At 45.3% G+C, this 288358-nt stretch overlaps 1 protein-coding gene across 1 annotated transcript; it reads right to left on the bottom strand.

The window, feature by feature from the left end:
• Positions 1-21987: 21987 nt before the first annotated feature.
• Positions 21988-22341, bottom strand: LOC147976220 (uncharacterized). Its single transcript, XM_087520782.1, has one exon. It carries the CDS (start codon positions 22339-22341, stop codon positions 21988-21990), a length of 354 nt encoding a protein of 117 aa, XP_087376908.1.
• Positions 22342-288358: the final 266017 nt, after the last annotated feature.

Here is a 288358-nt window from a genome sequence, read left to right as displayed (position 1 = left end):
AAGCATGAGGAGAATTTAGCATGGATTGCAGCAAGGAAATAAAGAGCAATTATCATAATTAAATTCCTTGAAATCCAAAATAGTGGGTTCATTAATATTTAAAGTTTTGACTTCTTCAGTCCCACTTTTAACAATTTTAGCATCAAGATCTAAAGACTCCGAATTTTTGGAACGCCGTCTAGGTAAAGGTGGATCATATTCAGTCCCATCATTATCAAGATTCATATTGCAAAACAAAGATTTAATAGGGGACACATCTATAACTTTTAGATCTTCATCTTTATTTTCATGGAAACTAGAAGAACACGCTTTTATAAAGCAATCTTTCTTAGCACGCATCCTACCGGTTCTTTCTTTGCACTCATCAATGGAAATTCTCATGGCTTTGAGAGACTCATTGATATCATTCTTAGGTGGATTAGATCTAAGTTTCAAAGAATCAACATCAAGAGAAATTCTATCAACGTTCCTACCCAACTCATCAATCTTAAGCAATTTTTCTTCAATCAAAGCATTGAAATTCTTTTGCGAAGTAATAAATTCTTTAATATTAGTTTCAAAATCAGAGGGCATCTTATTATAATTTCCATCAGAATTGTTGTAGGAATTACCATAATTATTAGAGGAATTACTAGGATACGGCCTAGGATTAAATTTTCCTCTATACGCGTTGTTACCAAAAATATTCCTACCAACAAAATTCACATCCATAGATTCATTATTATTCACAATCAAAGTAGACAAAGGCATATCATTAGGATCAGAAGAAACACTTTTCTTAGCAAATAATTTCATAAGTTCATCCATCTTTCCACTCAAAACATTAATTTCTTCTATTGCATGTACTTTTTTATTAGTAGATCTTTCAGTGTGCCATTGGGAATAATTAACCACAATATTATCTAGGAGTTTAGTAGCTTCTCCTAAAGTGATTTCCATAAAAGTGCCTCCCGTGGCCGAATCTAAAAGATTCCTAGAAGCAAAATTCAATCCAGCTTAATTTTTTTGTATAATCATTCACAAATTCAAACCATGTGTAGGGCAATTAAGTATCATTAATTTCATCCTCTCCCAAGCTTGCGCAACATGTTCATGATCAAGTTTCTTAAAATTCATAATATCGTTTCTAAGAGAGATGATCTTAGCGGGAGGAAAATGCTTAGAGATAAAAGCATCTTTGCACTTATTCCACGAATCAATACTATTTTTCGGCAAAGACGAAAACCAAGCTTTAGCACGACCTCTAAGTGAAAAAGGGAATAGCTTCAATTTAAAAATATCATTATCCACATCTTTCTTCTGTTGCACATCACACAAATCAACGAAGCTATTTAGATGGGTAGTGACATCTTCACTAGGAAGGCCGGCGAATTGATCTTTCATGACAAGATTCAATAAAGGAGTATTGATTTCACAAGATTCAGTATCGATAAGAGGAGCTATCAGAGTGCTAAGGAAATCATTGTTGTTGGTATTGGTAAAGTCACACAATTTAGTACTATCTTGAGCCATCGTGACAAGCAAGCAATCCAACACACGAGCAAACAAGAGATGGGCAAAAAGAGGAAAATAGAGAAAGAGAGGGAGGATGGAGAGAGAGGGTGAATAAAACGACAAGGGTGAAGTGGGGGGAGGAAAACGAGAGGCAAATGGCAAATAATGTAATGCGGGAGATAAGGGTTTGTGATGGGTACTTGGTGTGTTGAATTTTGCGTAGACCTCCCCGGCAACGGCGCCAGAAATCCTTCTTGCTACCTCTTGAGCACTTGCATTGGTTTTCCCTTGAAGAGGAAAGGGTGATGTAGCAAAGTAGCGTAAGTATTTCCCTCAGTTTTTGAGAACCAAGGTATCAATCCAGTAGGAGGCCACGCACGAGTCCCTCGCACCTACACAAACAAATAAATCCTCACAACCAACACGATAAGGGGTTGTCAATCCCTACACGGTCACTTACGAGAGTGAGATCTGATAGATATGATAAGATAATATTTTTGGTATTTTTATGATAAACATGCAAAGTAAAAAAAAGGCAATAAAAATAACTAAGTATTGGAAGATTAATATGATGGAAGATAGACCCGGGGGCCATAGGTTTCACTAGTGGCTTCTCTCAAGAGCATAAGTATTCACGGTGGGTAAACAAATTACTGTTGAGCAATCGAAAGAATTGAGCATAGTTAGGAGAGTATCTGGGTATGATCATCTATATAGGATCACGTCCGAGACAAGTAGACCGACTCCTTCCTGCATCTACTACTATTACTCCACACATCGACCGCTATCGAGCATGCATCTAGAGAGTATTAAGTTAAAAGAGAACAGAGTAACGCTTTAAGCAAGATGACATGATGTAGAGGGATAAACTCATGCAATATGATGTAAACCCCATCTTGTTATCCTCGACGGAAACAATACAATACGTGCTTTGCTGCCCCTACTATCACTGGGAAAGGACACCGCAAGATTGAACCCAAAGCTAAGCACTTCTCCCATTGAAAGAAAGATCAATCTAGTAGGCCAAACCAAACTGATAATTCGAAGAGACTTGCAAAGATAACCAATCATACATAAAAGAATTCATAGAAGATTCAAATATTGTTCATAGCTAAACTTGATCATAAACCCACAATTCATCGGTCTCAACAAACACACCGCAAAAGAAGATTACATCGAATAGATCTCCAGAAGAGAGGGGGAGAACTTTGTATTGAGATCCAAAAAGAGAGAAGAAGCCATCTAGCTAATAACTATGGACCCGAAGGTCTGAGGTAAACTACTCACGCTTCATCGGAGGGGCTATGGTGTTGATGTAGAAGCCCTCCGTGATCGATGCCCCCTCCGGCGGAGCTCCAGAAAAGGCCCCAAGATGGGATCTCGTGGATACAGAAAGTTACGGTGGTGGAATTAGGGTTTTGGCTCCGTATCTGGTAGTTTGGGGGTACGTAGGTATATATAGGAGGAAGGAGTACGTCGGTGGAGCAACAGGGGGCCCACGAGGGTGGAGGGCGCGCCCAGGGGGTAGGCACGCCCCCTACCTCGTGGCCTCCTGGTTGATGTCTTGACGTAGGGTCCAAGTCCTCTGGATCACGTTCATTCCGAAAATCACGTTCCCAAAGGTTTCATTCCGTTTGGACTCCGTTTGATATTCTTTTTCTGCGAAACTCTGAAATAGGCAAAAATAGCAATTCTGGGCTAGGCCTCCGGTTAATAGGTTAGTCCCAAAAATAATATAAAAGTGTATAATAAAGCCCAATAATGTCCAAAACAGAATATAATATAGCATGTAACAGTAAAAAATTATAGATACGTTGGAAACGTATCAGATACAATCTGAAGGTTTTGTCAATCCTAAAGGTGCTAACAAAATGTGCAAGCTCCAGCGATCCATCTATGGACTGGTGCAAGCATCTCGGAGTTGGAATATACGCTTTGATGAGTTGATCAAAGCATATAATTTTATACAGACTTGTGGTGAAGCCTGTATTTACAAGAAAGTGAGTGGGAGCATTACAACCTTTCTGATAAGTATATGTGAATGGCATATTGTTGATCGGAAATGATGTGGAATTTTATGGAAAGCATAAAGGAATGTTTGAAAGTATTTTGCAAAGAAATACCTCGGTGAAGCTGCTTACATATTGGTCATCAAGATCTATAGGGATAGATCAAGATGCTTGATAAGATTTTTCAATAAGTAGATACCTTGACAAGATTTGAAGTAGTTCAAAATGAAACAGTCAAAGAAGGAGTTCTTGCCTGTATTGCAAGGTGTAAAGTTGAGTAAGACTCAAAACATGACCACGGCAGAAAATAGAAAGATAATGAAAGTCATTCCCCATGCCTCCGCCATAGGTTCTATGAAGTATGATATGCTGTGTACACAATCTACTATGTACCTTGCCGTGAGTTTGGCAAGGGGGTACGATATTGATCCAGGAGTCAATCACTGGACAACGGTCAAAATTATCCTTAGAAGACTAAAGAGATATTTCTCGGTTATGGAGGTGATAAAGAGTTCGTCGTAAAGAGTTACATCGATGCAAGCTTTTACACCGGTCCGGATGACTCTGAGTCTCAATCTGGATACATATTGAAAGTGGGAGCAATTAGCTAGAGTAGCTCCATGCAGAGCATTGTAGACATAGAAAATTTGCAAAATACATATGGGTCTGAATGTGACAGACCCATTTACTAAGCTTCTCTCACAAGCAAAACATGATCACACATTAGTACTCTTTGGGTGTTAATCACATAGTGATGTGAACTAGATTATTGACTCTAGTAAAACCCTTTGGGTATTAGTCACATGGCAATGTGAAGTAATCACATAAAGATGTGAACTATTGGTGTTAAATCACATGACGATGTGAACTAGATTATTGACTCTAGTGCAAGTGGGAGACGGAAGGAAATATGCCATAGAGGCAATAATAAAGTTGTTATTTATATTTCCTTATATCATGATAAATGTTTATTATTCGTGCTAGAATTGTATTAACCGGAAACTTGGTACATGTGTGGATACATAGACAAAACAAAGTGTCCCTAGTTTGCCTCTACTTGACTAGCTCGTTAATGAAAGATGGTTAAGTTTCCTGACCATAGACATGTGTTGTCATTTGATGAACGGGATCACATCATTAGGAGAATGATGTGATGGACAAGACCCAACCATTAGCTTAGCATTATGATCGTTTAGTTTTATTGCTATTGCTTTCTTCATGACTTATACATATTCCTCTAACTACGAGATTATGCAACTCCCGAATACCGGAGGAACACTTAGTGTGCTATCAAACGTCACAACATAACTGGGTGATTATAAAGATGCTCTACAGGTGTTTCCGATGGTGTTTGTTGAGTTGGCATAGATCAAGATTAGGATTTGTCACTCCGAGTATCGGAGAGGTGTCTTTGGGCCCTCTCGGTAATGCACATCACTATAAGCCTTGCAAGCAATGTGACCAAAGAGTTAGTTACGGGATGATGCATTACAGAACGAGTAAAGAGACTTGCCGGTAATGAGATTGAACTAGGTATGATGACACTGACGATCGAATCTCGGGCAAGTAACATACCAATGACAAAGAATAACGTATGTTGTTATGCGGTTTGACCAATAAAGATCTTACTAGAATATATAGGAGTCAATATTAGCATCCAAGTTCTGCTATTGATTATTGACTCGAGATGTGTCTCGGTCATGTCTACATGGTTCTCGAACCCGTAGGGTCCGCGCGCCTAACGTTCGATAACGATTTGTATTATGAGTTATGTGTTTTTGATGACCGAAGTTTTTTTGGAGTCCCGGATGAGATCACAGACATGACGAGGAGTCTCGAAATAGTCGAGAGGTAAAGATTGATATATTGGAAGGCTATATTCAGACACCGGAATGGTTTCGAAGTGTTTTGGGTATTTTTCGGAGTACCGGGAGGTTGCCGGAACCCCTCGGAGAAGTAGTGGGCCTTAATGGGATTTAGTGGAAAGGAGAGAAGGGCCTCGAAGGGTGGCCGCACCTCCCCCCATGGCTGGTCCGAATTTGACTAGGAGGGGGCGGCGCCCCCCTCTTTCCTTCTCCCCTCTTCCTCCTTCCCTCTCTCTCCTTCTTGGAAAAAGGAAGGGGATTCCAACTAGCATTGGGAATCCTAGTTGGACTCCCCTATGGCGCACCTGCTCCCTAGCATCTGGCCTCCTCCTCCCTCCTTTATATACGGGGGCAGGGGGCACCCAAAAGGACACCAAGTCTTCTCTTAGTCGTGTGAGGTGCCCCCCTCCACAGTTACACACCTCGGTCATATCGTCGTTGTGCTTAGGCGAAACCCTGCGCTGGTAACTTAATCATCACCGTCGCCACGCCGTCGTGCTGACGGAACTCTCCCTCGACCTCAACTGGATCAAGAGCTCGAGGGACGTCATCATGCTGAACATGTGCTGAACACGGAGGTGCCATACGTTCATTACTTGGATCGGTTGGATCGTGAAGACGTTCGACTACATCAACCGCGTTACTAAACGCTTCCGCTTTCGGTCTATGAGGGTACGTGGACACACTCTCCCGTCTCGTTGCTATGCTTCTCCTAGATAGATCTTGCTTGATCCTAGGATTTTTTTGAAATACGTTGCTCCCCAACAGTGAGGGGGTGGGATAGGGGGGGCACAGCTAACTATGTAAGGTAATGTTGGAAAACATTGTAGAAAACAAAAAAATCGCATATACGATCACCAAGATCAAATATGAAGATGCATAAGGGTTGAGATCAACGATCGTTACCAACTCCGAAGTGTAGCAGCAGCAGAAGAAGAAGAGTCGGTGTAGATCATGCTCGAAGTCCCTCGAATGATGATGACGATCCCGCGAACTGCCCTTGAATGATCCCACGAACAGAAGACCGAAAGCACAGCCTCTCTACTTGGTTGCAACCGTACGGTCTTCACAATCCGGTAGTGCTTCGCCGTCCAAAGCTAATCATCATCGGAGAATTAGAGGAAGGAGATTAGAACGACACCGGGCTTCTAATTATGAGGATTAGAGGTTGCTAGGGCTAGCTCTAATTAGTCTAGGACCAACTAGAACTAGAACTAGATCAACTAGAAGAGGCACCCAAAAACTTGTACTCAAAAGGGTGGAAAACCTCTAGTATATATAGGTTTAGGAGGGAGGAGAGGGCAGCCACCAAGGGAGGAAAGTCCTCCCTTGGTGCGCCGGCCTAGGGGGGATTCCAACTCCCACCCCTAGTAGGATTCACCCCCAGCCACGCACACACACAAGGAAAGGGGGCTCCACCTCCACTTGGGCCTTTATGGCCCACGTCTCCTTCGCCTTCTTGGCTTTTTAAGGCCCGTTGATATTTAATTAATATATAAAATACTTTAAACATTTTTCAGAGCATTATATATATAATTTAATATCCTTGAAATCATTTTCCACCTATATATAATTAATCGGTAATACCCAGTATTACCCAATATTCACCAAAACCCTTCTGGTGACCCTGAAACGCTTCTGGAACCTCTTAGAACTATTCTGAATATTAATGAAACTATTTCACAAATATATTTTTATCATTCCCGTCCCACTAATTCTCAGAAGATCGTGATTACCTGAAGCTTGTGACCCCGTAGGTTCGGTAAAACATAGACATGAACAAAACCCCTTCGTTCAATGACCTATAGCAGAATCGTGGACATCCATATTGGTCCCTATGATTACACGAATGATATTCGAGTGAACCTTTGGTTATCATGTGATGTTCCCTTTGCTTCGCGATACTCTACAAAACCCGATGTGCATCGATATCCTCTTGGGTCATCACCATGCCCACTATACGGTTGCTCCCGTTACCGGTTTTGTTCTTCTTTCTCGTTGACGTGTTCCGGCATCCCCGTGACGTAGTCACCTGTGTCTGGCCAGATGGTGATGGATGTCGTCACACCGAGAGCGCCATAAGAATATCTCTTTGTCATTGGAGGAGCAAATCCCACTCTCGAGTTGTTCGTTCACTTTTCAAACATTCCGGTGAACCTGAAATTTGTCGTTATGACACCTTATTACAGATGACGTTTGAGCAACCTCAAAGTCCACCGTCTAGTAAGAAGTAACCGATACACTCTCATGGTCTGAGGAACTAAAGTACACATGCTAACACTTCGTGTTATAATAGATGATTTCAGATAATATGATCACAAAGTATAACATACAAGATTGGGTCGATTCAATATGATCGTTCTTCTAACGTCATACGCTCAATGTTGTTTTTAGGACTATCGTTGCACCTAAAGATATCCTAAGGTCCAGAAAACGTGATCACCAACAACACTTGAGCAAGTCCTAGAGGCTGGGTCGGGAACCTATTGTTTGACTGTTTATCATTCCACATGTGCATATGATTTTTCCACTGAATCACATATTCCAGGATAATATCAGTTATAGAATGAAATATAAACTCTTAATTATGAATAATGAAAATATAATAATACAATACTATTGCCTCTAGGGCATATTTCCAATAGTTAATGTGCGGCGCCTAACGGGTAGGTACTGCACTTCACAAGTGTGATGCCTTACCCATAGGCGCTACACTTGACAAGTGTGGCGCTTGTCGGCTAGCCGCTGCACGACTAGGGTGGGGCTGAGCCTGGCCTCGGCTTGCCATGCTAGACAGGCGTTCAACGACTGTCAGTAAGGCGCTGCTCTGTAGGGTGTAGCACCTTGCTGCCGGGCGCTGCACAAAAGGGTCAGCTGAGTGAATTAGTTTCACCGATGGTTCAGTTTGTGAAATACTTTCACCCTGAGGTCAAATTTATCCGTTTTGCCCCACCGTAGTTTCAGCATCACCGTAGTTCCATCGTCATCATCCCCAACCACCACGGGACAAGATCACCGCCATCTAACGCCGCCCCGGTACGTCCAACTCCTCTAGATATACACCTCACGCTGTATGTGTTCGATGAAATATTCAAGAAGTTTTTTATTCTTTTGGTCATTTTAAGGTCACCAATGGATTCATCATGGAATTGTGTTTATGGAAACACAGACCTTGATGTATTCATATTCAATGAGTTCATCGATTTGTCAGATTCGAATGACGAACGTGTTGAAATGATGATGAGCATCCAAGAGGAAATGGAGAACACTAGTACAACAAGCTCCTAAACAAACGGTTTTTAACCCCTTTCCGTGACGACATTTGGAACTGTCGCCAAGTGAGTGTGGGCGATAGGGGGGTCCTTCCCACACGACCCAGAAACCGTCGGGAATATGCCCTCCTGGCACGCATGCTCGGCAAAATGAGATCGTGTGCGACCGGCGAGCACTCAAATACGGAAATACGTATAGTAGACTAAAAAATAAAATTATACAGCGAAATTGTTTCCGGTCGCAATTACATCCCACATAGTTAGTCCCCGCCAAATGTTTCCTTTCGTATGTACATCCCACATGGTCGCTCCAAGGAAAACGTTTCCATTCACAGGTACATCACAAACATTTTTCCCGTTAAATCATTTGCGTTATTGAATGTATCACACACAGTCCGTAGAAGAAACTGTGTGGCAAAGGCTCTCCATCACACATAGTTTTTATGTGGTAAACATTTGCGCAAGGTGGCCTAACACAAACAGTTTTCAAGAGAAAGTCGTGTGTGATTGTTCATTGATCCAACATGGTTTATTCCTAGAAACTGTGTGCGTTGCCTGAGGTCATCGCCCACGGTATTTTTTTCAACAACCGTTTGCAATAGCAAAACCCAATTAGCAGGCTAATTATCCGATTATTCATAATCCATTTATTAATCTAATTGACATCTCATATTAAGCACACAATATATTTCATTTTCATAATTGAAATACATCATAGTACAACATAATATAGCTTCAACACTCAGCTACCCCATTACACAACTACACCAGGACCAAGTTTCACATGCAACATCTATAACCTTTCGAAATTAGCATAATAGATGGTACATAGACAGATGTATCTCATCTGGAAAACTACTGAAGCAGGAGGTGAATATTGAGCCTTCATTGATGTTGAAGGTCTTTGCAACTTTAGGCCAGTGCCTGTGGATGATTGACCGTCCATCCTTCATCCTCTTCAGGAACACTTCAATATTGAACCGTGGGTGTTGTATGAATACCTTCCTCACCTCCTGACCATATAGGTGGTTTGAGAGGTTATCATCAGTGAACTGCTTCGGAAAGGCCTGAAAACAAGCATGTGCATAAATATCTTTTCTATATTGGAAACGGGGCAAAGGAATAAAAAAGGCAAGGTATAATAGTTAGTACCATCCTGTAGTGAACCGATGTCTTCCTCATTGTGCAGACAAAGATCTAGTTGTTTTTTGTCGCTAATTTATTTATCCTAACAATCTTTCTGAGTTTCTTGACTTGACTGATATTCGTGGACAACTCATTTCCCCATTTGCAAAAAGGGTCGAACAGTGGGTCAAAACCTCTGACAGCAGGACCTACATGTGCCAGACCAAATTGTTAAAAACCTAAATATTAGAATGGTTCCTGCAATTGCACAATAATGTGCTATTAGACAACGGACCATGCACGTGCTAACCTCGATTGTAAACCTCAGTGCTTCCCATTGTTTCCCTGCAACACATATAAGGTAGTTAGTCATCAGGTTAAGTAAGGGTTCACATGCTATCAGTAAAATATGTTGATGAAAAATAAGCACATTGCAGATTCATCAGATTAATTCAAGCCACACGGAAAACCCATTTATCCGAACCAAGCATGATTAAGAACTAGGAAATATAGCACTTGTATATGTTTCTCATGTATTAAGTGCAGCCAAATTCGATTTATTCCTCACATGCACAGCAATACAAAATTCTACCCATGACAATTGGACATCGCATTGCAGATTGAACCAATCAGTTAACTAAACACCACGACAAATGAACCAACATTAACTGAGCACCACATTTCACAATATAAAATACTCCTAATAGAAGATCAGACAGTTAACCAAGCAGTTAACTACAGCTAATTGTAGCAATTGTATTTGTTTCTCATGTATTTACTACAGCCGAATTCAATTTATTCCTCACATGGTATACAATAACAGAATGCACCCACAACTATTGAACATCGCATTGCAGAATTGAACCAAATAGTTAACTAAACACCACAACACAAATGAACCAAACGTTAACTGAGCACCACATTGCACAATGTATAACCAAACCAAGCATGCTTGACAACTTGGAAATATAGCAATTGTATTCATTTCTCATGTATTTTGTAAAGATAAATTCGATTTATTTCTCACATGGAAGACAATACAAAATTGCAGCATGAAGAATTGAACATCACATTTGCAGAATTGAACCAAACAGTTAACTGAAGACGACAACTAATTAACAAAATAGTTAATAAGTGAGCACCACACTGCACGACATATAGAACATATACACTAGAGCAACAGATTGCATGGAAAAATTAGATAGCACAATTCACTAGAATTTGTGAAGGAAAGGACGGAGCAGCACACGCAACGCGTAAACCGAGCATGCTTAACCAGCGTGGCTAGCAAATGGCAAGGTGCTCCTTCAAGATATGGGGGTCGGCACGAATGGCAGCCATCGCGACCTCATTCGCGCATGCGGCCAAGATTTGCTTCTCCGCTACCAAATGCTCCTTGAGGTCCTCGCTATACTGCATGCACCATGGCTTAGGCCGGCGATTATCTGGTGGAGGGCTCGGTGATTTCGGTGGAAGGCGCCGCGCCCGCACCGGTGGTCGGGGCATGTGGGATGTGGAAGGAGGAGGAGGAGGAGGATGGGGGTCGGGTGTGGATTACCTTCCTGGATAGGCGAGGCCGAGCAGTGTGAAAGAGGGTCGTCGGCGAGGAGGCGGCGGTGGTGCAAGCAAGGAGTGAAGGTTTCAACTTGGAAAAGAAGGCGGAAACAGGGGAAATGTGGCTTTTGTAAGGGGGAGGTGGCGGGGAGGTAGATATTTCCACAGAAGCCGAAAATTTGGAATCGCTTCAGCCAAAAAACTGGCGCGCAAAGTGTCATCAGACACGGTCCCTTATTCAGACACGGTCCGGAGATATTTTGCACTGCATCTGACACGGTTGGTTATAATAAACTGTGTGGGATCTACTTGATTTTTTGTCTTGATTTGAATTACATAATGGGGTCACAGTAGCCATGGATGGTGTTTCAATTGCTAGAACTTTTATCTACAGTGAACATGCAACTATAGGTGTGTCATCAAAAAAATTGGAATTATTCAGGGTTCGTTTGGACATTTTTATACATTAACTGGGTTTTCTAGGCATTTTATGCGCACAATTCAAATTTGAACTACATGCACATGCTCCAGTGCATATAAACTGGTTGAAAAAACAAATATGTGTCCTTGGTTGCATGCTCAGGTCACATGCAAGAAATGGGAATGTATTTCAAACACCCTGCCACCGTCAGTCGGCCGGACATATTAAGATACCTGGTTTTTAAATTCTAGTAAATCCAAAACTCGTTAGAAATTCATGAAACTTGGCATGCTATCATGGAGCGGCACCAACATGCCGTGGTAAAATTTTTGTCCCATTTGTGGCAGGTTTGGGTATAAGCGTCGCACAAACCAGAGCTTCTCACAACAAGTGTGATGGTTTCGATAGGGAACGTGCCACCTTCGGGGACATAATGATATCTGTTGCCTCTTATTGCTTTTATAATTTTTCTAGTGTCAACATAGAACAACAAGAGTGTTGTGTTTAATTTTTGAATTTTTCGGGGTTCGTTTGGACATTTTTATACATTAACTTGGTTTTTTAGGCATTTCAGGTGCATAATTCAAATTTGAACTACATGCACATGCTCCAGTGCATATAAACTGGTTGAAAAATCAAATATGTGTCCTTGGTTCCATGCTTAGGTCCCATGCAAGAAATGGGAATGAATTTCAAATACCCTGCCACCGTCAGTCGGCCACAAACATTGAGATACCTGGTTTTTAAATTCTAGTAAATCCAAAATTCATCTGAAATTGATGAAACTTGGCATGCTATCATGGAGCGGCATCAACATGCCGTGGTAAAAACTTTGTCCCATTTGGGGCAGGTTTGGGTATAAGCTTCTCACAAACCAGAGCTTCTCACAACAAGCGTGATGGTTTCGGTAGGGAACGTGCCACCTTTGGGGACGAAACGATATCTGTTGCCGCTTATTGGTTTCATAATTTTTCTAGTGTCAACATAGAACAACAAGAGTGTTGTGTTCAATTTTAGAATTTTTCGGGGTTCATTTAGACATTTTTATACATTAACTGGGTTTTCCAGGAATTTTATGTGCATAATTCAAATTTGAACTACATGCAAATTCTCCAGTGCATATAAACTGGTTGAAAAATCAAATATGTGTCCTTGGTTGCATGCTTATGTCCCATGCAAGAAATGGGAATGAATTTCAAACACCCTGCCACCGTCACTCGACCGCAAACATTGAGATACCTGGTTTTTAAATTCTAGTAAATCCAAAACTCATATGAAATTCATGAAACTTGGCATGCTATCATGGAGCAGCATCAACTAGCCGTGATAAAATTTTTGTCCCATTTGGGGCAGGTTTGGGTATAAGCTTCTCACAAACCAGAGCTTCTCACAACAAGCGTGATGGTTTCGGTAGGGAACGTGCCACCTTTGGGGACGAAATGATATCTGTTGCCTCTTATTGCTTTCAAAATTTATCGAGTGTCGACATAGAACAACAAGAGTGTTGTGTTCAATATTGGAATTTTTCGGTGTTCATTTGGACATTTTTATACATTAACTGGGTTTTCCATGCATTTTATGTGCATAATTCAAATTTGAACCACATGCACATTCTCCAGTGCATATAAACTGGTTGAAAAATCAAATATGTGTCCTTGGGTGCATGCTTAGGTCCCATGCAAGAAATGGGAATGAATTTCAAACACCCTGCCACCGTCACTCGGCCGCAAACATTGAGATACCTGGTTTTTAAATTCTAGTAAATCCAAAACTCGTCTGAAATTCATGAAACTTGGCATGCTATCATGGAGAGGCATCAACATGCCGTGGTAAAAAAATTGTCAGCTTCCCCAGGTTTAATTCAGTTTCCCCAGTTTAATTTGGTTTTTTAAATATAAAACACTCATCGCAAACATTTTAGTTAGAACACCCGTATGCAAACCGACAGCTTCCCTAGGAAGCCAAGGGAAAATGTGCCGAGCAGGATTTGTGTAGCTCTTGATCGCAAACGTTTTAGATAGAACACCCGTATGCAAAGTGAGAGCAGCGCAGGATTTGTGCATCCCTTCAACGCAAACGGTTGTCTTGGATGACCCATGTGCAACCACGTACAAAAATTATTGGGTATGTTGCCATTTGTCAAACTGGAAAGATTTACATTTGTTGATCTAGTAACGTTGCCATTTGTCAATCCTTGTAACACTGCGATTTGTCAAAAAATGCAGCTAGAAATCATTAGCACTATCTAATTTTTGCAACTAAAATCCAGTAATTAAGCATATATTTCATTCATAGATTAAGCAGCCATTCCTAATTTATAGAAATAGTTCTACTCTATAGCTGAACCAACCAAACTTCCCCAATTGTTGCCAACCACATACTGTAATTGCTAGTTCAACTATATATACTAGCTAATTTTCAGTACGTTGTAAAGTTCGACCACACATCTATAGTGAGATGAACTAAACAAAATATCCCCTAAATACTACTACTACCACGGAGGGGCTTTGTGCTACTTCCGGCAAACTCTCCTCTGCCGAGTGTGCTCACCCCCTCAGTAAGAGTCAGAGGAGGAGGAGCCTACCGACGAGCTGGATAAATGCAATACGGTGCCTGCCGATGCTGCATGTTCAGCGATGCTCGCCAGCTCGAACGCCCACTGCTGCTCTAGATGATCCCTCTCGAAGCGGTCGGACTGCTTGTAGACCTGCTGATTCCTCGCCTCTGCGTCGGTCTGTGCTGCGGCCACAGCTGCGGTAAGGCTCTTTGCGTGCTCGACGAGGCGCTCCTCCTCCTCCTCCTGCAGGAACTCGATGTAGCGCGCAAGGTCGCTGACGCACATGCAGGCCTCCACCTCCGCCTCCCACCTTCAGGCTGCGGTGGTGGAGCGGGTGATAATCCTGGCGGTCGACAGTGGGCTAGCGGCCACGGCGGCCGACGATGGGGTGGCGGCCACGACCACCACCTCCCGCCTTCGGGCCGTGATGGCAGGGCGGGTGATGGCCACAGTGGCCGGGAGTGGGGTGGCGGCCACGATGGCCACCTCCCGCCTTCGGGCCGTGGCAGCGGAGCGGGAGATGACCCTGGCTTTTGACGGTGGTGTGGCGGTAACGGCGGCCGGCAACAGCTGTCGATGGGCAGCGGCGGTGGAGCATGTGGTGGGTGTTCCACGCACACCCAACAGGGACGCGACGCGCACTACACTACGCCGGGGACTGCGCCGCCGCCGCGGTGTAGCCTCCTAGCTGGAGCTGTCCTTTAATGACGGTGGAGTTGCTGAGCAACAACGACGGACCTGTGCCATTGGCGATTGTAGGAGAAGCAGACGAGATAAGCTACAGGGAGGGAGGGGAAAATGCGACGTAGGACTCGCCGGCCATGAGGGTTTTTATAGCAGGCCAGTAAGCATCGCAATTTTGGGGGATTTCACCCGTCGGGCGGGAAGCTTGCGCGGGAACCTGCGAGGTTGTGCGGGAACGGGCTCACCGAGGATTCATTGGCGCAAGCATTTGGCCAAAAGAACGCCCCCGCGCAATGCACAAGCTTGCACTGTAAGTCGTCTGCGATAGCGGGGTGACAAGATGTGCGAGAGGACATCTTTAATAAAAAAACGTTTGCGATTTAATTACCTACTATACCCCCATCCTGGTTTATAAGTAGGATTTAACTTATAAAATACGAATGCATGTCGTGAAAGATTATATCGTTGGAGTCGTATTTGAAGATAGTTTCCAGCTATACAATTTTTGTAACATGCATTAACACTGTTTTCGTTAAATTTAAGGTTATATACCAGCAAGCGTTTGCCCGCAACACACACGGCTTATTACATCACAAATAGCTTGGATGGATCAACTATATGCCACGTATCGCACACGCAACTCTAATCTGATTCATGCTTGATGTCTCCGACACCGCTCACACAGTTTGTCTTATTTGCCACGTATCACTGTGCCGTCCTCTGCTCGCGTCCCTCGGCAAGCTCCGCTCGCCCTTAGGCGCTACGGCGTGCTCTGTCGTGTCCGTTGGTGCGCTCTGCTCGCGTCCGCTGGTGCGCTCTGCTCGTGTCCGTCGGCGCGCTCGGCATGTGGACAACTTTTCCTTCCATGTTCAACTTCTATATGCATATATATACTAGCAAGATGCTCGTGCGTTGCACGGAACATCAAGATACATTTGTATGAGTAGTTTATCTTGTGAGAGAAAAGGATGAACGGGAGAAGTCCTTATCTGCAGGTGTGGAGAGAGGTGCGGGTATCTTTTTGCACAATTTTCATAGTTTACTTTCTAACCGTCAGATATAGATCAGATGGTTTATAATACACGATGGCAGGCACACCATCATCACCAACTCAGTCTTTTATAAGAGTAGAGATAGAGATGGTTGATCGTCGTTGAGGCGACCGCGGAGCGCTCTGCTCGCGTCCCTCCGGGCGCTCTGCCAGTGGTTGGGCGTGCGCACGTATCACGTCGAGGGCCCCATATGCATGCGGTTGCACCGCGTGCATTGCCACGCGATGCAGTTACGTGCGGCACGATGTAGTTACGCGCTGCAAATTTGAACTGCCATCAGGGCCTGCCGATATTCCTGGCCGTCCGGCTTCCCCTTTAATTCCCGCAGCCATCATAACCTTAGTATCTTCAACCTTTCGATCGCGCCCCACAACACAACAAGCACACCCATGATGACACATAGAGAGGGGATATCCAGCGGTGCTCCAATGGAGTTAGGCGAGCATAGAGTGGACACCCACGCGAGGGAGACAAATCTCTCGGTGGTGTACACCATCGACCCGGCCGTGCTGGACGACTACATCAATAGCATTGAGCAGTTGCTTGCTCTAGACAAGTACAAGGTGGTCGGCATCAACCTCCAGTACACCCCGATCGTCCCAACATAGATCAGAAGGTTGCCGTCACCCAATTGTGCGTGGGCCATCATGTCCTCATCTACCACTACTGTATGGCCACAGAGCCTTGTGACCGTTTCAACAGGTTTGTCAATAGCTCCGACTACAAGTTATCCACGATGGACACCACTGACGATGTAAACACGCTCCGTGTTACGGGCTTGGCCTGCAAGAACCTTGTCAAAATCCGTGACCACTATAGGGTCTGGGGCAGCACGAAGAAGGACTCCCTAGTCGAACTCACCTCGGCCATCATCGACCCCTACTACGAAAAGATGAAGCAGGATGCCCAGAGAACAAGTCCTGTATCCTAGCACGGGGCCTGGATGCGGCAGCTGGATGAACCTTACCTCAGGTTCGCGGCCAAGAGCGTGTACACATGCTACAAGATGCACATGCGGATCGTTGACATGAGGAAGTGCCTCGTTACCAAAATCGACGAGCCCGGATCGAGCCACAAGCAGAGAAAGCATCACAAGAAGTAGATGATGATCAGATGATCGTTTATGCTAGTTAATGATGCATGTAATATATAGATTACTTTATTGTTGGTGTGTGGAAATATCATGTGTGTAGTAGCCACCTATGTAATAGTTTACTTTGGTGTGTGCAAATGCCATCGTTGTAGTAGCTACCTATGTAAGTGGATGTTTAATTTCGTTATGCAAGCATGTCCTTATAAGTGTGTGTGTGTGTGTGTGTATGTTGTTGTCCTGTATGCAATCCCATCGCACAACACACACGTCTTGTTAAGTTGAACCGTTTCTATTCTCTTGTGTCAACGCAAACAGTTCATCCGAGTGAACCACATGCTGTATATCGCACACACCTTGATCTGGCTGACCATTTCTTTTGTGTTGCCTTATCACAAACAGTTCATATGAGTGAACCGTATGCTGTATATCGCACACACCTTCATCTGGCTGCCCGTTTATTTTGTTTTGCCTAATCACAAACAGTTCATCCGAGTGAACCGTATGCTGTGTATCGCACAAGACTTCATCTGGCTGCCCGTTTCTTTTGTTCCTCCTCATTGCAAACAGTGAATTGAACTGGACCATATGCCCTTCATCGCACACGCAACTAAAATCAGAACCATATTTGATGCATCCTCCACCGCAAACGTCTTGCACCTTTTTTGACGGTTTTCATACACCACCTTTTGCGATTATTGCATCGCACATAGTTTCTCGAAGGGTCTCTGATCATAGTGTCGCGTTAGCAGCATCCTACAGTAGTGGAAGGCAGAGGACCATGGAATAAATTTCTAGGGTTCCATAAAGGGCCAGAGAGTTATTCCTCGTGATAGGATTGTTGACACACGGTTTCTGTGCACGAACTACTTCACACTAGACCCTACATACCATGAAGGTTTCTTTCGACGCCGCTTCCAGATGAGCAGAGATTTCTTCTTGCGCGAAGTGACTAACGTGGAGAAGGTTAATGACAATTTCAAGATGAGAATCATTGTTACAAAAAACTGCCCTTCTCTACTTTGCAGAAACGCAGGTGTCGTACGTCAGACGATCTGGTCGAGGGCGTCGCCCGCTGCACGCCCGGGTGAACACGCCTCCTTGCCGCATTCAAACGCCTCCATGAAACCCGCGTGGAAACCGAGAAACCCACTCCGGCCACACGTTCGTTCATGACCGGGTCGACATTAAACGCAACTTCGGCCGAGCTCCTCCCGTCCGCCCTCTATTTAATCTCCTATTTAAACGAGGCCCAACGCCGGCCAATAATCGCACACCTCCACCGCTCTCCTATCCCCTCCTTCTCCATTTTCTCCACTCTTACAATGGCTTATGAAGAGTAGTTATCTGGCATACAAGCCAGCTAGGTGGCCCGTCGAGCTCGGCAGATACGAGCTATGCAGCTCGCTGATCCACCTTCCTCGCCTCTCGCCCGACGGAGCCAGTTGCCACCCCAAGCTGGCGGGTGGTTCAGCAACTCGCCGCTCCCGGCCAGCTCATCGAGGAGCTGCGACTTGCTCCACAGCGGCACGACGGGGAGCACGGGCACCGTCGCTGCCATCCACAATGTCGCCTTGAAAGCACAAGTGACCCCTGGGTGATTTTGGTAATTAATGTCAACATATCTCTTGTTGGACTAATGCCTTTATCTAGTGTATTTCAGACAAGTTCAACAATGGCGTGGAAAGGAGAAGAGGATATGGAACCCCTTGTAAATGCTAAGGACACATATTGGCAAAAGCACAAGACTCTTCATTTCATTTTTTAGTGATCCAAGGTCAGATTGAGTCCATAGGAAAGCCAATACTATTAAAAGGGGATAAGGTGTTTCTTAATGGCTTGCTTGCTCAAATTCTTAGTGATATTGCTCCAAAGCCCTCAACCACTTTCTCATTCCAAATATGTCAAAATTCTAAACTCCAACTCGGCTCCACCGATTCATTCCATCAAAGCCACCGAGTTTATATGACATATCCACTACCAGAAACTCTAACAGTTCGGTCACACCGATACGAATCTCGGTCTCGTCGAGATGGCCTTGCCAATTCTCTGTTTCCTGTTGCAATCATTTTGGTCTCACCGAAATAGCGATCGGTCTCGCCGAGTTGGCTTGACATTTTGTCTGTTGCCTTATTGCTTCACTTTGGTCTCACCGAGTTGATGCAATCGGTGCCACCGATTTGATGTTTGCCCTAAGCCCTAGCACATCAGTCCCACCGAGTTGTTCCAGTCGGTCCCACCAAGATTCCGAACGTTCACATTTTGAACTAAATCGGTCTCACCGAGTTCATCTATTCGGTCTGACCGAGTTGGGTCAAATGTGTGTAATGGTTGAATTTTGTGTGGAGGCTATATATAGCCCTCCACCCCCTTATCCATATGTGAGAGAGCCATCAAAACATGCCTACACTTCCATCATAAGTATTCTGAGAGAGAACCACCTACTCATGTGTTGACATCAAAATATTCCAATCCTACCACAAGAATCCTGATTTCTAGCCTTCCCCAAGTTGCTTTCCACTCAAATCATCTTTCCACCATATCCAAATCTATGAGAGAGAGAGTTGAGTGTTAGGGAAGGCTATCATTTGAAGCACAAGAGCAATGAGTTCATCATCAACACACCATCTATTACCTTTTGGAGAGTGGTGTCTCCTAGATTGGTTAGGTGTCGCTTGGGAGCCTCCCACAAGATTGTGGAGTTGAACCAACAAGTTTGTAAGGGAAAGGAGATCGCCTACTTCGTGAAGATCTACCCGAGTGAGGCAGGTCCTTCGTGGGCGATGTCCATGATGGGATAGACAAGGTTGCTTCTTTGTAGACCCTTCGTGGGTGGAGCCCTCCATGGACTCGCGCAACCGTTACCCTTCGTGGGTTGAGGTCTCCATCAACGTGGATGTATGATAGCACCACCTATCGGAACCACGCCAAAAATCTCCGTGTCTTCATTGCGTTTGCACACCCCAATCCCATCTCATTACTTTCTTGCAATTAGCATGCTTTACTCTTTCCGTCGCACATACTCTTGTCATGCTTGCTTGAAATGTATTGTGAATGCTTAAACTTGTGCTAAAACTTCACCTTAACTTGAAGAACTTAAAAACGGCCACTCTTACTTGTGAAGGGTCTAATCACCCCTCTCTGGACCCCTCTTCTCGATCCTTACATGCCTCGTACCGCGCCTCCCCTGTCTATGGCCATGACTTCCGTGCCTGCGGCCGCGCCATGCAGGCAGAGACAGAAGCCGAGTGCGTGGAGAGCGACGAGTCGGCGGCCACCGCCTCCGCAAAAGCCGCCATCATCAAGGGAGGCCGCCACCGCTTGGGTCCCATGAAGGCCACCGCTGAGGCAACGCCAATGTACACAACAGATGTCTTGCCGGGTCCTTCTGTTGTGAGGACCTTCATCGACCCTGCATGGGCTACAGGGAAGCAGAGTAGCCCCTTCGACTCCATCTTAGGCATCAGCAAAGGATTTCACTCACTTGAGAGGTGGGGAAGCGAGCCATCCATTGCATTGAAGCATATACCTCCAGGGCTCCCGACGGTCCGGTGATCGCTACCGAACATGAGGAAGACAAAGGGATCCGCGAGCGACCATTTAGATTAGGTATTATTATACATGTGCAGTTCAGGAGTAGCACCTCTTAGTTGATTTATAAATGTAATGAAATCCGTCATGTTTATATGAAAATCCGGTAATTTATATGAATTCGTCATTGTTTATATGAAATATCATCGTGTTTGCACGAATTTCGTCCGGTTGATTGAGTTGTTGTCAAAATGTGTGCGGGTACGATTGGATGGCGTAATTTGGAGGTCGCAGTTAGAGATGTGCCCTAAGTCAGTCTGCGGTCGGCTCAGGCGGTGAGGTAGGACAAATAAAAACCAGCTTGTGCGAGCTCGTCTCCGATGCGCGTGCTGGCGGTCCGAGATGAGGAAACCAAGTAGCTTTCCGGCTGGGACGCCGAAAACGCATTTCTCCGGGTTGATCTTGACTCTATATTCGTGCAGGTTGGCAAAGGTTTCCTTCAGGTCGTCAAGGAGCATGAGGTGCTGCTTGGTCTTCACCACGATGTCGTCCACGTAGACGTGGATGTTGTGGCCGAGTTGCGGCAGCAAGCATTTCTGCATGTAGCGTTGGAAGGTGGCACTGGCGTTCTTCAGGCCAAATGACATTGTGATGTAGCAATACGCCCCAAAGGGCGTGATGAAGGACGTCTTCAGGGCGTCGGCCAGGTCCAGCTTTATCTGATGATAGCCGGAGTAAGCATCCAGGAAGGACAGGAGCTCACAAGCGGCGGTGGAGTCGATGACTTAATCGATCTGCGGGAGGGCGAATGGATCCTTGGGGCAGGCCTTGTTCAGGCTGGTGTAGTCGATACACATGCGCCAGGTATTGTTTTTCTTTAGGACAAGGACTGGGTTAGCCAGCCACTCGGGGTGGAACAACTCCATGATGAAGCCAGCCGCCAAAAGCTTGGCGGCTTCTTTACCGATGGTTCTTCTCTTCTCCTCGAAGAAACGACGTAGGGGTTGGCGAACAGGCTTGGTGTCCTTGCAGACGTGGAGTTTGTGATTGGCGTACTTCCTCGGGTTACGCGGCATGTCCTTCTGGGTCCATGCGAAGATATCCCGATTCTCACGGAGGAAGTCGACGAGCTCGCCTTCATATTTGCTGTTGAGGCGGGTGCCCACGACAACGTACTTGCTGCAGCTGGGATCTTCCGGGTTCAGCTTCACTTTCTTGGTCTCCTTGGAGGGCTTGAACGAAGCCTTGTTGGCCGGCTCCTCTGCCGGAATCGGCACAGCCAACATCTCGCTGGGCAGGGCGATGATCCTGTTGAGCTGGCGCCGCTCCTCGGCTATGACGAGCGACTCGGCCAGTTGGCGCCATCTCGGGCACACTCCACGGACTTGCGGTAATCATCGGTGATGGTGATGAGGCCTTTCGGACCTGGCAACTTCATCTTCAAATAAGCATAGTGGGGGACTGCCATGAACTTGGCGAGCGCGGGCCGGCCCAACAGTACATGATACGCGCTGGACAGATCCACCACCTTGAACCAGAGCGGCTCGCGTCGGAAGTGGTCGCTGGTGCCGAACAGGACGTCGAGCCGGACCCTGCCGATCGGGGAGCAGGAGAGGCCGGGAATGATGTTGTGGAAGATCGTCTGGGTCGACTCCAGGTCTTTGGCCTCGAGGCTGAGCTTGGTCATGGTGTCGTGGTAGAGGATGTTGATGCTGCTGCCGCCCTCGATGAGGTCCGGGAGAACTAGCACATGCGTCGGGGCACGACGATGGTGGGGTTGAGGATGAGGGCGTAGCCACCCGGGTTCGGCATGACGGCCGGGTGGTCTTCCCAGGTCCAGGTGACCGGGCGCTTCGACCAGTGCATGTATTCTGGCTTGGCCGGGATGACGGTGTTCACCTCCTGCTGGAGCAAGCGCTTGCGATGCTTTTCGTCACCGAGTGAAGATGACGTAGGTTGCGCTTTGGTCGGGGTAGACGTCGTCGCGCATCATGCTGCCAGCCGGAGGCGGGGGAGGAGGCGGAGGTAGCTGTCCCGCTCCTGGAACCGGGGCCGGAGGATGCAGGATGTCGCCCAGCATGATGCGCTTGGTGACAGCGCACTGCCGAAGTGTGTGCATGGACGGCCTCGTGCCGCTGTGGTGTTTGCACGGAGCGTCGAGCATATTCTTGAAACTCATGGCGGGTTGCCATGCCATCTTGCCGGTTTGTCGGAGTTTGGCAGCCGGCTCGACCGCGGGTGCCTGTTCGGCGGCCGTGACGAGCCAGTTGACGTAGCGCTGAGACAGCTGGTCGGCCTTGCGCTTGTTGTTCTGCTGATTGTGTTGCTGCCGGCTTCTTCCGCCAGCCGGCTTGGGAGGGTGGACAAGCTTTGCCTTGCCGGCTTCGTCTAGCGCCACCTGGATCTTCATGGCGGATTCGGCGTTGGCGTATTTGTCCGCCGTCAGCATGAGCACGGCCATGGTGGCCGGCTCGGAGCGCAAGAGCTTGTGCTTGAGGAGGGTGCCATCCCGACACCCGTTGACGAAGTAGTGGATGGCCTGGACTTCGTGAACACCCTCGTAGCTATTCTGGAGCTCGGTCCAGCGTGTGAGGTACTCGCAGCCAATCTCCGTCGGTCCTTGAACGCACATGGCGAGCTGGCTGGGGCGGCCATGTCACTTGTAGGTCTCGGTGAAGTTGTGTACGAAGGCTTGCTCGAAGTCAACCCACGTGTTGATGCTGGCCACCGGCAGGTTGTTCAGCCACGTGCGGGCCGAACCCCGGAGCATGAACGGCGCGTATCCTACGGTGAGATGGTGGTTGTCGCCCACGATGCCGATGGCGGTGGTGTAGTCGGGGAGCCAATCCTCCGGCTTGATGGCGCGCGCATTGCATGTAGAAGCATAATGGACAAACCATCAAACACTCGGCGTTGTCGATGGCACGCGGGCCCAGCCGGCTGGCGACCGCACCACGGGGGGGGGGGGGGGGGGGGGGTCGGCTGAAGCCGGACGTTGGCCGGGTGGTGGGGGAGGATCATGCCGGCGCTAGTCTCCCGGGGACGGCTCGTCGCCCAAGCCGCCGCCGGCCGTCAGGGCGGGGTTACAACAGGTCCGGGTGCGGCCGGAGTGCGCTTCGCCGGGTGGCGAAGACGCCGTGTTCTGCTGGTCGTCGAGACTGTTGGTGCGGATGGAGCCGGATCCCGCTGACTTGGCGAGTTGGTTGACGTAGTCCTGCTGCACATTGGCCACGCCGAGGAGGTCGTTCACCCACTTCAAGCGGTCCTTCAGCTCCTCGCCTGCGAGCTAATCCAGACCGACTATGACCGCCTGGGCGGCGCACATATTCTTCACAGGAGTCTCGAAGATGGGAGGGATTGTGTCGAAGGCCCGCACATCGGCGACCTGGCTTGGCTCGGCCGCGGCAGGCGTGAAGTCGTAGGCGGCGCTGCGCTCCAGCTGAACGGAGTCCCGGCAGCGCTGCTTGGTAGCTAGAGTCTCGGACTGGTCCAGCAGGAGCTGGCGGTCTTCCTCGAGCCGAGTCCGGGTCTCGGCGATGTTGGAGGCGTCGACGTCGATGGTGATGGGGAGGCGAAGGCTCTGCATCGTGGCACACAGTGGCTTAAGCAGGTTGGCGCGATCCGCTACGGCCCTAGCTTCTGCGGCCTTCCCCGCCGTGCTGGACGAAGAAGCGCCGGTGTCGGTGACGAATACCTCTACGCTGAGCTCCATTGCCCCAGCGGGAGCACCGTCTCCAAGGGAGACGGGGGAGCCGGAGATGTCAAGTACCTCGTTGTGGTACTCGTCGGCCGCGAGCACAACAGAGATGCGCATCGCGGCGAAGGAGGCAGCGAGCGCATCGATGACGTCGTCCGCCAGCGTGACGGGCTCGTTGGAGTCAGAGAGGAGCCCTGTCCGGAACATGTCTCCGGCCGGGACCTCGAGCAGCCCCACAGTGGGCACCAACTGTCTTGGTTGGTGCACGGCAGATGCCAAGGGATGGCTAAAGAGAGGAGGAGGCTCGAGGGCACCGGTGGGCTCCAGAGGCGAGGTCGGCATGAGCGAGCGAGGGACGCAAGACATACCCAGGTTCGGGGCACTCCAGAGTGATAACACCCCTAGTCCTGCCGAGTGTAGTTTGTTCGGAATAGTATAGAGTTGATCCAAGAGCTATACGGAGGAAGAAGGAAGACATGCCAGGCCTTAGGCTGCTCCTCTCCTAGAGTGTGGCTAGTCTAGTTGATCTTGTGTCCGCGTGTGTGTGTTTCCTGCCTGCTTGCTTAGGTTCTCGTCGTGCCCGTATGCATGAGGGCTCCTGGGGGTTTTATAGGTCAACCCCCGTGGTACAATGGTAATGTTACAAGGCCGTGGGGTCGGGTCGTCATTGTCCAGGAAGTCGGCGCTGGGACCCACCGGGTGTTAGGGCTCGTCGGGTTCTCCGGGTGCGGGCCTCGTATGTCGGGAGTACTGTTTGTCGTCAGTCGATTGTCACAGAGTGGCCGGGTTGAGTCCGCTATAGTGGAGCAATATCAGGTCGCTGCTTGCTAGTGTCAGCAGTGACAACGGGTGTACTGTTGCCATGCTAGCCCAGGTCAGCAGGTAGGTGGGGCACTTTTGCCACGCCTCGGCTGACCAGAGGCGTTGGTGGGGCACTGTTTCCTTGCTCACCCTTGAATGGAGACTCGTCCCATCGGACGGCTGGGATGGGACGAGAGCTGACCCGTGGCCGGGTTAAGAAACACGCCAAAGGGGGAGCTGGCTTGTTGGAGAAGTCTTGATATGCCGAGTTCGGCCATCTTGTGCGAGCCGTTGGGGCCTGCTACGTCTTGAGCTTGCGTTGGTTTTCCCCGAAGAGGAAGGGATGATGCAGCAGAGTAGCGTAAGTATTTCCCTCAGTTTTTGAGAACCAAGGTATCAATCCAGTAGGAGCCCATGCTCAAGTCCCTCGTACCTGCACAAAGCGATAGCTACTCGCAACGAACGCAATTAGGGGTTGTCAAGCCCTTCACGGTCGCTAACGAGAGTGAGATCTGATAGATAGAATATTTTTGGTATTTTTGATATAAGGATGCAAAGTAAAAAGTAAAAGCAAAGTAAATAGCAAAACAATATAAAAGTGATGGAGATTGATATGATGAGATAGACCCAGGGGGCATAGGTTTCACTAGTGGCTTCTCTCAAGAGCATAAGTATTCTGCGGTGGGCGAACAAATTACTGTTGAGCAATTGATAGAATTGAGCATAATTATGAGAATATCTAGGCATGATCATGTATATAGGCATCACGTCCGTGACAAGTAGATCGAAATGATTCTGCATCTACTACTATTACTCCACTCATCGACCGCTATCCAGCATGCATCTAGAGTATTAAGTTAAAAACAGAGTAACGCCTTAAGCAAGATCACATGATGTAGAGAGATAAATTCATGCAATATGAAATAAACCCCATCTTGTTATCCTCGATGGCAACGATACAATACGTGCCTTGCTGCACCTTCTGTCACTGGGTAAGGACACCGCAAGATCGAACCCAAAGCTAAGCACTTCTCCCATGGCAAGAACTACCAATCTAGTTGGCCAAACCAAACGGATAATTCGAAGAGACTTGCAAAGATAACCAATCATACATAAAAGAATTCAGAGAAGATTCAAATATTATTCATAGATAGACTTGATCATAAACCCACAATTCATCGGTCTCAACAAACACACCGCAAAAATAAGATTACATCGAATAGATCTCCACGAGAGAGGGGGAGAACTTTGTATTGAGATTCAAAGAGAGAGAAGAAGCCATCTAGCTACTAACTATGGAACCGAAGGTCTGAGGTAAACTACTCACACTTCATCAGAGGGGCTAGGATGATGTAGAAGCCCTCCGTGATGATGGCCCTCTTCCGGCGGAGCTCCGGAACAGGCCCCGAGATGGGATCTCGTGGATACAGAAAGTTGCGGCGGTGGAATTAGGTTTTTGGCTCCTGTTCTGATCGTTTGGGGGTACGTGTGTATATATAGGAGGAAGGAGTACGTCGGTGGAGCACCGAGGGGCCCATGAGGCAGGGGGCGTGCCCTAGGGGGGGGCGCCCCCACCCTCGTGACCACCTCTTTGATCCCTTGCAGTAGGGTCCACGTTCGGTGAGAAGATCACGTTTTCGAAGATTTTATTCCGTTTGGACTCCGTTTGATATTCCGTTTATCCGAAACACTGAAATAGGCAAAAAAACAGCAATTCTGGGCAGGGCCTCCGGTTAATAGGTTAGTCCCGAAAATAATATAAAAGTGGAAAATAAAGCCCAATATAGTCCAAAACAGTAGATAATCTAGCATGGAGCAATCAAAAATTATAGATACGTTGGAGACGTATCAGGCATCCCCAAGCTTAGTTCCTGCTCGTCCTCGAGTAGGTAAATGATAAAAAGAGAATTTTTGATGCGGAGTGCTACTTGGCATAATTTCAATGCATATCTTCTTAATTGTGGTATGAATATTCAGATTAGAAAGATTCAAGATAGAAGCTTATATTGACATAGAAAATAATAATACTTCAAGCATACTAACAAAGCAATTATGTCTTCTCAAAATAACAAGGCCAAAGAAAGTTATCCCTACAAAATCATATAGTCTGGCTATGCTCCATCTTCCCCACACAAAGTATTTAAATCATGCACAACCCCGATGACAAGCCAAGCAATTGTTTCATACTCTAACTTTTTCAAAACTTCTTCAATCTTCACGCAATACATGAGCATGAGCCATGTATATAGCACTATAGGTGGAATAGAATGGTGGTTGTGGAGAAGACAAAAAGGAGAAGATAGTCTCACATAAACTAGGCGTATCAACGGGCTATGGAGATGCCCATCAATAGATATCAATGTGAGTGAGTAGGGATTGCCATGCAACGGATGCACTAGAGCTATAAGTATATGAAAGCTCAAAAAGAAACTAAGTGGGTGTGCATCCAACTTGCTTGCTCATGAAGACCTAGGGCAATTTGAGGAAGCCCATCATTGGAATATACAAGACAAGTTCTATAATGAAAAACTCCCACTAGTATATGAAAGTGATAACATGAGAGACTCTCTACTATGAAGATCATGGTGCTACTTTGAAGCACAAGTGTGGTAAAAGGATAGTAACATTGTCCCTTCTCTCTTTTTCTCTCATCACTTTTTTCTTTGGGCCTTTTCTCTTTTTTATGGCCTCTTTTTTTTCGTCCGGAGTCTCATCCCAACTTATGGGGGAATCATAGTCTCCATCATTCTTTCCTCACTGGGACAATGCTCTAATAATGATGATCATCACACTTTTATTTTTCTTATAACTCAACAATTACAACTCGATACTTAGAACAAAATATGACTCTATGTGAATGCATCCGGCGGTGTGCCGGGATATGCAATATGACAATGATGAAGTGTGTCATGATGAACTACATGGTGGAAAGTTGCATGGCAATATATCTCGGAATGGCTATGGAAATGCCATAATAGGTAGGTATGGTGGCTGTTTTGAGGAAGGTATATGGTAGGTGTATGATACCGGCGAAAGTGGTGCGGTATTAGAGAGGCTAGCAAAGGTGGAAGGGTGAGAGTGCGTATAATCCATGGACTCAACATTAGTCATAAAGAACAAATATACTTATTGCAAAAATCTAGAAGTTATCAAAGCAAAGTATTACGCGCATGCTCCTAGGGGGATAGATTGGTAGGAAAAGACCATCGCTCGTCCCCGACCGCCACTCATAAGGAAGACAATCAATAAATAAATCATGCTCTGACTTCATCACATAACGGTTCACCATACGTGCATGCTACGGGAATCACAAACTTCAACACAAGTATTCTTTAAATTCACAACTACTCAACTAGCATGACTTTAATATTATCACCTCCATGACTCAAAACAATTATCATGCTTCAATCTTTTCTTAGTATTCAACACACTCAAAAGAGAGTTTCACAAATCTTGAATACCAAGCATATTATTATTAGGCAAATTACCATGCGATTAAGAGACTCTCAAATTAATTTAAGTGAAGCATGAGTGATCAATAGTTTCTTTAAAACATATCCACCACCGTGCTCTAAAAGGTCTAAGTGAAGCACATAGAGCAAAATTATAACACTCAAAAGATATAAGTGAAGCACATAGAGTAAAATTATCTAGCTCAAAGGATATAAGTGAAGCACATAGAGCAAAACTACTTAGCTCAATAGATATAACTGAAGCACATAGAGAAAAACTACTTACCTCAATAGATATAAGTGAAGCACATAGAGCAAAACTACTTAGCTCAAAAAATATAAGTGAAGCACATAGAGTATTCTATCAAATCTTAATTCATGTATGGCTCTCTCAAAAGGTGTGTACAGCAAGGATGATTGTGGCATACTAACAAACAAAGACACAAATAATACAAGACGCTCCAAGCAAAACACATATCATGTTGGTGAATAAAAATATAGCTCCAAGTAAATTACCGATGGAAGTGGACGAAAGAGGGGATGCCTTCCGGGGGCATCCCCAAGCCTTGACTTTTTGGTGTCCTTGGATTATCTTGGGGGTTCCATGGGCATCCCCAAGCTTAGGGTCTTGCCACTCCTTGTTCCATTATCCATCAAAAGAATTCACCCAAAACTTGAAAACTTCACAACACAAAACTCAAAATAGAAAACTCGTGAGCTCCGTTAGTGAAAGAAAACAAAAGACCACTTCAAGGTACTGTAATGAACTCATTCTTTATTTATATTGGTGTTAAACCTACTGTATTCCAACTTCTCTATGGATTATAAACTATTTTACTAGCCATAGATTCATGAAAATAAGCAAACAACACACGAAAAACAGAATCTGTCAAAAACAGAACAGTCTGTAGTAATATGTAGCTAGCGCAAGATCTGGAACCCCAAAAATTCTAAAATATATTGCTGGACGTGAGGAATTTATCTATTAATCATCTTAAAAAGAATTAACTAAATAGCACTCTTCAAATAAAAATGACAGCAGTTCTCGTGAGCGCTAAAGTTTCTGTTTTTTACAGCAAGTTCAACAAGACTTTCCCCAAGTCTTCCCAACGGTTCTACTTGGCACAAACACTAATTAAACACAAAAAACACAACCAAAACAGAGGCTAAATAATTTATTTATTACTAAACAGGAGCAAAAATCAAGGAATAAAAATAAAATTGGGTTGCCTCCCAACAAGCGCTATCGTTTAACGCCCCTAGCTAGGCATAACGAGCAAGAATAGATCTAGGTATTGCCATCTTTGGTAGTGAATTCTTCAATTAGGCATCTACCGTCTTTAGGAATATCTTTATTTTTATTAATTATAAAACTTTTAGGCACAAGATCGAAAAATTCATTTGTAATAAATGGTTCTTTAATGATAGCAAAAAGATTGGGATGAATACTTATAGATTTAAGATCAGCAGTTTCCTTACTAGATGATTCGCCCTTATTTTTAGGAACATACATGAGCTTGGCAATTTTAGTAGGAGGACCAGGAGTATTCTTTATGGAAGAAAAAGCAGTTCCCAAATTTGTAATGATACCCTCAAGTTTATCAATTATAGTAGAATCTAAGTTCATCTTCTCATTAACTATGGGTTCCTTTTCCTTAATATTTTTCAAAGTCATTCCTACCTTAGATCCATATTGAGTGATTTGATTGTGGATCTTTTTATCAAGATTTTCAATTGATTCAATAGTATCAACTTTATTTTCAATAATTTCAAGTCTTTGCATAACATGCTCCAAAGTTAACATGGTTCCATTAACCAAAAGAGGTGGTGAGCCAAATAAATCTAACATATCATTATAAGAATCAAAAGTATGGCTACCCAAGAAATTCCCTCCGGTAATGGTATCAAGGATATATCTATTCCAAGGATTAATACCTACATAAAAATTGCGGAGAAGAACTAAGGTAGATTGTTTCCTGGTAGATCTATTTTGAGCATTGCAAATCCTATACCAAGCATCTTTTAGATTTTCTCCCTACCTTTGTTTAAAATTTAGAACTTCACTCTCAGGAGATAACGGAGAAGATATGAGACTAGCCATGACGGCAAGCAATCAAACTAGCACACGAGCAAACAAAAAGCAAGCGGACTAAAGAGGCAAACAGAGAGGGAGGATAGAGAGAGAGGGCGAATAAAACGACAAGGGTGAATTGGGGGGGAGAGGAAAATGAGAGGCAAATGGCAAATAATGTAATGCGAGAGATGGGGATTGTGATGGGTACTTGGTATATTGACTTTTTGCACAGACTCCCCGGCAACGGCGCCAGAAATCCTTCTTGCTACGTCTTGAGCTTGCGTTGGTTTTCCCCGAAGAGGAAGGGATGATGCAGCAGAGTAGCGTAAGTATTTCCCTCAGTTTTTGAGAACCAAGGTATCAATCCAGTAGGAGCCCATGCTCAAGTCCCTCGTACCTGCACAAAGCGATAGCTACTCGCAACCAACGCAATTAGGGGTTGTCAAGCCCTTCACGGTCGCTAACGAGAGTGAGATCTGATAGATAGAATATTTTTGGTATTTTTGATATAAGGATGCAAAGTAAAAAGTAAAAGCAAAGTAAATAGCAAAACAATATAAAAGTGATGGAGATTGATATGATGAGATAGACCCAGGGGGCATAGGTTTCACTAGTGGCTTCTCTCAAGAGCATAAGTATTCTGCGGTGGGCGAACAAATTACTGTTGAGCAATTGATAGAATTGAGCATAATTATGAGAGTATCTAGGAATGATCATGTATATAGGCATCACGTCCGTGACAAGTAGATCGAAATGATTCTGCATCTACTACTATTACTCCACTCATCGACCGCTATCCAGCATGCATCTAGAGTATTAAGTTAAAAACAGAGTAACGCCTTAAGCAAGATCACATGATGTAGAGAGATAAATTCATGCAATATGAAATAAACCCCATCTTGTTATCCTCGATGGCAACGATACAATACGTGCCTTGCTGCACCTTCTGTCACTGGGTAAGGACACCGCAAGATCGAACCCAAAGCTAAGCACTTCTCCCATGGCAAGAACTACCAATCTAGTTGGCCAAACCAAACGGATAATTCGAAGAGACTTGCAAAGATAACCAATCATACATAAAAGAATTCAGAGAAGATTCAAATATTATTCATAGATAGACTTGATCATAAACCCACAATTCATTGGTCTCAACAAACACATCGCAAAAAGAAGATTACATCGAATAGATCTCCACGAGAGAGGGGGAGAACTTTGTATTGAGATTCAAAGAGAGAGAACAAGCCATCTAGCTACTAACTATGGACCCGAAGGTCTGAGGTAAACTACTCACACTTCATCGGAGGGGCTAGGATGATGTAGAAGCCCTCCGTGCTGACGGCCCTCTTCCGGCGGAGCTCCGGAACAGGCCCCAAGATGGGATCTCATGGATACAGAAATTTGCGGCGGTGGAATTAGGTTTTGGCTCCTGTTCTGATTGTTTGGGGGTACGTGTGTATATATAGGAGGAAGGAGTACGTTGGTGGAGCACCGAGGGGCCCACGAGGCAGGGGCCGCGCCCTAGGGGGGCACCCCCACCCTCGTGACCACCTCTTTGATCCCTTGCAGTAGGGTCCAAGTCTCCTGAATCACGTTCGGTGAGAAGATCACGTTTCTGAAGATTTTATTCCGTTTGGACTCCGTTTCATATTCCGTTTATCTGAAACACTGAAATAGGCAAAAAATAGCAATTCTGGGCTGGGCCTCCGGTTAATTGGTTAGTCCCGAAAATAATATAAAAGTGGAAAATAAAGCCCAATATAGTCCAAAACTGTAGATAATATAGCATGGAGCAGTCAAAAATTATAGATACGTTAGGGACGTATCAGGGCCGGGTTGAGGAGTTCGGCCAGGTCGAAGAGATCAGCCGGGTCGAGGGGCTTGTCCGGTTTGAGCAACCTGGCCAAGCACGAGCTGGATTGAGGGGCGTTGCTGGCCCCGATGTTTTTGAAAAGGATCCAGGTTCCGTTGCCTGCCCGGGGTTCATCCCCCTGACACCACGGGAGCTGCGCACCGGTTGTCTTTCTTGAGGATTTTCGCATGAGAAGACTGGGCACGGTGTCTGTGCTCGGGTCCATCCCTGCAACGTCGATAAACCCAATGGCTGAGCTTTGTCTGGCGGGCCGGTCCCGTTCACGTCACCTCCTGGGGTCGTTGGTGTTTGGCCTTCTCATGTGATAACCTTAGGAGATTCATTCGGCGCAGGTCGTCTAACCATCTCGCAGGGGCATCACAAGCATCAAGAATCAAACTTAGGCTCAACTCGCCTTGAGGTAGGGCCTCGTGAGTCCCGCGCTGGCTCACGAGTGCCTAGACACACCTCCTCTAGCCCTTTCGTGCAAGCCACGTGTTAGGGCGGGGCTGTACACGCCTCGGGGGCTCCACTCAGTGGGAGCCCCCACCCACGCACTAGTGGAAGCACCATGCTCCGTGCTGGCAGTCGACACGGTCGAGGAGTGGCTATGCCCGTGCAAGTGTGGAAGCGCTATACTCTGCGCTGGTGATAAACAACTGGGGGCAGCCCCATGGCCGCATCAACCTCAGGGATCCGCTAGGCTCAGTGTCCAGCCTCATCGCAACACATTCCCCCCGGGAGATTCGTGCAAGGGGGCTAGGCATGGGAGCTACGCTCAGGCCACGCCTGGCGTACGCCACCCTGCCAGGTCCCTCGTACCTGGTCATCGCGCCCCCCTCCCGTGCGGGACCTCGGTGAGGAAAGGTATGGAGGTCTGTTCGTACGTCAAGGGGGACTCCTGAGCATCGTGACTCAGGAGCCTAACTGGTCACGTAGCAACCCCTTAGTCTCGTCCTGGTGGTCCGGATGACCCAACGGCGGCTAAGGTACGCGCGGGGTCGGGCCCTACCGACGCAGAACGCTAAGGCCTACTCCCGCATCTCCTTCCCGAGGGCTGTTTGTACGTCAAAGGGGACTCCTTAGCATCGTGACTCAGGAGCCTAACTGGTCATGTAGCCCCTCCCCCTTGGTCTCGTCCTGATGATCCGGACAACCCAACGGCGGCTGAGGTACGCGCGGGGCCTGGCCCTGCTGACGTAGAACATTAAAGCAAATGGGAAGGAAATCGCAAAATCCTAGCAAATTATTACAAGAAACACTGTCTCTTAAAAGGTACAAAACGCATAAGTTTTAACACCTCCACGAGGCACGGTGCATGTTGCGGGAAATAAAAATGGAGGGAAGTGCTGCCAGCAAGCCTCCTCTTCAACCTTAGGTGCTGCCATCGCCCGCAAGGAGTGCCCCTTCGTCGACAACATCGCCGTCACCCGTACCATCGACTGTGGATGTGGGTTCGGCGGCACCGTCAGCAGGAGGCGCTGGGTCAATGGCGAGGAACTTCTCCAGCAAGGCCTCCACATGGTCCTTCATGGCTTTGGCAGCGGTGGTGCAATGCTCCTCGTCCACAGGCTCAGGCAGGGCTCCGAAGGTGGTGCTGGGGTCGCGAAGATGGAGATGGCTGAAGACGCGTGTCATAGATGAAGAGGAGAGCGCGCGGGCTTCCCCCTCCACCATGGGGCCTACTCCATCAACAACGCCCTCGAGCGTCGTGACAAGGTGGGGGAGCAGCTCGGGAGGGCCTTCCTCAGCAGTCACCAACAGCTCCTTCCACCCCCTCCCGTAGAGTTCCCACAGTGCCTTGCGGGACCTCTTCTCAAGAGAATTGAAGGCGGCGCGATCTTTGGCAAGAACCTTCGCCTTGGCCTCCAGCCAGGCCTTCTCCGCCTCCACCTCCTTCTCTAGCTTCTCTAGACGGTCGCGCTCCGCGGCCAGCTCCCGCGCTGATTGCTCCAGCTCGGTGTCACGACCGACGACCGTGTCTTCTCGAGCCTTCAGCTTCTCCTCCTGCGCCTTGAGCTGACGAGCCTCAGCGGCACGGTCGTTGCGCAAGGTGTCCAGCTCAGCCTTCGCCACCCAGCAGCGCTCCTCGGCAGCCTCGGCATTCTTCAATGGCACGTCATGGGCGGCCACGGCCAGGCCGACAGCCTGTTTACCCTCCTCGGAGGCCGCTACGGCCTAACTCCATGCCACCCCGACGGACGTGTTGGATCGCAGCCATCCCGAAATCAACTCTAGGCGCCCCGACGCCAGGCGATGGTTGGAGCCTTCAAGGTTGGCACGAAGTTGGGTCATCACGGAAAGAGCCTCCCCTAGAGCACCAGGTGAAGCAGGAGGGTCACGGCTCAGCGGCATGATGGAGGGGGGGGGGGAGGAGACAACACCGGCGCCAGGACCGGCAAGTTAGCAGTAGCAGATGGGGCCGAGGTCTCCGGAGCCTTCAGGACCTCGGCAGTCGAGCCGAGGGCGAGCACCTCCGGAGCTGGCTTTGCTACGGAGATTGCCTTCTCCTAAGGCTGGGCCTCCGAGTCTCAAGAAGATGACCCATCCGCAAAAGCGCGAGGGCCATCACCATCCTTTTGTGCCAGGGGTGGTACAGCTGTTGCAAGCTACTGGGTCACGGGGACCACGGCTATCGGCCTAGCCATACAAAAGGAAGACATCAAGATACTGTAACAGGAGCAGGAAATGGAGATCAAGGTGGAGCACTTACTGGTCCACGGCGCCGTAATCCCTTGCCCTCTTCAGAAGCACCATGCCTGTGGTCTTCACGGGCTAGGGCATTGGCGCATGAAGCCCAGGGACAAACAAGGGCACGACGCCTAAGTCTGCGGTAGTGCCGGCCGACGACGAGGCAGATCCACCGCCACGCAGGATTAGCGCCGACCTGCTCTTCTTCGGCACCCCCTGCTTCAGCCCCTTCGAAGGGGTGCCCTTGGACCTGGTGGAGACTCCAGCAGAGCATGGCGACTCCCTGATAGGGTGTATGCTGGTGTCATCATCATTAGAAAAGGCGGGGAGGAGGTCGGGCTGGCACGGGGGAGAGGTCTCCCCCACCCCCTCCCGGGTCGCCTCCGAGTCCGCCCTCTCCTGCTAGTCAGACTCGCTCGAGGACAATGGAACCACGAGGCCAGGTAGCTAGGAAGGCTCCGGAGGAACAAGCCCACGCTCGTCGAAGTCAGGCATGGCGGCGATGATCTTCTCTCCATCCGAGCGACGATACAGCAGAAGATGGGAGTCCAGAGGGCAGTCCTGGTCCTTCCCGAGCAAGGCGCGCATGATCTGGTCTAGCTCCTCCTTAGACAAGTCGTCCATGTGCAGCCGGAGATCGTCATCTGCGCTTTTAAACTCCTATAGGGGGCGAGGGTGTGCCTGGAGCGGAGCCAGGCACGGCGTCAGGAACTCCTTGACGATCATGGTCCCCGTTAGCTTCTCCGCCTTCAAGTCGTCCAGCTTCAGGTCGGCCACCATCTTCTCCATCAACTGCCCCACCCGGGGATCAATGAGCTTCTCGTGATTCCACCCCTCGTGAGGCGCTGGTAGCCCAGTCGACATCCCCAGCCAAGGGTAGGAGCGCTTGGCGTCCATGAAGACCCACTTGCTCCTCAGGTTCTCCACCTTCTTCTCGGCTCACAAAATAGCGTTGCTGCCGTTGGCCGTGACGAAGTTGGCGCACCCCGAACACAGGCCCTCTTTGACCCGGAGGTAGAAGAAATGGCGGAGCAGCGCCATGGATGGCATCACCCCCGTGAACGCCTCGCAATAGAAGGCGAAGATCGACAGGAGGAGGATAGGGTTGGGATGAAGATGGAGGGCTTGGAGATTGTAATGGCGGAGGACGGCGTAGAAGAAGCTGGAGAAAGGGGGGACCAGCCCCGCGAGGACGCTATGCAAGAAGAAGGGATAGAAGGTACCACCCAAGGTTTCCGACTTGACGGAACCAGCCGGAGCATCGTCTCTTCCCCCTCGCTGCTGCTACCCGGCGAGGTTCTTCTCTGTGACTGTGGGCGCGCCCAGGGCAGGCTCGAACCAGGAGGGCGAGCGCGTGGACTTCGCCTTATCGATGGCCATCGACTGAGGGCCTAGAGGAGAAGTTTCGATGGATCTAGAGTCTCTCTAAGCGAGAAGGAGAAAGGGGATCTAGAGGAAGACGAAGGGAAGGCAATGAAAGCTCTACGGCGGGCGCCAGCCTTTTTGCTAGGCAAGGACGGTTGCCGAGATAGTGTGGGGAAGTGGGGGCACCCACGTCCCATCAATCGCCACGTGGCGACCGAGGCCGCAGTTGGTTGGGGCCCGTGGCGCTCCACCCTTGCCCTTTGGCTTCGCCTCGAAGCCAAGTTCGAGCGCGCCTTAGGCCCGGGGGCTACTGTCGGTATCCTGGGAATGGGGGTCCCCAGACTTGCCTGCCTGCGGCCCACGGCGTGGCTCCGTCAACGGCCCGGTACATCCCAGCTTCAGTAACAACAACTCAAGACCCTCGCGAGGCGGACGACACCTAGACCTCCCTGGGGGCGCCTCACTAGGCTGGCTCCCAAGGAGCGGAGATATCTATGCAAGGACCACCTCACGAGGTTCATATGACGTGAGCCATGACGACCAAAGCCCGGCGGGCGCCAGCAGGCGCAGTGTGCCAATTTCCTATTTGGTGCTAAGGAGGCGAGCGCAGGTGCGGGGTCCCGAGGAATCAAGCAAAGGTTTCCATTCCCGTGTAACAAGACCAAGACTGCCAGGACGACACGACGGAGGTCATCGCGGAGCCCACCGCAGCGTCACCACCAGAGCCTTTTGCAGGCAAAGACTACTTTTGTCAGGATAGCTTGTACTAGTTGTCTCCCTTCAAATTTGTCCATTGTGGGATCCCTTCCCGCCTACATTCGGGAGGAGGACCATGGCCACTATAAATAGGACTTAGCCACCACCGTAGAGGGGGATCCATTCCACCCTGGCCACGTCGCCAGCTCATCTAGCCCAAGAACACCTCACCTCCCGAGGCTGTTCCACCACTCTACTAGTTCATCCTCAGCCCCTCGAGGAAATCCACCACAAAGGTGGAGTAGGGTATGACACCGTAAGGTGGCCCAAACCAGGATAAACTACTATGTATCTTGTCCCTTGGGTTCGTCGGGCAAACCCGTGGAGTCGTTGAGTAGGCAGACTAGGAAGGGGGAGTTCTTCGCACGCACCCCAGAGTTCGAACCTCTCAAGGGTCTGCGGAACCCCGAATCTGACAGTAACTTAGCAAGAACAATATAAGGTAAATTCGTAGGCATTGGATCGGTGACGTGTTGGATGATATTCATCATGAGACACTTATAACCTAGGGCGATACGACACTAGCTCCAGTTCATCAATATAATGTAGGCATGTATTCCGTAAATAGTCATACATGCTTATGGAAAGAACTTGCATGATATCTTTTGTCCTACCCTCATGTGGCAACGGGGTCCTATTGGAAACTAAGGGATATTAAGGCCTCCTTTTAATAGAGCACCAGAACAAAGCATTAACACATGGTGAATACATGAACTCCTCAAGCTAAAGTCATCACCGGGAGTGGTCACGACTATTCTCACTTCGGGGTTGCCGGATCATAACACGTAGTAGGTGACTATAACTTGCAAGATCGGATCTAGAACATGGATATAATGGTGATAACATAAATGGTTCAGATCTGGAATCATGACACCCAGGCCCAAAGTGACAAGCATTAAGCATGGCAAAGTCATAGCAACATCAATCTTAGAACATAGTGGATACTAGGGATCAAGCCCTAACAAAACTAACTCGATTACATGATGAATCTCATCCAACTCCTCATCGACCAGCGAGCCTACGAAGGAATTACTCACTCCCGGTGGGGAGCATCATGGAATTGGCGATGGAGAAGGGTTGGTGATGACAAACAATGAAGATCCCCCTCTCCGGAGCCTCAAACGGACTCTAGATCTGGCCTCCCGATGAAGAACAGGAGGTGACGGCGACTCCGTCTTGTGGATCGCGATAATTCTTTCTCCCTAATTTTTTCTAGAAAAATAAGATTTTATAGCATCGGTTTCAGGGTCCACGGGGCCACCAGGTGGGGACAACCCACCTGGGTGCACCAAGAGGGGATGGCGCGCCCTGGTGGGTTGTGCCCACCCAGGTGCCCCCTCCGATGGATCTTGGCTGTAGAAATTGTTATTTACTGTATAAAAAATCCTCGCAAAGTTTCGTTTCATTCTGAGAACTTTTATTTCTACACAAAAACAACACCATGATAGTTTTGTTGAAAACAGCGTCAGTCTGGGGTTAGTTTCATTCAAATCATGCAAATTAGAGTCCAAAACAAGAGGAAAGCGTTAGGAAAAGTAGATACGTTGGAGACGTATCAAGGGTGTTGCACCACCTCCCGCAAATATGGGTTGATGACGTTCTTGAAGAACTTGCCCTTGGAGGAGCTTGAAGCGGTCATGGTAGATGGGATCTGACAGAAAACAGCAAGGAAAAGAAAACAGAAGATTTCTCTGCGATACGGTGATCAATAGGTTCCGGGGGTATATAAAGATTTTTTATCTTAGAAAACAAGTAAGCTGTAGAAAAACGGACTTCGGAAGGTACCCGAGGTGGGCACAACCTACCTGGGCGCACCTGGCGCAGCGCGCCCTAGTGTCTTGTGCCCACCAGGGTGCGCTTCCCGCTAGTTTCTTATTTTCCTAATTTTTGTTATATTCCTAAAATGAAAAAAAATATTTTTGCGGATTTTTTGGAGTTCGTTTACTTACGGTATCACGCACCTCCTCTTTTTCATGATTTTGGATTGTTTCGGAAGGTCTCTTTTATGTGTTCTTCCGGTGCCAAAGTTTGGATAATATTACTTTCAACATTAATGGGCATACCTGAGATATAATGTTTTATTCGTTGCCCATTAACAACCCTTGGGTTAGTACCTTTGGCATTATTTATTTTGATAGCTCCAGACCGATAAACCTCCTCGATAACATAGGGTCCTTCCCATTTGTTGAGGATTTTTCCTGCAAAGAATCTGAAACGAGAGTTGTACAAAAGAACATTTTCTCCAACTTTGAACTCGCGCTTTTGGATTCTTTTTTCATGCCATCTTTTAACTTTTTCTTTAAATAACTTGGCATTTTCATAAGCTTGGGTTCTCCATTCATCTAATGAGCAAATATCAAATAACCTCTTTTCACTAGCAAGTTTGAAATCATAGTTGAGTTCTTTGATTACCCAACATGCTACATGTTCTAACTCAAGAGGCAAATGACAAGCTTTTCCATAAACCATTTTATAAGGAGACATGCCCATAGGATTTTTGTATGCTGTTCTATAAGGCCAAAGTGCATCATCTAATTTCTTAGACCAATTCTTCCAGGACCTATTGACAGTCTTTTGCAAAATTAATTTTATTTCTCTATTTCTAAGTTCAACTTGACCACTAGACTGAGGATGATAAGGTGATTTAATTCTATGGTTAACATCATACTTCACTACTGCAGGATGCTACTGACGCAACACTATGATCAGAGACCCTTCAAGAAACTGTGTACAATGCAATAATCGCAAACGGTGTTGTATGAAAACCCTCAAAATGTGTAAAAAGTTTGCGATGACAGATGCATCAAACACGGTTCAGGTTTTATTTGCGTGTGCGATGAAGGGTATACGGTTCAGTTCAATGAACTGTTTGCGATGAGGAGGAACAAAAGAAATGGGCAGCCAGATGAAGGTGTGTGCGATACACAGCATACGGTTCACTCGGATGAACCGTTTGTGATTAGGGAACACAAAAGAAACGGTCAGCCAGATGAAAGGTGTGTGCGATATACGGCATGCAGTTCACTCGGATGAACTGTTTGCGTTGAGACATGAGAACAAAAACGGTTCAAATGAACAAGATGTGTGTGATACGAGGCAAACAGGTCTGTAATCGGAGATGTGTGCGAAGACCGATAACAACACAGACGGTTACTGCTAACAAGCCGTGTGTGTTGTGAGCAAACAATTGCTGGTATACAATTGTTAGTGATTGATGAAAACATCACCGACGGGTTCCATTGTTTAGTCCATGTGCGATGTGATTTTCTTTGTATGCACAACATCTACGCTCTGTGTACAGCATCAACGTATATACTTAAAAGGACAGCATTTTATAACCAAATTAAGCATACAATTACACAAGTGACTACACACATAACATTTCCACACACCAAAGAAAGCAATTACATGCATACTAAAGTAGGAGAAATGAGGGTCTAATCATCTACTTATTGTTGCAACGACACTTGCCATTGCTCTGCTTCCGGCTGGATCCCTGGTAGTTTTGGGGAAGGAGCGACTTCCTCATGTCAGCGATCCTCCTGTACATGTCGTAGCTCATGTACGCCTCCTTGGCCACGTACATGACGTGACCTTTGTCGAGTTTCTCCATCCAGGCCGAGTGCCAGGCACGCTTGTCCTTGTTGCACGGATCCTTCATGTCTCTGTAGTAGGGGTCAATGATGGCCTCGGCGAGGTGAACTAGTGAGTCCTTCTCATGCTCCTTGCTGCCCTGATCTTGTATTGGCCCTGGATGTCGACAAGATTCTGGCAGGCGATGCCCGAATTCTCAAGCGCCTTTACATCGTTGGTGATGTCCACGGTAGCGAACATGTAGTGGGGGCTGTTGACAAACCTGGCGAAATGCTCGCAAGGCCTTGTGGCCAGGCGGTAGTGGTAGACGAGGACGTGGTGGTGCACGCACATCTGGGCGACGGTGACCTTGGGATGAGACCCGACATGAGCGCGGGTGTACTCGAGATCGAACCCAACCACCTTGTACTTCTCCTCGGCAAGCAACAACTCCATGATGTGGATGGAGTGCTCCGCCCAGACCGGGTCATTGGTGTACACCACCGAGAGGTCCATGAACCTTCTGTGGGTGTCCACCACGGCATGCATGGTGAACTGCTGCTCATCATTGGCAGCCACTCGGAGCGCCATTGGAGCCGCGCAGGATACCCTCTAAGAATTTCTCGTGGTGGGTGTGCTTCTTGCAATGGTGGGGCACGATCGAAAGGTTAAAGAGACACAAGGGTAGGTTAAATGGCCGCTGTAATAAATGGGGGCCGGCCAGCCTGTAATCGTCACGTCTTGTCATGAGTTCATAGCGGAGGATTCCAGAATCCAGTGCACGCTTGACAACACCGCACCCCAGGCGTGGGCTCGAAGAGCCTGTTCCTGCGCTACCGTGTTGTTTACCGTGCAAGCTTCCCGCCCGGCTAGTTTGGCCACGTGTCGGCTAGAAGAGGGACAAATCATGGCGTTTATTGGCAAAAACTTTGTAAAAACGAAGTGTGTGGAATGACTTTGTTCATAAGTTTACCCTTGGGTGATGAGGTCAAAGTTACACAGAAGGGTGATGATGGACACTCGAGTGCGATAATTAATTCTGCGCTCTACAGTGCACACGGTGGAAGAAACCAACTGTATGCAATATTGTCAAAGATCGCAGTCGAATTAACTATACAGATCGTGTCCTGTGAGATCGACAAGGTAAACTGATTCGAGAATGGTTAATAAAATCTAAGACCATTGCATATTAAGGTCAAAATAGTGCTAGCAATATACAAGTCTCATACGATGCCATTTCAACGATTGTACCACAAAAGCTCGAAATGTTACAAGGTTCAAATTCCAGAGTTATATGGCTCAAATTCGAAGATTACAAGGTTCAAACTGATATTAGAAATGAAATTCAGCTCATCAGCTGCAAACGCTCGTGCTGATGCGCTGAACATGGATATCAGAGAGGTTCAAACTAATATCACCGCTTCTTAGTCTGGCTTCGAAACCTCACAATTTTTGCAAAGGGGTTAGCCACTGAGAAGTCATTCATGGGGTTGACCCAATGACTTCTGATTACTCTGTCATCTGAAGTTCCAAAATGAAATTCAACATTTTTGGAGCCTACTCCATTCGGCCGCAGGCACCGGCGCTGATCAATAGACCATTCATTTTTGTAAATTAAATGTAGGGCAAACCTCATTTCCTTCAGCACCCTTGCTCTAAGAACAAAGAACCTGGCGAATATAATCCCCGGTAAGGTCCCTCGGTAGGAGTTCAAATTAATTTCTGAGAGACGCAGATCTAGGCATTCGACGTGATTGCTATATTGTATCACATTATCCACCACTGGGCCTAATCTTATCTGCAAAAGAAGAAAACGTGTTAGTGCGTACGTGCAGTTTTGAACATTACTACAGGCCTAGCTATTTGGTTTGCTGGATTTGTAAAATGCACTAACATGCCATCTTCGATATGACATGATTAACATGGGCATTTGAATACATTCTAGAAAAATGTAGCCTTCTTCACAAGAGGTTGGAGTGGATGAAAAGTTCCCTAAGAAAACTAGTACAGATGAATCCAAAGGAGAAATGCTTATTGAATGTAACCATATGGATCAAGCAACCAATATGGGGGGGCATGTATGTACTGAAATCCTCCAAAAGAACCTTCAGAAATTATAGTACATTGTCATTGTAAACTTGGAAAAAGATTTCACAAATTGAACTCCCTTATGGTTAACATTTAATAGGAAAGGAACATCACCTCGATATATAGCTTCTCCAGGCACGGAAAGCCTCTCACGAAACTGATAACTTGCTCCAGGTCGGGCCCGAAAGATTCTAGTGCCAAGACCTTCACTGTGCGCAGTTTCAGGGTCAAGCTTGTCGGAATCATTTTCTAAATGACAGACGAACAAACATCTTCAAAATTAGAAATAATGTTGTACCTGAACGAGTGTGGATCCACTAACAGGTTCGGAGTATTTGTCAGACGAGTAGAACACCACTGTCAATTTTGGCGCAGAAATGACATTGATTCTTGTTGGACCTTCTTGATCAACTACAAGTAATCTCTCAAGTGCAGGTGTGTCCTGGATGACCATACCGCGGTTCACCTTTTGTGATGTCTTCCTGCCGCACCAGCAACACACATAAATAGTCCGGAGAGTCATGGACGTGATGTGGAAGGTACTCAACCCATTGATCACCTGAAGACGAAGGTACTCGAGTGTGGTACAACCACGGAGTAGGCGCTCCATGTCACCCTTTGAGAGGAAGATGGTGATACGTCTCCAACGTATCTATAATTTTTGATTGCTCCATGCTATATTATCTTCTGTTTTGGACATTATTGGGCTTTATTATCCACTTTTATATTATTTTTAGGACTAACCTATTAACCGGAGGCCCAACCCAGAATTGCTGTTTTTTTTGCGTATTTCAGAGTTTCACAGAAAAAGAATATCAAACGGAGTCCAAACGGAATGAAACCTTCGAGAACGTGATTTTTGGAACGAACAAGATCCAGGAGACTTGGACCCTACGTCAAGCAACCAACAGGGAATCCACGAGGTAGGGGGGCACGCCTACCCCCCCCAGGCATGCCCTCCACCCTCGTGGGCCCCCTATTGCTCCACCGACGTACTCCTTCCTAATATATATACCTACGTATCCCCAAACGATCAAATACAGAGCCAAAACCCTAATTACACCGCCGTAACTTTCTGTATCCACGAGATCCCATCTTCGGGCCTGTTCCGGAGCTCCGCCGGAGGGGGCATGGATCACGGAGGGCTTCTATATCAACACCATATCCTCTTCGATGAAGTGTGAGTAGTTTACCTCAGACCTTCGGGTCCATAGTTATTAGCTAGATGGCTTCTTCGCTCTTTTTGGATCTCAATACAATGTTCTCCCCCTCTCTCATGGAGATCTATTAGATGTAATGTTCTTTTGCGGTGTGTTTGTTGAGACTAATGAATTGTGGGTTTATGATCAAGTTTATCTATGAAAATTTTTTGAATCTTCTCTGAATTCTTTTATGTATGATTGGTTATCTTTGCAAGTCTCTTCGAATTATCAGTTTGGTTTGGCCTACTAGATTGATCTTTCTTGCAATGGGAGAAGTGCTTAGCTTTGGGTTCAATCTTGCGGTGTCCTTTCCCAGTGACAGTAGGGGCAGCAAGGCACGTATTGTAATGTTGCCATCGAGGATAACAAGATGGGTTTTTTATCATATTGCATGAATTTATTATCCCTCTACATCATGTCATCTTGCTTAAAGCGTTACTCTGTTCTTATGGACTTAATACTCTAGATGCATGCTGGATAGCGGTCGACGTGTGGAGTAATAGTAGTAGATGCAGGCAGAGTCGGTCTACTTGTCTCGGACGTGATGCCTATATACATGATCATACCTAGATATTCTCATAACTATGCTCAATTCTGTCAATTGCTCAACAGTAATTTGTTCACCCACCGTAAAATACTTATGCTCTTGAGAGAAGCCACTAGTGAAACCTATGGCCCCCGGGTCTATCTTCCATCATATTAATCTTCCAATACATAGTTATTTTTATTGCCTTTTATTTTACTTTGCATCTTTACCATAAAAGTACCAAAAATATTATCTTATCATATCTATTAGATCTCACTCTCGTAAGTGACCGTGTAGGGATTGACAACCCCTTACTGCGTTGGTTTCAAGGATTTATTTGTTTTGTATAGGTGTGAGGGACTTGCGCGTAGCCTCCTACTGGATTGATACCTTCGTTCTCAAAGACTAAGGGAAATACTTACGCTACTTTGCTGCATCACCCTTTCCTCTTCAAGGGAAAACCAACGCAGTGCTCAAGAGGTGGCAAGAAGGATTTCTCGCGCCGTTGTCGGGGAGGTCTACGCAAAAGTCAACATACCAAGTACCCCTCACAACCCTTATCTCCCGCATTACATTATTTGCCATTCGCCTCTCGTTTTCCTCTCCCCCACTTCACCCTTGCCGTTTTATTCGCCCTTTCTCTCTATCCTCCCTCTCTTTTTCTATTTGCCTCTTTTTTCCCGTTCCCCGTTGCTTGTGTGTTGGATTGCTTGCTTGTCACAATGGCTCAAGATAACACTAAATTCTGTGACTTTACCAATACCAACAACAATGATTTTATTTGCACTCTGATTGCTCCTCTTACCGATGCTGAATCTTGTGAAATTAATGTTGCCTTGCTGAATCTTGTCATGAAAGATCCGTTTTCCGTCCTTCCTAGTGAAGATGCCGCTACCCATCTAAATAGCTTCGTTGATTTGTGTGATATTCAAAATAAGAAAGATGTGGATAATGATATTGTTAAATTGAAGCTATTTCCTTTTTCGCTTATAGATCATGCTAAAGCTTGGTTTTCGTCTTTGCCTAAAAATAGTATTGATTCTTGGAATACGTGCAAAGATGCTTTAATATCTAAGTATTTTCCTCCCGCTAAGATCACCTCTCTTACAAACGATATTATGAATTTTAAGCAACTTGATCATGAACATGTTGCACAAGCTTGGGACAGGATGAAATTAATGATACGTAATTGCCCAACACATGGTTTGAATTTGTGGATGATTATACAAAAATTTTATGCCAGATTGAATTTTGCTTCTAGAAATCTTTTAGATTCGACCGCGGGAGGCACTTTTATGGAAATCACTTTAGGAGAAGCTACTAAACTCCTAGATAATATTATGGTTAATTATTCTCAATGGCAGACTGAAAGATCTACTAATTAAAAAGTGCATGCGATAGAAGAAATTAATGTTTTCAGTGGAAAGTTGGATGAACTTATGAAATAATTTGCTATTAAGAGTGTTTCCTCTGATCCTAATGATATTCCTTTGTCTACTTTGATTGAGAATAATAATGAATCTATGGATGTGGATTTTGTTGGTAGGAACAATTTTGGTAACAACGCATATAGAGGAAACTTTAACCCTAGGCCGTATCCTGGTAATTCCTCTAATAATTATGGTAATTCCTACAACAATTCTTATGGAAATTATAATAAGATGCCCTCTGATTTTGAATCTAATATTAAATAATTTATTACTTCGCAAAAGAATTTCAATGCTTTGATTGAAGAAAAATTGCTTAAGATTGATGAGTTGGCTAGGAACGTTGATAGAATTTCTCTTGATGTTGATTCTTTTAAACATAGATCTATTCCACCTAAGCATGATATCAATGAGTCTCTCAAAGCCATGAGAATTTCCATTGATGAGTGCAAAGGAAGAACCGCTAGGATGCATGCTAAGAAAGATTCCTTTATAAGAGCGTGTTCTTCTAGTTTCCATGATAATAAAGATGAAGATCTAAAAGTTTTAGATGTGTCCCCTATTAAATCTTTGTTTTGCAATATGAATCTTTATAATGATGGGACTGAATATGATCCACCTTTACCTAGAAGGCGTTCCAAAAATTCAGAGTTTTTAGATCTTGATGCTAAATTTGATAAAAGTGTGATTGAAGAGATCAAAACTCTAGATGTCAATGAACCTATTATTTTGGATTTCAAGGAATTTAATTATGATAGCTGCTCGTTGATAGATTGTATTTCCTTGTTGCAATCCGTGCTAAATTCTCCCCATGCTTATAGTCAAAATAAAGCTTTTACCAAACATATCATTGATGCTTTGATGAAATCTTATGAAGAAAAACTTGAGTTGGAAGTTTCTATCCCTAGAAAACTTTATGATGAGTGGGAACCAACCATTAAAATTAAAATTAAATATCATGAATGCTATGCTTTGTGTGATTTGGGTGCTAGTGTTTCCACGATTCCAAAGACTTTGTGTGATTTGTTAGGTTTCTGTGATTTTGATGATTGCTCTTTAAACTTGCACCTTGCGGATTCCACTATTAAGAAACCTATGGGAAGAATTAATGATGTTCTTATTGTTGCAAATAGGAACCATGTGCTCGTAGATTTTATTGTTCTTGACATAGATTGCAATCCTTCATGTCCTATTATTCTTGGTAGACCTTTCCTTAGAATGATTGGTGCAATTATTGATATGAAGGAAGGAAATATTAAATTCCAATTTCTGTTAAGGAAAGACATGGAACACTTTCCTAGAAAGAAAATTAAATTACCTTATGAATATATTATGAGAGCCACTTATAGATTGCCTACCAAAGATGGCAATACCTAGATCTATCCTTGTTTTTTTACGCCTAGCTAGGGGCATTAAACGATAGCGCTTGTTGGGAGGCAACCCAATTTTGTTTTTATTCCTTGCTTTTTGCTCCTTTTTAGTAATAAATAATTTATCTAGCCTTTGTTTTTGTTGTGTATTTTGTGTTTAATTAGTGTTTGTGCCAAGTAGAACCATTGGGAAGACTTGGGGAAAGTCTTGTTAATCTTGCTGTAAAAAAATAGAAACTTTAGGTCTCATGAGAAATACTGCCATTTTTATTTGGAAAGTGCTATTTAGTTCAATATTTTTGAACATGATTAATAGATAAATTCCTCACGTCCAGCAATTTATTTTAGAATTGTTGGGGTTCCAGATCTTGCGCTAGCTACAGATTACTACATATTGTACTGTTTTTGACAGATTCTGTTTTTCGTGTGTTGTTTGCTTATTTTGATGAATCTATGGCTAGTAAAATAGTTTATAAACCATAGAGAAGTTGGAATACAGTATTTTTAACACCAATATAAATAAATAATGAGTTCATTACAGTACCTTGAAGTGGTGTTTTGTTTTCTTTCGCTAATGGAGCTCACGAGATTTTCTACTTTAAGTTTTGTGTTGTGAAGTTTTCATGTTTTGGGTAAGGATTTGATGGATTATGGAACAAGGAGTGGCAAGAGCCTAAGCTTGGGTATGCCCATGGCACACCCGAGATAATCTAAGGACACCAAAAAGCCAAAGCTTGGGGATGCCCCAGAAGGCATCCCCTCTTTCGTCTACTTCCATCGGTAACTTTACTTGGAGCTATATTTTTATTCACCACATGATATGTGTTTTTCTTGGAGCGTCTTGTATGACTTGAGTATTTTCTTTTTAGTTTACCACAATCATCTTTTCTGTACACACCGTTTGAGATAGACACACATGATTCGGAAATTATTAGAATACTCTATGTTCTTCAATTATATCTTTTGAGTTATATAGCTTTGCTCTAGTACTTCACTTATATCTTTTAGAGCACGGTGGTCGATTTGTTTTATAGAAACTATTGATCTCTCATGCTTCACTTAGATTATTTTCAGAGTCTTAAATAGAATGGTAATTTGCTTAAATAATCCTAATATGCTAGGTATTCAAGACTGGTAAAAACTTTCTTTTGAGTGTTTTTAATACTAAGAGAAGTTTGAGGCTTGCTGATTGTTTTGAGATATGGAGGTAGTGATATTAAATTTGTGCTAGTTGAGTAGTTGTGAATTTGGGAAATACTTGTGTTAAAGTTTGTGATTCCCGTAGCATGCACGTACGGTGAACCGTTATGTGATGAAGTCGGAGCATGATTTATTTATTTTTTGTTTTCCTTATGAGTGGCGGTCGGGGACGGGCGATGGTCTTTTCCTACCAATCCATCCCCCTAGGAGCATGCGCGTAATACTTTGCTTTGATAACTTGTAGATTTTTGCAATAAGTATATGAGTTCTTTATGACTAAGGTTGAGTCCATGGATCATACGTGCTTTTCTTCCTTCCACCATTGCTAGCCTCTCTAATACCGCGCACCTTTCACCGGCATCATACACCCACCATATTCATTCCTCAAAACATCCACCATACCTACCTACCATGGCATTTCCATAGCCATTCCGAGATATATTGCCATGCAACTTTCCACCGTTCCGTTTACTATGACATGGTCCATTATTGTCATATTGGTTTGCATTATCATGTAGTTGACATTGTATTTGTGGCAAAGCCACCGTTCATAATAATTTCATACATGTCACTCTTGATTCATTGCATATCCTGGTACATCGCAGATGGCATTGACATACAGTCATATTTTGTTCTAAGTATTGAGTTGTAAGTAAATAAAAGTGTGATGATCATCATTTTTAGAGCATTGTCCCAATTGAGGAAAGGATGATGGGGACTATGATTCTCCCACAAGTCGGGATGAGACTCCGGACGAAAAAAAAAGAGGCCAAAGAAGCCCCCCCCCCAAAAAAAGAGAAGGCCCAAATAAAAAAATATGAGAGAAAAAGAGAGAAGGGACAATGCTACTATCCTTTTACCACAATTGTGCTTCAAAGTAGCACCATGATCTTCATGATAGAGAGTCTCCTATGATATCACTTTCATATACTAGTGGGAATTTTTCATTATAGAACTTGGCTTGCATATTTCAATGATGGGCTTCCTCAAAATGCCTCGGTCTTCGTGAGCAAGCGAGTTGGTTGCACACCCACTTAGTTTCTTTTGTTGAGCTTTCATATACTTATAGCTCTAGTGCATCCGTTGCATGGCAATCCCTAGTCACTCACATTGATATCCATTGATGGGCATCTCCATAGCCCGTTGATGCGCCTAGTTGATGTGAGACTATCTCCTCCCTTTTTTGTCTTCTCCACAACCACCATTCTATTCCACCTATAGTGTTATGTCCATGGCTCACGCTCATGTATTGCGTGAAGATTGAAAAAGTTTGAGAACATTAAAAGTATGAAACAATTGCTTGGCTTGTCATCGGGGTTGTGCATGATTTGAATACTTTATGTGGTGAAGATGGAGCATAGCCAGACTATATAATTTTGTAGGGATAACTTTCTTTGGCCATGTTATTTTGAAGAGACATAATTTCTTAGTTAGTATGCTTGAAGTATTATTATTTCTATGTCAATATTAAACTTTTATCTTGAATCTTTGGGATCTGAATATTCATGCCACAATTAAGAAGAATTACATTGAAATTATGCCTAGTAGCATTCCACATCAAAAATTCTATTTTTATCATTTACCTACTCGAGGACGAGTAGGAATTAAGCTTGGGGATGCTTGATACGTCTCCAACGTATCTATAATTTTTGATTGCTCCATGCTATATTATCTTCTGTTTTGGACATTATTGGGTTTTATTATTCACTTTTATAAAGTTTTTGGGACTAACCTATTAACCAGAGGCCCAACCCAGAATTGCTGTTTTTTCCTATTTCAGAGTTTCCAGAAAAAGAATATCAAACGGAGTCCAAACGGAATGAAACCTTCAGGAACGTGATTTTTGGAACGAACAAGATCTAGGAGACTTGGACCCTACGTCATGCAACCAACAGGGAAGCCACGAGGTAGGGGGGCGCACCTACCCCCCCCCCCCCAGGCGCGCCCTCCACCCTTGTGGGCCCCCTATTGCTCCATCGACGTACTCCTTCCTCCTATATATACCTACATACCGCCAAACGATCAAATACGGAGCCAAACCCCTAATTCCACCGTCCTAACTTTCTGTATCCACGAGATCCCATCTAGGGGCCTGTTTCGGAGCTCCGCCGGAGGGGGCATCGATCAAGGAGGGCTTCTACATCAACACCATAGCCTCTCCGATGAAGTGTGAGTAGTTTACCTTAGACCTTCGGGTCCATATTTATTAGCTAGATGGCTTCTTCTGTCTTTTTGGATCTCAATACAATGTTCTCCCCCTCTCTCGTGGAGATCTATTCGATGTAATCTTCTTTTGCGGTGTGTTTGTTGAGACCGATGAATTGTGGGTTTATGATCAAGTTTATCTATGAACAATATTTGAATCTTCTCTGAATTCTTCTATGTATGATTGGTTATCTTTGCAAGTCTCTTCGAATTATCAGTTTGGTTTGGCCTACTAGATTGATCTTTCTTGCAATGGGAGAAGTGCTTAGCTTTGGGTTCAATCTTGCGGTGTCCTTTCCCAGTGACAGTAGGGGCAGCAAGGCACGTATTGTATTGTTGCCATCGAGGATAACAAGATGGGGTTTTTATCATATTGCATGAATTTATCCCTCCCCATCATGTCATCTTGCTTAAAGCGTTACTCTGTTCTTATGAACTTAATACTCTAGATGCATGCTGGATAGCGGTCGACGTGTGGAGTAATAGTAGTAGATGCAGGCAGGAGTCGGTCTACTCATCTCGGACGTGATGCCTATATACATGATCATACCTAGATATTCTCGTAACTATGCTCAATTCTATCAATTGCTCAACAGTAATTTGTTCACCCACCGTAAAATACTTATGCTCTTGAGAGAAGCCACTAGTGAAACCTATGGCCCCCGGGTCTATCTACCATCATATTAATCTTCCAACACTTAGTTATTTTCATTGCCTTTTATTTTATTTTGCATCTTTATCATAAAAATACCAAAAATATTATCTTATCATATCTATCAAATCTCACTCTCGTAAGTGGCCGTGTAGGGATTGACAACCCCTTATCGCGTTGGTTGCGAGGATTTATTTGTTTTGTGTAGGTGCGAGGGACTTGCGCGTAGCCTCCTACTGGATTGATACCTTGGTTCTCAAAAACTGAGGGTAAATACTTACGCTACTTTGCTACATCACCCTTTCCTCTTCAATGGAAAACCAACGCAGTGCTCAAGAGGTAGCAGATGGCGACGAGCTCGAGGTGCTTCAGTCGTGGTAGAATAAGAGCTAGCGCATCATTAAGGGGTGGGAAATGGCAGTTCCTGAACTTGGCGACGCATAGCGTGGGCGCAAGGCGGAGTGCGGACGTTGGCAGCGACCGCATATGCCCATCATCAAAAGTGAGCTCCTCGAGCTGATCTAGGGTGGGGGATCGGAACGAGTCGTCAATCTTGGCTCGGTCCTTGCCATTGGAATGGAACTTGCCCATTCTAAGGCCTTCGGTTGGGCCAAGGTGACTGCCATGGATCTTGGAGAATGCATCCAAGCTTTCGCGATAGCCATGGAAGAGATCGTGGGTGTCGATGAGGTCGAGAGGGCTGGAGTTCCATAGGGGGCGCCACCGCCTGGAAAGGAGGGTTGTCCGTGCCCCATATTGGATTGGGAGGAGGGAGATGATGACTCTCAACATATCATCGGAGAGGCTACTGATTAAGTCTAGGCCTGCTAGAGTCGCTTGCGGTTCTAGCTCACCTCACCTCCGCTTGTTGGCAGCCCCGTTCTCCACCTCCAGAGTCTCCTTGTCAGCGGCGCTTTCTGATAGAAATGGGAGTACATGGAATATTTAGTTAAAACAGGGCAATAGAAAAGTGTATTGGTAACTAGAAGTTATTAGGTAGGGATATAGTAAGAAAAGGGAATAACAATTGGTTTCTTAAATACTACACAATTCATTTCACATTGCTGGGTAAGTCAACATATGCAGATAGTTAAAAAGAAAACTTACTTCGAACAAAGTCTGGACAGATGATTTTGTCGGGGAAGTTAGCATATATCTCATGACCAGGCCCTTCTATGTGCAGTGCAATTTTAGTGCCAGCTTTCAGTACATAAAACTTTGCAATTTCATTCCAAAAGCCAGTGCCAAAATAGGAGTCACCACATTTATCAAGTCTTACACTAGCAACGATTGTAAATCCATGGTTTGTGTCCAGATGACATTCGTGGAGCCTTGATGTTTGTAAAGGGAAAAATTGTGCAGTACATAATCTGTTGCATAGCGAGGGATGTCCTGTAGAAAATGGTAGGATTGTTAAAGAAAATATGGTAACATGCAAATATGGGCCCAAATTGAAAGAACTGTACAACAGTTGAAATCAAAGGACAAAAGTCTATAATTAAACAGATAGGGTAAACATGATGTCATGGAAATATGAGAGTCATCAAAAGAACAATACATCATTAATTTGCCTAATATAGAAAGAAGAGGGGGGAAATTCCCTTTGATGTATATGGTGCATGTTGCACCTTTTATCCAAATGTAGCAATATTTAGAATATGTTCAGGAAAGTAGGCCATGCCAACCAATTTAGGGTGAGATTGAACATACCGCGTGCATCCTCAAGTTATCTGGTACGATGAGATGGAATCTCTAGCGGCGGTCTCCAAGTCCTGAAGTGTCGGTGCACTGTACATTCTATGAATGAAAGAAAACCCTCAAATCAGCTCGAATAAAATGAATTCACGGCGATTTCCGTTGGGTGATTAAAGGAGGCAGATGAACTAGGATAAGAGATGATATAATATCTCGTTAAATTAGTTACCTTGTCGTCCATGAGAAAGAACTCTCAGTACGGCAGATTCCCCAACCGAGCGGAGCTAGGTCGACCGCAAGCAGCGTCGAGAAAGTCGATGACGATAGGCGGCGGCAAGCGAAAGTGGCGAAATGCGGTTGGTGTTGTCAGCAGCCTGGCGGTGGTGGCAGGCGTCGAGCTAAGTGTTTACCGCCACGATAGGCGGTGCCATGGCATAGACGTGGAGGAGCTTGTGCAGGTGTGAATGGGGAACGTACCGGAGGGGCCGAGGGGGTGGCAGGCGGGGTGAGGGTTTTTGTGATGTGGGTATGGTGAGGGTTTTATTTTTTATTTTTTGAATTGGGTGGTGAGGGTTTTCTGTCCCACAAAGAATTTTGGGGGCGAAGGTTTGCTAGAGCGAACCATGTGTGATTGACGTAGCAGGCAAAATGAAAGTCATTACACACGGTTCCAATTTCGGGAACCATGTGTGATTGACGTACTACCTCCGTCCTGGTTTATTGGTCCCCTGTTTTAATTTTTACCAAAATTTGGCGAAATATTTAACATACTCAGACATAGATAATAAGCGTACACGTACATAAGCATAGTTCAACCATAAGTACATAGTTCAACCGTCATTAAGCATACTCAAGCGTCCATAGTTCGATCCATCCCACATCTCATCTCACATGCGGCCGGCACGATCCTGAAGCTTCTCCAGGTAATCGGCGTATGCGTCGTGCGCCACCCTGCGAGAATACTTCTTCTTGAAGGAGCCAATGACCCGTCCTCTTGCATGTGCCAGAACACTTAGATACATGTCATGAATCTTGTGGTTGCAAAATGGGCATCCATAGCCATCGTTCCAGGTCCTAATACGCCTGTCATGCATTCCCGCATAAAGCTCCCTCAGGATTCGCCTCTTGTACCTCCTCTGGGCATCTTCATCCTCGCTGTCCACATCGTCAGACATCACCTATGCAAATAGTAAAATAAATTTGGCATCAAATCACTGAATTCATGCCGTGAAGTAGGATTAGGAATTTATGGCTATTTATTTACATATCCAGAGATTATGGTTCGATTTTTAAGCACAGTCGTCTATGTACAGACCAATCTTGAAGAAAATAATGGCACAAACATAGGTAGGTCATTCAAAATCAATTGTCGAGTCCTGGCTAGGAATTATTAGCATGAACACTAAACCTAGTCGGATTACTAGCAGAAATCATTTGCACAGATGAAACAACTAATCACTTATCACCTGTACCATTCAAACAAGCAATACACTACACGGATCTAACGAAACTTACTCAGATTTCATGGATTGGGAGAACATAACCACAGGATTTCTATTCCAAAAAGGGGGAGGCAGGAGTAACCAGAGAAACCCTATGATCTATTCGACACATAAATGGGTATAGATGACTAACCAGCTGTCCATCACCGTCGGAGTCGTCACCAGAGTGGTCTTCGGAGTCATCGCCGGAGTTGTCGTCGGAGTCGTCGCCGGAGTGGTCGTCGGAGGCATCGCCGGAGAGGTCGTCAGAGTCGGTGTGGAACTCCGCCTCCGGCTGTGGAAGCTCGACGCCGTAGACGACATCAGGGTGCAGCGATAACTCGCCGGCGGTGGCGGCAACCTTTGTTTCCATCTCCACGTTGTGCTCCCGTGCTTTAGCAGCCCCGGCGTCACCACTCCCTCCGATGGGGTGCTTCGGCGGCATGCTCATACATTGACGGCTTTGAAGACTAAGAGCGCGTCGAAGATGCAAGCGGAGAGAGAGGATTGTGTGCGCGTAGCGAGGATGGGGGGTGCGGCCGCTCGGGCGCACCATTAATATGGAGTAGTGGGAGAGAGGAGGGCGGCTATCAAACTGATGGCTCGCCTCCTGGTGAGCCTGTGCACTGGACTGCTGGCATGCCTACCAAAGTTTCACACAGCTACTCGCACACCTACCAATGACACTGCGCAGCGAGCACACCTTCGTCAATTCACACACCTACACGCACGCCTCCCCGTCTACCTGCGTGGTGGACTCCTCACATGCATCCCGTCAACTCACGCCTGCTCAGACGCCACACGGCGCGCGATGGCACGTATATTGTTTTTCTATTTGGATGATTAATGTTGCCGCTTTGTTGCTTAACCGAAGCATGGCTCATATCCATTGTTGGTCTAACGCTCATGGTTCAAATAAATAATCCATTTGGGATATTGGTTCCCAATTATTAATAATCTCCTGTCTGTAATTAGATAAAGATTACATCAAAACTGGTCTCAAATTTGACAAAAAAGTACAATGCCACTTTGTATTGGTGTCCATATGACAACACGATAAGTTTCATGAACTTCAAATATGTTTTGGATGTATTAGAATTTAAAAATCAAGATTGTCAATGTTTGAAATTTGTGGCATGGGGAGTAAACATGCACCCTGTGGGACACGTGTGTTTTTGCAATCCATTTAGGTGCACTATCATGTGTGATGTAGCTCAAATTTGATTTTTTCACATTATACCCATAGAAAATCAATCAATGTACTAAAACGTCTTAATGATCTCTGTGATTTTTTTTGAAATTAAAACGTCCCTCCTTTGGTAACATGTATGTTCACCTCGGGATAATTAATTTAACATGCATCTTAGCTGCGGTGGATTCGCGGTGTGTGTGTGGGTGTGTGCGTCTGGGAGTGGCGGGTGGCTCACAGTACAGTACGAGTTGTGAGCCACCGTGTGGGTTGGCCGTTTTGTTAGGAAGGCTTGTGCCACATCAGAGTCGTGAAATCGTTATTTAAAACATCACACAACACTTTCATACATAAATGTTTTGCCACATGCAGTCGATGGTTGTCCTACATGACACTCGATACTCGCATGTGACGCTTTCTGTGGGCCCGCGAGGTCGTCGTCCATCACTTTGACGAACAGCCGGCAGTGAGGTTAATTTGACCAGCAAGGTAGAATCTTTTTTCTTTGTGTTATGGTGGTATATAGTACGCGTCGAAGAGGTGGGAGGGGACTAGCATATATACTATACGTATGCGTCCGTGAAGAAGTACACCTCACTCAGTGTCGGGACTTTTTGGTTACTGAGGCACGTGCCACATCAAAACGATGAAATTGGTTATTTAAACATCACACAACACCTTTTTGGGCCCCATTCATATATATCCTAGCTAGGACACTCACGTGTTACGCTTCCATCTGTTGTCCCACGAGGCCATCGTCGATGCATGGATGCATCACTTTGACCTACATCAGGAGAGGTTAATTAATTTCACCATCGATGAGGATTCTTTTGGGTTGTACATATATTATGGCAAGAGCATATAGTATGCGGTGAAGTGGGGGGAAGGGGACCATCATATGTAGTACGCTTGATATGAACCTCGCTTTGTGTGGGTGCATGGTTTACGATTTTTGAGGCATGTGGCACATCAAAGTTGTGCATTTTGGGTATTCAACATATATATGTTTGGCCCACATAGCAGTGGTGGTTGTCTTCTCGCACCCACTTAAGCGGTTATCAGCGATATCGATGCTTTCCATCTATGGGCCCGCTTGGTCCATCACTTCTTTTTGCCTGACAACAAGAGAGGTTAATTTGACTTAGGAGGGGATTATTATTTTTGCTCTAGGATGACATGCATGATACATTTTGAGCACACACACATGCATGTGTACGCATGAATCCCTCCCATTGAGTCGAAGTGGCTAGTACAATGACACCATCATGAACCGATCTCGCTCTGTGTGGGGAGCTAGTGTACGATTTTTGACACATGCGACAGATCAATGTTGTGTATTCAAACATGCATGCACGCATCACCTCCATAAATATGCATGTAGTGGTTTCCTTCGAACGATACACTCCCTCACGTGGTTATCAGCGACAAGCCTATATATTCGTGGGCCCGCGTGGACATCCATGATCACCTTGACCAACAACAAGATAGGTTACCATGGTGGATTCTTCATTTGGTTCGTGTTATCGTAGTATAGGCCATGGTGAGATTCAGACCTAATTAAGTTTGAGTGCATATACTATGCACGCATGCATGCATATATGAATCCCCGTCGTTGGCTTGAAGTGTGGTGTAACATACATATGCATCGTCAACCTAACCCTCACTCAGTGTGGGGATTTCTAGTTCAAAATCACGGTGCCACATCAATGTTGTTCCATTGTTACTAAAAAACACACCTCTCCATACATATGTTTGGGCCACATGCATGCAGTGGTTGTCTTCGGGGACTAGCTACTTGCGTGATTATTGGCGAGCTAGCCCATCTCTGGGGTCGCATGGACAGTCATCACTTTGACCAACAACAAGAGAGAGGTTGTACAACCAAGGTGGATTATTCTTGGTCCATTTTACGATCCATCTTGGCGAGATATATGCCTTTATGGCCCGCCGACACTGAAAGTGTGTGTGTGGGGGGGGAGGGGGGTTGCTACATCGCACTTTTCTAGGTGAACCTCGGTTGGGGAGCATGCATTCATAGCTTAATTAGGTTTCCCTTCATGGCGACACGAGGGGGGTGGGGGCTGCTAGCTACTTCGCACTTTGCTAGGTGAACCTCTGTTGGGGGGAGCGGGCATGCTCATAGCTTAGGATTCCCTTCGTGTCGATACGAGGGGGGCTGCTAGCTACTTTTCACTTTGCTAGGTGAACCTTGGTTGGGGGGGCATGTGCATTCATAGCTTAGGATTCCCTTCGTGCTGACACGAGGGAGGGATGGCTGCTAGCTACTTGACACTTTACTAGGGTGAACATCGGTTGGGGGGGAGGGCATGCATTCATATCTTAGGATTCCCTTCGTCCCGACATGAGGAAGGGGGTCTGCTAGCTACTTCGCCCTTTTCTAGGTGAACCTCGGTTGGGGGGGCATGTGCATTCATAGCTTAGGATTCCCTTCATGCCGACACGAGGGAGGGGTGGCTGCTAGCTACTTCACAGTTTGCTAGGGTGAACCTCGGTTGGGGGGAGGGCATTCATAGCTTAGCTAGGATTCCCTTCGTGCCGACACAAGGGAGGGGGGCTGCTAGCTACTTCGCACTTTTCTAGGTGAACCTCAGTTGGGGGGGGGCATGCATTCATAGCTTAGGAATCCCTTCGTGCCGACACAAGGGAGGGGGGCCTGCTAGCTCTACTTCACACTTTGCTAGGTGAACCTCGGTTGGGGGTGAGGGAGTTCTGGATTAGGGGGTCTCCAGACAGCCGGATTATATCCTTTGGCCGGACTATTGGACTATGAAGATACAAGATTGAAGACTTCGTCTCGTGTCCGGATGGGACTCTACTTGGCGTGGAGGCAAGCTAGGCAATACGGATATGGATATCTCCTCCTTTGTAACCGACCTTGTGTAACCCTAACCCTCTCCGGTGTCTATATAAACCGAAGAGTTTTAGTCCGTAGGACACAACAACTACAACATACAATCATACCATAGGCTAGCTTCTAGGGTTTAGCCTCTCCGATCTCGTGGTAGATCTACTCTTGTACTACCCATATCATCAATATTAATCAAGCAGGATATAGGGTTTTACCTCCATCAAGAGGGCCCGAACCTGGGTAAAACATTGTGTCCCCTGCCTCCTGTTACCATCCGCCTTAGACGCACAGTTCGGGACCCCCTACCCGAGATCCGCCGGTTTTAACACCGACATTGGTGCTTTCATTGAGAGTTCCTCTGTGTCGTCGCTATGAGCCTTGATGGCTCCTACTATCATCGATGGCGATGCAGTCCAGGGTGAGACTTTTCTCCCCGGACAAATCTTCGTATTCGGCGGCTTTGCACTGCGGGCCAATTCGCTTGGCCATCTAGAGCAGATTGAAAGTTACGCCCCTGGCCACCTGCACTACAAAAAAAAGACACATCCGTGACATTTTGGGCCGAACGAATTTTTTTTTATCATACATATGACACTTCTATGACGATAATTGTGACAAAACCCGGTATCATTATAGATGTGGTGGGATCCTACTTCTATGACAAAAAATCATGACATAAAATGGGCTTTTCGTCCTGGGCGGGCCGGAGATGTAGCTGCATGACATTCTTTGGGCCGTCCATGACAGAAAAAACTGTGGTAGAAGCGAGGGGGAGGAAAATTTCAAGGAGTTCCCGGTTACGGTGGGAGGTCGGGGGCCGAGCGATGCGCGTTTCTCTCGTACACGTACGCGCGTGTGTGCGAGGCGTTGGCTCTAACTGAACCCGAGCGAGGCGTTGGGCTCTAACTGAACCCGAGCAATTGCACTGCAGGCTACGCGTTACTGAACCAGAGTGATCGATCGATGGCTGTTAACTGAACCCGATCGAGCGATTCCTTGGCTACTGCTGCTAACTGAAGCCGATCGATGGGATGAATAGTGAGCATTGTGGGGGGGGTGGGTTGGATGAACATAGAGCGGTGGCGTTGCCTCTGGATGAACAGGACCCCGTGGTGTGGTGGAGGGCTGGATGAACAGTAGACGATGGAGGGGTGCCCGTGGAGGGGTGGATGAACAGGACCCCGTGGTTTGGAGGGCAGGATGAACAGTAGACGATGGAGGGGTGCCCGTGGAGGGGTGGTTGAACAGGACCTCATGGTGTGGAGGGCTGGATGAAAAGTAGACGGTGGAGGGGTGGTTGAACAGTAGCCGGTGGAGTAGAGCACGGTGGAGGCTGGATGAACAGGAGCCCGTGGAGGCTGGAGGAGGTCGACGGTGCATGAATAGTAGCTCGTGGAGGCTGGAGGGGGTCGACGGTGGAGATGAACAGTATCCTGCGGAGTCCCGTTTTGCGGTACGCCACACCCCTCCCGGTGAACATGACCCCCGTTTCGACCGTAGCGCTCCAACACAAGTCTGTTTCCTCCGTTTTGCGGTACGCCACACCCCTCCCGATCAACAGGACCTCCGTTTCGACTGTAGGAGGTCCGTTTCCTTCGTTTTGCGGTACGCCACACCCCTCCCGAACAACAGGACCCCCGTTTCGACCGTAGGAGGTCCATTTCCTCCGTTTTGCGGTATGCCACACCCCTCCCGATCAACAGAACCCCCATTTCGACCGTAGGAGGTTCGTTTCCTCCGTTGGGCGGTACGCCAGGCCTCGTTTCCATCGCCTCTTCTGTCCAAGCCCTCCTGATGAACACGACCACACATTCCGTTCCGACCCAGCCGTGTTGCCTCCCGATGAACACGACGCATTCCGTTGCCTCCCCATGAAGACGACGATGACGTTGTTTCTCCGTTCCGACCCAGCCATGTACACGAGCCCTCGCCGTACGTATGCGCGAGTAGGCGTCCGAGACCCCGCCCATATGTACACATACGTGGCCGTATTTTCTTTCTTGCAACCTGGCCGATGTATGTACGTGTACATGCTACGTGCGCGCCTCTACTACGACACATGCACGCCTCTACATCCACCAGTATATATGTACGTACACGTTTGCGACCAGAATGACAACGCTACGTACGCTTCGACCAGGTGGGTCCCGACTGTCAGGCACTTCCTTGCGTGCGAAGGTGTAGCTGGTGGGTCCCAGCAGTCAGGGGGGAAACGTTTTTTTCACGAAATACGATGGCCCGTCCGGTGGGTCCCTGCTGTCAGGTGGAGGAATCATTATTTTCCACGTAATAAGGAGGCACTTCCTTGCTGCCGCCGTGGACCCAGCTGTCAGCCTCTCCACGTACAGTCCATGTCCGATGGAAGTCATTCCTTGACCACGTTGACCACGCCGCGCCGAGAGCACCAGGGCGGTGGATGACGGTGAGGCCTAGGAAGGGGACGACGGGGAGCCAGGGAAGATGCGGCAGTGGAAGCCCGCGTGCGCGTGGAGAGGAGTACGAGGGTTCACTGGTTCGGCTGCGGTGTGAGGCTGCCGTCGCCGCAGGGCCTGGCCAGCGGTGGGAATAGTAGGGGGCGGTGAGGCCTCCGCGGCAGCACAACCGACCACGGGAGGCAGGAGCATGCGGCACGACCGGCGCTGCTTTGGGCGGCTGGAGCAAGAAGACCAGAGGTTGAAGAAGCACTACGGCCGTTTGATGGACATCGTACGTTCAATGGAGCTAGAATCATTCATATTGACTAAGTTGACAAAGCCCTCCATCCCCGTCAACTTAGTAGGCCCACAAGTCAGCCTCCCACCAAGGTGGGTCCCAGCTAGCCGGGGGAGTATTCATTTTTTTGTGCATAATAAGGAGGCACTTCCGGTGGGTCCGAGCTGACAGCGGGGGAACGTTTTTTTTCGCGAAATACGGTGGCCCGTCCGGTGGGTCCCAGCAGTCAGGGGGAAACAATTTTTTCGCAAAATACTGGTGGCCCGTCCGGTGGGTCCCTGCTGTTAGGTGGAGGAATAATTATTTTGCACCTAATAAGGAGGCACTTCCTTGCTGCGGCCATGAACCCAGCTGTCAGCCTCTCCACGTACAGTCCACGTCCGATGGAAGCCGTTCCTTGACCACGTTGACCACGCCGCACCAGGCGCACCAGGGCAGTGGACGACGGTGAGGCCTAGGAAGGGGACGAAGCGGAGCCGGAGAAGACGCGGCAGTGGATGCCCACGCGTAGAGGAGTACGAGGGCACTGGTTCGCTGTGGTGTGAGGCTGCCGTCGCCGCAGAGTAACAGGGGGTGTGGGTGAGTAGAGGGATGGCCTGGACAGCGGTGGGAGTACTAGGGGGTGGTGAGGCCTCCGCCGCATCGCAGCCGGCCACGGGAGGCAGGAGCACGAGGCACGACCGGCGCTGGTTTGGGTGGCTGGAGCAAGAAGACCAGAGGTTGAAGAAGCACTACGGCCGTTGGATGGACATCGTACGGTCACTGGAGCTAGAATCGTGCATTATTGACTAAGTTGACAAAGCCCTCCGTCCCCGTCAACTTAGTAGGCCCACAAGTCAACCTGCCACTATACTGGGTCCCAGCTAACAGGGGGAGTATTCATTTTTTTGTGCATAATAAGGAGGCACTTCCTTGCGTGCGAAGATATAGCTGGTGGGTCCGAGCTGTCAGCGCGGTAACATTTTTTTCGCGAAATACAAAGGCCCTTTCGATGGGTCCCTGATGTCAGGTGGAGTAATCATTATTTTGCGCGTAATAAGGAGGCATTTCCTTGCGTGCGGCCGTGGACCCAGCTATCGGCCTCTCCACGTATAGTCCATTTCAGATGCATGTCGGTCGTTGACCACATTGACCAGGCCGCGCCGAGAGCACCAGGGCGGTGGACGACGGCGAGGCCTAGGAAGGGAACGACACGGAGGCAGGGAAGACTCGGCAATTGTTTCCCACGCGGAGGGGAGTACGACTGTACGAGGGTTTACTGGTTCGTCTGCCATCGCCGGAGAATAACAGCAGGTGTGGGTGAGTAGAGGGATGGCTAGGCTAGCGATGGGAGTACGGTGGGGCGGTGAGGCCTGCGTGGTAGCAGCGCCGTCCGCGGGGAGGAGGGAGCAGGCAGTCCCGCCGGTGCCTGTTTGAGCGGCGGGAGCAGGAAGAGCAGAGATTGAAGAAGCACAACGGCCGTTGGATGGACATCCAACAGTCACTGCTTGTGCGTCAACCTTTTTTTAGGAAAGCCTCAAATCTGTGGAAAACAGCATACATCCCATCTGCCATTATTTCTAATAATTTTCAGCCCATTTGCTAATTCTTAATGGTTTTTTTGGAGCCCATATTCTTTTTGTTAGCATTACAGCCCAAATTGTGGCCACGGTTAAAAAATTATACGAAATTTTGCAAATTTCGGTGCGGTCCGAACTGTTTTTAATCCCGAAATTTCAACTCACATTCAAACTGATTTTAAAAATAAATGTATATCAATATAAAATCCAACAAATTCTCCACGCATAAAAATTAATGTAATTTAAAATCTTGAAATAAAAAAAGATATTTGAAACTAATTGCCGGTTTGATGTGTTTTAAAAATGTACAGCCCATTTCTCATTACTGATGGGCCATTTTCTCGGCCAGCCGAATGAAAGCTCTCCTCGTCTTGAAAGATTTGCAGCCCAACAGGGCTGACAAAGCGACTTACTTGGCAAATCACAAAAAAACTGGGCTGTGGCCGTGGACCCAGCTGTCAGCCTCTCCACGTACAGTACTCTTCCGATGGAAGTCGTTCCTTGACCACGTTGACCACGCCGCGCGGAGAGCACCACGGCGGTGGACGACGGCGAGGCCTAGGAAGCGGATGACGCGGAGCAAGGGAAGACGCGGCAGTGGAAGCCCGCGCGGAGATGAGTACGAGGGTTCACTGGTTCGGTTGCGGTGTGAGGCTGCCGTCGCCGCAGGGCCTGGCCAGCGGTGGGAATAGTAGGGGGCAGTGAGACCTCCGAGGCAGCACAGCCGGCCACGGGAGGCCGGAGCATGCGGCACGACCGGCGCTGCTTTGGGCAGCTGGAGCAAGAAGACCAGAGGTTGAAGTAGTACTACGCCCGTTGGATGGACATCGTACGGTCACTGGAGCTAGAATCATTCATATTAACTAAGTTGACAAAGCCCTCCGTCCCCGTCAACTTTGTTGGCCCACAAGTCATCCTCCCACTATGGTGGGTCCCAGCTAGCAGGGGGCTATTCATTTTTTTGTGCGTAATAAGGAGGCACTTCCTTGCGTGTGAAGATATAGATGGTGGGTCCAACATGTCAGCGGGGGAACGTTTTTTTCGCGAAATACAGAGGCCCTAATGGTGGGTCCCAGCTATCAGGTCCTCGCAAAAAAGGGAAAGAAAATCAAAGACTTGGGAAGGCGTACAGAACAAGCTAGTGTACCAGTAAAGAGACGTTGCCGAGTTTTAGAAAAAAGAAAGACGTGCTCCTGTAGCTGGTTCGAATCCAAACCTAGACTATGACTATATATGGTGCTATGCTACTCTACAAGTAATGAAACTGACATATCCAACGTTCGCTTCTCCTCTTCTCTACTGACTCTGCCTAGCATCAGAAGCTCTGGCCGCAGCAACCATGTCCGCTGGCTGCTCGTCCACCTGCTCTTCAGCAGGCAACAACCAGATATGCGCCAAGTCGCAACCCGTACCATCACCTGTGGGTCTCATCACACCCTCCCAGGCACGCGCACCGCAGCCAATTGCTCATCGCAACCCACTGTCATTGGTGTGGTGCCACTGCAAATCACGCAGAGTCATCCATCGCGTCTCAACCACAATCCGCAACCCTGGCCGAGTCTTCTACAAATGCCCGAATCATGGGGTAATAATATGTTTAAGTGTTGCTCTGCTGCTTTCTGTTGCTGATTTTTTAATAGTTTGGTTGATGATCTACCAATTTGATTCGTGCAGAAAAGGGAAGATTCGTGTGATTTGTATTTCTGGGAAGTTGCTGATGTGGGGGAATGCAACTACGCTGGTTATTTGGTTAGCCGAGGAATCCCAATACCAGCAGGTTCGGGTGTTGGACAAGTAACTGAAGGAACGGCAGAAGCGGAAGATGCAGAGCAGAAGGTTAAAGATGCAGTTCCTCTGATCATGGCCAAGCAACAGCTGCTGAATGGCCTTGACAACAATGAGGATATGAAATAGCTTGTGAAGATAATGGGCAAAATCGATGTGCTCTGTAGGATGATTGTCTCTTTATTTGCAGTGTATGTAGCACTCGTGATGTATTCAGTGGCTACGACATGAGCACTTTGCTGAAACTAGTAATGAATGAAACCTGTGTAGCAGGCTGGGCATAGTGTTTTGAACATCTAATGATTTCTATTAATGGAAATCAGGAGGTATCCCCATTTGCTCATATAAATAAATAAATAAATAAATGGCAGAGGCCCTGTCGGGTCAGCTTTGTTCTCATTCGAAGACGTCGAGCAAATTGCAGTCCAACAGCAAACTATGTCATCAAATTCAAGTTTCACAGCCAAATATGAGTACAACTGAAAACAATGTCATCATGTTTTAGTTGTCATGCAATCACCAAACACAAATCAGCATACATAACAAGTGATGTTCTCACAGCAAAATACTAAACAACATGTTCATCAGGTTTCAGTTGTCATAGCAAACACAATTTCACATAGTTGATAAAAAACGTCTTCTGACAGGCAAATACGACAAAAGCAATGTAATCATCATCCGGAGCAGCAGCGTCAACATCTTCGCCATGTGTATCAGTCTGAATCGTAATTCCCCACGGTGTCATCTTCTTCTTCGTCCTCAATGTCCTCGAACGTTGGCTTCTTCTTGATCAACTCTTGTATGTCCACAGCACGACAGGCAATCTTTTTGTCGGCGTCATTGACGTGATGGTTCTCAAAGATATTAGGAACATCTGTGTTATCTTGTACATCAGGAGCAGTGTAAGCATCATCTTGTTGTGCAACTTCATTAAATGAATTCCTCTGCTCAAACCTTTGTAATACTCTCCAGTCATCGCTACGTGCAAATGTGTCTTCCAAGAAAAATATTTGTGTTTCTTGATTTGCCAAAATAAAAGGCTCGTCGGTCTGGTATGCCGCCTTGACATTGATGGATTTGAAATAATCATCAGCTCTGGGTTTTGCGATCCTGGAAAATAGGTTATACCAACGACAGCACAACAGAACCACACACTGATGATCCTCGAAACTGGAGATATACTGCAACTAAACAATGTCTGTTATGTTAGCATACATTTCAGTTGTCTCTTTGTCATACGTATCCGAGCTCATGATGGCACTGTTTTGTGTCTTCCTGCCTTCATCTCGTGCAAGGGTGTTGTAGCGCACATCTCCAACAATGCAAGATTCATAATGTCTTACCCGAGTATCAGGACCCATTGCTAGTGAGTAAAGGGCATCATGAACTGCCTGCCCATCCTCCCACATCTTCTTAACCTATGGTTAGAAAATAGACAAGTTGATCATCTTATGTACTCAATATATTAAAAAACTGACAGTGCACTTCAAAAGCTTACATGGTTCTTGAACCATTTTCGCAAATCCTGCCATAACCAGTTTGTCAATGTTTCTTGGATTTTGCGGCAGTAACTCCTCTTTGTAGATGCTGCACAACATAGTGATCGCGTCAAACATCTAAATATATAAGAATGTGCTGCAAGTTTGGTAGATTACGATGTATAAGCTTCAGTACTGCACTTACTTGATATAAGGTAGTATCTCAAGACGGTTATTCAACACATACCAAACCATTTTGTCCAAATCTTTAGGTTTGTCCTCTTGTCGACTCTTCCCTGTAACTCGAACAGAATAATCCAAAACATTGAGCCCGGGATTGTCTTCACCCACCTCTTTGCCAAGCTGATCAGCTGTTTCAATGTATTTTGAGCAGAATGTCAATGCTTCTGTAGCAATGTAGGCCTCTGCAATGGAACCCTCGGGTCTAGCTCTGTTCCTAACATAGCCCTTGAAAGTGCCTAGCTGCCTTTCAATAGGGTACATCCAGCCATACTGTACTGGACCTCTAAGTAGTGCCTCATCAGGTAGATGAACAGCCAAATGCACCATCACATCAAAGAAGGCTGGAGGATATATCTTCTCAAGGTCACATAGGATAGTTGGTATCTTGTCTCTAAGACGCTCCAAAGCATCTATCCTGATATTCCTACTGTAGAGTTCCCTGAAGAATTGTCCCAACTCTGCAACTGCTCTGTATAAGTCAGGGCGGCCCAATCCTCTAAGGATAACAAGTAAAACCCTTTGAAGTAGGACGTGGCAGTCATGAGTTTTCAACCCTTGTACCTTGTTTCCATCTGCACTGACTCTCCTTTCAGGGTTGGAAGCAAATCCATGTGGGAGTCTCACATGTGACAGGACCTCGCAGAATTCTTTTATTTTTACCTTGTCCAAGACGTACACAGCTGGTGCCATATCCCGTGGTTTACCTTCATCTTGCACCTGCAAATCCTGTCTGATACCCAGGTGTGTCAAATCAATCCTAGATTTTAAGGTATCTTTCGTCTTGCCTTCAATATTAAGAAGTGTGTCGATAATGCTGTCACATATATTTTTCTCGATATGCATCACATCAAGATTAAGCTGCAGATCCAAATCTTTCCAATACTCTAAGTCCCACAAAGTGGAACTACGGGCAAACAATAATCTCTCTTCTGCCCTGCCATGCTTCCTTTTTCCGCTACCATTATCAGGATGGTTTCCTGGTGTAATATGCCTGACATTCTCTAATTCCACTTGCAACTCATCGGTGGTGAGCCTCTTTGGCGCATCACGGTTTTCATGCTTTGCATTGAACCCATGTCTTTGGTATTTTCTAGGAAGCGGCTTGTCCTTGGCAAGGAAACGGCAGTGTCCAATGTAACAGATCTTGCTAAGTATTGCGTATGACAGCGGATTCCTATCACAGCGAACACATGCATTGTAACCATGTATCGTTCGCCCTGACATAGTGCCCAAAGCCGGATAATCATGGATGCACCAAATTATAACAGTACGCAGAAAGAAATCAGTTGGTGGGCTGCTATATAGGTCTCGAGTGAGAACACCCTTCCATAGCTGTTGAAGTTCCTCCACAAGAGGCTCCATGAACAAATCAAAATCCTTTACAGGACTTTTTGGACCTGGGATGAGCAAGGCCATCATGTAGTTTGATTCTTTGGTGCAGACATTTGGAGGCATGTTGTAAGGGATAACAAGCACTGGCCACATGCTATATGTGGCGCTCTAGTGGCCAAATGGGTTAAATCCATCTGAAGATAAGCCAAGTCTCATGTTTCTCGGGTCAGCAGCAAACTCTTTGTGTTTATCATTGAAGCTTTTCCACTCACTATCATGAGATGGATGGCTCATTACATTCTGATCTCTGTACTCCTGGTTCCTAGAATGCCACAGTACATCCTCTCTTATTTCAGCATCATGAAACAACCTCTGCAATCTTGGTGTAATTGGAAAATGTCTCAGAACATTATGAGGAATCCTCTTCACACCATCGCCATCTTTCCATCTTGATGATTTGCATTTCGGGCATTCACTTAAGTTGGCGTAATCCTTCCGGAACAGAACACAATTATTCTTACAAACATGGATCATATCATATCCAATTCCAACTGCACGAAGGAAATTCTTCATTTTACTGTAGGTGTGTGGCAGCTCAGACGCATCTGGGAAAGATTCGCGGAAAGAAGCCAACATCGCATCGAATGATTTGTTGGTCATCCGCTCAGATGTCTTCACCTGAAGAAAGGTGACCATAGCTGAGAATACTGACAGCTTATTTCTAGGGGTGACAGCAACATTGCATTGTTCCAACATGCGGGCCCACCGTTTTTCTTCTGCGGGTGAAAGTTCACGGATTGCACGAGCATTTCGTAGCATTGTTTCAATGTTGGTCAAACTCACTGGCTCCACCACCACATCCTCCTCCTCTTCCACCTGAGCATCAGGCAGATCAAGATCGTGATCTGCTGCTTCCACGTAGTCAATAACATTGACGTTCACTGCTTCACCATGATGAACCCACCTAGTATATGTGACCGACATCCCATACAAGTGTAGATGATTTTGCACAGTTGACTGGGGTCTTGTAATTGAATTCATACAACTGCTACACGGGCAGAGCACATCTGATTTCGGACCACCATACTCAGCTCTGATAAAGTTCATGAAGTTTTCAACCCCCTCGACATATGCAGCGGAGAATCTTCGAGCAGAAGATATCCAAGTCCTGTCCATCTATTAGACATACAAATTAGTTCTTCTACTAGATATTACAGGAAAAACATATATGATTTTTTATGAAGTCCAGAAAAAAATACCTAGGTCGATGTCTAAAGCTATGGCAAGATATTTGGACGAGCAGATCTAAGTAACGAAATATATGTAAAGCTAATTCAGCAAACAAATTTGAGTGCCAAATCATGGCAGGCTGTTTCAGCAGTCAATGAGGCCGAGCACACAGCCATCGAACTATCGAAGTCCATCGCAGCAACAAAGATCGAGTATAAAATGGTGTAGAGCTATTTCACCTAACAGATTGGATACTAGACCATGGCAATCTACGTCACAATAAATATATGGCAGGATATTTTAGCAACTAATCGGCCTTGGCATGCCATCTCAGCTAAGCAGATCGAGTGCAGAACAGGGCAAGGAAGCTTCTTAAGCAGAGCATATTGACAGTAAACTACTTGGCAAACAGTGAGATTAACATCGTCTATCAGCTAACATTCAGCGCTACACCGACATGAACGGGGCCTCAGTCTAGAATGCGCGTACCATGGGAGAAGCTGACCGCCGTGCGTCTCCACACGAACGTCACCAGCGGTGGCGGCGCTGACCGCCGTGCGCCTCCACAAGAACGTAGCCAGAGGTGGCGGCGCGGCTAGAGGACGGCAGTCTACGAGAGCGTACTGTGGGAGCGAGAGGAGCGCCGAACTGCGGTGCCGACGTATCGGCGCGGCGGGGAGGGCGGCTTTGGCGGAGCGAATGGAGTGGAGGGGGACAGGGGGGAGGGGGTTTGGGGAATATTATTGGCTAGTTGGCCGAAGGGCGGTTGAATCGGATTTGGGGGGAATTTTTGGGTGTGGGGGGGAGGATTTTCACGCGGTGGGCGGGGGGAGTTTGGCGCATGGTCGGTTTCTCCAAGTGCAGTCCCACGCGTCAGTGAAGAGGCAAGCCGAAGCGCATTCCATTTGCGTGAGCCGTGTGCAAGACCGAAGGTGTGTGGGGTGCAATGCGACCGCGACAGGAGTGCTGTGAGTGTACCGCATTTTTTCCTTTTAAACAAGGTGCTTCGCCCCCACAAAAAAAATCTGTTGCTTCGCGCGATCCATCGATGCTACTACTAGTAATCCGGTAATCCCGACTAAAACGGCGCGGTCGGGTCTTTTCCCGCGCGATATGCTGGGAGGTTGGCTTAGTTGGGTTTTTTAGGACGCGTAATGCTACACCTACGTAATCCCAATTACGTAATTAACGTAATGTGAAACGTGTGAGCTGTTGATTGTAGATTGGGGGGAGGGAGGGGCCGACCACCATGAAAATCAGGGGAGGAGAGAGAGAGGCAATTTACGTTAACCCTTTCGTAGTTTCCCGTAGATGTAGAAAGATGTGTCCGATCCTGCAATATAGGCCATCCGATCTATATCTAACGGATAGGAAGGAAACTATGACAATTTACCCGCACTCCTCTCCACATTTGCAGATAAGGCTTTCCCTCATTCATCCTTTTCTCCCACAAGATCGTGATCTTTTGTGAAACGCATGGGCATCTTGCTTGTACTCCTACAATATGTATATTATTGTGAAAGTTCATGTACACCGGCCGAGATTAATGCAAACACGGCAGATTTTCATTACATTTCGAACTTTTATAGGACAAAAAAAAATAAAAGAAACCCGACCCTAAACCTATTCTACGGCGGCGACCGACGTCCTCCATCTGTGATCTCCATGTACGGGGGCGGGGTTCAAGACCCGTGAAGTGAAGGTGCGGTCTCCGGCGAGGAAAAGTAGAACATGGGAGATGGACCGGCCAGTTGGCACACCATGCCCTGCCGCTTCCCATGCCCTACTTATCCTCGGAGGAGTCCCCGACCTCGGCGGTGCCGGACGTTGGACGGCGGCAAGTAGGACGCGTGGCTGATGGTGCTCCCGTCGTCGGCCGCCAGCGTGGCCACCGCTTGTGCGGCGACTTCAGCGAGGGCGGCGACCTCGAGCTCCATCCCCGAAGACAAGCTCTCCCGCAGAGCGTTCGCGCTTGCGGTCATGGCGGATGTGGTTCCAGGTAGGAGGACGATGCGCTATGGTGTGGAGGTTAGCTGGGCGTTGCCGCTTTAAGTAGCGCGTTCCGGTGAGGCCAAGCGTCCGGGTGCGTCATTAAGTCGCCGGAGTTGTTCATCGGGCACCGAGCCTCTTAATGATGACATACGAATGGATGGCATGAATGCGGGCAGCTGGCACCGGCTGGGAACGCACCGCGCGAGGGACGAGGGTTTTGGTGTGCCAAGGTAGTCAGCTGCGGTCGTGGTAACATTGGAGATGCCCTTTGCTCACATGCGATCCCCGCATGTCATTGAAAAAGCAAGACGACCCGGCATGGTCTCAGGTCCAGAGGATGAAGTTGGCCGCGCTACACCACTCCACGGACGCGTCGCGGCGCCCTGTGCATCCTCGACGAGCCGGGTGTTGGGGTGTGTTTGGATTGTGGCCAAAGTGCACCTTGCCAAAATTTTGGTCATGACCAAAAGATTGGTCTTTGTTTGGATGGTTGCTATTTTTTTGGCATGCCAATGGTCTCTAGCCAACTCTAGTTCATTTTTCTTGCCAATGTCGGCCAAATCATGGGCAACCAATACCTCAACCAAAATTTTGGTCATGACCCAAAGATTGGTCTTTGTTTGGATGGTTGCCATTTCTTTGGCATGCCAATGAACTCTAGCCAACTCAAGTTCATTTTCTTGCCAATGTCGTCCAAATCATGGGCAACCAATACCTCAACCAAAATTTTTGGCTACCCAATGCTTTGATGGGGCAACCTTGGGCACAAACCAAACATACCGTTGGTCGTGCCACAACACTAACGCCACCCTCGGCAGACTGAAACCGACCGTGTCTAGCGACGATCTGAGCGTGTCGCTCACTGCGGTCGCCGTGTCCAGAGGCAGTGCTGGAGCTGCGCCCCGTTGTTGGCCCCAACGACCCACATGAACGGTTGTCGGTGGCGAGGAGGTCGTGGGCCAGCTCCTCCATTGGACTAGTTTGCGCTACGTCGTCCCGACGGGTGTGCCCCACATGTCTGTTTCCCAGTTTTCCCAGCCATATTCGAGCGTCAGTGCTCCGCGTTGCGCATTAGGCCTTTCACTATGTAGGCCAAGCGAGACAACTTATTGTTTATTTGAGCCGTTCAAGTATAATCATGTGGCGTTTGCTTATTTCTCATTCCTCTCCAACCCTCTTCTCCATCGATCATGTCGCCCTCCAGTCGAGTCCATCCTCCCGCATGCCTCATTTGAACATTCCGCCGAGTATCATTTGCATGTACCCACCCTAGTCCTCTTTCAATAGATCTCCGGACCCCGAGATGAAATCGAGAGGGAACGAGTGGGGGCACGTGATACCTAAGGCGGATTCAAAATTTTGAACTGGTGATCATAGCATCTGCAAATCATATATAAAGGGTATTCAATGTTCATTTCGTTTTTGAACGTACAATATACTCCCTCCTATCCTTTCTACTCCCTCCTTCCATCTATATTGGGCCTAATGCATTTTTCAAGACTGCCTTTGACTATTGACAAGATTAATAGTACATGACATGTATAATGTGAAAATTATATCATTGGAAGCTCCTTTCACATACGAATTTGATCATATGCTTTATTTAAGTTGCATGTCATATATTATTGCTCTATCTTTTGGTCAAAGTTAGCCTCGAAAACGCATTAGGCCCTATACAGATGGAAGGAGGGAGTAGTTTACATATAAGTTTTATGTGTAGTCAAAGTATATCTACTTTGATAAAAAAGGTATCAACATTCAACAACGCCTAATCAATATTGTTAGATTCGTACGTACTCCTAGATTTGTACTCGAGATGGTTTCCAATTTGACTATTGACAAGATTAATAGTACATGAGATGTATAATGTGAAAATTATATCATTGGAAACTCCTTTCACATACGAATTTGACCGTATGCTTTGTGTAAGTTGCATGTCATATATTATTACTCTAACATTTGGTCAAAGTTAGCCTCGAAAAACGCATTAGACCCTGTATGATTTGTGTAAGTTGCATGTCATATATTATTACTCTAACATTTGTGTAAGTTGCATGTCATATATTATTACTCTAACATTTGGTCAAAGCAGTATAGTGGAAGTGGATCCTCTGACGTAGGTATCCCTGCCTTACCCTCCCTTTCGGTTACTTACTGGCGGACCCCATGCTTGCTAGGCCCCGCATGTCAGTTACTCAATGGGTTCGGAGTCAGGGGATCCTCATCCGTAGTAATACTCCCTCTGTTTTTATTTACTCCGCATAAAACGGAGGGAGTGGTGGTATAATAAATGATGCAGGCGGGGGAGGGGGAGGGACGTCGGTTTGCTCTCAACTGCGGTCCCACAACCGAGTGAAAACGCAAGACGAAGCGCGTTCCATTCGGTGGGCAACATGGAGGGTCCAGCGTGCCGGGCTGCAACACGAACGCGACAAGAGCGATGTACAGTCAAAACCGATTGACCGGTCGTCATCGGAACCACTATTCACACCAGAACCTTCGCTGCTCGGCCTACGCCAGCCACTGCCCTAAAACCACACCAAATCTCCAGCCCATTCCCCCACCTTTCGATCCCCTAGCCCGCATCAAGCGTCCCCTAGTTCACCGGAAAGCCATGGTGCGCCGCAAGATCACTTACTACAAGATGCTGACGCCAGAGCGCCGCGCAGAAATCGCAGTGGCGGTCGGCGCCAGAGACCTCCGTTCCCAAGCTCACTTTGCGGCGGGCCAATCCCCGAGTTCTCTGGAGCCAAGCTACGAGGAGGAGGAAGCCGATCCAATGTTCATGGCGGAGGTCGCAACGCAGAAGGCCCCCGATGGGTGTGAGACGATGGACGTCGACTTCGTGCCGGCGTCCGAGTCCCGCATGGTGCAGGCGGACCAGCGGTTCAACATGGCGATACTAAAGGAGGACCAGGAGGCAGAGGCAGAGGCTCAACTCAACGCGGAGTGCGCGCATGCCGCTGCCATCGAGGCTCTCCTGCAGGCGGAACCAGATGTCGTGGATGTGAACGGGGCGGCGGAAGCTCAACTTGAGGCGGAGCGCGCGGATGCCGCTGCCATCAAGGCCCTCCTGCAGGCGGAACCGGACGTCCTGGACATGAACCGGGCGGCAGAGGCTCGACTCAACGCAGAGCGCGCGGATGCCGCTCTCATCGATGCCCTCCTACAGGCGGAACCAGACGTCCTGGACTTGAACCGGGCGGCGGAGGCTCGACTCGACGCAGGGCGCGGGGATGCCGCTGCCATCGAGGCCCTCCTGCAGGCGGAACCGGGCGTCCTCGACTTGAACCGGGCTGTGCTCTCGCCCGTGCAGAGAGCCCGCAAGCTCCGCTTGAACGAGTAGCTGGAGGCCGAGGACAACCACGGTGCGGAGACACACGTCGGCAGCGATGGCTGGTTCGCACCGGCAGTCAAAGATGACGAGGCCGTCTCTTTCTGCGAGCAGTGATAGTTTTTCTTTATGTTGTTGTTTTCATGGATCTTTTGCTGTGTAAAAACATATATTTTTTATGAAAGTCCCCTGACTTGGGTCAGTCTACCATTTCAGTCAGTTGGATGAATATCCTATGTCTCCTAACTCTTCTTTCCTTCTTCCTCACCTCTTCTTCTTCCCCAACAGACCACCGCACGGGCCGTACGGATACTCCCCAACATGCGGTTGGATAAACATACTTTATGAACGAAAATTATGTGTCAGCGATAGGATGGCTGAGTTTGTTGTGTTCACATGCGACAGCACGTGCCAGTGAGGGTGTGTTCCCTTGGTTGGGTTTGCGGCGTGCAGGAGCGACTGTGTGAGGGTGCAGTGCGACCGCGGCGTGCAGGAGCGACCGTGTGAGGGTGCGGTGCGACCGCGATAGCCATGCGCAAGTGTACCTCCTTCTCATTTTGAAAACTTTAGGCAAGCTTGGAAAAAATGTGTGGCGAAGTTTGGCAATGCAAGGCCTAGACCCAAACAGGATAAGTACGTACTCCCTCCATTTCTTTTTAGTACGTACTAGGAGTACTAGTGTTAAAAAAGAAAGGCTGGGTTTCCTTCGCGGGATTTAATCGATACAAATCCTCATTTCACGTGTCAATTAATGCGTATTTTCTTCTCCAAAGACCAAAGAGCTAACCATCTCACTCCTCATCGCTTGATTAATGCAGCGCCATGCAAAGCAACCTTCTCATTTCCGCATGCATGCAGGGGATATTAATGTCCTTGGTTGCTAACCCCATCAATTTTGCCTCGATTAGTGTTAGTGGCCCTTTCCAAATTGTAATTTTGATATACTGGCCTTGTGTACAAAAAAATGGAGGTAGTAACTATATTTGACTTCCTTCCCCATTGCGGTGACGTCGACGATATTTTTTTTGTGGTGGTTTGGCGAAGTGCGTTCGACGGAGAACACCATTTGCTTCCAGGAAGTCCTTTACTAGTACTACTAGGAGTAACTAATGTGGTGAGATGGCTTCTCGAAGAAGACAATGGAGAAGCGGAGTCAGCGAAGAGTGAAATGATGGTTGCTTCGTCCGTGCTTTTGTGATTTGACGCCTCACTGCTTTGTGATTTGTGATAGAAGGGACAGGAGTAGACTCTGTGCTCTATACTGTAGTACTACATGGGTCCAAGCATGGGAGAAAGAGGAGAGACGTTGCATTTTTCTATTCCTTCAATCAATCAATCACGGAGCTTCGGTCCCAAAAGCTATTTTCACATTTGGCTACACATTGTGGATGCCCTTAACCGTACCACTTGGTTTTGCTCCTGTGTGCTATCTATACAAATCTCAATTATATTGATCTAAAAAATTATAGGATAGAGATTAGTAAAAAGGAGGTGATTTTGCCGCGCGGATGGCGGGGGAGGTTTCTTATTTGAGCAATCCTACATCCACGTAATGGTTTACGTAAAGTTACGAAATGATGTGATGTGGGACTATTTGATTGGATTAAAGGAGAGGATTAGGCCCACCCCACCTGAAAATTAGGGGGGCATATATAGATTAGATGGAAAGTATACGTAGCAGCTACGTAGCCCTTTGTAAGTCTAGGATTAGGATTCTTATTTTCGGAGGACGTTGTCCTGGCGGTTTGCTAACATGCGGTCCCACGTGTCAGTGCTTTACCAAGCCGATCCGCGTCCCACATGAGGCAGAACAACGGCAGAAGCAACACGTGGTTAAGTTGAAGAAGATGAGGGAGAAGCGGATTCAGCAACGAGTGAAATGATGGTTGCTTCGTCCCTTCAACTTAACTGCGGGAAAGGTGCAGCTTTTTGATTTGACGCCTCATTGCTCATTACTACGCCGGCGCCATGACTGGGGTGCTTCACCCTGGATGCTCTGCACTATATTCCGGTATGGCACGTGGACCCGGTAGCTTGATGTCCCACATGTCGGCGAAAGGGACAAGAAGATTTATGAAAGCGAGCGCTCCACTCTTACGACGGAGGATTAGACAACACGACGGCCCAGTGAACTGTCACTTGTACTGTATAGTACTAGTATAGTTTTGCTGTTTCGCACGATCCATCGATACAAACCTGATTAAACAGGAAAGGGCGGGATTTTTCCCGCGTGGTAGATGATACTGGCCATACATTTCAAAGGCAATTTTAATGGATGCAAACTGAATAATTATAAGTAACAATATGATATCTAGTAAAACTGAAAACACATATGATTTATTGTGTTAGAGTGTAGTAGTAGTGCTGTATTGCATAGTTGTTAGATGTAACATGCGAGAACGTGTAGAGATGTAGTTTTGGAGGGCCTACAGAGAGAAAAGCGTAATACGGTCACCGAACTTCAGAATAAGCAGATTACGGTCACTATATACGTTTTGCGGTGATTATACGGTCACTTGCTCACAACTCAGCATCGGATTGCACTCTGTTGACCGGCCAAATGGTCTGTGTGGCGCCATGTTGACTAGTTAAATTGACCACGTTCGTTGTCGGTCCCACCTGTCAGTTCGCATAGGCAAAAGGTCAGATAAACACAAATTTACGCAGGCACGACAAGGCTCCAACCCGTGCGCGGGAATCACCTGGTTGTGTATGTGTCTGTCAGGGCCTGATGTGTGCGCATGCATGTGTAGGTTGAGCATTTGAGCGTGAGAGTGTGTGTTGGTCGTGTGGTGTACTAGTGTGTGCATGCATGCGTGCGTGTGTGCGTGTGACTGTTGCGTGCGTGCGTGTGAGTGTTGCGTGCGTGCGTGGTTGCTTGTGTACGTGTGAGTGTTGCGTGCATGTGTGGGTGCATGTGTTTGTGTGAGTGTTGCGTGGATGCAGTTCGTGTGCATGCGTGTGTGTGTGTATAATCACCACACCAGCTCTTGTGTGTTAAAACAGACGGCTCAGCATACCAATACAAGGCCACCTTGTCCGCTGTGCCCGCGGTCATGACTTCAAACCACCGTCCCAATATATTTTTGTCGTTTGTTTTCATTCTTACTAGCAAGATGCCCGGGCATTGCACGTAACATCAAGATGCATTTGTATGACTTGTTTATCTTGTGAGAGAAAAGGATGAATGAGGGAAGGCCTTATTTGCAAATGTGGAGAGGTGTGTGGGTACCTTTTTGCAAAATTGCCATAGTTTCTTTCCTATCCGTCAGATATAAATCGGACGGCCTATATTGCAGGATGGCAGGCACACCATTATCACCAACTCTGTTTTTCATAAGAGTGTATTTTATGTATTTTATAAGAGTGTAGATGTAGAGTAGATACAAGTCGACAGGTGGGCACGATGGTAGTGAGATAATGTGATGCAACACTAGAGGTGCCACGTGGAGCGTTTAACTGGTCAACTAGTCATGTCATGAGCAAATACAGAGTTGTACGGTGAGCTCGTGACTGCATAATAACCACTAAACATAAATGGTGACCGTAATGAGTGGATTCTGAAGTCCAATGTACATATCGTGCTTTCGCTTCAAATACAATGATCGTCACTGCATATATCGCGATAGAAAGATGAAACATGCCTGAATTTTCTGGGGGGCTTACTTTTAGAGGACCCGGAGATAGTTTTGTATGCATACGTGAAAGGGCGTACAGGGGGGTATGCGATGGAGAGATAGATGCTCTTCGTTTCTATTTATTATGACTAACTTTGTATATAGTATAAAAATATACAAATTCACAGTGCGGAATAAATATCATTGTGGGCACCATGCAATGCAAATTAGCGTTCATACTCCTCCATATAACTTTGTAATGTTGTATATATGTAGAAACTCTAAAATATTTTTTTGGCCACACTTTATTCAAAAGGAATATTGTATGCGAAATAAACGTGAAGAGAGGGCTTTTTAGATCAATGGGGTACGTGATGTAACATGTGTGAATGTGTAGTTGATGCATTTGGCGGGGCCTAGAGAGGTATGTGTGTGTATTACGTATTCGAGAGAGGCATGGATAGAGGGAGAAATGAGAGTGGTCTAGAGAGAGAGAAAGACGAATATGACGTCACGACAAGAGATTCCATTCCGTTGAGTGTGTATATGCAAGGGGGGAGGGAATAGAGGCACCAGGAGAAATTTTCTATGTGTGTGATGTTTGTGTTGCTATTTGTGGGTGTGAGAAGATAATGAGACGTGGGGGCAGAGGGTGTGTCACCGCGTGAGGTCTGGTGGGTCGAGCTGAGGCCCTTCGTTCTGTTCCGTCCTACGCCACATTGTTTGGCCCGTGACGCATTTAGGAAGACCCATGGATGACTAGTCGTACAAGACAAAGATAGCAGAATTGTGAAGGACTCTGTGTTCACTAACAAAGCCGGCTAGGATTTGTAACCCTAGGTTCTCGGACTAAGGTAACCCCTTTATCTCTGATATTACTATTCATCCAACCTAACTTTAAGGGGCATCCTACAGAATGCTCTGCTAGAATCATACTCGTCGATTAGGAAGAGAGGTGTGAGACAATGCGTGAGAGACAGGCGTAAAGATAATGTGCGTACATGAGACACGTAGGAAGGTCCATGTATATAGAAAGGGTCGATGAGGATTGTGCGTGTGTATGTTTGCGAGAGGAAGAGTGCTTGTGATAAAGGTTAGTGAAAACAGTTGTAAATGGTTACGAGAGAGGGAGGGTTATATCTAGAGCATGTGTGCGAGAAAGACACCCCGGGAGAGAGTGTGTGAGCATGTGTGAGAGACCACCGATGGAGAGTGAAACTACACGTAAAAGACTGCTCTACACATTGATTAAAGATATAAATTGTATCCAAATATTAGGATGGGATCATGATATTTGCAATTCGCGTAAGGGGCGGTCATTGATCCATCAGACATCTAGATTCTATCGAATTTGAGCATGTCTATGTTATTATTCGACACAATTGATCCACATAGTTAGTATTTTGAACTCCAGACAATGCATCACTTTAGCAATCGAATATAAACGTGAGTATAGTTCATGTTGTGTGTGTAAAGCACATTATACATACAAAAGGTACACAATGGACATTATAAATAGCTACTACCTACGAACTAGCATACATTTGAATTCAACTTAAGGTGGTTTAAAAAAATCAAATTCAACATGAAGTCCATTCAATTATTTGAATTTTATATCATGGCGTTTGTAAACCATACCTAAATTATGGGGGCACCAATCTTTGCTCTGATTTTGTACATAATAGCATATGTAGTCGTGTACAAAATAGATTCAAATTTAGCTCCTCCATTCCAAAATAATCATAGTTATAGGATTTTCAAGTGTCAAAATTTCGAAAAGAAGCGGATAATTTAATGAGGTTTTCAAACATACAAGGTCAAATATAACGTTGTATATTTAGGTCAATCCTCATAGTTCAAGAGTACTCTAAACATGAATGCTTGTGTTTCAAAATTTCGAACGAAGCGCCAAAAGAGCCTCTACTCGCTCGAAACCGCGTGGGACCAATGTTTGGCAGTACAAGGAAATTACTTTTCTAATAACTCCGACCCATGAAACCTACCGGCCCGACGTCCAAAGGTCTAAACCGGGGTAGGTTTGTAGCTTCATCTAGACGCCACGCAACCGCATCCGAAAAACATTCATACACAATGGCGCCTAAGCACACATGCGCGCGGCCGAAATCGCTCCCGCCCACTAATTGGGACACCTGGGATTACCATCCTACCCCCGACCCGCAGTAGGTCCCAAATTTAAGAGGGGGGCAAAGTTTGTACTTTCCCCAAATTTCAAACAAGCGCGTCCCATCTTCTGTTCAAAAAAGCCAAAAACAAGCATGTCCAAGACCGAAACATGGTTCGCCCCCCACCCGTCTGATTCCCCATTCATACTCCGTGGGTGCCAAAACTACCTCTCCACCAGCCGCGAAACCCCGGCGTCCTCCGTCCGCCACCCCATCTCACCCATCAATCGCCGCCCTCCTCCATCACACCGGAGCCGATACCCCGACGTCGTCGTCCACCGCAACCTCAACCGCAACGCCCTCCACAGCTAGTAGTTGAAGCCGAGGCCGAGCCATCTGTACCCGAGCCAGTTCAACCACGCCGTCCTGCGCCTCACCGCTGCCGCTCCAACTTTGCCACCCTCCACCACACCGGAGCTGTTCCTCCTACGCCGTCCTTCGCCGCCTCGGATCTGCTTCCCCTCCGCCGACATACGGCCATGGCAACACAGTCAACAATTTTTCCATGTGTTCGTCCAAGCATGCACCCTCCAGAACATCGGTTTCCCCGGTAAAAATAAGAATATCGGCGCGACATGTGGGGGTGACCACACCGGCAACCGAAAAAGGTACTCCTCTTCCCTTATTCGTGCAAATCTTACGTCTCTGCTTGCACGGTATTCATCCCACGGAAGACACTAGTTGACCGCTTCTTCTTGATACTAGATGTTCCTAGTAACTCGCGATGCACAAGGTTCCCCCTGAATTTCAATTTCTGGCCACTTGATTCCCAATTAACGGAAGCATTCCCCAGCGTAACAGGCGCTAGTACGCCTATTACGCTGGGGAAGCAGTGCCTTGGTGTTTATCATAGGGGCGTGTGCGGCCTAGAGCTACAGGCGGCCGATCTGGAGGTCGGCCGGGATTAAAGGGATGGCTTGGGGGGCGCTGCCAAGCACGGCGGTGGTGTGAGGTCGATAGGAGGGCGGGGTGGCGGAGGCAGGGGTCTGGGCCGGTGGTCGCTGGCGGTTCAAGAAAGATCGTCAACAATGACTGGCGGGAGGTAGACGAAGTCCATCTGCCCGTTCCTTATAGATCGGACGGTTCATTAAAAAATTGACTGACCTATTTATTTTTAGTCGACTGTTATCTTAGATATGACCACATGTGGTGGTGTGCTAGAGGAGTACCTGCATTTCCTGTGCTCATATATTACAAAATCATACGGAGTAGAATCTAATTTTGTTTGCCATGCAATGTTGTAGAGCTATCATATGTCTCTTGTCATTTTTTTTCAGCCACCTGCTATCTGCTACTTTTACAGTGCACTAGTTCTGCACACACTTCACCCTTACTCTCACTGTTGTGTTTTTATGCAAGGGTATTTCAGACTCTGCTGCCATGAGAGAAGCCAAAAAGAAAAGAGATAAGTCGCTCCAGCTTGTTGTGCGGCTAGGCAAGACACGTTTCAACGCTTTAATCGGTGCAGTGTCAGCAGATGGAGACGGGGAACGTAGCTCTGGAGTTGATGACCTCGCTTGCAATGAACCACCATCCCAGGTGCTTGCTTTAACTTCGCGGTGTCATATGTGGTTGCATGTTCCATATGGTGTCTAGCTTGTATTCGAAAGGCCGAAGTCGATAAGATAAGGAAAGATATTTTTTTACATGAACCACCATCCCGTGAGCACCAGAAGACAAATAGCTAGTCAGGGCATTGGCCGAGCCAGTGACAAGCCCAGCAAAGATAGGCATCACCTGGAAGCCAACTAAAAAGCTGCGATGGTAGCGAAGCAGCCCGCCTCCCACCAGGCTCTCAGGTCCTAGATGATCATGGTCACCACTCCAGCCGGATGTCTAGCTTGTATTGCTTCCAATTTGGTTAAATTGCATCTGCTTAGCTTACACATTATACCTTTGAATATGACATGCCTTTCTGTTTTTGGTACATACTAGTACATCTGTGTATTAACCATGTTCTTACATCAAACTAATGTTCTTGTGTATCCCTCATCAATCACGTATGACGAGGCAGGCAGGCAAGGGGACTACTCCTCATTTAAAGAATGCAACGTCAGCCTCCCGACATGATTCTCAAGAAACAGAAATGCTACATGAAGATAGTGAACGTAGCTCTGTAGTTGATTACAGCATTTCCCCTACACTAGCATCGCATGTGCTTGCTCTAACTTGGCAGCATGATATGTGGTTGCATGTTGCATATGGTGTCTAGATTGTAATTCTTCCAATCTGGTTAAACTGCATGTACTAGTCTGCTTAGCTTATACATTATACCTGTTAATGTGACATGCCTTCCTGTATTTAGTACATAGTACATCTGTCTATTAAGCATGTCCTTACATAAAGTATTGTTTTTTGTATCCCGTATCAATCAACATGATGAGACACCTTTAGTATATGCAGTGCGATATTAGTTGCATCTTTCATATGATTTATGGCATGCGCTGCTTCTAATTTGTTGAAATTCCATTTATGATGGGACGCTTTTAACTTGGCAGAGTCATATTGGTTGCATCTTTCATGTGGTCTCTAGCTTGCATTGCTTCTTATTTGCTGGAATGGTTTCTGCTTAGTTTACACAAACAGTTGTGAACATGCCATGCCGTCCTGTTTTTCGTACATATTCCATCCTGGTATCATGTGTTTGCCTTACATCAAAGTAGTGGTTGTCAGTATCATGCATGAATGAGTTCCGAAGAGACAATTTTATTGCTTTTTCTTGTCGGTTTTACTTGAAAATTCAAAATCAATAAAGCGGAAGGAAGTTAGCAGCGGATAAAGGTGCTCCTTCTGAACAAAGGGCCTCTACAGTTTCTACTCCTCCACACCCCCAAGATGATTTCCAAGACAACACATGCATAGACACTCAACAAAGCTGTGTTTATGATGAGCACGTCTCCCCTAGTGCAGCATCACCGGTGCTCCCTCTAACATGGCACTGTTATATGTGGTTGCATGTTATGTGTGATGTCTAGCTTGTATTGCTTCTAATTTTGTTGAATTCCATCTAGTTACTTTACACATTATACTTGAGTAAGACACGTGTTCCTGTTTCTAGAACATACAATATCTATCTATCACACCATGTTCTTACATCATATTACTACTGTTGTGTAACCTGCAAAAATCACTTATCATAAGACACGTTTGACTTCGGAGTGTGATATAGGTTACATCTCACATTCTTTTCTAGCTTGTACTACTAATTGGTTGAAATGGCACTTATGACGAGATAGTTTTAACTTGGTAGAGTGATATTCGTTGCATCTTTCATATGGTGTATAGCTTTCATTGCTTATAATTTGTTGAAATGCCTTCTCCTTAGTTTACACATCATAAGTTGTGAATATGCAATGCTGTGCATATGCAATGGCACTAATGACGAGAGACCTCTAACATGGTAGTGTGATGTTGTTTGCATCTTGCATATGATTTATTTCTTGTACTGCTTCACATTTGTTTAAATGCCATTTATGATGAGACACTGTTAACTTGGCAGAGCGGTATTTGTAGCATCTTTCATATGGTGTGTCGGTGTCAAAACCGGCGGATCTCGGGTAGTGGGTCCTGAACTGTGCGTCTAGGCCGGATGGTAACAGGAGGCAGGGAACACGATGTTTTACCCAGGTTCAGGCCCTCTTGATGGAGGTAAAACCCTACGTCCTGCTTGATTAATATTGATGATATGGGTAGTACAAGAGTAGATCTACCACAAGATCAAGGAGGCTAAACCCTAGAAGCTAGCCTACGGTATGATTGTTGTATATGTGTATGTTGTATCTCATCTATCGACTAGCCTAGCCCTGGTTTATATAATGCACCAGAGGCCTAGGTTAACAAGAGTCCTAGCCGAATACGCCGGTGGGGAGAAGTCCTTGTCTTGATCGCCAAGTCTTTGTGGAATCTTCCTTGTATGCGGTAGCTGTCCGAACTGGCCCATGAGTATACGGCCATGGGGGGCCTCGGCCCAATCTAATAGATCGGGAGACGACTTGGTGAGTACCCCCTAGTCCAGGACACCGTTAGTAGCCCCCTGAACCGGTCTTCAAGTTAGGGACGCTCCTCGATTCTTCCGAACTGTTCTTCATCTTCGGTCGTCGGTCTTGAAAACTGGTTCAACAAATCTTCTTTATCTTCGATCTTGAGGATCGCCGAAATGCATTCGACGAGTTTACACGTCGGGTATCCGAGGAGCCCCTTTAAGTTTCCGGCCTTTATCAATGCCTAGTTTATTTTTATGCCACACCTCGGGTTTGAAGTTGTTCCCGGGAGGCAGGGTCCTCTTGCGTCCGAGCTCCAACACCGGACTGCATTCGAGGTATCTTTTGCAGCCGAGCACCAACGCCGGACCGCTTCCCAGCTCTAGCGCCGGAATGTATCCGAGCTCCAACGCCGGACTATGTATCTGAGCTCCAACGCCGGACTGTATATCTGAGCTCCAACGCCGAAATATATCCGAGCTCCAACGCCGGACTGTGTCCAGGCTCCAATGCCGGACTATATCCGAGGTGTCATATCACCTTGGTTCAAAAAAGTTGAAGGAGTTTAGCCGAGCTTAATGCCGGAAATACCCTCTATGGAGCCAGCCACTAGCGCCTGAGCTTTATGCCGGACTGCTTCCGAGGTGGTGCACCACCCCGACTATGGGCCGATTTTTTGTCAGTATTTTTTATTGCTGCAATTTATTCTCTGCCGAGATATATAGCCAGTAGCCCTCAAGGTGTGTATCGGTCTAAAACCCGAGATGCACATGAAGGATGACATAAGACCGCTGATCCCAGTAGCCGCTGAGACTCAGGTTGATTTGCAAAATCGGCCTGGGGATCAAGTCCTAGCTCGGCAGAATACTTCGGGACACAAAAGTGGCGTGCTCAGTCCTCAAGACTCAGGTTGGGTGCGGCCGACCAACCCGAGGATCAAAATCTCCTCGGAAACTATATTGCACATAAAATTTTCTGCATTGGACAAGCAATGCAGTAGCCCCCGAGACACTGGTCGGGTGGCAACACCAGATCAGGGGATCGATGTGCCCCTTTAATATTTGTAAATAATAAGCCCGAAGCCCAGTAGCCCCCGAGCCTTAATGGGGGCACGGGTGGCCGAATTAAGGATCAATATCCATAGTAAAATCACAAATTATGTGTAATGACTCTATGTATCCAAGTACTTTACGTCATTAATGCTTGGATCCGCATTGTACAAAACTTTGTTGACCGACCATCGGCTTCTACCTACTTGGCCAGTAGCCGAGGAGTGTTTGTCCTACTTTATAAAACCTTTATGAGGGCAAAGATTTACGACAAACAAGGCAATCTGGCCACACGGTTTTACAAACAAAGGTACGCAGAGAGATATGTTATATTACTGTTTAACAGAAGAAATGTATTCCAAAGAAAATAGTCCTGCTATCGGTTCCTTTCTTTGGGTTGTCATGCTAAGCATGATCATGAAACCTCAGCTCGAATGTAAAGGCAAAATATCGAGGATTTAGTTTGGGAGGCCAATTAATAGCCCCCGGTAGTGTTCGGCGACAGTCGAGGTCAAGCCGTAAACACTTCGGCCAATGTTATGAATGGCCCGTCATAGTCATCGGATCGCTGACCAGTTTACGCTTATTGTGACAGTCAGTTTTCGGCTTTCTCCACTAAGGTGCTTAACCATGTGAGCTACAAGCACAATCGCAGTGGTTCTCCCTTTGCACGCCTAGCCAAACAAAACGGAACGTAGGAAGCAAGTGCAGGAGCCGGGCAACCCAACTATTGACCGAAGACACAATTCGAAACCGATGCATATATAGCAATATCTGAGAATGTTTTTGCCGAATCCCTAAAGGTGTCCGGTGTTGCACTGCAAGACTAATGCTGGAAAAGCACAAATAGTTTAAAAGTGCCAAAAAGCTTGGAAAACCAAGAAATGTCAGTAAAAACATGACGCCCGAACAAGATCAAGTGTCCGGTCCCAATCCGAAAATTGGTCTTAGAAAAAAGAATTGCTTCTGTCGTTCTTTAACATGACACATCCTATCTCAAGACTTCGAGCGGGTCAGGCTACGGCTTCAACCTCCTATCCCGAGGGCGGAGTACTTCTCATTAGGCCAGTTTAGCAAACTAAACTCTAGCGGCTTTGAGAGAGAAATTAGGCTCCCCAGCTAGTGACCGCACACTCGCGTCGAAAAAAGGATTAAAAATAATAATAGAACTTTGCAACGACTGAGAAGAAGAACACTTATTATAAAACGGCTCAAATAAACTTAAGAGCCCCCAAGTGACTTGGGTAGAAGAATGATTGCATGTACCGAAGTACTTATATCATATCTATGTTCAACCGAACTTTAAACGCGTCTTAACCGACCGTCGGCTTCTCCCTCTTCGGTTAAGGACCGAAAAGTGTTATGTACTCCATCAGTCGAGAATATCGACGGTGTTTCCAATAACCAGGCAATCAGGCCATAAGGATGTAACAGACAAAGCGCGCTCAGGGAACTTATGCTATATTACTGCGAAGAGTAAGAAGCATCTTCGAAGAAAATAGTACCCCCACCGATACCTTTCTTCGGTGCTCATTGTTATTATGAGACTTGTGCAATAGATTTTTTGTACTCATGAGTTCCATTGTGTGCCGACCAGCATTGAATAACTATAAGAGCGCTAGCTTTCGGCTTCACCCAGTCTAAGGTCCGGCTCGGGTGACCCGATCGTGACAATCGCAGAGGTGCTCCCTTTACTCCCTAGCCGAACAATCGGGAACGTAGGGGTAAACACAGGAGCGAGGCAACCCAGCTTGCAAATCGCTTAAATCAATATGGTGCATATTGTGGCGTAATACACGAACAAGGAACGAAGCCGTACAAGTATAATCATATGCAACAGGAAAAGCTTCATAAAGGAAGCCCCCAAGTAAACGGGGTATTTGAATTTATGCGTCACAAACAAAGTTTGGACAAGGAAATTTTTTAGAAGCAACTTTTTTCCAAAAAAGTATAATGCTTGGTCAAACCGAACGCAAGTTAGAAATTAAAGCTTTGAGCATGAAAGCGACTTAGCTGGTTAATGTGTTCGGTATTGATGACGCGGTCCGAGCTTGATGCGGGGCAAGGTTCCATCCCTCAAGCCGGTCCCGAGGTGGCGGAGCGGAGAGCTTGACACGCCGAAGTGGTGACATAGCACGATCAATGCAGACCGGCAGAGTGATGCCGAAGTCCCCGGATCATTTTCCTGTGCACAAAAAATAGTGTAAACCGGAGATAATAGTAATAATGATAATTAAAAAAATCGTTGCATAATAAATAATTTATGCAAAGTGAGTAATAAAAGAAATATGGCCTGGCGCCGAAGTCAATGTCGATGCAGGGCGTCGGCGTGATGCGGTAAAGGCGTGGCAAAGCCTGAATTCGCAGGTCGGTCCGAGCTCCGAGTGCGGCGTTCGCCGGACTATGTACGGAAACTGACCGAACCACCATGCGACTGTCGTTTAATGCGGCCACCATTTGATAGACCTATGTACATATGACGGACAAACCGGAGTAATAATTCCTTGGGAAAAATGAACCCAAACAAGCAAAAAAATACTGGGATTAATAGCACCTGGTTTATTTGTTGTAGCAATCCGAAGGAAGGTGATTCCTAAAATTGGGACCCACTCCGCACACCCATTGCCTGATGGGCGATAAAACGACGGCATGGCAATGCTGGTAAAGGTTGACTCGCCGAGGCAAAGCCCTCGGCCTAGCTAACGTGACGGAGCTGGTCGGCTAGTGACGCCGAAGTGTCCGGAGTAGGTTGATGAAGAGATGGCGAAACCCCCGGTCCAGCCGAGATGTCGAAGCCTCGATGTCAGCCGATGAGTCGAAGTAGGTCGGCATGGTGGACACCAGCTTGAAGAAGCAATAGTGCGGCCCTGTCGATGCAGGTCGTGACGTGGTCGATGCCGGCTAGATGAAGCGACCGTGCGGCGATGCCGGTATGCCCGCTCCGTGTAATCCATGGAGCGGCGATGTTGGTGATGATTTATCCTTCGCGATGCCGGGCTCTTGTTCGGCTTGCCGAGATGATGATCCGAAGAAGTTGAGCTCGGCTCAACAAAGTGACGCCGTGTCTAGCGCAGGTCGGCAGCCATGGAGTAATATTGCCGGACTGGTTTGACACCAGCATGATGTTGAAGATCATGTTCAAAAGATCTTATAGTTAGTGGGATGTGTTCGGGAACAAAACACAATACCCCATACAAAACTTCCTTCAAAAGGGATGTCCGAAATCCTGTTCATAAAAAAGATAAACTCGGGTCGGATTCGTTTTCACGCAGAAAACAGATCCGAAAAGTGATGCACTAATCGGAAGGTTCCCGGAGTTTGGACGGTCGGATAGAGCCGAAATTTTGAGAGGTGGTAGATATAGGAATTCCTCAGCCGATCAACGGTTGGATCTTCCAAAGGACGTCCGATCTAGAAGCTGGACACCACGCCCTAAACTCATCCAAATTCCCGTCCAGATTTGACAGGGCTCCGGTATATCGTGGATTGCCAGAGATTCCTCCATCGGAACTCGATGAAATTTTCCAGGGTTGTTGTAAAATCAATTCCGCTCAATTCCACCAAAGAGATCGTCAAAGCGATACTCGAGGAGGTGGTGGTGGCAGATACGAGTTCGCTGTCCAGAAAAACAGCACGGTCGCTTGAGGGCAATGTTGACGTTGAGCCCCCGAGCTCCATAGATGATTCCTCCGTGATCTTGATAGAGATCGGAGTTGATGTTTTATGAAGGCCCTCGTCCGGACATGGTGACCCAAACACGGGGCGCAATTCTTGGTCGAACCAAGGTGACCAATTGAGCTGGTGACGAAGATGCCGAAGTCGCAGTTGATCTGCAGGCGAGCAATCGATCCTTTTGTCGATCACACAGCGGAACTCTCAATGAAAGCACCAATGTCGGTGTCAAAACCGGCGGATCTCGGGTAGTGGGTCCCGAACTGTGTGTCTAGACCGGATGGTAACAGGAGGCAGGGAACATAATGTTTTACCCAGGTTCGGGCCCTCTTGATGGAGGTAAAACCGTCCTGCTTGATTAATATTGATGATATGGGTAGTGCAAGAGTAGATCTACCACGAGATCAAGGAGGCTAAACCCTAGAAGCTAGCCTACGGTATGATTGTTGTATATGTGTATGTTGTATCTCATATATCGACTAGCCTGGCCCTGGTTTATATAATGCACCAGAGGCCTAGGTTAACAAGAGTCCTAGCCGAATACGCTGGTGGGGAGAAGTCCTTGTCTTGATCGCCAAGTCTTTGTGGAATCTTCCTTGTATGCGGCAGCTGTCCGAACTGGCCCATGAGTATACGGCCATGGGGGGCCTCGGCCCAATCTAATAGATCGGGAGACGACTTGGTGAGTACCCCCTAGTCCAGGATACCGTCATGGTGTCTACCTTCCATTGCATTCCTTCTAATTTGGTGAAATGTCTTCTTCTTAGTTTACACATCATAGTTCTGGTTATCTCTTCTGTCCTGTTTTTCATACATATTACATCCTCCTATCATGTGGTTGTCTAACATCAAAGTTCAGTTCGTCTGCATCACGCATCAATTTGTTCTGAAGAACTAAATTGTTATCCGTTTTTCTTGTTGGCTTGACTTAACATGGCACAGAGAAAGAGGAAGAAACACAGAATAGTAGGGAATGAGAAGCGGATGAATCCTGCAGATTCTGCTGGTACTGATGGTGCAATAGAAGGTCAAAGTCCAGTAGAAAATTCTACAAACACGGCATCCCATGCTACACGAGTTGCAAAAAAAGACAAACAGAAACAAATAGCTGCCACCAAACAAGCAGAGACAGCCCTAGTTCTTCCAACACCTACCACAGTACTACCAGCTGCACGACGTACTCGTGCATCAACTGAGCTTGCAGCACGTTCCCAAGCTCCCTTGCCACCTGACACTACTTCCCAAGCACTCTTGACACAAGACGAGTTGGCAATATCAGATGAACCTTGTGAGCTTCAACAGCAAGAAGGTAGTTGCTGGAGTCAAGTTACAGTTGCATGCTTCTTTATATGTAGTCTCACAGTTTGATGTACACTAACACTTCCTATGTTTGTTATTGGACTAGCACCTAGGCGCAAGAGGAAACAAACATCAGGGATAATGCTCGATAGGTTAACTAAATCTAGAGGAGGAAGAATGGAGATCCGTTTTGAGGCAGGTTTAAAAAGGCCACGTGATGCTACAGAGTCAGCCAGGTTAGTATCAGAGGCAGAGGTTGCTGTTAGGTGTCATGTATGTATCCTCCCAACATGGATTCAGTACAGGAATGACAAAGACGAAACCCAGTTCAACACCTTCCTCGACCATTTATCTGTAAGTATGGTTATGTATGGAAACTAGTAATATCGTCTTGCTCTGTCCAATACTTTCTAGGTTGCTGATAATGAGACTCCCATAATTTTCAACAGATGAGGCTCAAGTTGGATAGCCAAGATGATGCAACCAGACAAGCTTGCACCCATGTTTTCAAGTCTGCTCTGCTATAGTATCGGTATAACTTGAGGAAAACTCACTTTGAAGGCAAGGCTAACAGTGAACTTGCCCAAACATCTCAAGTGGAAAATATATCTGATAAAGACTGGAGAGGCCTCGTTAAACACTGGTCTGATTCGAAGTATCAGGTACAGTATATATATGTCATCAGATCACATGTTGAAGTCCTATTTACGCATGTGCCATACAAATCTATCTTCTTGTAGGTGACCTGTGCAAAGAACAAGGCCAACCGTACGAAAGTGAAATTCCAACAGATGACAGGATCTCCTAGCTATATTGCACACTGCGAGGCTCTTGTAATTAGCTGCTGTTTCACTCTTTTCGCTGTACCATATTATCAGATCTATATTGACTTGTTCCAAATGCAGAGGAAAGCCGCCAAGGACCAAAAAGTACCTGAACCAAATGTTATGGAAATCTTCAAGGACTGTCACACCAGCAAGAAGAAGGGTATGACTACACCAGTCAAAGCCGCTGTTGTAAGTCCTTAATCCTCATGCCTTTTAAATACTACTTACTCTGACGTGTGCCTTGAACTGCATGGTTTGCAGCCAATGTCTATTACTCTTTTCAATTTTGTACACAATTGTCTTTGCGTATCATTGCACCTTACAAGGTTTAAAAGAGAGGAGTGATGTTCCTTTCATCTTGACCTGTAATCTAGTTCCGTGCTGGACTTGCCCACACAACATTACAATTGCATGTTTGTCTGTTCTCGGTTGTTTTGTGATATAAATGACGTCATACTATGCTTACCGTATTATAAACTTCGTCTCTTCATCCTTAGCCCTCAATACAATGTGAAGAAATAGACAATACATTATCAATGGTACATGGTCATATGTTTGGAACCTGGTTTTATTATGTGCTTTGCAATAAAATACAACTAATATTTTACATGGGTTCACCAGAATAAGTTCTGTATATAGACCAAAGCTATTTTGTTTGATTTTTCTGCCTCCTTAATATCTTCTGTTCTGGTACTACTAATGTAAAACCTCAACTTTTTAGCGAGCTATGGAAAAAATGGTGGAACCGCACCTTCTGAAGGTGGCGAGGCAACTATAACTGCAATGTCAGCTCTTGCTGCAGTGGGTCAGTACCTGTCCACTAACAGTGCCAAAAGCACGGTCCTGCGTAATACTGGGTTGGTTGTTAAGGCAATATCGTCCAAACTGCCTCATGTTCAAGATATGCAAGCTCAAAGCAATGTTGTATCTGCGCTCCAGACACAAGTCCATTCCCTAACAGAGACCCTTTGTGAAACAAGGAGAAACGTTGCTCAATGTCGTCAAGGTATGCATGGTTTTGAAACCAGACTATCATACATTTGCTATGTTGTTCAGGAGCCTAGGGGAAATGAAGGCGAGGGTTATGGTGATCCATCGGACAATACAACATGAAAATGTAACGGTCAGGTCAAATGAACTGAGCTTCTGAACTTCTGGTGGTGCATTTATCTGCTAGACTGTTAAGTTTTATGCCAACCTTCCTTTTGTTATATAGTTGTAATTTGTTTTGGTGCGATACAAAATGTATTCTTAATGTGCAGCCACTGCCTGAAGAAAACAGCAAGCCATTTTTGTATAGTGTAGGGTGTTCCCTATATTTGCACTGGTGGTGATCTTTGATGCCGAGTGGATGTAATCTGTGCAATCGCCTTAATAGCCTAGCATTAGTTTCGGCCTTATTTATTTCCTAGTCTTCTTTTTCCCTGGTTTGCTAGTGGCCGCAACTACCATGGGCCATATACGGGCCGTAGGATCCATGGGTCACCTATGGGCCGTCGATAAATGGGCCTGTAATCGGTGGGCCTCGGGCCGTCGGATAAATGTGTCTACATGGGCCATAATCGGGCGTAATTGGTATCGGCCCAGCACGGTAACAAGCCGTTAACAGGCCGTAGGACAGCAAAGGCTTAATTCTGTCATAGGCATAACGGGTCGTTAATGGGCCAGAATATAGGATGGGCTAGAAATGGGGCAACGGGTTAACAGGCCAGAAATGGGCCGACTCTTCCCATGGGCTGATTTTGGCCCATTAGGGTAACAAGCCAGTAACGGGCCGACTCTTGCCATGGGCCAAAGTTGGCCCATTAGTGGAACAGGCCAGTAACGGGCTGGAAGTAATCGAGGGCCAAAAAGGAGCCCAAGAACGTTTGGGCCGTCAATAGGCCGAAAGCTAACACGGGCTGGAAATGGCCCATGTAAATCACGTGCCGTTAACGGGTATAAAGAAAATTACTGTTCATTATGGGCTAGACTCACTGTGGGCCTGTAATGGGCCGAAAGATACGAAGGCCTCATATGGGCCGAAAGACGTCGTGGGCCATACATGGGCCAAAAGTGAATGGGCTAGTATTATATTCGACGGCACACATGACGTTGTTGGGCCGATTTCCTTTAGGGCCTAACGGGCCGTGAGTTAACGGGCTGTAAAATGGGCTATTTGCGAAGAGACCGTTAACAGGCTTTTCATGGGCCAGCCCGTTAACTTTTGACCAAGTCAAACGGGCCGGCTTTGAAGCTAAATGGGCCACTGATGGGCCATGCCACGTGTCGACATATCATAGGCGCCTATCTGACCCACTGACGAGCTGACACGTATTTCGTCCGGCCAATAAGAATTTTACACATGGAAATTTCCCATTGGTCGGGGTTGTTAACGGGTTATCGGATCCAAAACCCGACCCAATAGCTTAACGGCGTTCTGTTACGGTGGATGCCACGTGTCGGTCACCCTTGACAAAAGCACTTTTGTGACGCGCGATTTATCGTCATGGAAGTGGACACTTCCGTGATGATAATTTTGGTAATGTCATGGAACACTTCTATGACAGCACATGTATGACTATCTTGATTCTGTCATAAATTTTTCATGGATGTACATGCATGACAAAAAAGTGACCTACTGTGACAAACACGTATCATCACGGATGTGTATTTTTTTGTAGTGCAGGTTAGGTTTGGAAGCTTAAACTACACGACCGATATCCGTGGAGACTTGATCTTCGACGGATTCGAGCCTCTGCCTTGTGCGTCACGCGGTCACGATGAGTGCGGTTTAGCGCTACCATCGGATAGTGTTCAAGCGATCGCATAGGCAGCCGCTCCGACCCTCAATTCGGAGCCAGGTGCGCCTTCCGTGGACGGGTGGATGGACCCCGCCATGGAGGCCTTACCCTCAGCGGCGATCGAGCCAAACATCGACCTTACCTTGCACGAGAGCCATGCTGTTAAACTGCCGGATCCTTCTCCGAACCGTCTGCGCCCGTTCCTATCGAATCCGATTGGGCGCCGATCATGGAGTTTACCTCCGCGGATATTTTTCAGCACTTGCCCTTTGGCGACATACTGAACTCACTAAGGTCTCTCTCCTTGTCAGGAGGATCCTGGCCGAACTATGTCCGCAGGACTGGGATGCGGACGACGAAGAAATTCGAGGCCCACCCACCACCCACTTAGTAGCCACTGTCGATGACTTAACCGACATGCTCGACTTTGACTCCGAATATATCGACGGTATGGACGACGATGCGGGAGGCGAAGAGGAACCACCGCCCACAGGGCACTGGACAGCCACCTCATCATACGATATATACATGGTGGATACACCCAAAGAAGGCAATGGCGACGAGATAGCGGAGGATGACACCTCCAAGAAGCAACCCAAGCGCCGACGTCAGTGGCGCCGCTCTAAGTCCCGCCAAAGCAAAAGTGGTGATACCGGCACAGGAGATAATAATACTCCAGATAGTGCCGAAGACAACAACAATCCCCTCCCGCAAGATTTAGAGCAGGAGAATGGAGGAGCCAGCCCTCCTGAGAGAGCGGCAGATGGAGAAGAGGAGGATGATAATTACATGCCCCCCTCCGAAGACGAGGCAAGCCTCGGCGACGACGAATTCGCTGTGCCAGAGGATCCCGTCGAACAAGAGCGCTTCAAACGTCGGCTTATAGCCACAACAAATAGCCTTAAGAAAAAGCAGCAACAACTTCAAGCTGATCAGGATCTGCTAGCTCACAGATCGACTGAAGTCCTCGCGGCCGAGGAATATAAACTCGAGTGCCCCTCCAAGAGTTACCCAAAGTGCAGGTTTCTACCTCGACTGGAGGAAGAAGCGTATGATACGGCTGATCGGCCACCTCGTGGCCGCGATAGAGAGGCATTCCAGCCAAAAACTCATCCTCCACCCCGACGCCATTCAAATAAAAAGGCATGGGGAGATACGCCAGACCTGTGAGACATATTGGAGGACAAATGAAAGCATGCAAGATCGATCTACGGATCACGAGGGCGTGCCACTCTGTGAGACAATAAACGTCACGCCGGATACAGTAAAAGCAAATCTGGCCGGGCCGAACACAGTGGGCAAGACCCATTTGAGCTGCGTCGCGATGTAGCCCAATACAGAGGCGCCGCACACCCCTTATGCTTCACAGACGAAGTAATGGATCATCAAATCCCAGAAGGTTTCAAACCTGTAAATATTGAATCATATGACGGCACAACAGATCCTGCTGTATGGATCGAGGATTTCCTCCTCCACATCCACATGGCCTGTGGTGACGACTTACACGCCATCAAATACCTCCCACTAAAGCTCAAGGGACCAGTGCGGCATTGGCTTAACAGCTTGCCAGCCGAGTCCATCAGCTATTGGGAAGATCTGGAAGCCGCATTCCTCGACAACTTTCAGGGCACTTATGTGCGGCCACCAGATGCCGATGACTTGAGCCACATAATTCAGCAGCCAGAAGAATCGGCCAGGCAATTGTGGACTCGGTTCCTAACAAAGAAAAATCAAATTGTCGACTGTCTGGATGCAGAGGCCCTAGTGGCTTTCAAACACAACATTCGCGACGAATGGCTAGCCCGGCACCTTGGTCAGGAAAAGCCGAAATCTATGGCAGCCCTCACGACACTCATGACCCGCTTTTGTGCGGGAGAAGACAGCTGGATGGCTCGTAGTAATAACATATCAAAGAACCATGGTACTTCGGATACCAAGGACGGCAATAGCAGGTCACGTCGCAACAAACATAAGCGCTGCATTAACAGCGATAATAACGAGGATACGGCAGTCAATGCCGGATTCAAAGGCTCTAAACCCGGTCAGCAGAAAAAGCCATTCAAACAAAGTACGCCGGGACCGTCCAGCTTGGACCGTATACTCGATCGCTCGTGTCAAATACACGGCACCCTAGAAAAGCCAGCCAATCACACCAACAGGGATTGTTGGGTGTTCAAGCAGGCCGGCAAGTTAATTGCCGAAAACAAGGAAAAGGGGCCACATAGCGATGACGAGGAGGAGCCCCAGCAGCCACACACCGGAGGACAGAAAAGGTTTGCCCCACAAGTGTGGATGGTGAACATGATATACGCAACCAACATCCCCAAGAGGGATCAGAAGCGTGCGCTCAAGGACGTATATGCATTGGAGCCAGTCGCTCCAAAGTTCAACCCGTGGTCCTCCTATCCGATCACTTTCGATCGCAGGGACCATCCCACTAGTATCCGTCATGGCGGATTCGCTGCACTGGTTCTGGACCCAATCATTGACGGATTTCACCTCACTCGAGTCCTTATGGATGGCGGCAGCAGCCTGAACCTGCTTTATCAGGACACAGTGCGCAAAATGGGTATAGACCCCTCAAGGATTAAACCCACAAAAACGACCTTTAAGGGCGTCATTCCAGGCGTAGAGGCCCATTGCACAGGCTCAATTACACTGGAAGTGGTCTTCGGATCCCCGGATAACTCCCGAAGCGAAGAGTTAATCTTCGATATAGTCCCATCCCGCAGTGGTTATCACACACTGCTCGGGCGAACCGCATTTGCGAGGTTCAATGCGGTACCGCATTATGCATACCTCAAGCTCAAGATTCCAGGACCTCGCGGGGTTATTACAGTCAATGGAAACACAGAGCGCTCTCTCCGAACAGAGGAGCACACTGCGGCCCTCGCAGCAGAAGTGCAAAACAGCCTCTCAAGGCAATCCACCAGTTCGGCGTTTCAAGACCCAAAGACCTTCAAGCGCACTCGGAGCAATCGGCAAATAGACCGCCTGGCGCGATCTGAGCTCGCGTAGCAATGTGGCCCCCACCCCAGTCCCAGCCAAACGGCGAAGCTCATGCCACGCGTACATAATTACGCATTAAAAATACCATGGGCACAGGTGGGGAGGTGGGCACACTGCGGCACGCCCCAAGACGCGGCTTAAACCACACTAGGGGCTTCCTGTTTGGTTATTTTTCTCTTTTTTCAAGACCTTAATCTCTGGAAACCCTGTCCGGCAGCACTATTGCCGAACACATGATGCAGCAACCAAGGAGGCAGAAAGCTAGGTCACACCACGGAATTCCCAGGTGGATTACAATAACGAGCGAAATATTTGATTTAATACTATTCCGCAACTTTCCCTTGGAAGGGACATAGTCCCACTCTTTGCTTATCGCACTATCTGTATCATTCTGCTTTAACACACCTTTTTGAATAAACAATGCATAACATCACGACTATTATTGCATTCTTGTTATATATATATGTGTGTGTGTGTGTGTGTGTGTTCATTAATGACGCCTTGCAACCGTACACTTTGGTACGGCCAATACACCAGGGGCTTACGTACCCCACAATATGGTGTGAAAAGTCCCAACACTTTCACAAGTGCGGCACCCCGAACTTATAGCATTATATGCATCAGCTCCGAATCATGTCTTTGGTCAAATGTTGGGTTTGCCCGGCTCCTATGTTTTGGTACCTTACGTTCCGCTCTATGGGCTAAGGTAGCGCTAGGAGAACTACTGCGATTGTGCCCCGGTTCTGCCGGGCTTAGCACCTCAGTAGAGAAAGCAAAAACTAACTGTCATGAAAAGGCGAGAGACTGGTCGCTGTTCGGAGAGGTTTTTCGAGTCCCTAAAGACTTATGCCGCTTAGGGCAAGGGGCCGGCCCTGTCCGGATTACAGGCATGTATCGCGCCCCGAATTTGGCCTTCCGAATACCAGGGGCTTCGCCAAAATTTAAAATTGTAGAATTCTATGGCTAAGTGAGAGTGATAAAGCATTATTAGTCCGGTTGCCTTGTTCGTTGTGCTGAGCACCTCCCTCGAAGGACCCAAATATGGGAACAAGAGTGCTCAGGTTTATCCCGAACACCATAGCACTCGTGGCATGGGGGCAGAAGCCGAACTAGCCATCTCTCAGATTGGATAAACGGCCAAACAGAAGGTAATATTTGAAATTCACACAAGCGTTGCATAGCGCATATGAAACAAGTTTTCATCATACAGGATCACAGAGAAAGTTTACTCAAATATTACATCCTTGGAACATTCTTCCGCTACAAGACGGGCACCCTTCAGGACACCCTCATAATAAATTTCGGGGGTGCGATGCTCTTTGCCCTGCGGCGGCCCTTCCTTGATCAGCTTCACGACGTCTAGCTTGGCCCACTGCACCTTCACATGGGCGAAAGCTCGGCGTGCACGTTCGATGCAGATGGACCGCTTGACGACCTCCAGCCGTGGGCAGGCATCCACAAGCCGCCTCACCAGGCCGAAGTTGCTGTTCGGAAGGGCGTCGCCAGGCCACAGCCGGACTATAAGGCCCTTCATGGCCTGTTCGGCTGCCTTGTGCAGCTTGACCAGCTACTTTAGCTGGTCGCTCAGAGGCATCGGATGTTCGATCCCAGTATACTAAGACCAGAACGGCTTCTCCGTGGAGCTCCCCTCCTCAGCCTGGTAAAACTGTGCGACATCCGACACGCTGTTGGGCAAATCTGCAAATGCTCCTAGAGAGCTCCGACTTCGGGTAAGTAAACGGTAATTTACTTTTACATGCTTGCTTTGCATATAGAATGCCTTACCCGCCGCTATTTTCTTCATCGCATCAATCTCCTGGAGGGCCTTTTGGGCTTCAGCCTTGGCACTTTTTGCGCTCTCAAGGGCCGCGGCAAGCTCAGACTCTCGCATCTTCGAGTCAAGCTCCAACGCCTCGTGCTTCGTCACGAGAGCCTGGAGCTCTTGCTGCACCTCGCCCACCTGAGCCTCTTGCTTTTCCCGCTCGGTACGCTCCTTGGCCGCCTTATCTTCGGCCTTGGTTAGCGCTTGTTTCCGGGTGGCCACCTCAGTCGTGGCCCCTGGCAAATATACGATGATCCTGTCATTTTGCAATCGCGTCTTCTTTTATATACATACATATCTATAGACAGGGTATTACTTACCCTTGTTCTCCTCGAGCTGCCTCTTGGCAAGGCCGAGCTCTTTCTTGGACCCCTCGAGGTCCTGCTTCAGTACGGAAACCTCCGCAGTCAGTGCGGCGGACGCCAGTAGTGAGGCCTGCATACGCATATTGACATACTTATATTAGACTCCTGCGATATTATTTGATCCTCTGTTCGGCTTTTCTTTGTGAACACCGAACAAAGCATCAGGGGCTACTATCTATGCGGTAATATTTTTCCTATGTTTTAAAAACACTTACCTCAAAGCCTGTTAGAAGGCTGGCACAGTCTTCAGTCAATCCGCTCTTGGCGGACTGAACCTTCTGGACCACCACACTCATAATAGTACGGTGCTCCTCGTCGATGGAAGCACTGCGAAGCGCTTCCAGCAGTTTGTCCGGCGCCTCTGGATGGATAGAGGTCACTGGCATAGACGTCTTGCCCCTCTTGGATGGAGGCCGCCTGCCCAAGCCCGGAATCACTGGAGGTTCCGGCGCGGTGTTCGGCTGAGGGCCGAACTCGGAGCTCTCAGGGGCCCCATCCCCTCGGCTCCCGGAGTCCGGAAGGTCACCTTGAGGCGCCTTCGGGACTGTCTCCCCTCGACCTGGTGCCTCTTGAGACAGCACCTCGGCGTCGTCAGCAGGATGAGGGGAGGTGGCGGTCGGGACTGGATCGCTATCCATGTCCGATGAGCCCAGGGAGACGTCCGATGATACATCGATACTGGCTCGTGGCGGCGTGCATAATTATGTTCGGCGTTAGGGAAAGCAGTGCGACAAAGGAATGTTATGAGTTACTCTAGTATCCGAATACTTACGATCTCCCCAGGGGCTTGGCCCTGGGCAACCACTCGTCTTCGCCTTCGTCGGTGGCGGTGGAACTGTCCGGAAGAAGAGTCCTTCCCTTCTTGGACCCTTCGGCCCCCCAGTTGGGGCGGCCTTCCTTTTCTTATCTCCCCCAGCTGGAGGGGGAGCATCTTCTTCTTCTTCCTTGTCTTCGGGGGAGGAGTGCGCCGCAGAGTCATCGGACGATGAGTCCGACGATGCCTGGCGTCGGGAACTCTTTCGGGTTCCCTTGGCCTTCTTGGTCTTCTCCGGCACCGTATAAGGAGCCGGAGTCAGCATCTTCGCCAGAAGAGCGTCCGCTGGGTCTTCGGGCAAAGGAGCCGGACAGTCGATCTGTCCGACCATCTCCTGCCAGTCCTGTCAAAGGTACGGGAGTTTAGATCCCCGCATAGAGTCAATCTATAAAAAATAAGTATCCTGTGAAAGGTAAAGCAGCTTACCGCACTGGCTTGGCGCTTCGCGCTGAATCCGCGATCCTCAGTAATGGGAGGAGGGACCTCGGCGCTTTTGAACAGCACCCTCCAGGCATCTTCGTGAGTTGTGTCGAAGAGCCTGTTCAGAGTTCGGTGCTGCGCCGGGTCGAACTCCCACAAGTTGAAGTCCTGTTGTTGGCACGGGAGGATCCAGAGGTGGAGCATGACCTGGACTACGTTGACAAGTTTGAGCTTCTTGTTCACCATGTTTTGAATACATGTTTGGAGTCCGGTCAGCTCTCCCAAACTACCCCAGGACAGGCCCTTCTCTTTCCAGGAGGTGAGCCGCATGGGGATGCCAGATCAGAACTCGGAGGATGCTGCCCATGCAGGGTCACGCGGCTCGGTGATGTAGAACCACCCCTATTGCCACCCCTTTATGGTTTCCACAAAGGAGCCCTCGAGCCATGTAACGTTGGGCATCTTGCCCACCATGGCGCCTCCGCACTCCGCCTGGCGGCCGCCCACAACCTTCGGCTTGACATTGAAGGTCTTCAGCCATAAACCGAAGTGGGGCTTGATGCGGAGGAAGGCCTCGCACACAACGATAAACGCCGAGATGTTGAGGATGAAGTTTGGGGCCAGATCATGGAAATCCAGGCCGTAATAGAACATGAGCTCCCGGACGAATGGGTGGAGAGGGAATCCCAGTCCGCGGAGGAAATGGGTGAGGAACACTACCCTCTCATGGGGCCTGGGGGTGGGGGTGAGCTGCCCCTCATTTGGGAGCCGGTGCGCGATGTCATTGGGTAGGTATCCGGCTCTCCTCAGCTTCTTGATGTCTCCCTCCGTGGCGAAGGAGACCATCTACCTGCCTCCCGCTCTGGACATGGTTGGAGAAGGTTGAGGTGGGAAGTGCGGACTTGGGCGCTAGAGCTCGAGTGTGCGAAAATGGATGAGCAAAGGAGGAAGAAGGCGTGGATGGAAAGGTGAATCCTTATCCCTTTATATGGGCGGACGAAACTAAGCGTCCCCACTCGCCTGGTAAAACTCGCTTATCCCCCAAGTGTCGTAATAGATGGCGCGGTTGGGTTACCACGCCCGTATTGATGAGAATCCCGTGATAAGGGGACACGATCTCTGCTTTGACAAGACGTGTCAAAAAACTGCCTCGCGTTATGTGCGGGGCTAGTTAAAGGAAACGGTTCGATTAATCACCGGGCCATGGCATAATGTCGTGTTGCCAAAACAAGTCAGCAAGTTAGATTTGCGGAAATATTATTTTCTCTACGGTGGTATGTGGAACTTATTTTGCAGGGTCGGACACTATCCTTGTATTCAAATTCTTCTGTTATGTATTCGGAGAAGGAACCCGCCTTGCAATGCCGAAGACAATACTGCGCGCCGGACTCATCGTCATTGAAGCCTGGTTCAGGGGCTACTGAGGGAGTCCTGGATTAGGGGGACTCCGGACAGCCGGATTATATCCTTTGGCCGGACTGTTGGACTATGAAGATACAAGACTGAAGACTTCGTCTCGTGTCCGGATGGGACTCTACTTGGCGTGGAAGGCAAGCTAGGCAATACGGATATGGATATCTCCTCCTTTGTAACCGACCTTGTGTAACCCTAACCCTCTCCGGTGTCTATATAAACCGGAGAGTTTTAGTCCGTAGGACACAACAACTACAACATACAATCATACCATAGGCTAGCTTCTAGGGTTTAGCCTCTCCGATCTCATGGTAGATCTACTCTTGTACTACCCATATCATCAATATTAATCAAGAAGGACGTAGGGTTTTACCTCCATCAAGAGGGCCCGAACCTGGGTAAAACATTGTGTCCCCTGCCTCCTGTTTCCATCCGCCTTAGACGCATAGTTCGGGACCCCCTACCCGAGATCCGCCGGTTTTGACACCGACAGGGGGCATGCATTCATAGCTTAGGATTCCCTTCGTGCCGACACGAGGGAGGGGGGCTGCTAGCTACTTCGCACTTTGCTACGGTGAACCTCGGTTGGGGGGGGGGGCTGCATTCATAGCTTAGGATTCCCTTCGTGCCGACACGAGGGAGGAGGGGGGCTGCTAGCTACTTCGCACTTTGATAGGTGAACCTCGGTTGAGGGGGAGGGGGCATGCATTCATAGCTTAGGATTCCCTTTGTGCCGACACGAAGGGGGGGTGGGGGCAAGCAATACCGTGCGCTTTGCGAGAGATGCCACATCGAAGTTGCATTTGGTATTTGAAAATCAAACCACCCTTTTGATACATAAATTTGGTCCACATGCAAGTGTGTTCATGTTCGGACCCTCTCCCGCAACAGACACGGTTCACTCAAACTAACCGTGTGCCATGCCGGTGCACCTATCATGCACACATCCGCACAGTACATTGGGCTCCATGAGGCTCCCCCTCTCAAAAATATCTGCCCGCCTCGAGGGTTTTTGTATTTCATAACACACGGTTGTTATCTCCGGACCGTGTGCGATGCACTATCATCAAAATTTTCAATAGCCCGGCATTTCACTCCCGCCTTTGACTCCGGCGTAGTAAAATTTTCAGTACCCGCGTCATTTCCTCAAACACCCCGCGCCCCCTCCATACACACACACACACCAAAACCTCCTCGGGCATGCACGCACACACACACCCCCTCCCTCGCTCGAAACCCTAGCAAAGTCCCCACCGCCTCCGCAAGGCCTCCATTGTCAACATCTGCCGGTTTGCCCGTGCAGCTTACCCACCGGTCTCCATACCCAGGCCGCCCTGAGTTTCTTAGATGACGCCTGCCAAACACCCCCTTTCCATAGATCCCCGTCCCCATCCCCCACTCTAGAGCGTCACAGCCTAAGCCCGGCTACGCTTCCTGTGGAGCTCGAGGAGCGACTGGCCCAAAGGAGGTGTATAGCCGTCTCTTTGCCCGACGTCGCCGAGGAAGCTGACGACCATTACTGGCGGCAGGCACTCAAGCAGCAAGGTAGAGTATGCGGGCATGTCTTGTTCGTCGGCTACAACATCGAGGTCATCGACAGTGATGCCCTGAGGTGGGCTGTGTCACAGGTTAAGTGGCCCACCCCCAACCACTCGGGTTCAACCGCCGTCGATCTCATCCATGGCCCCGCCGCTGATCTCCCTTGGCTCGCTGTCAACAATTTGCCATTCTACATCGCCATCAAGCCCCTTTTGTCATTTCTGAAGGACACGTTCTGCGACCCTGGCTTGGGATCCACAGCTTTCAAGTCAGACCTCATCGACGGTGACCACGAGGAGGGCACCCTCTCCGGCTCTTCCAAGGGGAAAGAGCCCATCTGCTCTTCCAAGGGGAAAGCGCCCATCTGCAACATCAGGTAGGGCACCCTACAGCCATGATCTTCCATGGGGAAGGAGCCCATCTGCGATAACATGGAGCGCATCCAGGGTCTGTGCTCTTCCCACGGGAAAGAGCCCATCCGTGACAAGTGATTAAACCCATTATTTGTTTTGTCGTGCCTCTTCACAGGGGAACCCCATGATTTGTTTTGTCGAGTCCCTTTTGTAGTGTAGTGAGAATATGTCCAGTTTTAATTGCTATATATGGTTGTTTGAAGTATGCCTTCTTTATTTTAGTTGTTCACAATGTGATTTTCTATATGTGCAATTATTTACTGTGCAGTACATTTCATCAATCCAGTTTTAAACATACCAATAGGAATGCATATATTTGCTTGATGCTAAGCCTGTTATAGCTAGCATATGCATCTTTTAAATTTTTTTGATTGTTCGGTTGTTTGTAGTTAGCATATGTTCAGTTTCAAATGCTATCTTTGGTTGTTCATAGTATGCCTTGTTTATTCCAGTTATTCACAACGTGATGTTCTATATGTGCAAGTATGAACTATGCAGTTCAATTTCATTAGTACCAGTTTCAACAATACCACTATGAATGACTACATTTGGTTGCTGCATCTTGTAGTTAACATGCCTTTACATTTTTATTTAACCATAACCAGTGTACTTAGACCGGCACAATACCAGTTTGAATGACCATGTTTGTTTGTTGTTAAATGTTTGGCCTGTTGCAGTTAGCACACCTTTCCACTTGCTTTGCTTTACTAGCGTGCTTAAACTTGCACACTGAAGCTATCTTTTGGAGATTATTTTGTCTGCCATGTGTAATTTTGGTTGATGTTTAGCCTGTTGTGCTTAACATGCTTCTTGATGTACCTACACAGGACAATTTTGGGAACGACTACTGTTTTCCATCGAGGTTAGTTTCATCCCATGGCTTATATCTGCTCACTGTTCAGGATATCGGTAGCTGGTACCATATAGGCCGGCGGCTGATAAGGGACTAATCGGTGAATCAGACTTTTAACTGAATATATCTGCAACCCATTTTTCCTTAGGTTAACTAGGGCCATATGTAATATATCTGAGGCTCCATAGCAACATGCATTGTACTTAATGTCTAAATATGCAATCCTAGGCTACATAGCAACAAGGAAGAGTGTTACATTAATGTTCTAATGATGTCTAGATATACGTAGAAGAGCAGCAGCAGCAACAACAGCAACAACACAGCCCTGTTTGGATACTCAACTTAGCTAGAGGTTAGAGTTAGTTTCTAGCTCATTACTAACCCTGAACTAACTCCATCCAAAGAGTTGTTTGGATGGTAGGGTTAGATTGACAATAAATGCACTAGGAGAACTAGCTCCAATTAGCACCTCTTAGGTTGGATACTAGTTTTTTTGGTGGGTTATAGATGCAACTAGCTCAACTAGCCCTCTTGTTTAGATATACTTTAGGTCTATTTGATCCCGAACTAGCTCAAACTAACTGTAACCCGTGGATACAGCACCAGATAATTTGTAGAATGAACTAAACTCCTTCCGACCCATAATATAAGATGTTAATTCATCTAATATGTGAGTATATTGGATGTTATAAGATACTCCCTCCGTTCCTAAATATTTGTCTTTTTAGAGATTTCATATGGACTACCACATACGGATGTATATAGACATATTATAAAAGAGTGTTGTACTACATCATTGTGCAATTATTGTTTAGCTTCTAATATTAATTTGGTGCTTTTAGGTATATATGTCATTGGTAAAGATCCGCGTTTTGACCCTTTTTGCGTATGGGGCAATGAGATGTCGATGAACCAGCATCAAGTGAGGAAGCTGATAAAGATAGTTAGTAAAATGGGTCCAAAGATGGCAATTAAACTATTTGTTTACACTTTATCCAAGATAACAGCAAACTGCAGGATGGTAAGTAAGTACTCTACAACCTTCTTTTTACTGCCCATAATGAGTTGTGTTAGATGACAATGTCTGAATCTTTTTCGTTTACAGTGGTTGCCAAAGCAGTTTACTCAAGATTACCTCTCAAACTACATGATTGGTGGGCATGCAAAGGTTAAAGTGTTTCTACCAGAACACGATGATCATCTAGATGTTTTCATGAAGACCGTGAAGGATGGGTGGTCGGCCATCACAAGGGGTTGGACTAGAGTCGTGCGTGCCTTCTGCATGGAGGAGGGGACAATATGGGCATTCTGCTTCACCTTGTTCAGCAACCAGAATATATTTCGCCTCTTTCTTTACCATCTTTAATAGTACAAGTATACAACCGTGGTTCATCATTCTTTATTTGGTTCTTATGTAATTCTTGAACATATGTACCTATGAATCGAATAATGCATTGGTTGTTTGAACCTGATGGATATGAATAAAGTTGTAGCATACATTAAATTAAATTACGGTGAAATTACGCTCTCCAGGTTATTACGGCACACGCTGTTGGTAAAACACAAACGTTTGCGATATGCACCATAATCGAAGATGGTTCACAGAGAGGAAATGTGTGCAAGCATGCACACAGTTGCCGTTTGCAAAGAGTGTGCGATGTCAGACAATATCACAAACGGTGCAGGCAAAATAAACTTTTGTGTTAGTTGCCTTATCGTACACGATTCGCAACCATGAACTGTTTCTGATGAAGTATGCATCGTAAACGTTGCACGACAGAATAGTGTGTGCGATAGGTGTCGTGTACGACGATGGTCTGACGTTTCGTAATCCTTCCTGACACTCGTACGACTATTAGCTAATAATCTTCTTAACAGTGAAACATTTGTGATGGGCCGCGCATCATAAACGTAGCACCACATAATACCGACTGCGATGGCAATGCAAGCAGAAACGAGTAGGAGTACTATAGGGGGCCTATCCCCAACGGTTTCTGGGTCGTGTGGGAAGGACCCTGTAACACCCTCGATGCGACTATAGCTCCCACGTGTCGAGGCACGACTTACAGACATAATCGCATTGAAGGCATATGTCGCAAGTTAGGCAATCTTCACAACATCCCATGTAATGTAAATAATAAAGGGGAGATAACATAGTTGGCTTACACTCGCCACGTCAATCAAGTACATAAATAACATTACATCATCCAAACACTCATGGCCCGACTACGGTACCAAAATAAAAGAGAACCCAACATGCGACAACGGTCCCGTTCACCCCCAACTGGGCACCACTACTGATCATCGGGAAAGGAAACATAGTAACGTTGAGAGTCTTCGTCGAACTCCCACTTGAGCTCATACGCGTCTCCTGGAGCAGAATCAGCAGGCCCTGCATCTGGTGTAATAGTAATCTATGAGCCACAGGGACTCAGCAATCTAGCACCCTCGCGATCAAAACTATTTAAGCTTATAGGAATGGCAAGGTAAAATATGAGTGGAGCTGCAACAAGCGACTAGCAAATATGGTGGCTAACTTATTCGCAAAAGAGAGCGAGAAGAGGAGGCAAAGCGCGAGCGAGAAACTAGAGAGAAACCTGCGCAAACATTACTCCAACACCGTGTCCACTTCCCAGACTCCGCCGAGAAGAGGCGAACACGGTAACACACTCAGTTGATTCATTTTAATTAAGTTAAGGTTCAAGTTATCTACAACCGGACATTAACAAATTCCCATCTGCCGATAACCGCGGGCACGGCTTTCAAAAGTTCAAATCCCTGCAGGGGAGTCCCAACTTAGCCCATGACAAGCTCTCACGGTCAACGAAGGAATAGACCTCCTCCCAAGATGTTCCGATCAGACTCGGTATCTCGGTAATTCAAGACACTTCGACAGGTTAAAACAAGTCCAGCAACACCGCCCGAATGTGCCGAGAAATCCCGATAGGAGCTGCACATATCTCTTTCTCAGGGCACACTCAGATGAGCCAGACATCGTGTAGGCCAGCCCAGAGTTGCCCCTGGTAGCCCCGGACATCGCTCGGTGGGACCAACACTCAGAGGAGCACTGGCCCGGGGGGTTAAAATAAAATGACCCTTGAGTTTGCAGAACCCAAGGGAAAGAACAGGCTAGGTGGCGAATGGTAAGACCAATGTTGGGCATTGCTAGAAAAGCTTTAATCAAGGCGAACTATCAAGGGGTTCCCATTATAACCCAACCGCGTAAGGAACGCAAAATCCGGGAACATAACACCGATATGATGGAAACTAGGGCGGCAAGAGTGGAACAAAACACTAGGCGAGAGGCCGATCCTTCCACCCTTTACCAAGTATATAGATGCATTAAGATAACATAGCAATATAATGATATCCCCAACAAGTAAAATATATGTTCCAACCAGGAACGGCCTCCAATCTTCACCTGCAACTAGCAACGCTATAAGAGGGGCTAAGCAAAGCGGTAACATAGCCAATCAACGGTTTGCTAGGACATTGGTGGGTTAGAGGTTTGACATGGCAATTTGAGAGGCTTGCAAGCAAGTGGTAGGCATCGTAGCAATGGCATAGCAAAAGAGCGAGCAAACTAGCATAGCAAAGATAGTAGTGATTTCGAGGGTATGATCATCTTGCCTGCACAGTTGTCAGAGTTGACTGGATCCTCGAAAGCAAACTCAACGGGCTCCTCGTTAGCGAACTCGTCTCCCAGCTCTACCCAAACAAGAAAAACAAGCAACAAGGACACAATCAACCACGTGCAAACTCAAACAACACAATGCAAAGATGATATGTTATGCGGGATGCGATGCGGGATGCAAAATGCAAGATATGACAGGAAATGCATGAACCTGGCCTCAACTTGGAAATCCAAGTGTGCCACTGGAAATATGAGATGAAATCGCTTGAAAACGATATAAAGAACGCTGGAATCGGAGTTACGGTTTGGAAATGGCAAGCGATTCAAAAATGACACCGGTCTGCGATTTACAGCAAGTAGGCATCTAAATGCAAAGAAATGAACATGCTACAGCACTCAAACATGACAAAAAAATACATGGCAGGGATGCACACAAGATTCTTAACAAAAGTCTGGCACTGAGCTACGGCCAAATCATCCATTAATAGGTTCAAACAAGCATGGCAAAAATGCAAATGGCAAACAGATCTCAGACTTAGTGAAATCAACACTTGTCTGGAATTTCAGATCAGGTTGCCCTCTTCGGAGCAACAAAACTACATTCTACAGGACCTGAATATGGCAAAGTAAAGCATGGCATGGAGCTACTCAAAGATCTTAACAAAAGTCCCTTAGTGACCTTGAGCCAAAAGGGATCAGAAAATACAATTGCAAGCATGCGAACATAGCAAAAACATAATCAGTTTCAGACTTAGTGAAAAACTGACACATGCTGAAATATAACTCAAGTAGGCATGTTTACGAGCTCGATGGACTTACTACAGAGCAATTCATGGCAAGACAGTCATACACCCGTCAAGAAGGCACAAAATGCAAGCTAGACATGGCAAGAACAATAGCATAGCATGCACGGATCAACTACAACATCACCGGCAAAATTGCAAACAAGTTGACAATCTGCCCAGATTAACAAAGTAGCAAAAGTAGAGCTCGATTGACTCAAGCTAGGGTGCTCCATAAATGCAAACAAAGACATGGATGGATAGAGCACTACAATATTAACAAAACTCCATTACTGATCATCCTCAAAAGAGGCACGGATCACTAGGAAACAACATGAACATATGGCAACATGAGATAAACAGCTCCAGGACTTAGTGAAATCACTAAGTCCCTGAAAACAGAATTAGCAAGTGCACCACTTTGCAAGCTTGCACAAGTCACCACACACATCCTAAAAATACATGGGTTGCACCTCTGGAAAGATGACAAAACCCTTAACAAAACATAAGTAGAACTCACGGGCATATCATGCACACATTAATCATGGCAAAAAAGACAAAAGTGCTAAACGGAGTAACAGATCTGGCAATTAACTCAAGTAGCCCTCTTCTAACAGCATTTCGGGCATCAAGATGAACTCAAATGAAAATGATGCAATGGAATGAAATGATGTACTCTCTGAGATGAACATTTTGATATGCTATATGCATGAATCGGAGCTACATATGCGAAGTTACGGAGCAGCGAACATGTGCACATGGACTGAAATTTCAAGGACTTCGGAAAAAAACAACCTCCCAGATCTGGATCTAGGGTTTCATGGCACGCAACACGAGGCGGCCGGATCTCCGCTGGAGTTCGTCGTCGGAGGTGACCGGAGCGGGAGGAGGAGGCCGGGACGGCGGAGAGGAGGCGAGGCCGAGGCGCGACCGGGGCGGCACGGCGTCCGGCGACCGCGGGCGGCGCGGGCGGTGAGCGGCCGGGCGGCGGCGGGGAGCGGCCGGGCGGCGGGCGGCGGCGAGCGGCGAGCTTCCGTCGGGCGGCGGCGGGCGGCCGCGGGTGCGCGGAGGCGGGGCGAGGGAGCGGGGAGGCGACGCGGGCCCGGGAGGGCCTCCCGCGGGCCGGGCGGGCCGCGGCGGCTGGGGCGCTGGCGGCGCCATGTGTCGCCCTTCCAGTGGCCGCGGGCAGCGGCGCGGCATGTCCGGCGCCGGCGGACAATGTCCGGCGTGCGCGATGTGTGGATTTAGGCTTTCGGGGAGAGGGGATCCGAGATATTTCGAGGGGGGCCTATTTATAGGCATAGAGGGAGCTAGGGGAGTCCAAATGAGGTGCGGTTTTCGGCCACGCGATCGTGATCGAACGCTCTAGATGACGGAGCAGAGTTAGGTGGGTTTTTGGGCCAAATTGGAGGGTTGTTGGGCTGCAACACACACGAGGCCTTTTCGGTCCCTCGGTTAACCGTTGGAGTATCAAACGAAGTCCAAATGATACGAAACTTGACAGGCGGTCTACCGGTAGTAAACCAAGGCCGCTTGGCAAGTCTCGGTCCAATCCGGAAATGTTTAATCCCCACACACGAAACAAAGCTATAAATGGCCACCGGAGGAGGACGAAGCACCGGAATGCAAAACGGACAACGGGGAAAAATGCTCGAATGCCTGAGACGAGCACGTATGCAAATGCAATGCACATGATGACATGATATGAGATGCATGACAACGATAACAACACACGGAGACAAAATCCGAACCCGAGGAAATAAATATAACTTAACGTCGAAACGGCAAGAGTTGGAGTACAAATAGGGAAAGTTATATCCGGGGTGTTACAGACCCCCCCTATCGCCCACACTCGCTTGGCGACGGTTCCAAAGGCCATGGTGGAAAGTGGTTTTAAACCATTTGTTTAGGACTAACACGCACCAGTGCTTGGCAAGCATTTTACGGAAAGCACCATGAATAAAGTGTGAACCACCATGAGTCATTAAATATCTAGGGACACCAAACCTTGGGAAAATAACTTCCTTAAGCATTTTAATAGAGGTGTTTTGATCAGCACTACTAGTTGGAATAGCTTCTACCCACTTAGTAACATAATCAACATCAACGAAAATATGTGTATACCCATTAGAGGAAGGAAAAGGTCTCATGTAATCAAAACCCCAAACATCAAATGGTTCAATAGCAAGTGAATAATTCATAGGCCTTTCTTAATGCTTACCGATATTACCTATTCTTTGATATTCATCACAAGATAAGACAAACTTACGAGCATCCTTGAAAAGAGTAGGCCAATAAAATCTAGATTGGAATACCTTGTGAGCAGTTATGTCTCCTGCATGATGTCCTCCATAAGCTTCAGAGTGACATTTCCATAGGATTTGTCCCTCTTCATGCTCAGGTACACAACGTCTAATAATACCATCTACTCCTTCTTTATAAAGATGTGGATCATCCCAAAAGTAATGTCTTAAATCATAGAAGATTTTTTTCTTTTGTTGGTATGTAAAGTTAGGTGGTAAATATTTAGCAACAATGTAATTAGCATAGTCATCATACCAAGGAGTATTATGAGAAACATTTATTACAGCTAACTGCTCATCAGGAAAGCTATCATCAATAGGTAGTGGGTCATCAAGCACATTTTCAAGCCTAGACAAATTATCACCTATGGGGTTCTCTTCTCCTTTTCTATCAATGACATGTAAATCAAATTCTTGTAGGAAGAGAACCCATCGAATAAGTCTAGGTTTAGCATCCTTCTTCTCCATAAGATATTAAATAGCAGCATGGTCAGTGTGTACAATTACTTTTGAATCAACAATGTAGGATCTAAATTGATCACAAGCAAACACTACTGCTAAGAATTCTTTTTCAGTAGTAGCATAATTTTTTTGAGCACTGTCTAGAGTTTTACTAGCATAATAAATAACATGCAGTTTCTTATCAACTCTTTGTCATAGAATAGCACCAACAACATAATCACTAGCATCACACATAATTTCAAAAGGCAAGTTCCAATCAGGTGGTTGAACAATAGGTGCAAAAATTAAGGCTTTCTTGAGTGTTTCAAAGGCTTCTAAACAATCGTCATAAAAAAGGAACATCCTTTTTCAAAAGATTTGTAAGAGGCCTAGAAATTTTAGAAAAGTCTTTGATAAATCTCCTATAGAAACCAACATGACCTAGGAAACTACGAATACCTTTGATATCTTTAGGATATGGCATTTTTTTCAATTGCATGAACCTTAGCTTTCTCCACTTCAATACCTCTTTTAGAAATTTTATGACCCAGGATAATACCTTCATTGACATAAACTGGCACTTCTCCCAATTCAAGACAAGATTCGTTTGCTCGCATATCTGCAAAACTCGATCAAGATTGCTTAAACAATCATCAAAAGACGTCGCATAAACAGAGAAGTTATCCATGAAAACCTCAACAATCTTTTCACAAAAGTCAGAGAATATAGCAATCATACATCTTTGGAAAGTAGAAGGTCCATTGCATAAACCAAAAGGCATACGTCTATAAGCATAAGTTCCAAAGGGACAAGTGAAGGTGGTCTTTTCTTGATCAGGTTGAGAAACAGGTATTTGTGAAAAACCAGAGTATCCATCAAGGGAGCAAAAATGTGTGTGCTTAGATAACCTTTCTAGCATTTGATCAATAAAAGGTAGAGGGTAATGATCTTTTCTAGTTGCTTTGTTTAATTTTCTAAAATCAATTACCATTCTATAGCCTGTAACAATTCTTTTTAGAAAAAGTTCATTCTTATCATTAGGAACAACAGTAATACCTCCTTTCTTAGGGACACAATGAACACGACTTACCTATCTACTATCAGCTATATGATAGATTATACCTGCTTCCAAAAGTTTTAATATTTCCGTTCTTACCACTTCCTTCATCTTCGGATTTAACAGACATTGGTGATCAGCAATGGGTTTAGCATCAGGTTCCATATTAATCTTGTGTTGACATAGAGCGGGACTAATAACCTTTAAATCATCAAGAGTATATCCAATAGAAAATCAGTGCTTCCTTAGAATTTTCAATAATCTTTCTTCTTCATGTTCTGAAAGGTTAGAACTAATAATAACTGGATATATCTTCTTCTCATCAAGATAAGCATATTTTAAAGTGTCTGGCAATTGTTTTAATTCAAACACAAGATCACCTTTAGGTGGAGGAGGACCACCTAGAGTTTCAATAGGCAAATTGTGTTTAAGAAGAGGACGTTGTTCAAAGAAATTTTTATCTATTTCATTTCTTTCATGCATATGTGAAGGAAATATTCCCTAGAGGCAATAATAAAGTTGTTATTTATATTCCCTTATATCATGATAAATGTTTATTATTCATGCCAGAATTGTATTAACCGGAAACTTAGTACATGTGTGAATACATAGCCAAACAGAGTGTCCCTAGTATCCCTCTACTTGACTAGCTCGTTAATGAAAGATGGTTAAGTTTCCTGGCCATAGACATGTGTTGTCATTTGATGAACGGGATCACATCATTAGAGAATGATGTGATGGACAAGATACATCCGTTAGCCTAGCATAAATGATTGTTTAGTTGTATTGCTATTGCTTTCATCATGACTTATACATGTTCCTCTGACTATGAGATTATGCAACTCCCGAATACCGGAGGAACACCTTGTGTGCTATCAAACGTTAGAATGTAACTGGGTGATTATAAAGATGCTATACAAGTGTCTCCGATGGTGTTTGTTGAGTTGGCATAGATCAAGATTAGGATTTATCACTACGTGTATCCGAGAGGTATCTTTGGGCCCTCTCGGTAATGATCATCACTATAAGCCTTGCAAACAATGTGAATAATGAGTTAGTTGCGAGATGATGCATTACGGAACGAGTAAAGAGACTTGCCGATAACAAGATTGAACTAGGTATGATGATACCGACGATCGAATCTCGGGCAAGTAACATACCGATGACAAAGGGAACAAAGTATGTTGTTATGCGGTTTGACCGATAAAGATCTTCGTAGAATATGTAGGAGCCAATATGAGCATCCAGGTTCCACTATTGGTTATTGACCGGAGATGTGTCTCGGTCGTGTATACATAGTTCTCGAACCCGTAGGATCCGCATGCTTAACGTTCGATGACGATTTGTATTATGAGTTATGTGATTTGATGACCGAAGTTTGTTCAGAGTCCCGGATGAGATCACGGACATGACAAGGAGTATCGAAATGGTCGAGACATAAAGATTCATATATTGGAAGGTTGCATTTGGACATCGAAATGGTTCCGAGTGGTTCAGGCATTTTTCTGCAGTACCGGGAGGTTACCGGAACTCCCCGGGAGAAGTATTGGGCCTAGTGGGCCTTATTGGAGGAGAGGAGAAAGGGCCACAAGAGAGGGGTGCGCCCTCCCCTTGCCCAAACCAAATTGGACTAGGGGAGGGGGCTGGGCCCCCTCTTTCCTTCCCCCTCTCTCTCCCTTCCCTTTCCCTCCGGTGGAAGAAAGGAAAGGGGGGGGGGGCGAATCCTACATGGACTGGGAATCCAAGTAGGACTCCCCCTTGGCGTGCCCAACCTGGCCGGCCTCCTCCCTCCCTCCCTCCTTTATATATGTGGCCAGGGGCACCCCAATAGCACAACAGACAATCTCTTAGCCGTGTGCGGTGCCCCCTCCACAGTTACACACCTCGATCATATCGTCATAGTGCTTAGGTGAAGCCCTGCGTTGGTAACTTCATCATGACCATCGCCACGCCGTCGTGCTGATGGAACTCTCCCTCGGCCTCAATTGGATCAAGAGCTCGAGGCACGTCATCCAGCTGAACATGTGCTGAACGTGGAGGTGCCGTACATTCGGTGCTTGGATCGGTTGATCGTAAAGACATTCGACTACATCAACCGCGTTACTAAACGCTTCCGCTTTCTTTCTACGAGGGTATGTGGACACACTCTCCCCGCTCGTTTCTATGCTTCTCCTAGATAGATCTTGCGTAATCGTAGGAAAATTTTGAAATACTACGTTCCCCAACAGTGGCATCCGAGCCAGGTCTATGCGTAGATGTTATATGCACGAGTAGAACACAATGAGTTGTGGGCGATAATAGTCATACTGCTTACCAGCATGTCTTACTTCGATTCGGCGGTATTGTTGGATGAAGCGGCCAAGACCGATATTACATCACCGCATTCATTCGACTGGTTCTACCAACCTGCTTCATACACAAGTGGCTAGTGGGTGTCTGTTTCTCCAGCTTTACTTGAATCGAGTTTGACTATGCCTGGTCCTTGTTGAAGGTTAAAACAACACACTTGATGAAAAATCATTGTGGTTTTGATGCGTAGGTAAGAACGGTTCATGCTAGAAGCCCGTAGCAGCCACGTAAAACATGCAACAACAAAGTAGAGGACGTCTAACTTGTTTTTGCAGGGCATGCTGTGATGTGATATGGTCAAGACGTGATGAGATATAAATTGTTGTATGAGATGATCATGTTTTGTCAAAGTTATCGGCAACTGGCAGGAGCCTTATGGTTGTCTCTTTATTGCATAAGATGAAGCACCATATCATTGCTTTACTTTATCGCTATGCGAGAGCAATAGTTGCAAAAAGCAATAGTTGGCGAGACGACCATGTAATGACATGTTGATAGAGATCAAGATGATGGAGATCATGGTGTCATGCTGGTGACAATGGAGATCATGACGGTACTTTGGAGATAGAGATCAAAGGCACAAGATGATGATGGCCATATCATGTGACATATTTTGATTACATGTGATTTTTATCTTTTATGCTTCTTATTTTGCTTAGTACAACGGTAGCATTATGAGATGATCCCTTACTAAAATTTCAAGGTATAAGTGTTCTACCTAAGTATGCACCGTTGTGACGGTTCTTCGTGCTGAGACACCACATGTGATCGGGTGTGATAAGCTCTACGTTCACATACAATGGGTGCAAGCCAGTTTTGCACATGCAGAATACTTGGGTTAAACTTGACGAGCCTAGCATATGCAGATATTGCCTCGGAACACTGAGACCGAAAGGTCGATCGTGAATCATATAGTAGATATGATCAACATAGAGATGTTCACCACTAAAAACTAGTCCACCTCACGTGATGATCGGGCATGGTTTAGTTGATATGGATCACGTGATCATTTAGATGACCAGAGGGATGTCTATCTAAGTGGGAGTTCTTAAGTAATATGATTATTTAATTTATCATGAACTTAGGCCTGATAGTATTTGCATATCTATGTTCTAGATCAATAGCTTGCGATGTAGCTCCCCGTTTATTTTTTGATATGTTCCTAGAGAAAAATAAGTTGAAAGATGATAGTAGCAAAGATGTGACTGGGTCCGTGATCTGAGGATTATCCTCATTGCTACACAGAAGAATTATGTCCTTGATGCACCGCTAGGTGACGGACCTATTGTAGGAGCAGATGCAGACGTTATAAACGTTTGGAAAGCTCGATATGATGACTACTTGATAGTTTAGTGCGCCATGCTTTAAGGCTTAGAACCGGGACTTCAAAGATGTTTTGAATGCCATAGAGCATATAAGATCATCCAAGAGCTGAAATTGGTATTTCAGACTGATGCCCGAGTCGAGAGGTATGAGACCTCTGACAAGTACTTTGCCTACAAGATGGAGGAGAATAGCTCAACCAGTGAGCATGTGCTCAGAATGTCTGAGTACTACAATCACTTGAATCAAGTGGGAGTTAATCTTCCAGATAAGATAGTGATTGATAGAGTTCTCTAGTCACTATCACCAAGTTACTGTAACTTTGTGATGAACTATAATATGCAAGGGGTGACGAAAACGATTCCCAAGCTCTTCACGAAGCTAAAATTGGCGAAGGTAGGAATCAAGAAGGAGCATCAAGTGTTGATGGTTGACAAGACCACTAGTTTCAAGAAAAGAGGCAAAGGAAAAGAAAGGGAACTTCAAGAAAGAATGGCAAGAAAGTTTCCACTCCCGTGAAGAAACCCAAAGCTAGACCTAAGCCTGAAACTGAGTGCTTCTACTGCAAAGGGAATGGTCACTGGAAGCGGAACTACCCCAAATACTTGGCAGATAAGAAGGATGGCAAAGTGAACAAAGGTATATTTGATATACAAATTATTGATGTGTACTTTACTAGTGTTCATAGTAACCCCTAGGTATTTGATACCGACTCAGTTGCTAAGATTAGTAACTCAAAACAGGAGTTACAAAATGAACAAAGACTAGTTGAGGGCAAAGTGACAATGTGTGTTGGAAGAGATTCCAAGGTTGATAAGATCACCATCGCATACTACCTCTACCTTCGGGATTAGTGTTGAACCTAAATAAATGTTATTTGGTGTTTGCGTTGAGCATGGATATGATTGGATCATGTTTATTGCAATACGGTTATTCATTTAAAGTTAGAGTTGTTTTGTTTACATGAATAATACCTTCTATGGTCATACACCCAATATAAATGCTTTATTGAATCTCAATCATAGTGATACACATATTTATAATATCGAAGCCAAAAGACGCAAAGTTAATAATGATAGTGCAACTTATTTGTGGCACTGCCGTTTAGGTCATATTGGTGTAAAAAGCATGAAGAAACTCCATGCCGATGGGATTTTGGAATCATTTGATTATGAATCACTTGATGCTTGCGAACCATGCCTCATGGGCAAGATGACTAAAACTCTATTCTTCGGAACAATGGAGCAAGCCATTGACTTATTGGAAATAATAAATACCGATGTATGCGATCCGCTAAGTGTTGAGGCTCGTGGCGGGTATCATTATTGTCGGACCTTCACGGAGGATTTGAGCAGATATGGGTATCTACTTAATGAAACATAAGTCTGAAACTTTTGAAAAGTTCAAAGAATTTTAGAGTGAAGTGGAAAATCATCGTAACAAGAAAATAAAGTTTCTATAATCTGATCGCGGAGGCGAATATTTGAGTTACGAGTTTGGTCTTCATTTGAAACAATGTGGAATAGTTTCACAACTCACGCCACCTGGAACACCACAACATAATGGTGTGTCCGAATGTCGTAATCGTACTTTATTGGATATGGTGCGATCTATGATGTCTCTGACCAATTTACCACTATCGTTTTGGGGTTATGCATCAGAGACAATTGCATTCACATTAAACAGGGAACCATCTAAATCCGTTGAGACGACACCGTATGAACTATGGTTTGGCTAGAAACCAAAGCTGTCGTTTCTTAAGGTTTGGGGTTGCGATGCTGATAAGTCTCCAACGTATCTATAATTTATGAAGTATTCATGTCATGTTTACAATAGTTTTATATGATTTTGGTATGATTTGATTAGAACTAACCCGGGCTGACGCTATTTTCAGCAGAACTACCGTGGTGTTGTTTTTGTGCAGAAATAAAAGTTCTCAGAATTCGATGAAAATCAACGGAGAATTTTTATGGAAAATATAAAAGATACTGGAACAAAAATCTACCGGGGGAGTCCCGTGGGCCCCATGAGGGTGGGGGGCGCGCCCACCCCATGGGCGCGCCCCTGTGCCTCATGGACTACCCGTGGGGCCCCCTGACTTGTTCTCGACGCCAACCTCTCCTATAAATACCCAAACCTCCAAAAATTAACCTAGATTGGAAGTTTCACCGCCGCAAGCCTGTGTAGCCATGAGAAATCAATCTAGGCCCTCTCTGGCACCCTGCCGGAGGGGGCCATCATCACCGGAGGCTATGGAGGACGATCCCGGAGGGGCCATCATCACCATGAAGGCCAAGGACCATAGGGAGAACCTCTCCCCATCCAGGGGGAGGCCATGGAGGAGGAAGCACAAAGGGGATAACCTCTCCTCCTCTCCCTCCGTGGCGCCGGAGTGCCATCGAGAGGGGAATCATCGCCGAAGTGATCATCTTCATCAACATCACCATCATCACCATCCTCATCTCTTTTACGCGGTCCACTCTCCCGCACCCCGCTGTAATCCCTACTTGAACATGGTGCTTTATGCCACATATTATGATCCAATCATGTGTTGCTATCCTATGCTGTTTTGAGTAGATATCCTTTATCTTTGGGTTGATTGATGATCTAGATTGGTACGAGTTGTATGTTTTATTTTGGTGATGTCCTATTGTGCCCTCCGTGTCGTGCAAGCGTGAGGGATTCCCACTATAGGGTGTTGCAATACGTTCATGATTCGCTTATAGTGGGTTGCTTGAGTGACAGAAGCATAAACCCGAGTAAGGGGGTTGTTGTGTATGGAATAAAGGGGACTTGATGCTTTAATGCTATGGTTGGGTTTTTACCTTAATGATCTTTTAGTAGTTGCGGATGCTTGCTAGAGTTCCAATCATAAGTGCATATGATCCAAGAAGAGAAAGTATGTTAGCTTATGCCTCTCCCTCATATGAAATTGCAATGACGACTATCGGTCTTGTTAACAATTGCCTAGGACAATTCCGCACACCGATCCACCATTATTCCACACTCGCTATTTATAATATTTAGTAATATATTCTACCTTTATGATAACATCACCTACTTTTATATTTTATCTCTCCGATACCATGCAAAGTTATCCTCTTCATACCCACAACGTAGTTTTATTTCGCGTTTCTAGTTGGAAGCAAACGGTCGGTGTATGTAGACTTGTATCAGTGGCAGATAGGGTTTGAGAGAATATTGATCTTACCTTTAGCTCCTTGTGGGTTCGACACTCCATACTTAGCACTTCCACCTTTGGTAATTTCTACGATGATTCCCTGCACTTGGGGATTATCAAGCTCTTTTCTGGCGTCGTTGCCGGGGAGCAATAGCGTGGGGTTGATATTCTTGTGTGTGCTTGTTTGATTTCTTCACTAAGTAGATTTTGTTTTTCCTTTTTGTTTCTGTTATTTGTGGGTGAAACATACAATTTTTTTAAAGAATGAGAATACAAAAAATTTACTTGCCTCTCATGTCTAAAAAGTTTTTCAATAAGAGAAATGATTGGAAGATTATGCATTGAAGAAATGAGGGTCGACCTTGAGCACTTGTATTCATGCTCATGGAAAAAATGAAAAAATTTCATGGAAGCTTCTCTGAAAACAATTATCCCCTTGTATATATCCATTGTATTATAAAAATAATGTGCCAAGCCTTAGTTTTAGGATGATTAGATTGCTTGTTTACTATGTACAGTACAAAGACAGAAACTTTGTCTGTAGCGCGTGATTTTATATTTTTTACTGGAAAGTCAAATGGGTCTGAAACCTTTTGCACATTACTTCTGTATAATTTTTTTAAATTTTCATATATTTTTAGAATATTTTGGAGTTTTAGAAGCTTACTAAACTTCCAGATTACTACAGACTGTCATGTTTTTGACAGATTCTGTTTTCCATGAGTAGTTCGCTTATTTTGATGAATCTATGGGTAGTATTGGGGGGTATGAACGATGGTGAAGTTGGAATACAGTAGATATAGTTCTAATATGAAAATGGAATAAGTTTGCAACAGTACCTAAAGTTAGTGATTTGCTTTATTACACTAACGGATCTCGCAAAGTTTTTGTTAAAGTTTTGTGTGGGTGAAGTGTTCGAAGATCGAGGAGCTATCAATATGAGAAGAATAAAGAGAGGCAAGAGCTCAAACTTAGGAATGCCCAAGGCACCTCAAGTAAATATTTCAAGGATACTCAAGCATCTAAGCTTGGGGATGTCCCGGTTGGCATCCCATCTTTCTTCTTCAGCAATTATCGGTATACCTCGGTTTTTGTTTTGTTCACATAACTAGCAAAATGGCCCGCTCATCGCGCGGGCTAGTATTTAATATAGTTAGATTGAAATAAGTTCATATTTACCAGTTCTTTGGGTTGGTCGTGAAGTGGTGATTTTAAGGATATAAGAGTTACCACTTTAATGTTTCAGGGAAATATCTGGAAGCTATGCGTTGCCGAACCTTTTTAGTGCTACGTGCTCAAATCCACGGGTTTGCCTTGCGAGGGATTCTTCCCTAGGGTGTTCGTTCTGCTAGAGGGCAGCGTTTTAGCATAGTGCGATTATTAGTGATTTGATCTAGATAATAATATTGGTTACAAGTTCATTTCTGTATGATAATATTAGAACATAGAATAAAGGTTTAGATCTAGAGCTAGATGATAGTTCATTGCGACACTACATGAGTCGATGGAGTTGAGATCCGTACTTTGTTTAATATTTTTAATTTTTAATGTCATGCATTACGAAATTTGAACAAAAACCACGGCACTTATTTTGAAACGGGGGGAGTAGTTGTTAACAACATATAGAGTCATCTATCATATTTTCCCTCATTTACGGTTCAACTTCAGAAATGTGCCAAAAAAGGTTAATTGTATGATATGAGATTGCAGTAAAGGTGGATAGTTTATCTTCAAAACACACTATTTTTAAAACTTTATTATATGCATTCAGATCGTGCCTTTCATTTTTTTTGGTAAAGCATAAACCTAAATATAAAATAATGTTAGATATACATACTGAATAAATCTATGGTACCACTTCTTTTAGGGACCATAGTCAAGCGACTTGACACATGGCTGTTGTTGTCCAAAGTTTGCACAAAAGAGTATAGACTGATTGGAGATAAATATCCAACTTCAAGTATAAGCGGATTTGATTTGTATGTGGAGTTAGCATTATAATATTTAATGTGGTTATTTTCACCTGTAACCATGTAAGATTTGTTGCCAGCTCATGCGTTCTACAACAACTACCAAATTAATACTTAATTACGAAGTCAAGAATGCAAATGTAAGAAGTTTATGGTGAAGTGTTGAATAATTGTCACAAAAAAGCGTGAGGACATGATACGAACTTAGATCTATATTAACAAAGTCACATTGAACATAATTGTAATGCCTAAACAATGTACTATCACCGCCAATATGATTTCTACATAGAGTTAAGAAGGGTAATTAAAAAAATTTAATATCGATCAATACTGAAGCTGAACATATTGTAAACACATAAATAGAGAACTATCTATTGTTATTCAGGATAAAATGTGACTAAAATCTGCCATATTAAAATAGAATATATCTATTATGAGATTTGCAAAGGATGGCTTGAAATATCTAGATACTTCGGCTGGCGAACTTTAAAGAAACTTTGTTAAAATACCATTTTGCAAAAAATAATGCAATAAACCAAATAAATATTCTGGAGTCAACGCTAATAACATATAAATATCATATTAAGTAATTTTACATTCCACAATCATGCAAATCACCTGGTATTTCTACTTTCATCATAAAAATTTATCAATGAGACATGTACATAGGCGACACACATGAAAATAGATATTTGAAGAAAAAAAATAGCCAGGCGTTAATACCATTGAAGATGAAACATATATTCGCTAGGAAATACGAAATTGTATGGCAACGTGGGTAAGAGTAATCAAGCATTTTTGTCCAAAAAATATTTTTTCCTGTGAATCGGAGGTCCTTCTGAATTCTGAGTATACATGTCACGTAGCATTACCTAGGTTTGAGCTGTGTATACATGGGGCATGTCCAACGATCGATCCTGTAGCTACTGCATGTATATCTATAATACCTAGCTTCACGTTATATGGATGCATGCATGAAGCGAATTGGAAAATTGAGGTCACTCATGTGCATGTGTTATACCAGGGAGATTGGCATGGTCGTAACTACCGAGCGAATGCCACGGCGACAGCGGCGTACCGCGTAAACATGATCTGCAACACAAATATACGTGTCATCACGTACTCCTCGCCGTATGGGGTTGTACGCGGCGGCGACAACGGCGGCGTATACAGGAACGGCCAAGGCAAGTATTCATGTGAGAACGTACCTAACTAACCCATCGTTGTACAGATGCATATGCATGAGGCATGTTTTTAAACTGAGGTCCTCGTTTGCATGCAGTGGAGGCTCTGTAGATCGGCCATTTGGAAGCTATAGGAGAACGCGGCGGCGTGACTCGTGAGGAGAATCCAGGGGGGTCCATAATAAATTCGCTAGCTACACATATTATTGGAAGGGTATGAAAAAAATTAATTCAGGTTATAGGTGGGTAATTATTTTAAATTTTAATGTCAACAGTTTATTTTAGAGATCTGTTGGTTGTGATCGGCTTCTTTATTTAATTGATGGTCTTTAGTATATAAATAGATAAATGTCTAAACAGGGACTACCTTTTGGAGATAGTGGTGGTATCATAATTATTACATCTATATATGGAGATATAATTTTTGAGATATGGCAAAGCAATAGTAATAAAAAAAGTAAGTTTCTAATACCAAAATTGTTGGGTATAGATTTATGCATAATGTCGTGAACATGTGTGTATATATAGATATACAGCCATGATCAGTATCAATCTTGACTTATGTTGTTAATCGTATCTCATGCCTCGGTAGATCGGAAAACAAAGATGAACCAAACAGTTACAAAATAATTAATCTATAGATCTTCTACTAAGAATAGATGGGGCAGGTAATGAAAATATAACTATGTATGTGGGATATCACGTCCTTGGCTGTTGTTTGCTTGCCGGCTAGAAACGTGCACCTCCAACAAAGCATGTAAAGCATGGAGATTGATCCCATAAAAAGCAAGCAGATTGATCAATTTCATAGGAAAGAGATAGTACGTACCAACAGGCTAGCTGATTAATTTCTCCAGCTGGACAGAAACACACACAGGAGAACGTAGATTAGTCATGTCCCTGGCTACCCATTACTTTCCGGCCAAAAACGTTCATCTCTAACGAAGCTAGTAAAGCGAGCAGATTGATTGATTTCTTGAGGAAGATAGTACGTACCAAGAATCAAGCTGATTAATTCCTCCACGGCAAGAGACGCACATGGGAAACACAACACAGATTAGTCTTGTTTTTTGGGGGAGGCAAGTACATAAGGAGATTTTAGGTTTTAGATAGATTGATAATGAAAGCCCCCTAAGAAAATATAATGAAAGGGTAACCAGGGTGGGTGATTTTAAGGATGGCATTGGTGGGTAATTTTTCTAACTATAAAGTGGATCTAACGGTTGTGTTTTTTACATGTACAAAATTAAAGGTCAGATATTGCTATTTTTGTGGGAATTTTTAGTATATTTCTCTTTTTCTGGTTAACCCGTCAAATACTTTTTATATATAATAGATTTGTGTCCTTTGTGTTTTTGTTTTTCCTTTAAGAACCATGGTAGTATGAGACAGCCCTTTATTAATTTATAGAATACTTCATGTGCTTCACTTATATCTTTTAAGTATGATCTTATAGAATTGCTCTTTGTGCTTCACTTAAATCTTTTGAGTATGATTTTATAGAATGCTTCGTGTACTTCACTTATATATTTTTGAGCTTTGATATTGGTTAGTCTATATTAATTGTAGAATGCACCATGAACTTCACTTATATCTTTTGGAGTATGAATAATACTATCATCTAAAGTGGATTTAGAAGAAGTTTGCTCCCACTATTCCGAATGAGGAGAATTTTGCTTATGTGGAGAGTAGTAATTTTTTTATGCTTGTAGATCATGAAAAGAATGCTTTATGTGAGGTTTAAATTGTTGAACTCATTCATGATGCTACTGAAAATTATTATGAGGGAGAAATACATGTTTGTAGGAGTTGTAATAATATCAAGATTCCTCTCTATATGCTTAAAGTTTTGAAATTATACTTGTTTTTCCTTCCTATGCTAGTTGATTCTTGTTCCTACAAATTATGTGCTCAGAAAATCCCTAGGCATAGGAAGTGGGTTAGATTTAAATATGCTAGTCATATTCTTCATGATGCTCTCTTTATGTTTCAATTCTTATCTTTTATGTGAGCATCATTGAAATCATCATGCCTAGCTAAAAGGCATTAAAGAAAAACGCTTGTTGGGAGACAACCCAATATTTACCCTGACTGTTTTTGTGTATTATCATGATTAAGCTACTGTATTAATCATGTATTATAGCTTTTGTTTCAATAAAGTGCCAAGTAAGACCTTTGGGAAGACTTGGGTGAAAGTTAATGTGATCTTGCTGTAAAAAAACAGAAACTATGCGCTCACGAGATTAGCTGCCGTTTTTACACAAGAGTGTGATTGAGTTGATTCTTTTTTCAGAAGATCAATAGACAAATTCCTCACGTCCACCAATTTATTTCATAATTTTTGGAGTACCATAAGTATGGTTGGTGTTCAGATCATTATAGAATGTTCTGTTTATGACAGATTCTGTTTGCATTGCATAGTTTGCTTGTTTTCTAGTTTCTATGGCTTATATTTCTCAATATAAATTATAGAAATGATATGGTATAGTAGGCATTGTGTGATAACAATTATGAATCATGTCTTTGACAGTACCAAAGTGAATGGTTTATTATTTATCATACTAACCTATCTCATGAAGTTCTGTTAAGTTTTGTGTGATTGAAGTTTTCAAGCTTTGGGTGAGATATCGATATGAGGAGGATAAGGAGTGGAAAGACCCTAAGCTTGGGGATGCCAAGGCACTACAAGGTAATATTCAAGGAATACTCAAGCGCCTAAGCTTGGGGATGCCCCAGAAGGCATCCCCTCTTTTGTCTTCAAAACTATCGGTATACCTTAGTCAGAGCTATATTTTTATTCGTCACATGATATGTGTTTTGCTTGGAGCGTATTTTCAATTTTACTTGCTGTTTGAATAACATCATTGGATCTAAAATCTTGAATGAAGAAGAATCCTCCCATGGCTATTTAATTATTTGACTACTCAGTATTCTTCACTTATATCTTTTTGGAGTAGTTTGTCATATACTCATGTGCTTCACATATATCCTATGAGTAAATGGTTGAATGAATTGAATATCATAAATTTGAATTTATATACATTTCATATGCTTACAACATGGGGAGTAGTGACTTCACATATAATAAGTATAGGTAGTAAACTTATTGGAAGTTAGCAAATGCAGAATTGGTCACTTGAACAATTCATGAAAGAATATCACTAGTGCAGAACCGGGTAATAGCACCGGTTCGTAAGGCCCTTTAGTACCGGTTTGGTAACCGGCGCTAAAATGTAGGCACTAAAGGCCCCTCCCCCTTTAGTACCGGTTCAGCACCAACCGGTGCTAAAGGGCAACCACGTGGCACGAGCCAGCTTCGGGGGCATGGAGCCCTTTAGTACCGGTTGGTGTCACCAACCGGTATTAAAATGCTGGGGGGGGGTGGTTGGGTCTATGATTTCTTTTTCATTTAATTTTCTGTTTTCCATTTAATTCTTTTTCGTTTGCTGGTATTTTACGATACTACATATTGTACACGTTATGCATATATATAACTAGAATTTCTAGTAGAACCGATCATAATATATATATATATATATATCATCGAATGTCTCACAACCACCATTAATTAATTCACACATATATACACACATGTATATATATATATATATATACAATTTCTCCTAATTGGTGCCTTCGGAGCCAGTGGCATTAGCCTAGCTAATTGGTGCCTTCGGAGCACGATAACAATTGGAAGTGGTGCATGGGGGAGGTAGCGGGTAATAGTATTCTCCTTTGGGATCTATGACCTCGTCGAGCAAAAATCCCGCTATTTCCTCTTGAATTGCTTCTATGCGGTCCTGTGCTAGGAGCTTGTCCCGCACCTCTTTGAACTGTTAAGAAGAAGATCAATATGCATGTGTATTAGTTGTATGACTAGATATCGATAATGGTGTAAAAATTGTGAATAGTGTTCTGACAATCGATATCGTACCCACTCCTGTCTTTGAGATTTGCTCCTTTCGGACGCCATCATGCGAATGTTCTCGCAAACGTAGTATGCACATAGATCATTCCCCGACGCCTACTTCAGGGCCTTTACGAGAATGGAATTTTGATCAGATAATAATTAATCAAGCATGATAATTAAAGAGATGGCAGCTAGCTAGTACTACTTAATTACTTACCTTGGGTCGATACCATTTCAGACTTTGTTTCCATGGGCCTGGAGTGACCCTGATGAACTTTGCCCAAGCCCTGCCCGTCGACAAAGAAATTGAATAAATGGGTTATTAAATAGTTGTTATCAGGAAATGACGAACTAATTAAATAGGCCGAGATATAGTTAATAATGATTGAAATTACCTGTTGACTATCCCCTTCACGATGCTGTAGTCACTTGCTTTCTTAAGTAGCGAGTCTAGTACTTCAATTGTTCCTTCATCAACTTTAATGATTAACAAGATCCAGTGAAATCTGCATGCACACACGTTTGCATGTCTTAATTAAGCGGGCATATATATGTAAGCAAAAACATGTAGCTATAGCTAGTAGGGAAAAACAGAATTTGTAGTACAAGACAGTGTGACTCACTGGAAGTTGTAAGGAAGTAGTATATCTTCATTGTATTTGAGTTCCTTGAAGAACTGTAGCATGCTTTCCTCTATACATTTTGCGTGATATGGATCTATTTTCCATGTGTATTCATTAATGGTATCTGGGTCAACGAACCCAATGCCATAGCGTCCAGCTTTTTTCATTTCATAAATCTTCATCCTGCATAATACCACAAAAAATAATATAGTAAGGATAATTACAGGTAATGATTGATCAAAATGATCAGCTAGCTTGAGACTTAAATTACAGAAAGAAATCACTTACAGACAATAGCAACTGACGATAGATTTTTTGAGTGCGTCTTTATTGTATAGCCAAAAAAGTTCTGAATACTCAACGGTCACAGCTTTCTTATGGTAGTAATGCTCCTCGTTGACATTCACCATGAAGGACTCTCGATTGGAAATTTTGGTAATGTCCATGTACCATTGATGCAATGCATACATTCTCGTTGGGAGCTTATTGACCTCCTCTGGCTCGACCAAAGGTTGGCCCCGGGCATATTTCCGTTTTATTTCCTCCTCTCTAGTCGGAGACATGGGCTCGATATCGAGGAGTTGTCCAACAGTGATCCCGATCGATTCAGCCTGCGCAATATGCTCCTCGGTTATTACCACATCGCCCACCCCGGGAACGTGAACGGTTTGCCCACAATAATATTGGGCGCGCCTACTCTCATGTGTTGTTGGCACAACAAGTGGGGGGATTGATTGCACCGCCTGTTCTCCCAGCTGGGGAACGGTTTTACTGCATTTTTTGCCAGCTGATTTGCTCGAGCTCGAGCTCGCCTCTTTCTGTAGACGTGCTCGATTTAACTTCCTGAGGTGGCGCTCATAGTCTGTGTCAACAGGCTTGGGAGCTGGTGGTCTAGCCATATGAATGAAGTGGTCAATCTTTTCCATAGGCACTTTCTCCCTTGGCGGCGGTGGCAGTTTCGGTGCAAAATGGGCTTCCACCTCGTCCTTCAATATGGCTACGTTTTCCTCCTCGGACTTGTCGTAAGGCCTCTGCGGAAGAGGCGCGAGGCTTGGACCATATTGAAATCGCTTGCCTCCGCCTGTACCTGCAGTACTACCTCGACTTGTACCGCTACGCACCATAGCTGAGGAGGCTCTCCTCCATGATTGCTGAGGCGGCAAAGACGGCTGACGTGGCTGAGTTGGAGGAGGAGGAGTGGCCTGAAGCTGTGCCGGACTTGGAGGAGGAGTGGCCTGAAGCTGTGCCGGACTTGGAGGAGGAGTGGCCTGACGCTTTGCCGGACTTGGAGGAGGAGTGGCCTGAAGCTGTGCCGGACTTGGAGGAGGAGTGGCCTGACGCGTTGGTGGACTTGGAGGAGCGGGAGTCTGCTGACTCGGTGGCGGACTGTGACGAGGAGTCGGATGACGCGGTGTCGGTGGCCTTTGAAAGATGATGGAATCCTTTCTCCATAGGATGATACGATGGTTGGTCTCTCCTAGTGTGTGCTCATCGTCACCTCCAGGAATGTCAAGCTCTAGCCCCGAATATTGGTCCACCACCTCATCAACCAAGACACGTGCATAGCCCGCTGGAATCGGGTTGCAATGGAAGGTTGCCTCGGGGGGATTTGTAAAAGCAAGGGCTTCCGCCACCTTCATGGATATGTTCTTCATTTTGAAGTGTAGCTCGCAGTTAGTGTTCTCCATGATGTCATCCACTGGGTAGCTATCCAGCAATGCGTCGCCCGGGGCGGAACCCACGCTGCTTCTCGGCATGGATGGGACGGTGCTATCCATTGGTGGATCATCCGCTAGCTGCTGAGACCCCCTTTGCTGGCTAAGTGAGTCGATCTGCTCCTGCTGCCACTGGAATTTGATTGCCAAGTCCGCGTGCGCTGATTCTAGGCCTTGAAGGCGTTCATAGTCTAGCTTCCTCTGCTCCTCCTCCATCTTCCTCTTCTTCTCCTCCGCAATCTTCTTTCTCGCACGGGTTCTGTAGTCGGCGTTCCAGTCCGAAAACCCCTCATACCATGGAATAGCGCCCATGCCTCGTGTTCTTCCCGGGTGTTCAGGATTTCCCAGGGCACGCGTAAGCTCGTCGTTCTCTCTGTTGGGCTCGAACAACCCGGATCGAGCCTCTTCTATTGCAACAAGTAGCTTATGTTCGGCTCCGTCCAGACATGCCTTCTTGGAAACTTTGCCTGTCTTCGGGTCCAACTCCCCCCCATGCACATAGAACCAAGTCCTGCACCTGGGGGGCCAGCTCAATGTTTCTGGAGTGACACCTGCATCCAGCATCTCTTTCTCAGACTTATCCCACTTAGGCATTCCCACCGCATAGCCACCTGGCCCCAGCTTATGGAACTTATCCTTTTTTGCGGCATTGGCCTTGTTTATTCTCGACCGTTCCTTAGATAATTCCGAATCCTTGAATTTCACGAAATCGTCCCAATGAGCACTTTGGTTCTCTAGTGTTCCCTCGAATACTGGAGTCTTCCTTCCTCCGTTGACGTACTTGGCCCATTCACGAATCTTGTGGTTCTTGAATGCAACCGCCATCTTCCTAAGAGCAGCGTCCTTGACTTTCTCCACATCCGCATTTGTGAAATGATCTGGTAGGGTGAAATGTTCCATGAGCGTTTCCCAAAGCAACTGTTTTTGTCTATCATCGACAAAAGTAACTCCTACACGTGGCTTTGATGGCTCTCTCCATTCTTAAAGGGAGATCGGGAGTTGGTCCTTCACAAGAACTCCGCACTGACGAACGAACTTGTCCGCAATCTTCTTAGGCGCGAATGGTTCGCCATTAGGTCTGATTGCCTCGATATTGTACTTTACGCCCTCCTTCAACTTTTTGTTCGGGCCTTGTTTCGTCCTGTTGCCTGAAGATTTGCTCGATCCGGATGGCTGAAAGAAGAAAGATCGATTCGTTAATATATCTTCAAGTCATTTAAAACACGTGATGATCACCAGATGCCTGCTTATATAAATATATATACCTCGCCGGTCTTTGTTGTTTCAAGATCAACATTTTCTTCATCATGTTCATAGTTCATGACTTCATCAATTCGGTCGTCGTGATCGAATATCATATCACCCTCCCCGGTGTTGTTTAGATATTCGGAGCCGTCATAGTCTTCTTCATTCTGATCATCATCTGGCCCGCGAGGATTGCGTATGATATTGAACAGGGCCTCTTCTCCCTCTCTGCCGGTATTGTCCGTCATAGGTTTTGTTTAACTAATCCAAAAGAAATATATTCAAATTACAGTGCATGGATGCAATCAATTAATAAGGAAAAACTGAATCAATCATAGTACATAATAAGCATCATCGAATATAATCTCGAATACGTCGTCTCGAATAATAGATATAATCTCGAATACATCGTCTCGAATAATAGATATAATCTCGAATACATCGTCTCGAATAATAGATATAATCTCGAATACATCGTCTTGAATAATATATAATATCGAATACATCGTCCCGAATATTATATATCGAGTACATCACTGGCTAGGTAGCTAATAAAGATCGAATACTACAGAAGAATCTAGGACACTCGCGGTTCCTGCGGCGCGGGCGGTGGACACCCAAAGAGAAGGAACCCTCACAGGATCATAGCTGAAGTGAGATCCCTGGAGAAACTGCCAGGTATTGGAGAACCTGTCGCCCTCTAATGCAACCATGTAGCGATGGACGTGCTCGTCCTCCTCCCTGACCCAGCGACGTACCACCTCCGACGGGGCCGGCTCCCTCCGCATCGAAACTGGCCCACGCGAACGCCACCAAACGAGATCAGGGTCGACGATGGGACCCGGGGCCGGGTTCCTCATCAAGCGGCGCCCCCCTCCAGGCAGCACCTCCCAGTGCCAGCCCGGCGGAGCCCAGTCCCGGACATGGGTTAGCCGGACGTCGTCGCGGACGGGTCGACGGCGAGGATGCGGGCCGGGCATCGTCGAGAACAAATACTATCTATATGCCCGCAAAAAGTAACATTTTTTTAATGATTGGATTTTGATAACTAAAATTTCTAACATTTCTATATAACTAACATTCCTATAACATTTCTAACAATGCTATATAACTAACATATCTATAACATTTCTAATATTTCTATAACTAAAAAACAGAAAAAATTATAACATTCCTATATATATATAACTAACATTTGTATAACATTTCTAATATTTCTATAACTAAAAAAAAGAAAAATTTCTAAATTTTTTATAACTATTTCTATAACTAAAAAACAGAAAAATTTCTAACAATTCTAACTATTTTCTAACTATTCCTATAACTAAAAAACAGAAAAATTTCTAAAAATTCTAACATTTCTATAACATTTCTAACAATGCTATATAACTAACTATTTCTATAACTAAAAAAGAAAAATTTCTAACAATGCTGTGTGTGTGTGCTCACCGGCGAGGCGAGAGGCGACGGGGGGCGGCGACGGGGACGACGACGGGCGCGGCGACGACGGGGATGGCGACGACGGGGACAGGGACCGGGCGGCGACGACGGGGACGGGCCGGGGCGGCGATGACGGGGACAGGGCGGCGATGACGGGGACGACGCGGGACGGGCCGGGACGGCGCGGCGGTGACGACGGGGACGACGGGGACGGGGACGACGGGGCGGCGACGACGGGGACGGGGGCGGGGACGAGGGTTATGGAGACGGGGGCGGCGGGCGACGGGGCAGAGGAGAAGAATCAGAGGAGAAACTGAAACTTTTGAAGTGTTTAGTTATATAGGATGGACCTTTAGTACCGGTTGGAGCCACCAACCGGTACTAAAGGCCTGTTTTGGCCAGGCCAAGCGGCGGGAACCGCACCCCCTTTAGTGCCGGGTGGTGGCTCCAACCGATACTAAAGCCCCCCCTTTAGTACCGGTTGGTGCTACCACCTGACACTAAAAGGGGTGCGCTGGCGCAGGTGCGGTGCGAAATGTTTAGTCCCACCTCGCTAGCCCAGGGGCGTCCGCACTGGTTTATAAGCCCCAGTGCGGTAGCTCCCTCGAGCTCCTCTCCAAAGTAGGCCTACTAGGCCTAAATGTTCTGTGCTGCCCTGTGGGCCTACTGGGCCTTTGCGGGCCTGCATCCTGGCCCAACAACAGGTTGGGTTTCTGGTCGTATGCAGGCCGCTGTGGCGCAGTAGGTGGGCTTTTTTTCTTATTTTTTGCTTTATTTATTTTTGTTTGAGTTGTTTTTTTGCTGTATTTAGAGTTTCTTTGTGAATATTTTTGCTTTAGGTACAAAAAATTACAAACTTTCTGTTAGTACCGGTAGTTTACAAATTTGAATAGTTTAAATTTTGATTTATTTGAAATCTGTATGAATCACTAGTTTGTGAATAACTTAACTTTGAGAATAGATTTTTCAGTGATTCTTTTTTTTATGTTTAATATTAGTGTGTTTTCTCATTATATTCAATTTGGTAATGCTTAGGCTATTTAAAAAAATGAAATGCATTTTGTAACGGATGAGTTTTCGTCCGAAACCCTGATACTTCGAAAGAGATTGTCCATTTAGTACACGAAGTGCATCCAGTTTTTGCGGTAACCCTCTCTACTTTTTTGCACATGCTATGTGGGTGAAATTATGATACCATGCCAACTTTCAACCTTTTCTGAGTTCATTTGAAATGCTTGTCAATTTCAGGGTCATTTAGCTTAAAAAAATCAATAAAGGCATGAAAGAATTTGTTTGCACATAAAATTTCTTCGCGTTTCAAATGCCAAAACACATAACTACCTTAACTATTACAGAGATTCCCTTCTGGGTGTGAAACACAGAAGAAAGTGATGATAGTGAAGCCGATCGCATCCCAGATCTTCGGGTGTGAAACTTTTTCTTCACGTGTGTCCCTTTGCGCCGTAACCATGGAAAATCTTCATCATTTAACGGGATGCTCGGGTCAATATTCACTGTGAATGGAGCAATTTCATCAAACTTTTCATAATCTTCTGGCATGTCTGTCTTGTCATCCACTCCCATGATGTTTCTCTTCCCAGAAAGAACTATGTGCCGCTTTGGCTCATCGTACGATGCATTCGCTTCCTTATATTTTGTTTTTCTTGGCTTGGTACACATGTCCTTCACATAGAAAACCTGTGCCACATCATTGGCTAGGACGAATGGTTCGTCTGCATACGCAAGATTGTTGAGATCCACTGTTGTCATTCCGTACTGCGGGCCTTCCGTTACCCCGCCTCGTGTCATATTGACCCATTTGCACCGAAACAAAGGGACCTTCAAACCACGTCGATAGTCAAGTTCCCATATGTCATGTATATAACCATAATATGTTTCCTTTCCTGTCTTGGTTTCTGCATCAAAGCGGACACCACTATTTTGGTTGGTGCTCTTCTTATCTTGGGCGATCGTGTAAAATGTATTACCATTTATCTCGTACCCTTTGAAAGTCATTATATTCGAAGATGGTAACTGGGACAGCAAGTACAGGTCATCTTCAATAGAGGTGTCATGCATGGTACGTGTCTGCAACCAGCTGGCAAAACTCCTGGTTTGTTCACGTGTAATCCAGTCATCAGACCGCTCCGGGTGTTTGGAGCGTAGCAAATTCTTGTGTTCATCCATATACGGAGCCACCAAGGCGGAATTCTGTAGAACTGTGTAGTGTGCTTCAGTGAGAGAATGTTCGTCCATACATATTATTTGTTCCCCTCCTAGTGTACCTTTTCCATCCAGTCTGCCCTTATGCCGCGATTCAGGAACACCAATCGGCTTAAGGTCAGGAATAAAGTCAATACAAAACTCAGTGACCTCCTCATTTTCATGGCCCTTGGAGATGCTTCCTTCTGGCCTAGCACGGTTATGAACATATTTCTTTAAGACTCCCATGAACCTCTCAAAGGGGAACATATTGCATAGAAATACAGGACCCAAAACGTTAATCTCTTCGCATAGGTGAACTAGGACGTGCGTCAAGATGTTGAAGAAGGATGGTGGGAACACCAACTCGAAACTGACAAGACATTGCATCAAATCATTCTCTAACCTTGGTATGATTTCTGGATCGATTACCTTCTGAGAGATTGCATTGAGAAATGCACATAGCTTCACAATGGCTAATCGAACGTTTTCTGGTAGAAGCCCCCTCAATGCAACCGAAAGCAGTTGCGTCATAATCATGTGGCAGTCATGAGACTTTAGGTTCTGGAACTTTTTCTCTGCCATGTTTATTATTCCCTTTATATTCGACGAGAAGCCAAATGGTACCTTAATACTAAGCAGGCATTCAAAGAAGATTTCCTTCTCTTCTTTGGTAAGAGCGTAGCTTGCATGACCCTGATGTATGCCGTCTTTTCCGTGCATACGTTGCTGGTCCTCCCGTGCCTCAGGTGTATCTTTTGTCTTCCCATACACGCCCAAGAAGCCAAGCAGGGTCACACAAAGATTCTTCGTCACGTGCATCACGTCGATTGTGGAGCGGACCTCTCGGTCTTTCCAATAGGGCAGGTCCAAAAATTTAGATTTCTTCTTCCACATGGGTGCGCGTCCGTCAGCGTCATTCGGAACAGGTTGTCCACCAGGACCCTTTCCAAAGACCACCTTCAAATCCTTGACCATATCATGTACATCAGCACCAGTACGGTGGCGAGGCTTTGTCCGGTGATCTGCCTCACCTTTGAAATGCTTGCCTTTCTTTCTTACGGGATGCCTGCTCGGAAGAAATCGACAATGTCCTAGGTACACATTCTTCTTACAATTAGCCAAATATATACTGTCGGTATCGTCCAAACAGTGCGTGCATGCGCGGTATCCCTTGTTTGTCTGTCCTGAAAGGTTACTGAGAGCAGGCCAATCATTGATGGTCACGAACAGCAACGCCCTTAGGTCAAATTCTTCCCCCATGTGCTCATCCCACGCACGTACACCTGTTCCATTCCACAGTTGTAAGAGTTCTTCAACTAATGGCCTTAGGTACACATCAATGTCGTTGCCGGGTTGCTTAGGGCCTTGGATGAGCACTGGCATCATAATGAACTTCCGCTTCATGCACAACCAAGGAGGAAGGTTATACAAACATAGAGTCACAGGCCAGGTGCTATGGTTGCTGCTCTGCTCCCTAAAAGGATTAATGCCATCTGCGCTTAGACCAAACCATACGTTCCTTGCGTCATCTGCAAACTCCTTCCCGTACTTTCTTTCGATTTTTCTCCACTATGACCCGTCAGCGGGTACTCTCAACTTTCCGTCTTTCTTACGGTCTTCTCTGTGCCATCGCATCGCCTTGGCTTGCTCTTTGTTTTGGAACAAACGTTTCAACCGTGGTATTATAGGAGCATACCACATCACCTTGGCAGGAATCTTCTTCCTGGGGCGCTCGCCCTCGACATCACCAGGGTCATCGCGGCTGATCTTATAGCGCAATGCACCGCATACCGGGCAAGCGTTCAAATCCTCGTACTCATGGTGGTAGAGGATGCAATCATTAGGGCATGCATGTATCTTCTGCACCTCTAACCCTAGAGGGCAGACAGCCTTCTTTGTTTGGTACGTACTCTTGGGCAATTCGTTGTCCTTTGGAAGCATATCCTTTATCATTACCAGCAACTTTCCAAATCCCTTGTCAGATACACCATTCTCTGCCTTCCATTGCAGCAATTCCAGTGTGGTGCCCAGCTTTTTCTTGTCACCTTCGCAATTCGGGTACAACAATTTTTTGTGATCCTCTAACATGCCCTGCAACTTCTTCTTCTCCAAATCACTTACGCAGTTTCTCTTTGCATCAGCAATGGCCCGACCTAGATCATCAACAGGCTCATCCGATGCCTCTTCTTCAACTTCTTCCCGCATTGCCGGCTCAGCTTCTTCCCACATTACCGGCTCAGCTTCTTCCCTCATTGTTGTATCATCGTATTCAGGGAACCCATGGCCAGGATAGCTGTCGTCGTCCTCTTCTTCTTCATTGTCTTCCATCATAACCCCTCTTTCTCCATGCTTGGTCCAAACATTATAGTGGGGCATGAAACCGGACTCAAACAGGTGGACGTGAATGGTTCTTGACGTAGAGTAATTGTGACCATTCTTATAGCCAGCACATGGACAATGCATAAAACCATCCGCTCGCTTGTTTGCCTCAGCCGCAAGCAGAAAAGTACGCACGCCATTAATGAACTCGGGAGAGCATTGGTCATCGTACATCCATTGCCGGCTCATCTTCAATACACAGCACCGAAAACGTCAAATTAATACAATACATAAAGTTCATACATAAAGAGAATACAACACTTCAATGCAACAAACAAATAACTCTCTAGCTAAAGAATTTAAATGCAACAACAAATGCGATCAAGATCGCAACTAAGGTAACAATTGATCCAACAACATAGTGATACCAAGCCTCACTATGAATGGCATATTTTCTAGTCTTTCTAATCTTCAAGCGCATTTTCTCCATTTTAATCTTGTGATCATCGACGACATCGGCAACATGCAACTCCAATTCCATCTTCTCCCCCTCAATTCTTTTCAATTTTTCCTTCAAATCCTCGTTTTCTCTTTTAACTAAATTTAACCTCTCGACAATAGGGTCGGTTGGAATTTCGGGTTCAACTACCTCCTACATACAAATATCTATGTCAACTTGATGGGCATAATTTGTCATAAACACGAAATGCAATGAATAGTTTCAAAAGAGAATATACCACATCCGAATCATAACCCGGACGAGGGCCGACGGGGACGGATATCAAAACCATGGCACTATGCATAACAAACAACGTATGGGTAAGATAATTATACGAGTAACTATATATCCAAATCACACAAACATCATTTTTTTATTTAAAACTTCATGAACAAGAGGGTCACCACAAGGTGGTGCCGGCGACGGGACATTGCGAGCGATCGATGGTGGTTACGACGGAGATTTAGAAGGTACTAAGTAAACCACACCTACATATGCAAAACTAAGTGTTATTTTTGACCTCAAATTGCATATAAATCAAATACTAGCACATATATATAATTCCTCCCAAATTACTAAACTCAAAAATCAATCACTATATAAAGCATTGCACGAGCTAATCTAGCAATGAGAGATGAAAGGAAAGAGTTGCTAACCTTTGTGATCATTTGAATGGATGGGGGCCTTCAAATCTTGGGCAAAATGTGTGATGAGCTTGAGAGGAAGAGGGGAAAGAACAGAGAGGAGAGGGGAAAGGGGAAGAACAGAGCGAGCTCGGGTGGACGAAGGGTCTATGTAGGACGACCTTTAGTACCGGTTCATGATACGACCCGGTACTAAAGGTGCTGGAGGGGCCCCGGACTGACAACATCCTGCCACCACTCACTTTAGTACCGGTTCATGGCACGAACCGGTGCTAAAGGTTCGCCACGAACCAGTACTAATGAGAGCGGCCCGGCTAGCCGTTGGAATCGGTACTAATGTACACATTAGTGCCGGCTCAAATTCAAACTGGCACTAATGTGCTTCACGTTTGACCCTTTTTCTACTAGTGTATTTAAGGAAGAGAGATTTCACATATAAATATAATATCTTGGACATCTTTTGCAATTGTGAGCACTCATTAAAATATGACATGCTAAAAGGTTGATGTTGGACAAGGAAGACAACTTAATGGGTTATGTTTTCCTATATCCGAAACGTTATATTGTCTTGGATCATCCAACATGTTGAGCTTGCCTTTCCCTCTCATGCTAGACAAATTCTTTGCACCAAGTAGAGATACTACTTGTGCTTCCAAAAATTCCATAAACCAGTTTTGTCATGAGAGTCCACCATACCTACCTGTGGATTGAGTAAGATCCTTCAAGTAAGTTGTCATCGGTGCATGCAATAAAAATTGCTCTCTAAATATGTATGATTTATTATTGTGGAGAAAATAAGCTTTATACGATCTTGTGATGTGGAAGAAATAAAAGCAACGGACTGCATAATAAAGGTCCATATCACAAGTGGCAATATAAAGTGACGTTCTTTTGCATTAAGATTTTATGCATCCAACCATAAAAGCGCATGACAACCTCTGCTTCCCTCTACGAAGGACCTATCTTTTACTTTTATCTTCTACCCTTATACAAGAGTCATGATGGTCATCACCTTTCCTTTTTACACTTTTTCCTTTGGCAAGCACTTTGTGTTGGATCGATCCGGATATATATATCCACTTGGATGTAGGTTTTCATATATTATTATTATTGACATTACCCTTGAGGTAAAATGTTGGGAGGCAAAACTATAAGCCCCTATATTTCTCTGTGTTCGATTAAAAGTTTTAACCAATAAATATCACATGAGTGTTAGCAATTATGAAAGATTAAATGATAGTTGAGCATGTGGAGTTTGCTGAACCAAAGCTCTTACATAGACTCTTCCCAAAAATAAGATGAATTACAATTGTTTGATGACTAAGAGCACGGTTTGTTAGTTCTCAAGAAAGTTTATGATATATACTTTAACATGTGAATAACTTGTTACTTGATCATGAGAAGTTTTATGAGTTGAGCTACTGTTATGATATATAATGATGATATAAAAAGTGATTGAAACTATCATTGATCAAACTTAAGCACTTGCTAGCATTCACACTTCATAAATTATTTCTTTTATCATTTACCTACTCGAGGACGAGCAGGAATTAAGCTTGGGGATGTTGATACGTCTCCAATGTATCTATAATTTATGAAGTATTCATGCCATGTTTACAATAGTTTTATATGATTTTGGTATGATTTGACTAGAACTAACCCGCACTAACGTTGTTTTCAGCAGAACTACCGTGGTGTTGTTTTTGTGCACAAATAAAAGTTCTCGGAATTCGATGAAAATCAACGGAGAATTTTTATGGAAAATATAAAAAATACTGGAACAAAAATCTACCGGAGGGGAGTCCCATGGGCCCCACGAGGGTGGGGGCACGCCCACCCCCTGGGTGCGCCCCTATGCCTCGTGGACTACCCGTGGGGCCCCTGACTTGTTCTCGATGCCACCTCTCCTATAAATATCCAAACCTCCTGAAATTAACCTAGATCAAAAGTTCCGCCGCCGCAAGCCTCTGTAGCCACGAGAAATCAATCTAGGCCCTCTCTGGCACCCTGTCGGAGGGGGCCATCGGCTATGGAGGAGGATCCCAGAGGGGCCATCATCACCATGAAGGACAAGGACCAGAGGGAGAACCTCTTCACATCCAGGGGGAGGCCATGGAGGAGGAAGCACAAGGGGGAGAACCTCTCCTCCTCTCTCTCGGTGGTCCACTCTCCCGCACCCCGCTGTAATCCCTACTTGAACATGGTGCTTTATGCCACATATTATGATCCAATGATGTGTTGCCATCCTATGATGTTTTGAGTAGATATCGTTTGTCTTTGGGTAGATTGATGATTTAGATTGGTACGAGTTGTATGTTTTTTTTGGTGCTGTCCTATTGTGCCCTCCGTGTCGTGCAAGTGTGAGGGATTCCCACTGTAGGGTGTTGCAATATGTTCATGATTCGCTTATAGTGGGTTGCTTGAGTTATAGAAGCATAAACCCGAGTAAGGGGGTTGTTGCGTAGGGGATAAAGGGGACTTGATGCTTTAATGTTATGGTTGGGTTTTACCTTAGTTTTCTTTTGTAGTTGCGGATGCTTGCTATAGTTCCAATCATAAGTGCATATGATCCAAGAAGAAAAAGTATGTTAGCTTATGCCTCTCCCTCATATGAAATTGCAATGATGACTATCGGTCTTGTGAACAATTGCCTAGGACAATTCAGCACAACGATCCACCAATATTCCACACTCGCTATTTATAATATTTTGTAATATATTCTAACTTTATGATAATAGCACCTACTTTTATATTTTATCTCTCCGATACCATGCAAAGTTATCCTCTTCATACCCACAACATAGTTTTATTTCTCGTTTCTAGTTGGAAGCAAACGTTCGGTGTATGTAGAGTCGCATCGGTGGCAGATAGGGTTTGAGAGAATATTGATCTTACCTTTAGCTCCTTGTGTGTTCGACACTCCATACTTAGCACTTCCACCTTTGGGAATTGCTACGATGATTCCCTGCACTTAGGGATTATCAGATGCTTATGTGAAAAAGTTTCAAACTGATATGCTCAAACCCAAATCGGAGAAGTGCGTCTTCATAGGATACCCAAAAGAAACTGTTGGGTACACCTGTCACAGATCCGAAGGCAAGATATTTCATTGTTAAGAATGGATCCTTTCTAGAAAATGAGTTTCTCTCAAAAGAAGTTAGTGGGAGGAAAGTAGAACTTGATGAGGTAATTGTACCTTCTCCCGAACTAGAAAGTAGTTCATCACAGAAATCAGTTCCAGTGATTCTTACACCAATTAGTGAGGAAGCTAATGATGATGATCATGAAACTTCAGATCAAGTTACTACCGAACCTCGTAGGTCAACTACAGTACGGTCCGCACCAGAGTGGTACGGTAATCCTATTCTGGAAGTCATGTTACTAGACCATGACGAATCTACGAACTATGAGGAAGCGATGATGAGCCCAGATTCTGCGAAATGGCTTGAGGCCATGAAATCCGAGATGGGATCCATGTATGAGAACGAAGTATGGACTTTGAGTGACTTGCCCGATGATCAGTGAGCCATTGAAAATAAATGGATCTTCAAAAGGAAGACGGAGGCTGATAGTAGTGTTACTATCTACAAAGCTTGAATTGTCACAAAATGTTTTCGACAAGTTCAAGGTGTTGACTACGACGAGATTTTATCACTCGTGTCGATGCTTAAAACTCTGTCCAAATCATGTTAGCAGTTGCCGTATTTTATGAAATCTGGCAAATGGATGTAAAAACTGCATTCCTTAATGGATATCTTAAAGAAGAGTTGTATATGATGCAACCAGAAGTTTTTGTCGATCCTCAAGGTGCTAACAAAGTGTGCAAGCTCCAGCGATCCATTTATGGACTGGTGCAAGCCTCTCGGAGTTGGAATATATGCTTTGATAGTATGATCAAAGCATATGGTTTATACAGACTTTTGGAGAAGCCTGTATTTACAAGAAAGTGAGTGGGAGCACTACAACCTTTCTGATAAGTATATGTTGTCGGAAATATGCCCTAGAGGCAATAATAAAATGATTATTATATTTCCTTGTTCATGATAATTGTCTATTATTCATGCTATAATTGTATTATCCGGAAATCGTAATACATGTGTGAATACATAGACCACAATGTGTCCCTAGTGAGCCTCTAGTTGACTAGCTCGTTGATCAACATATAGTCATGTTTCCTGGCTATGGACATGGGAATGTCAAGTATCATTTCCTTAGACCATGAGATTGTGCAACTCCCGGATACCGTAGGAGTGCCTTGGGTGTGCCAAACGTCACAACATAACTGGGTGACTATAAAGGTACATTACAGGTGTCTCCGAAAGTGTCTGTTGGGTTGGCACGAATCGAGACTGGGATTTGTCACTCCGTATGACGGAGAGGTATCTCTAGGCCCACTCGGTAATGCATCATCATAATGAGCTCAATGTGATCAAGTGGTCGATCATGGGATCATGCATTACGGTACGGGTAAAGTGACTTGCCGGTAACGTGACTGAACAAGGAATTGGGATACCGACGATCGAGTCTCGGGCAAGTAACGTACTGATTGACAAAGGGAATTGTATACGGATTAATTAAGTCCTCGACATCGTGGTTCATCCGATGAGATCATCGAGGAGCATGTGGGAGCCAACATGGGTATCCAGATCCCGCTGTTGGTTATTGACCGGAGAGTCGTCTCGGTCATGTCTGCTTGTCTCCCGAACCCGTAGGGTCTACACACTTAAGGTTCGGTGATGCTAGGGTTGTAGAGATATTAGTATGCAGCAACCCGAAAGTTGTTCGGAGTCCCGGATGAGATCTCGGACGTCATGAGGAGTTCTGGAATGGTCCGGAGGTGAAGAATTATATATAGGAAGTGGAGTTTCGGCCATCGGGAAGGATTCGGAGTCACCGGTATTGTACCGGGACCACTTGATAGGTCCCTAGGGTCCACCGGGTGGGGCCACCCATCCCGGAGGGCCCCGTGGGCTGAAGTGGGGAGGGAACCAGCCCCTAATGGGCTGGTGCACCCCCCCTTGGGTCCCCTGCGCCTAGGGTTGGACACCCTAGGGTGGGGGCGCCTCCACTTGCCTTGGGGGGCAAGCCTCCCCCTTGGCCGCCGACCCCGAAGGAGATCCCATCTCCTAGGGCCGGCGCCCCCCAGGGGGCCTATATAAAGGGGGGGAGGGAGGGCAGCCGCACCTGAAGTCTTGGCGCCTCCCTCTCCCCTGCTACACCTCTCCCTCTCACAGAAGCTCGGCGAAGCCCTGCTGCGATCAGTGCTGCATCCACCACCACGCCGTCGTGCTGCTGGATCGTCATCAACCTCTCCTTCCCCCTTGCTGGATCAAGAAGGAGGAGACATCATCCGCTCCGTACATGTGTTGAACGCGGAGGTGCCGTCCGTTCGGCACTTGGTCATCGGTGATTTGGATCACGGCGAGTACGACTCCATCATCCCCATTCTCTTGAACGCTTCCGCTCGCGATCTACAAGGGTATGTAGATGCACTCTCCTCTCGTTGCTAGTTGACTCCATAGATTGATCTTGGTGAAACGTAGGAATTTTTTTTGTTTTCTGCAACGTTCCCCAACAGTGGCATCATGAGCTGGGTCTATGTGTAGTTACTATGCACGAGTAGAACACAAAGTAGTTGTGGGCGTCGATATTGTCAATTTGCTTGCCGTTACTAGTCTTATCTTGATTCGGCGACATCGTGGGATGAAGCGTCCCGGACCAACCTTATACGTACGCTTACGTGAGACCGGTTCCACCGACTGACATGCACTAGTTGCATAAGGTGGCATGCGGGTGTCTGTCTCTCCCACTTTAGTCGGGTCGGATTCGATGAACGGGGTCCTTATGAAGGGTAAATAGAAATTGGCAATTCACGTTTTGGTTTTGGCGTAGGTAAGAAACGTTCTTGCTAGAAACCTATAGCAGCCACGTAAAAACTTGCAACAACAATTAGAGGATGTCTAACTTGTTTTTGCAGCAAGTGTTTTGTGATGTGATATGGCCAAAGGTTGGGACGAATGACGAATGATATATGTGATGTATGAGATTGATCATGTTCTTGTAATAGGAATCACGACTTGCATGTCGATGAGTATGACAACCGGCAGGAGCCATAGGAGTTGTCTTTATTTTTTTGTATGACCTGCATGTCATTGAGAAACGCCATGTAAATTACTTTACTTTATTGCTAAACGTGTTAGCCATAGTAGTAGAAGTAATAGTTGGCGAGCAACTTCATGGAGACACGATGATGGAGATCATGATGATGGAGATCATGGTGTCATGCCGGTGACAAGATGATCATGGAGCCCCAAGATGGAGATCAAAGGAGCTATATGATATTGGCATATCATGTCACTATTATTTGATTGCATGTGATGTTTATCATGTTTTTGCATCTTGTTTACTTAGAACGACGGTAGTAAATAAGATGATCCCTCATAATAATTTCAAGAAAGTGTTCCCCCTAACTGTGCGCCATTGCGACAGTTCGTTGTTTCGAAGCACCACGTGATGATCGGGTGTGATAGATTCCAACGTTCACATACAACGGGTGTAAGACAGATTTACACACGCAATACACTTAGGTTGACTTGACGAGCCTAGCATGTACAGACATGGCCCCGGAACACAGAAGACCAAAAGGTCGAGCATGAGTCGTATAGAAGATACGATCAACATGAAGATGTTCACCGATGTTGACTAGTCCGTCTCACGTGATGATCGGACATGGCCTAGTCAACTCGGATCATGTTATACTTAGATGACTGGAGGGATGTCTATCTAAGTGGGAGTTCATTGAATAATTTGATTAGATGAACTTAATTATCATGAACTTAGTCTAAAATCTTTACAATATGTCTTGTAGATCAAATGGCCAACGTTGTCCTCAACTTCAACGCGTTCCTAGAGAAAACCAAGCTGAAAGACGATGGCAGCAACTATACGGACTGGGTCCGGAACCTGAGGATCATCCTCATAGCTGCCAAGAAAGATTATGTCCTAGAAGCACCGCTAGGTGACGTACCCGTCCCACAGAACCAAGATGTTATGAACGCTTGGCAGACACGTGCTGATGATTACTCCCTCGTTCAGTGCGGCATGCTTTACAGCTTAGAACCAGGGCTCCAAAAGCGTTTTGAGCGACACGAAGCATATGAGATGTTCGAAGAGCTGAAAATGGTTTTCCAAGCTCATGCCCGGGTCGAGAGATATGAAGTCTCCAACAAGTTCTTCAGCTGTAAGATGGAGGAAAATAGTTCTGTTAGTGAGCACATACTCAAAATGTCTGGGTTGCATAACCGCTTGACTCAGCTGGGAGTTAATCTCCCGGATGACGCAGTCATTGACAGAATCCTTCAGTCGCTTCCACCAAGCCACAAGAGCTTTGTGATGAACTTCAATATGCAGGGGATGGAAAAGACCATTCCTGAAGTATTTGCAATGCTAAAATCAGCAGAGGTAGAAGTCAAAAAGGAACATCAAGTGTTGATGGTGAATAAAACCACTAAGTTCAAGAAAGGCAAGGGTAAGAAGAACTTCAAGAAGGACGGCAAGGGAGTTGCCGCGCCCGGTAATCAAGCTGCCGGGAAGAAGCCAAAGAATGGACCCAAGCCCGAGATTGAGTGCTTTTATTGCAAGGGAAGTGGTCACTGGAAGCGGAACTACCCCAAATACATAGCGGACAAGAAGGACGGCATCACAAAAGGTATATGTGATATACATGTAATTGATGTGTACCTTACCAGTACTCGTAGTAGCTCCTGGGTATTTGATACCGGTGCGGTTGCTCACATTTGTAACTCAAAGCAGGAGCTGCGGAATAAGCGGAGACTGGCGAAGGACGAGGTGACGATGCGCGTCGGGAATGGTTCCAAGGTCGATGTGATCGCCGTCGGCACGCTACCTCTACATTTACCTACGGGATTAGTTTTAAACCTCAATAATTGTTATTTAGTGCCAGCTTTGAGCATGAACATTGTATCAGGATCTCGTTTAATACGAGATGGCTACTCATTTAAATCTGAAAATAATGGTTGTTCTACTTATATGAGAGATATGTTTTATGGTCATGCTCTGATGGTGAATGGTTTATTCTTAATGAATCTCGAGCGTAATGCTACACATATTCATAGTGTGAATACCAAAAGATGTAAAGTTGATAATGACAGTCCCACATACTTGTGGCATTGCCGCCTTGGTCACATAGGTGTCAAACGCATGAAGAAGCTCCATGCAGATGGACTTTTAGAGTCTCTTGATTACAAATCATTTGACACGTGCGAACCATGCCTCATGGGTAAAATGACCAAGACTCCATTCTCAGGAACAATGGAGCGAGCAACCAACTTATTGGAAATCATACATACTGATGTGTGCGGTCCAATGAGTGTTGAGGCTCGCGGTGGCTATCGTTATGTTCTCACCCTCACTGATGACTTGAGTAGATATGGGTATGTCTACTTAATGAAACACAAGTCTGAGACCTTTGAAAAGTTCAAGGAATTTCAGAGTGAGGTTGAGAATCAACGTGACAGGAAAATCAAGTTCTTGCGATCAGATCGTGGGGGAGAATACTTGAGTCACGAATTTGGCACACACTTAAAAAAATGTGGAATAGTTTCACAACTCACGCCGCCTGGAACACCTCAGCGCAATGGTCTGTCCGAACGTCGTAATCGCACTCTATTAGATATGGTGCGATCTATGATGTCTCTTACCGATTTACCGCTATCATTTTGGGGCTATGCTTTAGAGACTGCCGCATTCACTATAAATAGGGCTCCGTCGAAATTCGTTGAGACGACACCGTATGAATTATGGTTTGGGAAGAAACCTAAGCTGTCGTTTCTAAAAGTTTGGGGATGCGATGCTTATGTCAAGAAACTTCAACCTGAAAAGCTTGAACCCAAGTCGGAAAAATGCGTCTTCATAGGATACCCTAAATAAACTGTTGGGTATACCTTCTACCTCAGATCCGAAGGCAAGATCTTTGTTGCCAAGAATGGGTCCTTTCTAGAGAAAGAGTTTCTCTCGAAAGAAATAAGTGGGAGGAAGGTAGAACTTGATGAAGTATTACCTCTTGAACCGGTAAGTGGCGCAGCTCAAGAAGATGTTCCTGAGGTGCCTGCGCCGACTAGAGAGGAAGTTGATGATGATGATTATGAAACTTCAGATCAAGTTGCTACTGAACTTCGTAGGTCCACAAGGACACGTTCTGCACCAGAGTGGTACGGCAACCCTGTCTTGGAAATCATGTTGTTAGACAACGGTGAACCTTCGAACTATTAAGAAGCGATGGCGGGCCCGGATTCCGACAAATGGCTAGAAGCCATGAAATCCGAGATAGGATCCATGTATGAAAACGATGTATGGACTTTGACTGACTTGCCCATTGATCGGCGAGCCATAGAAAATAAATGGATCTTTAAGAAGAAGACAGACGCGGATGGTAATGTGACCATCTATAAAGCTTGGCTTGTCGCTAAGGGTTATCGACAAGTTCAAGCGGTTGACTACGATGAGACTTTCTCACCCGTAGCGAAGCTGAAGTCTGTCCGAATCATGTTAGCAATTGCCGCATTCTATGATTATGAGATATGGCAAATTGACGTTAAAACGGAATTCCTTAATGGTTTCCTTAAGGAAGAATTGTATATGATGCAGCCGGAAGGTTTTGTCGATCCTAAGAATGCTGACAAGGTGTGCAAGCTCCAACGCTCGATTTATGGGCTGGTGCAAGCATCTCGGAGTTGGAACATTTGCTTTGATGAGATGATCAAAGCGTTTGGGTTTATGCAGACTTATGGAGAAGCCTGCATTTACAAGAAAGTGAGTGGGAGCTCTGTAGCATTTCTCATATTGTATGTGGATGACATACTATTGATGGGAAATGATATAGAATTCTTAGAAAGCATAAAGGCCTATTTGAACAAGTGTTTTTCAATGAAGGACGTTGGAGAAGCTGCTTATATATTAGGCATCAAGATCTATAGGGATAGATCGAGACGCCTCATTGGTCTTTCACAGAGTACGTACCTTCACAGAGTACGTACCATATAAAGTAAACTGGACCGGGCGGTTTATTACTAGTTCGGCGGTTTTCTTTGAAAACCGGCGACTCCTGGAGCGGTTCGGACCGGCGTGCTCTGGCGAGGCGGCGCGGGGCTCCGGCGGGTGGCTCCGGTCGCCGGAGGAGACGGCGAGGCGCATGGGGAGAGGCTTCACGGGGCGGCGGGTGCGCTGGGGGCGCCGGCGGCGGTCGAAGGCGGCGGCGGGGTGGGGTGCAAGGGCGACGGCGAGATGCAGCGGCGGCGGCGCTGGCGCGAGGGCGGCGGCGCGGCTCAAGAGGAGAGGGAGGGGCCCGGCCTCGTCTTATATAGGCGGGGAGGCGGCGTCGATGCTTGGGGAAGGGGAAGAGCGAGGAGGACGCGGAGTCCGGCCGGATTCCGGCGGTGGCGCTCCCATGCGGGAGTCGGTCTCCTGCGGGAGATCGTAGACGGGGCGACGGGCGAGCTGGGCTAGGCCGCGGCTAGGCAGGAGCTGGGCTGGCCGAGTCGGCGGGGATTCTTTTTTTAAGATATCCAGACAACAAAAATAAATAAAAATTTTATAGGCATATAATATATCAAAATTTTCAAAAAATGTTATCTACAATGTGAACATTTTCCTAGCATTAAATAAAATTCACACAAATTCAGATAATTCAAAGAGTGCTCCTGCCCTACTAAAATCCAATAAAAATCATTTTAAAAATAACAAAATGATTTCAAACTTATTTATCTCCAATTTTCTGATGTAGGGAATCATGTTACCAAATAACTCCAAATTGAAAATAATTTCGTAGGACTTTAAATTTGATCCTTGAAACTCCCAACTCATATTTCATAATTTGAAGAAGTCATTTTATCTTCTCTCGTGAAAATCATTGAGTTGCTTAAAGTTTCTGAATTTGAAATATTTCCAAATAAAATTCAAATCTTTTCAAAACCCCTTTTCATTTGAATAAATGGAAGAAGTCATGTCATCTTCTCTCCAGGGTTCTGTGGTGAAAATAATTTGAATTCACGGAGATCATAAATGCAAAAGTGAAAGTTTGGGAAAGTCCTTTTATTCCCTCTCATTTAACTTTCAAAAAGTTTCTAATTTCACTCAATCAATCACACAACAATAAAACAAACAATCAATCTATCTATTTATTATAACATTCCAAAATTTAGAATTTTGGGATGTTACAAACCTACCACCCTTAAAATGAATCTCGTCCTCGAGATTCGGAGAGGCTAGAAAGAAAAAGGTCTGGGGTGCTACCACCCTTAGAAACATCGTTATGGTCCCATCAACACTCATATACACCATCCTTATTCTTGACATGGCCGGTCTTCTCAGATCTTCAGTATAATTCCTTCTCTAACTTTTCCGGTAGTGGCATGACCTTTTCCTCAATTCTTCTGTATCCTTCCTTCTTGGCAGGGTTATTCCAAGATTGGGTCTTCTTAGCTGACGGGTCTGGTGCCAATACTAATCAACTATCGTTATCTCATGGCGGCCAACAATTTATGGTTTCCTCCTACAGGAAATGGGTCTGGTTGATCCTCACCGTATAACCTACGATTGGCAAAAGCTGTCGTGTACAAGGGAAGAATTCTTATACCATTCTAGGGTTTAAACAAGGTTTGATCGTCGTCTCTCTACTATAGGTAAGTCTCTCAGATTTACCATCCCATATAGAAAGGCGAATAATAAGAGTAAGTCGGTATGGTGATCAATCCATCCCGCACCCAAATCATTACCTTGTACATGGTTTAGCGAATCTCACATTCTAACACTCGGTCATCGTCACAAGCATTGCAGAATTTCTCTTGTCGACGAACTAAGTTCGGATAAATCCATGCATTCTGCAAGTCAAACAAACATCTATCGTTCCTTCACAACTCTCAGGTTTTGCGTTTCTCCTATAAGATCGTCTATCGATAAAATTGTAACTTCTTCCAGGGTTTTTCCTTCAGCAAGAGTGTGCTTTCTTCTTGGCAGGTCCTGGGGGCCTGTGGGTTATGGCCCATCTCATCACTTGTAGTCCTTGAACTTATCATTGGGAAAATGATCATTATTACAACTTCCAACTTCCTAGTATTCTTAAATCCATCCAATTGTACTGTCTTCCTTCCTTCTATTGGCACCAAACTAGGACATGATTACTCAGACTCATCATGGAGTTATAATCGTTCCATAATACCAACATCATACCTCCTTTTATATCCAATAGTAATTTGTCTCTTCATCCTCGTGGGTTATCCCACATACCGAGATAAAAACTTATACTTATTAAGTCCATACTCCACTTCGTGGAACATCATTATCCTTTCCCAGGGTCAAGCGTCCTTACAGGGGAATATTGGCCATCTCTGCATGGCACTTCTTCAACTGGGAAATGTGAAACACATCTTGAACTCCTGACAGTCCTTCGGGTGACTCCAACTTGTTGGCCACTTCTCCCATACGCTCCAAAACTCGGTATGGTCTTAAAAATCTCGGGGCTAACTTTCCCTTAACTATAAATCGTTTAACTCCTCGCAGAGGGGACACACGAAGACATGCTTTGTCTCCAATCTCATAGACTACCTCCTTGCGTTTTTTAGTCTGCATAACTCTTCTACCTAGACTAAGCTACCTTCAGTCTATCTCGAATCAACTTAACATTCTCTTCTGACTCCTTCATCACATTTGGTCCAAACAACTGACGGTCTCCAACTTCATCCCACCTACCCTTGGGGGTATCACACATATCGAGACAAAACTCGTATTCATTTTGTCCGAAATCCACTCAGTGGAGTAGCCTTATCTTTTCCAAGGGTCAAGGGTTCTTACAGGGTACTACCACCCTTAAAATGCACAAATCTTCCATAGACCATATTTATCATATCCTCAAAAATGGTCAAAATCCTTCTTCATAGAGTAACAACTCATGAAATCCATATCAGTACCAAGGATGCTAACTTTATTCACTCTCAATTGATTACAATCTCTCGCTTTTCCATTACATGTCTCAACTCAACACCTCAATATAAAAGAAAATGTTCTCACTTCTACTACTCCATTTCTTTTGTTGCAAACTCACTATCTAGCACAAGTCTCCTTCTCCTTGGGGCATTCTCTAGCAAAGTGCCCTGCTCCATTACAACAAAAACATTTACTTCTGACAAGTCTCGATGTTTCCTTTTTGGGCAACTGCTGAGGTAGTGCCCTGACTCCTTGCACCTGTAACAGGTGATATGACTCAGGTCCTTCCTGGAATCCAATCTGCTCCTCTTCCTGGACCTTTCCATGCCAATCATGGCTTCTATTTCTTGTGGGTCATATTCTACTTCCTCTATTGGGAATTCTACTAGATCCCCATTCATACAATTCTGGGATATGTGTCCTTCTTCTCCACATGAATAGCATGACTTGGTGCAGGGTTTAATTGGTTCTTCTTTGGGTGTGTCCCCGACATCTTCCTTCATCACGGGTTCTTCTAAAATTCCCATAAGGGCTCCTTTCTTTACTTCTTTCTTCTGCTGTACGGTTCTTCGTACCATGGGGTAAATGTGACATTGTGCAGGGTAGTGGGCAGTCCCTTCACATAAGAAACAAGTAATCTTCCTAGTTGGGCATTCTTCATCTGGGTGACTTTCTTCACAATTAGGGCATTCATCCTTGTGTTCCTTATGGTTGTGTCCTATTTCTCCACAAAGCTTTCATGCACGAGGTTTCTTCATATCCTTTCCAAAAGGCTTCAATTTCTGGGACACAAACCGAGACTTTAGCAAAGTCAACTTAAAATCTACCCAAGTGCTTACTCCTTGCCATCCATTGATGGTTTGTTACATCCTCCACCAAGTAGCAGCACCTCTTTCGAAACACTGAAGAGCATGTTGGGTCATATCCTTTTCAACTATAGGGTTATTCTTCATATGATTCTCCATGTTCTGAATCCATTGGTCCGTCTCCAATTGACTCATCGGTCCAGAAAATACAAGCTCATTTTCATTCATCCTCTATTGGGTCCATGGGTTTGGGGTGAGATAAGAGAGATTGAGAGGGATGCACACAATACAAAGAATGGTTTTGAAAAGATAGATTTTTATTTTGTGGCTGTCGGGAAAACATCAAACAAATGACAGCTCACAAACGTCGCATCTAACGTAGGTATTTAACAGGGGTTTGGTCTACTAAAGGTCAACAAATCTTCAAGATTGACAAACTCTTCTAGTCTTGTTCATGTCTCCAATGGCTTATTCCAATCGTGCTTGTCTTTCTCAAGTTCTTTTGCCAGATCATCTCCATTGACACGAAATCTCTCGTGACGTCCTTTAGTATTCTGGAGTTGCATTCCTAACTTCTGGTTTTGACATCGTTGGCATGAACCACGGTCCTACTGTCCTTCATTTCCTGACAACTCTTCGGTATCTCGAGGTTTTGCTCCTCCAGATTGGCTACTTTCAACTTCCGGCTCCTAAGTTCTTCATGAAACACTTCTTTGTCAAATGCGGCTTCCTGCAAGTCCATCTGAAATTTCTTGATGTAATACTCCAGATCCTGGCGATACACCAGCTAAGGTTAAAACTTCATTTTACTGATAGGTGCTCCATCAGCCTTCTACCATCCAATCTTTCCATGCATATGCATGCTTACCTCAGCACGGTGACAAATAGCATAAGCGGGCGATGACATCACGGATAACCATGTTTCTGCTCTTGTCATTTCCATGAGCTATCATTCCATAGTTGATATCTCCTGCCTTCAAAACTTCGAGTTCTCATGCTCCTTGTTTCAGTCTTTCTCCGATACACCTTGATCTCGGTATTGACAGCTTCCATAGTCTGCCAAGTTCCATAAGGGTAGCCTTCCTAGGTCATACAAATCTGGAAGATTCTACAGGGCCTTCAAATTCTCCTAGTCTTTGGAGTCTTCAACCGTTGTAGTTTCCATTATTATAATGAACGGTAAAATCCTCTTCATTCCAAAATGATCTTACTTGTCCGATATCTTGCCTTCTCGGAGTGGTTTCATCAGTTAAATCTTCATGTGGTCAAAAAGGGGAAAAGGGTATTTGGTCTCACTAAAAGGGAATATTTGAATAAGCTCAGAAAAGAAGAGAGGAAAAGATCTTTTTGAAAATGAAGTTGTAGAGAAAAATCTTTCCTATGGGCTTGCCAGTTTATAGGGGTCACGTCCTACAGTCAACATGTGCTCTGATACCATCTTGTAGCGACCCAACCTCAGACGATCAAGTCTCTGTGCTTGCGTGTCATCCCTGGATCGGTATGCTGACACACACAATACTCGAGGATTTATAACAGAGGTAAATCACATGTATAAAATAACGTAAATACTATTACCTCAATCCAAATAGCGGAAGTAACAACAAGGTTGTGGATTTCCATCAACACCAACGGCAAAGTTGAGTGTAGAAATCCTAACCCTAACGTATCACTTACTCGTCGTAAGAATCCTGCAACATGAGACGTTGCACCCACAAAGGGTCAGTACATTGAATGTACTGGCAAATTCACACCATAAGATAATGATGAATAATAGCTATCACTACATGCATATATGGCTGGTGGAAAAGCTCTATTGTTATAATGTTTTTGCGAAAAGCCAATTTTTCCCTACTTCAAAGGAATATATTTTATTTAACTACAAAGTTGGTTGAAAATATTGAGAAGGTTCCTCCAACTCAATCCCAAAATAATAATCATTAACCCAATCAAGTTAATTAAATAAAGTATTGAGATCAACATGAATATCCACAGACCAGAGACTCAAAATTGTCCATAACCAGGGACACGGCTAACCATGATTAGTTTGTACACTCTGCATAGGTTTGCGCACTTTTCCCCACAAGACTTGATCGTCTCCGTTGGGTTTCTCGCACTACATGGTGTTTGAGAAACGGATGACCGAGACACAGTCTTTCGGAAACATTAACTCTTTACTCCGGGCAGACCATACCAAACCTACATCCCTCTACCTGCTGATCCACCTCTTCAAGAGCTCATGCAACTTACTCAACTATTCTAGAGCCCATAATTGCTTGTGGCTGCACACGGAAGTTTCTAGCATGAATAATCTTATGATCCCTTTGAGCCTGGGTGGTATTCCATAGGGTCATCACACGGGTCCTCCGGGGTCCCCTTGGGGAAACACTGGGTACTCCAGGTGCCCCAACCAATCCACCGAGATGTGTATTAAGGTAGCCACCTTAAGTTAACCATTAAATAATAACTCTCACATCTGTCATGAATTCTCTCAAACCAATCGACGTCTGCGAGCATAGCATAGCAATATGAGCATAACATAAAAGTAACTCCCAAGGTTTGAATGCAGGGCAATAGGTTCCTACCTCATCAACTACTTCCCAATACCCACATGTTATAAATTCCTAACCATGCAATGTTTGAGGGTGAAACTAATGCATAAAAACTGGGTATGAAAGGAATATGATCAATGTGTGAACTTGCCTGCAATGCTGATGAATATGATTCGGACTCAACACTCTTGATAGTTCTACTCGTCACACTCCGTTCAATCTATCATAGGCAAGCAATATTAACCACACATAAGCAATCACTCAAAAGGTGGGAAAGAACGAAGAACAATTCGGAAAGCGTCACAACCAAGCAAATAACTCTTGCAACATAAAACAATTTCTAACAGTACCAAAATTATGTGTATTTGGCCTTATCAGAAAGTTTAGGTCAAGAGCTTCGATTTACAAAAAGAATCAACTCAAATGGATCTACGAAACTCAAGTTATGATCAAACGAAGTTTGAATTCAAATCTGGTCCAATTCAAATTTTAAACTTTCAAAAACATGTTTGAGTTGGATTACTGGATAGAGGAGATCATAACGAAGATGTGAGCGTTGGTTTCGTTTGATTTGGACAAACGAGTGAAAAGTAATGATCGTTGGAAACAGAGGGACTAATCTGTAAATAAAATCATCACAGATAGGTCCCTGGCCGAAATAAAAAGAAAAAGAAAGAAACTATTGAGCGAACGCTCGCTAAACAGATCTAAACTAATGAACGCGTTCGCTACAGAGCCTAAACTAGCGAACGTCCACTAAATAAATCTAACTAAAAAGAAAAGCCGGCTAAATGAAAAACCAAAGAAACCCATATAAAGTAAACCGGACCGGGCGGTTTATTATCGGTTCGGCGGTTTTCTTTGAAAACCGACGACTCGCGGAGCGGGTCGGACCGGCATGCTCCGGCGAGGCGGTGCGGGGCTCCGGCGGGCGGCTCCGGTCGTCGGAGGAGACGGCGAGGCGCACGGGGAGAGGCGGCGCGGGGCGGCGGGTGCGCAGGGGGCGCCGGCGGCGGTCGGAGGCGGCGGTGGGGTGCGCTGCAAGGGCGGCAGCAGAGCGGCAAGGGCGGCAGCGAGATGCAGCGGTGCTGGCACGAGGGCGGCGGCGCGGCTCAAGAGGAGAGAGAGAAGGGCCCGACCTCGTCTTATATAGGCGGGGAGGCGGCGGCGATGCTTGGGGAAGGGGCAGAGTGAGGAGGACGTGGAGTCCGGCCGGACTCCGGCGGTGGTGCTCCCGTGCGGGAGTCGGTCTCTTGCGGGAGATCGGGGACGGGGCGACGGGCGAGCTGGGCTGGGCCGCGGCCTGGCAGGAGCTAGGCCGGCCCAGTCGGTGGGGATTCTTTTTTTTAAAGATATCCACACAACAAAAATAAATAAAACAAAATAAATAAAAAATTTATAGGCATATAATATATCAAATTTTTTAGAAAAAGGTTGTCTACAACGTGAACATTTTCCTAGGATTAAATAAAATTTACACAAATTCAGATAATTCAAAGAGTGCTCCTGCCCTACTAAAATCCAATAAAAATCATTTTAAAAATACCAAAATGATTTTAATCTTATTTATCTCCAATTTTCTGATGTAGGGAATCATGTCACCCTATTTTCCATGTATTTTATTTTTGGAGAAAAATAATTTGAATAAAAGCCAAATAACTCCAAATTGAAAATAATTTCGAAAGGACTTTAAATTTGATCCTTGAAACTCCCAACTCATATTTCATAATTTGAAGAAGTCAGTTTATCTTCTCTCATGAAAATCATTGAGTCGCTTAAAGTTTCTAAATTTGAAATATTTCCAAATAAAATTCAAATCTTTTCAAAAACCCCTTTTCATTTGAATAAATGGAAGAAGTCATGTCATCTTCTCTCCAGGGTTTTGTGGTGAAAAGAATTTGAATTCACGAAGATCATAAATGCAAAAGTGAAAGTTTGGGAAAGTCCTTTTATTCCCTCTCATTTAACTTTCAAAAAGTTTCGAATTTCACTCAATCAATCACAAAACAATCAAACAAACAATCAATCTATCTATTTATTATAACATTCCAAAATTTAGAATTTTGGGATGTTACATTATTACTCTTGGGTGTTAATCACATAGCGATGTGAACTATATTATTGACTCTAGTAAACCTTTTGGGTGTTGGTCACATGGCGGTGTGAAATATGGGTATTAATCACATAAAAATGTGAACTATTGGTGTTAAATCACATGGCGATGTGAACTAGATTATTGACTCTAGTGCAAGTGGGAGACTGAAGGAAATATGCCCTAGAGGCAATAATAACGTTGTTATTTATATTTCCTTATATCATGATAAATGTTTATTATTCATGCTAGAATTGTATTAACTGGAAACTTAGTACATGTGTGAATACATAGACAAATAGAGTGTCCCTAGTATGCCTCTACTTGACTAGCTCATTAATCAAAGATGGTTAAGTTTCCTGACCATAGACATGTGTTGTCATTTGATGAATGGGATTACATAATTAGAGAATGATGTGATGGACAAGACACATCCGTTAGCTTAGCATAAAAGATCGTTTAGTTTTATTGCTATTGCTTTCATCATGACTTATACATGTTCCTTTGACTATGAGATTATGCAACTCCTGAATACCGAAGGAACACCTTGTGTGCTATCAAATGTCACAACGTAACTAGGTGATTATAAAGATGCTCTACAGGTGTCTTTGATGGTGTTTGTTGAGTTGGCATAGATCAAGATTAGGATTTGTCACTCCGTGTATCGGAGAGGTATCTCTGGGCCCTCATGGTAATGATCATCACTATAAGCCTTACAAGCAATGTGACTAATGAGTTAGTTGTGGGATGATGCATTACGGAACGAGTAAATAGACTTGCTGGTAACAAGATTGAACTAGGTATGATGATACCGACGTCCGAATCTCGGGCAAGTAACATACCGATGACAAAGGGAACAATGTATGTTGTTATGCGGTTTGACCGATAAAGATCTGCGTAGAATATGTAGGAGACAATATGAGGATCTAGGTTATGCTATTGGTTATTGACCGAAGATGTGTCTCGGTCATGTCTACATAGTTCTCGAACCCGTAGGGTCTGCACACTTAATGTTCGATGATGCTTTGTATTATGAGTTATGTGATTTGATGACTGAAGTTTGTTCGGAGTCCCGGATGAGATCACGGACATGACAAGGAGTATCGAAATGGTCGAGACATAAAGATTCATATATTGGAAGGTTGCATTTGGACATCGAAATGGTTCCGAGTGGTTCGGGCATTTTTCTGCAGTACCGGGAGGTTACCGGAACCCCCCGGGAGAAGTATTGGGCCTAGTGGGCCTTATTGGAGGAGAGTAGAAAGGGACACAAGAGAGGGGCACGCCCTCCCCTTGCCCAAACCGAATTGGACTAGGGGAGGGGGCCGGACCCCCTCTTTCATCCACCCTCTCTCTCCCTTCCCTTTCCCTCTGATGGAAGAAAGGAAAAGGGGGGCGAATCCTACTTGGACTAGGAATCCAAGTAGGACTCCCCCCTTGGCACGCCCAACCTGGCCGGCCTCCTCTCTCCCTTCCTCCTTTATATACGTGGCCAGGGGGCACCCCAATAGCACAACAGACAATCTCTTAGCCGTCTGTGGTGCCCCCTCCACAGTTACACTCCTCAATCATATCATCGTAGTGCTTAGGTGAAGCCCTGTGCCGGCAACTTCATCATCACCATCGCCACGCTGTCGTGCTGTCGGAACTCTCCCTCGGCCTCAACTAGATCAGGAGCTCGAGGGACGTCATCGAGCTGAACGTGGAGGTGCCGTACGTTCGGTGCTTGGATCGGTTGGATCGCGAAGACGTTCGACTACATCAACCACATTACTAAACGCTTCCGCTTTTGGTCCACGAGGGTACGTGGACACACTCTCCCCGCTCGTTGCTATGCTTCTCCTAGATAGATCTTGCGTAATCGTAGGAAAATTTTGAAATACTACGTTCCCCAACAATATGTAAATCATTTCCATGGTCTAGAAGATATTGTTCTAGTGATTAGTAGGAGGTACAACAATAGAAGCAAGACCAATTATTTCATCCTTAGTAGGCAATTATTTTTCATGAAGCTTTCTACTAAACTTGGAAAAATTAAACTCATGAGACTCATCACCAAAACCAACACGAACAGTTTGTTTCTCACAATCAATTTTAGCGTTAACGGTGTTCAAGAAAGGTCTACCAAAGATAATGGGACAAAAGTCATCTTGTGGGGATGCAAGAACAATAAAATTAGTAGGGTTTTTTATTTTCCCACACAAGACTTCAACATCTCTAACAATCCCAATTGGTTATATAGTATCTCTATTAGCAAGCTTAATAGTAACATCTATGTCTTCTATCTCTGCAGGTACTATGTCATTCATAATTTCTTGATATAAATATAAGGAATAGCACTCATTCTAGCACCTATGTCACATAAACATCTCCTATTTTAACTAAGACAACGGGCATGCCAACAACAGGTCTATGATTATCCATCTTATGTGGTTTGGCAATTCTAGCAGCTTCTTCACAGAAGTAAATAACATGCCCATCTACATTTTCTTTGAGGAGATCCTTAACCATAGTAACACTAGGTTCTACTTTGATTTGTTCATCAGGTTTAGGTGTTCTAATATAACTTTTGTTAACCACAGTTGAAACTTTAGCATGTTCCTTTATCCTAACAGGGAAAGGTGGTTTCTCAATATAAGTAGTAGGAACAACTGGATCAACATTATAAAGTATAGTTTCCTCTTTAGCTGGTTCTGGTTCTTTAATTTATTCTTTAATAGGTGGGTGATATTTAAACCACTTCTCTTTAGGGAGATCAACATGAGTAGAAAATGATTCACAAAAGGAGGCTACTATCGCAGAGTCAAGTTCATATTTAGTGCTAAACTTTTGAAAAGCATCGGTATTCATAAAAGATTTAACACAATCATAGTTAAGATTAATACCTGACTCTTTACCTTCATCGAGTTCCCAATCTTTAGAGTTGTGTTTCATTCTTTCCAAAAGATCCCATTGGAATTCAATAGTCTTCTTCATAAAAGAACCAGTACAAGAAGTATCGAGCATTGATTGATCATCACGAGAAAGCCGAGCATAAAAATTCTGAATAATAATTTCTCTTGAGAGCTCATGACTGAGGCATGAATATAACATTGACTTAAGCCTCCCCCAAGCTAGAGCGATACTTTCTCCTTCACGAGGCCAAAAATTATATATGTAATTCTGATCACGATGAACTAGATGCATAGGATATTTTTTTGATGGAACTCCAATTTCAATCGATTCCAATTCCAAGAAACAATATCATCGCATAGCCTATACCATTCCAATGCTTTTCCCTTCAAAGATAAAGGGAAAACCTTATTCTTGACTTCATCTCCGGGTAAACCTACAAGCTTAAACAATCCACAAATGTGTTCCACATATATCAAGTGCATATTAGGATGTTCAGTTCCATCTCCTGCATAAGGATTAGCTAGCAGTTGTTCTATCATACCTGAAGGGATTTCATATTAAATATTTTCAGTAGGTGCAATAGGTTGAGGGTAGCTAATTGTGGTTCCGGTCGAGGTGAAGATACCCCGAAAAAACCCCTCAAAGGATTGTTTTCCATAGCAACAAGTGACAATAAATTTCAGCGCACTATATAAATGTTTCCTTACCAATTTTCACTTACCAAAGGTGCTTCACTCACCGGGAACGGCACCAAAAAATAGCATTGATAACCCACAAGTATAGGGGATCAATTGTAGCCTTTTCAATAAGTAAGAGTGTCGAACCCAACGAGGATCAGAAGGAAATGACAAGTGGTTTTCAGCAAGGTAATATCTGCAAGTAATGAAATTGTAAGTAACAGAGTAGTTTGATAGCAAGATAATTGGTAATGAGCAAGTAATGATAGTAGTAACACAAGTGCAACAAGGTAGCCCAATCCTTTTGAGGCAAAGGACAGGCCAAAACGGTCTCTTATAATAGGCAAAGCGTTCTTGAGGGTACACGGGAATTTCATCTAGTCACTTTCATCATGCTGATTCGATTCATGTTCGCTACTTTGATAATTTGATATGTGGGTGGACCGGTGCTTAGGTGTTGTTCTTACTTGAACAAACCTCCTACTTATGATTAACCCCCTCGCAAGCATCCGCAACTATGAGAAAAGTATTAAGAATAAATTCTAACCATAGCATTAAACTTTTGGATCCAATCGGTCCCTTATGGAATAGCGCATAAACTAGGGTTTAAGCTTTCTATCACTCTCGCAACCCATCATCTAATAACTACTCCACAATGCATTCCGTTAGGCCCAAATATGGTGACGTGTCATGTAGTCGACGTTCACATGACACCACTAAGGGAATCACAACATATAGATACTATCAAAATATTGAACGCATATCAAGCTCACATGATTACTTGCAACATGATTTCTCCCGTGACCTCAAGAACAAAAGTAACTACTCACAAATGATAATCATGATCAAGATCAGAGGGGTATTAAATAGCATAATGGATCTGAACATATAATCTTCCACCAAATAAACCATATAGTAATCAACTACAAGATGTCATCAACACTACTAGTCACCCACACGCACCAATCTATAGTTCCGGTACAAAGATTGAACACAAGAGATGAACTAGGGTTTGAGAGGAGATGGTTCTATTGGAGATGTTGATGGAGATTGCCCTACCCAATATGGGAGAGTTGTTGGTGATGATTTCTTCCTCTTGAGCACTGCGTTAGTTTTCCCTTGAAGATGAAAGGGTGATGCAGCAAAGTAGTGTAAGTATTTCCCTCTGTTTTTGAGAACCAAGGTATCAATCCAGTAGGAGACTACACGCAAGTACCTTGTACCTACACAAAAAATAAGAACCTCACAACCAACGCGATAAAGGGGTTTTCAATCCCTTGACGGTCACTTACGAGAGTGAGATCTGATAGAGATAATAATAAGATAAATATTTTTGGTATTTTTATGATATAGATAGGAAAATAAAGATTGCAAAATAGACGGGAAACTTATATGATAAAAGATAGACCCAGGGGCCATAGGTTTCACTATTGGATCTTTCTCAAGATAACATAAGTATTACGGTGGGTGAACAAATTACTGTCGAGCAATTGATAGAAAAGTGCATAATTATGAGAATATCTAGGCATGATCATGTATATAAGCATCACGTCCGCGATAAGTAGACCGGAACGATTCTACATCTACTACTATTACTCCATACATCGATCGCTATCCAGCATGCATCTAGAGTATTAAGTTCATAAGAACAGAGTAACGCATTAGGCAAGATGGCATGATGTAGAGGGATAAACTCAAGCAATATGATATAAACCCCATATTTTTATCCTCGATGGCAACAATACAATATGTGCCTTGCTGCCCCTGCTGTCACTGGGAAAGGACACCGCAAGATTGAACCCAAAGCTAAGCACTTCTCCCATTGCAAGAAAGATCAATCTAGTAGGCCAAACCAAACTGATAATTCGAAGAGAAGAAGCCATCTAGCTAATAACGATGGACCCTGAAGGTCTGTGGTAAACTACTCGCACATCATCGGAGAGGCTATGGTGTTGATGTAGAAGCCCTCCGTGATCGATTCCCCCTCCGGCGGAGCTCCGGAAAAGGCCCCAAGATGGGATCTCTTGGGTACAGAAGGTTGTGGCGGTGGAAATAGGGTTTCGTGGTGCTCCTGGATGTTTTCGGGGTATATGGATATATATAGGAGGAAGAAGTAGGTCGGTGGAGCTGCGAGGGGCCCACGAGGGTGGGGCGCGCGCCCAGGGGGCAGGCGCGCCTCCTTGCCTCGTGGCCACCCCGTTTATTTCTTGACGTCTACTCCAAGTCCCTTGATCAAGTTTGTTCCAAAAATAACTCTCCCGAAGGTTTCATTCCATTTGGATTCCGTTTGATATTCCTTTTCTGCGAAACACTGAAATAGGCAAGAAAACAACAATTTGCACTGGGCCTTGGGTTAGTAGGTTAGTCCCAAAAATAATATAAAAGTGTATAAATAAGCCCATTAATGTAACACCTCGGATGTAATTTACCTTATATGTAGTCCAACTCTTGCCGTTTCCAGCGTTAAGTTATTTTATTTCCTCAGTTTCGAGTTTTTGTCTCCTTGTGTTGTGGTCGTTGTCATGCATCTCATATCATGTCATCATGTGCATTGCATTTGCATACGTGTTCGTCTTATGCATCCGAGCATTTTCCCCGTTGTCCGATTTGCATTCCGGCGCTCCTATCTCCTCCAGTGATCCTTTCTACCTTCTTTTCGTGTGTGGGTGTTAAACTTTCTCGGATTGGACCGAGACTTGCCAAGCGGCCTTGGTTTACTACCGGTAGACCGCCTGTCAAGTTTTGTGTCATTTGGACTTTGTTTGATACTCCAACGGTTAACCGAGGAACCGAAAAGGCCTCGTGTGTGTTGCAGCCCAACACCTCTCCAAAGTGGCCCAAAACCCACCTAAACCCCCTCCACCTAGGCCGTTCGATCACGGTCGCGTGGCCGCAAACCGTGCACAATTTGGAGCCTCCTAGCTCCCTCTACCTATAAGTATAGACACTCCCCCGAAATTTCCGGATCCCTAACCCTAGCCCCGCTCCCTCTCCGCCGCCGGACAAAAATCGTCGGGCCGGACACGTCCGACCCGCGCCGCCGCCGCCACGTGGCACACTGCCATTCGCCGCCGCCTGTTGAGCCCACTTCACCGCCTCTTGCCGCCGCAGTCCCGGAGAGCCTAGAACCGGCCCCAGCGGCCCATCTCCTCGCCGCCACTTGTGACCGCGCGCCCCGCCTTCCTCCTCCGCGCCGGCGCCCTCGATCTGCTCCGGCCGCCGCGCGCCAAGTCCGGATTGCCGCGCCGCCGCCCTGCGCTCGCCGATCGTCGCCCTGTGCCGAGCTCGCCCCGCCGCCGCTCTTCGCCGCCCTGCCGGATCCGGCGCGATCCGGCCGGAGAGGCGCCCCCGTGCCCGAATCTAGTCGGCCCCACCCTCACTGTCCTTTCTACGACCTCGTCGGAGCAAGATTCATCTCGCCAGAGTCCTCGGTTCGCATGCCATGATGAACCCTAGATTTGAGAAGGTCGTTTTTCTGCCAAGTCCCAAATAATTTTAGTGTTTTTCATCGTGTCATATCTCATCATCCATGGCTCCGCTTTAGGCATGTAGCATATCAAAATGTTCATCTCCGAGAGTACATCATTTCATCTCATTGCATCATTTTCATTTGAGCTCATCTTGATGCCCGAAATGCTGTTGGAAGAGAGCTATTTTAGTTAATTGTCAGATCTGCTGCATCAAATAGCTCTTTGTCATTTTTGCCATGATTAATGTGTGCATGATATGCTCCTGAGCTCTACATGAGTTTTGTTATATGCTTTGCCATCTTTACAGTGGTGCTTACCATGTATTTTTGTGATATGTGTGGTGACTAGCACAAGCTTGCAAAGTACTGCATTCGTTAATGCTGATTTCAGGGACATAGAATTTCACCAAGTCCTTGATCTGTTTTTATCACTATGCCATATGTTCATGTTGTTTCCTAGTGATACGTGCCTCTTTTGAGGATGATCAGTAAGGATGATTTGTTAATATTGTGGTGATCTATCCATACATGTCTTTTTTGCATTTATGGAGCACCCTAGCTTGAGTCAATCGAGCTCTACTTTTGCCATTTCGTGAATCCTGGCAGATTGTTTACTTGTTAGCGATTTTGCCGAGGATGTTGTTGTTGATCCGTGCATGCTATGTTGTTGTTCTTACCATGTCTAGCTTCTATGATATGTATTCTTGATGGGTGTATGCTCAGATTTTCATGCCTTTCTCTGTAGTGGGTGCATCGAGCTCGTAAACATGCCTACTCGTTAACATATTTGCATGCTCCAGTTTTTCACTAAGTCTGTAATCTGATTATGTTTTTGCCATGTTCACATGCTTGCAATTGTATTTTCTGATCCATTTTGGCTCAAGGTCACTAAGGGACTTTTGTTAAGTGCTTTGAGTAGCTTCATGCCATGCCTTGCTTTGCCATGTTAAGTTCCTGTAGCATATAGTTTTCATGCTCCAAAGTTTGCTACCTGATCTGCAATTCCAGACTTGTGTTAATTTCACTAAGTCTGAAACCTGTTTATCAATTGCACTTTTGCCATGCTTGTTTGAACCTGTTAATAGATGAATTGGCCGTAGCTCAGTGTTCATCTTTTGTCAAGCATCATGAGTGGATCCCTGCCATGTATTTTGTTGCCATGTTTGAGTGCTGTAGCATAATTATCTTGATGCATTTAGTTGGCTACTTGCTGTTTATCGCAGACCGGTGCCATATTTGTTTTGCTTGCCATTTCCAAATCGTGCATCCGATTCCGGTGTTCCTTATGTCGATTTCAACCGAAATCACCTCACCTTTCCAGTGGAACTCTTGGATTTCCAAGTTGAGGCCAGGTTCAATCATTCCTTTTCAAATCTTGCATATGCATCACATATCGCATCCCGCATAGCATACCATGTTTGCATCATGTTTGTTTGAGCGTTGCATGTGGTTGATTGTGTTCCTTTTCCTTGTTTGTTTTTGTTTGGGTAGAGCCGGGAGACGAGTTCGCTAACGAGGAGCCCGTTGAGTTTGCTTACGAGGATCAAGTCAACTCTGACAACTTTGCAGGCAAGATGATCATACCCTCGAAATCACTTCTATCTTTGCTTGCTAGATGCTCGTTCTTTTGCTGTGCCTATGCTACGATGCCTACCACTTGCTTTTCATGCCTCCCAAATTGCCATGTCAAACCTCTAACCCACCATGTCCTAGCAAAGCGTTGATTGGCGATGTTACCGCTTTGCTCAGCCCCTCTTATAGCGTTGCTAGTTGCAGGTGAAGATTGGAGACCGTTCCTTGTTGGAACATTGTTTATTTGTTGGGATGTCATTATATTATCTTGTTATCTTAATGAATCTATATATTTGGTAAAGGGTGGAAGGCTCGGCCTTTTGCTTAGTGTTTTGTTCCACTCTTGCCGCCCTAGTTTCCGTCATATCGGTGTTATGTTCCCGGATTTTGCGTTCCTTACGCGGTTGGGTGATAATGGGAACCCCTTGACAGTTCGCCTTGAATAAAACTCCTCCAGCAATGCCCAACCTTGGTTTTACCATTTTCCAGCTAGCCTCTTTTTCCCTTGGGTTTCCGGAGCCCGAGGGTCATCTTATTTTAAACCCCCCAGGCCAGTGCTCCTCTGAATGTTGGTCCAAACTAGAGTCCTGTGCAGCGCCCCCTCAGGGAAACTCGAGGTTTGGTTTTAGTTGTATGGAGAGCTCATCTGAGTGTGCCCTGAGAACGAGATATGTGCAGCTCCTATCGGGATTTGTCAGCACATTCGGGCAGTGTTGCTGGATTTGTTTTACCTTGGCGAAGTTGTCTTGTAGAACCGGGATACCGAGTCTGATCAGAATGTCTCGGGAGAAGGTATATCCTTCGTTGACTGTGAGAGCTTGTGATGGGCTAAGTTGGGACTCCCCTGCAGGGATTTGAACTTTCGAAAGCCGTGCCCGTGGTTATGGGCAGATGGGAATTTATTAATGTCTGGTTGTAGATAACATGAACCTTAAATTAATTAAAATGAATCAACCGCGTGTGTTACCGTGATGGTCTCTTCTCGGCGGAGTCCGGGAAGTGAACATGGTGTTGGAGTAATGTTTGTCATAGGTTGTTCTATAGTTCTTCGTTCGTGCTTTGCCTTCTCTTCTCGCTCTCTTTTGCGAACAGGTTAGCGACCATATATGCTAGTCGCTTGCTGCAGCTCCACATATTACCTTGTCTTACCTATAAGCTTAAATAGTCTTGATCGCGAGGGTGCGAGATTGCTGAGTCCCCGTGGCTCACAGATTACTTCCAAACCAGATGCAGGGCCCGATGACTCCGTTCCAGATGATGCGCTTGAGCTCAAGTGGGGTTCGACGAAGCCTCACACCGTTACTATGTGTCTTTCCCTGATGATCAGTAGTGGTGCCTAGTTGGGGCGATCGGGACCATGTCGCTTGTTGGGGTTGATCTTTTATTTTGGTACCATAGTCGGACCATGAGTGTATTGGATGATTTTAATGCTATTTATGTACTTTGTGTGACGTGGCGAGTGTAAGCCAACTATGTACCTTTCCCCTTATTATCTATTTACATGGGTTGTTGTGAAGATTACCTTACTTGCGACATTGCTTTCAATGCGGTTATGCATCTAAGTCGTGCTTCGACACATAGGAGCTATAGCCGCATCGAGGGCGTTACAAGTTGGTAAACAGAGCCTTCCCCGACATTAGGAGCCCCCACTGCTTGATCGAATTAGCTGATGAGTTGAGTCTAGAAAAATGTTTTGAGCCATTTAGGAATTATATATCGGAGAGTTTAGGAATTCTTTTTATTCTCCAGTCCCTTCATCACTCTGGTAAGGCATCCTGACGTAGAGTTTTGTCTCTTCTCTTCTCAAATTTCACTAATTTTTTTTAGGATCGCGCGGGTATCTTGGAATTGTTCCGATCGATTTGTGACGAGAACATTGTTCTTGGTGCCTCCTGTCATTTAGGGTTGTGGCAGTGTCCCAGGGAGTTGAGCTCCGAGGTGTTGTCGTCACAATTTTATAGTTGCAGTTCTGGAATACCTGAGTTTAGTTCGCCGACATCGAAAATCTCTTTTATGTAGTTGTTGGTGAGATAACCTCGACGCCACCCAGTACTGGGGCGGGAGTTCGGGAGTATTGACATAACTTGTATAACGGATGCTTTTCGAAGGTTGAGGTAGACGATTTCCGAAGTTTTTCTCGGTTATGTGTTGAAGGATGGATACAGCTGGATGTAGGATTTGCTAGATTTGGGTGAGATATTATGCTTCCCCTGTATCCCCAACACCTGATTGCATAACCGGAAAGGTTCGGGAGTTTCATAGGTGGGAATTCTTGTAGCGCTAGTTCTTCTTCCACGGATATTTGGTTTGAGATTGGGTGATCCTTACCGAGTATTCGCTCTTGCTCCGTACCTTGTTGATTTTATTCATCTACCTAAATTTTATGTGGCTTCTCAATTTATGGATATGTGACCATTTCAATTGGAATGCATTCGTTCATTTCGTTCGGATGCAAAGACTATATGTTGCAATTTCTACCCGTTGGATTCAGCTTCAATTTTTGTCTATTAGTGTGCTAATGGATGTCAACCTCTTCAGGATGGCTCCTCCAACGCGCATGACTCCGAATCCTGATCCGCCACCACCACCTCCACCTCCGGAGGCATGGCAAGCTGTGATGGCCGCTACCAATGAAAAAACGCAGTTGATCATGCAAATTCTTCAAGAGAGCAACCAAGCGAACCAAGGCAACCAGGGCAACAATCAGAATCACTTTGCTACACTCAACCAGTTCCTTGCTAACCAGCCAAAGACCTTCAGCAATTGTGTTGACGCAACTGACGCTGATGATTGGCTCATGGACTTGTGCAAGCATTTCGAGTGCAGTAACGTCAGGGCTGAGGACTTTGTCAAGTTCGCTTCCTTACAACTCAAAGACCAAGCTGCAGAATGGTTTCAGCAGTACAAAGATTCCAGAGGAGACCGTGTGATTACCTAGGATGAATTCCGTCAAGACTTCAAAGCTCATCATATTCCTCAGAGCGTGGTTGAAACCAAGCGTGAGGAATTCCACAACCTGAAGCAAGGCTCTATGTCTGTCTATGACTACAACAAGATGTTTCAGAAGCTCGCCCGCTTTGCTAAGCAGGACGTCCCTGATGAGAAGAGCATGATATACAAGTTCAGGGGTGGTCTCAGAGAAGAAATCCAGCTAGCTCTTGTCCTCTTTGAGCCCTTGAGGTACGATGAGTTTTACAACATGGCATTGAAGCAAGAGGCTGCTCAACTGAAGTGTGATGCTTCCAAGAAGCGAGTCAGAGATGCTACTCCTTCTTCCTCAACTCAAGTGGCTAAGAAGCAGAAGTATTGGCTTCCTCCTCCTCCGTTCCGTCAGCCTTATCAGCAGAAGAGCAAAGGTGGCAGTGGATCGTCCCACCCACCCAACCCTGGCTTTCAGAACAAGACTTCATCTAAAGCTCCAAGATCGAGTGCTCCGTATCACCGTCCAGTTTCAGAGGTCATGTGCAACAAGTGCCAACAGAAGGGTCACTATGCCAACAAATGCTTCAATCAGAGGCGTCTCCCTCCTCCTCCTCCTGTGAGATCGGCAAGTACAGCTGTGGTCAAGCATAACCCCAAGTACGCCAAGGTCAACTTGCTGAATGCAGCTCAGGCAGAGGACTCGTCAGATGTCATCATGGGTAACCTTCCTATTAACGATGTTCCTACAAAAGTACTTTTTGATACTGGTGCATCGCATTGTTTCATTTCCAAACCTTTTGCATCAAAGTATGAGTGCGATTATCAGTATCTGCAAAGTTCTTTGCAAATCGTGTCACCGGACAAGCAAATGACAGCTAATTTCTGCGTCCCGGATATTTCTATCACGTTGGGCGACTACAAATTTCTAGCTTCTCCTATTGTTCTGGGCGACTTGGATATTGATCTTATTCTTGGAATGGATTGGCTTTCTAAGCATAAGGCGCATCTTGATTGTGCTGCCAGGCAGATTCAATTGACTCATTCGTCTGAGGATGTAATTGTCTTTGCCGCTCGTGATGATACCATCCGTCTGTTTTCTCTCAATGAGAAGGGTGAACTGGATGCCATCTCTCAAATTCCAATCGTTTGCGAATATCAAGACGTCTTTCCAGAAGAGCTTCCAGGAATGCCTCCGCACCGGCCAGTTGAATTCGTCATCGATCATGAGCTTGGCACGAAACCGGTTTGCAAACGTCCTTACAAGCTCGGACCTGAAGAGTTGAAGGAGTTGAAGAAGCAACTCGATATTCAAGAGTGAATGGGTCTCATCAGACCTAGTTCTTCTCCGTGGGGTTATGGAGTACTTTTTGTGAAGAAGGATGGAACGGACCGACTTTGTGTTGGCTACCGTCCATTGAACAAGAAGACTATCAAGAACAAGTACCCACTTCCCAACATCAATGAGCTGTTCGAACAACTAAAAGGTGCCCAAGTATTCTCCAAGCTTGATCTCCGTATGGGCTATCACCAGATTCGTATCCGTGAGCAAGATATCCCCAAGACGGCTTTCAGAACAAGCTATGGTTCATATGAATACACTGTCATGTCTTTTGGCCTCGTCAACGCTCCTCCGACTTTCTCTCACATGATGAACTTCATCTTCAACGCCTACACAAATGACTTCGTTTTGGTCTATCTCGACGACATTCTGGTCTTTTCGAAGAACAAGGAAGATCATGCCAAGCACTTGCGTTTGGTGCTCGATAAGCTCAGGGAACATTAGTTCTACGCCAAGTTCTCAAAGTGCGAGTTTTGGCTAGATGAGGTTCTCTATCTTGGGCATATCATCTCTGCCGAGGGCATAGCGGTGAATCCTGAGAAGGTGTCTGCAATCATGAATTGGGAACCACCTCAGAACGTGAAGCAACTCCGTAGCTTCCTTGGTCTCGCAAGCTACTGTCGAAGGTTCATTGAGAACTTTTCAAAGATCGCGAAGCCTCTTTCAAACCTTCTCCAGAAGCATGTCAAGTACGTTTGGTCCCCGGAATGTGACATCGCTTTCAACACTTTGAAAGAGAAATTGGTCACTGCTCCAGTTCTGACTCCTCCTCATGAATTCAAACCGTTCGAGGTCTTCTGCGATGCCTCTCTTCAAGGTCTTGGTGCAGTGTTGATGCAAGAGAAGAAAGTTGTGGCTTATACCTCTGGCCAGTTGAATCCCAACGAGAAGAACTACCCCACTCATGACCTCGAGTTGGCGGCAGTTGTGCATGCTCTTTTGACTTGGAGACATCTCTTATTGGGAAGAAAAGTGGACATCTTCACTGACCACAAGAGTCTCACGTACATCTTCACTCAGCCTAATCTCAACCTTTGGCAGACTCGTTGGGTCGAAATGATTCAAGAGTATAATCCGAGTATCGAGTATACTCCAGGCAAGGCCAATGTGATTGCTAACGCTTTGAGCAGGAAGGCTTATTGCAACAGTCTGATTCTCAAGCCTTACCAACCCGAGCTTTGTGAAGCTTTCCGCAAACTCAATATGCAAGTTGTTCCTCAAGGTTTCCTCGCCAACCTTCAAGTCTCTCCTACTTTGGAAGAGCAGATTCGCGAGGCTCAACTTCTTGATGCTATGGTGAAGAAGGTGAAGACTAGGATTGCCAAGAGTCAACCCAAGTACAAGTGCTACCGCCTTGATGACAAGGATACTCTCTTCTTCGAGGATCGTATTGTTGTGCCCAAAGGTGACCTTCGTAAAGTTATCATGAATGAGGCGCACAATTCACTCCTCTCCATCCACCCTGGGAGTACGAAGATGTATCAGGACCTCAAGCAGGCTTATTGGTGGACTCAAATGAAGCGCGAGATTGCTCAGTTCGTGAATGAATGTCATGTCTGCAGAAGAGTGAAAGCAGAACACCAAAGGCCAGCTGGACTCCTCCAACCTCTTGCCATTCCAGAATGGAAGTTTGACCACATTGAGATGGACTTCGTGACTGGGTTTCCAAAGTCCAAGCGTGGCAATGATGCTATATTCGTTGTCATCGACAAACTCACTAAAGTGGCTCACTTTCTGCCTATCAAAGAGTCTATCACTGCAGCTCAATTGGCGGAGCTTTATACCTCTCGTATTGTCTCCCTGCACAGCATTCCACAGGTGATCTCTTCAGACCGTGGCAACATCTTTACCTCCAAGTTTTGGGATTCTTTTCAGAAGGCCATGGGCACCAACATCCGCTTCAGCACAGCTTTCCATCCTCAAACTAGCGGTCAAGTCGAGCATGTCAATCAGATTCTTGAAGATATGCTCAGGGCTTGCGTTATCTCTTTCGACATGAAGTGGGAAGATTGTCTTCCATACGCCGAATTCTCCTACAACAACAGTTTTCAAGCAAGTTCGGGCAAGGCCCCATTCGAAATTCTCTATGGCAGGAAGTGCCATACTCCTCTCAACTGGTCAGAAACCAGTGAACGTCAACTTCTTGGAAATGACTTAATCACAGAGGCAGAGGAGATGTGCAAAGTCATTCGAGATAACCTCAAAGCAGCGCAATCGCGCCAGAAGAGCTACTATGATAGTAAGCACCGTGATTTGGCTTTCGAGATCGGAGACCATGTTTACCTCCGCATCTCTCCAATGAAAGTTACTCGTCGCTTTGGTATCAAAGGGAAGCTTGCCCCTAGATACGTGGGTCCTTTCAAGATCGTCAGCAAGAGAGGCGATCTCGCCTATCAACTCGAGCTTCCTTCAAACTTTGCAAATGTGCACGATGTGTTCCATGTCTCTCAGCTCCGCAAGTGCTTCAAGACCCCTGACCGCACCGTCAACTTCAAAGACATTGATCTCCAAGAAGACCTTTCTTATCGTGAGCACCCAGTTGCTATTCTTGAAGAGACTAAACGCAAGACTCATAATAAGTCAATCAAATTCCTCAAAGTCAAGTGGTCACACCATTCCGACCGTGAAGCCACCTGGGAACGCGAGGATCACCTCCGTTCTGAGTACTCGGCGTTCTTCCAGTCCTAGATCTCGGGACGGGATCCTTTCGTAGTGGTGGAGTGTTGCAACACCCCGGATGTAATTTACCTTATATGTACTCCAACTCTTGCCGTTTCCGGCGCTAAATTATTTTATTTCCTCGGGTTCGGGTTTTGGTCTCCGTGTGTTGTGGTTGTTTTCATGCATCTCATATCATGTCATCATGTGCATTGCATTTTCATACGTGTTCGTCTTATGCATCCGAGCATTTTCCCCGTTGTCCGTTTTGCATTCCGGCGCTCCTATCTCCTTCGGTGGTCCTTTCTACCTTCTTTTCGTGTGTGGGTGTTAAACGTTCTTGGATTGGACCGAGACTTGCCAAGCGGCCTTGGTTTACTACCGGTAGACCGCCTGTCATGTTTTGTGCCATTTGGACTTCGTTTGATACTCCAACGGTTAACCGAGGAACCGAAAAGGCCTCGTGTGTGTTGCAGCCCAACACCTCTCCAAAGTGGCCCAAAACCCACCTAAACCCCCTCCATCACCTAGGCCGTTCAATCACGATCGCGTCCGCAAACCGTGTTCAATTTGGAGCCTCCTAGCTCCCTCTACCTATAAGTATAGACACTCCCCCGAACATTCCGGATCCCTAACCCTAGCCCCGCTCCCTCTCCGCCACCGGACAAAAATCGCCGGGCCGGACACGTCCGACCAGCGCCGCCATTCGCCACCGCCTGTTGAGCCCACTTCACCACCTCTCGCCGCCGGGGGCCCGGAGAGCCCGGAACCGGCCCCCGCGGCCCATCTCCTCGCCGCCACTCGTGCCCGCGCGCCCCGCCTTCCTCCTCTGCATCGGCGCCCCCGATCTGCTCCGGCCGCCGCGCCGCCGCCCTGCGCTCGCCGGTCGCCGCCCCGTGCCGAGCTCACCCCGCCGCCGCTCTTCGCCGCCCTGTCGGATCCGGCACGATCCGGCCGGAGAGGCGCCCCCGTGCCCGAATCCAGTCGGCCCCGCCCTCACTGTCCTTTCTTCGACCTCGCTGGAGCAAGATTCATCTCGCCGGAGTCCTCGGTTCGCGCGCCACGACGAACCCTAGATCTGAGAAGGTCATTTTTCTGCCAAGTCCCAGATAATTTTAGTGATTTTCATCGTGTCATATCTCATCATCCATGGCTCCGCTTTGGGCATGTAGCATATCAAAATGTTCGTCTTCGAGAGTACATCATTTCATCTCATTGCATCATTTTCATTTGGGCTCATCTTCATGCCCGAAATGCTGTTGGAAGAGAGCTATTTGAGTTAATTGTCAGATCTGCTGCATCAAATAGCTATTTGTCATTTTTGCAATGATTAATGTGTGCATGATATGCTCCTGAGCTCTACATGAGTTTTGTTATATGCTTTGCCATCTTTAAAGAGGTTCTTACCATGTATTTTTGTGATATGTGTGGTGACTAGCACAAGCTTGCAAAGTAGTGCATTCGTTAATGCTGATTTCAGGGACTTAGAATTTCACCAAGTCCTTGATCTGTTTTTATCACTATGCCATATGTTCATGTTGTTTCCTAATGATCCGTGCCTCTTTTGAGGATGATCAGTAATGATGATTTGTTAAAATTGTGGTGCTCTATCCATACATGTCTTTGTTTGCATTTATGGAGCAACCTAGCTTGAGTTAATCGAGCTCTACTTTTGCTATTTCGTGAATCCTGGCAGATTGTTTACTTGTTAGCGATTTTGCCGAGGATGTTGTTGTTGATCCGTGCATGCTATGTTGTTGTTCTTACCATGTCTTGCTTCTATGATATGTATTCTTGATGGGTGTATGCTTAGACTGTCATGCCTTGCTCTGTAGTGAGTGCATCTAATTATGTTTTTGCCATGTTCACAAGCTTGCAATTGTATTTTCTGATCCCTTTTGGCTCAAGGTCACTAAGGGACTTTTGTTAAGTGCTTTGAGTAGCTTCATGCCATGCCTTTCTTTGCCATGTTAAGTTCCTGTAGCATATAGTTTTCATGCTCCAAAGTGTGCTACCTGATCTGAAATTCCAGACTTGTGTTAATTTCACTAAGTCTGAAACCTGTTTATCAATTGCACTTTTGCCATGCTTGTTTGAACCTGTTAATAGATGAATTGGCCGTAGCTCAGTGTTCATCTTTTGTCAAGCATCATGAATGGATCCCTGCCATGTATTTTGTTGCCATGTTTGAGTGCTGTAGCATAATTATCTTGATGCATTTAGTTGGCTACTTGTTGTTTATCGCAGACCGGTGCCATATTTGTTTTGCTTGCCATTTCCAAACCGTGCATCTGATTCCGGTGTTCCTTATATTGATTTCAACCGAAATCACCTCACCTTTCCAGTGGCACTCTCAGATTTCCACGTTGAGGCCAGGTTCAATCATTCCTTTTCAAATCTTGCATATGCATCACATATCGCATCCCGCATAGCATACCATGTTTGCATCATGTTTGTTTGAGCGTTGCACGTGGTTGATTGTGTTCCTTTTGCTTGTTTTTTTTGTTTGGGTAGAGCTGGGAGACGAGTTCGCTAACGAGGAGCCCGTTGAGTTTGCTTACGAGGATCAAGTCAACTCTGACAACTTTGCAGGCAAGATGATCATACCCTCGAAATCACTTTTATCTTTGCTTGCTAGATGCTCGCTCTTTTGCTATGCCTATGCTACGGTGTCTACCACTTGCTTTTCATGCCTCCCAAATTGCCATGTCAAACCTCTAACCCACCATGTCCTAGCAAAGCGTTGATCGGCGATGTTACCGCTTTGCTCAGCCCCTCTTATAGCGTTGCTAGTTGCAGGTGAAGATTGGAGACCGTTCCTTGTTGGAACATTGTTTATTTGTTGGAATATCATTATATTATCTTCTTATCTTAATGCATCTATATATTTGGTAAAGGGTGGCCTTTTGCTTAGTGTTTTGTTCCACTCTTGTCGCCCTAGTTTCCGTCATATCGGTGTTATGTTCCCGGATTTTGCGTTCCTTACGCGGTTGGGTGATAATGGGAACCCCTTGACAGTTCGCCTTGAATAAAACTCCTCCAGCAATGCCCAACCTTTGTTTTACCATTTGCCACCTAGCCTCTTTTTCCCTTGGGTTTCCGGAGCCCGAGGGCCATCTTATTTTAAACCCCCCGGGCCAGTGCTCCTCTGAATGTTGGTCCAAACTAGAGTCATGTGCAGCGCCCCCTCGAGGGAACTCGAGGTTTGGTTTTAGTTGTATGGAGAGCTCATCTGAGTGTGCCCTGAGAATGAGATATGTGCAGCTCCTATCGGTATTTGTCGGCAAATTCGGGCGTTGTTGCTAGATTTGTTTTACCTTGTCGAAGTTGTCTTGTAGAACCGGGATACCGAGTCTGATCGGAATGTCTCGGGAGAAGGTATATCCTTCGTTGACCGTGAGATCTTGTGATGGGCTAAGTTGGGACTCCCCTGCAAGGATTTGTACTTTCGAAAGCCGTGCCCGCGGTTATGGGCAGATGGGAATTTGTTAATGTCCGGTTGTAGATAACATGAACCTTAAATTAATTAAAATGAATCAACCGCGTGTGTTACCGTGATGGTCTCTTCTCCACGGAGTCCGAGAAGAGAAGACGGTGTTGGAGTAATGTTTCCCGTAGGTTTTTCTATAGTTCTTCGTTCGTGCTTTGCCTTCTCTTTCTTGCTCTCTTTTGCGAACAGGTTAGCCACCATATATGCTAGTCGTTTGCTGCAGCTCCACATATTACCTTGTCTTACCTATAAGCTTAAATAGTCTTGATCACGAGTGTGCGAGATTGCTGAGTCCCCGTGGCTCACAGATTACTTCCAAACCAGATGCAGGGCCCGATGACTCCGTTCTAGATGATGCGCTTGAGCTCAAGTGGGAGTTCGACGAAGACTCACGCCCTTACTATGTGTCTTTCCCTGATGATCAGTAGTGGTGCCCAGTTGGGGCGATCGGGACCATGTCGCTTGTTGGGGTTGATCTTTTATTTTGGTACCATAGTCGGACCATGAGTGTATTGGATGATTTTAATGCTATTTATGTACTTTGTGTGACATGGTGAGTGTAAGCCAACTATGTACCTTTCCCCTTATTATCTATTTACATGGGTTGTTGTGAAGATTACCTTACTTGCGACATTGCTTTCAATGCGGTTATGCCTCTAAGTCGTGCTTCGACACGTAGGAGCTATAGCCGCATCGAGGGCGTTACACATCCAAAACAGATAATATAATAGCATAGAACAATAAAAAATTATAGGTACGTTAGAGACGTATCAATGATGATGACGATGATTTCCCCCTCCAGGAGGGAAGTTCCCCTGGCGGAATCACTTCACTGGAGGGCAAAAGTGCTCCTGCCCAAGTTCCGCCTCGAGATGGCGGCACTCCGTTCCGAAAGTTGTCTCCTTATTTTTTCTAGGTCAAAATGACTTATATACCAGAAGATGGGCACCGGAGGTGGGCCGAGAGGGGCACAACCCACCATGGCGCGCTTGGGCTTCCTGGCGCGCCCAGGTGGGTTGTCCCCACCCGATGGCCCCCCTCTGGTACTTATTGGCTCCAATATTGCTCATATATTCCATAAAAATCCCTATAAAGTTTCAGCTTGTTTGGAGTTGTGCAGAATAGGTGGCCTGATGTAGCTTTTCCAGGTCCAGATTTCCAGCCGCCGGAATTCTCCCTCTTTGTCTGTACATTGCATATTATGAGAGAAAAGGCATTAGAATTACTCCCTAAAGCATTATTATGCATAAAAACATCATAAATAACAGTATGAAAACATGATGCAAAATGGATGTATCAATAGTTGAAATAAACAAGGCATACTACGAACAACCAAAGATGGCAATTGAAACTAGACATATGCTAACTACAAACAACCGAACAACCATAAACCGTAGAAATAAACAAGGCGTAATGCAAGCAACCAAATATAGCAATAAATATTGGACAGTTCTCACTATAAAAGGGGTTCGAGAAAACAAATCATGGGTTTCCTCACTTGTCACAGATTGGTCCCTCCTCGTGGTCGCCGTCGATGAGGTCTGACTTGCCAGCTAAGGATCCCAAGCCAGCGTCGCAAAACGTGTCCTTCAGAAATGACAAAAGGGGCTCCATGGCAATTAAGGATGGCAAATTGTTCATAATGAGCCACAGGAGATCAGCAGCAGGGCCATCGATGAGATTGATGGCTGTCGAACCCAAAGGGTCGAGGGTGGGCAACTTAACCTGTGACGTAGCCCGCGTCAAGCCGCCGCTGTCAATGACTTCGATGTCGTAGCCGGCGTCCGCGACATGAAAGAATACTCTAGACCTATGATTGAAAGGCTCCCTCCAGGTCCAATCATTGTCATCAGATTCCTCGACGGCCACCTCGCCGATGTTGGGCGAAGAGGCCGCGGTAAAGCTCTTTTGGGCCATTCGCTCATCGAGCTCCCCCGGAAGCATAGTCGGGGTTAGGCTGCGATGCTCTGGAGTGGGGGAGGGGTGGGGATTGTGATCTGTGGAAAAGGGGGCATTTCACATGCGTCATCTAAGAAACTCAGGGTGGCGAGGGTATGTATACGGTGGGTAAACTACACGGGCAGACCGACAGAGGTTGACGATGGAGGCAGCGCGGTGGCAGTGGCGGCGGCGACCTAGCTAGGTTTCGAGTGAGGGAGGGGTGGTGTGTATGTGTGTGAGCAGGGGATTTGGGGTGAGCGAAGGATTTGGGGGTGTGTGTGGAGGGGGGTCCAAGTTGGTGTTTGAGGAAATGTCCTGGATAATGAAAATTTTACTAGGCAGGAGTAGAATGGCGGGGCTATTGAAAATTTGGATCAAGGGATTGAGGCAGAGCGAGGCGAGAGTAACGAACATCACACATGGTTAAAACATAATAATCGTGTGCTATCAAATAAAAAACACTCCAGCCGAGCAGATATTTTTGAGATTGCAAGGGATGCAGGCGGGAGTAAAATGCCGGGGCTACTAAAAATTTGGATCTACCGATTGAAGCAGAGCAGGAGTAACATACATCACACACGGTCCACACATACTAATTGTGTGCTATCAAACAGAAAAGCATCTAGGCAGGTAGATATTTTCGAGATTGCGAGGGAGTAGATATTTTGGGAGGAGAAGGGAAGCCTCATGGAGCTCAATCTACTGTGATCACGTGGGTGACAGGGGCATGGGCGCGGCACATGGGTAGTCCTAGGGAACCGTGTCTATTTTGTACCCGACCATAGATGGGTGCTGCGTCCGACTCGTCTGTTGTTTATAAATTTGGCAAAAAAATGCGGGAAAGGGTCGCAACACCAACACGCTTGCATGTGGACCAAATATATGTATGTAAAGGGTGGTTTGATGTTCAAATACCCAATGCACAGCTTTGATGTGGCACCTATCGCACAAAGCGCACATTATTATTGCTAGCCCCCCCCCCGAGACACACACACACTTCGTGTTGGCAGGGGGTCGTAGCTATGAACGCATGCCCCCAAATACCTAGGTCTGACATCTCACCCTACCGTAACACAAAACTGAAAGGAGTACATCATGGTCACCGCTCCCCTTTGCTTCTGATCAAATGTGGATCGTGTGTGGCCCCACAGATGTGTTCTTCTGGCGTTAGATGGGTGAGACCACATACAAACCACACCTGCGGGTGGCCCGATGTGTGTGTGTGTGTGTGTGTGTGTGTGAAAATGATGTGGTGTGTGATATTTACATAACCAAATCGCTAATTTGATGTGGCACATGTGCATCGCAAATTAGCCGGATATCCCTGACCCCACGGAGGTTCATCTAGTGCAAAGTAGTACTGTGCCCCCGACACACACTTCACTACAAAAAAAGACACATCTGTGACATTTTGGGCCAAACGATTTTTTCTGTCATGCTTATGACACTTCTATGACGATAATTGTGACAAGACCCGGTATAATCATAGATGTGGTGGGCTCCTACTTCTATGACAAAAAATCATGACAGTAAATGGGCTTTTCGTCCTGGGTGGGCCGGAGACACGGCTGCATGACATTCTTTGGGCCGTCCATGACGGCAAAAACCGTGGTAGAAGCGAGGGCGAGGAAAATATCGAGGGAGTTCCCAGTTACGGTGGGTGGTCGGGGGCCGAGCGATGCTGGTTTCTCCCGTACGTACACGCATGTGTGCGAGTTGTTGCTCTCTAACCAAAGCTGAGCAAGGCGTTGGGCTCTAATTGAACCCGAGCGATTGCACTGTAGGCTACGCATTACTGAACCCGAGCGATCGATTGATCCCTTGCTGTTAACTGAACCCAAGTTATTCCTTCGCTACTGCTGCTAACTGAAGCCGATCGATGCTGCCTCTGGATGAACAATGAGCGTTGTTGGGGGGGGGGGGTTGGATGAACAGTTCCCGGTGGGGGGTTGGATGAACAGGACCCCGTGGTAGTAGAGGTCGTTGCCGCTAGATGAATAGGACCCCGATCGAGCCGGTTGGGGGGTGAATGAACAGGACCCCGTGGAGGGCTGGATGAACAGGACGACCCTATGGAGGGCTGGTTGAACAGTAGCCGGTGGAGGGCTAGAAGAACAGTAGCCCGTGGAGGGGTGGTTGAACAGGACCCTATGGAGAGGGCTGGTTGAAATTAGCCGGTGGAGGAGCGTGCGGTGGAGGCTGGATGAGCAGGAGCCCATGGATGAACAGTCACAGGTGGAGGCTGGAGGAGGTCAATGGTGGATGAACAGTAGCCCGTGGAGGCTGGAGGATGTCGACGGTGGAGATGAACAGTATCCCGTGGAGTCCTGTTTTCAGGTACGCCACACCCCTCCCGATGAACAGGATTGCTGTTTCGACCGTAGCGCTCCAACACAAGTCTGTTTCCTCCGTTTTGCGGTACGCCACACCATTCCTAATCAACAGGACCTCGTTTCGACCAAGAGAAGTCTGTTTCCTCTATTTTGCGGTACGTGAGACCCCTCTCAATGAATAGGATCCCGTTTCGACCGTGTCCGGTCGAACACAAGGCCGTTTCCTCTGTTCTGCGATACACCAGGCCTTGTTTCCGTCGGCTGTTCCGTCCAAGCCGGTTGGCTCCCGATGAGCAGCACGCGTTCCATTGCCTCCCGATGAACACGACACATTCCGTTGCCTACACATGAACATGATGATGACGTAGTTTCTCTGTTCTGACCCAGCCATGTACACGAGCCCTGGCCGTATGTATGCGCGAGTAGGCGTTCGAGACCCCGCACGTATGTACGTACGTGGCCATATTTACTTTCTTGCACCCTGGCCCCTGTACGTACGTGTACATGCTACGTGCGCACCTCTACTACGAAACATGCGCGCCTCTACTGTGACACATGCCCTTCCTTACATGGCCACGGTTCATCGCTGCAACCTGCAGACAGACTAATCGGCCAGTATGTACGTACACGTTCGCGACCAGAATGACAACGCTACATACGCTTCGACCAGGTGGGTCCCGACTGTCAGGCACTTCCTTGCATGCGAAGATGTAGCTGGTGGGTCCCAAGAGTCAAGGGGCGGATCATTTTTTCGTGAAATACGGTGGACCGTCCGATGGGTCCCTGCTGTCGAGTGGAGGAATCATTATTTTCCGCGTAATAAGGAGGCACTTCCTTGCTGCTACTGTGGACCCAGCTGTCAGCCTCTCCATGTACAGTACTCTTTTGATGGAAGTCGTTCCTTAACCATGTTGAGCACACCGCGCCAAGAGCACCAGGGCGGTGGACGACGACGAGGCCTAGGAAGGGGAAGATGCGGCAGTGGATGCCCACGCAGAGGGAAGTACGTGGGTTGACTGCTTCGGCTGTGGTGTGAGGCTGCCGTCGCCGGAGAATAACAGGAGGTGTGGGTGAGTATAGAGGGATGGCATGGCCAGTGGTGGCAGCACAGCCGGCCACGGGAGGCGGGAGCATGCGGCACGGCCGACACTTGTTTGGGCGGCTGGAGCAAGATGACCAGAGGTTGAAGAAGCACTATGGCCGTTGGATGGACATCGTACGGTCACTGGAGCTAGAATCGTTCATATTGACTAAGTTGACAAAGCCCTCCATCCGTGTCAACTTAGTAGGCCCACAAGTCAGCCTCCCACAATGGTGGGTCCCAGCTAGCAGGGGGAGTATTCATTTTTTTTGTGCGTAATAAGGAGGCACTTCCTTGTGTGCAAAGATATAGCTGGTGGGTGCGAGCTATCAGCGGGAGTATTCCATTCTTTTTGGCGTAATAAGGAGGTACTTGCTTGCATGCGGCCATGGACCATGTGGGTCCCAATGTCAGCCACTCCATGTACATCCCTCTTCCGATGTTGTTGTTTGTTGACAATGTTGACCACGCCGTGCCGAGAACACCAGCGCGATGGACGACGGCGTGACCCAGGAAGGGAATGACCCGGAGAAGGCGAAGCCACAACAGTGGAGGGGTGTGGGTGATTAGAGGGATGACCTGGCCAACGGTGGTAGTAGTAGGGAGCGGTGAGGCCCGCGCGGCAGCACAGCCAGCCACGAGAGGCGGGAGTAGGCGGTCCCGTCGTCGCTGGATTTGGCGGCTGGAGCAAGAAGATCAGATATTGAAGAAACACGACGGCCATTGGATTGACATCCAATGGTTACGTCTGCTAGAATCGTTTGTTGATGTATATAATAAGTAAAAAAAATCTTGCATACGCATCAACTTAATAGGCCCACAAGTCAGACCCTTCCCTATTTTTTTAATAATTTATATATCGCTCATCGCAACTTCTGATGTAATTTATTGCAGTCTGTTTTTGTTGGCCAGGGCCAGGGTTAAAAATTTAAACGAAAATTCACATATTTCTGTGGGTTCCAAACTATTTTTAATACCTAAATGTCGAGCCAGATTTAAAGTACTTTGAAGATATATTTAAATTAGGTTAAAGCAGAGTGAAATAGGAATCTGAAAATGTGAAAAAATTCAGAAATTATAATGTAATTGCCAATTTGTCATCTGTTTTTATATTTACAACTCATTTCATATTACTTTCAAGATTTGTTGGCATACTGGAAGAGTTGCAGCCCATCAGTGCGTAGAAAAATAAGTAGGCCTGGATTGGGTATTCTTCAGAAAAAATAAACTGGGCTTATTTTTACAAAGAAAAAATAGCTGTGTTGGTCATATGGTGAACATAAAATATAAGCCTGGACTAGACGGGCCACAGCCCAGTTGAAACCCTGCTCCGTCTCAACAATAACAAAAAAATACTGCTTGAGCAGCTATGTCCCAGGTGTCAGCCGATCTTGTGATGTTCTCTTGTCTATTGACTATATACGCTGACAATGTTGTCGGTCCCAGATGTCAGGAAACCACTAGGAGGAAGCATTTCCTTTTTCCATACGCTGACAATGGAGTATATATATAACAAAAAATGACGAACTTCCTTGCGTCCGGCCATGGACATGGTGGGCCCCTACTGTCATCCTCTCCACGTACAGTCCTCTGCCGATTCCTGTTATTTGTTGACCATGTTGACAACGCGAGAGGGTGGCGCCTCAGCGGGCGCACCAAAGCGCGCGGAGGACGAAGGCGAGGCCTCGGACGTCGGTGTTAACGATTTAGGAGACGGTGGGACGGCGACGCGTGCACTGAGGCGCAGCCAGTCGTGGGAGGCAGAAGCAGGCGGCCCTACCGGTGCTGGTTTGGTTTTGGCGGCTGGAGGTAGACAGGACTGAAGAAACACGACAGACTATAAAAGTAGCAGGAGTACTTAACAACCTTAACTAAAACCAGCAGGGGCACTTAACAACCATAACTGAAAGTAGTATGAGTACTTATACAGGTTCAACCATACAAAACACGCCTCGAACAGTGCTACTTTGCCTACAGTTAACCAAGGGTGAGGCCACCAAGTCCCAGGACAAGGCCCAGGCGCCACCCCGCGTATCGACAACCTCTGAAAACGGCTTCATCTCGCAGTGTGGTCAATAAACAGTATATTCGCTTTAGAGACATGGAAATGCAGGAACATAATCTTTTCTCCTATTCTCCAAGATGGACGGGCCATCATTATTTGAGACCACCCATGAATAAGTATCTTTTCACCTCCAAGGGGAATGGAGTAGGTCGACATAAACATCATGTTGTGACCAAGCGCAAGTCTGACCCAACCATGGTCAGGCATCTCTATAGGAACAATAGAACTGGGTAGTTTCTGTTTCAAGAAGATCACAACTGTAAACCTCTGTATAAGCAGGAGTTTATGAACAACATATATAATAGAAAACAGCTCGTACCATAAGTTTCTCGACACAGTTGGACCTGCTCAATGAGTACAACAGTGACACACATATCCCATGTGGCCTTCCACCATTGAAACGCCCCATAAGGACCTCAAGACGATCAATAAAGTGTAGGAACTTGTGGATGTCGTCCCAGTCAACTTTAGTGCCATCAGTTACAGCCGAGTTCTTACAGAATAACAAACGAGTAGCCTGCTTAACTCTGAAAAAACCTACACGTGCCACCAATTATAAGAAAATATTAGTTAGAAGTAGCATCTTCATGAGAGATTCGTTGCTACTTCTAAAGTTCAATTGTGATTAGTTAGACAGAATATGTGGATTAAGAAGTAATCAAGGCAACAAGCAAGAACCAGATACAAAACTAACATGGATGAACAATTGGAACGACGTCGGGTGGAAGATCACAGTGAAGATGAGACCAGGTTCTACTATTTCCATCAACATTCGTGCACCAACTTTCAGTCCGTAAAACTTGAGAAAGTTTATCCAAGTTCGGCCATAAAAAAAGCAGTGATCTTCTTGGTTCATGAGCCCAACTCGGAACTTATATCCATGGCTTGTCTTCACTGTGACCATTAAACTGTTGTATTCTGTTATGGCAAGGCCGAGCATCTTGAGTACATGTGTTCTGGCAGAGCAAGGAATGCACTACAGGGAAAATAATATGAGAAAACAATGTATTCCCTATCCAAATCTAGAAATAATTTCCTCCTTCACGTTAGTGTTGACCATGGTACTAGTACCTTTTATCCAAATATAGAAATCCAAATTTCCAAATTAGTCGACAACATGTTGAAAAAACCCCACCCTCCCGGATAGAAAAGAGGATTCTAGGAACATACTATGCGCGTTTTAAAATCTTGTGTTAGGATAAGAAGGAACAAGTGTGGTGTCTCGCCGAGGGCACAGAAACCTGTAGGGTCCTCGCACTTTGGGCACTGCAAATGAAACAAACTAGATTCAGTAGGAAGAAAAATGCATCAACAACGGCAGCTGCCATCCTAGGATTACCCGCGACCAAGGGACTTGGATTTATCGGGGATGGATGAAGAATTCGTACCAGGTTCTCCATGAGAAAACCCTATGCAATCGCCGAGCGGGGGGTTTTATCTGAATAAGCAGACGAGGGAGAAGGCCCAGCAAAATATTGCCGCTTCGTCCGTCCAGCTTACTGCTAAAGCTGGAAAGGTGGGGGGTTTTCGATTTGACGACTCATTGGGCATTACTACGGCGCTACGACCGGGGTGTGTCTACGGTACAGTTGTGCACTCTAATTTGGTGCATATGGCATATGGACCCCGTTGCCGGATGCCCCACATATCAGCGAAAGGAAGTAGAAAGACAGGAGTAACTAGTTACACATAAATATATTTTTGACAGAGAGATAGTCCCTCTGTAAAGAAATATAAAATCTCTTATATCACAACTTTATACATAAGAAAAATTAAGGGGAATATACATAACATATATAATTATAAAAACAGTGTTTTTTTAACAAAGTATAGACGAGTTGGTGATGATTGTGTGCCTGCCATACTGCAATATAGGCCGTCCGATTTATATCTGACGAATAGGAAGGAAACTATGGCAATTTTGCAAAAAGGCACCCACACACCTCTTCACATTTGCAAATAAGGCCTTCCCTCATTCATCCTTTTCTCTCACAAGATAAAATACTCATACAAATGCATCTTGATGTTACGTGCAATGCATGGGCATTGTGGGGGTTCAGCTGAGAATATAATACTCAGACAGGCCCACAGTTCTGGACTTTGGGCCACAGGCCGGTGGCCTGCATGTTTGGGGGGCCATGTGTTCTACCTCAACGCTTTTCATATTGCAAGCGATCAGTACCACGCTGGTTTTAGATGCTGTCGCAAGGCGAATACACAAAATTGAATAAAGCACGACAGTTGTTAGAATGAAATCGAACAACAGTTCCTAACTAGCAATCAGAGTTGCGATTCTATCAACGATATACCATGTGATAAATAATACTGTCATACTACTTATACACACAGGACACTTGTTTCACCATGCCAGATTTTTACACCAAAATCTCTCGGAGGATAGATCAGTTCGGTAGTTGTGTGCTGCTACTGAAGAATTTCGAAGTTGATTTGGACCAGCTCTCCTTGCCGAGAAAGTTCGATTTTAAAATCATCCCCTACTGCAAGATATTATTTAGATTTGAACCTTGACCATCCGTTAGCATCAATCATCATGCGACCATCCTTTGTACTTACGGTATATTGAGGAGGTTTATTCACACCAAGGTTGCTCATGGTAAGAGAAACTTGGCCACGGTCGCCCAGATTGTTGAACGACTCCCTCGTTGCTCTAGGAATTCTCTATTTGCAAAGAAGAAGACATACACAAACAGTTAGATCAACACGGTGAATCATGTGAAACAACATGGAAAGAAAAAAGAATGCTTGGGCGGCCAATGCTTACCAAGAAGGTGGACATGTCGATTTTTGTAAGGACTTGGGTATATGAAGTGCGAACTACAGCCCAGTCTATTGCCGGTGCAACTGCTGGTTCCAGTGCCGCTGCATGGGCCGGAGCAGATGCAAGTGCAAGTGTTGGTGCAGGTGCAGGTGCCGAAGCCGTTGCTCGTGCCCGTGCCAATGCGCCTGGTAGTGTTGCTACTACTGCCGAAGATGGTGCTCCTTATAGAGCTGGTGCCGGTGTCGGAGCAGGTGCCGGTGTCGATGCCCGATCCTCTGGTAGGTTAGCCTGATCCGCTGACGAGGTCGGTGCCCAATCCTCAGCTGGATCAAACTGAGTTGCTGCCGTTGTCAGCGTTGGAGCAACTTTCGGTGCTCGATCCATTGCTGAAGGTGGTACCAATGTGCGAGACAACAACGATCGTGTCTGGTCTGCTATGATCAGCTTTCTAACTTGACTAGGCTCCGTGACCGTGATCCAGTCTTTTTCTCCATTTATTTTAAACGCGAGAAGGACTAATTGTGGCATGTTTGTTAAACCAAACTACTCAGACAACAGACTAATCCAAATTTTTTCCAGTAATATAAGTGATGGACAGTGCCTTCGTTACTGACACGACATAAGAAGTGAACCTACAAAAATATCCATCGGAGAGCAAACCAAATGGCTTATTCTGTGATGAATGTCACTTGGCAAAACCTACATCGTAAAGTTGCAGCAAAAGAAAGAAAACATGACATCAAATCAATAAGATTTAGACAGTAAGTCAATAAGATTTACATGATGTGACACGAGTGAATCCTTACCAGGAAATCACTATGTTTCAGTACTAAACAGAAGATTGATCATCCAACTACGCATGGCATGCAGGGCCCCCGCCTACTCCCACAAGCAGGACAGTCCAAAGGTCATGACAAATCGTATGAGCCAAACATCCATGGGACTGGAAATCCTGGTGGGTGCGATAAACCCTGCAGTGCATATAGATATTGGAGTGTAACCATAATTGATAAACTGTCCTCACAAAAAAGATGATCAGGATACTTCAAAATATACAGACTGAATTGAGTGGACAGACATTAACATAGATTGTTCTCAGGACTCACCACACACCAAAAGTGGCAGTACTAAACAATACAGGGTTCACAAACACAAATCAAGTACTGAACAATAGTACTTACTACAGACAAGCAAAGTTGCACTAATTAAACTCTGCAGACTATTTCTTGCCACCGACCTAAGGGATGAACCCCGCATAACTGACTAGGCCATGGACTTCGTGAGAGATGTCTACCTGCACCATCACCATCTCGTCAACCTTGGAGAACCTAACAGAGTGGTCTTTCTACTCATAAACATGACGATGAAGACATGCCACATCAGATTTGTCGGGAAGCTTTACAAGAACCCCACCCTTCGTAATCAAAGGCACATCCAGGAAATTCTTGTGGTGAAGTACAACCTCGAGAACACGCCTGACAACAATGCTATAGGAAAACACTAGTTCAGGACACGTGGCGACAAGGACACAACAGCTGGATAGTTTAGCAGTAGAACTCATCCTCAGGTCTTCCAGCTCACACGACATGACTTTGAGAACTTCATCTCCACCGCGGACCTGGTTCTAATTCAAATAGAAACCAGATATTTTATTACTACCTTCGTTCAGAAATATAAGATGATTTTCGATATTTTAGTCCATATATGACTACATATATGCACAGAAATGAGTGAACAAAGACATTAGAACATGTCTTCAAAGGCATGAGAGCAGAGGGATTACTTGCAATATCCATAACACAAGTTACTGAGGCAAATATACCCTCTTCAAAGGTAGCATTGATATTCATAAAGTAGTTGAAAGTAATCTATAAGAAATCGGTGTCAACCTCTCGCATGTTTGGGTCAAAAGAGGAATTTAGAACCGTCATTTGGCACACAAAAATCACATGCAAGATCACCCAGAAAGTTGTACTACTAGTACTAGTACTGCGTGTTAGATGAAAAAACACGATCAAGATCGATAAAAAGATCGTCAAGAAGAGATATTACCTGGACTTGCTTAATGAGGGATCCCAGAGAGGGGGGCTTAGACATGTGTTTGGCTTTGAGCTTGTCCGCGGTAGTCTCGGTGGGGTGCTTGCGCTTCTTCGTACCATGAGCCTCGACGGTTTTGGTCAGAGCCATAGACATCACTTCGGTCGGTGCTCCAGCGTCCATCAAGAAACTATCAAATAGAAATAAAAGAAAAGAAACCATAATCGCAAACCCAAAAGAAGAACAGAGAGGGAGTTATAGGATCAGTCTCGGGGTTGCAAGACCAGGCCTTGGCCAGAATCAACACCATTGATGTGCTCACCTTTACTTATTTGGGAGAGAAGAACAAAGGGAGAAGCAGGTCGGGGGTTTTCTTGAAGAAATGAGGAACAAGACGAGGGAGAAGTGAGTGGGGGTTTTATTCAAGAGACGAAGTTGAGAGAGAAGAGTGAGATGATGGTTGCTTCGTCCGTCCAACTTACTGCTAGAAAGGAGGGGGTTTTGTGATTTGACGGCTCATTGGGCATTACTGCGGCACTTCGATCGGGGTAGTCTACCATGCAGTTGGGCACTCTACTACGGAGTAATTTAGTGCATGGCTGGTGGACCCCGATGTTGGCCTGTCCCACACATCGGCAAAAGTGAGTAGAAAGGTTCCTGACAGCCGTCGAGGAGGATCCGCACGGTAGATCATGTCCACTGTTTTTCTGAAGAAAAGAGATTACAACAAGCATTTCCACTCTTATGACGGAGGAGTGCGAAACACGGTAGCCACTTGAACATACACAGTGCTCCTACTACTAGGCATGTGCAGTGGTTCATACGTCAGTACTACATAATCTTGTTGCTAGTGTAGTAAGATATGACGATAACAAATAATGTTGTGCGCATGTCAACTATATGAACAGTAATGTAACATAGTACCTCTTTTTCGACTGTCTGGTCGAGAATGAACGGTGAGATCGATGTTAACAGAACTAGGTCTACAGCGCACGGAGAGTATGGTGCTACAGTACTCCACGAAACATGAACCATATGAAGCACGAATCAGTCTTAGGCAGGGTGTATGAAGGGTGCACGGGATGGGAGCAAATGTTCCCTTCTCGACCAACTTTTGGGTGTTTGGCAGAGTGCATGAAGGGTGCATGAGTCCACACTAGTAGGTTAAGACAAATACACGAAGAGAGAACAACTATATTGAGATGAGAATGCAACCAAACACACCCACACGCTTTGTGCTACAGTGACCAATCTGCACCGTCTGAGTTTGATCTGACAGTCATGTTGTGTTGAGACATGGACATGCCCATGCAGAGGACACCTAAACACCACCGAAGTCCCTCTGCTTCTCGAGGCGCACGACATTGGTGATGCGGGGTGCAACCGCCCGCAGAGCCCGCTCCCGGTCGACGGGAGCCAGCTCGTCAAAGACGACGTCCAATGGCACGAATGGATTCTGTTGGGGAACACAATATTTCAAAACATTTCCTATGATCATGCAAGACCTATATAGGATATGCATAGCAATGAGAGAGGAGAGTATGTCTACGTACCCTCGTAGACCGAAAGCTGAAGCGTTGAGTAACGCGGTTGATGTAGTCGAACGTCTTCACGATCCAATCGATCAAGTACCGAACGCATGTCACCTCCGCGAACTGCACACGTCCAGCTCGGTGACGTCCCTCGAACTCTAGATCCAGCTGAGGCCGAGGGAGAGTTTCGTCAGCACGAAGGCGTGTTGACAGTGATGATGAAGTTACCGACGCAGGGCTTCGCCTAAGCACTACGACAATATGATCGAGGAGTGTGTCTGTGGAGGGGGGCACCGCACATGGCTAAAACAATTATCAACTTGTGTGTCTATGGGGTGCCCCCTCCCCCAAATATAAAGGAGGGAAGGAGGGGCCTGGCCGGCCTCATGGTGCGCCCCCAAGGGCGGATCCCTACTCCTACTAGGAGTAGGTTTCACACTTTTCCTAGTCCTATTAGGAGGGGAGGAAGGGGAAGATGAGAAGAAGGAAAGCGGGCGGACCCCCTCCCAATTCGGATTGGGCTGGGGGGGAGCCCCCACCTCTTGGCCGCGTCCTCTCTCTTCCACTAAAGCCCATGTAGGCCCATTAAGCCCCCGGGGGGTTCCGGTAATCCCCCGGTACTCCGGTATATGCCCGAACTCATCCGAAACAATTCCGATGTCCAAACATAACCTTCCAATATATCAATCTTCATGTCTCGACCATTTCGACACTCCTCGTCATGTCCGTGATCACATCCGGGACTCTGAACTACCTTCGGTACATCAAATCACATAAACTCATAATACCGATCGTCATCGAACGTTAAGCGTGCGGACCCTATGGGTTCGAGAACAATGTAGACATGATCGAGACTCATCTCCGGTCAATCAGCAATAGCAGAACCTGGATGTTCCTAATGGTTCCTACATATTCTATGAAGATCTTTATCGGTCAAACCGCATAACAACATATGTTTGTTCCCTTTGTCATCAGTATGTTACTTACCCGAGATTCGATCGTCGGTATCATTATACCTAGTTCAATCTCGTTACCCGCAAGTCTCTTTACTCGTTCTGTAATTCAACATCCCGCAACTAACTCATCAGTCACATTGCTTTCAAGGCTTATAATGATGTGCATTACCGAGAGGGCCCAGAGATACCTCTCCGACAATCGGAGTGACAAATCCTAATCTTGATCTATGCCAACTCTACAAACACCATCTGAGACACCTGTAGAGCATCTTTATAATCAACCAGTTACGTTGTGACGTTTGATAGCACACTAAGTGTTCCTCCGGTATTCGGGAGTTGCATAATCTCATAGTCATAGGAATATGTATAAGTTATGTAGAAATCAATAGCAATAAACTAAACAATTATAGTGCTTAAGCTAACAGATGGGTCAAGTCAATCACATCATTCTCTAATGATGTGATCCCGTTCATCAAATTATAACTCGTGTCTATGGTTTGGAAATTTAACCATCTTTGATTAGCGAGCTAGTCAATGTAGAGGCATACTAGTGACACTTTGTTTGTCTATGTATTCACACATGTACTAATTTTCCGGTTAATACCATTGTAGCATGAATAATAAACATTTATCATGATATAAGGAAATATAAATAACAACTTTATTATTGCCGCTAGGGCATATTTCCTTCAGATTCTGGTGACGGAGTCCTGAGAGGATTCGCCCAATAACGGCGACGGCATCCCGCAACCCGTCCTTGTCCAGCTCCGCCCCCACCAACGTGCGGAGACGGCTCAGATCCACGGAGATATAGGTGAAGAAGGAGACCAGGCCAGGAAATCGCATCTCGTTGAAGTCGACGGGGTGGTCGAACGGGTTTAGCCCGACGGCCGGCATGGTCGCGCTGGCACGATGGTAGGCATCACGCAGCCGCAACACGTGCGTGACAACTTGGTCCACCAAGTGGCTGAGGCGATCCTAGACCTCGTCATGATCGGCCCACTCGCGCTCCAGCCGGCTCCCCTGACGGCCCATCATATCTCCCGCTTTCTGCAGCAACGTCACTGACGCCTCGAGCATCTTTATGGTACGGGAAGGCGGAGGGAGCCAGCCAAGGAGCGGGGTGAATCTTTTGGTTTTCACCATGGGAAAACACCAGTCGACGACTTTTCATATCTGCGAGCAGTGGGATTTACAGGCGGAGTCATCGTGACTAAATTGCTGCAGCGACTACTCTTGTCAATGAAAAAATTAAAAATCCTGGCGCACCTGTCGCACCCAAACACCAGAGCAACGCTGTGGTGAATATTTAAATTTACTTGCCGGCAAGGAGATGAAAAAAGGGGTGCAAAAACAAATGTGGCGGCGGCCTAGCTAATTGGTCGCACTAGCCCAACTAGCTAGCCACGGTGTTTCACTGATGTACTCAGCGGGAAAGGTGGTCTTTCGTGATTTGATGACTCATTTACTTGCTTCGGCACTACGACCGAGGAGGACCCAAAAAACATGCGGTAGGGCGTCCCACGTCTCGGCAAGGAAGAATATATGTGTGCACCACTCAGGAGGACCCCAAGACCGCACGATAGGGTGTGCCGCATCTTGGCACTGAGGAGAAATGTGCGTGTAAAAATATACCGTATCAGACGTAGTACCTATGGTTCGACCTCGGGACCCATCCAGTCGGTCGAAAACACCCCACTAGACACATAGCTTCATCATGCTAATGTGGCATGGAGGATAGGTGTGGTTAGCTCCGTCTGGACCAGCCACAACGTCTCTTGTGCTAGGCGATTCTTCTATTTTCTAAGATTTTTGTTTAGTTATAATAACACCATGGCAAGCTAGCGCCACTCTTCATGTGTGCTCGTGCGTCTAAAGGAGAGGAGAGAGAGATCGTAGACATGGGATCCACCAGTAAGTGGGTCAACGGTCATGCACGTGTTGACAAGCCACTCCCTCTACTCTACTGAACGTAATACTGTATAAAATCTAGTTATGGGACAAAGCCAACAACCGTTGTTGTTTCAGGCTATCGACTTACGCTTTGTAGTCCAGGTTACCAGTTCAAATCTCGTCTTTCAGATTTGTTAGTTTTAGGTCCAAGTTTGATCAATGACAAGTGGGACCCCATGTGTTGTTCCGATATTCTAGTGTAGGATGGTTTTTTTAACAAATACTTTGCGCGGTTAGACAAGTAACGGCACGAGTTACGCGTATTTTGCAAGTTTACGAACAAAAATGACAGCAGCATAGAATATCACATCCACCCCGCAGCTTAGATGCTATGGTGATACGAGTTTTTTCATCGTTGGAACTGAGATCCAATGGCTTGGGAGTAGTCTTTGTAATTATGCGCAATTTCCAAACTCTCCAAGGCTTTTTTGCAAATAAAACATTCAGGCCTCGTGTGTGCCGCTCCATCTTGGATCCAACGGCTCCCCATTGCTCATATTAGGTGCTCCCCGTAGCTTAATTAGACGCTATGGTGATACGAGCATCTAGGTCGTATGATCTGTGATCAGATGCCACATGCGTAGTACTTCTACTTTCTGCGCAATTACCAAACTCTCTCAGGCGTATATGTTGGGTAACATAGTAATTTCAAAAAAATTCCTATGCACACGCAAGATCCATCTAGGTGATGCATAGCAACGTGAGGGGAGAATGTTGTCCACTGATACGTCTCCAACGTATCTATAATTTTTGATTGCTCCATGCTATATTATCTACCGTTTTGAACATTCTTGGGCTTTATTATCCACTTTTATATTATTTTTGGGACTAACCTATTAACCGGAGGCCCATCCAAGAATTATTGTTTTTGCCTATTTTATGGTTTCGAAGAAAAGGAATATCAAACGGAGTCCAAACGGAATGAAACCTTCGGGAACGTGATTTTCTCAACGAACAAGACCCAGGAGACTTGGACCCTACGTCAAGACACAAAAGAGGAGGCCACGAGGTAGGGGGGCGCGCCTACCCCCCAGGCGCCCTCCACCCTCGTGGGCCCCCTATTGCTCCACCGACGTACTTCTTCCACCTATATATACCTACGTACCCCCAAACGATCAGATAGGAGCCAAAGCCCTAATTCCACCGCCGTAACTTTCTGTATCCATGAGATCCCGTCTTGGGGCCTGTTCCGGAGCTCCGCCGGAGGGGGCATCGATCACGGAGGGCTTCTACATCAACACCATAGCCCCTCCGATGAAGTGTGAGTAGTTCACCTCAGACCTACGGGTCCATGGTTAGTAGCTAGATGGCTTCTTCTCTCATTTTGGATCTCAATACAATGTTCTCCCCCTCTCTTGTGGAGAATTATTCGATGTAATCTTCTTTTTGTGGTGTGTTTGTTGAGAATGATGAATTGTGGGTTTATGATCAAGTCTATCTATGAACAATATTTGAATCTTCTCTGAATTCTTTTATGTATGATTGGTTATCTTTGCAAGTCTCTTCGAATTATCAGTTTGGTTTGGCCTACTAGATTGATCTTTCTTGCAATGGGAGAAGTGCTTAGCTTTGGGTTCAATCTTGCGGTGTCCTTTCCCAGTGACAGTAGGGGCAGCAAGGCACGTATTGTATTGTTGCCATCGAGGATAACAAGATGGGGTTTTCATCATATTGCATGAGTTTATCCCTCTACATCATGTCATATTGCTTAAGGCGTTACTCTGTTTTCATTAACTTAATACTCTAAATGCATGATGGATAGCGGTCGATGAGTGGAGTAATAGTAGTACATGCAGGCAGGAGTCGGTCTACTTGTCTCGGACGTGATGCCTATATACATGATCATACATAGATATTCTCATAACTATGCTTAGTTTTGTCAATTGCTCAACAGTAATTTGTTCACCCACCGTGGAATACTTATGCTCTCGAGAGAAGCCACTAGTGAAACCTATGGCCCTCGGGTCTATCTTCATCATATTAATCTCCCAATACTTAGTTATTTCCTTTGCTTTTACTTTGCTTTTATTTTACTTTGCATCTTTATGAAAAAAATATTATCTTATCATATATATCAGATCTCACTCTCGTAAGTGACCGTGTAGGGATTGACAACCCCTTATCGCATTGGTTGCGAGAATTTATTTGTTTTGTGCAGGTACGAGGGACTGGCGCGTAGCCTCCTACTGGATTGATACCTTGGTTCTCAAAAACTGAGGGAAATACTTATGCTACTTTGCTGCATCATCCCTTCCTCTTCAGGGAAAACCAATGCAGTACTCAAGAGGTAGCAACAAGGATTTCTGCCGTCGTTGCTGGGGAATATGAAATGAGTTTTAATGATCTATCTTATTACTATGGCAATACCTAGATCTATCCTTGCTTGTTATGCCTAGCTAGGGGCATTAAACGATAGCGCTTGTTGGGAGGCAACCCAATTTTATTTTTATTCCTTGCTTTTTGATCCTGGTTAGTAATAAATAATTTATCTAGCCTCTGTTTTGTTTGTGTTTTTTGTGTTTAATTAGTGTTTGTGCCAAGTAGAACCGTTGGGAAGACTTGGGGAAAGTCTTGTTACACTTGCTGTAAAAACAGAAACATTAGCGCTCACGAGAACTGCTGCCATTTATATTTGGAAAGTGATATTTAGTTAATTATTTTTGCACATGATTAAAATATAAATTACTCACGTTCAGCAATATATTTTAGAATTTTTGGGGTTACAGATCTTGCGCTAGCTACAGATTACTACAGACTGTTCTGTTTTTGACAGATTCTGTTTTTCGTGTGTTGTTTGCTGATTTTGATGAATCTATGGCTAGTAAAATAGTTTATAAACCATATAGAAGTTGGGATAAAGTAGGTTTAACACCAATATAAATAAAGAATGAGTTCATTACAGTACCTTGAAGTGGTCTTTTGTTTTCTTTCGCTAACGGAGCTCACGAGATTTTCTACTTTGAGTTTTGTGTTGTGAAGTTTTCAAGTTTTGGGTAAAAGATTTGATGGAGGAACAAGGAGTGGAAAGAGCCTAAGCTTGGGGATGCCCATGGCACCCCGAAGATAATATAAGGACACCTAAAAGCCAAAGCTTGGGGATGCCCTGGAAGGCATCCCCTCTTTCGTCTACTTCTATCGGTAACTTTACTTGGAACTATATTTTTATTTGCCACATGATATGTGTTTTGCTTGGAGCGTCTTGTATGATTTGAGTCTTTACTTTTTAGTTTACCACAATCATCCTGGCTGTACACACCTTTTGAGAGAGGCATACATGATTTGGAATATGTTAGAATACTCTATGTGCTTCGCTTATATCTTTTGAGTTATATAGTTTTGCTCTAGTACTTCACTTATATCTTTTAGAGCACGGTGGTGGATTTGTTTTATAGAAACTATTGATCTCTCATGCTTCACTTAGATTATTTTGAGAGTCTTAAATAGCATGGTAATTTTATTAAAATCCTAATATGCTAGGTATTCAAGATTAGTAAAATTTTCATATAAGTGTTTTGAATACTAAGAAAAGTTTGATGCTTGATGATTGTTTTGAGATATGGAGGTAATAATATCAAAGTCGTGCTAGTTGAGTGGTTGTGAAATTGAGAAATGCTTGTGTTGGAGTTTGCAAGTCCCGTAGCATGCACGTATGGTAAACGTTATGTAACAAATTTGGAACATGAGGTGTTATTTGATTGTCCTACTTATGAGTGGCGGTCGGGGACGAGCGATGGTCTTTTCCTACCAATCTATCCCCCTAGGAGCATGCGCGTAGTGCCGAGGTTTTTGATGACTTGTAGATTTTTTCAATAAGTGTGTGAGTTCTTTATGACTAATGTTGAGTCCATGGATTATACACACTCTCACCCTTCCATCCTTGCTAGCCTCTTCGGTACCATGCATTGCCCTTTCTCACATTGAGAGTTAGCGCAAACTTCGCCGGTGCATCCAAACCCCATGATATGATACACTCTTCCACACATAAACCTCCTTATATCGTCCTCAAAACAGCCACCATACCTACCTATCTTGGCATTTCCATAGCCATTCCGAGATATATTGCCATGCAACCTTCCACCATTCCGTTTATCATGACACATTCATTATTGTCATATTGCTTAGCATGATCATGTAGTTGACATAGTATTTGTGGAAAAGCCACCATTCATAATTCTTTCATACATGTCAATCTTGGTCCATTGCATATCCCGGTACACCGCCGAAGGCATTCATATAGAGTCATCTTTTGTTCTAGTATCAAGTTGTAATCATTGAGTTGTAGATAAATAGAAGTGTGATGATCATCATTTTCTAGAGCATTGTCCCAAGTGAGGAATTATAAAAAAGGGGGAAAGAGAAAGGCTATAAAAAAGAGAAGGCCCAAAAAAATGAGAGAAAAAGAGAGAAGGGACAATGTTACTATCCTTTGCCACACTTGTGCTTAAAAGTAGCACCGTAATCTTCATGATAGAGAGTCTCTTGTTTTGTCACTTTCATATACTAGTGGGAATTTTCATTATAGAACTTGACTTGTATATTCCAACAATGGGCCTCCTCAAGTGCCCTAGGTCTTCGTGAGCAAGCAAGTTGGATGCACAACCACTTAGTTTCTTTTGTTGAGCTTTCATACATTTATAGCTCTAGTGCATCCGTTGCATGGCAATCCCTACTCCTTGCATTAACATCAATCGGTGGGCATCTCCATAGCCCATTGATTAGCCTCGTTGATGTGAGACTTTCCCCTTTTTTGTCTTCTCCACATAACCCCCCTCATTATATTCTATTCCACCCATAGTGCTATGTCCATGGCTCGCGCTCATATATTGCGTGAAAGTTTATAGGTTTGAGATTACTAAAGTATGAAACAATTGATTGGCTTGTCATCGGGGTTGTGCATGATGAGAGCATTCTTGTGTGACAAAAATGGATCATGACTAAACTATATGATTTTGTAGGGATGAACTTTCTTTGGCCATGCTGTTTTGAGAAGACATAATTGCTTAGTTAGTATGCTTGAAGTATTATTATTTTTATGTCAATATGAACTTTTGTCTTGAATCTTTTGGATCTGAATATTCATACCACAATTAAGAATAATTACATTAAAATTATGCCAAGTAGCACTCCGCATCAAAAATTCTGTTTTTATCATTTACCTACTCGAGGACGAGCAGGAATTAAGCTTGGGGATGCTTGATACGTCACCAACGTATCTATAATTTTTGATTGCTCCATGCTATATTATCTACTGTTTTGGACATTATTGGGCTTTATTATCCACTTTTATATTACTAGCACATATGCCCGTGCGTTGCAACAGAAAAAATTGATGTTTTTTACAAGCATAATGTCCCACAGCATCGGATTCACTATGAAGAACATGCTGCAGCGCAACATCCTTCTACAAAATGAATATAAAAAATACGTTGTAATTTAGCCGTGTTCATATTTTCTTTGTCGGGCATAATCTCCCACTAATTCCATTTAAGTACAATCCCTTTTAGTGGAATTTAAGTATAATCCTTTCATTAATTAGCCACATCCATTTAAATATTCTATTTTAGTCCACAATCCTTCCTTTATTAGTTCATTCGCTTAATTAGCTCGCCCTAAACATGATGACTTCCACTCGTATATTTAGAGCGAGTTGGGTTAGTAAATGTGAAAGGCGCACAGGTAGTTGGTTGTTACATCAAAGAGCTAAACAGGAGGTCCTTTGTTCAATTCCCACAATGTTGATTTATTTTGACCCAATTATTTTTGCGGTCTCTATGAAAGCCCATAAAAGGCCATCAACATACAAGTACCTGGTCCAAATCGCTTAGCGTGTGTAAACCAAAGGAAAAGGACTAAACCAAACCAAGAATACCTATTCCCTTTAATAGTAGGTATAGATTTTTGGGACTAACCTATTAACCAGAGGCCCTGCCCAGAATTGCTGTTTTTTTTGCCTATTTTAGGGTTTCGAAGAAAAGGAATATCAAAAGGAGTCCAAACGGAATGAAACCTTCGGGAACGTGATTTTCTCAACGAACAAGACCCAGGAGACTTGGACCCTACGTAAAGACACAAAAGAGGAGGCCACGAGGTAGGGGGCGCGCCTACTCCCCCCCGGCACGCCCTCCACTCGTGGCCCCCCTGTTGCTCCACCGACGTACTCCTTCCTCCTATATATACCTACGTACCCCCAAACGATCATATACAGAGCCAAAACCCTAATTCCACCACCGTAACTTTTTGTATCCGCGAGATCCCATCTTGGGGCCTGTTCCGGAGCTCCGTCGGAGGGGGCATCGATCACGGAGGGCTTCTACATCAACACTATAACCCCTCCGATGAAGTGTGAGTAGTTCACCTCAGACCTACGGGTCCATAGTTAGTAGCTAGATGTCTTCTTCTCTCATTTTGGATCTCAATACAATGTTCTCCCCCTCTCTTGTGGAGAACTATTCGATGTAATCTTCTTTTTGTGGTGTGTTTGTTGAGACCGATGAATTGTGGGTTTATGATCAAGTCCATCTATGAACAATATTTGAATCTTCTCTGAATTCTTTTATGTATGATTGGTTATCTTTGCAAGTCTCTTCGAATTATCAGTTTGGTTTGGCCTACATGATTGATCTTTCTTGCAATGGGAGAAGTGCTTAGCTTTGGGTTCAATATTGCGGTGTCCTTTCCCAGTGACAGTAGGGGCAGCAAGGCACGTAGTGTATTGTTGCCATCGAGGATAACAAGATGGGGTTTTCATCATATTGCATGAGTTTATCCCTCTACATCATGTCATCTTGCTTAAGGCATTACTCTGTTTTCATTAACTTAATACTCTAGATGCATGCTGGATACCGGTCGATGAGTGGAGTAATAGTAGTAGATGCAGGCAGGAGTCGGTCTACTTGTCTCGGACGTGATGCCTATATACATGATCATACCTAGATATTCTCATAACTATTCTCAATTTTGTTAATTGCTCAACAGTAATTTGTTCACCCACCGTAGAATACTTATGCTCTCGAGAGAAGCCACTAGTGAAACCTATGGCCCCCGGGTCTATCTTCATCGTATTAATCTCCCAATACTTAGTTATTTCCTTTGCTTTTACATTGCTTTTATTTTACTTTGCATCTTTATCACAAAAATACCAAAAATATTATCTTATCATATCTATCAGATCTCACTCTCGTAAGTGGCCGTGTAGGGATTGACAACTCCTTATCGCGTTGGTTGCGAGGATTTATTTGTTTTGTGCAGGTACGAGGGACTGGCACGTAGCCTCCTACTGGATTGATACCTTGGTTCTCAAAAACTGAGGGAAATACTTACGCTACTTTACTACATCATCCCTTCCTCTTCGAGGAAAACCAACGTAGTGCTCAAGAGGTAGCATGCACGTACCCTCGTATACCGAAAGTGGAAGCGTTATGACAACACAGTTGATGTAGTCGTATGTCTTCACAATTTGACCGGTCCTAGTACCGAAAGTACGGCACCTCCGCGATCTGCGCACGTTCAGCTCGGTGACATCCCACGAACTCTAGATCCAGCTAAGTGTCGAGGGAGAGCTTCGTCAACATGACGGCGCGATGACGGTGATGATGAAGTTACCGATGCAGGGCTTCGCCTATGCTCTACAACGATATGACCGAGGTGGAAATCTATGGAGGGGGGCACCGCACATGGCTAAACAATCAACTTGTGTGTCTATGGTGTGCCCCCCTCCCCCGTATATAAAGGATGGGAGGCGGAGGCCGGCCGGCCCTAGAGGGCGCGCCAAGGGGGGAGGAATCCTCCTCCTAGTAGGGGTAGGATTCCTCCTTTCCAAGTCCTACTAAGAGGGGGGGAGGAAGGAGAGGGGGAGGGAGAGGGAAAGAGGGGCCGCGCCCCCCTTCCCCTAGTTCAATTCGGACTACCTTAGGGGGAGGCACCTCCTGGCTGCTGCCCTCTCTCTCCCCTAAAGCCCACTAAGGGCCCACTAACTTCCCGTGGGGGGGGTCCGGTAACCCTCCGGCACTCCGGTTTTACCCGAAACCTCCCGGAACACTTCCGGTGTCTGAACATAGCCGTCCAATATATCAATCTTTATGTCTCGACCATTTTGAGACTCCTCAACATGTCCGTGATCACATCCGGGACTCCAAACTATCTTCGGTACATCAAAACACATAAATTCATAATACCGATCATCACTGAACGTTAAGCGTGCGGACCCTACGGGTTCGAGAACTATGTAGACATCACCGAGACTCCTCTCCGGTTAATAACCAATAGCGAAACCTAGATGCTCATATTGGTTCCTACATATTCTACGAAGATCTTTGTCGGTCAAACCGCATAACAACATACATTGTTCCCTTTGTCATCGGTATGTTACTTGCCCACGATTCAATCGTTGGTATCTCAATACCTAGTTCAATCTCGTTACCAGCAAGTCTCTTTACTCGTTCCGTAATGCAACATCCCGTAACTAACTCATTAGTCACATTGCTTGCAAGGCTTATAGTGATGTGCATTACCGAGATGGCCCAGAGATACCTCTCTGATACACAGAGTGACAAATCCTAATCTCGATCAATGCCAACAAAACAAACACCATCGGAGACACCTATACAGCATCTTTATTGTCACCCGGTTACGTTGTGATGTTTGATAGCACACTAAGTGTTCCTCCAGTATTTAGGAGTTGCATAATCTCATAGTCATAGGAACATGTATAAGTTATGGAGAAAGTAATAGATGTAAACTAAATGATCAAAGTGCTAAGCTAATGGATGGGTCAAGTCAATCACATCATTCTCTAATGATGTGATCTCGTTTATCAAATGACAACTCTTTGTCCATGGATAGGAAACTTAACCATCTTTGATTAACGAGCTAGTCAAGTAGTGGCATACTAGTGACACTCTGTTTGTCTATGTATTCACACATGTACTAAGTTTCCGGTTAATACAATTCTAGCATGAATAATAAACATTTATCATGATATAAGGAAATATAATTAACAACTTTATTATTGCATCTAGGTCATATTTCCTTCAGTCTCCCAGTTGCATTGGAGTCAATAATCTAGATTACACTGTAATGATTCTAACACCCATGGAGTCTTGGTGCTGATCATGTTTTGCTCGTGAGAGAGGCATAGTCAACGTGTCTACAACTTTCAGATCCGTATGTATCTTGCAAATCTCTATGTCTCCCTCCTAGACTTGATCGCAGATGGAACTGAAGCGTCTCTTGATGTGCTTGGTTCTCTTGTAAAATCTAGATTCCTTTGCCAAGGCAATTGCACCAGTATTGTCACAAAAGATTTTCATTGGACCCGATGCACTAGGTATGACACCTAGATCGGATATGAACTTCATCCAGACTCCTTCATTTGCTGCTTCCTAAGCAGCTATGTACTCCGCTTCACACGTAGATCCCGCCATGACGCTCTACTTGGAACTGCACCAACTGACAGCTCCACCATTCAATAAAAATATGTATCCGGTTTGTGACTTAGATTCATCCGAATCAGTGTCAAAGCTTGCATCGACGTAACCATTTACGACGAGCTCTTTATCACCTCCATAAACGAGAAACATATCCTTAGTCCTTTTTAGGTATATCAGGATGTTCTTGACCACTGTCCAGTGATCCACTCTTGGATTACTTTGGTACCTCCCTGCTAAACTAATAGCAAGTCACATATGAGGTCTGGTGCACAGCATTGCATACATGCACTACAAAAAAAAGACACATCCGTGACATTCTGGGCTGAACGAAAAAAAATCTGTCATACATATGACACTTCTATGACGATAATTGTGACAAAACCCGGTATCATCATAGATGTGGTGGGTTCCTACTTCTATGACAAAAAATCATGACAGAAAATGGGCTTTTTGTCCTGGGCGGGCTGGAAACGCAGCTGCACGAGATTCTTTGGGCCGTGCATGACGGAAAAAACCGTGGTAGAAGCGAGGGGGAGGAAAATTTCAGGGAGTTCCTGGTTACAGTGGGAGGTCGGGGGCCGAGCGATGCGCGTTTCTCTCATACACGTGCGCGCGTGTGTGCGAGGCGTTGTCTCTAACAGAACCCAAGCGAGGCGTTGGGCTCTAACTGAACCCGAGCGATTGCACTGCAGGCTACGCGTTACTGAACCCGAGGGATCGATCGATGGCTGTTAACTGAACTCGGTCGAGCGATTCCTTCGCTACTACTGCTAACTGAAGCCGATCGATGCTGCCTCTGGATGAACAGTGAGCATTGCGGGGGGGGGGGGGGTTGGATGAACAACTCCCGGTGGGGGTGGATGAATAGGACCCCGTGGTGTTTCCTCTGGATGAACAGGACCCCGATCGATCGAGCCGGTTGGGGCTGGATGAACAGGACCCCGTGGAGGGCTGGATGAACAGGACGACCCTATGGAGGGCTGGTTGAACAGTAGCCGGTGGAGGGCTGGAAGAACAGTAGCCCGTGGAGGGGTGGTTGAACAGGACCCTATGGAGAGGGCTGGTTGAAATTAGCCGGTGGAGGAGCATGCGGTGGAGGCTGGATGAACAGGAGCCCGTGGATGAACAGTCGCAGGTGGAGGCTGGAGGAGGTCGACGGTGGATGAAGAGTAGCTCATGGAGGCTGGAGGGGGTCGACGGTGGAGATGAACAGTATCCCGTGGAGTCCCGTTTTGCGGTACGCCACACCCCTCCCGATGAACAGGACCCCTGTTTTGACCGTAGTGCTCCAACACAAGTCCGTTTCGTCCGTTTTGCGGTACGCCACACCCCTCCCGATCAACAGGACCCCCGTTTCGACCGTAGGAGGTCTGTTTCCTCCGTTTCACGGTACGCCAGACCCCTCCCGATCAACAGGACCCCGATCCGAACATAGGAGGTCCGTTTCCTCCATTGTGCGGTATGCCAGGCCTTGTTTCCATCGCCTGTTCCGTCCAAGACCTCTCGATGAACACGACCACGCATTCCGTTCCGACCCAGCCGGTTGGCTCCCACGCGTTCCGTTGCCTCCCGATGAACACAACACATTCCGTTGCCTCCCCATGAACACGACGCATTCCGTTGCCTCCCCATGAACAAGACGCATTCTGTTGCCTCCCCATGAACACGACGACGACGTTGTTTCTCCATTCTGACCTAGCCATGTACACCAGCCCTTGCCGTACATATGCGTGAGTAGGCGTTCGAGACCCCGCCCGTATGTACACATACGTGGCCGTATTTTCTTTCTTGCACCCTGGCCGCTGTACGTACGTGTACATGCTACGTGCGTGCCTCCACTACGACATGTGCGCGCCTCTACTACGACACGTGTCCGCCTCTACATCGACCAGTATGTATGTACACGTTCGCGACCAGAATGACAACGCTACGTATGCTTCGACCAGGTGAGTCCCGACTGTCAGGCACTTCCTTGCCTGCGAAGATGTAGCTGGTGGGTCCCAGCAGTCAGGGGGCGAATCATTTTTTTGCCCAGATGCACTTCCTTGCGTGCGAAGATGTAGCTGGTGGGTCCTAGCAGTTAGGGGGAAATGTTTTTTTCATGAAATACAATGGCCCGTCTGGTGGGTCCCAGCTGTTAGGTGGAGGAATCATTATTTTCCGCGTAATAAGGAGGCACTTCCTTGCTGCGGCCCTGGACCCAGCTGTCAGCCTCTCCACGTACAGTCCACGTCCGATGGAAGTCGTTCCTTGACCACATTGACCACGCCGCGCCGAGAGCACTAGGGCGATGGACGACGGCGAGGCCTAGGAAGGGGACGACACGGAGGCAGGGAGGATTCGGCAGTTGTTTCCCAGGCGGAGGGGAGTACGACTGTACGAGGGTTTACTGGTTCGTCTGCCGTCGCCGGAGAATAACAGCAGGTGTCGGTGAGTAGAGGGATGGCTAGGCCAGCGATGGGAGTACGGTCGTGCGGTGAGGCCTGTGCGGCAGCACAGCCGGCCGCGAGGAGGAGGGAGCAGGCAGTCCCGCCGATGCTTGTTTGAGCGGCTGGAGCAGGAAGAGCAGAGATTGAAGAAGCACGACGGCCGTTGGATGGACATCCAACAGTCAGTGCTTGTGCGTCAACCTTTTTTTAGGAAAGCCTCAAATATGTGGAAAACAGCATACAGCCCATCTGCCATTATTTCTAATAATTTACAGCCCATTTCCTAATTCTTAAGGTTTTTTCGGAGCCCATATTCTTTTTGTTAGCATTACAGCCCATATTGTGGTAACGGTTAAAAAATTATACGAAATTTTGCATATTTTGGTGCGGTCCGAACTGTTTTTAATCCCGAAATTTCGACTCACATTCAAACTGATTTTAAAAATAAATGTATATCAACATAAAATCCAACAAATTCTCCATGCATAAAAATTAATGTAATTTAAAATCTTGAAATTAAAAAAAGATATTTGAAACTAATTGCCGGTTTGATGTATTTTAAAAATGTACAACCCATTTCGCAGTACTGATGGGCCATTTTCTCGGCCAGCCGAATGAAAGCTCTCCTCGTCTTCAAAGATTTGCAGCGCAACAGGCCTGACAAAGCGACTTACTTGGCAAATCACAAAAAAACTGGGCTGTGGCCATGGACCCAGCTGTCAGCCTCTCCACGTATAGTACTCTTCCGATGGAAGTCATTCCTTGACCATGTTGACCAGGCCGCACGAAGAGAACCACGGCGGTGGACGACGGCGAGGCCTAGGAAGGGGACGATGCGGCAGTGGAAGCCTGCGCGGAGAGGACTACGAGGGTTCACTGGTTCGGCTGCGGTGTGAGGCTGCCGTCGCCGCAGGGCCTGGCCAGCGGTGGGAATAGTAGGGGGCGGTGAGGCCTCTGCGGCAGCACAGCCGGCCACGGGAGGCAGGAGCATGCGGCACGACCGGTGCTGCTTTGGGCGGCTGGAGCAAGAAGACCAGAGGTTGAAGAAGCACTACGGCCGTTGGATGGACATCGTATGGTCACTGGAGCTAGAATCATTCATATTGACTAAGTTGACAAAGCCCTTCATCCCCGTCAACTTAGTAGGCCCACAAGTCAGCCTCCCAGCAAGGTAGGTCCTAGCTAGCCGGGGGAGTATTCATTTTTTGTGCGTAATAAGGAGGCACTTCCGGTGGGTCCGAGCTGACAGCGGGGGGGGGGGGGGGGGGGCGTTTTTTTCATGAAATACGGTGCCCCATCCGGTGGGTCCCAGCAGTCAGGGGAAAATATTTTTTTCGCAAAATACTGGTGGCCCGTCCGGTGGGTCCCCGCTGTCAGGTGGAGCAATAATTATTTTGCACGTAATAAGGAGGCACTTCCTTGCTGCGGCCATGGACCCAGCTGTCAGCCTCTCCATGTACAGTCCACGTCCAATGGAAGACGTTCCTTGACCATGTTGACCACGCCGCGCCGAGAGCACCAGGGCGGTGGACGACGGCGAGTCCAGGAAGGGGACGACGCGAAGCCAGGGAAGACGCGGTAGTGGATGCCCACGCGTAGAGGAGTACGAGGGTTCATCGGTTCGCTGCGGTGTGAGGCTGCCGTCGTCGCAGAATAACAGGGGGTGTGGGTGAGTAGAGGGATGGCCTGGCCAGCGGTGGGAGTAGTAGGGGCGGTGAGGCCTCTGCCGCATCGCAGCCGGCCACGGGAGGCAGGAGCACGAGGCATGACCGGTGCTGGTTTGGGCGGCTGGAGCAAGAAGACCAGAGGTTGAAGAAGCACTATGGCCGTTGGATGGACATCATACGGTCACTAGAGCTAGAATCGTGCATATTGACTAAGTTGACAAAGCCCTCCATCCCCGTCAACTTAGTAGGCCCACAAGTCAGCCTGCCACTAAGGTGGGTCCCAGCTAGCAGGGGGTATTCATTTTTTTGTGCATAATAAGGAGGCACTCCCGGTGGGTCCGAGCTGACAGCAGGGGGAACGTTTTTTTTCATAAAATATGGTGGCCCGTCGGGTGGGTCCCAGCAGTCAGGGGCAAACATTTTTTTCGTGATATACTGGTGGGCGTCCGGTGGGTCCCTGCTGTGAGGTGGAGGAGTAATTATTTTCCGCATAATAAGGAGGCACTTCCTTGCGGCTACCGTGGACCCAGCTGTCAGCCTCTCCACGTATAGTATTCTTCCGATGGAATTCGGTCGTTGATCACATTGACCACGCCGCGCTGACAGCACCACGGCGGTGGACAACGGCGAGGCCTAGGAAGGCGACGACGCGGAGCCGGGGAAGACGCGGTAGTGGATGCCCACGCGGAGAGGAGTACGAGGGTTCACTGGTTCGGCTACGCTGCTGTCGCCGCAGAATAACAGGGGGTGTGGGTGAGTGGAGTGGAGGGATGGCCTGGCCAACGGTGGGAGTAGTATGGGGGCGGTGAGGCCTCCGCGGCAGCACAGCCGGCCACGGGAGGCAGGAGCAGGCGGCACGACCGGCGCTGCTTTGGGCGGCTGGAGCAAGAAGACCAGAGGTTGAAGAAGCACTACGGCCGTTGGATGGACATCGTACGGTCAGTCGAGCTAGAATCGTGCATATTGACTAAGTTGACAAAGCCCTTTGTCCCCGTCAACTTAGTAGGCCCACTATACTGGGTCCCAGCTAGCAGGGGGAGTATTCATTTTTTTGTGCGTAATAAGGAGGCACTTCTTTGTGTGCGAAGATATAGCTGGTGGGTCCGATCTGTTAGCGGCGGTAACTTTTTTTCGCGAAATACAGAGGCCGTTTCGGTGGGTCCCAGATTTCAGGTGGAGGAAATCATTATTTTGCGCGTAATAAGGAGGCATTTCCTTGCGTGTGGCCGTGCACCCAGCTGTCAGCCTCTCCACGTACAGTCCACTTCAGATGCATGTCGGTCGTTGACCACATTGACCACGCCACGCCGAGAGCACCAGGGCGGTGGACAACGGCGAGGCCTAGGAAGGGAATGACACGGAGGCAGGAAAGACTCGGCCATTGTTTTTGTTCCCCACGCGGAGGGGAGTACGACTGTACGAGGGTTTACTGGTTCGTCTGCCGTCGCCGGAGAATAACAGCAGGTGTGGGTGAGTAGAGGGATGGCTAGGCCAGCGATGGGAGTACGGTGGGGCGGTGAGGCCTGCGCGGCAGCACAGCCGGCCGCGGGGAGGAGGGAGCAGGCAGTCCCGTCGGCGCTTGTTTGAGAGGCTGGAGCAGGAAGAGCAGAGATTGAAGAAGCACGACGGCCGTTGGATGGACATCCAACAGTATACATGCCATCTGTGGAAATCCTCAAATCTGTGGAAAATAGCATACAGCCCATTTGCCATTATTTCAAATAATTTACAGCCCATTTGCTAATTCTTACGGGTTTTTTTGGAGCCCATATTCTTTATGTTAGCATTACAGCCCATATTGTGGCCATGGTTAAAAAATTATACGAAATTTTGCATATGTCGGTGCGGTCTGAACTGTTTTTAATCCCGAAATTTCGAGTCACATTCAGATTGATTTTAAAAATAAATGTATATCAATATAAAATCCAATAAATTGTCCACACATAAAAATCAATGCAATTTAAAATATTGAAATGAAAAAAAGAAATTTGAAAATAATTGTCGGTTTGATGTATTTTAAAAATGTACAACCCATTTCTCATTACTGATAGGCCATTTTCTCGGCCAGCCGAATGAAGCTCTCCTCGTCTTGAAAGATTTGCAGCCCAGCAGGCCTGATAAAGCGACTTACTTGACAAATCACAAAAGAACTAGGCTAGCCATTTTCAGAAAGAAAAAAAACTACTGGGGTGGTCTGTGGTAAACATAAAAGAAAAAGGTTGTCTAGACAGGCCAGAGTGTCCCGCACAGCCGAGTATTTCCGAACGGACGTGTAGGCTGGGGCGCCTCTTCGTGAACCGTGGCAAACTCGCAACCGTCCACCGACTCTTTGCCTTTCCCTCTCGATTTGGAACTGCTGTCACACGCTCTTCCTCTCCCTCCTCCATTTTCCTTCAGCCGTTCACCCTTTCTTCTGCCATTGTTCGGTCGTCTTCTCCATGGAGGGAACAGGCCGGAAACGACCCCGTTATTCTTGCCCGATCTAAAAGATGACGTGGTGGAGGAACTCATTGATCGGTGCGACGTCATCACCTCGGCTAGCATGGCAGGTTCGTTCAAGCCCATTCTCGACTCAACTAATAACATCATTACAAAGAACCCAAGAGTCAAGGAGCGGTTTGATCTCCCCTATCTTCTTTGCCGTGACCCTGATGACTGGCGCCGGCACGACGGAGGCCTCACCCTGTGTCAGTTGATGCCGCTTGATAATGATACGTATGATGTTAAGATGCCATCGCTCGAGGGAAAGGCTTGGGCGGGCGCAAATGGAGATTCGGTTGTTTACATTGGGTCCAACTGCGAGTGGGAACTTGTGAGTGTGTACACTCGTCACCGGGTTCCACTTCCAAAAATCTCAGCACACTGCCCAGAGGTTGAGCACACCGGTAATGTACGCACGTTCAAATACGATCATGGTGACTGTCTTCTACGGAAGATAGCAATTTGTCGAGTTCCCAACCGCTCTTGGAATTACAACAACTATCAAGTTGTTGCTATGTTCGACAAGCTTGTTGCTGTCCTTCGTGGTTCGACTCGATGGATATTGCTCAAAATCAGTTTCTGTACACGGATGAGTACTGTGATGCAATTCAATACGAGGGCCTTGTGTTTACTGCCACCACTCGTGGCACTGTTTTTGCATGGCATCCTAGTAGTTTTGGTACATTTGTCTTCCACCGTAATTATAATTGTTTCATCCACATGCATGCGGGTTAGCAAGTTTCCCTTTACTAATTAACCTTCTTCTTGTGTTTCCAAGGTCCTGTGAACATCCCACCACCTATACTTGAAAAATTTTATAACCAAGGGGGAGATGACGATGGTGATGATCACGAGTATGAGGACGAGCAGCGCCGATATACTCCGTGGCGCCTGGCAACTAATTCCGATCGATCACCTCTTCTTGTGTGTATACAACCCACTGATGATGTTACTGGTAAGGAAGCAGGTGTCTCCCATGGTCGCACTCTCCGGACCTATTCCATCACCCGTTGCATGGTATTCGGGATGGATACTAGTGTGCTAGCGCCAACTCCTTCTCCCTGGCACAGAATTGATAGTCTTGGAGAAAACTCGCTCTTCCTTGGACAAAACTATCCGATGATGGTGAAAGGCGATCCAACTGCTGCTGACACATTTATGAGAAGCAACTGTGTCTATACCTCGGAAATTTGGGTGGTTCCCTACCCTCGTACTGATATAGTAGGCCGCTTCAGCCTGGATGATCGGTCCTGCATTGGTCTCCAGATCGACAATAGATGGCCCGTCCCCGAGAATTGGTTGTGGTTCAAAGCAAGCGTTTCCAACGCCACGGAATGGTTGAGTTGAAGTTCATTTCATGGCTTGTTATTTGTTGTGTGGTGAAAACTTTAGTATTTATAATGTATCCTCGTTGTCGATGTGGGTTGATGACCTGTTGTATGTAATAAAATGATATGCCTATGATAAACTTACTAAATTTATGAATGGCTTTCGAGTCGCTTCTCTAAATTTGTACTAGCTTCACATGCTTCGTGCGTCGAGCGGGTGTTTTTACTGTAGCCATATGTTAATGTGTTTGTTGTACGTAACCAGCACCTCGAATCCTCGATACTAGTATACTATATACTAGTAGGAGTAAGTAGTAGGAGTAGTAGGGTGGCATGGGCCAGAACAAGCATTCACGTCTAGGAGTACGGCACAGGCCACCACCACGACATCCATCTGACACCATATTATTTCTTGGAGTCCGTGCTAGAGCAATCTCTTCACCCTCGTCGTTTCTCTAAGGCTGGTTATAGTGGGGAGTAACTTAGACTAGTGTCATGCATATGACACTAGTCTTTGTTACTACCTTCATAGTGCAAAGTAACATACAAGTAGTATCAGAGATGATTTCATTTATTACATTATAGACTCATTTTGCTTTTGTTTGCGTTATGTTATAGTAACATATTATGTTACTCCAAACATTTCTCTGCTCATTAACTATATGCCACATAAGCAAACTTGTCGTGAAATGCGCTATGTTCCTTGCTAAGTTACTCCCACTATGACCAGCCTAACTTCAGCCATCGCGCGGCGGGCGAGGTGGGGTTTGCCGATAGTCGGTTTCCTTAACTATGGTCCCACTTGTAAAGCCAAATCCAACGCACGACCCCAAACGGACCTCCGTTTCGCACGAACTCCTACGATAATTTTGACTAGAAAAGCAAGACCAAAGAAAACAAGAACCACAAGACTACATTTTACTACTCCTGTAAGTTGGATTAGTGCCTTCTCGACGCATTCATTGTTGATCTACGGAGGCTCGATCTTGCGCGCTTCTTCATGTCTAGCCTCTATTCTAGTAGGAGTATCAACAAGTGCACTAATCTCATCCGATAGCAGAACCGAAGATTTGGTCAGGTTCTTCCTCCTTTTACCGACACGTGGGACATCCAGCATCCAGGTCGTGTCATGAAAGAAAATAGAGTGGTAGTTGAAGCCACGAGATGTGCATCTTGGGTTAAACTGTAAATAGAATCTTACTACTCTTGAGTAACTCCAAAAGCGGCCACCGAAGATCTTTATTGGATTTGTTTTTCATCACCAGCACGTCGAGGTGAAAGATGTGTAGGTTCAGTGGGTCCACTTGCGTTTTCACTAACATGTGGGGCCACATGTGAGCAAATAGACGATGGGCTCCGCGCGTCCGCTGGCTGGCTGAGAAGAGAGATAGAGGAGGGCTGAGCATGGACTGCAGGAAATTTGTTCTACGTACCTCGATATAGTGGGGTGGCATGGGCGCTAACTCAGTAGCATTCATGTCTAGCAGTACAGCACACGCCACCCACACGAGTCCCATCCGACACCAATTTTCTTGGAGTCCGTGCTACAGCCATCTCTTCTCCCTCATGTTTTCTCAGCCATCGCGCGGTGGGCGGGGTGGGGGTTTGCCGATAGTCGGTTTGCTCAACTACGGTCCCACTTGTAAGTGAAAATGCAACACCGCACGCATTCCCGCTTGAGCGGCTTGCCGGACCAACCATGTGGGGGTACGACGCGAACAAGGCAGGCTTTTCCTTTTGAACTCGTAACTTGTAAAATTTGGTTCTACTCCATGCCGCGACTGATAGATAGAAAATAACGATTTTTCCTAGAGTAATGAGAAGTTTGGTTCTGGCGCCGTTCATGCATGGAGTACGTACGAAAATTATGAAGTTGATGTGAAAGGTAAGATAATTATTGTAGTATCATATACTACTACATGGATTTGACGGAAAGATAAAAAATACATACGGATCCATCAACGTTCAACGACATCCTCACACCCTAGTGCGCCGGGTCACCAACCGACGTGTGAGGAGCAGCGGCGTTGGCGGTGAGCTCAACGTGCTTATGAACAGTGCCGTCCAAGGTTGCCCTGCGCTCCAAGAAGGCCAGCGTCCTATCATCCTCCTCTTGCATGTAGTAGTCCTTGTCGACGATTTGCGCGTAGACGTGGGTGATTATGTCGATGGTGTCTTGCCGCGCCAGACGCTGCGCGGCGAGCACGACCTCGAGGTGGACATTCTCCGGTGCGACGACGGGCAGTCGCAGGGCCACCAGTGCGTCGAAGAGGTTGTTACCATAGTGGCCGTTGAGGGTGGTGGGCATCGCAGAGCCTGGGCACGTCGGCTCGAGGCTTACGTCAAAGTCGTCCACAAGCTTCTTGACAACGGTGAACTTGTCGAGGAAACTGACGAGGACCTCGTCGAACAAGGAGACGAAGCTATCGTCCAAGCGGCCCCTCGCCTTGGCGGCCTCAAGCAATACTACCTGGAGACGTTCCTCGGTGCCGGGCCGCAGGCCGGCGTCGTAGACCATCTGGCACAGCCGGCTGATGCTCGCGCTCATCGCCTCCATGGGTCTAGCGTAGCTTCTAGTCAACTGATCTTGCGATTCGAGTGATCACTCAGCCCTTGGTTAGCGTGTGTAGGTGCGTAGGATTTCGTACTACTCCTCGGCCCTCTACTACACCTGCCTTTGGCTGTATGATAGGTGGGCCAGCCACCCCCTGGGGCCACGTGTCATTCACCCAAAGGCAGTTGCCGCAAGTCAATGAAGCCGCGTCCACCTCCGTGCTGGTGCAGTATAGTCATCTCACCGGACCTCTAGTTGGGGCCTAATGAGAGAAGTTTGATGTTTACTGGTTTATTGGTCCCCTTTGCATTTTGCGCCAAGTTTTGACCTTTGATTTAACTATTAAATGTTAATGCATGTAAACAAAAATGTTGTGTAAGTCACCTTACGAAAACCAAATAATCCCAAAATACTTAGGCACCGTGCATTAACTCCCTCCTTGTTTCTTATTTCGTGACATATCAACCAATGAGAGATGTGGGCCGTACATGCTTTCAATGACTTGAGACTACCAAACATGACATGCAGTGTTTAGTTCATTACATGTAATCCTATTAGTACTCTAGTTTGGAGTAGCAAAAAAACATTAAGTTCTCTCGCCGATAGGAATAAAACACCATGTATTTATTTACAGAGGGAGCAGTACATTTTTGGTGACATGCATTACTAGATATTGCTAGTCAAATACTAAATTCCAGATGGACGTGGTAGTACTCCTAAATCCAGATGGTGATGCTACTAGTACTAGTAGTAGTACTACCAATGTAGTAGTAGGAGTACTAGCACTGTACTATCCGTTGGTCAAATTATTACGTGCTGCTCCTCACAGTGAAGTGACAAGACCCTGCGCCGGAGATGACACCTGAGTATAGGCGTCGTGTTCGGCATACCATAGTCAGCCTCACCGTCTGCAGTCACTATCATCATGGCTGTAGAGCTAGCCTGCTTACAACTAGCCCTGTTTGACATAATTTCCCGTGTGTAGATGCCTGTGCATTGCACGGAACACCAAGATTGGGGGTGGACAGCTCCGGCAGCGGCCATCGCACCAGATTTTTCCACGGCCTTCTACTCCTAGAAGTGGTGGGGAGGAGATGAGGCTGATTGTGAGAGACAAGGAGTTGTATGTAAATAGGGAACAAGTGCGGGCATATTTTTGCAAAAATGAAGAAGCTTGGTTTGTATGCGTCAGATCTAGATCCGACGGCTATTGGTGAAAGATGGGAGGCACAACATCATCACCAAATCAAGACATGTTTGATTCGCAGGATTTTGAAAATGCAAGAACCGAATAGGACATGGCAATATTACAAGTTTCAAACTGATATTACAAATGTTAGGAGTAATGATGCACCTACGAAGAGGGAATTACTAGGAAGTTTAAGTAAGAACTTTTGTTACTTTAGGTGGATGCAACATTATCGTACAAACTAAAATCCACCGCCCTGACAAGTCACTAATGGGAAAATAAGTTTTCGAGTCACTGGCCACTTGATGTTTCAAAAAGAAATTCAGCTTCTGCGGAGAAATGAGCTCCATCGTGTACCCGCGCGGGTGTGGCTGGGCACGAAGCGTGAGTACGTGCACGGTGCACCTATTCTCTTCTTGTATACGTACACCACCTACATGGGGTTGTGTGAGAGAGATACAAACCTAGAGAGATATAGTGTGTGGGTTCTTGAGAGTTTTTTGTGGGGGGGGGGTCAATCAAAAAATTTAACATATGCAATGTGTGTGAAATAGAGTCCTGGATATAACATATATATAGAGGGGGCGATCCACGAGAAGAGAGTGGAGGTATCATGGGCTTGAGGTGTCCATAGAATCGAAGAGAGGGATGATGTGTGTGTGTGTGTGTGTGCGCGCGCAATCGATAAAGTGTGCCATCGAATTTGTGTGTGCCCACGTCAAAGATATAGAGTGGCTGGCCTACTGGAACGTGAGATGGGACATGTGCAGTTTGTCTCTGTGGCATGGATACCTACCTGCAGCGCTCGACTATCGGTGTGTGGTGGGGGAAGAGGGAGGCCCAATTAACTATAGAGGTACAATGGCTGGTATATGTGTGTAGGAGGAGAGAGGCCTACCTCGTGTATTAAGGAGATCGATCTGCCTCATGTATTAAGGGAGATCGATCGGCATCCATGCATATGTGCAGGAGATGAATAAGGTTGGGAGAGAGACAGAGCTAGAGTGTTGGAGGGGGTGGTAGTGGAGTTGCTTCTAACAAATGGTGGGATAGGCTTGCTAGAAAAACGGAGGGCATGCCCGCAATATCAATAAGAGAGGAGATGGCTGCTTGTTGTCTATGCACGTGCGTGTGAGAGACGGGTCAGGAGGCATGCACAAATGATGAGGGGGGACGATGTGGCTGTGGTAAGCAGACATAACTACGTAGGAAGATCAATCGCCCTTTGTAAGAGAAAGGAGAGACATAACTTGTGAGGTACGTCAATCGATGGGGGGTAGTTAAAGTCGATCGAGGTATATGTTGGGAGATCGATCGGTATACATGCATGTGTGTGTTAGAAGCAAATGAGGCAGGAGGAGAAGGATAGAGAGAGAGGGATGCATGTAGGAGGTGGTACGAGAGGCATACTATATCAAGGGGGAGGAGTGTGCGAGTACGAGAACGATGAAAAGAGTGGTGGGAGTGAGGCATGGACGGTGACAAGAGAAGAGGGGAAGCTTGTGTATGTGCTAGGCACACCTGGCTAGAGAGGCATATCGATCGATGTGTGCCGTAAAGAAGGATTTGGGGGGCCTACACACACCGTGGGTGAACGACCTAAAGTGAAAAGATGAATTTGCGCGATGGAGCTAGAGAATGCTGAGGGAGGGTGAGAGGGATGCGGGCGTGTGCATGCACAAGAGAAAGTTAGCGCTAGCTACAAAGATAAGAGGGTTGTGCGGGTGCAAAAGACGAATAGAGATCATATATACTTCATTATAAAAAGCGAATTCGGATATTTGAAGAATTTATCATAGTGTTTCAAACCGACGGATGTGTGAATATATATAACGGTGATACACATGGTGTGGTTATGAACATGGTATACTACATTTAATATGTTTTATCTCTACTCTTATAAAAAAACAGAGTTGTTGATGATGGTGGGCCTGCCATCCTGCATTATAGGCCGTTTGATTTATATCTGGCGGATAGCAAGGAAACTATGATGGTTGAAGTTGGCAACAATCATGATTGTAGATTCTTATTGAAATAGAGAAACAAATTCAAATTTAGTTCGAATTGCAGCGATAGTATAGACATTTGGAATGCACTAAAATGTTGGTATGAGTAGGTTACATCATTATACAACAAGCGAAAAAATTTAATCGGACATAACATGGATTCATACTCCCTCCTTCCATCTATATAGGGCGTAATGAGATTTTTAAGACCACCTTTGACTATTGACAAGATTAATAGTACATGACATGCACAATGTGAAAATTATATCATTGAAAGAACCTTTCACAGGAGAATTTAACGGTGTGCTTTGTGTAAGTTGCATGTCATATATCATTGCTCTAATATTTGGTCAAAGTTAGCATCGAAAAACGCATTAGGCCCTATATAGATGGAAGGAGGGAGTAGCTTTGAATAGCATTTGTATAGTAAAACGGGGCAAGACTCTCTCTTTGTGCGGTGTGAATAGTTTTATTTTTTTCATTTTCTTTTTGGTTGAGGGAAGTGCGAATAGATTTGGTACGTACTAGTACAATATTACTACACGTTAGGCTTGTCCATAAAAATTCAACCCGCGTCTTGTTATATCCCGAAAATTTAGATATTGTGCTCCCAAAACTGGCGCCTTCACAACCCGTGCCTTGCTATCCCGAAATTACAACGCGCGCGAAAACTCCCTCCAGCTGCCAAATCCCGACACGCGAAATCCCCCTTCTAACCCTGAGCTGAAAGGTCGCTAGTTCAAATCGGTGGGGGGGTACTTTTGTAACACACCCTACATTTTGGACAAGCGCGTTCCTAAGTCATGCTTCACCCCCTCCCATCGCCCCCTTTTCGCCATTCGAAATCCCAGGCCGCCATAACCTCTCCGCTCCAGCCGCGAAATCCCACCCTCCTCCATCTGCCACGTCACCGCTGCCCAGCCGGAGCCTCTTCCCCGACGACGTCATCCAGCGCAACAGCTCGACGTCCCTCGTCCACCTCCCCGGACAAGGATCCGTCGTCCATCTCGTCGTCCCGCCGGTTCAGCCGCCCCGTCCTCCACCTCCAAGGAGCTGCTCCGACGATTGCCTTGTCTATCGCGGCTGCTCCATCCCCACAGCGCCGCCTTAACCTACTCCACCGGAACCGCAGCATCCTCACCGACTCCTCAGACGAAGCCGAGGCCTACTCGGTGCCACCAAAGAGGTTGTACACTCATCGCATCCACCTTCTCCTTAACTCGACCTCCCGGCGCCGACAGTGCTCCATGCCGCACCCCCATGGAGCGGTTACCTTGAAGCCGGCGCCACGGGCGACATCTCCACGGCGGCTCTCCCCTAGTGCGAGGCCCCTTCAGCGGCAGCGTCCATACCAGCCGGATCTGCTGCTGCTGCTCTGGCTCTCGCTTGATCGCTCGCTTGCCCAGCTACTGCTGCTGCTGCTCTCCCCCTCGCTCGTGTTGCTGCTCTGCTCCGATTAAGCCACACTTCAGTCGACTGAATCGACTTTTGGGTCAGTAGATTTTCAGGGGTTGGGGGGCTTCCCGGAGTTAAGGAAGAACCACCCGCAGCGGGGACGGGGGCTCGCCGGAGAGGTACCCCACTATCTATCTTAGGTTTCAGGGTGGGGGTGGGGGCCTAGAGGGCTGGCCGGGGCGGCGGTGGCGAGTTGTTTCGGGGCGGCGAGGCGGCGCTGGGGTCGGCGGTTCGGCCGGTGGTGGCTGGCGGCTCAGGGGGTGCAGGTTGAAGATGAACTGCAGGCCCTCCCTAAACTACATGTCAAGAGCCTCTCTGCTACCATTGCGTTCAGTTTCAACAGTAGCATTCAGATTCCACAGTAAATTTCAGTTTCGACAGTTAAGTTCAGAGTCAATAGTTTTTACCTCATCTGTTGTAGTCAGGTGGTTTTTGGTGATGTTAATTTTACATCCATTTTACATCATCTATTGGAGATGCTATTAGAATCCCACTTGAGATTGACGATGTCTGTCTTGTGCTGCTTCAGCCTTGACGTCTTACGGCTCACCGGAGCTGCTCCAACGACAGAACGATCCGTCACAACGGAGCAGTGCCCTGGACGCCATCTACAGATTCCTCAGATCTTCCTCCACACCTACGACAGCCACCTCTGCCTCAACTGCTTCAGCGAACAACCCAATGATGCTGAGGTCGACACGGCTACGGCAAAGAGGTTGTACACTTGTTGCATCACTTATTACTATACGTTCACGTCGATCCATTAGGGCTATTTTGGTTCAACGGAAAAACATCGATCCACTGGTGGTTACCATCACTCTAAATTTCTGCATGCTCTCCTTACATAATCTCACCATATTTTTTCATATGCATGTCAGATATTGTACACAGTCATGCTGAACATGTAGAGAAAAAGAGAAGAGTTTTGCGCGGCAATACAATGTCATGCAGACATCGCCCCATGGTGGGTTCAATGGAAAACCCTCCCCACCCCTCTCCAGATTGTAATCCAGAGGAAGATATCTATTCTGAGGCAGATTTGAACGCCGCTGACCACTCCTATTTACCCCCCAAGGTGTTTGCTCTACCTTGGCATGATGATGTTAGTCATATCATGCATATGTTGCCTTGTAGTGCCTACTTTTAACATCATATATGTCATCTGCTTAGTTTAGATATGTTCTATAATACCACCTGTTTAGTTTCTATATCATATATGGGAATTATGCTGTCTCATGTCTTTTAGCCAGCCATAATATATGTGTAATGTGCAATGCCGTCCTGTTTAACTAGGCATCATATATTTGAATGATATCTTGCCCATCCTTTTCTTCATTACATTTCCATTTGTCGACAATGTTTATACATTAAACTACTCTTCCCGTGAATCAGCCATTTGGGTGGGAGATGGAAAATTTTGGAGTGAAAACAAGGCCTTCAGAGCAAACAGTGCTACCTGTCGAAGCAGATCTCTTGTTGGGTCCCGATAGCTCCTTAGAGATGGATTCAGAGACAGATGACCAGTCCTATTCCCCCACTGTGGTGTATGCTCTAACTTGGCACGGTTATACTGCTCATATCATGCATACGGTGTCTTGCATTGCATAGTTTAGACATCATATACACAATATTCAACACCATGTTCTTAGTTCAGACATCATATCGAATGCCATCTGTTTAGCATATAAATCACATATGTGAATTAAATATGCGATCCTGATTACGTAGATAACATGTAGGTGAATTATGTCATGCGATCATGTTTAGTTATTCATCATATCTTTGAATTATGTTATGCTATGCTATCCAGTTTAGATAGACATCATATATGTGAAATTATGTCATGCTATCCATTTTAGTTAAACAATATACAAGTCAACTATTTCATGCCCTCTTTTTTCCACACTATCTATTGCATCTGTCTTTCATACAATGTCTGTACATTCAACTATGTTTCCTGTTTATCAGCCATTTGAATTGGAGCAGGTGATGCCAGTATCTAGCGGACTAAAAACACGATCTTCAAATAAAACAGTGTTACCTCTTGGTGGAGATAGCACCCCGGTTGTACATGCACAAGAACCAGCCCTACCACACATAACCCAAACTCTCGCAGATTGTACCCCTACTACGATGGACAGAGAACCAGCTTCACCCAATCTAACCCCAACCCCAGCCGATAGTAACCCAGTTCCTGTTGACACAACACCATCTCCACCACAGAGCTCCCAAACAAGAGCAATTAGTAAGGCAGCTCCAGTGCCCATAGGGCCAGTACTAGCACGACGAACCCCAACTCCACCAGTTAGTACGCCTATTCCTGTGGAGGAAGCACAACCAGCTAGTCGTAGTTGAGCATCTATCGCATTTGATGTTGTTAAATCGTATGTGCATATCTTCCCATCTTGGAAATATTATACTGAAGACGAAGGAGAATGCCAGTTGCAGGTGTTTGTCCAGGAGTTATGTGTAAGTAATGTTATTCATGGCAATTACTTTGCTTCGTCCCACATATCCTACCTCCATGATGGTTATAATACAGAAAATTTTCCCATTTTTCTCTATAGAGAAGGACCGATTTGGAAACTCAGGATGAGGTAACCTGTGCTAATACCTCTGCTATCTTCAAGAATGCTTGGTGGCAGTATCAGAATTACCTGAAGAAAACGTACTTCACCGGCAAAGAAAGTCATCAAATTCCCTCACGTTCTCCTGAGACACATTTACTGGACGATGACTGGGAACGCCTTGTTCTGTACTAGTCTGATACGTCTCCGTCGTATCTATAATTTTTGATTGTTCGATGCCAATATTATTCAACTTTCATATACTTTTTGGCAACTTTTTATATTATTTTTGGGACTAACATATTGATCGAGTGCCCCGTGCCAGTTCCTATCTGTTGCATGTTTTTGGTTTCGCAGAATATCCATATCAAACGGAGTCCAAATGGGATAAAAACGGACGGATCTTATTTTTGGAAAATATGGAAAATTCGGAAGGAAAATCAACGCCAACCAGTGCCCAAGGTGGTCACGAGGTAGGAGGGCGCCCCCCTAGGGCGCACCCCCTACCCTCATGAGCCCACCGTAAGGTGGTTGACGCTCTTCTTTTGCCGCAAGAAAGCTAATATTCGGAAAAAAATCACGACGAAGGTTTCAGGCCAATCGGAGTTACGGATCTCCATATATATACGAAATGGTGAAACAGAGCCAGAACAGAACGCAGAACCAGAGAGAAACAGAGAGATAGATCCAATCTCGTAGGGGCTCTCGCCCCTCCCATGCCATGGAGGCCAAGGACCAGAGGGGAATCCCTTCTCCCATCTAGGGAGGAGGTCAAGGAAGAAGAGGAAGAAGGGGCCCCCTCTCCCCCTCTCCTCCGGTGGTGCCGGAACGCCGCCATGGCCATAATCATCATCACCGCTATCTTCACCAACACCTCCGCCATCTTCACCAACATCTCCATCACCTTCCCCCCTCTATCTACAGCGGTCCACTCTCCCCCAACCCGCTGTACCCTCTACTTGAACATGGTGCTTTATGCTTCATATTATTATCCAATGATGTGTTGCCATCCTATGATGTCTGAGTAGATTTTCGTTGTCCTATCGGTGGTTGATGAATTGCTATGATTGATTTAATTTGCTTGTGGTTATGTTGCTGTCCTTTGGTGCCCATCATATGATTGCGCGCGTGGAACACACCATAGGGTTAGTTGTATGTTGATAGGACTATGTATTGGAGGGCAAGAGTGACAGAAGCTTCAACCTAGCATAGAAATTGATGCATACGGGATTGAAGGGGGACCAATATATCTTAATGCTATGGTTGGGTTTTACCTTAATGAACATTAGTAGTTGCGGATGCTTGCTAATAGTTCCAATCATAAGTGCATAGAATCCCAAGTAAGGGATGACATGCTAGCAGTGGCCTCTCCCACATAATACTTGCTATCGGTCTAGTACAGTAGTCAATTGCTTAGGGACAATTTCGCAACTCCTACCACCACTTTTCCACACTCGCTATATTTACTTTATCATTTCTTTATCTAAACAGCCCCTACTTTTTATTTACGTACTCTTTATTATCTTGCAAACCTATCCAACAACACCTACAATGTACTTCTAGTTTCATACTTGTTCTAGGTAAAGCGGACGTCAAGCGTGCATAGAGTTGTATCGGTGGTCGATAGAACTTGACGGAATATTTGTTCTACCTTTAGCTCCTCGTTGAGTTCGACACTCTTACTTATCAAAAACTGTTGCGATCCCCTATACTTGTGGGTTATCAAGACCTTTTTCTGGCGCCGTTGCCGGGGAGCAATAGCGTGGGGTGAATATTCTCGTGTGTGCTTGTTTGCTTTATCACTAAGTAATTTTTGTTTGCTGTTCTTAGTTGTTCTTTATCTTTAGTTATGGATATGGAACACGAAATACCAAAAAAATTAGGTGTACTTGCTACTCATGGAGATGGGGAACCTCCTAAAACCCTCGATGATAGTTATGTGAAAGATATTATGTACTACTTTAATAATCCTGAGAAAACCCCATTCAATTATGTAATGGGAGTAACGTTGGATCAACGTGAATACTTTAGGGATTATCGCTTGACACAAAAAGGGAAATTATTATGGGATCAAATTTATATATTGAAGTGGTATGCTAGACAACTATGCTCGGAATATGATTATACTTGTTGCTCTAGGATGAATTCTCCACACCTCCCCTTTTCATGTAAATTTAATGATAATGAAACATTGGCTTCTTATGCTAGAGGTATATATGATTACTATGATGTGGAACAAATAGAAGAATTTGTTGCTTTTATGGGTGCTTATGAAATTGAATCTATGTTTAAAGAGTTTGATGATATTGATGATGCTTGTTATAGATCTGAAAATTTAGCTATCCTCAAATATTGCTATGAGAATTATGAATACAATTATGAAATTAATGCACTTATTAAGAAAGTCTCCGCTGTCCAAGAAGAGACTAATATTTTGCAGGAATCTATGGAAGAAGAAGATGACACTGTGAGCTCATTAGATGAAAAAGATGAGGAGGAGAGCGAAGAACAAAAGGAGGAAGAGCGGATTGATCACCCGTGCGCACCTTCTAATGAGAGTAACTCTTCAACTCATACATTGTCTAATTCCCCTTCGTGCTTACCGAAGGATGATTCCTATGATGACTGTTATGATCCCTATGATTCTTTTGAAATATCCCTTTTTGATGATGCTTGCTATGCTTATGGCCCAGATGCCAATATGAATTATGCTTATGGAGATGAACTTGCTATAGTTCCTTATGTTAAACATGAAATTGTTGCTATTGCACCCACGCATGATAGTCCTATTATCTTTTTGAATTCTCCCGATTATACTATATCGGAGAAGTTTGCACTTATTAAGGATTATATTGATGGGTTGCCTTTTACCATTGCACATGATGATTTCGATAAATATAATATGAATGTGCTTGCTGCTCCTACTTGCAACTATTATGAGAGAGGAACTATATCTCCACCTCTCTATGTTTCCAACATGATAAAATTGTAAGAAACTGTTTATACTATGCATTGGCCTTTACTAGGTGTGCATGAATTGTTCTTTTATGACATGCCGATGCATAGGAAGAGAGTTAGACTTCGTCGTTGCTTGATATATGTTGCTTTGTGCTCACTACTAAATTACAAATCATTGTTAATTAAAATTGGCTTTGATATACCTTGGGATCCGGGTGGATTCACTACTTGAGCACTATATGCCTAGCTTAATGGCTTTAAAGAAAGCGCTGCCAGGGAGACAACCCGGAAGTTTTAGAGAGTCATTTATTTCTGTTGAGTGCTTTCATATAGTTTAAAAACAACAAAAATAAAGAGGGGAACCCAAAACTTTTTCTAAAAGAAAAGTGAAAGTGAGAGAGACGAGCATTGTGAAAGTGGGGGACGTCCTTGAACTTTGTTCATGCCCATGGGAACTTTGTGAATCTTAATTACAGAAAATTTTCAACAAAAATAATTATCCCCTTGTACAATTCCATTGTATTATAAAAATAATGTGCCAAGGTTTGCCTTTAGGAAGTTTACATTTGCTTGATGGTTTGTACGGTGCAGGATAGAAACTTTGGCTGTAGTGCGCGTTTTTACATTTTTAGCTGGAACATCAAATGATTCTTATTCTTTTTGCACTGTATTCCTATACAAATTGTTTATTTTTCCTAAGTTTGGTAGAATTTTTCAAGTATCAGAAGTATGGTGAATGTTCAGATTATTAAAAATTGTTCTATTTTAGACAGATTCTGTTTTTGATGCATAGTTTGCTTGTTTTGATGAAACTATCAATTTATATCAGTGGATTAAGCCATGAAAAAGTTATATTACAGTAGACACAATGAAAAAACAAAATATGAATTGGTTTGCAAAAGTACTTAGAGTAGTGATTTGCTTTATTATACTAACGGATCTTACCGAGTTTTCTGTTGAAGTTTTGTGTGGATGAAGTGTTCGATGATCGAGAAGGTCTCGATGTGAGAAGAAGGAAGAGAGGAAAGAGCTCAAGCTTGGGGATGCCCGACGCACCCCAAGTAAATATTCAAGGAGACTCAAGCGTCTATGCTTGGGGATGCTAGGGAGGCATCCCCTCTTTCTTCAACAAATATCGGTATTGTTTTCGGATTCGTTTCGTTCATGCGATATGTGCAAGTCTTGGAGCGTCTTTTGCATTTAGGTTTTCATTTTTCTTTTTTGCACCATGCTGGTATGAGATAGTCCTTGGTTGATTTATAGAATGCTCATTGCACTTCACTTATATCTTTTCAGTATGGCTTTATAGAATGCTTCATGTGCTTCGCTTATATCATTTGAAGTTTGGATTGCCTGTTTCTCTTTACATAGAAAATTGCCATTTGTAGAATGCTCTTTTGCTTCACTTATATTTGTAAGAGCACGAGCATATCTTTTGTAGAAAGAATTAAACTCTCTTGCTTCACTTATATCTATTTAGAGAGATCATAGGAATTGGTCATTCACATGGTTAGTCATAAAATCCTACATAAAACTTGTAGATCACCAAATACGATATGTTTGATTCCTTGCAATAGTTTTGCGATATAAAGATGGTGATATTATAGACATGCTAGTGAGTAGTTGTGGATTGTAGAAATACTTGTGTTGAAGTTTATGATTCCCGTAGCATGCACATATGGTGAACCGCTATGTGATGAAGTCGGAGCATGATTTATTTATTGATTGTCTTCCTTATGAGTGGCGGTCGGGGACGAGCGATGGTCTTTTCCTACCAATATATCCCCCTAGGAGCATGCACGTAGTACTTTGTTTCGATGACTAATAAATTTTTGCAATAAGTATGTGAGTTCTTTATGACTAATGTTGAGTCCATGGATTATACGCACTCTCACCCTTCCACCGTTGCTATCCTCTCTAGTACCGCGCAACTTTTGCCGGTACCATAAACCTTCCTCAAAACAGCCACCATACCTACCTATCTTGGCATTTCCATAGCCATTCCGAGATATATTGCCATGCGACTTCCATCATCATCATATACATGACTTGAGCATTCATTGTCATATTGCTTGCATGATCGTAAGATAGCTAGCATGATGTTTTCATGGCTTGTCCGTTTTTTGATGTTATTGCTACGCTAGATCATTGCACATCCCAGTACACCGCCGGAGGCATTCATATAGAGTCATATCTTTGTTCTAGATATCGAGTTATAAGTAAATAAAAGTGTGATGACAATCATTATTAGAGCATTGCCCCAGTGAGGAAAGGATGATGGAGACTATGATTCCCCCACAAGTCGGGATGAGACTTAGGACGAAAAATAAATAAATAATAATAAATAAATAAATAAAGTGAGAAAGGCCAAAAAAAGAGAAGGCCCAAAAAAAGAAAACAAAAGAAATGAGAGAAAAAGAGAGAAGGGGCAATGCTGCTATCCTTTTTCCACACTTGTGCTTCAAAGTAGCACCATGTTCTTCATATAGAGAGTCTCTTGAGTTATCACTTTCATATACTAGTGGGAATTTTCATTATAGAACTTGGCTTGTATATTCCGATGATGGGCTTCCTCAAATGCCCGAGGTCTTCATGACCAAGCAAGTTGGATGCACACCCACTTAGTTTCAGTTAGAGCTTTCATACACTTATAGCTCTAGTGCATCCGCTGCATGGCAATCCCTACTCACTCACATTGATATCTATTGATGGGCATCTCCATAGCCCGTTGATACGCCTAGTTGATGTGAGACTATCTTCTCCTTTTTGTCTCCTCCACCATCATATTCTATTCCACCTATAGTGCTATATATGTCCATGGCTCACGCTCATGTATTGCGTGAAAGTTGAAAAGGTTTGAGAACGTCAAAAGTATGAAACAATTGCTTGGCTTGTCATCGGGGTTGTGCATGATTTGAATATTTTTTGTGGAGAAGATGGAGCATAGCCAGACTATATGATTTTGTAGGGATAACTTTCTTTGGTCATGTTATTTTGAAAATACATGATTGCTTTATTAGTATGCTTAAAATATTATTGTCTTAATGTCAAAGGATAGACTATTGGTTTGAATCACTCGTGTCTTAATATTCATGCCATGATTAGACATATGATCAAGATTATGCTAGGTAGCATTCCACATCAAAAATTATCTTTTTTTCAATCATTTACCTACTCGAGGACGAGCAGGAATTAAGCTTGGGGATGCTGATACGTCTCCATCGTATCTATAATTTTTGATTGTTCCATGCCAATATTATTCAACTTTCATATACTTTTTGGCAACTTTTTATATTATTTTTGGGACTAACATATTGATCCAGTGCCCAGTGCCAGTTCCTGTCTGTTGCATGTTTTTGGTTTCGCAGAATATCCATATCAAATGGAGTCCAAACGGGATAAAAACGGGAGGAGCTTATTTTTGGAAAATATGGAAAATTTGGAAGGAAAATCAACATGAACCAGTGCCTGAGGTGGTCACGAGGCAGGGGGCGCGCCCCCCTAGGGTGCGCCCCCTACCCTCGTGAGCCCACCGTAAGGCGGTTGACGCTAACATTCGGAAAAAATCACGGCGAAGGTTTCAGGCCAATTGGAGTTACGGATCTCCATATATATATATATATATATATATATATATATACACGAAATGGTGAACCAGAGCTAGAACAGAATGCAGGACCAGAGAGAAACAGAGAGATAGATCCAATCTCGGAGGGGCTCTCGCCCCTCCCATGCCATGGAGGCCAAGGACCAGAGGGGAAACCCTTCTCCCATCTAGGTAGGAGGTCAAGGAAGAAGAGGAAGAAGGGGGCCCCTCTCCCCCTCTCCTCCGGTGGCACCAGAACGCCACCGTGGCCATCATCATCATCACCGCGATCTTCACCAACACCTCCGCCATCTTCACCGACATCTCCATCACCTTCCCCCCTCTATCTACAGCGGCCCACTCTCCCGCAACCCGCTGTACCCTCTACTTGAACATGGTGCGTTAGGCTTCATATTATTATCCAATGATGTGTTGCCATCCTATGATGTCTGAGTAGATTTTCGTTGTCCTATCGGTGGTTGATGAATTGCTATGATTGATTTAATTTGCTTGTGGTTATGTTGTTGTCCTTTGGTGCCCATCATATGATTGCGCGCGTGGATCACACCATAGGGTTAGTTGTATGTTGATAGGACTATGTATTGGAGGGCAAGAGTGATAGAAGCTTCAACCTAGCATAGAAATTGATGCATACGGGATTGAAGGGGGACCAATATATCTTAATGCTATGGTTGGGTTTTACCTTAATGAACATTAGTAGTTGCGGATGCTTGCTAATAGTTCCAATCATAAGTGCATAGAATTCCAAGTAAGGGATGACATGCTAGCAGTGGCCTCTCCCACATAATACTTGCTATCGGTCTAGTAAAGTAGTCAATTGCTTAGGAGCAATTTCGCAACTCCTACCACCACTTTTCCACACTCGCTATATTTACTTTATCGTTTCTTTATCTAAACAGCCCCTACTTTTTATTTACGTACTCTTTATTATCTTGCAAACCTATCCAACAACACCTACAATGTACTTCTAGTTTCATACTTGTTCTAGGTAAAGCGGACGTCAAGCGTGCGTAGAGTTGTATCGGTGGTCGATAGAACTTGAGGGAATATTTGTTCTACCTTTAGCTCCTCGTTGGGTTCGACACTCTTACTTATCGAAAACTATTGCAATCCCCTATACTTGTGGGTTATTATGGTCCCGAACCAAGAATGTGGTAAGGTCTATGAGCTCATTTTCTATTTTTAAGTATTATATTCTTGCGTCTTACTGTACTCTGTTCATGTAGAACAAGTGCCTAAACCTGAAGAACAATTGTTCTAATTTAAGATTCCATTGCTACCATAGGACATAGATATATGTTTGTTTAATGCTTTTATTATGTACTAGTACTTGGCAATAGAAGACTTGGTAGTTTAATCCTGTCCACCTTACTAATGAACTGGTTCACCGAAATGAGTTTCATATACTAGTACATGCTAAACTTGTTATGTGTCTGCTTGTTTCATCTTTTAGAATGCTGACAGAATATTGGGGTAGAGTGCCTTATTAAGCAACGGTAAAGGAAGTAATGCAGATAAGGTTTAGGATAGTGACACATCCTGTCTTGGTTTAGTGTTGGAGTTACTGGCCACTACCGCTTGCACAAGCTATTCAAACTCACTGTCTGAATCAGTTCGGTTTCTTGAGTCTCAACTACAAGCTGAAAGACATCGATCAGCTGTGCTACGACAAGAAGCGGAAGGACTGCGGAAGTCCCTGGAGCATTCAGATGCATACTTTCTGGTGCAACAGCAAGCGTTGGAGGATTTTAGCGCCAAACAGGACAAAGCTAATCAGCTTGCTAAGCTTATTGCCAGCATGGTGGATACCCAGGATAACGTTTCTTGAGCTCTTCTGAAGTTGTTTCAGTTATGCTCTTGTTTTGCTGCCATGTTTATTTGCACTGGTGGCCAATTTTGATGGCCAGTGTATATGATATGTTGCTTTGTTCCCTATATTTGGACTGGTGGTGAACTTTGATCCCCAGTGGATGTAATATGTGTAATAGCCGTGATAGCCTGGCGTTAGTTGCTTGCTTATTTATTTCCTTGTTGTCTTGTTTATTTGTTTGCTTGTAGTCATTGCAGTTCTTTTTCCGCGGTTAACTACTGGCTGCAATAACCTAATTTTTAAAACTAGGCCACAATAACCATGGACTAATATTTACTGTAGTGACACTAGGCCTCCTACGGGCCGTAGAAACAGTGGGCCTTCTACGGGCCGTAGAAACAGTAGGCCTTCTACGGGCCGTAGAAACAATGGGCCTTCTACAGGTCGTATCATCAATGGGCCTTATATGGGCCGTATGATCGATTGGCCAAACATGGGCCAATAACAGGCCGCATTATGGCCGTAAACGGGCTAGAGTTGGAATCGTGCGTTCATGGGCCGACCGTAATGGGCCATCGTTAATAGGCCGTATTTGATGACACTATGAAACGGCCCAACGTATTAACTGACCACAAACGGGTCGACTGTAACCACGGGCTGAATTTGGCCCACAAGAAGAAAATGACAGTAACGGGCCGTAAGTAAACGAATGCTGGAAATGAGCCCAAGAATAAATGGGCTCTGAGAAGGCTGAAAGATAACATGGGATGGAAACGGCCCAATGGAATAATGGGTCGTTAATGTGTATAAAGTGATACACTGTTCATTACGGGCCAGTTTCACCACGGGCCGTTAATGGGTGTAAAGTGACACACTGTTCATTACGGGCCAGTTTCACCACGGGCCGTTAATAGGCCAAGAGTTACATAGGGCCTCATATGGGCCGAAAGACATCATGGGCCATACATGGGCCAGAAGTGAAAACGGGCTGGAATCATATTGGTTGGCCCAGATGACGCTACTGGGCCTAATTCGGATAGGGAGTAACGGGCCTTGGGTTAGCGGGTTGTAAATGGGCTATATGCGAATAGGCCGTTAACAGGCTTTCCATGGGCCGGCCCGCCACCTTTTGACCAAGTCAAACGGGCTGGCCTTTTCACAGGAATGGGCCTCTGTTGGGCCGTGCCACGTGTCGACGTATCATAGGCGCCTTCCGTCCAATGAGTGGTTGACATCTGTCCCAACGATGAGTCGACACGTGTTTCCTCCAGCCAATGATGATTTTACACGTGGAAAATCCCCATTGGTCGGGGCTGTTAATGGGTTATCGGATCCAAAACCCGAACCGATAGCTTAACAGTGTTCCGTTACGGTGGATGCCACGTGTCGGTCACCCTTGACGAAAGCACTTCTGTGACGCACGATTTATTGTCATGCAAGTGGACACTTCCGTGATGATAATTTTGGTAATGTCATGGAACACTTCTACGATAGCACAGGTATGACTATCTTGATTCTGTCATAAATTTGTCATGGATGTACATGCATGACAAAAAAAGCGACCTAGTGTGACAAACACGTATCATCACGGAGGTGTATTTTTTTGGAGTGATGATAGAACCTATGGCTGAAGCATAGGGAATGACTTTCATTTTCTCTCTATCTGCAAAAGTGGTCGGACATTGAGTCCGACTCAACTGCACACCTTGTAACACAGGCAAGAACCCTTTCTTTGTTTCATCCATTTTGAACTTCTTCAAAACTTTATCAAGGTATGTGCTTTGTGAAACTCCAATTAAGCGTCTTGATCTATCTCTATAGATCTTCATGCCCAATATATAAGCAGCTTCACCGAGGTCTTTCATTGAAAAAATTCTTATTCAAGTATCCTTTCATGCTATTCAGAAATTCAGTATCATTTCCGATCAACAATATGTCATCTACATATAATATCAGAAATGCTACAGACCTCCCACTCACTTTCTTGTAAATACAGGCTTCTCCAAAAGTCTGTATAAAACCATATGCTTTGATCACACTATCAAAGCATACATTCCAACTCCGAGATGCTTGCACTAGTCCATAAATGGATCGCTAGAGCTTGCACACTTTGTTAGCACCTTTTGGATCGGCAAAACCTTCTAGTTGCATCATATACAACTCTTCTTTAAGATATCCATTAAGGAATGCAGTTTTGACATCCATTTGCCAAATTTCATAATCATAAAATGGGCAACTGCTAACATGATTCGGACGGACTTAAGCATCGCTATGGGTGAGAAGGTCTAATCGTAGTCAACTCCTAGAACTTGTCGAAAACCTTTTGCAACAAGTCGAGGTTTGTAGACAGTAACATTACCGTCAGCGTCAGTCTTCTTCTTGAAGATCCATTTATTCTCTATGGCTTGCCTATCATCGGGCAAGTCAACCAAAGTCTACACTTTGTTCTCATCCATGGATCCCATCTCAGATTCATGGCCTCAAGCCATTTTGCGGAATCTAGGCTCATCATCGCTTCCTCATAGTTCGTAGGTTCGTCATGATCAAGTAACATGACCTCCAGAACAGGATTACTGTACCACTCTGGTGCGGATCTTACTCTGGTTGACCTATGAGGTTCGGTAGTAACTTGACCGGAAGTTTCATGATCATCATCATTAGCTTCCTCACTTACTGGTGTAGGAATCACTGGAACTGATTTCTATGATGAACTACTTTCCAATAAGGGAGTAGGTACAATTAACTCGTCAAGTTCTACTTTCCTCCCACTCACTTCTTTCATGAGAAACTCTTCTCTAGAAAGGAGCCATTCTTAGCAACCAATATCTTGCCTTCGGATCTGTGATAGTAGATGTACCCAACAGTCTCCTTTGGGTATCCTATGAAGACATATTTCTTCGATTTCGGTTCGATCTTACCAGGTTGAAGCTTTTTCACATAAGCATCGCAGCCCCAAAACTATAAGAAACGACAACTTGGGTTTCTTGCCAAACCACAGTTCATAAGGTGTCATCTCAACAGATGTCGATGGTGCCCTATTTAACGTGAATGCAGCCATCTCTAAAGCATAACCCCAAAACGACAGCAGTAGATCAGTAAGAGACATCATAGATTGCACTATATCCAATAAAGTGCGGTTTCGACTTTTGGACACACCATTATGTTGTGGTGTTGGTGGCGTGAGTTGCGAAACTATTCCGCATTGTTTCAAATGAAGACCAAACTCATAACTCAAATATTCACCTCCATGATCAGATCGTAGAAACTTAATTTTCTTGTTACGACGATTTTCCACTTCACTCTGAATTCTTTGAATTTTTCAAATGTTTCAGACTTATGTTTCATCAAGTAGATATATCCATATCTGCTCAAATCGTATGTGAAGGTAAGAAAATAATGATACCCGCCGCGAGCATCAACACTCATCGGACCGCATACATCAGTATGTATTATTTCCAACAAGTCTGTTGCTCGCTCCATTGTTCCGGAGAACGGAGTCTTAGTCATCTTTCCCATGAGGCATGGTCCACAAGCATCAATTGATTCAGTGATTCATAATCAAGTGATTCCAAAAGTCCATTAGCATGGAGTTTCTTCATGCGCTTTACACCAATATGACCTAAACGGCAGTGCCACAAATAAGTTGCACTATCATTATTAAACTTATATCTTTTGGCTTCAATACTATGAACATGTGTATCACTACTATCAAGATTTAGTAAAAATAGACTACTCATCAAGGGTGCATGACCATAAAAGATATTACTCATATAAATAGAACAACCATTATTCTCTTATTTAAATGAATAACCGTCTCGCATCAAACAAGATCCAGATATAATGTTCATGCTTAACGCTGGAACCAAATAACAATTATTCATGTCTAAAACTAATCCCGAAGGTAGATGTAGAGGTAGTGTGCTGACGGCGATCACATCGACTTTGAAACCATTTCCCACGTGCATAGTCCCCTCATCCTTAGCCAATCTTCGCTTAATCCATAGCCCCTATTTCGAGTTGCAAATATTACCAACAAAACCAGTATCAAATACCCAGGCGCTACTGCGAGCATTAGTAAGGTACACATCAATAACATGTATATCAAATATACCTTTCACTTTACCATCCTTCTTCTCCGCCAAATACTTGGGGCGGTTCCACTTCCAGTGACCAGTCCCTTTGTAGTAGAAGCACTCAGTCTTAGGCTTAGGTTCAGACATGGGCTTCTTCACTTGAGCAACAACTTGCTTGCCGTTCTTCTTGAAGTTCCCCTTATTTCCTTTTCCCTTTTCTTGAAACTAGTGGTCTTGTTGACCATCAACACTTGATGCTCCTTCTTGATTTCTACCTCCGCAGCCTTTAGCATTGCGAAGAGCTCGGGAATTGTCTTATCCATCCCTTGCATATTATAGTTCATCACGAAGCTCTTGTAGCTTGGTGGCAGTGATTGAAGAACTCTGTCAATGACACTATCATCAGGAAGATTAACTCCCAGCTGAGTCAAGTGGTTGTGGTACCCAGACATTCTGAGTATATGTTCACTGACATAACTATTCTCCTCCACTTTGCAGTTGTAGAACTTATTGGAGACTTCATATCTCTCAATCCGGGCATTTTCTTGAAATATTAACTTCAACTCCTGGAACATCTCATATGCTCCATGACGTTCAAAACGTCATTGAAGTGCCGGTTCTAAGCCGTAAAGCATGGCACACTGAACTATCGAGTAGTTATCAGCTTTGCTCTGCCAGACGTTCATAACATCTGGTGTTGCTCCTGCAGTGGTTTGTCACCTAGCGGTGCTTCTAGGACATAATTCTTCTGTGCAACAATGAGGATAATCCTCAAGTTACGGACCCAGTCCGTGTAATTGCTACCATCATCTTTCAACTTAGCTTTCTCTAGGAACGCATTAAAATTCAATGGAACAACAGCGCGGGACATCTATCTACAACAACATAGACATGCAAAATACTATCAGGTACTAAGTTCATGATAAATTAAAGTTTAATTAATCATATTACATAAGAACTCCCACTTAGATAGACATCCGTCTAATCATCTAAGTGATCACGTGATCCATATCAACTAAACCATGTCCGATCATCACGTGAGATGGAGTAGTTTTCAATGGTCAATATCACTATGTTGATCATATCTACTATATGATTCACGCTCGACCTTTCAGTCTCAGTGTTCCGAGGACATATCTGCATATGCTAGGCTTGTCAAGTTTAACTTGAGTATTCTGCATGTGCAAAACTGGCTTGCACCCATTGTATGTGAACGTAGAGCTTATCACACCCGATCATCATGTGGTGTCTCGGCACGACGAACTGTAGCAACGGTGCATACTCAGGGAGAACACTTATACCTTGAAATTTAGTGAGAGATGATCTTATAATGCTACCACCGAACTAAGAAAAATAAGATGCATAAAGGATAAACATCACATGAAATCAATATAAGTGATATGATATGGCCATCATCATCTTGTGCCTTTGATCTCCATCTCCAAAGCACCGTCATGATCACCATCGTCATCAGCTTGACACCTTGATCTCCATCGAAGCATCGTTGTCGTATCGCCAACTATTGCTTCTACGACTATCACTACCGCTTAGTGATAAAGTAAAGCAAATAAATGCGATTGCATTTCATACAATAAAGTGACAACCATATGGCTCCTGCCAGTTGCCGATAACTCTGTTACAAAACATGATCATCTCATACAATAAAATTTAGCATCATGTCTTGACCATATCACATCACAACCTTCCTTGCAAAAACAAGTTAGACGTCTTCTACTTTATTGTTGCAAGTTTTACGTGGCTGCTATGGGCTGAGCAAGAACCGTTCTTACCTACGCATCAAAAACCACAACACGGTATAGTGATTGCTTTTTGATCTTCATAAAGAACCCTGTTCATTGAATCTGATTCTACTAAAGTTGGAGAAACAGACACCCACTAGCCACCTATGTGCGAAGCACGTCGGTAGAACCAGTCTCGCGTAAGCGTATGCGTAATGTCGGTCTAAGCCGCTTCATCCAACAATACCGCTGAATCAAGAATCAACTAGTGACGGCAAGCAATATGTATATACCCACGCCCACAACTCCTTTGTGTTCTACTCGTGCATATAACATCTACGCATAGACCTGGCTCTGATGTCACTGTTGGGGAACGCAGTAATTTAAAAAAAATCCAGGCACACACAAGATCCATCTAGGTGATGCATAGCAATGAGAGGGGAGAGTGTTTTCCACACACCCTCATATACTAAAAGCGGAAGCGTTATGACAACGCGGTTGATGTAGTCGTACGTCTTCACGATCCGATCGATCCTAGTACCGAAAGTACGACACCTCCGCGATCTGCACACTTTCAGCTCGATGACGTCCCATGAACTCTAGATCAAGCTGAGTGTTGAGGGAGAGCTTTGTCAGCACGAATTCGTGATGACGGTGATGATGAAGTTACCGATGCAGGGCTTCGCCTAAGCTCTACAACGATATGACCGAGGTGGAAATCTGTGGAGGGGGGCACCACACATGGCTAAACAATCAACTTGTGTGTCTATGGGGTGCCCCCTCCCCCGTATATAAAGGAGGGGAGGAGGAGGCCGGCCGGCCCTAGAGGGTGCACCAAGGGGGGAGGAATCCTCCTCCTAGTAGGAGTAGGATTCCTCCTTTCCTAGTCCTACTAGGAGGGGGAAGGAAGGAGAGGGGGAGGGAGAGGGAAAGAGGGACCACGCCCCCTTTCCCAAGTCCAATTCAGACTCCCTTGGGGGGGCACCACCTCCTGGCTGCTGCCCTCTCTCTCCCCTAAAGCCCACTAAGGGCCCAATAACTTCCTGGGGGGTTCCGGTAACCCTCCGGCGCTCTGCTTTTATCCGAAACCTTCCGGAACACTTTCGATGTCCGAACATAGCCATCCAATATATCAATCTTTATGTCTCGACCATTTCAAGACTCCGTGTCATGTTCGTGACCACATCCGAGACTCCGAACTACCTTCGGTACATCAAAACACATAAACTCATAATACCGATCGTCACCGAACGTTAAGCTTGTCGACCCTACGGGTTCGAGAACTATGTAGACATGACTGAGACTCGTCTCCAGTCAATAACCAATAGCGTAACCTGGATGATCATATTGGTCCCTTCATATTCTACGAAGATCTTTATCGGTCAAACCGCATAACAACATACGTTGTTCCCTTCATCATCGGTATGTTACTTGCCCGAGATTCGATCGTCGGTATCTCAATACCTAGTTCAATCTCATTACCGGCAAGTCTCTTTACTCCTTCCGTAATGCAACATCCCGTAACTAACTCATTAGTCACATTCCTTGCAAGGCTTATCATGATGTGCATTACCGAGAGGGCCTAGAGATACCTCTCCGATACACGGAGTGACAAATCCTAATCTCGATCTATGCCAACTCAACAAACACCATCGGAGAAACCATTAGAGCATCTTTATAGTCACCTAGTTACGTTGTGACGTTTGATAGCACACTAAGTGTTCCTCCGGTATTCGGAGATGCATAATCTCATAGTCATAGGAACATGTATAAGTTATGGAAAAAGTAATAGCAGTAAACTAAACGATCAAAGTGCTAAGCTAACGGATGGGTCAAGTCAAACACATCATTCTCTAATGATGTGATCCCATTTATCAAATGACAATTCATTATCCATGGCTAGGAAACTTAACCATCTTTGATTAACGAGCTAGTCAAGTAGAGGCATACTAGTGACACTCTATTTGTCTATGTATTCACACATGTACTAAGTTTTCGGTTAATACAATTCTAGCATGAGCAAAAAACATTTATCATGATATAATTAAATATAAATAACAACTTTATTATTGCCTCTAGGGCATATTTCCTTCAATATATTGCAAAAACATTTAAACCTCCTACTGTGAGCCATTAGATCTCTGTGAACTTGTATCACCATAGAATCTACGGTGCGGGAGCACCTCATATTCTCCCATGCGAGAAAACATCTGGTGCTCTCGCAGCTTGGATGCTATGGTGATACGAGCTTCGAGGTCGTTTGATCTGAGATCCAATGGCATCTGAGCAGTCTTTGTGCTTGTAAGCAATGGTCGAACTCTTTGGGGGATTTTCTGTAAAAAACATTCGAACCACCCAGGAGTTGTTGGGTCACAAATCCAACGGCTCCGAAGAGCTTGTATCACCAAAGTTTCTAAGGTGTGGTAGCACATGATATTCTTACATACAGGAGAATATGATGTCCTCCTTCATCTTAGATGCTACGGTGATACAAGCTTCGAGGTCGTTGGATATGGGATCCAAGGGCATCTGAGTAGTTTTTGTACAAATTGTGTGCAATTCTCAAACTCATTAAGGTTTCTTGTAAAAATATTAAGACATCCTGTGAGCTGCTATATCTTAGATCTACAAGCTCCAAGCAACTCGTATCAGCATATAGCATCTAAGGTGTGGGGGCACATGATATTCTCCCGAGGAGGAGGAGGTGCAGAACCAATCGGTGTTTGGGAGGGTGGGGACAAATATAATCTAAACAATCCTAAACACAACTTCACAATTTTATCTAAAGTCGAGGGGTTAACCCCCGACAATCTACATAGCTCCGCCTAAACACAACATTTGCATGTACTATAGTACTAGACTTAATATTCATGTTTCAGTTTCCTGTTCATTTTAAATATTGAATTGAGGATCATGCATGTCTTACATTTTACTCCCTTCGTTCCTAAATATTAGGCCTTCTTTGGTTCATAGGGTAGGAAAATCGTAGGAATAGGGAAGTCATAGGAAATGAGATGACATGTATCTCAAATCCTATGAGTAGGAATAGGAAAGGAGATGCCCTTTGATTCACATCATAGGATTTTTCCACTAAGTCTAGGCTAATGTTTATTTTCCTATGAAATGTGGAGGATAGGAAGAATACCTTCATAGGTATAGGATTCTATTCCTACAAGCCAAAGGGCTCTAAAGGAATTTTTCCTATAGAAATCCTATCATATGAATTTCCTACAAGATTCCTCTAAACCAAAGGAGGCCTAGTCTTTTTAGAGATTTCAAATGGACTGCCACATACGGATGTATATAGACATATTTTAGGGTGTAGATACACTCATTTTTCTCCATATGTAGTCACTTCTTAAAATCTCTAAAAGACTAATATTTAGGAATAGAAGGAGTATTTTTGAATTTGTGTCATACATGCATGGTTCGAAAAAATAGATGCACTATACTTATTGGATTGTTGTTGTGTTCGTGTGTGTGTGTGCGTGTGTGTGTATGTGGTCATATGCTTGATACATACAAAGTTTTCTCACCACCATACCGTTCATCTTTTAAATTTGAATTTGCAATGAAAAACTTGCTAGGGATACCATGAAATGTGAAATCCACATTGCGATCACTATATCACAAACTCACTCTAATTCAAGAACTCGTCATAAGTCAATTACCACGTTGAGATTACTATTTGCAAGGAAAATACGGGCATCGTAATACACATAGATTCGTTCGGCAATTTAAAAGATTCCTTTCGTATTCTCGAATGGTAGGACCCAACGGCATACCAGCCAGACCTTGTCTCATGTTGATCCAAAAAAACGGGCTTGTGTCCTTCTGGTGGCGTGCGTGGTACGCACATTAGCCAACCCCAACCAGTCGAGCCTCCGCATTTCGAGTCGAAATATCTGGTGGCCAGAATTCCAGCCCTAGGAAATTCCCCTCATGTCCCCAGTCCATAATGACTACCGATGAATAGTGGAGGGATGCTTTAGTAACTAGACAACGTTACCTATGGTGCCGAGCACAGTTCAATTCCCTTGGTCGCCGCTACCCAAGGTCACCCGTTAACTGCATTGCCTAGTACTAATAGGAGTACTACACCAGGATGAGCACAGAATTGAGTCCCTTTGTTCGTGCCTAGTACGAATATATCAGGCAATGCACTGGTACGGACGGATTATCCTTTTACTCTGCATATTTAACTTGTCTGAAGTCTAGCTAAGCAAAATGTTTGACCAAATCCTTTCTTAAGAAATACAACAGGAAAGATGTATCGCTTGAAAATTTATTGCATGATGCAGGTTATGATATTGTTTCGAATCCTGGATTTTAAATTTTAGAAAATCCAAAAGTGAACAGAGATTCATGAAACTGAGCATGGTCACATGATATGGCACAAATATTCCTACGTGATTGTTTTTCTTCAATTTGAGACAAGCTGCTTATGAGAAGTTGCACAAATGAAGAGCCAAGGTATTTTGGAACAAAGACCTGTCACGTTAAGGCGAACGCTTTCACTATTGAAAACGTGGGCGTTTACGTACCGCCACGAGTCCCGCTTCTCATTGGTAGGTACCGTCCGAGGAAGCGTGTGAGTCAACGGGAGGCATACGAGAAGACCGCTGCGCCGGCTGACAGGGAGGCGTGCGAGCAGACCGCTGTGTAGGCTCACCCGGAGGCAAGCCCTTTGACCAGGCTCTGCTGCCCACCTTCATCCCAACTGCTCCCACTTTTAATGTCGCCGGCGCCGCAGTTTAAAATCACCCCCGCACTACCCGGTATCGCTACAATCTTCTCTCTTCCTCTCCGATTCTCCCGTCGTCTACCTCCAACCAGCCTGACCTAACCGTATGCCATGCCGCATCACGATGGTCTGCCCTTAATCTTCCAGTTTCCTGAGGAAGACACCCAGCCGGAGTCTCAATAACATAAGGAGCTTTGGGACGAGCTTGAACCGGCATTGCGGGAAGACGTCGTGCCTGTCCCCGCTCCCGTTCCGGCTCCCATCGCCCGACTGCGCTAGTGCCCATCCCTGTGGCATTGATGGGCTGGGTGATGCACATTGTCGCCGATCTTGATGCCACGGGGTTCCACGAGGTCCCCAGCAACTTTCACGCGCCCGTGCACCTGCCAGCGCATGCGCCTGCGCGTGCACTGACGCACATGACCGTGCACCTACCAGCGCATCCGCCTGCGCATGCACTGACGTGCGCGCCTGTGCCGGTGCCTGTGCACACGAATGTCTCCGCCTCGCCATTACCAGCGCATGTCCCCGCGTGGGTGCTAGTGCCCCCCTCAGCGGCATGGATGGCCACCTTTGACCTCTTCCTTGCACCAACGCCAGTCGCTTCCTCCCACCAGTTGACTCGCTCCTGGAGACTGAAGTCCAGAACAATGTGGCCTTCCTTGAATCTAGGGCCAACGTCCAGGAGTACGCCAACAAAGGGGCATGACGCCGCCGTCACCGTCGGTCAGTGGCCTGATGACACACAGAGCACGGTAGAGGAGTGATGCAGCAGAGTAGCATAAGTATTTCCCCTAAGTTTTTGAGAACCAAGGTATCAATCCAGTAGGAGGCCACGCTCAAGTCCCTCGTACCTGCACAAAACGATAGCTACTCGCAACCAACGCGATTAGGGGTTGTCAATCCCTTCACGGTCACTTACGAGAGTGAGATCTGATAGATATAATATTTTTGGTATTTTTGGTATAAAGATGCAAAGTACAAAGTAAAGGCAAAGTAAAAAAGCAAAACAAGATTAAAGTAATGGAGATTGATATGATGAGAATAGACCCGGGGGCCATAGGTTTCACTAGTGGCTTCTCTCAAGAGCATAAGTATTCTACGGTGGGTGAACAAATTACTGTTGAGCAATTGACAGAATTGAGCATAGTTATGAGAATATCTAGGCATGATCATGTATATAGGCATCACGTCCGTGACAAGTAGACCGAAACGATTCTGCATCTACTACTATTACTCCACTCATCGACCACTATCCAGCATGCATCTAGAGTATTAAGTTAAAAACAGAGTAACGCCTTAAGCAAGATGACATGATGTAGAGAGATAAATTCATGCAATATGAAATAAACCCCATCTTGTTATCCTTGATGTCAATGATGGAATACGTGCCTTGCTGCCCCTTCTGTCACTGGGAAAGGACACCGCAAGATCGAACCCAAAGCTAAGCACTTCTCCCATGGCAAGAACTACCAATCTAGTTGGCCAAACCAAACGGATAATTCTAAGAGACTTGCAAAGATAACCAATCATGCATAAAAGAATTCAGAGAAGATTCAAATATTATTCATAGATAGACTTGATCATAAACCCACAATTCATCGGTCTCAACAAACACACCGCAAAAAGAAGATTACATCGAATAGATGTCCACAAGAGAGGGGGAGAACTTTGTATTGAGATCCAAAAAGAGAGAAGAAGCCATCTAGCTACTAATTATGGACCCGAAGGTCTGAGGTAAACAACTCACACTTCATCGGAGAGGCTATGATGATGTAGAAGCCCTCCGTGATGACGGCCCTCTTCCGGCGGAGCTCCAGAACAGGCCCCAATATGGGATCTCGTGGATACAAAAAGTTGCGGCGGTGGAATTAGGTTTTTGGCTCCTCTTCTGATCGTTTGGGGGTACGTAGGTATATATAGGAGGAAGGAGTACGTCAGTGGAGTTCTGAGGGGCCCACGGGGCAGGGGGCGCGCCCTAGGGGGGGCGCCCCCCACCCTCGTGACCTCCGCTTTGACTCCTTGGAGTAGGGTCCAAGTCTCCTGGATCACGTTCGGCGAGAAAATCACGTTCCCGAAGGTTTTATTCCGTTTGGACTCCGTTTGATATTCCGTTTCTTCAAAACACTGAAATAGGCAAAAAAACAGCAATTCTGGGCTGGGCCTCCGGTTAATAGGTTAGTGCCAAAAATAATATAAAAGTGGAAAATAAAGCCCAATATAGTCCAAAACATTAGATAATATAGCATGGAGCAATCAAAAATTATAGATACGTTGAAGACGTATCAGACATCCCCAAGCTTAATTCTTGCTCGTCCTCGAGTAGGTAAAAGATAAAAAGAGAATTTTTGATGCGGAGTGCTACTTGGCATAATTTCAATGCAAATCTTCTAAATTGTGATATGAATATTCAGATTCGATAGATTCAATACAAAAGTTTATATTGACATAAAAATAATAATACTTCAAGCATACTAACAAAGCAATTAAGTCTTCTCAAAATAACATGGCCAAAGAAAGTTATCCCTACAAAATCATATAGTCTAGCTATGCTCTATCTTCACCACACAAAGTATTTAAATCATGCACAACCCCGATGACAAGCCAAGCAATTGTTTCATACTCTAACTTTTTCAAAACTTTTTCAATCTTCATGCAATACATGAGCGTGAGCCATGGATATAGCACTATAGGTGGAATAGAATGGTGGTTGTGGAGAAGACAAAAAGGTGGGGAAGATAGTCTCACATCAACTAGGCGTATCAACGGGCTATGGAGATACCCATCAATAGATATCAATGTGAGTGAGTAGGGATTGCCATGCAACGGATGCACTAGAGCTATACGTATATGAAAGCTCAAAAAGAAACTAAGTGGGTGTGCATCCAACTTGCTTGCTCATGAAGACCTAGGGCAATTTGAGGAAGCCCATCATTGGAATATACAAGCCAAGTTATATAATGTAAAATTCCCACTAGTATATGAAAGTGATAACATGAGAGACTCTCTACTATGAAGATCATGGTGCCACTTTGAAGCACAAGTGTGGTAAAAGGATAGTAGCATTGCCCCTTTTTATTTATTTTCTTTTTTTTGGGCCTTCTTTTTTTCTTTGGCCTTTCTCTTTTTTGGGACAATGCTCTATTACATGATGATCATCACACTTTTATTTATTTACAACTCAATGATTATAACTCAATTCTAAAACAAAGTATGACTCTATATGGATGCCTCCGGCGGTGTACCGGGATATGCAATGAATCAAGAGTGACAAGTATGAAAAAATTATGAATGGTGGCTTTGCCACAAATACTATGTCAACTACATGATCATGCTAGGCAATATGACAATGATGAATGTGTCATGATGAACTAGATGGTGGAAAGTTGCATGGCAATATATCTCGGAATGGCTATGGAAATGCCGTAATAGGTAGGTATGGTGGCTGTTTTGAGGAAGGTATATGGTAGGTGTATGCTACCGGCGAAAGGTGCGCGGTATTAGAGAGGCTAGCAAAGGTGGAAGGGTGAGAGTGCGTATGATCCATGGACTCAACATTAGTCATAAAGAACTCATATACTTATTGCAAAAATCTAGAAGTTATCAAAGCAAAGTATTACGCGCATGCTCCTAGGGGGATAGATTGGTAGGAAAAGACCATCGCTCGTCCCCGACCGCCACTCATAAGGAAGACAATCAATAAATAAATCATGCTCTGACTTCATCACATAACGGTTCACCATACGTGCATGCTACGGGAATCAAAAACTTTAACAGAAGTATTCTTTAAATTCACAACTACTCAACTAGCATGACTTTAATATTATCACCTCCATATCTCAAAACAATTATCATGCTTCAATCCTTTCTTAGTATTCAACACACTCAAAAGAAAGTTTCACAAATCTTGAATACCAAGCATATTATTATTAAGCTAATTACCATGCTATTAAGGGACTCTCAAAATAATTTAAGTGAAGCATGAGAGATCAATAGTTTATTTAAAAGAAATCCACCACCGTGCTCTAAAAGATCTAAGTGAAGCACATAGAGCAAAATTATAATGCTCAAAAGATATAAGTGAAGCACATAGAGCAAAACTACTTAGCTCAAAAGATATAAGTGAAGCACATAGAGTATTCTATCAAATTTTAATTCATGTATGGCTCTCTCAAAAGGTGTGTACAGCAAGGATGATTGTGGCATACTAAGACACAAAGACACAAACAATACAAGACGCTCCAAGCAAAACACATATCATGTCGGTGAATAAAAATATAGCTCCAAGTAAATCACCGATGGAAGTGGACGAAAGAGGGGATGCCTTCCGGGGCATCCCCAAGCTTTGACTTCTTGGTGTCCTTGGATTATCTCTGGGGTGCCATGGTAATCCCCAAGCTTAGGCTCTTGCCACTCCTTGTTCCATAATCCATCAAAAGAATTCACCCAAAACTTGAAAACTTCACAACACAAAACTTAAAGTAGAAAACTCGTGAGCTCCATTAGCGAAAGAAAAAAAAGACCACTTCAACGTACTGTAATGAACTTGTTATTTATTTATATTGGTGTTATACCTACTGTATTCCAACTTATCTATGGATTATAAACTATTTTACTAACCATAGATTCATCAAAATAAGTAAACAACACACGAAAAACAGAATCTGTCAAAAACAGAACAGTCTGTAGTAATCTGTAGCTAGCACAATATCTGGAACCCCAAAAATTCTAAAATAAATTTACGTACGTGAGGAATTTATCTATTAATCATCTTCAAAAAGAATTAACTAAATATCACTCTTCAAATAAAAATGACAGAAGTTCTCGTGAGCGCTAAAGTTTCTTTTTTTTACAGCAAGTTCAACAAGACTTTCCCCAAGTCTTCCCAACTGTTCTACTTGGCACAAACACTAATTAAACACAAAAAACACAACCAAAACAGAGGCTAAATAATTTATTTATTACTAAACAGGAGCTAAAAGCAAGGAATAAAAATAAAATTGGGTTGCCTCCCAACAAGCGCTATCGTTAACGCCCCTAGCTAGGCATAAAAGCGAGGATAGATCTAGGTATTGTCATCTTTGGTAGGCAATCCATAAGTGGCTCTCATGATAGTTTCATATGACAATTTTATTTTCTTTCTAGGAAAGTGTTCCATGCCCTTTTTTAATGGAAATTGAAATCTAATATTCCCTTCCTTCATATCAATAATCAAACCAACCGTTCTAAGGAAAGGTCTACCAAGAATAATAGGGCAAAAGAATTGCAATCTATATCAAGGACAATGAAATCTACGGGCACATAATTCCTATTTGCAACAATAATAACATAATTAATCCTTCCCATAGGTTTCTTAATAGTAGAATCTGCAAGATGCAAGTTTAGAGAGCAATCATCAAAATTACGGAAATCTAGCAAATCACACAAAGTCTTGGGAATAGTGGAGACACTAGCACCCAAATCACACAAAGCATAAAACTCACGATCTTTAATTTTAATTTTAATAGTTGGTTCCCACTCATCATAGAGTTTTCTAGGGATAGAAACTTTCAACTCAAGTTTTTCTTCATAAGATTGCATCAAGGCATCAACAATATGCTCGGTGAAGGCTTTACGTTGACTATAAGCATGTGGAGAATTTAGCACGGATTGCAACAAGGAAATACAATCAATTAAAGTGCAATTTTCATAATTAAATTCCTTGAAATCCAATATAGTGGGTTTATCAACATTTTTATTTCTTTCAATCCCACTTTCATCAATTTCATCATAAAGATCTAAATACTCCGAATTTTTAGAACACCTTATAGGTAAAGGAAGATCATATTCAGTTTCATCAAGATTCATATTGCAAAACAAAGATTTAATAGGTGACACATCAATAACTTTTAGATCTTCATCTTGATTTTCATAGGAATTGGAAGAACACGCTTTAATAAAGGCATCTTTAGAAGAACGCATCCTAGCGGTTCTTTCCTTGCACTCATCAATGGAAATTCTCATGGATTGGAGAGACTCATTGATATCATGCTTAGGAGGAATAGATCTAATCTTTAAAGAATCAATCTCAAGAGAAATTCTATCAACATTTCTAGCCAAATCATCAACTTTAAGCAATTTCTCTTCAAGCAAAGCATTAAAATTCTTTTGTGAATTCATAAACTCTTTAACACTATTCTCAAATTCAGAGGGCATCTTATTACAATTTCCATAAGAGTTGTTGTAGGAATGCCCATAATTATTAGACGGATTACTAGGATATGGCCTAGGATTAAAATTCCCTCTATAAGCATTGTTACCAAAATTATTCCTACCAACAAAATTCACATCCATAGATTCATTGTTATTCTCAATCAAAGTAGAAGAAGGCATATCATTAGGATCAGAAGAAACACTCTTAGTAGCAAATAATTTCATAAGTCCATCCATCTTTCCACTCAAAACATTGATTTCTTTTATCACATGCACTTTTTTACTAGAAGATCTTTCAGTATGCCATTGAGAATAATTAACCATAATATTATCTAGGATTTTAGTAGCATCTCCTAAAGTGATTTCCATAAAAGTGCCTCCCACGGCCGAATCTAAAAGATTTCTAGAAGCAAAATTCAATCCGGCATAAAATTTTTGTATAATCATGCACAAATTCAAACCATGAGTAGGGCAATTACGTATCATTAATTTCATTCTCTCCCAAGCTTGTGCAACATGTTCATGATCAAGTTGCTTAAAGTTCATAATATCATTTCTAAGAGAGATGATCTTAGTGGGAGGGAAATACTTAGAGATAAAAGCATCTTTGCACTTGTTCCAAGAATCAATACTATTTTTAGGCAAAGACGAAAACCAAGCTTTAGCATGATCTCTAAGCGAAAAAGGAAATAGCTTCAACTTAATGACATTATTATCGACATCTTTTTTCTTTTGCATATCACATAAATCAACGAAGCTATTCAGATGAGTAGCGGCATCTTCACTAGGAAGGCCGGCGAATTGATCTTTCATAACAAGATTCAACAAAGCAGTATTAATTTCACAAGATTCAGCATTGGTAAGAGGAGCAATCGGAGTGCTAATAAAATCATTGTTGTTGGTATTGGTGAAGTCACACAATATAGTATTATCTTGAGCCATCGAGACAAACAAGCAAACTAGCACACAAGCAAACAAGAGCAAACGGGCAAAAGAGGCAAATAGAGAGGGAAGATAGAGAGAGAGAGAGAGAGAGAGGGCGAATAAAACGGCAAGGGTGAAGTGGGGGAGAGGAAAATGAGAGGCAAATGGCAAATAATGTAGTGCGAGAGATAGGGATTGTGATGGGTACTTGGTATGTTGACTTTTTGCGTAGACTCCCCGGCAACGGCGCCAGAAATCCTTCTTGCTACGTCTTGAGCTTGTGTTGGTTTTCCCCGAAGAGGAAGGGATAATGCAGCAGAGTAGCGTAAGTATTTCCCTCAGTTTTTGAGAACCAAGGTATCAATCGAGTAGGAGGCCACGCTCAAGTCCCTCGTACCTGCACAAAATGATAGCTACTCACAACCAACGCGATTAGGGGTTGTCAATCCCTTCATCACTTACGAGAGTGAGATCTGATAGATATAATATTTTTCTTATTTCTGTTATAAAGATGCAAAGTAAAAAGTAAAGGCAAAGTAAAAAGCAAAACAAGATTAAAGTAATGGAGATTGATATGATGAGAATAGACCCGGGGGCCATAGGTTTCACTAGTGGCTTCTCTCAAGAGCATAAGTACTCTACGGTGGGTGAACAAATTATTGTTGAGCAACTGACAGAATTGGGCATAGTTATGAGAATATCTAGGCATGATCATGTATATAGGCATCACGTCCGTGACAAGTAGACCGAAACGATTCTGCATCTACTACTATTACTCCACTCATCGACCGCTATCCAGCATGCATCTAGAGTATTAAGTTAAAAAAAGAGTAACACCTTAAGCAAGATGACATGATGTAGAGAGATAAATTCATGCAATATGAAATAAACCCCGTCTTGTTATCCTCGATAGCAATGATGCAATATGTGCCTTGCTGCCCCTTCTGTCACTGGGAAAGGACACCACAAGATCAAACCCAAAGCTAAGCACTTCTCCCATGGCTAGAACTACCAATCTAGTTGGCCAAACCAAACGGATAATTCGAAAAGACTTGCAAAGATAACCAATCATACATAAAAGAATTCAGAGAAGATTCAAATATTATTCATAGATAGACTTGATCATAAACCCACAATTCATCGGTCTCAACAAACACACCGCAAAAAGAAGATTACATAGAGTAGATGTCCACAAGAGAGGGGGAGAACTTTGTATTGAGATCCAAAAAGAGAGAAGAAGCCATCTAGCTACTAACTATGGACCCGAAGGTCTGAGGTAAACAACTCACACTTCATCGGAGAGGCTATGATGATGTAGAAGCCCTCCGTGATGACGGCCCTCTTCCGGCGGAGCTCCAGAACAGGCCCCAAGATGGGATCTCGTGGATACAGAAAGTTGCGGTGGTGGAATTAGGTTTTTGGCTCCTCTTCTGATCGTTTGGGGGTACATAGGTATATATAGGAGGAAGGAGTACGTCGGTGGAGCTCCGAGGGGCCCACGAGGCAGGGGGCGCGCCCTAGGGGGGGTGCCCCCCACCCTCGTTACCTCCTCTTTGACTCCTTGGAGTAGGGTCCAAGTCTCCTGGATCACGTTCGGCGAGAAAATCACGTTCCCGAAGGTTTTATTTCGTTTGGACTCTGTTTGATATTCCGTTTCTTCAAAACCCTGAAATAGGCAAAAAAAAGCAATTCTGGGCTGGGCCTCTGGTTAATAGGTTAGTCCCAGAAATAATATAAAAGTGGAAAATAAAGCCCAATATAGTCCAAACATTAGATAATATAGCATGGAGCAATCAAAAATTATAGATACGTTGGAGACGTATCAAGGAGCCACTTCCCACCGGAAGACCCCCCCCCCCCCCCCCGCTGCCGCGTAATCTAAATTTGCCATGAAAAACGTTTGGATTGCCACGAAAAACACACAGAACAACATGAGCTTGTATGTTTGCACCGAAAACTTGATTATTTACATCAGATTCAGTCAGTTCAGTATTGATTGGGGGAGTTATAAAATAAGTAGAAATTGGATTCATTTTCTTATAGATTCCCTACATACAAGCAGTTTTACAACACCGTCGGATTTAATTATTGGCCAGAAATTGAACAAGTGAATTAGATATAATCAGGGATGTGATGTACCTGCTCGTTGCGCATGCTGCTCTTGCAAGCTGCGTCTGTCCGTTTGTGCAAGCTCGATTCCATGCCCGTGCTGCCACCGCTGCCTCCCACGCAGGCTACACCCAGGGTTGGATCTTCATCTTCTTGTCCTTCCATTCTCTTGAAGCCCGGTGACTGCCCTCCAACGAGGGCGCGAGGAAGTGCTGTGTCAGTTTGTCCAGCGGCGGCTAGGTTAGGAGCGAACCATACTGGAGGCTGGAGCAAAGGAGTTGGGATTTTTCTTGCTGTCAATCGATATGGGAGGCGCTCGTTTGGGCGGCGAGCCTGCTTTAGGGCCTGCCTTGCACTTACATTATTGGCCCATCCAAATTGAAACATTTTTCTTCATTTTTTACATTGCCTGCTTGTGCATTGGGACGAACAAAACTAGCCTGGGCCAACCTGGACGACTCATACTTGGTGCACACTTTCCAGCCACCCAAGGCGGCTGCCCATACCAGCCCCTACAGTTGCGTCGCCCCTTTTTGCGTGTATGATTGGGGTAGTGAAAAATATTCCAGTGGCGCTTTTGATTTACCCGAAGAATGGTTGAATTGCTTGTTTCTATGAACTGAGTTCGCCAATAATGCGAAGGATGCCAGTCTTTTCATCCTATTGTAGATTGCTTATATCTCGATATGCCAAATGTAATCACATGAAATATACAGTAAAAGCCAGTGTGATGTGTGTGGCTATAACTAGTCTGACTACACGTCCTCATATAACATATCAAGGACGCACCATCTTACCAGATTAACCATTCGACTTACCAATGCAGTGTGGGAAGAAAGAAGTATTGGGACTGCGTGTCCAAGCAATTGATGCCATGGTCTCCTTCGTAGAACCTTGTAAGCGAAAAAGAAGTTGCAGTGTGCCTGTACAAAGAGCTAGCGTGAGTTCAGTTAGCTGCTTCTTGGAATTTTAGTTAGCCACTTATTGCAAAATTGTTCAATTACGTTGCTTGGCTTAATTTAGTTTTCTACTGATTAAATAATGCCATAGCATGTTAATCCTATTATAGATTGCGCCTATCTATGTGTTTGACACTTACTGTTAAGAATTACCTATTTTCCTGAACATAAATAGCTACTTAAGCATGTAGATAGCTGGTCATATGTACTTCTAGGGTGCAACAGAATTCACGTGTAATTTACGTTCTGATACCCTATTTGTTTAAATGGTTTGTTGTTATCACTTGTAGCACTAGTAATGTTTGCATGTTCATAGATAGAAAACTGTCAGGTTTATATGAGGGACACCTCTTTTTAACTTATATATGTGTTGGAATCATTTTGCTTACATCAAAGAAATTTACAAATGTCTGTGTTGCTGGCAAATGGTACCAACTTGTTACTTTAATACGTTGCCAAGAACTTGCTAGTCTTACTAGTTCATGTGTAATTAAATACTTTGCCAAAACTGGTTAGTTTTACTAGTTTGATGTTAATTTCTTATGGCTCTTGCAGAACTTTATTTATTGATTGCTTGCATTCAAGTTTGCAGGATCCAACTGTAACTCCGTTGGCACAACATGTATGTTTTCAGAAACTTCCTTATTTACCTGGTTTGCTGCTGTAACTTGTTGTTGTAATCATCTTACCAACTTCAAGTTTTCAGGATCCAATTGGAAGTCCAATTGCACAACAGGTACATTTTCAAAAATATATTTGTGTAACGGGTTTGCTGTTGTAACTTGTTGCTCTAATCAAGTTACTAACTACTCAACTTATTAGGATCCAAGAGAAACTCCAATGCCACAACAAATTCCTTTTGCAAAACTTGTTTGTTTAACTGCTTTGTTGCTGCAATCGGTTGCTCTAATCACGTTACTGGCTACTCAACTTTTCAGGATCCAAGAGAAACTCCAATGCCACTATAGGTACCTTTTGCAAAACTTGTTTGTTTAACTCCTTTGCTGTTGCGACAACCGGTTACAATGATGTTAATAACTACTTTTCAGCATCCAATTGAAACTCTTTAATTCATTGTTTGTTTAACTGGTCTACTGTTATAACTCCCAGTTGAGATGTTTTGCTAACTTCAACTTTTCGGAATCCAATCGGAACTTTAATGGAAAAACAGGTTAGCCCAAGATCAAAGAGCGAGGTCCCCATGGACGTTGTATCATCCCACAGCAGTGGCAATGACCCAATAGTGCATTGCTACGTCTTGAGCTTGTGTTGGTTTTCCTCAAAGAGGAAGGGATGATGCAGCAGAGTAGCGTAAGTATTTCCCTCAGTTTTTGAGAACCAAGGTATCAATCCAGTAGGAGGCCACGCTCAAGTCCCTCGTGCCTGCACAAAACGATAACTACTCGCAACCAACGCGATTAGGGGTTCTCAATCCCTTCACGGTCACTTACGAGAGTGAGATCTGATAGATATAATATTTTTGGTACTTTTGGTATAAAGATGCAAAGTAAAAAGTAAAGGCAAAGTAAAAAAGGAAAGTAAGATTAAAGTGATGGAGATTGATATGATGAGAATAGACCCGGGGGCCATAGGTTTCACTAGTGGCTTCTCTCAAGAGCATAAGTATTCTACGGTGGGTGAACAAATTACTGTTGAACAATTGACAGAATGGAGCATAGTTATGAGAATATCTAGGCATGATCATGTATATAGGCATCACGTCCATGACAAGTAGATCAAAATGATTCTGCATCTACTACTATTACTCCACTCATCGACCGCTATCCAGCATGCATCTAGAGTATTAAGTTAAAAACAGAGTAACGCCTTAAGCAAGATGACATGATGTAGAGAGATAAATTCATGCAATATGAAATAAACCCCATCTTGTTATCCTCGATGGCAACGATGCAATACGTGCCTTGCTGCCCCTTCTGTCACTAGGTAAGGACGCCGCAAGATCAAACCCAAAGAAGTGTTAATTAGGCCGTGGGGCCCAGTAGTCAGTGGCTCTGAGGAGGGTTAGCTGGCGGTGATTAGCGCTAATCACGCGGCCACGTCGGCTCGCCGGAGTCCCACCGGCGACGACCAAATCTACGGCAGAAGCTCGCCGGGGTGCGCTATAGGCATCGTATGGACGCGTGAAGGCCACCAGAAGGTAGCCCGAGCACGCCCGCATCTAGCTAGCCGCACGGGAGGCCGTGTGGTCACCGGAATTGACAACGGCGAGCGCATCCGCGGTGGCCGGAGTTCGGACGTGGAAGGGGTCGACGCTACGGTGCACTAGAGGGGAAACCGAAGGGTGCCGCGGGCTCCTGGGAGTGCGGCGAACACGGTGACGCGCTCAGGCGCAAGCTGGGGTGGCCCTGGCCACGGTGGTGAGGAACTACGACGGCGGTGAGCTCTCGGGTCCAGTGGTTAGTGCGGCTACGGCACGCAAACGAGGAAGAGAGGAGAGGGGAAACAACAAGGTGCTCACGGCGAGGCCGTCGGGGTGCTCAGCAGGCTCAGGGACGCATCGAGGAGGGCACACAGTCGCCGGTGATCTCGGTGGACAGAGGAAGAAGAAGGCGTCGGGGTCGGTGCTTGGAGGCGTCCGGCGTCGCGTGAGTCGTCGAGGAGGCGTAGACGATGGAGGCGGAGCTCACGGGCACGTTAGAGGGGCGAGGGGGTGGCTCTGGTGACGACTACGGTGAACGGCAGCGAGGATGGCGCTCGGCCATCGCAGGAAAGGGTGAGGGAGACGAGGGGGAGAGAAGGGAGGGGTGCAGAGGGGTGCTGGGCGTCTTCGTGGCGCTCGGATGGGGACGAGGAGGCAACAGGAGGTGGAAGCAGGAGGTGGCCGCGGGTGCGCGCACCGGCGAGACGCCTCTGCCTACTGGCAGAGGTGGCTGACGACTGGCACAAGCCAGGTGGGCTGGGCCAGCACAGGTGAGGCCCAGGTGGGTCTCTCTCTCTCTCTCTTTATTTTTCTTTTCTATTTTTCTGTAAACTTTGTGGCTTTTCTAAAAATACCTAGACCCTTTCAAAACTCACCAAACTGAACATGCCCACTGTATAGAATATATCCAACATGGAACATTTCAATTTAGGATTACTTGGGCATTTAAAATATTTACTAGCATTTAAATGCCCAAATTCAAATAACATATGATTTAATCCAGTGACCTTTGGATGACCTAGAAAGTTTTGCACCATTTTTTACAGAGGTTTTAGACCAAGACAAAGATGATGAACATTTTGAAGGGCATTTCAGGATCATTGAAAAAATATATTTTAGTAACCCTAGTTGGATTAAGTGGTGCTGGGGGTTTTGTGCCATCCCCATTTCAACTTTCCGAGGAAAAGTAAACATGATGCATGGAGGTTATGCAAGGATAGGCAAGACTAAGCTATGGTTGTGACAGCTCACCCCCACTAAACAAGAATCTCGTCCCGAGATTCAAGCGTAGGGTAAGATGAAGGGGGATGCAAACTTAACCCAATCTTCACAATCCAAGTTGCACTTCATAAGAACGTTGGTTCGATCACCATCTTTGTCTCGATGTCTTGCTCTGAGAACTCCAACCAACATGACAACGAGAGGGAAGGGAAAACTCTAGAAGGATCGATCTTCTCGAAGATCGAACAACTCAGGATCAACTCATGGAGTGAGACATAGGAACATCTCTCCAATCGAGACACAAAGTTCACATCACGGTGATGGAAAGAAGCGGATGATAAAGGTTCAAATTTGGTAGGCAACAATTCCACGCTTAAGTAGGATGGTGCATGGTTTCAAAGTAGCGAGGAGATAATTGCCATGATACCATAACGAGACATCTTAAGGAAGGTGACTCGCAGAAATATTCCCTTAAGTGGCAAAAAGAATTACTTTTGATTCAGAGATCATTGAAACTCTTCATACCAGCTTAAGGCAATTTACAATTAATCGTTTGAAATAGCTCGAAGAAATGGCATACTCGGACTAGGATGGATGATGTGGACTACCTTGTTGAAGACAACGCAAGGGATGATTTGCTTACGCGTGCTCTCAAGAACTTGAGCATTTCCATATTCATCAAGGTTCTACCAACATCCATGGCAAGGATCCTGGCAACATGACATACTACCATGATGACTAGTGATGGATGATGCAGATACAAAGGAAGATAACACCTTCTCAAATCTTCCCTTAGGAATCTGGACGATCGACCGGGAGACATTTAGCACTCCGCTTCTAATGTTCTCCTTGATGTGCTAGCTTAATCCATTCATAGATATGGTTTGATATTGTAACGCCCCGAGACCGATGTGCCAGGTGTTGTCCAGTTATTCGCTGTTGTTGCCTTGTCATTGCTTGCGTGTCATGCATTGCATATCATGTCATCATGTGCATTTCATTTGCATACGTGTTCGTCTCATGCATTCGAGCATTTTCCCCGTTGTCCGTTTTGCATTCCGGTGCTCCGTTCTCCTCCGGTGGTCATTTCTAGCTTTCTTTCGTGTGTGGAGATTAAACATTTCCGGATTGGACCGAGACTTGCCAAGCGGCCTTGGTTTACTACCGGTAGACCGCCTGTCAAGTTTCGTACCATTTGGACTTCGTTTGGTACTCCAACGGTTAACCGAGGGACCGAAAAGGCCTCGTGTGTGTTGCAGCCCAACACCCCTCCAATTTGGCCCAAAACCCACCAAACTCTGCTCCATGTCCTAGAGCGTTCGATCACGATCGCGTGGCCGAAAACCGCACCTCATTTGGACTCTCCTAGCTCCCTCTATGCCTATATATACACCCCCCCCATTCCAAATTCGCGGATCCTCTCCCCCTAACACTAAAATCCCAGATCCGCGCCGGCCGGACACGTCCGCCCCGGCCGGACGCGTCCGCTCCGAGCCGCCAGCCACCCCGCGCTCGCCACGTGGCAAGCCGCCGCCGTCCCCGCCCGCGGCCCACCCATCCCGCAGCCGGCCCCCGCCAGCCCGAGGCCACCGCCGCCCGCGCCCTTCGCCCGCCGCCGTCGCCCTCCACTCCGGCGCTGCGCCGCCGCGGCTCGCCCCGCCAGCCGCCGTCGCCACCTCGTCGCCGGGCCGCCGCAGCCGCCGTCGCCGCCCCGAGCCGCCGCGGAGCTCGCCGGCGTCGCCCGGCCACCGGACGTCGCCCCCGCCGGCGTCCTCGTCTTCGCCGGAGTCGCCTCGGGAGGCGCGCCCCGACCCGGTTGCTACAGTGATCCGAAACCCTAGATCCAGATCTGGGTAGTTTTTTTTCACAGTCCTCAGAATTATTAGTCCAAGTGCTCCTGTTTGAGGCTCCGTAACTTTGCATCCGTAGCTCCGATTTGGGCATATAGCATATCAGAATGTTCATCTCATAGAGTACACCATTTCATTCCATAGCATCATTTTCATTTGAGCTCATCTTGATGCCCGAAATGCTGTTAGAAGGAGGCTTCGTGAGTTATTTGTCAGATCTGCTAGTTCATCTTAGACTTTTGTCATTTTTGCCATGATTATTGTGTGCATGATATGCCTGTGAGTCCTTCATATGTTTTATTAAGGGTCTTGTTATCTTTCCGGAGGTGCAACCCATGCATTTTTAGGATGTGTGTGGTGACTTGTGCAAGCTTGCAAAGTAAGGCACCCGGTAAATCTGTTTTCAGGGACTTAGTAGTTTTCACTAAGTCTGGGATTATTTAGTTCATGATGCCATATGTTCTTGTTGTTCCCTAGTAATCCGTGACTCTTTTGAGGATGATCAGTAAGGGAGTTTTGTTAATCTTGTAGATATCTATCCATCCATGTCTTTGTTTGCAATTATGGAGCAACCTAGCTTGAGTCGATCGAGCTCTACTTTTGCTTCGTTGTGAATCTGGGCAGATTGTCAACTTGTTTGCGATTTTGCCAATGTTATTGTAGTGGATCCGTGCATTCTATGCCTTTTTTATTGCCATGTCTAGCTTGTATTTTGTGCCTTCTTATGGGATGTATGCTTGCCTTGCCATGACTTGCACCGTAGTGAGTGCATCGAGCTCATTTACATGCCTTCGTGAGTTATATTTCAGCATGTCTCAGTTTTCACCAAGTTTGAAAACTGATTATGCTTTTGCTATGTTCGTGTGCTTGTTAGTATATTTTGTGATCCCTTTTGGCTCAAGGTCACTAAGGGACTTTTGTTAAGCTTGTTGAGTAGCTCCATGCCATGTCTTTATTTGTCATGTACAGGTCCTGTAGCATGTTGTTTTGTTGCTCCGAAGAGGGCTATATGATCTGAAATTCCAGACAAGTGTTAATTTCACTAAGTCTGAGATCTGTTTTACCATTTGCGTTTTTGCCATGCTTGTTTGAACCTGTTAATGGATGATTTGGACGTAGATCAGTGCTAGACTTTTGTTAAGCATCTTGAATGCTTCCCTGCAATATATTTTGATGCCATGTTTGGGTGCTGTAGCATGTTCATCTCATTGCATTTAGATGCCTACTTGCTGTAAATTGCAGACCGGTGTCATTTTTGAATCGCTTGCCATTTCCAAACCGTAACTCCGATTCCGGTGATCTTTATATCGTTTTCAAGCGATTTCACCTCATCTTTCCAGTGGCACCTTTGTAATTCCATGTTGAGGCCAGGTTCATGCATTTCCTGTCATATCTTGCATTTTGCATCCCGCATCGCATCCCGCATAGCATATCATCATTTCATCATATTGCTTGGTCTTGCACGTGGTTGATTGTATCCTTGTTGCTTGTTTGTCTTGTTTGGGTAGAGCCAGGAGACGAGTTCGCTAACGAGGACCCCGTTGGGTTTGCTCTTGAGGATCCAGTCAACTCTCACAACTGTGCAGGCAAGATGATCATACCCTCGAAATCACTACTATTTTTTGCTATGCTAGTTTGCTCGCTCTTTTGCTATGCCATTGCTACGATGCCTACCACCTTGCTTGCAAGCCTCCCAAATTGCCATGTCAAAACTCTAACCCACCATTGTCCTAGCAAACCGTTGATTGGCTATGTTACCGCTTTGCTTAGCCCCTCTTATAGCGTTGCTAGTTGCAGGTGAAGATTGGAGGTCGTTCCTTGTTGGAACATCTTTTATTTAATTGTTGGGATATCATTATATTGCCATGTTATCTTAAATGCATCTATATACTTGGTAAAGGGTGGAAGGCTCGGCCTCTCGCCTAGTGTTTTGTTCCACTCTTGCCACCCTAGTTTCCGTCATATCGGTGTTATGTTCCCGGATTTTGCGTTCCTTACGCGGTTGGGTTATAATGGGAACCCCTTGATAGTTCGCCTTGATTAAAGCTTTTCCAGCAATGCCCAACCTTGGTTTTACCATTCGCCACCTAGCCTCTTTTTCCCTTGGGTTACCGGAGCCCGAGGGTCATCTTATTTTAACCCCCCCCCCCGGGCCAGTGCTCCCTCTGAGTGTTGGTCCGAACTGAGCTGCCTGCGGGGCCACCTCGGGGAAACTTGAGGGTTGGTTTTACTCGTAGCTAGTCTCATCTGAGTGTGCCCTGAGAACGAGATATGTGCAGCTCCTATCGGGATTTGTTGGCACATTCGGGCGGTGTTGCTGGTCTTGTTTTAAGCTGTCGAAGTGTCTTGAATTACCGAGATGCCGAGTCTGATCGGAACGTCTTGGGAGGAGGTCTATTCCTACGTTGACCATGAGAGCTTGTCATGGGCTAAGTTGGGACTCCCCTGCAGGGATTGATCTTTCGAAAGCCGTGCCCGCGGTTATGGGCGGATGGGAATTTGTTAATGTCCGGTTGTAGATAACTTGAACCTTAACTTAATTAAAATGAATCAACTGAGTGTGTTACTGTGATGGCCTCTTCTCGGCGGAGTCCAGGAAGTGGACACGGTGTTGGAGTAATGTTTGCGCAGGTTGTTCTCTAGCTTCTCGCTCGTGCTTTGCCTCCTCTTCTCGCTCTCTTTTGCGAATAAGTTAGCCACCATACTTGCTAGTCGCTTGCTGCAGCTCCACTCATATTTTACCTTGCCATACCTATAAGCTTGAATAGTCTTGATCGCGAGGGTGCGAGATTGTTGAGTCCCTGTGGCTCACATATTACTACTACACCAGATGCAGGGCCCGATGATTCCGCTCCAGGAGACGCGTATGAGCTCAAGTGGGAGTTTGACGAAGACTCTCAACGATACTACGTTTCCTTTCCCGATGATCAGTAGTGGTGCCCAGTTGGGCGTGATTGGGACCGTGTCGCATGTTGGGTTCTCTTTTATTTTGGCGCCGTAGTCGGGCCATGAGTGTTGGTTGATGTAATGTTATTTATGTACTTGATTGACATGGCGAGTGTAAGCCAACTATGTTATCTCCCTTTTATTATTCATATTACATGGGATGTTTGTGAAGATTGCCTAACTTGCGACATATGCCTTCAATGCGATTATGTCTCTAAGTCGTGCCTCAACACGTGGGAGCTATAGTCGCATCGAGGGTGTTACAAGTTGGTATCAGAGCCTTCCCCAACCTTAGGAACCCCATTGCTTGATCGTTTTGAGCGGCCGAGTTGTGTCTAGAAAAATGTTTTGAGTCTTTTAGGAGTTATATATCGGAGAGATTAGGAATTCTTTTTACTTCCCAGTCTCCTCATCGCTCTGGTAAGGCATCCTGACGTAGAGTTTTGACTCTTCTCTTCTCAAATTTCACTAAAAAAAATTTAGGATCACGCGGGTATCTTGGAATCGTTCCGATGGTTTTATGATGAGAACATTGACTTGGTGCCTCCTGTCAGGGGTTTAGTGGAAGTGTCCCGGGGAGTTGAGCTCTGAGATGTTGTCATCATAATTTTATCGTTGCAGTTCTGGAATACCTGAGTTTAGTACGCCGACATCTAAAATCTCTTTTATGCAGTTCGTTGGTGAGATAACCTCGACGCCACCCAATACTGGGGCGGGAGTTCGGGAGTATCGCCATAACTTGTATAACGAATGCTTTTCGAAGGTTGAGGTAGATGATTTCCGAAGGTTTCTTGGTTATGTGTTGAAGGATGGATACAGCTGGATGTAGGATTTGTTAGTTTTGGGTGAGATATTATGCTTCCCCTGTATCCCCAACACCTGATTGCATAACCGGAAAGTTTCGGGAGTTTCATAGGTGGGAATTCAAGTAGCTCTTAGGATATCTTTCCGACAGATGTATGATATGAAATTGGGGTTCGACGTCTAGTGGTCCGCCTATTCACGGTCGGTTTTACAGTGGTCTCGTTGTGTCTTAAAGAGTCCTTGGCTATGCCGACTCGGGGATGCTTCGTATGTCATGTGCACTGCCTTGTAGATGATGGTGCTGTACGATCGAGCCCGTGTAGGCCCCACCACAAAAACTTCGGACGAAATCTCTATCATATGTTTGTTCCGGCTTATTTTGCAAGCCAATCCTTTGTTTTTGTTTTGAGTTGTGGTATTCGAGTTGCTTTGAAGTCAAATGTTGATTCCATACCTTCCCCAAATGGTGTTCTCATATTCCTATGTGAATACTAATCCTTCTCGATCATCGAGTTTCTCATTTCAATTTCTTTTCAACCGGTGTGTCTCTCCTCAAGTGGATCCGATCATTTCAACATCTGCAAGATCAAGTATCAGCTCTCTCAACGGCGTTCGTTTCATCCATCTCTAAGTTGTCTTTCTTTTTCCCACCCTCCCTCCCTTTTTGTTTCTTCGAGGACCCAGATTTCTTCATCGGGTATCCATTCAACTCATGTGAAGTCACTCCATTCTTTTCATCAATATTCTTACCCGGTGGTTCTCAAGGAGATGTTCTACTAGTTCGTCATTCTTCATTCTTTTCTTCTCCGGTGGAACCAATTCAAGCTTTCGGTGTTGATCATATCTTTTTGCATGTTTCAAATATCTTCTCATGCCAGTGCACCTCATATTCATTCACTTCTCTCCATTTAATTGTTCCGGAGTGCTCAAGATATCTCGAAGATTCGTGTTTCAACTCTGCATTCGTTCAAGCTCTTTCGAGATTGGTATCTCATTCAAGTCATTTAATTCAACCGGTGCAACCTCTCTTTTTAATCATTTCAACGGTGTTTCGTTTGAGTGGGCCCTAACCCACAGGTCTTTTCCCAGGATCTTACCTGACTCTTCTTATTTCCCGGAGCTGTCCTAAATTACTTTTAAAGTTTGACGTAAGAATGAGTTATAATTAGTCAAATGTCTTCTCCAAGATCTTCCAAATTCTTTTCATCGTTGGTTCAACCTCTTCGTTTTGATTCTTCCGGTGTGCATCAATAATTCTTGGTGGTGTTTCTCGTCGTCATTTGAAGACCGAAGAAGATTTTTCTCTCAATCTTTCTCCATTCTCTTCAAGATTCGCGATTCTATCTTGTTGCCATCCTCTCATAATTATTTGCGATTGTGAGATATTCTTTTCAAACAACGGAGCAATTCAGGAGCCTTTTCAGTTTGTTTATCCAGAGTCCATCAATTCAGGTTTATTCATTCTCAGTTGTCAGTTATCATTCTCCTATCTTGCCGGTGCATCATTCAAATATCCTCTATTAAACTCGCGATTTTTCGTTCACTTGCATCTAAATTCTCTCAAGCTTCTTCGTTCATTTTATATTTCTTCCCGGTGTTTCTTTATGTTTTATTCGTGCTTTTCAAATTCTACCGGTGGTTCCTTGAAGACCTTCTCAAGTTTATGTTTTATCTCTCTTAATCCTTGATACGAGAATGAGTAGTATGCCAAATCCATTATTTGTCATCAAGTTAATTGATGAAGGATAAGCATAATGTAAAATATTCTTGTTTCATCCAAGTGATTAATTCCTTATTCTGGAGGCTCATCAAATTCTCGGATTCTTTTGCTTCATCTTTATTTTCCAGAGTTCCTAGCTTTCTCACATTATCTCGTCGCGAAGCTCCTTCTAAATCATTACAAGGGTTCACCTTGTGTTTTCAACTTCTCCTTCTTTTCGTTATTCTTTTGTTACCGGAGTTTCTTCTTGAAGGTTCTACATGATGGTTCATAAAGGATTTAATTCCTTTTCAAAGTTTTCATCGACATTCTTTTCTAAGGAGTTCAAGCATTCTTCATCTTGCAATCCGGAGTTCAATTCTTTCTACCGCATCATTTGAGGTGGTATTATGTCATTCTTGATGATTTCCCTATGTGGTTCATGATTCACATGTTGTCAAGATTGAGATATCTTAAATCCATCAAGCTCGTCATGGGAGTTATCTTGGGATATATTTCACCTAAAGCCTTCCCTAAGGATTGTTGCTATCTATGGTGCAAATAAATGATCCAAGCTCTTCTTTATCCTCCCGGCGAAATACTTTCTCGTCTCCTTGTTCAAATAAATACAATTCTTTTCCCGTGAGTGGCAGGTTTTCATCTCGTAATTTGAGATGTACTCCACAATACCATATCAAGCTTATCCTTTCATTGTTGGTTTTCCAACAAATCCGCTCGACCCGTTTCCTAAGGATGCCTTCTCAAACTCTTTTGTGATAGAAGTTGGCATTTGCTTCTCCATTCTTTTATTTCAATTATCTATATTATATTCTTTCGTTCCGGAGGCATTGTGAGGTTGATATTTTTCAACCCATCTTCTCGGATTGTCAGGACCATGTTTTGATCGTGCTTATCCTTTTAACAGGAGTGTTGTGCCCTTTTGCTCAAGTCTGTTTCGCTTTGTCAAGTCTTGCATCCTTTCTCAACCGGAGTGCTGCTCGAAGTTGTTCTTCCTTGTCCCTCTTTTATAACGGAGTGTTTTTCACTTTGTTTACCTCCGTTGTATTATTCTTTTCTATTGGTTCAACCTCCCAAGGTTCGTTGTTTCACTCGTTTGTCAAAGAAGCAACTTAGTTTTACCTCTTCTCTTTCTTTTCCGTTTTTTCCCTCCGGTGCCATTCTAGATCTCGGGACGAGATCCTCTCGTAGTGATGGAGTGTTGTAACGCCCCGAGACCGATGTGCTAGGTGTTGTCCAGTTATTCGCTGTTGTTGCCTTGTCATTGCTTGCGTGTCATGCATTGCATATCATGTCATCATGTGCATTTCATTTGCATACGTGTTCATCTCATGCATTCGAGCATTTTCCCCGTTGTCCGTTTTGCATTCCGGCGCTCCGTTCTCCTCCGGTGGTCATTTCTAGCTTTCTTTCGTGTGTGGGGATTAAACATTTCCGGATTGGACCGAGACTTGCCAAGCGGCCTTGGTTTACTACCGGTAGACCGCCTGTCAAGTTTCGTACCATTTGGACTTCGTTTGGTACTCCAACGGTTAACCGAGGGACCGAAAAGGCCTCGTGTGTGTTGCAGCCCAACACACCTCCAATTTGGCCCAAAACCCACCAAACTCTGCTCCATGTCCTAGAGCGTTCGATCACGATCGCGTGGCCGAAAACCGCACCTCATTTGGACTCTCCTAGCTCCCTCTATGCCTATATATACACCCCCATTCCAAATTCGCGGATCCTCTCCCCCTAACACTAAAATCCCAGATCCGCGCCGGCCGGACACGTCCGCCCCGGCCGGACGCGTCTGCTCCGAGCCGCCAGCCACCCCGCGCTCTCCACGTGGCAAGCCGCCGCCGTCCCCGCCCGCGGCCCGGCCGGCCCGCAGCCGGCCCCCGCCAGCCCGAGGCCGCCGCCGCCCGCGCCCTTCGCCCGCCGCCGTCGCCCTCCACTCCGGCGCCGCGCCGCCGCGGCCCACCCCGCCGGCCGCCGTCGCCACCTCGTCGCCCCGAGCCACCGCGAAGCTCGCCGGCGTCGCCCGGCCCGCAGCCGGCCCCGGCTCCGGCCACCGCGGCCCCCGGTGCCGCCGCCCCGGCCACTAGACGTCGCCCCCGCCGGCCGCCGTCCTCGTCTTTGCCGGAGTCGCCTCAGGAGGCGCGCCCCGACCCGGTTCCTACAGTGATACGAAACCCTAGATCCAGATCTGGGTAGTTTTTTTTCACCAAGTCCTCAGAATTTTTAGTCCAAGTGCTCCTGTTCGAGACTCCGTAACTTTGCATCCGTAGCTCCGATTTGGGAATATAGCATATCAAAATGTTCATCTCAGAGAGTACATCATTTCATTCCATTGCATAATTTTCGTTTGAGCTCATCTTGATGCCCGAAATGCTGTTAGAAAGAGGCTTCGTGAGTTATTTGTCAGATCTGCTAGTTCATCTTAGACTTTTGTCATTTTTGCCATGATTATTGTGTGCATGATATGCCTGTGAGTCCTCCATATGTTTTGTTAAGGGTCTTGTTATCTTTCCAGAGGTGCAACCCATGCATTTTTAGGATGTGTGTGGTGACTTGTGCAAGCTTGCAAACTGAGGCACCCGGTAAATCTGTTTTCAGGGACTTAGTAGTTTTCACTAAGTCAGGGATTATTTAGTTCATGATGCCATATGTTCTTGTTGTTTCCTAGTAATTCGTGCCTCTTTTGAGGATGATCAGTAAGGGAGTTTTGTTAATCTTGTAGTGCTCTATCAATCCATGTCTTTGTTTGCAATTATGGAGCACCCTAGCTTGAGTCGATCGAGCTCTACTTTTGCTTCGTTGTGAATCTGGGCAGATCGTCAACTTGTTTGAGATTTTGCCGATGTTATTGTAGTGGATCCGTGCATGCTATGCCTTTGTTATTGCCATGTCTAGCTTGTATTTTTTTCCTTCTTATGGGATGTATGCTTGCCTTGCCATGACTTGCACCGTAGTGAGTGCATCGAGCTCATTTACATGCCTTCGTGAGTTATATTTCAGCATGTCTCAGTTTTCACCAAGTCTGAAAACTGATTATGTTTTTGCTATGTTCGTGTGCTTGTTAGTATATTTTGTGATACCTTTTGGCTCAAGGTCACTAAGGGACTTTTATTAAGCTTGTTGAGTAGCTCCATGCCATGTCTTTCTTTGTCATGTTCAGGTCCTGTAGCATGTTGTTTTGTTGCTCCGAAGAGGGCTATATGATCTGAAATTCCAGACAAGTGTTAATTTCACTAAGTCTGAGATCTGTTTTACCATTTGCGTTTTTGCCATGCTTGTTTGAACCTGTTAATGGATGATTTGGACGTAGCTCAGTGCTAGACTTTTGTTAAGCATCTTGAATGCTTCCCTTCCATGTATTTTGATTGCATGTTTGGGTGCTATAGCATGTTCATCTCATTGCATTTAAATGCCTACTTGCTGTAAATTGCAGACCGGTGTCATTTTTGAATCGCTTGCCATTTCCAAACCGTAACTCCGATTCGGGCGATCTTTATATCGTTTTCAAGCGATTTCACCTCATCTTTCCAGTGGAACCCTTGGAATTCCAAGTTGAGGCCAGGTTCATGTATTTCCTGTCATATCTTGCATTTTGCATCCCGCATCACATCCCGCATAGCATATCATCATTTCATCATATTGCTTGGTATTGCACGTGGTTGATTCTATCCTTGTTGCTTGTTTGTATTGTTTGGGTAGAGCCGGGAGACGATTTTGCTAACGAGGAGCCCGTTGGGTTTGCTCTTGAGGATCCAGTCAACTCTGACAACTGTGCAGGCAAGATGATCATACCCTCGAAATCACTACTATTTTTTGCTATGCTAGTTTGCTCGCTCTTTTGCTATGCCATTGATACGATGCCTACCACCTTGCTTGCAAGCCTCCCAAATTTCCATGTCAAACCTCTAACCCACCATTGTCCTAGCAAACCGTTGATTGGCTATGTTACCGCTTTGCTCAGCCCCTCTTATAGCGTTGCTAGTTGCAGGTGAAGATTGGAGGCCGTTCCTTGTTGGAACATCTTTTATTTAATTATTGGGATATCATTATATTGCCATGTTATATTAAATGCATCTATATACTTGGTAAAGGGTGGAAGGCTGGGCCTCTCGCCTAGTGTTTTGTTCCACTCTTGCCGCCCTAGTTTCCGTCATATCGGTGATATGTTCCCGGATTTTGCGTTCCTTACGTGGTTGGGTTATAATGGGAACCCCTTGATAGTTCTCCTTGATTAAAGCTTTTCCAGCAATGCCCAACCTTGGTTTTACCATTCGCCACCTAGCCTCTTTTTCCCTTGGGTTACCGGAGCCCGAGGGTCATCTTATTTTAACCCCCCCCCCCCCGGGCCAGTGCTCCCTCTGAGTGTTGGTCCGAACTGAGCTGCCTGCGGTGCCACCTCGGGGAAACTTGAGCGTTGGTTTTACTCGTAGCTAGTCTCATCTGAGTGTGCCCTGAGAATGAGATATGTGCAGCTCCTATCGGGATTTGTCGGCACATTCGGGCGGTGTTGCTGGTCTTGTTTTAACTTGTCGAAGTGTCTTGAATTACCGAGACGCCGAGTCTGATCGGAACGTCTTGGGAGGAGGTCTATTCCTTCGTTGACCGTGAGACCTTGTCATGGGCTAAGTTGGGACTCCCCTGCAGGGATTGATCTTTCGAAAGCCGTGCCCGCGGTTATGGGCAGATGGGAATTTGTTAATGTCCGGTTGTAGATAACTTGAACCTTAACTTAATTAAAATGAATCAACTGAGTGTGTTACCGTGATGGCCTCTTCTCGGCGGAGTCCGGGAAGTGGACACGGTGTTGGAGTAATGTTTGCACAGGTTGTTCTCTAGCTTCTCGCTCGTGCTTTGCCTCCTCTTCTCGCTCTCTTTTGCGAATAAGTTAGCCACCATACTTGCTAGTCGCTTGCTGCAACTCCACTCATATTTTACCTTGCCATACCTATAAGCTTGAATAGTCTTGATCGCGAGGGTGCGAGATTGCTGAGTCCCTGTGGCTCACATATTACTATTACACCAGATGCAGGGCCCGATGATTCCGCTCCAGGAGACGCGTATGAGCTCAAGTGGGAGTTCGACGAAGACTCTCAACGATACTACGTTTCCTTTCCCGATATTCAGTAGTGGTGCCCAGTTGGGGGTGATTGGGACCGTGTCGCATGTTGGGTTCTCTTTTATTTTGGCGCCGTAGTCGGGCCATGAGTGTTGGTTGATGTAATGTTATTTATGTACTTGATTAACATGGCGAGTGTAAGCCAACTATGTTATCTCCCTTTTATTATTCATATTACATGGGATGTTTGTGAAGATTGCCTAACTTGCGACATATGCCTTCAATGCGATTATGTCTCTAAGTCGTGCCTCGACACGTGGGAGCTATAGTCGCATCGAGGGTGTTATAGATATCTAGAACATCAAGTAAAAGGTCGGACTTCGAAAGCTCAAGAATCCATAAGGAATAACTACGGAGGCAGATCCTGCGAGATCCTTATGGGGAGGTGACCAACTTCTTCAACCAGGATACTACAATAATAGGCCTTCCAGCTAGGTGTGTTGGCCACGACATCCACGTTACCGGTTATAGAGAGACCAACAATATAGTTCTTGGAGTACATTCCAACCATCATATTTTCCTGAGATTCAGATCTGGTTGGTGTTAGGATATTCCAGACCCATTCAGTCTAGAAGGAAAATGAGAGTTTGCAACACAATTTGACGAGATGATGTTGCGAGATTCTCAGGGAATGAACTACGATAGGAAACTCCAAAACATGAGCTGGTTCTGCTACAAACCTGTGGACACACTATCCAAGATGAGCATGACCATGTAGTAGTCTTATAGTAAAACACTATCGAGTTCAGGTGGGGAACCATCATCAAGGATTTTGAAGTCTTACGCAAGTCCATGGATTAGATCCCAAGCATAGACTTCTTTGCCTTGAACAATTCAATCAGTGGCTTGGTGTGCTAGGGAATACATATGGAGTGGAGGTAATTAATCTACCAAACCATAGAATACATTCACACATGCATAACTGACTTGGAATGGTACCAAGGAAAACAAAAACAATCTTTCTCGAACTCACGGCGGTAACTTGCACCAAATGCACATGAATTCGAGGAAGTCACTTCTTCCATTCAAGCATAAGCTTCATGAACGGAACACGAAGGCATTGCTTATAAAGTTTCCAACACTAGGTTGATGTTCAACATGAATCATGGGGGAGACAAAATGCTGCTGATGGGCTCAACAACAACTCATCAGAATTTCCATATCACTGGACTTCCACCATCATGTGAACACGATGATAGTATTGGTCAGACCAAAATATGTAATGGTGTATGCTCGAGGGATCAACCACGGGTAAGACAACATTACGAACATTGTTGGTTCTGATTTGACTTGACGATAGCCCATACTCAAGTCAAAGTTTTGACAAGGCAATAGATCCAACAACTGATCACGAGGACCAATTGGTGAAGATATCATCTTTCTTCAGTACACACACAAACACAAAGATATCCCTTCAGAACGAACCAAATTCGGCAAAGCCTTTTATCTTCCAACTCTCCAAGTTGTTGTTTAGCTTAACCAACTAGCTCAGGGGTATCCAACACAGATTCTTGGAGAAGGGGTGGTTTACAAGAACCAACTTGATCACGAACTCAACATAGCGGTCAGGTGACAACCTGGTAACACTTCTGAGAAAATATCCGGAAAATCACGAACCACCGATATGTTACTAAGCTCGAGAACAATCTTGCTTTCCAGAGCAAGACAATATGATCAGATAAGCGAGGAATGGAATAATCCTCACTCATTGATCGAGGAGTGCACCAGAAATAAGGACTAGGTAGCATGATCAGTCCTAGGATGGTGATTCAATAACCAACACGCTAAGAATGAGAATATTGTCCATTTACTACAAAGCAACGAGTTGCTCAGAGTATTGATTTCACACATCACAATTCACTTGTCGGCATTCCGGTTACAACAACACGGAACCGAGGAATGAATAATGATGGCGAGAAGTATCACTGTATCAAAAATTCATAAGAGATGGTGCAATTCCTATGATATTCTTGGCATGAATAGGGTAGAACTCCAAGGTAGAATAGAGCAAAAGCTGGATTGGCATTTTGATCTGCGGGATACAACTACTTTGACCCAATCCTAGATATGGATGAGGTACTGGAGTTTGTTTCTCCTAGTCATTCTGGAATAGAATGGCTTGACGGACCACAAGAATAATAGGCATCGATGAACACAAATGCACACATACTCTTGGCTATCAACTGATAGAAGATGGTCGGAATACAACTGAAGCGGAACAACTCGAGGAACATATAATTTTCTGAGTTGTGGATGCATAGATTAGTATGTCGAGCATAGCTCAACATTTCTTCCGGACAACAAATGCAGAAAGGTAGGACTGGCAGATTCACAATGCCGAATGGAGAACTCATCAAGAGCACTCTGGTTGTGATCTTTTGATACAACAAACTTATGCCATAAGTGGTTCATAGTATTTGGAAGAAGGAAATATCACGGACCTCGAGGACTATCGCAAAGGTTACTAATATCCTAAAGGAACTAGCAACACTATCAACATGAGGTAAGTAGGGTGAATCTCGGGTTCAAGAACCCAGGAATAGAATACCTACTACTAAATGGCATCACGGGATGCTTTCAAGAATGGTGGCCAGAATCATCAAACTGGGAACACAAAACATGGCTACATTACTAGGTGACTCCCTCAAACACCTAGGGTCATAATAATAGCTCCAACATATATGTCGAGGCAAAAAAGTTCCTCAACTCACCGATTGGTGTGATTAATCTGGCCCAAATGGACATCAGGAACATGGAGGAATGATTGTAAGTGCATCAGACTATCTAGAAACCTGGGATGACTCGGACAGCATAACGGATGTAAATGCTCATAAAAGGATTTGAGACATCCTGCAGAAATGGTGGCATAACCACTCAGAAACACAATGTCAAGGTTCCGAGACCAACTATGAACACACGGAAGTAGTAGAAACTGAACTGAGGCTTGAACTCAACAATCCTAGGCAACTATGGTTTAGTAACATGTCATCCTGATAGATAAATGAGAAGGCCTAGTTTCTTAACCCGTGTAGAATGAGAAGAGAATGACTTAGATCAGAGGGCATAAGGTAAAGAAGTAAAAATAGCCTTACGTTCCCTTCCACAATCAAGTCCCCTACATAACTAAAGCATTTCTAGACACAACTTCGACCGGTTGGCTTGGTAATCCTACAGGTAGTCAGGCTCTGATACCAAAACTGTCAGGACCCCGATTCCAAGTCACATCGATCTAGCTGGTAACACCTCATATCAATTTGCGGCCTCACGCACGGTATTCCCACGGATGTCGCCTTACCATGGCCCGGGACCGTTTGCGCCCTTTTGGCTCATGTATATGATAGTGTCACTAGCATCCATATGAAAGAGAACCCGGGCCGACATGGCTAGTCGTGAACCCAAAGCGGCACTAACCCATGGGGACAGGCATCCATGAATCAACTTCAAACATGTCGGTCAGCAGCGTGTGAATCCGGGCTGCAGCACTGGGCTAACAGGACTCCGGTAACCCGGGCTGTAGCAGGCTAGGCAGGATTCTGGAGGTCACCGCGTGACATTTCCCCGAAGGGACAGACATAGGAACAAAGTGAAACACATTCCGGCCAGTCAAGTGTCCTAAGCAGTAGTGCTGGGCTAGCAGGACTCCGGTGAACCGGGCTGTAGCGGACTACTATGGCTCATGGAAGCACAAGACTACATTTCCCCATAAGAGAGGCTGCCAAAGATAACAACTAGATTGTCGGATCCCACACATACCAAGCATTTCAATCATACACACAATATGCTCGATATGTGTAAATACAACATGGCATCACAACATAACTCTACGACTCAAGTATTTATTCATTAGGCTCCAAGGAGCCAGAAATACAAACATGGGTCTCATGACCCAACATTCAGAGCATACAAATCAAAACACATGTGGGAGCTTAACATGTCTGAGTATAGACATCTATAAATGAAAAAGGCTGAGAAGCCTGACTATCTACCAGATCCTGCCGAGGGCACAAGATCGTAGCTGAGGTATCAAGCTAAACTTCGAAGTCCACACGGAACTACTAGCGAGACTGAAGTCTCTCTGCAAAACATAAATTAAGAAAACGTGAGTACAAAGGTACTCAGCAAGACTTACATCAGAACTAGCTACATATACATCGGTATCAACAAGGGGGGTGGTGGAGTTTGACTGCAGCAAGCCAGCTTTGACTCAGTGGCTAACCTGAACTACGATTGCAAGCAACTCTTTTGAGGTGGCGCACACGAGTCCACATATTCACCATTCAATACATCACTATGGATCCGCTCCCGTCTCCCTATGAGAAGGCCATCCATAGCACTCACACTTATCTTGCAAGTTTTAGAGTATCCACTTTCACTTGTCTATGAACTGTTATAGGCAACCCAGAAGTCCTTTACCGTGGACACGGCTATTCGAATAGATCATTTATAACCCTGCAGGGGTGTACTTCTTCACACATGCTCTCGCCACTTACCACCATGTACACGTCGTGTATCTCGGCAACCTTCAAGCGGAAGCCTGGCGAGGGAGTCGGCCACGACCAGACTAACCACACAAGTCTCTAGTCCAGGTTTATCGCCTATTCGGGATCCATCCGCGAGGAGATCCGACCGGAGTTTCGCTCACAGCCCAAAACGATGTGTGCAGGGTTCCCGAGACACCAAACGGGCGCCCGGTACACCGTGCCACGGTGTATCTACCGCATCATAGCCCACCCCTAGGGTCAGCACTACGCATGGCCGCCAACACATATCCTACAAACACCAGAAACTAGTTGCAACTCCTGGACAGAGGACAAGGGCAGTTAATAAGTCGAGAGGGTCCATTGGTTTCGGGCCCAATGCGTGGTAGTAGCTGGTCATGGATCACAAACACAGAAATCGGTTCCTAAGAACGGTTTCAATGAGACAACCCACCATGTACTCCTACATGGCCTCTCACCGCTACCTTTACCAAATCATGTTCACACACTTAGCTCACACACAGTAGGACATGTTCACACACCTCCGATGAATCAGACCTTACTCAACTCTAAGCAGTAGCAGGCATGACAAACAAACATGGATGAGTAGGCACATCAGGGCTCAAACAAATCCTACTCATGCTAGTGGGTTTCATCTATTACTGTGGCAATGACAGGTCATGCAGAGGAAAGGGGTTCAACTACTGCAGCATGTAACAGTTGAATTGTTGTTGTCCTAATGCAGTAAAAGAGAGCAGGAGAGAGAGAGTGGGATTGTATCGGAATGAACAAGGGGGTTTTGCTTGCCTGGCACTTTTGAAGATATTATAGCTCTTCATCGGTGTCATCGAACTCATCGTCGGAAGCACGTCTATCGAGAGGGGACAAATACCGGCAACAGAGAGGGAGAGCACAATCAATGCAATGCTACAATATGATGCATGATCATGACATGGCAATATGCTGTGTTTTGGGCTAATGCAATAGGAAGTCATTTTAATTGAAGGGGAATTCAAAACTATATCAATTCCTACTCCAAACCTATTATGAAATTTGCCCTAATCATGTTTCATCCTAAACAGTGAGGTTAACTTGCTCAAACATGCATGAAAATGATACAAATGGATTCCTTGAATTTTTCTGATAATTTTTCATATATAATTTATTTCATTTGGAGTTACGATTGATTTTCTATGATTTTTAGAAGTTTAGGAAATTTTCTGGAATTCCTAAATTATTTTTAATCTAGAAATAACTTATTGCGTCAGCACTGCGTCATGCCTGCGTCAGCAAGTCAACAGCAGCGGTCTAGGTCAAACCTGACCAGTGGGGTCCACTGGTCAGTGACACAATGTTGTTCAGTGTCAATGACAGGTGGGGCCTGGTCAACGGTGACGTGGCCAGGTCAAACTGACATGTGGGACCGTGGGGTTAGTTTAGTCTAAACAGGAGCTAAGCAGTGTTAATTAGGCCGTGGGGCCCAGTAGTCAGTGGCTCTGGGGAGGGTTAGCTGGCGGTGATTAGCGCTAATCACGCGGCCACGTCGGCTCACCGGAGTCCCACCGGCGGCGACCAAATCTACGGCGGAAGCTCGCCGGGGTTGCGCTATGGACGCGCGAAGGCCACCAGAAGATAGCCCGAGCAGGCCCGCATCTAGCTAGCCGCACGGGAGGCCGCGTGGTCGCCGGATTCGACGAAGGCGAGCGCATCCGCGGTGGCCGGAGTTCGGACGTGGAAGGGGTCGACGCTACGGTGCACTAGAGGGGAAACCGAAGGGTGCTGCGGGCTCCTGGGAGTGCGGCGAACACGGTGACGCGCTCAGGCGCAAGCTGGGGTGGCCCTGGCCACGGCGGTGAGGAACTACGGCGGCGATGAGCTGTCGGGTCCGGTGGTTAGTGCGGCTATGACACGCAAACGAGGAAGAGAGGTGAGGGGAAACGACAAGGTGCTCACGGCGAGGCCGTCGGGGTGCTCAGCAGGCTCGGGGATGCGTCGAGGAGGGCACACGGTCGCCGGCGATCTCGGCGGACCGAGGAAGAAGAAGGCTTCGGGGTCGGTGCTTGGAGGCGTCCAGCGTCGCGTGAGTCGTCGAGGAGGCGTAGACGATGGAGGTGGAGCTCACGGGCATGTCAGAGGGGCGAGGGGATGGCTCTGGTGACGACTACGGCGAACGGCGGCGAGGATGGCGCTCGGCCATCACGGGAGAGGGTGAGGGAGACGAGGGGGAGAGAGGGGAGGGGTGCAGGAGGGTGCTGGGCGTCTTCGTGGCGCTCGGATGGGGACGAGGAGGCAGCAGGAGGTGGAAGCAGGAGGTGGCCGCGGGTGTGCGCGCCGGCGACACGCCTCTGCCTACTGGCAGAGGTGGGTGACGACTGGCACAAGCCAGGTGGGCTGGGCCAGCACAGGTGAGGCCCAGGTGGGTTTCTCTCTCTTTATTTTTCTTTTCTATTTTTCTGTAATCTTTGTGGCTTTTCTAAAAATACCTAGACCCTTTCAAAACTCACCAAACTGAACATGCCCACTGTATAGAATATATCCAACATGGAACATTTCAGTTTAGGATTACTTGGGCATTTAAAATATTTACTAGCATTTAAATGCCCAAATTCAAATAACATATGATTTAATCTAGTGACCTTTGGATGACCTAGAAAGTTTTGCACCATTTTTGTCAGAGGTTTTAGACCAAGACAAAGATGATGAACATTTTGAAGGGCATTTCAGGATCATTGAAAAAAATAATTTAGTAACCCTAGTTGGATTAAGTGGTGCTGGGGGTTTCTGCCATCCCCATTTCAACTTTCTGAGGAAAAGTAAACATGATGCATGGAGGTTATGCAAGGATAGGCAAGACTAAGCTAGGGCTGTGACAAGGGGTCTATAGGGAGACACTCTTCGAGTTGAATCCACAATGCATTCCATAGATAATCTGACTACTTTTATGTTTCCATGAATCTTAGATTCTGAACAGCATCATAATGATTATGAGCTTGCGCGCATGAAAAGAATAAAGCAGAACAATGTCATGGCTGTCAAACTTGGCATTAAGGGACTGAAATCAAGTCTAGATGCAATGCAATGCAAACGCTCTCCAACTATAGATTCATTCTCAGAATATGATCCTAATAGTGATTCTGAGCTAGAGGGAGACCTAAGTCAATGTAGCTCCCTAGTGGAGGAGTTAGAGGCAGATGCCCTATCTTATTCACCCATCCAGGTGCTTGCTCTAACTTTCCAAGGTTATATTGGTCGCACATATCTTGCAACTGATGCTTTGCATTGCTTCTACTTTGTTGCACTGCCATTAGCTTCGTTTACACGTCACGTATGTGAATACACCCTGCCTATCCATTTTCAGTACATATTCCATCTTTCATCATACCATATTTATCCATTTAAATGTTGTTCTTGTGTATCAGACATTCAAAAGGAAGAGGGAGATTGCTGATCACAGAGGAGCATGTGCAAAGTATTTGGAAAAGCTTGTGACACCTGATAAATCAAATAGCCCATTAGGTGTAGTTGCAATATCACCTGACCCAAAAAACACCCCAACTCCAGCAAACTCTAGCCCTACTACACTGGTCATTTCTGATGCCCCAACTCAGCAGACCCCAGCTGCAGCAAACAGTATGATGATGCCAGTTGACATAGCACCAGCTCTACGACGCAAAACCCCCATTCCAGCAAAGAGTACACCAAATCTAGTTGCCAAATCCCTTTTCGAACTAGAGAGAGCCCCAATTGCAGCAAATAGGACCCCTGTTGCATTTCTTCCCAGTTTAGAAGATGAAGCTTATATTGTTGTCAGGAACTATGTGTGCATCTTTCCTTCATGGAAATATTATACCGCAGACACAAAACAATTTACAGTCTTCCTCCACAACTTACATGTAAGTAATATACTAATGTTATTCATGGTAATTACTGCATATGTTTCTGCTGACAGAAGACACAAGATTTCATTCTTTTAAATAGGCGAGGACCAAACTGGATTGTCAAGACGAGCAAGTGTTGGTTGCGCTTTTCAAGCACTCGATGATGAAGTATCTTTCATACCTAAGGAAAGCGTACTTTGATGGCAAGCCTCTAACAAAATTTCTGTAAAGTGTCTGGTGCTACATTTATTGGACGGTGACTGGAATAATCTTGTTACACATTGGTCTCGTCTGGACCGTAAGGTACTATCTATGATATCACATCACAATTTGAACTACATTTCTACATTTGCCTTAATGTCTCACTTGTATGAAAACTGCTAGCAAAAGAACATTCATTCTCAAGGGACCACAGAATCTCGTAACTATACTGCACATTGCATTGCTCTTGTGAGTACCTCTTGCCCTGTATGACCATACTTACTTTCACAGCTGTTTCATTACGTAGCATCACTGCACATGTTAGCCTCGTTATCGTCCATTTGGTGGACATTATAAGATCCGTATGGACTCTTACATAAATTTACAATCAACCCGATCCTTTTGAAGAGCTTTAGCTCTGCAGTCCTCTTGTAAGGACTGAACGTCGTCTATCATTGTACTTGCCCTATGAGGGATTGGTGCAGAAGTGTAGCCCATTTCTCTTGCCAGTACATTTTATCCTATAATGCTTGTACTTCCAGGGATTGGTAGTTGATTATGTAGCATCAATTTTCATATTATCTTCATTATCCTCTATCCCTTCCAGTATTATCATATCTATAATTACTCTCTACAAAATATAGAGTACAGGCAATGATTATGAAGAAGATTTTGTGCTGAAATTCTTGAGTTATCCTTCCCTTGACATGGAGAAGGGCATTATAAAGCCGGTATTAACTGTTAATGTAAGTCAGTCCTTCTAAAGCCTTTATCCTCAACTGTTGTTTAATTTGCTCATACTCCCTATCGTTTACTGCTGTTTAGTTTGCTGTTTCTATCAAAATGCATGTTCGCAAAAACCGTAAGTTCCAAGTTTTACTTGTAAAACCAAATTCCTTATTCATACCATGCCCATTACTCAATACTCCCTATATGTATGCTTGTTTTGTGGATCTATAATCCAGTGTGTGGTGAAGCAGCCCACGTTTGCACCTTGTTATCTCCTGTTTTATCTTACTGATGTGGTTGATGATATGGACAACATGCCATGCACATTAACAAAAATAGATACAATGATTGTCTTTGCCCTTCATCTATGCTTGTTATGTTGATATGGTAATCCAGTAGTGTGGTGAAGCTCCCCGCATTATGAACAATGCCAAATTATGCTATTGATATTTTGAACTTACTCTTTATTTTCTAATTTGAATTGGATGGAATTGACAACACAGTTATCATCTTTGTTTATACACATGCAAAACCTGTCATCTGTCTGCTTGTTTCAGGGTGATATACCTAATGGCATGCACAAGTCTGTTGAAGGCTGTGAGACAAACCCAACATATATTGTAGCAAAGAAGGCAAAACATCTTGAATATAGCGACACAACCCCAAAGTCTTGTCTTGATGCAGTGTTCAAGTTACATGAGACTAGCAGTCACACAAGCTCACACAATTCGTTGTCTGAATCAATTCGACTTCTTCAGTCCCAAGTTCTAGCAGAAAGGCATTCTGCAACTCAACTTTGACTTGAAGTGAACACCAATGAGAACCTCATTGCTAAACAGCTACACCTGGAAGCTATGACCAACATGCTTGGCCGATCTCACAGCCTTGCTCAGCAGCTTGCACAGCAGCTCCCGCACAAGGCTAACCTTTCTTGAACTGTCTTGGAAGTGGTCTCGGTTCAGTATTATTTTGTTACGTTGCAATGGTGCCCAGTTTTTGTAATTTGCTTCTTCATTGCGCTTTATGATCACTGGTGGCGAACTTCGATGCCCAGTGGATGTAATATACCATAAATTCTTTATTGTATAGTGTAGGATTATTCTAAGTTACAATGCCATAATTTCTTTATTGTATAAAGTAGGTTTGTTCTTAATTCCTACTATTTACTACCATCATTCGCTATCATAAAAAAATCTGATGTAGTCGACCTGGCCGAAACATTCGCCTGTAATGGGCCTGGTTTTTGGCGGGCCACAATTGGGCCGGCCTGCATCTTTCTTGGGCCTGAATGGCCATTGGGGCCTTCACACTTTGCGCCAGGCCCACAACTTACTTAGGCCTATATTCGACCCAAATTTTAGTTGGGCCTTTTGTGGACCCAGTGCTTAGTTTGGCCCATGGGCAGCACGGGCCATTCCCAGGCCGAAAGACACACCGGGCTGAAATGGGCCCATGTCTACATCGGGCGTCTAATAGGCCGAAAGTCACTGGGTCATAATTGGGCCCAAATATTCAGCGAACAATTAATGGGCCAGATCTAGCTTTGGGCCGTAAATGGGCCTTTATTAAACAGGTCGTTATTGGGTTGGCCCACTAGTACCTGAGTAAGTACTATGGGCCTTTGACTGGGCCGACCTTTTTAACCTATATGGGCCTTTGTTGGGCCCTGCCATGTGTCGACGTATCATAGGCATGTCTCCTCCAATGGACGGATGACATCTAGCACACCGAGGAGCAAACATGTGTTTCCTCCGGCCAATGAGAATTTTACACATGGAAAATCTCCATTGGTCCGGGCTGTTAACGGGTTATCGAATCCAAAACCGGACTCGATAGCTTAACGACGACCCGTTACGGTCGATGCCATGTGTCGGTCACCCTTCACAAAAGCACTTCTATGACGCGTGATTTATCGTCATGGAAGTGGACACTTCCGTGATGATAATTTTGGTAATGTCATGGAATACTTCTACGACAGCACAGGTATGACTATCTTGATTCTGTCAAAAAATCGTCATGGACATACATGCATGACAGAAAACGTGACCTACTATGACAAACACGTATCATCATGGAAGTGTATTCTTTTGTAGTGCTTTGAGTCAGTGGGGGTGGCATCTCACCAAGGCGTGTTGTAAGACTGACCAAGAAGAATCACTACCTTAGTCGTATAACCTCTCTTGTTGTTGGCTCAAAGTCATGCATGGAAGTCCACACGCGGCCCCACAAAATAGGCTAGCTTGTCATCGATAACCACGCAAGGGAGTGCTTGAAGACAACCATTGTATGCATGTGACCCAATGCAAACATATGTATGAAGTGTCATGTGGTGTTCGAATATACACTACTGCAGGTTGCTGCTAACGCGACACTACAATCAGAGATCCTTCGACAAAACTGTGTGCGATGCAATAATCGCAAACGGTGGTGGAAAAATCCCGTCAAAAAAGGTGCAAAATGTGTGCGATGGAGGATGCATCAAACATGGTTTGGATTTTAGTAGCGTGTGCGATGTAGGGCATACGGTTCAGTTCAATTAACTGTTTGTGATGAGAAGGAACAAAAGAAACGGGCAACCAGATCAAGGTGTGTGCGATATACAACATACGGTTCACTCGGATGAATTGTTTGTGATTAGGCAACACAAAAGAAATGGTCAGCCAGATCAAAGGTGTGTGCGATATACGGCATGCGGTTCACTCGGATGAATTGTTTGCGTTGACACAAGAGAACATAAACGGTTCAATATAACAAGATGTGTGTGATACGCGGCAAACAGGTCTGTAATCATAAATGTGTGCGAAGACCGATAATAACACAGACGATTGCTGCCAATAAGACATGTGTGTTGTGCGATAGGATTGCATATAGAACAACAACATTATATACACACTTATAAGGACATGGTTGCATAATCAAATTAAACATCCACTTACATAGGTGGCTACTACAACCATGGCATTTGCACACACCAAAGTAAACTATTACATGCATAATTACATAGGTGGCTACTACATACATGACATTTCCACACACCAATAAAGTAAACTATACTATACATACATGATTAACTAGCATAAACGATCATCTAATCATCATCTACTTCTTGTGACGCTTGCTCTGCTTGTGGCTCGATCCGGGCTCATCGATTTGGGTAACGAGGCACTTCCTCATGTCATCGATACGCCTATGCATCTCGTAGCATGTATACACGCTCTTGGCAGTGAACCTGAGGTGAGGTTCATCCAGTTGCCGCATCCAGGCAAGTGCTAGGATAGGGGACTTGTTCTCTGGGCATCCTGCTTCATCTTTTCTTAGTAGGGGTCGATGAGGGCCGAGGCGAGTTTGACCATGTAGCGACCCGACCTCAGATGGTCAAGTCTCTGTGCTTCAGTGTCATCCCTGGATCAGTAATGCTGACACACACAGTACTCGAAGGATTTAAACAGAGTAGCAATCACACACTTATTACATCGAATGTCTCAAGAGAGAACTTATTACAATAATATGGCTTAAGGCCATCTAATACGATAACAATGGAAGGCTTGGAAGATAAAGTGAGTCCATCAACACCAACGGCATAACTGAGCTGCGCGGCAACGACCTAACGAACCTTACTCCTCGTTTGAAAAGTCTGCAACATAATACGTTGCAGCCCGAAACGGGTCAGCACATGGAATATGCTGGCAAAGTAACACAGTAGAGCAAGAACAAAATAAGGCTATCACTACATGCATATTTGGCTGGTGAAAAGCTCTATGGTTACAGTTTTGCGAAAAGCCAATTTTTCCCTACAACATAGGAATAGATTTTACTTTTACTATCATGGTAGTTGAAACATCATTGAGAAGGTTCCCCCAACTCAATCCCAATTAAAGTGATTAACTACCCAACAATATTAATTAAACATGATGAGATACATGTGATAACCTAAGTACTAGATACTCAAGAATTGTCCATAACCGGGGACATGGCTAACCATGATTAGATTGTACACTCTACAGAGGTTTGCGCACTTTTCCCCACAAGACTCGATCTCCTCCGTTGGATTTCTCGCACTACAGGGTGTTTGAGAAACGGATGACCGAGACACAGTCTTTCAGAAACATTAACTCTCTACTCCGGACAGACCATACCAAACCTACATCCCACTACCTGCTGATCTGCCTCTTCAAGAGCTTCACGTACCTTACTCAACTACGCTAGAGCCCATAATAGCTTCTGGCTGCACACGGAAGTTTCTAGCATGAATCATCTCAGTTCCCTTTGAGCCTGGGTGGCGGTCCATAGGAAGATCACACCGGTACTCCGGGATTTCCAAAAAAATACAGGCAACACTGGGTACTCTAGGTGCCTCCATCCACCCAGTTGTTTGATTAAGTTGCCACCTTAAGTTGAACCATTAATTTAACAATCTCACATCTGTCATGGATTTCACTCAAACCCAAACCACGTCTACGAGCATAGCATAGCATAGTAATATAAGCAACACGTAGAGTAACTCCCAGGGGTTTGAATGTAACAGGGCAATAGGTTCTACCTCATCAAGTACTTCCCAACCCACAAGTTAATGACGTCCTAATCATGTAATGTTTGAGGATTGGAACTAATGCATAAAAACTAGGTGATAAAGGGGTATGATCAAAGCATTACTTGCCTTGCTGACGATCTGCAAAACTTAGGGACTCGTAGTAGCACGCTTCACACTCCAAGTGTTCTATCGCAAGAAAACAATAGCATACATAAGTAACAAGCAACGATGCACAAGCAAAACTCAAATAAAAGAGGTTGACCAGAAAGTTCAAGTTAAGAACTCTGGTTCGCAAAAATAATCAAATCAAACGGAGCAACGAAACTCAAACGGCGAAAGAGAGAAGCTTCGTTTACTAATCTGAAACTAGGTCAAATTTTATAGTAGAGAAAACTTGTTTGAGTTGGTTAAACGAAAAGAGGGTTTTGAGACAAAACTCCAGGCGCTTGAATCGCCTGATTCTGACTAACGAACAAAAAGATAAACAGAAGCAAAGATCGGATCAGAAATCGCGATCAGAGAAAATCGCGGATTAAATCCGATAAAAGAAAACTAACGAACAGACTAACGAACGAGCGTTCGTTAGTTGTATATAACGGGCGAAGAACCATTCGTTAAAACGAACGTTCGGACAAACGTCCGCTAACTAGAAGAACCGAGAAAAACTGGCGATCCGAAAAAAACGAATCTAGGGTTTTCAAAAAAATCGAACGGTTTTAGAAAGAAAAAACGGCGGCGGATCCGGCGGCTACCTTCGGCGAGGGGCTCCGGTGGGGCGGGGTGCGGGCGGCGGGGCGGCGGCGGCGGCGGGGCTCGGCTGCGGCTGCGGCGGTGGTGAGGCAGGCGGCGGCGGCAGCGGCTGCGGCACCAGCGGCTTGGGGCGGCAGGGCAGGCGCGGTGGGGTGGCGGTTTGGGCGGCGGGGTGGCGGCTTGCCTGGGCGAGGGGGCGCCCGGGGAGGAGTCCGTGTTGGACTCTCCTTGGCGTCCGTGCCGGGCACGGTGGCGCGGGCAAGGGAGGCGGTGGCGCGGGCGGGCCGGCCTGGCTCGGTTGGGCCTTAGGCCTAGTCGGGCGCGGGAACTCGTTTTTGTAAAAAAAACTTCGCCGACCGAAATAAAATCTTAGAAAAAAAAATAAATAAAAATCTAAAAATGCCAAAACAAATTTTCACCGTCTAAATAAAATATCTAGGACGAGTTGAACATTTTCTTGGCCCTAAAATGCAATTTTGAAAACGTGCAATTTTTTCTAATGCAACAGAATTGCTATAAAATCCAAATGGAACAAATATTTGATTTTAATATTTTTCCTCCAACATTTCATTTATTTTGGAGAAGTCATCTTATCTCCTCTCTTGTATTTTAATATGAAATATTTTCGTAGAGAAAAATAATTAAAACCAAAATCCTCGTTTCAAAATTTGATAAAAGAATCAAATATGAAAACCGGGAAATCCCCAACTCTCTCCGAGGGTCCTTGAGTTGCTTAGGATTTCGAGGATTACGGAACGGAAAGCAATAAAACCTGATGTGCAATGATGATCTAATGTATAACATTCCAAATTGAAATTTTGGGATGTTACAAACCTACCCCCCTTAAGATGAATCTCGCCCTCGAGATTCGGGCTGGCTAGAAAATAGGTGCGGGTGGTCTTTGCGGAGATCATCCTCTCGTTCCCAGGTGGCTTCATCCTCGGTATGGTGGCTCCACTGAACTTTACACAACTTGATAACCATACTTCGGGTGATTCTGCTGGCAAACTCAAGAATCTTAACTGGTTTCTCCTCATAAGTCAAATCACTGTCCAACTGAATCGCCTCCAGGGGTACTGTAACTCTTAGCGGTATATCTGCCATCTCGGCATGACACTTCTTCAGCTGTGAAACGTGGAACACATCGTGGACTCCTGACAATCCCTCAGGTAACTCCAACTTGTAGGCAACTTCTCCCATCCGTTCCAAAATGCGATACGGTCCTACAAATCTCGGGGCTAACTTTCCTTTAACTCCAAAACGTTTCACTCCTCGCAAGGGAGATACTCGGAGATATGCTCTGTCTCCAATTTCGTAGATTACCTCCTTGCGTTTTGGGTCTGCATAACTCTTCTGCCTGGACTGAGCAATCTTCAGTCGGTCTCGGATCAATTTTACCTTCTCCTCAGACTCCTTGATCAAGTCTGGTCCATACAACTGTTCGTCTCCTACCTCATCCCACATTAAGGGTGTTCTGCATCTTCGTCCATACAGGGCTTCAAACGGTGCCATCTTCAAACTGGCTTGATAGCTATTGTTGTAGGAAAACTCTGCGTATGGCAAATTTTCATCCCAACTAGATCCATAATCTAGTGCACAGGCTCTCAACATGTCCTCCAAAATTTGGTTCACTCTCTCGGTTTGTCCATCTGTCTGCGGGTGAAAAGCTGTGCTGAACTCTAACCTTGTTCCCAAAGTCTGATGTAACTGATGCCAGAACTTTGAAGTAAACTGTGTTCCTCAATCCGATACGATGGTCCTCGGAACTCCATGCAGACATACGATCCTGGACATATATATCTTGGCCAACTTTGCACTTGTATAGGTGGTTTTCACTGGGATGAAGTGAGCTACTTTGGTCAAGCGATCAACTACTACCCATATGGAATCGTATCCTGCTTTGGTCCTGGGCAATCCGGTGATAAAGTCCATGCCCAGTTTATCCCGCTTCCATTCGGGTATCGGCATAGGCTGTAACAGTCCTGCTGGCTTTTGATGTTTCGCCTTAACTCTCTAACATGCATCACATACGGCGACATACTCGGCAATATCCTTCTTCATGGCGGTCCACCAGAAACGTTCCTTCAAATCCAAATACATCTTGGTGTTTCCGAGGTGTATCGAGTATGGTGAGTCATGGGCCTCTTGAAGTATTAACTTCCTAATCTCCTGGTTTTTGGGCACATAAACTCGGTCCTCAAACCATAGGGTATCGTGCTCATCTTCACGAAAACCTTTGGCCTATCCTTTGCTCATCTTCTCCTTTATCTCAGCAATCTCCTTGTCCTCTTTCTGGGCTTCCCGAATCTTGTCCAGCAATGTCGACTGGACCTCCATTGTTGCAATAAATCCTCTAGGAACAATCACCAATCGAAGTTCCATGATGTCCTCTGCTAATTCCTTCGGCAGTCCCCTACTTTCAAGGATATTAGCATAACTCTTCTGGCTCAAAGCGTCAGCTACGACATTGGCCTTTCCTGGATGATAGTGTAGTTTCATGTCATAATCCTTTATAAGATCCAACCATCTCCTCTGTCGAAGGTTCAGTTCCTTCTGGGTGAAAATGTATTTCAAACTCTTATGGTCCATGTACACATCACAATGGTTTCCAATAAGGTAATGTCTCCAAGTCTTCAATGCATGCACTACGGCTGCTAACTCCAAATCATGCGTGGCATAGTTCAACTCATGAGGTTTTAGTTGTCGTGAGGCATATGAAACAACTCTCCCATCCTGCATAAGCACACATCCAAGTCCTAAGCATGAGGCATCGCAGTACACTTGGAACTCCTTATGTATATCTGGCAGTGTTAGCACTGGCGCTGTAGTCAAACATTTCTTCAATTCCTGGAAACTTGCTTCGCAATCTTCTGTCCATTTAAACTTATTATCCTTCTTCAACAGTTCAGTCATTGGCTTTGCAATCTTGGAAAAATTCTCGATGAATCTCCACTAGTATCCTGCGAGTCCAAGAAAACTGCGGATCTCGCTAACTAAAACGGGTGCCAACCATTCAGTGACTGACTGAATTTTGCTAGGGTCTACTGCTATACCTTCTCCTGATATAACATGTCCAAGGAACCTGACTTCCTTCAACCAAAATTCACATTTGCTAAACTTAGCATACAACTGGTGTGCCCTGAGTTACTCGAGAACTAAGCGCAAATGCTCCTTGTGCTCCTCCTCGTTCTTTGAGTATACCATAATATCGTCAATAAACACCACAACAAACTTGTCCAAATACTCCATGAACACCTTGTTCATCATGCTCATGAAATAGGCAGGGGCATTAGTCAGTCCAAATGACATGACCGTCTACTCGTATAATCCATATCGTGTTGTGAATGCTGTCTTCGGTATGTCCTTCTCTCGTATCTTCAAGAGATGATACCCCGATCACAAATCGATCTTCGAAAACACTTTAGCTCCTTGCAACTGATCAAACAGATCATTGATCATCGGAAGTGGGTACTTGTTCTTAATCGTCACTTCATTTAATGATCGATAATCAACAACCATCCTCAGGGATTTATCCTTCTTCTCAACCAAAAGTATTGGGGCTTCCCAAGGTGATGAACTTCTTCGGATGTATCCTTTCTCCAATAATTCCTTGATTTGTTTCTTAATTTCTTCCAGATCATTTGCGGGCATCCGATAGGGTCTCTTGGATATTGGTCCTATACCTGGCAACAGCTTTATCAAAAACTCAATGTCTCTATCCGGTGGCATGCCTGGTAACTCCTCTGTAAAAACATCCGGGTAATCCTTCACTACAGGCACTTCCTCCTGAACAACTCCCGTAAGGGCATTCACTTGAATCCTCCTAGGCACATGCCTAGATACATACTTAATCCTTTTTCCTTCCGGGGTGGTGAGATAAATCGACTTACTAGCACAGTCAATGCTTCCTCCAAACTTTGACATCCAGTCCATACCCAATATCACATCCAGTCCTTGTGACTCCAAGATAATTAGGTTGGACGGAAAAACATGTGTACCAATGGTTAAGGGTATCTGGTCACACCATCGGCTGGCCATATACTCTGCTCCGGCTGAACTTACTAAAAGAGGGGTCCTAAGGGTTTGGGTTGGTAGTTTAAACTTACCCACGAATCCCCTTGATATGTATGAATGCGATGCACCAGTATCGAAAAGAACAAGAGCGGTAAATGACTTAACCAAAAACTTACCTATTACCGCGTCCGGCTGCTCTTCAACCTCCTCCACGTTAACGTGGTTCACTTTTCCTTTATTGAATGGATTTGGCTTCTTCCCAGCGCTCCCATTTCCATTTCCATTCTTTCCTTCAGGGCACTCCGTGGCGTAGTGTCCAGTCTTCCCGCACTTGAAACATGTAACATGACTTAAGTCCCTTTTGGCGGGTGTGGCTCGGTTGGGGCGGTTATGGTTATTGTTGGTTCCGATCCCATTCCCATTCTTAGAACCATTGTGGTTATGCGATCCTCCTCCAGTGTGGTTGTGACCTCCATGGTTATGAACAAGTCCTCCCAAGTTCGGGCTTAGGCGAGGTTTCTGCTGAGCTCCTGAGTTATACTTCCCTTGTCCATACTTCCTCTTGCGGCTCTCATTCTGTTGTTGCTTCCCTTCAATCATAAGAGCCTTATCTACCAACTCCTGGTAGTTGTTGAAGGTTGCTACCATCAACTGCATACTCATCTCATCATTCAGCCCTTCCATAAACTTCTCCTGTTTCGCTGCATCTGTGGCCACATCATCAGGGGCGTAGCGAGATAACTTGCTAAACTCATCCACGTACTGAGCCACAGTACGGTTCCCCTGGCGTAGGTTGCGAAACTCCCGCTTCTTCCTCTGCATAGCTCCAGTTGAGACATGGGCGGTGCGGAAAGCTTGCTGGAACTGGTCCCAAGTGACATTGGCTATAGAAAAAGTGGCTGTGTAATTCTCCCACCATGAGGCTGCTGGTCCATCCAATTGATGTGCGGCAAAGCGCACCTTCTCAGCATCTGTGCAACCTGCGGTGTTCAACTCCCTTCCAATACAACGTAGCCAATCATCAGCAACTATAGGCTCGGTGCTACTGGAAAACACCGGCGGCTGTAACCTTAGAAAACGGACTAGGTTGTCCATGGGCGGCGGGTTGTTGTTGTTGTTGTTGTTGTTGTTGTTGTTGTTGTTGTCCTGGTTCTGAACTAGCAATTGCATCAATGTATTCTTCTATTGGATCAACTGGGTGAGCTCCGGTGGGAAGGCAAAACCGGTGTCACATCTCGGACGCATCTGAGGGGTTTAGATGGAAGAGATTTAGAATAGAAAAGAGGTCTAATGAGAAAACACTACCCATATGCACATGAGACAAACAATCATTTCACTCAATCAATCAAGCAAGGGCATACAAACGATCTAGAACTATCGCACAAGTGCTCAACTACTACTAAATACATTGGGGAATACTAGTGATATATGGTAGTCATCTAGAAATTTTGATTGGTGGAAGACTCCATGATTTCTGCTCCAGCTTCGTCTTCATAGTCATCATCACTAGGATCGGAATCGGTGTCGTCGATGATGATGTAGTTTTCCGGGCAAGTGGGATCTTCGTCTTTGTCTCCCGGTGCTGGTCCTCCCATGATTACTCCGATCTTATTGACTAGGTCGTCATTCTTCTCCAATAGTGTCTTGATTTCCTCCTCATATCCATCGCGTGTAAACTTGAGTTCTTCCTCCAGTTCGATGATCCTAGTCTTCGCCTTCTTCAAGTCCATCATGTCCGTGCTCATCTGGTTCTCCTGGCGTAGAATTTGTTGGTTTAACTCCTGGATGAAAGCTGCAATGGATCTATCCTTCTTAGTGTTGATTACTTCCCATTGCTCGTCTCGGTGCCCACATATTTGGTAAATAGTGTCCTTAAGCTCCCTGTTGTAAACTTCTCCAATGCGTCCCATGGTGATGTGAGCTGCCATACTCCTGCCTAGACTCCAGGTGGGTGCTTCGAAAGAAAACTCTATGGGTTTAGAAGTTGGCGAGAACGTCCTTCCTGGAACTTGTACTTGAATCATCCAGCGCTCCTCTTCAGGTAAAGTGGTGTTGTACGTCCCGGTGAAGCTTGGTATTCCAATGTTCAAGTACCTAGTGACTTCCTTCAAGTGACGTCCAAAAGGTGTGTCTTCATCTGGTTGTGCAAACTTGTTCTTCATCTCCGTCATCCTAAAGAGTAGAAAATGGAGAGGAGTCAGAAATGAGAAGAGAGGTGTGACCTAGGGTTTATCTTAGTGGTCGTGTCCTACACTCAGCGTGTCCTCTAATACCATCTTGTAGCGACCCAACCTCAGATGGTCAAGTCTCTGTGCTTCAGTGTCATCCCTGGATCGGTAATGCTGACACACACAGTACTCGAAGGATTTAAAATAGAGTAGCAATCACACACTTATTACATCGAATGTCTCAAGAGACAACTTATTACAATAATATGGCTTAAGGCCATCTAATACGATAACAGCGGAAGGCTTGGAAGATAAAGTGAGTCCATCAACTCCAACGGCATAACTGAGCTGCACGGCAACGACCTAACGAACCTTACTCCTCGTCTGAAAAGTCTGCAACATAATACGTTGTAGCCCGAAACGGGTCAGCACATGGAATATGCTGGCAAAGTAACACAGTAGAGCAAGAACAAAATAAGGCTATCACTACATGCATATTTGGCTGGTGAAAAGCTCTATGGTTACAGTTTTGCGAAAAGTCAATTTTCCCCTACAACAAAGGAATAGATTTTACTTTTACTATCATGGTAGTTGAAACATCATTGAGAAGGTTCCCCCAACTCAATCCCAATTAAAGTGATTAACTACCCAACAATATTAATTAAACATGATGAGATACATGTGATAACCCAAGTACTAGATACTCAAGAATTGTCCATAACCGGGGACACGGCTAACCATGATTAGATTGTACACTCTGCAGAGGTTTGCGCACTTTTCCCCACAAGACTCGATCTCCTCCGTTGGATTTCTCGCACTACAGGGTGTTTGAGAAACGGATGACCGAGACACAGTCTTTCAGAAACATTAACTCTCTACTTCAGACAGACCATACCAAACCTACATCCCACTACCTGCTGATCTGCCTCTTCAAGAGCTTCACGTAACTTACTCAACTATGCTAGATCCCATAATAGCTTGTGGCTGCACATGGAAGTTTCTAGCATGAATCATCTCAGTTCCCTTTGCACCTGGGTGGCGGTCCATAGGAAGATCACACGGGTACTCCGGGATTTCCAAAAAAATACAGGCAACACTGGGTACTCCAGGTGCCTCCATCCACCTAGTTGTTTGATTAAGTTGCCACCTTAAGTTGAACCATTAATTTAACAATCTCACATCTGTCATGGATTTCACTCAAACCCAAACCACGTCTACGAGCATAGCATAGCATAGTAATATAAGCTACACGTAGAGTAACTCCCAGGGGTTTGAATGTAACAGGGCAATAGGTTCTACCTCATCAAGTACTTCCCAACCCACAAGTTAATGACGTCCTAATCATGCAATGTTTGAGGGTTGGAACTAATGCATAAAAACTGGGTGATAAAGGGATATGATCAAAGTGTTACTTGCCTTGCTGACGATCTACGAAACCTAGGTGCTTGTAGTAGCATGCTTCGCACTCCGGGTGTTCTATCGCAAGCAAACAATAGCATACATAAGTAACAAGCAACGATGCACAAGAAAAACTCAAATAAAAGAGGTTGACCAGAAAGTTCAAGTTAAGAACTCTGGTTCGCAAAAAGAATCAAATCAAACGGAGCAACGAAACTCAAACGGCGAAAGAGAGAAGCTTCGTTTACTAATCTGAAACTAGGTCAAATTTTACAGTAGAGAAAACTTGTTTGAGTTGGTTAAACGAAAAGAGGGTTTTGAGACGAAACTCCAGGCGCTTGAATCGCCTCATTCCGACTAACAAACGAAAATATAAACAGAAACTAAGATCGGATCAGAAATTGCGATCAGAGAAAATCACAGATTAAATCCGATAAAAGAAAACTGACGAACAGACTAATGAACGAGCATTCGTTAGTTGTATCTAACGGGAAAAGAACCATTCGTTAAAGCGAACGTTCGGACGAACGTCCACTAACTAGAAGAACCAAGAAAATCCGGCGATTCGAAAAAAACGAATCTACGGTTTTCAAAAAAAACCGAACGGTTTTAGAAAGAAAAACTGGCGGTGGATCCGGCGGCTACCTCCGGCGAGGGGCTCCGGCGGGGCGGGGTGCGAGCGGCGGCGGCACCAAGCGGCGGCGGCGGGGCTCGGCTGCGGCTGCGGCGGCGGCGAGGCAGGCGGCAGCGGCGGCAGGCGGCGGCTGCGGCTTGGGGCGGCGGGGCAGGCGCGGTGGGGTGGCGGTTTGGGCGGCGGGGGTGGCGGCTTATAAAGGGGGCGGGGCGGCGCCTTGCTTGGTCGAGGGGGCGCCCGGGGAGGAGTCCGAGCCGGACTCTCCTCGGCGTCCGTGCCGGGCACGGCGGCACGGGCGAGGGAGGCGGTGGCGCGGGCGGGCCGGCCTGGCTTGGCTGGGCCTTAGGCCCAGTCGGGCGCGGGAACTCTTTTTTTTAAACTTCGCCGACCGAAATAAAATCCTAGAAAAAAATAAAAATCTAAAAATGCCAAAACAAATTTTCACTGTCTAAATAAAATATTTAGGACGAGTTGAACATTTTCTTAGCCCTAAAATGCAATTTTGAAAACGTGCAATTTTTTCTAATGCAACAAAATTGCTATAAAATCCAAATGGAACAAATATTTGATTTTAATATTTTTCCTCCAACATTTCATTTATTTTGGAGAAGTCGTCTTATTTCCTCTCTTGTATTTTAATATGAAATATTTTCGGAGAGAAAAATAATTGAAACCAAAATCCTCGTTTCAAAATTTGATAAAAGAATCAAATATGAAAACCGGGAAATCCCCAACTCTCTCCAAGGGTCCTTGAGTTTCTTAGGATTTCGAGGATTACGGAACGGAAAGCAATAAAACCTGATATGCAATGATGATATAATGTATAACATTCCAAATTGAAAATTTGGGATGTTACAGACCAGGGAGTACTTCTTCGTGCTACCCCAGACCCTGTAGTGGTCATGAATTATGACAATGTTCTTGCAAGCCAAGCCCGTAACACTGAGCGCTTTTACATCTTCGGTGGTTTCCTCCATGGCAAACTTGTAGTCGGTGCTGTTGACAAACCTGTTCAAACGATTGCAAGGCTCTATGGCCATGCAGTAGTGGTAGATGAGGACATGATGGCGCACACACAACTGGACAACGACAACCTTCTGATCTATGCCGGGACGACCGGCGGTGTACTCAAGGTCGATGCCGACCACCTTGTACTTGTCTCGAGCAAGCAACTGCTCAATGTTGTTGATGTAGTCGTCCAACACGGTCGGGTCAATAGTGTACACCACCGAGAGATCCGTCTCCCTCGCCAGGGTCTCCACTCTATGCTCGCCGAACTCCATTGGAGCGCCGCTAGACATCCCCTCTCTATGTGTCGTTGTGGGTGTGCTTGTTGTGTTGTGGGGAGCGATCTAAAGGTTGAAGAGACTAAGGTCATAATGGCCGCGGGAATTAGAGGGGAAGCCGGATGACCAGGAATATCGGTAGGCCCTGATGGAAGTTCTAATTTGCAGCGCGTAACCTCATCATGTCGCATGTAACTGCATCGCATGGCAACACGCGCGGCGCAACCGTATGCATATGGGGTCCCCAACGTGATCGTGTGCATGCCCAACCGCTGGCAGAGCACGAGCGGAGGGACGCGAGCAGAGCGCTCCGCGGTCGCCTAATGGCGACCACAGCGTGCTGCGGCGCCTAACAACGAGCAGAGCTTGCTGAGGGACGCGAGCAGAGGCCGACACAGTGATAGGTGGCAAATAAGACGAACCGTGCGAGTGATGTCGGAGACATCAAGCACGAATCAGATTAGAGTTGCGTGTGCGATACATGGCATACAATGGATCCATCCACGCTTTTTGTGATGGAATAAGCCATGTGTGTTGCCGGCAAACGCTTGCTGGTGTATAACCTTAAATTTAACCAAACATGTTAATGCTTGTTACAAAAATTGTATAGCTGGAAACTATGTTCAAATACGACTCCAACGATATAATCTTTGGCGACATGCATTCGTATTTTTATTAGTTAAATCCTACTTATAAACCCGGACGGGGGTATAGTAGATAATTATTAACCGTATGTGTACGTGTCCTTT

Source organism: Triticum urartu, chromosome 4A (assembly GCF_056163025.1).
Source record: "Triticum urartu cultivar PI428250 chromosome 4A, HENAU_Tu73, whole genome shotgun sequence".
NCBI classification, from domain to species: Eukaryota; Viridiplantae; Streptophyta; class Magnoliopsida; order Poales; family Poaceae; genus Triticum; species Triticum urartu.
This window is presented reverse-complemented; position numbering and strand designations above follow the sequence as displayed.

Coding starts and splice junctions, on each gene's coding strand:
- LOC147976220 (XM_087520782.1), bottom strand. CDS start 22,341: ATGACCAAGCTCAGCCTCGAGGCCAAAGACCTGGAGTCGACCCAGACG.